Source organism: Podarcis muralis, chromosome 3 (genome assembly GCF_964188315.1).
Source record: "Podarcis muralis chromosome 3, rPodMur119.hap1.1, whole genome shotgun sequence".
Taxonomy (NCBI): domain Eukaryota; kingdom Metazoa; phylum Chordata; class Lepidosauria; order Squamata; family Lacertidae; genus Podarcis; species Podarcis muralis.
Genome location: NC_135657.1, coordinates 72,061,042 through 72,313,103, shown reverse-complemented (window position 1 = coordinate 72,313,103; position 252,062 = coordinate 72,061,042). Strand labels below are relative to the sequence as shown.

The window sequence follows — 252,062 nt, the reverse complement described above, 5'->3', positions numbered from 1 at the left end:
TTTTCCCACAAAGCTAATTCCACATTTGCTATTTCTATCAGCTAACAGCAGATCTAAAACAGGATAGGCCATGTGGCATCCTTTCCTACCTAAACTGGTAGAGGAATAATGTTCCTTTTCATATTGAGACACTCAACTCCGTATGATGTTTTAAAAGTATTCCTCTGTCCTCTTAAATTCATTTAAACATCTGTCTAAGGAATTTGAAAAACTGCCAACACAAAACTGTGGAGTTAAGAAAACCAGAACACCTTTGTCATAAATGTGCCAAATGGTGCATGTTATACTCCTATATTCTACAGGTTTTTTTATATAAAAAAACAACATACACAGGTACACATACACACACACACCTGAGATTAACCATTACCACCATAAATCATACTTCATTACTTGGCAAAGAGAGACATTAGTGCTGGAGAGTTATGTCCTGGGGTCACTTGTAAGCTTTAGAAGATGTTTCATAAAACACATTACAGTCAAAAGGCAAAGTGTATTAGAGCCAGCAATCTCATCAGACTGCAATGGGCCAACAGCTGCTGCTTTTGCTGTTCTGTCAAAACTGAAGCCAGTTCCCTCTGAGAACAAAATCCACTGCCCTTCCTAAGATTAAAAGAAAGCAATTAATAGACTGATTGGACTTGGAAGGAAACACCCAGTATAAGTAATAAACACTGCTGATAAAATTAAGCCCTGGCATTATCAATTGCCTCTTAACACTGCTGTAGGTTTCTACAACTCTTGTGGAATATTCTTTATCACAGTGCTGTAATAAAGATGCTTACTGTTTTTATAAATGCTCACTTGTGCTTTGCCAGTTATTCTTTTTTGGAAAGGAGTTTATATACCGAACATCTGGGTACTGTAAGATGGAAGGCTGTTGAGCATACATGGTGTCCTCAAGCCCCCTTTTGCTGGAAATAAGCTACAGATTCCTGCCTAGGGAGGAAAAGGAACCCACAATATTGCTAGAACAAAGAGGACCGCCATGCCAGCCCCTACTAAAGGAGTTTCATACATGAGTGGGATAGTAGTAGTTTTGTGTGAAAAAGACATGCACAATAGGCATTTGAGGGCAGGTTGGAAACACAGGGTTGTATCCAATGGTGGCTGTACTTAGCAGAGCCATGGAAATGAATGAACATGACTAACTTAAGAACCATTAATTTCAATGGGTCTCTTTAACTGGTAAAACTTAACTGGAGAAAACCAACAAGGCTACCAGACCAGCAGCAAATTTGTAGCAGGAGGAGTCATCCATATTAGCCACCCTCGGGTTTCTTAAAGGGCAGCTTCTAGATTTTTTGGACTACATCAGCTCCAACGAGCATGGCCAAAACATTTAGAGAGCACCAGGTTCAGGAAGGCAGTTATAGAGTATCTTTCAGTGTAGCTCCTGAGAAAACTGAAATGAGAACTCTCTTTTCTACTGAGGTAAAGAGTACCACAGTTGATTCATTGAGAGTTTGCTTATTGTTTATCCTCTTTGTGTACTCTTGCCTATCAAATGGTCAATGCAAAATGAAGCCAGGCAGCCACATGAAGCCTCGGTGCTCCTCTAGATATAAATAACTGACAGAATTTGCTTCATTTTTAATTAGCTTCCCCATCACCACCAGTAAAACACACACACACAATTATTCAAGGCCCATCTGAGCAGTCTTATTTGGCCCAGTTAGAAGAAATTCATTTTCTCAAACTGTCAGCAAATTTGAAAGGTGGAAGGGTACATTTTTTATTATTTTAAAAAAGTGAAAACTGGGCTTATGAACAAGCAGTTAAAATGCTGTGTGGTCATGAGGTTTTAAAACACTCTTTGAGTCGAGTCATATGGAGAATTGCTTTTGCAGGACCTTTGAGCTGGAGTGAGAGGCTCGTGTTCTAACCTCCCTTTACAAAAATGAGTGCATGTCGTCTCTGTGGGTGTGAAGTATCTTTGCTCTCCCCTACTGGCAAGTTTCATTTTGATTTGCCTTCAGAAACCCTGAGGACAATCTGTGCTTGACTTATCACCACAGAATATTGACAGCATGACTTCATCACAGATCTGCCCAGCAAAACCTAAAGTGCCTTTCTACAATAAAATTAAGTGAGTCAATAAAGTCAGTCAGTTTGCCAGAAGCTGCCTTGGAAGGTGAATTGTAATATGGAACCAAAGTGCCTTTTTAGTGCTCTGCCAAACTTCCAGCAATATTCTACTTTTTCTCTTAACAATGGTAACAACCAATGATGAGTAAGGAAACATCCTAGTAAGCCTTGTTATCGCCAAAACTCAGTGTATTTTTCAGTGGGCAGGAATGGGAATGCTCCCCTGTGCACTGGGCCTTAAGACATTAATAGTAGTTGTGGTGATTGCGGTTGGTGTCTGTCTCAGGAGACAATTGAAAAGTGTGCCTTCAGAGGTAAACTCAAACTGTTGGAGAGTTACGGTGCCTGTGGCTGGGGCAGATGAAGGTATCTGGTTGCTGCTACAGGTGCACCATGGCATTTCTTCTCTCTGCACTCCTCCCAGCAGTCATTCCTTCTCTGGTAACTGCTGTAGATACACAATCTGACTGTCTCCAGGCACTGTATTTGCCTGCAAGGGATTCCCACATAGTGGGGTTAATGTTGCCAGCCTTCAGGTCACGTTTGCAGACATCTTTGTAAGGTAGATTTGGTCTACCAATGGGCCTAGTGCCTGAAACCAGCTCCCCATTGAGCTTTATTGGGAAGTTTGCCATCATCCATTCTGTGTACATGACCAAGCCAGTGTAGACATTGCTAAGACAAAAGTGCAAACATGCTGGGAATGTGGCTCAGAAAAGCACATCTTTGTTTGCTGCCTTGCCAGGTGATGCCCAAAATCTTCCTGAGGCAATGCATAAGAAAGGCATTGAGGTGTTGCTCCTGGTGGGTGTAAGTTGCCCACAACTCACTTCCATAAAGCAGTGTGCTCAACATGCAAGACCTTCATCTAATAATAATAATTTCCATCACCTGCTTCTCTTTCAAACTGAGGTCCCTACACTATGATTCATCAATGATTTCTTTATCTGGTTACTCTTCTTCACATTCTTCCAGTTCAGGAAACCACCAGTAGGTTCACTTTATCCCAGTTCTGTTGATGGGAACCGGTGGCACTTGAGATGTTTCTTGAGTTCCAGTTCCCAATAGTCCTAGCCAGTGTGGCCAATGGGTAGGGAGTTGGAGTTCAACAACATCTGGAGGGTCAGAGGTTCCCCATGACTGGGATAGGGAGAGAAATAGGAGCATGTAAGTATTGTCTGTTTCAACCTGCAAAGGTTTTGACTCCAAATTCAATCAGTGCATCTCCCATAACTTGCTGCTGAAATCCTGTAGCTTTTTAACCTTAGGTGTTTAGTTTAGGCCAGGGTTTAGTTTTGTCTTCTTGTGCTATAGTCCCTCCAGATAGCAATAACGTGGCAACACTGGGAAAGCATCACAGAAGAAACTAAAGCAGAAGGAATCCACCAGCAATGTACCAGTATTGTGCCAAGAACATTTTGCAGAAGATACCTGCAAGAAAACACCAATCTGGAGGGAGCCCTGGACTTCTTCCGTACAGGACAACAGCTGCTAGACTTCTTGGGACTCTTAAGCAAACTTTTCAATGCTGATTGAAGTGAATATTGGAGAAGATTTTGACTCTCAGGCAGTGAACTGGGTATTTTCATCTTTTTTAGTTCTACATATGGGCTCCAGGCTGAAACAGACACTGTCCTCCCTCCATTCCTCCACCCCTCCATCACTTCTCCAAAATGCATTATCTTCACATCAAAACTACAGCTGGTCCTACAACTCATCCCAGAGAAACTTATTATCTCTCATCTGTTGCCAGAAATACTCCACGCCATTAGAGGGCTGGAATCTTCAAAAATGTGCTGAAACCAAGTGGCCTATCACTTCATGTAACTTAGGAACAAATGGGTATTGGACTGGACACTCATCTTTGTTCCTGCTTCAGATCTTGAACCACTCAAAGAAATAAAAGTTACATTTTCTTCCCAAACCAGAGATCATAGCACTGTTCTTTGAGAGGATGATGAAAGGGAAGCTTCTTTTTGCATTACTCGATTTTGCCTGACATGATATAACGAAATTGGAGCATCATTTTTTATTCCTACATATATTTGCCACTCTTGATGATTTCCAAATGCAGACACCTATGCTAATTTATTCACATGTTCATTCTGCATTCTGCGCCTATGAACTTGGATTACTTTTCTGTTGCTTTGCAATCCTTCCACTTCACAAAAACACACACAGATAGAACAGAAATATCACATTCCTGCAAAACTGGAGAGGCGGTGTTTTAAACGAGCTCTTGCTGACAATTCTAGCAAGCAGTTCTTTTGACAATTGGAAACTTCCTCTCCAGTCATACACCCTGAACAGCAAAAGCAACATCCCAGTTGCCACTCATCAGCTTTGGAACTAACTTCCTCCAAGTTTCAAAGAAGCCAGCACAATGCAATGTAATATGCTTTTACTTGAATGCTGGGAAAGTATGTTGATGATGCATTTGTGAATGTTATGTACCCTGAGCTTTTAGGAATAATGTGTGCAAAAATCCCAAATAAAAAAAAATACTGAACAGTAACAAAGAAATGTATGGCAATGGTAACGGCAATGGTAACAACAACCATTAATTGCACATTCTCAAAGGCAGAATAACTGTGTGTCAGACTGGCTCGATAAAACTTCCTCTCTACCTACCCTCAGCATTTTGTCAGGAGTAGAAATATCTTCAAACCAAGTGTGTGATTGGTGAGGCAAACAGAAGATGACCACACATCTTGTTCTCTCACATTTGAAGAGCAATAACTATCAACCCTAGTTCTATGCTCAGAATCTCTTAACTTCATTCATAAGCTTGTATTGAACATGTGAGGGAAGCTAACCCTTTCCCCCACTCTTGAACAAGCTCACTTTTTGAGGAAGGCATGGTGGTTAAAGTGGTCTAAGAGCCATCTAATCCAAGTGAAGTGATCTCAAGTAGGTGGCTTCAGAGTTGCCTTTCCCCACTCACTTCAATTCTCTGTTTCCTGGCCTTTTACAAACTGATGTATTAATACAGTGCAACAACTCCAGTCATTTATCTTCCATTAGTTTATCTTGTAAGTTTGACCCTGAAGTAGGACTCAGGAGTAGAAATATTACACATGGAGATTGCACCCATTTAGCACCATTTGTTTTCTTCTCCCAGCCTCACTTGCTCACTTCACTTCTATGTGTGAGGGAGAGGATAATATAAACAGAGTGGAGCTCTTAAACAGATAGGTGCTGTGTTCACTTCTGCTCCAGGTGTTATTGCAGTGACACACAGTGAGTGTTACTGCATTAGCTGTCAGTTGACAGTACACCCTGTACACCCACACAAACACAAATTACTCCTACCATGGTGACCTTGCCAGTATTTAGTAGGCCCTGGTGTTTTGTTTTGTTTTAACATGCTTCCTGGTTTCTTCCATTATGTCTCTCCTGACTAATTGAATGGGCTCACCTCTTTCTCTTCCAACGCACAATTTGGTAACAATGGAATTTAAACTTTACACATATATTGGCTGCTGTTAAGAAGGAAAGTCCATTGGGGTTTAAGGTGCAAAGTTATTGTTTTAGGGGTGTCTTTATCTTTCTTTTTTTTGGTGCAATTATATCCTGAACCCCTGGCCTACCTGGCAGCAAGTCAGTATACCAAGCCCAATGTTCAAAGTCCAAGGGTCAATCCACACAAGCAAAGTCCAACAGTCAGGAAACACACTTCAGGGTCAAGCCAATTCCAAAGTCCAGCCAAGGGCTATCAACATGGGCAGCTGAGCAGACACAGCCCTTCAGCTCTGCTCCCCGTTTGTACTTTGCTGATTGCAGCATCTGGGCTTGATGAGGCAGGTGACCCTCACCTGTTCCAGTCCTGCTCCAGCAGAGGAATCCCACCCCTCCTCCCAGAACTAGGGAGCTGGGCTGTGGGCCCTTGCTTGCCTCAACCTCCTAGAGCACCACTCCCACTGCTTCTCATACCTCAGGGCCCACTGTGTTTGTGGGGACTGGGGCCCCTCTGGCTCTGGTGATAGGTGCTGCTGCTCTGGTTTGTGTGCACTGACCTCCATCCCCTCATCATCCTCCGTCACCCTGTGAGTACTTCCTTCCCCATCCCCTGCTTGCCCAGTCTCGGCTACACCCCTGACCGGGATCCTCTTCCTCCCCGCTGTCATGCTGCCAGCTCATGACAAATTACAAAATGTGCACGCTTTGCACATGTGTGCTTTACAATTACAGTTATTAAAAAAGCAAACTTTCATTTTACACCCAGGGCACTGTTGGGATGTTAAGCCCACAAGGCCTAAGACCCAGGCCTTTTGTGCTAGGCCTCAGATTGCCTTCTCCCTCTTTTTAACTTCCTTTATCTTTTTTATAGGGCAATTGGGAGTGCTACAAAGTGAGATGCATGTGAGACTTTAGCTATCACACACCCTAGGCTGCGTACACACATTTAAAGCACATTTGAACCCTATCCTTCTCAAAAACTCTAGGCCACTGCAGCTTGGTAAGCTCTGTGAGAGGTGAACTACAGTTCACCTAGGATTCTTTTTTTGGAAGGTGGGGATGTATGCTTTAAATGTATGTTGTGTATGCGCCTTAATTTGCCCAGAGGCCAAGGCAAGCTGCAGAGAAACAGTCAGGACATGCCAGGGCAGTTCTCCAGCAACCAGCCTGCTCTGCTGCCACTGCTGCTGCCCACCTCTGTGTGAGACAGGTCCTATGTGTAGAGAGGTGGGAGGAGGCCTAGGGGCAGGGTGGGAGTTGGGGTCAGCTGTAAGGTGCTTGGCAAGGTCTAAGGGGAGTGGCAGGGAGCTGGTGAGGTCTGGAGGGATTGTCGAGAAGGGGTTCAGCTACTAGTAGTTTTAATATGTACATAAGATCTTCTGAATAGGTTATGTGGGGTGGGGGTAGGTAGAGGGTCCACTCAACACACAGCATACCTTCCAAGTGCCCCAGAAAAAATGGGACATCCCGTATTTCCAGGTGAAATCTAGATAGCCATTATAGGTGCAGCACTCTCACACCCTGAAAAAGGCACGGGGGGGGGGGGGAGCGAGGCCCAGGTCATGTTACTTGCCCAGGAGCACATCTTGGAAGGCACATGGCATTGGAAAATGTTAGATGGTATGACACAGTGCACTCAAACCAGAAAATCTTGTTGGTCGCCATATCTCAGAATAAGTCCTGACAGCCAGAGTAAGTTTTGCCCTATGATAGTCAGCCTAAATGTGCATCTATAAATACAAACTAGCACGTGCAAGTTTTAATGGGCATTTGTACAGTGGGCCTGTACCCCATGTGTTTGAAGTAATTTACCACACAATGTCCCTACTTTATACCTTAAAACCAGGATTAACCATATATATGAATGGAGTATATATGCATACTCCACTCACCCCTATGATTGAGAATACATGCATACAGAACCAAAGCTTCAGAGATAGGACTATGGCAAATATTTTTACCTTTCGAACCACAAAAAACCAGGATTTTTACAAACCATGATGAAGCAAGGAGGGGCAAATCATTCCTTAGAAATGAAACAAAAAACCTGTAACCTTTCCTTAAGGAAAGGTATCCAAACCGGAGACAGAGATGTTTACCCAAGCACACTCTCATCCATTGGGCTATACAGCACAGGTATAGCGGTTGAAGTTGACTAACAGAAAGATCAAAACCTGCTTCATGCCTTAACTGTCTCTGCTTCTTAAAGAATATTTTCACTCCCATTCTACTGGTCTACTTCCAGTATAATGGATGGGCTTGAGATGAATATCTTAAGGCAGTAGACTAAAGGGGTTGGGCTTCACTCCAATACCCAAGTTTAGTTCAGGTCTAGGGAACCCATGGTCCTCCAGCTGCTGTTGGACTACAACTTCCATCATCCCAAACAACTGGTCATGCTGGATGGGGATGATGGGAGTTGTAGTCCAACAGCACTGGGTGGGCCAGAGGTTTCCCAAGCCTGTTTTAGTGTTAAAACCAAACTAACAACTGCATTAATAGTAAGAACGCTTGTCTGGTTTGTCCTTCCATTAAGTACTCAGGCAGATTACCAATCTACCAGGTAGGTAAATGTGAGAAAGCCTTGACACTTGATAAGACCACGGACTTTTACCACATATTAGAATGTGTGGCAGGAAAAACACCCACCCGCACTCTTATGTTTGTACTAATACAAGAAAGCAAGTAACCACATGGCAGAAAACCTGACCACATGACAGATTAGTTGTCAGTGTGTTCAGCCTTTGTGACATGACAGTGAGGCCTCCCAAGCTGTATATGGGTTTTTTTCTCTTAAAACTTTAATTAGCCTCTGGTAAAAGCAAAGTAAAACTGGTTGTTGCAGTCAACAGTTTCCTCACATTAATTAAGTGTTGGGGCCAAATGGGCTCAGCAGCTGCTCAAAAGGAAGGATGAGTACTTGTCAGTCCCTTAAAATAGAGCTGTCTATCAGGTTCTGCCTCTTAATTAACACGCCCTTCCGACAGGTTAAGCCAAATTTCTGCAATTAGACGTTCGAGAGGAAGGCCACTATATATTATTAACTTTATATGTAGGGTGTGTTCTGCCTCGTGCCATCAGCCACACTTTGGCATTTAGGCCTTGCACAACAATAATTTAACAAGTCCGTCACCACATGACCTTCTGTGCATCCCTTTTACTTTATGCACATTGATGTTGTACACAAAACCTACACCTAGAAGGCTTACCTGTCCTGAGATGGAATAAGTTGTACTAGGGATGTCAATCAATTCAAAAATTTGTCATTGATCAGCCACAGGAGGCTTCTTCTTGTGCTCAAGACAGTAGTACTACTTATCCAAGCTTAACTTAGCTTAACTTGTCTTACAGGCACCTCTGGAGGAGCTCCATAAAACTGCAGAATCATAAAATTATACAGCTGGAAGATACCCCAAGTATCATCTAGTCCCAACCCCCTGCAATGCAGGAACGTCAGCTAAAGCATTCATGAGAGATAGCCATCCAGCCTCTGCTTAAGAACCTCCCATGAAGGAGAGTCCACCACCTTCCTTCAAGAATTGATTGCTCCTGCTATTTTCGTAAGTCATTTAGAGGTGTTAGTAAGCTCAGAAGACAAGAAATGTGAAGTTTTTTGTTGCAGTGGTGCTTTATGGCAGCAGCTTTGGAACTTGTTGGATTTGGTTACATCCATGCTGAGTGTAGAATAAGAACAAACCAACCATAACAAGATGGGTCACACAACACAGATAAGCTTGGTCCCCCCGGATTTTTCCAGAGAGTTTTGTATTTTAATACAAAGTTCTTGATTTGCCCAAGAAGTGTCTCCAAATGCTATGCAGTTCTTACAGCACAATACTTTTTGACTCCTTGTCAACAGTGCCAGAGTCTGGCCTGGAGATTCCATAGTCTGGCTCTTCTCCAAATAGTTCAATCACCTATTAACCGAGAACCAAAATAAAGAGCTTGGAGTGAAATGTGTCAGATTTAACAGTGATTGTTTTAAATCTTTTAACCCACACAATTGGCTTATGTTATATTCAGGGTCCAAATAATCTGATTTCTCTGTTGGCCTTGTATTAGAAAGCAAGGGCTCTTGACAGTGAAGTCAAGTCAAAGATACAATTTAGTCACCTGCACCCCAAAATTGTGGTGACAGATCAAAGGATACACGCCAACATAATTTTCAACTCTTTGGAACAAGACAGAATCAGCATCAGTCCTGCTAATCCTTAAATGTGCCCTTAACATCACACTCCCTCTTGGGCTTCTCCATCTCCCTGTGGCATATGTTTGACCCATCTTATTGCTCCTTGTCCTAGATTGGTGCAGTGTAATTCAGTGGTGACAGTCTGATGGCCATCACACCACACCCAAAACACTTCTGGGCTTCGGCTGTAAAGCCCATTAGTTAAGAATCTAGTTGAACACCCTCATTCCTCATTCTCTTCTTTTTCTTTGCTGACACCATTTTGTCATTTACCTTTGTCCATTGGCATCTTGAAGCTTCACTTCCCATTTTTGTTTTCTAATAACTAATCTACAACACAAACACTTACAGCATATGCATACATTTAATAAAAATGAGAAGGAATATAAATCGGGAGGGAAAAGGTTGGGAAGGTAAAAAGAGGTGCTGGGGAAGGGGGTGATGGTGAGAGAAACAGAGTGCCTAGTGGAAGGGGACTGCACAACAACCGACAAGGAGGTGGAATTGGCATTCCAGAAAAGCAGGAAAAACTGCAATGCTATACACGAACACTGGGGAAGGAGGAAGTCCCATTGCACCCAGTCCTTCTGTGTAAATATGCACAGTGTCACATATGCTGGGGGCGGGGAGAGACTATTTGCCCGCCCACCCCAAGATGTTGAAGAAGTGGAATTCCCCTTAGTCCTATCAAGCATGGCCAATAGCCAGGGATGGTGAGAGTGGTACTTCAGCAACCTCCAGAGCATCAAAGGTCCCTCACAGCTGATCTATATGCCTCTGAGCACAGGTAAACATGGAATAGCTAACAGGATGGAAATGCTGTTCATCTAAACATAAAGGTAAAGGGACCCTTGACTGTTAAGTCCAGTCGCGGACAACTCTGGGGTTGCAGCGCTCATCTCACTTTACTGGCTGAGGGAGTTGGCGTTTGTCTGCAGACAGTTTTTCCAGATCATGTGGCCAGCATGACAAAGCCACTTCTGACAAACCAGAGCAGCGCACAGACACGCCATTTACCTCCCCGCCGGAGTGGTTCCTATTTATCTACTTGCACTTTGATGTGCTATCTAACTGCTAGGTTAGGAGGAGCTGGCAGGAGCAGGGACCGAGCAACGGGAGCTCAACCCGTCGTGGGGATTCGAACCGCGGACCTTCTGATTGGCAAGCCCTATGCTCTGTGGTTTAGACCACAGCGCCACCCACATCCCTTTAATCTAAACATAAAAACCAATAAATGGGCAGAGCTATCCAATGTGTCTCTTGCGGACACAAGAGGCAATTCCTAGGGGTTGAGGTCTCTTTGGCCCCCAATAAATTGTTTGAGGATGCCAGCCCCCCCCCCAAAGGTGATGGGTATTGCCATTCAAATGTTGGGCATGTGTTGCGTCTTGTGATCACTTATGTGAGGTAGGGCTTACCTGCCCTGCCAATATTTTATTCAAGTTGGCACCCCGCTAGTGGAGGCTGGGGCTCCAGACTGTGTGTCTAAGAATAACTTCTGTGTTTTGTAACAAAGAATACTTTACCTGTGTTGTTTTTGCTGTAGCACTGAACGATGCATGAGTGAGACCTGTGATTACTGTTAAGTGAAGTATTTAAACTTACTTAATGCTGTAGTCAATTCACTGTGAGAGGGGTAGAGGCGGGAGAGCACAATCATGAGTGTTTAATACTCTAACAACCTATATTTCATACACTGTGCAAACAATGCACGTATGTCTCTCTTGACTAGACAGTGAGTCAAGCATTGTACACTTTTTTTTTTTAATTCAGGCAATCAAGCAGTCACGCACACACATGGGACATCAGGATTAACTAGTAGTTTCCAGCAGTTTCCTCCTCCCCTTTTTCTGTTTTATATTTTTACTCCAATTGGTTTCAATGGAAGGGAAAATAACTGCATGAGTTCCAGCGCTGGCATCATTTTTCCTCTCTTGTCAGGGGCATGCCAACGGCATAATACCATATTTTAATTATCAGGATCCAACTTCTTTTCTGATCTGCCACTCACATACCCAGCACTTTTTCTTCTACCATTGTCACAGGAGGATCAGCAACATCCAGCGGCCCTCAGCTGCCCTCCTAAGAAGCTGAGAATTGCTTCCGAAAATATCCAGAACTATTAACTCATCCTCCCTACAATCCCATCACTTGCTTCCTTTACTGGTATCCACAAACTCATCTGTCACTGGCCTCATTGTGACATCATGTCCTTCCACTCCTGTCTCTCTGCCACACTGCCACACATGCCTGGAACCACCGCTGCTCATGAAATCCTTTCATAAGAACATCAGAAGAGCCTGCTGGATCAGGCCCAAGGGCCATCTAGTTCCAGCACTCTGTTCTCACCATGGCTAGCCACATGTACCAGGAAGCCCACAAGCAGAAGCTGAGAGCAGCAGCAGCACTCTCCCCTCCTGTGGTTTCCTGCAACTGATATCAGAAGCATATTGCCTCCCACTTCTCTGTAATTTACCCCATCCCTACTATTAATTTCTCAAGCTCCTTTGTCTCCCATTTTGTTGCCCACTTAACACTGATTGGAATTACCTCTGGGAAGGGACCATGTCACTTCTAGCTCTCTGTACGGCAACTAGCACAACACTGAGCTACAAAAAACCCTGAATATGAATAGTAGCAATAGCTGTTGACTAACTCTCACCCCAGGTTTCAGGGCGCCCTTGCGTATCTGCCACAAGGTGTAACTTCCTACTCATTAAAAGTGAAGTTCTTTCAGCATCTGCGGGTGAAGGGTCACTGCTCATTTGAAAGATTGTAATTAAGTAATAGAGTTTCTCTTAGTCGTGATTATGATTCATTTTCCCTCACACCCCACCCCTTTTTCACGCAAACACTTAATGCCAGAGTTGATTCCTGTTCCACCTGCATATACTTGTAAGTCAAGGAACAAATGGGAGTCTCTGTTCTGTAATCACTTCTTTGGAAGAAATGTGTTGTAGTTGAACATTACCACACTGACCCCCCCCCCCCTTTACAGTTTGGCCACAATCCAACCCAAATTCAATACTTTTGTTTTTAAAAAATCAATCACTTTTTAATCCCATTCACTTTAATCAAATTCACAGTAATTCCATCCGCTTGACCACTGTGAGAACAGGATGCTGGACTAAATGGGCTACTGGCCTGCTCCAGAAGGTTCTTCTTGTGTCCATATATATAATTTCAAAATTAAACAAATAAAAGTGTTGTGCTATAAACCACCATGGAGCATTTAACTCCGTATGGGTGATCTAAGCCAGTTTGGTGTAGTGGTTAAGAGCGGTAGTCTTGTAATCTGGGGAACCGGGTTCGAGTCTCCGCTCCTCCACATGCAGCTGCTGGGTGACCTTGGGCCAGTCACACTTCTTTGAAGTCTCTCAGCCCCACTCACCTCACAGAGTGTTTGTTGTGGGGGAGGAAGGGAAAGGAGAATGTTAGCCGCTTTGAGACTCCTTAAAGGGAGTGAAAGGCGGGATATCAAATCCAAACTCTTCTTCTTCTTCTTCTAATTTGCATAGAACATACACTTCTCAAGCTTGGGAAACCACTCTACCCAAAGGCACAGAAGCACACCCTTAATGCTGCATTGTTCTTTTGGGAGCGGGCGGGGGGACCCCAGAAAGTTGCACAAGATCTAAGTGCTTCATTCAGAGTTACTGCCTGCCATTTAGGGTTAGGTGTTTACAAAGCTTTCATGTCAGTGTAGGTGGAACTACACATAATGTCTAATACTAAGGTTGCTTAAGCATTTTATTCTGCCTTTAGGAGGAACAAGAATTACTTCACTGAGTACCTTTTCTAAATTAATTTTTTATTTTTTAAAAAAACTTATATTTTTTTGTTGTTAGTTACAAAATGACCCAGAAAAGACACACCCTTCCAACAGCCCACAGAAGCGAACCAGAAACAATATAGCCCACTTTTTCATACAGAATATGAAGACAAACTGCAGGAAAGAAATTGGAATAGACAGCCCTCATTCACATGGCATGCACATCACTTGATTTATGCATGTTCATTCAGAAGTACAACTGGTGCTATTTTTCAAGAAATGGAGCTGCCGGAACTCACCATGAACACCTCCTTCATTCTCTTAGAATGGCCATGACGCCCACCTGGGAGGTGCTGGAAGTGAGTTCGTGTGAGTTCCAGCTGAAAAAAAGCCCTGATTACAACCCAGTGGTTTCCATGGGGTTTACCCCCCAAAAAATGTCTTTAGGGTTGCAGGCTTACAATGTGATCCTATGCATGTCTATTCAGATGTAAGTCCTGTTGCATTAAGGATGCTTACTCCCCAGAAACTGCAGCCTAAGGTACGTTTTACACTTCCTGATCACAGGCTTGTAAGACTCCCATCAGACCACATCATTGAATGTGGCAAGGTTGGAGGTGACGGAAGTGGCCTCAAGCACACTTGAATAGGGTTTGAGAGCAGAGTTTTCCCCATGAGATGCTTCCATAGGCAGAAGAGAGGAGTAGCAATTTCTGCCACTTCCTCCTCTACCTAAAGACTCCATGAAAAGCTGATCTGGAGCGTTGTGTGACCCACTGGAACAGGGCGGGAGGTGGTGTGGGGGATAGCAACAGGGGAGGCAATTGACTCAAATCCTCCACCCATCCTTCCTCCAGCAGGAAAATGGAAGAAGTGCTTCTTGGAAGGGTATGTCTGGATACAACCCATTACAGTACTACTGGCAGCTGAACATGTGAACTGACTGTTCAGTTGAAAGCATAGCTTTGAAAGCAGAGTGAGGGATGTGAAAGCTGTGCCCAGTGTTGTATCTATGGAGGTCTATTTGCATAAGGAGCTCCAAGTTGCACTTATCATATCTTCAGCACATGTATGTGAACCCGCCTGCAGAACAGAGAATCCAAGTGTTATGCATGCATGTTTGAACCAGTCTTGGAAAATGGGGGACCAAATTTAAGGGATCCGACTCTCTGATAAAAGCTTTCAGTACTTTTCCACATGTTTCTAACAAGTGAAACATACGTTTCCTCCAGATTCACTTGGAATTCTTAGTTCCATCCCTTTTCATACTGGGTGGCACCAGGTGATAGAAAGAAAAGTGATAAAGAATCGTAGCTGAGCAAACCCTTCCCGGTGATTTATAATTACTATGATCTTTTTTAGAACCGTAGATGAAAATTAAGAATGACTTTCCATAGCCCTTGATGTTAAGAGTCATTTCCTCTAACATAAAAGACATGAACTAAAAGGGAGCCCTTGCTTGAAGTGGCATGACTTGAAAATCAAACTCATTCACCCCGGGTGAGTAACAACACTACATCCTTGGCTGCCAACATTAAATTTACACAGGCAACTTTCTATTGTACGAAATTGATGAATCACATGTTCTTCTATTGTACCTTTTTTTCTTCCATGGTTATTATGCTTTCCTTTTCCTCCTCTTTTCAGTTCTTCTGAAATATGATTAAACACTGATTATTGTGAAGACTCCACCCCACCCTCTGGCCACCAGTCTCTTCCTGATATCCTCTTCCACAGGGTTTGCACTGAAGTAGGAGGCCTGAAAAGCAAGCATGCCTAGACATATAGTTTCCTGAGGGAAAGCCTTAAGATGCTTCAGGGTGTCAATTAATATAAAATAGAACCTTTATGACCACCACAAGCCTGTTATATGCCAAAGGATAGAAAAGTAGCCGTCAACCAGCAAAAGAGGGTATCATTAGAAAAACCTGGGAACAACTAGGCTTGATTAAATTGTCAGCAATGTTAAAGAAAAAGGATAATTACCAAGAATAAATTAAGTCCGTTAACAGCCTATGCAAAAAGAGAAGCCATTACTTCTTTACATTTTTCCAGTTATAGCTGCAATCGTTACTTTACTTCCCCAAGAGGATGTCCTAGACTGTCTTCATATGACAAACAGTGTAGTAAGAGTTATGTCTCCAGCATGAGTCTTCCTGGAATCATCATGCTTGTGAGACGGGTTCCATGCCTTGATGCTCATGCATTAGTTACCCTCCCCTTTTATTTAAGGAAAACCACACAGCCAGCCACAGCCATTTGCCTACTCAGCAGGGGGTAGCCCTCAGTTTCCCCAGCTGAAAACAAATCCCACCACTAGCAACCTCAGCCTTATCGGAATTTGGTCCGATAATCTGGGAACGTGGAGTTACAGGGCTTTGAATTAAAACGCCCTCTTAAAATGGTTTCTGAAATCTGCTCTATTTACGAGTTGTGAAAAGTTGCCTCATACTGTCTAGTCATAACATTAAACGCCAGAGACAAAATGCAGAAAAGGGAATTCCTTTCTTCACAAAAACACTCGCTGCGTGCTTCTGACAGGCCAACTGCTTTTGAGTTAGGACATGAGCTGGCATGGCACTTTTTGTTTCAAAGGGAGACAGAAAATGAAAGGGAATTCAAAATGAAGCAGAGCAAATTTATGTTCTTCAGTAGGGATACAGGAATCTGCGCATGTTTAAAGCAGGCTTTAGTGCCACCATCCTTTGCAAACACTGTGTGCGCATTATCTAAATGATACCGAAATCCAGATGCAAGCTCTCAGAAATAGAAAACCAAACTATTTTGGAGAGCGTGGGAAGTTAAGAGTCAGTTGTTCCTATTTATTAGTAATTATTTTCAGCTGTGCTGGCAAATGATTAAAACAAATTGTTAGCCTTTAATGAGACATTGTATTTCCCTCTTTTTCTTCAACAATCAAATGGAAATTATTTCATCAGTAGAAAAGTGATATACTGTACCTGATGCTGGAGAATATTGGGAAAGGGAAACAACATGCAAAGTCACCTTTTGGCATTAGGGCAATTTCCTTAAACTCAGCTGATGCAGGCATGACTTGCTATTTGGTTATTATATTCTCATTTACATTCTTCAATCACTACTGTGTTTCGGGATGGTTTTCTTTTTTAAAAAAAGAAAAGCCGCAGAGTTATCTGAGCAGGGGAACTCTGTATAACTAGAAAATTGTGTCTGGCCTTAATTTAGTTAAGGAGATAGGCAAGCTTGCTTCCGTGCCCCATCAGGAATGGCAGGCACAAATCAAGAGTGCCTCTGACTACACAACTGAAGCAGGGTGTTTATTCTAACATTCCTATTCTTCTGTGCTAAAATGCAACATTTTATGCACAGCCAGATTAGGACTATTGTCCTAGGGATAACAGTATGCTTTTCAAAGTCTTGCTCTGAACCCCTTAGTTCAAATAATGTGTAGCTCCAACACAACTTTCTCATTACAATTACTTGCAAAAGATGTTAAGGAATCCATAAAATAAATTCATGCAAATCAATTATCTCAGAATTACTTTCTGAGAAACTATTTCAGTATTTCCATCTAGTGAACAAACCTGTCTGACATTTTAATCAGTTCACAGAAGTAAACATGCTTGGAAGAAACGTAGTATTCCATTCATTGTAAATACAGAGGAACAATCACCTTGAGGCCGAGGGGAAGTACTTTTTATTACAATGGCAGCAGAATGGTATTTACATTTTCCTGTTTGTACAATGACTCTCGCTGCTTTGCTTTATCATTATCAATAGCAGTCTTTCATTAATTGCACAACAAGCAGATAAAGTAATTAATTTTCCATTTCCATATTATTTATAGGGCCTTATTTTTGTTGCGTTAGGACACAGCAAGACACCATTTATTTATTTATTTATTTATTTATTTATTTATTTATTTATTTTAAACAAGGCCCTGTCAGAAGGCTTACAATGCAAAGAGTATTGGTCAAACTTAATACAAAAGTCGCCATACATTTGAAGAGAAAACATATTCAAAACCACCCGGTTTTTATACTCTGTCACTACGATCCTATGCACTACTTTACTATTATTATTTATTGAATTTATATACTGCCCTATACCCGGAGGTCTCAGGGCGGTTCACAGAACAAAAATACTTTAGGATATCTCCTGGACTTGTTTACATTTAGTAGGATTTTTCTCCAAGTCCATTTTAAACAGGAAGCCCTGCCTACAGCTGCACGGCATGTCACAAAACGGTTTTGTCAATTTTTCCGAGTTCCACAAGAATTTTTAGGAGGCAGCAGAAGTAGGGCTGCTGCTCAAGAACTGCGTTAGGAGGCTGTGCATGTGGACCTGTGGGGAAGTGACTGTGATCCAAGTAACTTTTCCTTATTAGCCACTTTACCAGTGCATCCCATGTATGTTAGAGGTGAAATGCATGCTAGATTAGACTAGAACTGCTATTCTAATCTAATGCACATAATTAAAATAACAGTGATCTTGAAAACCCTGCTCTTTACATGTATTTATACTTACTCCAAAAATCAGGGGGGGGGGTGAATATGCGTGTTGGCACCTGCTTGAATTTCCCCATCTCTTTTGTTATCTCACATTTGAGATGTGATCACGAGTAAATGCGAGTTAAATTTCGTTTTGCTGTTGTATAGTGTAGGGTGAAAGTGACCACTAGAGACTTGGATGCTGTAATTGAACCACAACATTGGCCTACTTGATTTTTGTCTTGAGCTACTGTATTAAGTGACATCAGTTATGGCTACTCTGGTTTAAAGAATCATGCTGAGGACTCCAAGAACTATGCTCTAGAAGGACTCAGGTTTTGGGATAAAGTTCCATTTATGTTCTGATGAATAGGCAGTTGCATTTTTTGCTAAGCAAAATGCCAACCTAAAAGAGTCAAATTTCACTAGTTCAAAACACTTTAAGGCAAATGATGGAAGGAGACACACACTTTTAATCTCATTAAAACAGATGTAATCCTCCAAAGCATTCTTAAATCATGAGATTGTGCACAAGTGAATTCAGCCACCAACCATCCATTGGTTGCGCCATCAGGTGCGATAAGCAGATGCAGCTTGGAACAGGCCAACTAAATATACGCCATCTCAAGCTTACAGTAGACACATAAAGATGCAAACAAGACTATATGGGAGAATCTTTCCTGAATGGCTACAGGGAACAAATAAATTGCCCTTGGTATGACACCGAAGCAGAAGGGGTGTAACATCCTATTTCTTTCTTCTAATTTAGTGAATAGCTGGCAATACGATATAGCCAGAAAAAGTGAGCTACTGCTTTTTTTCTTTTTTTGCATTCCTGCTTTATTAGAATATTTAGACTCAGACTATAGTACACAAAGGCAAGCTTGATTAAATTCAGGCATCACATCCCATCACGGCTGAGGAAGCTGAGCTACATTTCTCAATGGACAAATTAGCATTTGAAATTGGCAAGCAAACCATAAATCAAAAACCATGTTTTAAGTACAGTTCTTTGGGGCTAGCTGTAGTTTGGTGTGATGCCTGAATTCACAAACCAAGTCTCATCAATTACTGCAACTCCAGAAGATTCTGTGGAATGAAAATAATGCTAAGCAAATAGAAAATGAAGAGCAAATGAACAGCTTATAACCATGCTGTGTGTTTAACGCTCAAATCATTGTTTAACACCTGAACTATGATTAGTAAAAACAATGGTTTGGTGTGGTGTATGAATTAAGGACTAGAAATGCCTTTCTGGTGCTAGCTTATACAGACAAGTTTGGTTTCCAGGAGTATCTACCTAATAGACACAAAGCTTCTTCAGGCATTCAAAATCTGTGCAAAGTAAATGCACAAGGGAGGTTACAGCCATAAGTACACAAGCTCCACATACCCCCTCCGCTGTTTTAGATGCCCTGCATATGCTGAAGAATAATTTTCTGAAGCAGGGAGCCCACCCTACTCATCAAAGCAATCCACATCAAAACAGTTGTTTTATGCCCAGCAACTATTTCCTTCAATTATCTTAAATGTTAATTATTATAAACGAGGAAGGCAATCCGTAAACCAGCCTATAAACATTTGAATAGTATTCAACAGGCTGCATATTTCCATTCCACTCCATTTCATCAATTATGAAGTCATTTTTGCAGAACTGTTGAACTGAAATTTTATTTGACAAAATACTAATTCTTAATATTTGCCATTGAAAGGGTTAAAAAAGAAGTAACATTGGTACAAAAAAAGGGAAAGTTTAGTTGTCATTATTTCATTGAAAGCTTTGTACACTCAAGTTACAGCTTAAAGGCCTTAGGGAAAAAGACATGTTTAGAAGGCTGGTCCAGAGTAGGGCAAAACAGTAATGTAAGAGCTTAGTATAAAATTGGCATTGCCAAAAATGCAACTTATTGAGTGGAATCCAGTTGGGGTCACTTTGCTGACAAAAGGCATCCACTAGTAGAACAGGGAGAGAGGCCTTTATTATTGATTCTCAGCTTTGCAGTTCCGTGTCATCACCAAATTTGTCCTGAAGGCTTAGGGGTTCACCAGGACAGACATGGGAGGAGGCACTGCCACGAACTGTCTCCTTCCCCATTCCCGTCAGCAAATCCTTCTCTCAGCAGAGTAAGACCAAACTAGCTTTCACTGATTGTTGCTTATTTTACTAAAGGAGATTAAAGACATTAGACCACTATTGACAGAGTTGAGGAACCTGTGGCCCTTTGACTCCCATTATACCTGACCATGGGCCATGCTAGCTGGGGCTGATGGAAACTGAGACCCATTACTATATGGAAGGCCACAGGTTTCACAGCCTTGCTTTACACCAAAAATTTCTTCCTCTCTACATAAGAGTATCGCATCTTTCTTAAGGATGCTGGGACAAGTGCAAGGCAAAACAGTGTGAAGGAAACTCCAGTCTTTTCAGCATTTTGTAAAGATGCTTTACTGGCATACTTTTAAAAATGATTTAGTTGTAAAATAACCCCATATTTCCTGTTAGATTGTTTCCTGTTAGATTAGTGTTAAGTAGAATCCTCCTTTGTAGTCTTCATTTTCCTTCTTGTAAAATACATCAGTTCATCTACCCATTTTTCTTTGTATTTCTTTCTTTTAGGCTTTATTAAATTCTATTTTTCCTTCCAAGGCCTTTCCATTTCCCCCCTGCATGGGCTCCAGCTGGAATCCTTGGTGAATAAACCTTCCTTAGCCAGCAAGAGGGCAGGATTCCCGGAGCAAAACTTTTCTTATAGTGCCTTCAACCTTAAGAATTAGACAGCAGCCCTGTCTTGGCAAAAAAATGCCAGATCCTTTCATCCTCTAGAGCCAACTCTGCATTATCAACTCTTAACTTATGTAGGGCAAGTCTAGTATCACAGTATCATTTTCTCTTGTTTTATGACAATTTCACAGAACTACTTTGCTGGAGCTGCCACAAAGCAGAAAAGTAGTGCTAGGAAGTGGCACAACACTGCTTCCAGCAGTTGAGGTTTTGCTTCAATCATTCTTTGGGAGCTTGAGACAAATTTTAAGATCCATCCCCCTAAATCCTCCAATCTGTGCAGATAATCTGGCATGAGGGAGATCATCACATGGAGCATGCTGCTGTTCACAAGAGTCAATATATTTGTTTGTCTTTTTAAGAATATATTCTAATAAAGCTTTCTTATACTATTTTCTGACTTAGGACTTGCTTGAATAAGGCATACATTTCAGTATATTCAGTGGCCATCTCCATATAAATTATGCAACAGAGTCCAATCATATATTACTTGAAACTTAGTCATATACTGCAGTCACCAAGACTTCATTTCAAGTAATATGATCAGAATATAATTTGTGAAATACAAAACATACTGTGATGACTATTTAAAAAAATCAATTTCCTAGTATAAAATTTAAGAGACATTACTCCAAAGTAAGGAGTTTAGCTTAGTTTCATCTTTTCATAATGGGTTCCTGCAAGTGATTATTTATACAACTGTTTGTCTACTTCTCTAGAATAAAACAGTGTTTTCACTGTAAAGACAAGCCATTGCAACATTAGAAAATACCCCTGTTTATTTATTATTAAGAAATACAAAGTGGCACTTATTTCCACTTATTCCCCATGCTTTCAGCTTCAATTTTTAACAAGAAAACAGAAGTCTTACAGCAGCCTTATAAAGTTTCTCATGTCACAGCTGAAGTTAAATGACAGCAGTGGAGAAAACACGGGTGATGCAAAATATAGCCTGTCCAATTCCTCTTATCACATGATGGATCTTTCTTCCTGTTTGGCTTGCAGCAGCAAAAGTTTTTGGTCATGTCACCCTCATCAAGCCTGACACAACTTGAAGTTGACTTTGTTGCTCCAATCAAAGGCTGATCCTCATGCATACCAGTTGACACTTCAATCTGCAGGTTGTGGGATAACACTGATGTGAAGAAAATTATCAGGATAACTCATATGTTCACTTAGCCACTGTACTGGCGTTTCCAACATTGGTTCTATGCCATGAATCACCACTTGGTTCTTCTTTTCACCATCTAATTTTGAAACAGACAGATCACTTATCAGACACTCACAGGCAAACACATGGTTGAAGCAAAGTGCATTTGGTTTCATTACATAGTAAAATTCTGCAGAATCCGTGATTTGTAGTTTTGATTATAATCTTGCTACGTCATATTTAACTGAATGATCCCTCATGATAAATGAAAAGTTAATTCTTAAAAATGAAATATTCTGTTATATGAATCATAAAATGATTCATGCACCATTGTCTTTTCTTTTTTTTCTTTTTTTTGCAACGGTTATGATTTTAATAAGGCTATGAAATAGATTTACTATTCTTCCCACCGTGTAAATTGAATGAAATCATGTCATATGAGCAAGCTTCTGCTCTCTCACCAGGACTTTTCTTCTCCTCACCTTGCTGCCTTCACACTCCACCTCCAAAATCTGCTGGGGTGTGGGCTACACAGCAGAGGGGAAAGGAAGCCCCACTGTGCAAACAAGGGTCTCTCCATTCATGCACAGGAACCATTGGATACAACCTACTGCATGTATTCAACTAAGTGTTACTCAAAGTACATACAGTGAAATGAATGTTTACTTAGGTTTGAGTGGAACTACAAAATAAGTGCACATTGATCACAATTAAATAATAATAATTCACAAGGAACAGTGGGAGGGGGTTATTTTAAACATTTCTATATAGGCCTTCATTTTAAAAGATTCCAGGTTGATAATAAAATAATTAAAACCTAGTACAATGCACTTCTTGGTAGCTGCTCCCAAACTTTGGAACTCCGTCCTTAAGTTAGAACTGGCTCCCTCCTTGTTGTCCTTCTGCTGGCAACCGAATACCTTCTTATTCCAGCACTTTTGGGAACTGACTGCTTTTAATGAAAGGGCTGGTGCCATGCTCTTTTTATTGTAATACTCTGTATATTTTTAATATATTTTAAATATTTATATATAGTTTTAATTTTATGACTGTTTAATTGTTCTTAAATAATGCAACTCCTATGTTTTTAGCTGTTTCTATTTAACTGGTAGGCCACCTTGAGTCCCTGACAGGGAAAAAGGTGGGGTATAAACAAACAAACAAACTTATAATAATACAGAACAAATAACAAATAAAAGAATTAAAAATTACAAAGCACACTGTGAGATAATTAGAAGAATGAGCAATAATTCAAATTAAAATACGTTGGTAAATAAAAATGTCTTAACCTAGTGCTGAAAAGACACTGGGTATACCGCTTTAGTGAGGGCTTTCAAAAGCTGGGGCACCACAACCGAGAAAGCCCTATTCTTTACATTACATACCTCCACTAACAAAAGCAATTAGAATAGGCCTGAGTGGAACATCTTAAGACAGAAACAAAGGTGGAAATCCTAGTGGGCAGAGTCCACTAGTTGGAATGGTTGGATGTGTGTAAATATAGGGTACAATCCAACTGGCTCCTTTGTGATCATGGAAGGGCCTTGGATCCAGCAGAGCCATCCACTAACAGAAAGGGGGATTGTTGCTGTTCCCCCTCCTAGCCCCTGTCCCCCCAAAATTATGAAAACATGAATAGCTCTAACAGCACACTTTTTACTTCTATGTATCAGTAAAAATCCAGCTAATTGAATCCAAGCTGTGAAGAACCACATGCCTGGGGTTTGCACTGCATACATCATGCTGAAGGATTTCTGCCTCAGACACTGTGGTAATAGTCGGTGGGGTCAGGTCAAAGAGGGTTAAACTGAGTCAGGATATAGCCAGCCAAAAGGAATCCATCAAACACTGACTTTAAAAGGGCAATTAATCTTAGGCAGAAAATGCTTCCTGGGGAATGAGATCTCAATCTTAAGAGCACACTACATGATGTAGCAGTAAAAAAGTACATATACAAGCTTAGAGAGCTTTTATCCCATGATCACAAACAGAAGGGGAGTGCTGTTTATAAGAAAAATACAAAGCTTAATACTTTAAACTTCTTCCGGGCTTCTATCTGTGAGAAATGAAAAAAAATCATAGCACCTACAATGTATGCCTGGCCTACTTAAATATTTAATGAATTTAGGCAGAATAAAATGATTTAAGTTGTGAGCCCAAGGCACAGGGAATATTCTGAGAGAGAGAAATAGTGGCAATACGTACACAGTAACATTGCTACAGAATACATTTCAGACTGAAATGATGGCATCATACCCATACCCTATTCTGACAACATGAAGAGTGGGTAGATGGAGGAAATGAAGCCAACATCACCATCTAGAAGTGCTTTACGCTGTATGACACTCTGCAGATATCTATTATCTGATCCAAGAAATTGCCCAACTGATAAATGATAGGTCCAAAGAGAGAGTATTACTGAGGTCTGCCACTGTCACTAGTAGTGGGCAGATTTATCACAGTAAGTATATTCTTGAAAAATAGGTTTTCTGATGCACCTTTCTTTAAAACCAGACACTAGATATACTTAGCATGCAAATCTTAGGCTGCATCATTTTAGTAACCACTGATGGTGCTAACCTATTGTCCTAATTTTCAAAATGTTCAAACTTAATTCTAAATTAACCCAACTCTACAACAGTTAAGGGTTGTCTAGCCAAGATATTCAGTACTGCCCAACATGCCTAGGATTAAGTTCAAGCAACCCTACTCTTTTTCTCACACATGGTGCACTATTGCAGATTCAAAAATGCATGGTTTGCTACATCTACATTTTGTAAAATATTTTCAGTATAATTGTCTTTCAATTAACTTTTGTATCTCAGTTATATTTCAAGACTGGGACAACTTTAACTCTGCTAGTAAAGTATGTTTAAAAAGGACTGTAATTGATTTTACTACACAGCAATCCAGATAATAATTTAAATAGCAGCTGATAATTTTCCCTGGAGCCTACAAAGTACAAGCGTTATCATATTTTCAGTTAATACCTTCAGGATTAATTGCAGCAGGGCAAACTTCTTTTAGGAGATCTCCCAGTGTATGAAACTGTCCATCTACAGCGACAGGACGAAACAACTTCTGTATAAAAGGTCGCTCAGTTGTGGTCTGGCAGTAACAGTAAAAAAAGGGACAAATAAGCATCTATATGTAACTATCTTACGTCAGTATAATGGATAAAATAGGCTCACTGTGAAATACTGCAAACAAATTGGCTCTGCAGCTTACAATAATCTCTAAAACTCAATTTATATGACTTTCTTTGATACTTTATACACAGGAATTTTACTGACAGTAGTAGTAGTAGTTGACATTTTAATGCTGATATATGTTGGACTGGGCAATAGGAAAGAAAGATGAAGGTGGTGATCAGAGGAAAGGTGTCATCTACTCTTAAGTTTACTCTAGTTTGCAAAGAGTAACTGCTGTATATAAGTCTATGGAATGGTTCTCAAGCAATGCTAAACCTTGCTTTAACATTACAAGGATGAGCATAGGGTAACCTCAGGCTTGCACTCTGACCCCACCAGCAAAGCTGTAAGTAGACTGGAAGCCCCCATTTCCAACTAATCACAGTTTAGCCTTATGTCCAAACCCTAAACTATGGTTAGTATCAACTACAGTTTTGTAGAAACAAGCCAGCTTCTTAAACTACAGTTTGCTGGGTTTGATACACAGCTACTGGGAGTTAATCAGGAACAGAAGTTAAAGGTTCTAACCTTCTCTTTGTAGTGATCCCAGAGGAGGGAGCAATCACAAGGCCCACCTGTGGCTCATTCTCATAAGACATTTCTATGGTTTAGCATTACATCTGGGTCAGCCATGTATCACATCTAACTTCATGTGTAAGGTGAGGTAATAAATTCATTTTGAATTGAATTTTACCATAAGAATTTTACCTACTCTGTACTTATGTCTTAGCTAGAATTAAAAACTGGGAGAGATGTAGTAGTTAAACACGGCAGAGTTATCTTAAACTAATATGCATAATTATATAATACAGGTCACTCACAACTTGAACAGGTGTTACATTATGGGGATGGTGTGTATATGCAAAAAGGCATTGTCAATCCATCCCCTTGGAACAGCTCCCATGTGAGCAATCTTACCTTCCAGAGCTGATGTGCCAAATAGGTCTCACCTCCCAAACAAGCAAACCACTTTTAAGCGCTCGGCCTTGCTTATTGTGCTCTGGGACGAAATTTTGCAGGATGATATCTGTGGTCTCCTAAGAGCCTCCCATAGCCTGGTAAGCCATAGCTGTCAACTTTTCCCTTTTCTTGCGAGGAATCCTATTCGGAATAAGGGAATTTCCCTTTTAAAAAGGGAAACGTTGACAGCTATGCTGGTAAGCAAGGCAGGGCGCTTAAAATCTCTTTCTGCGCCTGGAAACCCTGGGCAAAGAGCTGTTGAACTCTATGCTTTCTGTGCATTTAATCTGTGTGATTTCAACTGGCTATGTAAAGTTAAAACTGCATAAGCTAAACATGCACAAGTTACAAGTTACCTGTAGCTTTGTCCACAGGTATCTTCAACTAAATACTACCAAGTCTTCTTGGTAAGGACATTGGCTTACATACATTGTTTAAAATCCAGTTAAGCCAGCAGTTTATACAGGATGTAATCATAACATAAAAAGCACAACCCACAAATTATAATTCAAGAAAGCCAACAGACTTACTAGTCTTTACATCTACATAAAAGAATAGGTTCTCTAATTGTATTTAAACCACTGCAAATTACTTTACATGTTGAACCCACACTGTAACCATATTATGATTTCCATATGTCAACAGCTTAACAGTATAAGAACTGTAGTCCTTCTTTGGATATATCAGCATGCACACCCCCCCCCCAAAAAAAAAGACTCTAAAGAATAAATTTAACAGAAGTATTTCATAATTTAACCAAAAAAAATCCCAAAAAGTTTATTTTAAATTAAAAGAGAAATTAATTTTTATTTTTGTTATGTTAATAAATGTTCTACCCATTCATCCTGTGAATTCCTGCAGTCAGTACCTGCTTGGCATGCTCAAGTTCATGACATCAAACAGAGGTGTGTGTATATATGTGTGTGGGTGTCTTTCTTCTCTCTCTCGCACGCTGAAGGGCATCAAGCCCACTGTCACAGGGATGAAGATGAGATTGATATACCCCGACAACTCATTGTGGTTATGATAGAGGGCAGCAAGAAGCTCCATCTTCTCACACCAATCATGCCACCACTGTAGCAATGTCAGCACTATGGTGAAAATGACTGAGGCAATGAAGTGGAACCATGACATCCCACACCAAATGTGTTGCCTCATCATATCTCCAACTCCAAAAAGAGCCTATCAAAGTTGATAGGGAGGGGTAAGGGTGTTTTGTTTTGTTTGTTAAAAAATTATTCAAATATTTTCTACAGTTGCAATGACTGCTAGAAGCTGGCTGCTCAACTGAGATGTTATAAGCAGTTTTGTCAATATACGTTTCTGTAAGACATTACTCCATAATCTTTATTGCTACAATTTGAAATAGAAGACACAATCACTTTCAAGTGCCACAGAGGCCCATCACAACTAATCCCAAATAACAAAAGCTTCACAGCTTAATGCAACCCCTGCCCCTCAAAAAAGAACCCTGCTCCCAGAAATCCAGGTAAAGAGGATTTACAAACACATGGGTTCATACCAAGTTATATTCTGAAAACACACATATATTGTAACTATACTGTGTCTTTCACCTCCCCTAATCCCTTTTCTACTGTATTCAGCACTCTGAGTGCTCACTGTCCAGCTGAGGCATTTAGAAGATTCCTGGAGGTAGAATATAGCCAGTGATAGACTTTTATCATCTATAAATTTGTCCAACCCCTTTTTAAATTGGTGGCTATTGACAAATCTTGTGGCACTGAACCCTTCAGCTTAACAATGTGCTTATATTTTCAACTATTTCAGCTATAATATTTGCCAACAATTGGAAATAATCAGATTTCATGTCATCTGCAAATACTAAATTGCATACAACACACACACTTTAAAGTACGATTTGCTGAAAGCTAATAATTATATAGTTCTTAAGGAATTTGAAACAAATATACACGTAGCACACCCATAGCGGAAACCTTTAGTTGTCATGGTCTGTTATTTCCTAAAATGTTATCATTATGTCTACAACAGTATCAAAGTAATGTCAGTGATACTTAACCTAAATAATATGAATGTCTCAAAGACTGTGGTTGAATTAAGGGCAGCCATTAGAATTACACACACATCTGGAATGAAGTTAGGACTTATTTATTTTTATACAGTAATGTTTATTACAATTTTGTCTAGACAATATAATGCTGAAAAGATTTTGGTCACAAATAGTTTAAGGACAATTTTCCTAATCATATGTGGGCAACAACCCATGTCTTCCTCATATCCTTTCATTTGGCAGGATATGCTGTAAGGAGTAAATGTAACTTTCTGATCTCCTACATGATTAAGAGCAGCATTATTTCAAGAATTGTGGATAAATTATGGCAAATGTTTAGACTGAGTATCCCACACAGTCTGCTTACGAATCTCTTACCCACCTTCTTCAAGATGCCACCCAAAAAACCTTAATTTTACTTGCAGTTTGTTCAAATTTCTTGTATTCCTTCAATAACTAACGCAAATTACAATGGTTGCAGTGTTTATAGAAAACTGCAACTGCCTTGGCATGGCATAGCAAAGCTTATGCAGGCAGCTAAAATGAGGTGTATGAACATAGTTCTGAGTTTTCTTCCTTCTTGAATGGAAAAGGATTAATCCTCATCGGAAAAATTAAGTTGGTTAAAGTACAATTACATTAGGCAGCTACAGCCATTAGCTTCTTTGGTATCATATGCTGGTAGAACCAATGATAGCAGAGTGATCACACAGACAAAACTTAGAAAACTTAGAACAGACATGGTAAAGTAGGGACCCAGGGTACTTAATGACTGTAGATGGAATCCAGCTTTTAAAACTGTGATTGCTGGAGACTATGGTCTGGATTGTAAGACAAGTTAACTTAAAGAAGCCCACAGAAGGAAAGTTTCCTGACCCCTCCTCCTCCTGTGATCACTTGCCGCCACTCTGAAAAAAAAGTCTCTTCAGAGGATCAGGAGCCCTATTAAACTTAATAGTGCTGCAGAAGCTGGATTAATTTGGGGAGAGAGGAGAGGTCAATATTAGATTGTTATTGTTATTAAGCTTATTACATTGCATTCCTCAAACAAACACTATTCATGCTACTGTTCTATAACTTTCCGAAACAGGAGGTTTGCTGAGTTGCAAGAAAGCAACAGGTATAACACAGGGCTATGTATGCCCAGAGTCTTGTGTGACTGAGATGTGGAACAAGGCACATAAAAGCCAGATGTCTACTCAGACAGATCAGGCAGGCTAGCTGCACAAGAGAAGAGTGCTGACATGGCACCTCATCAGGTGAGGCAATGGTGATAGCAGGATGCAGCAGCTGTAACAGCTAACTGGGGCAATGGAGTAGCCACTTTACACCTGCCTTTCCCTCCAATGGGAATGGGCTACCTCTGACCAGATATAACCCAGGCTTAAGCCTGGGTACCGGGGCATATCGCAACTGGCATCTATGTCAGTCTGCCTGAACAGCTCAAAGGTAGGGGTTAGAGTTACCCACACCTTCAAATGGTCTGAATAGAAAAGCATGCATGGCAGATCCTTAAACAAAAGTTATGCCCTGTTTAATACCATTTATTCATGTTTGCCTCCTCCTTCTTCCCACAGCAAAAGGTCTCAACAAATATAAGAACTGGTCAGCTTTTCTAAAACAGAAAAGACTATGCAACATGTATGTGAAAAATGATTTTTTAAAAATTATCCTTTACCTGATATATTCTAAATGGGATGTAGCGAAATCCACTATCTTCTGGAGGGTACTCCATGAGTTTTCGGTTTATAGCCCAAAATTGATCAAATTTGTCTGGAAAAAAATGAAAACAATATACTTATGCAATGTTTTTATAGAATAGGGCATAAGAAAATTTCTATTTATTTTTTACTGTTGCAAGTTGCCTACAGAAATACAGAAAAGAAATAAAACGGAAGTATCCAAACACTAGGGTTGCCATTCTCCCAAAAGTGATTAAAAAATAAAAATCCCCCTACTTGTCATATGTCTGTGTTTTCCTGGACATTTTGCCGCTTCAGCCAAAATTGCCATTTCTCTTGAGCGATTCCTGGACGTGTTTTTCTTATATGCTTCTTCATTTACAAGCTGAACTGAGCCCTGAGGGATAGCTCAATCGGTAGAGCATGAGACTCTTAATCTCAGGGTTGTGGGTTCAGGTCCCATGTTGGGTGAAAGATTTCAGAATTGCAGGGAGTTGGACTAGTTGACCCCTGTGCTCCCTTCCAACTCTATAAATCTGTGATTCTGTGATTCTAATGTTACATGCTACCTCAATCTCAAGCGGTACAAGGTCCAGGGGCTTATACAGGGCTTATGTTTCCTTTGGAAATGAGGCACGCTGGAGATTGTGGGGCCTTTATCCTAACGAATTATTTACACATATATACAACCTGAGCCTTCATTGGAGAGGCTTCCAGCATTACACTTCAAGAGGGTCCTGCTTCTGCCATGGCCACAGTCCTGGATTCAAACTGTCAGCCCACATGGTGCTCTGACATCCCACCCCACCCCATTTGAACAGTAGCATTTGGCACTGTATTGAATGATACTTGCAGAAGCTTTATTGAATCAAACTATTAGATCAACTATAAGTTAAACCCAAAGTTGTTATGGGCAGGACGACAAATGCATGTTTCATAGAAAAAGCAACTTGCAGATGTATCATGAGGCAGTTATCACAACTGCTACTCTCTTTTCTTTTTGTGGTCATGAATTTTGTTTCAGAAAGAGGTTTAAAATCATCCCATCAATAATGAAAGCCATAATGAAAGCAATACTGAAAGATACAGCATGTATTTTAAAAAGTTCTCTTGGTTTCATAAGTTTTTCTTATTTCTCTTTTACTAAGGCCTGAAATATAAAATTAGTATTTGAAAGCTTTCAAAACATTATCTGTTGGGTTCCACAGGTGCAGTTTCCAATGACACACAGTGAAACCTGTACAACCAACATTTCTAAGCAACCTCTTATATTGGAATAACCACAGTGTTGTCCCAAACAAGCCAAAATAATCTTAAGATTTGAAGTAGAAGTGTAAGTGAAGAGAATCTTTGATAAACTGATTAAAGAACACAAACAAAACTTTAAAAGTTCCCATTTCTATTTTTCTGCCTTTAAATGCTTTGAATATTTTCCATGATAAAGCCCAATCCTATGTGATTTTTTTAGTCTTCTGCAAAGCTATTATTAGGTACTCCAAAAACCCTTCCTCAAGACTGCCTGCCTGGGTTCCTAATCAACAGGATCAAATGAGGGACGTTAACTTCTCACATCTAGATTGCCATGTGTGGCTACTGCTGTGATGGAAAGTTTATGATTTTCTTTTACCACCCTCCATGAAATAAATCACACATCTGAACACTTGAACAAAGAGAAACTGTGTCAACACCCAATAACATGAAAAAGGTTAGATAGTATTTAAATAACATACAGCACTAATACAGTGGTACCTCGGGTTAAGAACTTAATTTGTTCTGGAAGTCTGTTCTTAACCTGAAACTGTTCTTAACCTGAAGCACCACTTTAGCTCATGGGGCCTCCCACTGCTGCCGCGCCACCACTGTGTGATTTCTGTTCTCATCCTTAAGCAAAGTTCTTAACCCAAGGTACTATTTCTGGGTTAGCGGAGTCTGTAACCTGAAGCGTCTGTAACCCAAGGTACCACTGTACTTAAAACAAAAAGGCTAGAAAATATCATTTAGTCATACAACCATCAACTAAACTCTAAGCAGATCCAAAAGGTAAAGCTTCTCAGTTGTATAACACTAGCTATATCCACACCTCATTTTTTAAACACTTGACATTTTAAGTATCAGTTATGATTCACATTCAGCTAAAATTATCTTAAGATAAGCATTTATCATTAGCCACTCAAAAAAGAAAAATGACAAGCTATCATTTAAAAAATCATTGAACTCAGTGTGCTAAAATAAATACTGAACTTGCACACAGTGACAAAGCATGGTTTACTGCTACATGCATGAGCTGGAATGAGTTTCAGAAAACCTTTGGGCTCTCATGCTACATCCTCCTCTCCTCTTTTCCCATGCAATTGGGAAAAGGACCTTTCCTCTTTAGGTGCACTTTTACAGACTCAGGCTTGGCAAACAACTCTGTCTGCTTTAGAGCAAGCCAAATTCAAACCATGACTTATTCAAGTCGCCTGTTTTAACTAATCAGTTTGTGATAAAACAATGATCCCTGGTTTCTAACAAATCAAGATTCTGTGAAAATGAAACTAAATGTTAAGAGAAATATTTCTCCATACCACATTATTTCAGCTCAAGCATACAACAACAAATCATAGTGAGTTGTATGCAAGCTGAGCCAAAGACTTAATTGCTTCACTTCGAAATTGTTTCTTACCATTCTGTAATCCCATCCAAAGTTGCTTATGATCCTTTTTTTGCATCTCATTGATAACTTGACTCTTATGTTTCAAGGCATCTGCTTCTTTTATACAAGCCATGAAGTGGGCTTCAATTGCATCCTTTGAGGGACAGTGTAAAAGATCTTTTTCTGGGAAGTTCTAAAAGAAGTACAAAATTATGATCATCCAAAGGCGAGCAGTTTATCAATTCAACTTTTATTTTAGAGAAACAACCAAGACGAACCATGGTGAATAATTCCCAAGGGTTTAAGAGAACTTTAACTATGTAACTAAAGCTGCTTTGCACTAGGAAATGTATGATGCTCCAACTCCTAATACAGTTGTACCTCAGGTTAAGTACTTAATTCGTTCCGGAGGTCCGTTCTTAACCTGAAACTGTTCTTAACCTGAAGCACCACTTTAGCTAATGGGGCCCCCTGCTGCCGCCACGCCGCCAGAGCACAATTTCTGTTCTCATCCTGAAGCAAAGTTCTTAACCTGAAGCTCTATTTCTGGGTTAGCGGAGTCTGTAACCTGAAGCATATGTAACCTGAAGCATATGTAACCCAAGGTACCACTGTATAATTAAAGGAAAGCAATAGCTTTACTAGATTTCTCTTCTCCATTCTGCACCCTGTGTAATAACATCAAGCAGATGTCAATATAGTTCTCCTTTCACCTTCCTCAGACAAGGCAGGCAGACATAGACTAGCTTTTGAATCAGTAGAATTAGAATTATTTTGGTTTTAGCCTTTAGTAGAAATTCTCCACATAGCTCAGAAACTGTACTCAGAGACCTACTTGGTATCTTATACGGAAGGCATTTATAAAGAAATAAAAGTCAAGTGTTCTACTACATATAGGTCCCTCCCCGCCACCGCCGCCAGAAAGCCAAATTGAGCTACTGTGGATCATGGCACTGGCTTGCTTGCTCTATGCAGACACAATGGTCAGCATGTGAGAGGCTGCTTGAAAGGCTTCCGGATTAGAACCCATTCTGCATTTCAGTGAAGCTAAACTAAATTCATGGGGTTGGATCCAGAGTTCCTGTAAGCAGCATAAAACAAACCCTCAAACAGGCAGGATTAAAATACAGTAAAAATTGGCAGAGTAAGAATGCAATCACCTAAAAGACAAATGTCAGCGACAGAAAGCAGGTGCAAAAAAGCAATCCTCACTTGCTGTCTACTAGTGCTTTCCCTTTCCCCTTCACTCAAGCATATAAGAAATTATGATTACATGAGCTGCCTCTGCTTTTGAAGTGTTGAACAACTCAAAAGATGCACCATAAACATACCTTAAAATGTACTGTTATGTTCCATGGAAGGGCTGTATTTGAAGCATGAAGGTCAAAAAGCAAACCAATAGGATAATGCCTAGTAACAAAAGAAAACATTAAAACCAAATAAATGACCATTTCATACTTGAAAATTTGTATTAAAAAAGATTGTTTCTATAAAAAATTAAAAAGCAAGCACTTTCCCCAAACCTTCAAAAGAAGCCTGTTGAATACAAAAGCCATTTCTCAGCAAACCTCTTTACATTCATCACAGAACTTTGTTGAAGCCATTGTGCATGACAATAGCAATAGTACTATAGCAAAGTTTAAGAAAAAATACATGCTGATTATGTGTTATATAATTTTATAATCTGTCTATCTGACAAAAAGCACTCTTAAGTGAATAGAGCATTACCTGAAAATTTGATGCAGAATAAAAAATATGCTGTGAATCAGTCCTACATACAATCGTGGTGCAAAAGATAGAGTGGCATAACTTTCTTTGGAGCGGGTGTTTGCCAACCCAACGCACATGAAGGCCTTCACTGGATAGCTCAGCAGCTCAAGACTCTGAGACGGCATTTTATTTTTTTAAGGTAAGTCTTTAAGCCCTTCTAGGAATAACACCTTGGCAAAACGTACATGCACCCTTCTAAACAATTTCTGTGAAATGAGCCAGCCTGGCTGCTCCCACACTGTAAAGTGTTTTCAGCAAACTAGTGAGGTCAAGAGCTGTGACTGATAAGTGAATTTTTTTGGTCACTAGGTAGTAGGAATCCCTGCAGTCCTAAAGAGCTGCTGTTTTCCCTCTCCTTTTAGTGCAGTTTACCTGCTTCTGTCTTAATCTCTGTAGCTTGCCCTTCCTATCCCTCTAACAACCAGGATGCATTTTTTCCTATGGTGGGGTCTTCTGAAATCAGGTAGCTATTTTCTGCAAATACTATGACACAATAAGTGTGGGTGGATGTTAAAGATTCCCCTCCCCTCTCCAAAAAAAGCAAATGTGAAGGCTTTGCAAAGAGGCTTAGCCATATCTCCTGCGGAGCAGGTGCTAAAGACCAGACACTCATACAAGTCTACTCAGAAGACTGTATGTACCGTATTTAACAGGGTTACTCCTACAGCTGGGTACAGGATGGCAACCTAGGCTTTGGGTTAGGGGTAGCACTGAAGGCTCTTGTGCCTTTAACAGCTGTATGACAGGCAGAAATTCAACAGGTCCAGTCTTTTCTAGTATGGAAATGCAATTAGGGGAAGATGCAAAGGATCCACCCATTTCCTGCTCTGCTTGTTTCTTTTGCTGACTGAGCAATTTGGAACAGGCAGATACTTGAGTGACTTTTTAAAAAAATGTTGGCTGGGGAATAATAGCAAGAATTGCCTGTTACTTGTTTTGCTGCCTACCAGTCATGTGGAATAGGCAACTGCTGGAAGAACTTTTTGAAAATGGGACAATGGGAGAAGAAACATGGTAATCCTCCTGTTGCTGCTATGCTTCCTGCAGGCATGTGGAGCAGGCAGCTGCTTAAAAGAGGCTTCAGCTGAATGTAGGTAGAGGGGTAGCAGCTAGCAACTGTTCAGACCTTTAGAAAAACAACACTTGGAGGCTACCCCCACCATACACCATCATTAAATGGGTCACAGAAAAACTTTAAAGAACTTTTTCTTAAGGAGTCAAGAACTCCTTGTTATACTATGTCAAAAACTGTTAGTTAATGAACCTTCATATTTAGGAATGATTCTAACCTGTATGGTCCAAGCAGTGGCATATGTCGGGTGAATGGAAATTAATCCCCAGGCACAAACTTATAAGAAGTTTACCTGGTACAAAACTCAGAAACCAGGAAGGAAAAATGTTCATAACTAAGACAATAAACATGAAACTTCTTACACATCTGGTTCTAGCCAGGTGAGCACTAAGATCCTGGTCCTAAATTCATTCCATCTTTCATAATAATAAAAAAGTCATCAGGCATATCTTGCCTTACCAAGAACAAAGAAGGGAAACATCAGCCTATAACTTCTTAAGTATTCTAGCACTGCAAAAGAAGTTGTGCTTGTATCTCTGGCATGCAAAGAACTCTACATCATCTAAATACCATTTCAGATCCTCTTAATAAACAAATACCTGTTTTAACTGGAATGAAAGACCAACCAGCCTTGAGCATGAACCACTCCCTATTGGCTAGCTGACGTGGGAATGACACAGGAACAAAGCAATCAGAGTTAATTATGACATCATGCTTACAGGAAACATAAATTAAATACTTTGGAATCACTGAATGATCACCCCTGCTTTCCTAATACAATCTGTTAGAATAACAGACATTTAAACTTACTAACAGCATCTATTCAGCAAGATAAAAGGGGGATTTGAAGGTGTCCACATGACTCCATTTCACAAAGGGAATTATATATGCAAGTGTGTGCACATGGATGCTCCTCCACCTCAGAAATAACCAGTTCTCCATTGAAGTTTTAGACAAACGCAGCTAGTTTCCATCACAATAAGGATCACACCCTTTGCCAGTGAAAAGAAATCTCGCTGGACTGGGGGGGAGAGAAAAAACCATGGCAGCCTCTAATGTAGTTCCATCTAGCCTATGTCATAACAACTCTCCCGTAGCAGAGAACTGTCTATATACCACAGTGGGGCCTGTGTCTAAGTAGCAGTTATGGCTGCACCACTGGCTGAGCCATCTTGCAAGTCCCCTTATGCTACTTGGGTTGTGTGAGCATTTTTTCCCATTTCTGTAGCAATGCCAATGTATGTATTTTATAGAAATGGTTTCCACTGTAGTGAGCAGCTAGATTAATATATTTTACTACTCAATAAAACTTCAGGACTTTTGAAGCAGGAGCATCAAGCTCTCTCAGCTATTATAATCAGGTAAGTGGAATATATTTATATTTCACTATTAAATTGCCACCAGATACAGATGAGTGCTGTAATGCCGAATCAGCTATGAATAGATAGGAAAACAGAGTATTACTACTCCAGCCATGGTGGGAACAGACCCACCATTAGCTTTTCAGCATCCTTTAGTCAGAAATCACTCCACAAATCTGCTCTGCTGATTTTTGGTAAAACACAACCAGTACTAATTTGGTTGTTTCTGTCTTATTGGACTCAGTCTTCCATGAGCTAATGTAAGAGAAATATAGATAAGCAGTAGGCTGATCAAAGCCACTACCTAGAGTTCTTCTCATTTGTACTCTTTATTTCCTTACTCCTAATCTTCTGAAAATATTGCTACCACTCAAATCCCAGCAAGTCCCCTTACAAGTTTTCACTTATGCAGGTGGTAATGCTGGATTTATAAATACAGATTTATAGAAGACAAACACACATACATTTTTAGCAAAAGCTAGAATCCTCTACGTACACGAATTAATAATCCCTCTAATTTTAAGGCCTTGTTGAAACAGGGTTCTTTCTAAATTAGTCAGTCTTCAGATCAACAACTTTCACCACACCTTCACCTGAGCCTAGAACAATCCATACAGTACATTCACTTTCAGGACACTACTGTGCACTACATGGTGAAATGTAAGCACCACCATATCAACACATATCTACATGCATCTTGCTTTCAGATAGAACACATTACAAAATCCACTACTTGTAGCCAGGTCCCTGTGATTCTGCTGTTTCTATACTGACCTGCTTAAGGATTTTTAGGCTACAGTATCGACACTCAAAGAACTGAACACCCAAAGAAATGAATACACAGATCAGGACTAGACCAGCATCCAGGAATCTTCTACTATAGAGCAGATGTAGAAGAGAAACTGACAAACCACTTGTCACCACTTCCAGCTCCTAGTTGAAATCACTCCAATGTACCAAAGAACTATAGCTCATGCTGGGCAATAATGCTTTCTTCTCAAAGCCTTGAATGGTAGACCAGCACTTTCTTACAGACAGCCCCTACCCTAAACAACTCTTCACAAGGAACTCCAGGAAACCCTGACAGACCATACTCTGTAACAAACCCAGATGCTGAATCTCTTCCCATATCCACTCAAACAACAGTATTTCAAGACCTAATAATATCAGCCACAACACCAAGGTGTCATTCACCCATTCATCTTCCAGTATATGTGCTATCTTCCAGCATCCTGACATCAGCAAAGGGATTAACCAGAAACTAGTAGAACATTTCAGTTTAGCAGAATGTCGTTATTGACCTTAAGGTGCCAACCTTTAACAAAGGAACTTTAAAGAAAACTCAAGTGTGAAACTGCTGAATTACAACTTATCAAGAAATTCAATTATTAACAGAGACAATGGCTTTCTCCTACTACAGTGGTACCTTGGTTTACGAACTTAATCCGTTCCAGAAGTCCATTCTTAAACCAAAGCATTCTTAAACCAAGGTGTGCTTTCCCATAGCAGCGGGGGACTCAATTTACAAATGGAACACACTCAACAGGAAGCGAAACATGTTCTGCTTCCAAGACAAAGTTCACAAACCAAAACACCTACTTCTGGGTTTGCAGCGTTCTTAATCCAAGTTAATAGCAAGGTGATGTGCTATCACTGATTATTGTTGTGAAAGTTTTACCATTCTCATTCTGCATACATTTATGCAGTAAGACTGTGCTGTCTGAACCTGACCTATTTCTCAGGTTACTTCTACTGCATCACATTAACATGGCCACTCTTCTGAAAAGGCCCACTTTTCAGATGATTTATTTTTCCTTAATATATTCAGAAACTGGTCAGATAAAAATCCCAACACATGTCTAAACTCATGTTCTGACAGTCTGGTAGCTCTTGTCAAATTTCAAGGCTGTTGCTGACAGAAACTGAAAGTAGTAAGTAGTTTCAAAGTGGGGACAGGGGCTCTCTGAAAGTATGAACCACATACTATTTGAAATGCTTTCTATAGTAACAGTCCTTTTTCACCTCTTCAATCATCTAACTTTTATTCTGCTTACAAGTATCTCAGCAAATGTTACAACATAAGTCTGAGCAGCCCATGATGAGTAAATGCCCCCTGCAAAGAAAGGGTAAATAGTTGTACAAAATTATAAGACAATATAATATTTATATGATAGTGGTGAGAAAATTTCACACTCACTTGCAACTTTGCAATAATATAACTCTGTCAGTAAGCATGTGTTTTGTCAGATGTTTCATAGAGATTGCAGAGGATTTTGAGACTATTACAAGAGTACGAACTTCATATAATCTTTCCAAACACTGTCGGACTCCACACATAGGCCATAAATAGAACCATGATTCTCCCACAAAAGCCAGTTACAAGGGGTTAAAGTAAATGTCTAAAGTGGTGGCTGACAGTTAACTGCAACAAAATGCCGGTTAGAATTTGATTCCAAAGCTGGGTGTAAATATTAATTTTACTGCACAAGTTCCCTTTAATGACTGCAGGCTAGCAAAACAGTTCATAGTTTTTACTTGTTTTATTATCTATGAATGGAAGGACAGGACAAGCCAAGATATGTGTGAAGCTGCAATATGTAGTTACTTAGCACCATCTGCTGGTTAGGTAAGCATTATGCAGTAACTTTTAAGTAAACTGCTGAGGCCACTAGATACAGAAATTTGTAATACCCATGATTACTACTAGTTGCTCTTTAATCACAGTGTTAAAAAAAAAAGATCTATTAGAGCCCTCTTTTCAGAGCCTGGGAAGTAGCATGTCACTTTGGCTGAAATCCTATATCTGATTATCTGTAAGCCACACTGAATTCAATAGGAATTACCTTGAGTGGGTATGCATACATTAGAGGATCTCACTGTACATGTTTTCAAATTCCAGAAAAATAGCAGCATTAATCGAAGTTAGCAAAACAACCTCCAAGCAAACCCTCTTTCAGCTTCTCAAAGAATAACTGATTTTGTACAGCTTAAAGTAAAAATGCCACAATATATGTTAGTCTTTCAAAACATGTTACAAGACCTTCGTGGTTTTTAAACACTGGGATTTTAGTCCCCATGTCTTCGGGATACTGAAATTAACACAATTAACAACATTCCTGGCTTTAAATATTGCAGATAAGCCCTTAAGACCTATAATCACACCATTAATTTTAGAGCTAATGAGAAAGAATATCACTCTCCATTTCATATGTTTTATCTAGGGACTCAGCTAGACTGGTAAAGAAAAAGTGATTTATATGTGTTGTATGTGTGATATAACATTGTGCCACCAGATGGCGACATGGAGTCCCATTTTTCTCTACCTGTTTTCCCTGTTTAAATCTACAATGCTTTAAACTGAAACACTTCTTTGATGCGGGTGGTTCATTACCCATAGGAATAAATGGCACAGCCTAGGAACACTGTTGCAAACAAAGCCAAACCTGCTTCTCCTTTCTGCACCCTCTCAGATACTAAATGGCCCTCACTGACCATGTGTTTTATTTTGAAAACTGGGCTTTGGAGATAATGGTTAAATGGTTTTTATTTTGTACAAGACATATAAAAAAAACTATTACAGGATCATTGAGCCATCGGTTTTTAATTTTAGCCTTCAAGCCATATGTAGGTGGCTGAGACATGGGGAAGGAAGGATAAGGATAAATAAGCCATATCATTGTTGTAAGTTTGCAGGCACTTCATGATATTAAATGTAAAATGGAACACTGAAGAGTGTCTTTTAGCTTTTAAAGAATGTGCTTTATGAGCCAGATATGCTAAACTAGAATTTGAGCCAAGAGGAAGAAAAATGTAATAAACTTTCTCCCTGAGGCAAAAGGGAAAGAGGGTGTCAAGCAACCACAAACTCTTCATGAGTTGCTGAGAATAACAGTTTTTATGGAAGATGTTTAATCTTGATTTCCTCAACCATGGAAGTTCCTAATGCAAAATAAAAATAGGCATCTCTAATATGCATGTGGTGTGCAGTTGCAGAACATCTGCTTGAGGATTCAAAAACTCGAAAAGTGACACAACTAAAAACACTATCATAATTAATTTTAAAAGTTTCCAACTTTTTTTATACAAAAACAAATTCATGGACAATTAATTTAAGAACATCAGCTTGAATGCTATGTCATTGCTTTGTAAATACTATGTATGATCAAACTTAAAAGAATTCAAATATCACAGAACTATTGGGGGAAGTTTTGAATTCTAATTATCAAGAGCTATTAACACGCTTGTAGGTTAAGGCTATGTCCATTTTAAAGAGAAACCAATCAATGATTATTTTCAAGTACTGTATTTTAGTTAGCAGAATTCTGATGTTTAAACTTATGGTCATGATTTTAGAAGACATCACTAACTAACAATCACATATTCATGAAAGTAACACAACGGACCTCACTCAAAAGCCTGGGCACATTGGAACCCATTATGTGCACCAACTATTATCAGTATCTTCTAGTTTAAAAATCCTAATTAGGGCCAACAAATTGTATTGCTTATTTATAATTGATGTCACTGTATGAAGGCCTCAAATGTAATTAAGGTGGGTAACAGATCTTTACTTGAGAATAATGTAAATTGGGGTGGATGTAACAAGCTGCTTATGACTATGCAAGCATTTGTGTAACTAAGACAGTTTTGAATCTTAGGTATGCAGGAACCCTTGACTTTGCAGTTAACATCTCCACCAACACTTAACTTAACCCTAATTATTGTATTGTATTATTGAAACCTAATAAGGGCCTGTTGAAGATGGACTTGTCTAGACCTACCTTTATGTTAATAGTGACTATACAGTCGTACCTTGGATCCCGAACGCCTTGCGAGTCTAACGTTTTGGCTCCTGAATGCCGCAAACCCAGAAGTGAGTGTTCCAGTTTCCAAATGTTCTTTGGAAACCGAATATCCAACACAGCTTACACAACTTCCGATTGACTGCAGGACCTTCCTGCAGTCAATCAGAAGCCGAGCCTAGGTTTCCGAACATTTTGGAAGTCGAACGAACTTCCGGAACAGATTCTATTCGACTTCTGAGGTACCACTGAACATTACTTGCAACTATACGTTGTTTGCAACAGTTCTAACAAACAGACTTAAATACATTATCAGTCCTTTCCAGGCTGTGCAGACATATAGCGGACAGAAGCTGTTGCCTCTTTAGTATTGTAAACTGCTGTGTATTCTTATGCTGTATGTTCATTGTATACCCTGGGATTTCTGTAAAGTGGAGTGCCATTAGAAAAACCAATAAAGCTTTTTTAAAAAATTATATAAAATAAAATTGGGGTGAGGATGGAACACAGCATGCAATTCAACTGTTAATACCAACACTTATGCCCAATTAAGGCAGGTCCATGAAATGTGAGCTCCAAAGGTGGCATGGAGCTTTTAATCCTCATAGTTCACTCCTGATTTCAGCAGTGAGCGAATTATGTCTGCACAAGGCCATAGCAGCTCTACACCTGTAAACTGCAAGTTGATTTAATGGAAAGGAGAACCCTAGTTCTCAAGCTTATGCAATTCTCCGAGGCCATGTTTCATGTTGGACACATCTGAAACTAAGACATATAGCGTCATTTTTGTACTTGCAGAGACAGAATGGCTCACAACTGGAACTCTGTGCATGCACTGAGAAAGCAAGAGGGAAAGCACTTTAATCCTAATTGTGCAAAATAAAATGTTTTTTGGTATATTGACGTCACTGAGGAATTAATATCTTTTTTAAAAAGGTTGCCCACAATCTTTGATTTTGATAGGGCAACTTCAGTTTGCTTAGGCTTCCCAAGAACAATATGCAGTCAGGAAATATAGATGCTAACACTCTAAAATACTCAAAAAGTTAAATAACTTACCATTTTAGTGGTGTGCCTTCATATTCGAACCATATTTCTACAATATCCTCTTGTCTCATAACCTTCTGAAAATGTTTTTTCACTTTGTCCGTTACCAGTGTCAGGTAACTTATTCTGGGTAAAAGCAGCTGAAAGGAAAGGTAAACAGCACATCTTTATGAAAAGAATCACATGTAAAAGTTACATTAAAAATATTACTTGCTTTTCAGTCACATGAGCAGTACTTATAACATAAATAGTACTGGGCTGTTGATATGCAAGTTATGTTCTACCAAGTTCAAAGGGACTTTTATTCAAGTAAGTGTGCTAAGGACTGCAGTTTGAAAAGTAGTCAAGGTATATTCCACAAAACACAGCTTCTTCACAAGTTCCATTTAAATAAGGCTTCAGAGAGAATCTTGGGTCTCATAGAGAAATGATCTTTTAGCATAATAAACATATTCCTCCTATGGACAAATGGGACTGTGCCCAAACAGGAGAAAACTACTTGCAAGGACAATTAACCCTCAAGAAAAATAAAGCACACTGTGCTTAAAGAGTGAAGTTTCTTCTAAACAGGATGCTTAGGACTTTGTTGTCCTACTGAGTATTTGGAAGTCTTAGGGGAAATATTTCACCCTTGTTTTTTCAGGCTGCTGCTATTTCTTGGGAACAGAAGTTGAATCAATCTAATGCAGCAGCAGCAGATTATGGCATAGCAGCATCTAGGCTAGAATTCCTCAAACACATGGAAAAGCAATGTTTTTTTAATGGGCACTAAAACTGTAAATTTCAAATGTTAAGATTTCCAAAACATCCAAATAATTTTACAAAGTTAATAACAGCATGGAAATTCATCCAGTCACAAAGAATTTTCTGTAATGGAAAAGCTGGAAGAAGTTCCCTTAACAGTTCTTTGTTTAACAAGCATTATCTCCTCTTTCTTTCTATCATTTTTTCCAGCATCAAGAAGATGATGAAACACAGTATGTTCCTCAAGTATAGTCGAATACTAAACATCAAAATGATGGTTCTACATGTGTTTATAATACTTACATAGTAAGGTTCAGCTTCCCTTTCAGTAATCTCGTCCTGATATAGGGTAAAACAAGTTGGTATTCGCCCAAACCAAACATCTCTAAGTACATCTTTGTCATCTGTCATTCTTCCAAGAAGTACAGAAGCACATGTAGGCTAAATTATTCCCCCAGAAAAACCGCTACAAAATATAAAAATAGTCAGCTTTTAGATGCACATGAATCATATTATCCCTTTAGTGTACTTCCACAACACATGATAACAAAGGCATTTCTTCTTTTAATCTACAGAGGAATGGCTGGCTGAAGAAAGCTAGACAAAATTTTGTACCCCAGTACATTAAACACCTGTCCCCAAATACAAAAATGCTTAATAAATGTGAGAATTTTTTTCTCCTAGGTTCTTTTGCTGTTGTTCAGAAGTAGGAGCTGTGAAGGACTTGATCCAGATTAGGATCATAGTGCACAGGCAGGGATGGGTTTTGACCCTCTACATCACTTTGCTGCTGAAAATTCTGCCCTTCAATGCTGATATTTGTCCTCAATGGTGGTACTACAGCAAATGGCACCTTTGGGGAGAAACAGCAGTTTCAGAAAGGCAATTAAGGTGGGAGAGTCAATTGGAGGACAGAAACAATTTGCCTCCCTACAAATTCCATTTCTAAACAACCACCAAATAACAAGAGTAGGAGAAACAATCACACGGCACACATATTATTTATTTAAGGACTGCCTACTTGTAGTATTTTTTTTAATCTGTCCATTTTGATAAATTACATCGTCCTTAGGCTGCAAATCTATACCCACTTACTTGGGAATAAGTTCCACTGAACTCTGTGGGACTTCTTTCTGAAGATGATTCTTATTAGTTTTGCTTTTAAAATCATGATAGGGTGTTTTTTTCTTGAATCACTGGCACAGGCCCTAGTGAATATGTATTAACAATGAGAGGTGTTTTGAAAGTTATTCCTATAGGTGTAATACAATCAAGTCAGTTTTCAGTGGAGAGTGGCTTGCAAGTTACATCAATAAACTTTCAATTACTGATAGTGAAGCGTACTCATGAGCCTTTGGTAACAGACTTTGTCAAAAGCTTTTTGGAAGTTCAGGTATATGGAATTTACTATATAACCCTTATCTATATGGTTACTAATATTCTTGATATCAAAGTTTGCAAATAACTTCCCTTTGAAGAAGCCATATTGTTTCAACCTTGCTCTGTGTTTAAGCACATTAGTGTTAATATCTCTACCAATTTACCTAAGACACTCTCTAATGCCATAATTCAATTCCTAGAAATTGGTGAGACATGTCTATTCTCCAAAACTCTGGCAAATAGGTGGATTTTAATGAAATATATTCACTGCAATTTCACATCTTAAGTGAATGCCATCTCTCAGTGACTTGCTAACTAAATTGTAGTTTAGCTCTAAAACAGGCTTCCTCAACCTCGGCCCTCCAGATATTTTGAGACTACAATTCCCAGGATCCTTGACCACTGGTCCTGCTAGCTAGGGATCATGGGAGTTGTAGGCCAAAAACATCTGGAGGGCCGAGGTTGAGGAAACCTGCTCTAAAACATTATCCTTTGTGACATGTTTGATTGCTGTAATGTATTGTACGTGGGACTGTCTTTAACTATTCACAAACCAGTTAGTAGCCTAGCAGCTGTATTTTGAATTAACTAGGGCCAGTTACTGAGAAGAAACCTCTCTGATAAAGGATTTCAAATGCTCCATAGTGAGTAGCAAACAGGGAGAGTGTCTCCTTAGTGACATCCGGGTCACATAATTACTTTCCAAGGCTCACCTGACAAATACACTGCTGTCCTTTTGGCACCAGGCAGAAACTTTTTATTAATCCTGCTAAGTTTTTAGATTTACAGTATTTTAACAGTTGCTTTTATCACCATTTGATTATTTTATATTTTAGTATTATGCATGGGAAACACAGAAGAGCAGAATACAAATTCTTTAATAAACGAAACTGACGGCTTCTTACAGATATCCTTTCCCTAAACAATGCCTCAGATACGGCCAATTCAACATCCTCTGCAGTGGGGACAGATAAAATAGTGGCTTGTGCTTCTTCTGTACACCTTGGTTTGCCTAAAGGTCTTACTGCCTGGCTGATTTCATGTTCCTGATGTATTTACAGAACAAAGAGACAGAGTCTGAATATTGGTCCTCCTAGTCCAGTACTGTACATGATGACTGTACAGACTTCTCTGGGGGGGGGGGGCAGACAGAGGAGTCCTACCTGGGGACTCGACCCGCAACCTTCCGCATTCAAACCTTGTAGCGCAACGAAGAACTATGCCCCTTGCCCTGCTGGATCAGGCTAGCGGCCCACCTCGCCCAGTACCCCTTTCTCACAGGGACCAAGGAAATGCCTATCGGAAACTCGTAAGTAGGACCTGAGGGGAGACAGCCCTTTCCCGCGCTGTAACGAATATATATGGTTTCTGGTGGTAAAATGAATCCTCCCAAGCCTACCCTAAGCGCTATCGGGTGCCTTGAGAACACTCTACATACACCCAGGCTCACGTGTGTACGTGTGAAGAGGTTTACGAGGCGTGTGGAGGAATAAACCTCTGCCCCAGATGATGCCCCCCCACCCCCCTCAGGCAGAGAAGGGGTCACAAGGGTGGGGCGGCAGCCTCTCCTGCCCCGTCCAGTCTCCGCTCCCTCATCGTATCACCCAACAAACAAGCTTCCCCAACAGACAACTCCTTTCTACGTCGCCGCCGCCCCCTCCTCCCTCCTCCCTGATGGGGGAGGGGACAACGGAAGATGCCGTTACCTGGCAGTTTGTTTCTTTCCTTGGCCGGGCCACCCCCTGAGTGCGAAGCTCGCTCGCGCACAAGTCAACACTGCGCAGGCTCGGCTCCGCCCACTGAGCCTGCCTCCTCCTCCTCCTCCTGCTGCCCCCCCTCCCTTCAAAGTGCTCCGCTCCGCTCACGAGGCTCAGGCACCGCCCACTCCGTCTTGTCTCCTCTGCTCCCTCCGCCTTTCTCTCTTGGTCTTTCTGCGACGAGGGGAAGCAGAGGTTTGGCCGGCGGGAGGAAGGGAGGGCGGAAGAACGTAAAGTTTTAGGGCAGCACGACGCTCTCGCCAATTTCAGCTGCTTGGCAAACCGGAAGTGACGACGAGACAACGGCTCCTCTCTTGAGGCTTCGGCAAATGGCGTCACGCAAAGGCGCGCGTCAGATGGGTCTCTTGCTTTTGCCGAGTTCTCCCTGCAGGGGGCGGTAGATTCCAAGAGAATGAAGGGCTCCGCATTGCCAACGAGATGGCGGCTATTCTGAAGAACCGCAGATTAGCATAAATACAGGGTTGCCTCTGCTAGGCCTGCTGCTAGTGTTGGCGCCAACTCCAAACTCTCCACAGCCCGTGTAACTTTAACACAAAGGTGGGCCACCGTGTGTGTTGAGAGCCACATGCACTGAGGGTGATCTGTAGTGGGGGTACATTTGATGATGGGCTGGATGCATACAGGTGAAAAGTGTTTTTCAACTTAAACTTCTGCACACAATCATAAAGTCATAGGATTGTAGAATTGGAAAGGACCAATCTGAACTCTCTATTGTTTGGCCATTCTTAAATTGGGCCAATAGACTCTGTGCAAGGTTTCAGTAAGTTTGAACAAATAGTGTTCATTCATATAAAAATAATTGCCTTCCTGCCACAGCCAAACCCCCCCCCCCCCTTCTTGTCTACATTGGGAGTGTTAAATACTGTATCTACTTGTTGAGCACAAGCCAGTTGAGTAGGAATACTTTACTTCAGTGAATAAAATTAGTTGACACAGCCAGATTCTCTTATTTAATTTAGATTTTTCATTGACATGATTTTTTATTGACTTCTATACCATGCCAGGCTAACAGTTGTATTAGTATTGTTTGAAAGCATAATTCATGTCGACAGATACTGCAAAGCTTGGAGAGCCAGTCTAATAGATCTTCTGAGGAGATAAAAAGACCATTGGAAGAATGTCACCTCCAGCATTTTTGCAGCAACAAGTATGTACTTTTACCTATATGTGATTCCAATAGAAGGATATTTGCATTGCTTTGAACATGCCAGATATAATTATAAACTCAAGGTGAGGTTCTGTGAAGCTTGGGTGGAACTAAATTCATTTGAAAACTGGACAGACTGGTTCCAAATACAATAAATGAGGCATAAGCTCATTTATACTATAGCAGGTAGGCCGAGTAAATAAAAGGGAGGCATTTAAAAGATGGGAATGCACTGAAAATAACAGTATGCCACAGCAGAGACCAGAAGTTGCTTTAGATCTTCAAATTGAAGATTAGGTAGGATTGCAGCATAGAAGTCAATGTCAAAATGAGTCTGGAAATAACCCATTAGTCTATGTATCCAATGTGTCTATTTCAGTGGGCAGCAGCAACAACATGAAAATAAGGGCTAGGTACTCTGGCTTGGATCCTACAAAAAGTTCAGTGATAATTTTACCTTCCTCCCCCCCCCCAAAGAGCCTGTCTGGCAGGTTGGGTGGGTGGGTTTCCTGACTTTGCAGAGATTTTTCACGTAGCTTCAGCAGGGAGGATGTGACAAGAAACTTAATTCCATGAGGAAAATTAAGTTATCTTGGAATCCAAGCTATTGCATCCCATTGAAATGAATGGATATTGTGACAAGCGCTTGTACAAATTGAACCTTGAGGCAGGCCTATTTTGTATGGCACAATGCTGAAAATCATAGTTGCCTATGTTCCACCAAAAGAGAGGGCCACCTATCCATCAGCGCCCAGCTACGACACTCTTCCACCCTCATGCTAAATCAGCCTCCACAATGCACAACACTGCTTATTAGAAGCAGAGATGAGACGCAGTGTAGAAAGGTGCTTGAAGAGGAAACAGCTATAAATGGCTCCAGCATTGGTGCTCAGGTGTATTCCAGGTTCAGGTCAAGATTGCCTTGATGCCCTTGAGCTACACTCCAACTAGGGCTTGGTCCCAGAGAACTTACTCTCAGTGCTGAGGTTCAGGTCCTAGGCAGCATGTGATTAGAAAGAAAGTAGTGTATTTGATCAGGCACAGATTTCTCTCACCAGTGTGTCATCACACCAAGTCACCACACAAATGGGATGAGATGAAAGGCTCTCAGGTCATGGCTGTGGCTTCCAAAGAAGTCCCATGGCTCCTCATTTTAGAACTTAAGTGTTCCATTTAATAACTGAAGGAAAATCAATTGTGCATATAGATTAGCTATTTGGAGAGAAGGGAAAGAAAAAGAGAGTGCAGAGAAAGGGCCAAGCAGGGGGGAAGAGGGAGAGAGAGTGCCAAAGTGTTGGTATAGGAGGGATCATTCAGTTTGTGGCTTGAACGTTAATTCTTTAAGTGCTAAAGTCCAATACTTGAAAGCCAAGAGAGAGGTGGGTGGAAGTGCTGCTTAGCAACCAGTCAGAGAGGTGTGATGTTTGATGAGTTATCATATGCCCTAATTGGTTGTGTAGATCTGTATGTTTGCTTGAATGCCTCCCTGATATGTACAAGGCCTGAAGTAAGTAAGACAAAATCTTTCTGTTTCTTTCTCCTCAAATTATAGCCTCTATGAGTATACAGAACACATATTCCTCACCACTGAGCTAATAACACATAGAGTCATATTTTGAAGACAGAACCAATCTAGATTAAAGTGTTCCACACCTCTTTGCTAAATCTGGCCAAATCGAAATTAAAGAGCAAAGCAAATAAACAAAGCATACTTTGCCACAGCTGACAAGGAGGGCAGCAGCCTGCAGGAGCCCCAAACAGGCTGGAGCCTGTGGCAGATGGTGACGGGCAGCAGCATGTCAGAAAACAGGTGCAGGATTAGCACCCGGTATGGGTGTGCTGAGGCTGACACCAGTCACCAGAGCATCTCTTCTGGTCTTTTTAAATTAGTGTTCAGTCATGCTGCAGCAGATTCAGCAAAGCCATGGTTGAGCCAGCACCACCCGGCACTTCTCTTAGCATGTTATCCAGCACAACATGAGGAAAGGGGCTCATCCCGAGTGACTGTCAGTGCATACCAGGTAATTTAAGCTTGTGCAATTAAAGTGGATTAAACTGTTCTGTCGTACTTTTTAAAAAGAAGCACATTTTATGCAGTTAGGAAAGTGTCAGTTGACAAGAGGGGTATAAACACCTAGCAAGCAAATCAGGACGAATGCTCATTATTGTAGAACCACTCCATAAACCAGAACAAATGCTTAGTAAAAAAAAACCCCACAGAGATATAATCTAACATCTGTACAAGCATTCCACAAGCAAAACTGGATGAATGCTCAATAAATAGGTGGCCTGGGGGAGAATCTAAAAGGAAACTTTCCCTACTGTTGCCCGTTAAGCTTATGGTAGCAGGCAGGCACAGAGAGACCAGGTAGGCAGGGGAGGGGGAGAAAGCTGGGTGAGGCCAGGCAGGCTCAAGGCAATGGCGAACAAAGGCTAACTGACACCCGGGGCGGGGGAAACCGCCGGCTGTGCACGCGTTGCGCTGCTAAGTACAGCGCATGCATGCGACACCGCGCATGCGTTGTACATAGCAGTTTTCTGCCGGCGCTGCACACCTCACCCAAACACCGTATGGACGGTGGCGGGATCCTCTGCTCGTGGCTGCAGTGGTGGTGGTGAGATCCTCTGATTGTGGCTGTAGTGGCGATGGAAGGATCCCACTGCCAACTGTACAGTGCTCGGGCAGCGCCGGCAGCAAACCGCTATGTACAGTGCGTGTGCAGCGTCGCTACGTACAGCGCATGCGTGCGGCACCATGCATGCGTTGTATGTAGCGGTTTGCCACCGGCGCCGCTGGAACGCTGTACGGACGGTGTCGAGATCCTCTGCTCACAGCTGCAGCCGTGAACAGAGGATCCTCTACATGCGGCTGCAGCGGCACGATGGCTGCTTGTGCCACCACGCCCGGGGGCGGCGGAGCGAGCACCCCACGGGGTGCCTTGTCACCCCCCAGACATGGCACCCAGGGCGCACCGCCCCCCTGCCCCCCCTTGCGACGCCACTGGCTCAAGGAGAAAGTGGGGCAGAGGCGGTGGCGGAGCTGCCATGGCAGAATGGGGGTCCCTGGAGGGCCCTTTGGACAGCACATCCGTAAACCTGGCAGCCCTCCTAGTCAACATATTCCCCCTTATTTCTCCAGAACTGCTAGAGATTTTATTATTCCATTTAAATAAATAAAAAGAAGCTGGGCCACATAACGTCCTAACTGGGCAGCAAACAGCATTTCTAGAATCTGGGCAGAACCCAGTTAAAAGGACTGTATTGCAATTTTTCATAGGGTTGCAAAAGATCATTACAGCAGTGTTTCCCAACCTTTTTTGGGCAAAGGCACACTTGTTTCATGAAAAAAATCTCGAGGCACACCACCATTAGAAAATGTTTAAAAAATTAACTCTGTGCCTATATTGACTATATATAAAGTAACTCTCTTTAATAGGAATCAAATAAACACAAAGAAAGTATTTTATAATTACTTTATTATGAAATAGTAAGTAAACAGAAATATGAAAAATTATAAAATACTTTATTCAGTGCGCAACCTGGGCCTGTGTGGCTGAACACAAAGCTGATATTCTGGCTGGAATCGAAGAAAGACACACACGTAGCTCTTCGTCAACAGCTCTCAGTCTCTCTCTGTATTTAGTTTTTATAGCAAATGAAGGAAGAGTAAGCAGGCTGGGGTGGGTTAAGTAAGGGCTGAAAGTGCCTAGATGAAGTGGGGGGAGCTAGAGAGGAGGTACATTCTGACGTTTGAGGATAGACTAGGTTCTTTATGTGAATGATAGGTGAGTTATTTGACAGATCGAACTGAGAGCAAGGTGTGGCTTGTGTAGCTGGGGTGGACATGAATGTTTGGGGTGCAAACCCCAGGCCGGCCAGGTCCGAGGGGGGGGCAGGGAGAGACGGGCCTGCCTGCCTCTGCGCTGTGGTGTGTTTTGCCCCGACCGATGGACGGACCGACCTGCCAGCTGTCTCCGCAGTAGCAGCGCGGACTGGAGCTCCGTCATTCTCCCCGCCGGTGCCCGGGGAGGGGAGTGTGGGGCGGCCGCTGTGGAAGTGACGGCGTGCTCCTCCTCCTCCTCCTCCTCTTGCTGGGCTAGAGCCAGCCGGCTAGCGCTCGCCCCTCCTTGCTCGAGCCGACCCCGCCGCCGGGGGCCTTCCCGTCCTCTCAGCGGCGCCGCCTCACGTCCCTCGTCCGGGGGTTGGGAGGGGGCTGGGGGGGAGGAAGGGGGCGAGGGGGAGCAGCCGCCGCCGCTCCTGAGGAGATTCTGAGGCGGTGGTGGGCGACGCGTGGCGGAAGAGGAGGGGTCCCGCCAGCCCCGCGTTTCTCTCTCTCTCTCCCTCACGGAAACCTTCCCCTCAGCTTCTGCCGCTTTTTCTCTTCTTTCCCTCTTCCTTTTTTTTTTAAAAAAAATGAAAAATCTTTCCTTTCTCTCTTTTCCAGCCCCCCCTCCCCTCTTCACGGAATTTCACTGCACTCGGGCGCCGCAGGCGCACTGCTCGCTCCTCTTTCCGCGCAGGCGCCTTCTCTCGCTCTTTCGCCTCCTTTTCTTTCTCTCTCGATGGTCCGCCTACAAAGGAGCGAGGGAGGCGCCCGCCATGTTTGGATTTGCATCCAGCAGGAGATGCCGCCGCTGCCCTGCCTCTCGCCGCCCGACTCGCCCGCCTCCCTCCCACGGCACACCAGGCAACGTCTCGCGGCACACTAGTGTGCCGCGGAACACCGGTTGGGAAACACTGCATTACAGTACTGAGCTCCCCGCCCCCCCCCCAACACTGTCTCTGGAGAACCATATCCATGAAAGTATAAACACAGAAAAAAGGTATAGTTGTAATAACTTAAAACCTTTTATTGTATTGTATTTACTTTGCCTTAGAGAAACTAATTGTGGCTGGTGTGTTATGCTGCATTTTTTATGCTAGAACGTTAGCTTTAATAATATGATTGTTTTATTGAGCTGTTTTTAAAAGTTACCTGCTGCCTTTTATTGTCACATTTTATGGGAAGAATTGTACTCTTGAAAGGCAATATAGATGTTTATTAAACAAATAAGTGTCACACAGATTGAAGCCACCTTTCGTGGCTTTTTGACTTAGCAATATTTCGAGAAAAGCCCTGCAGTTGCAACGCCATGTTCATCAAAATTCAAACATTCTGCAAATAAATCCAAACTAAAAATAGTAAAAATATTTTCCAGGGTTTTTTATACCCATAGTAACCTTGTACTAATTTGAATATACACTATTGCATGAATTTAGGGACCAACCTTATTTTAGAAAATCAGGTAGTACTTTCTGCAGTATACTGATACAATGTTGCAGATGAAGGGTCTTTCCAGATTGGGATTTTTGTGGCTGTTTTCTTTAATGATGTCTTGACACAATAATAGTGCAGTGGTGGAGGATTTATTTTGCAATAATAGTGCTTTGGTGGAGGATTTATTTTGCAATAATAATGCTTTGGTGGTGCTTTTGTTTTTTCTGCAATGCTTCCACATTATTGCTGTCTGGGGGGTGGCTATAGTGCAACAAAAGCAGGACAAAAATAAATCACCATTTGTTGTATAAAAGTTTCAGGATTTCAGAAGGAATCATAGAATTGTAGAGTTGGAAGGGACCCCAAGGGTCATCTAGTCCAAACCCCTGCAATGCAGACATCTCTGCTTATGCATCCATGACAGATGACCATCCGTTTTGAAGTTATGGTATATGCACAGGTTGGAAATGGAGCAGTCTCAAAACATTTCTAGGCACAAAAGGTAGTGAAAGTAGAATTATGTGTGGCAGCTGCAATAGCAACATGAGCACAATGCATCATGAATGCCCATTAGAAAAGCCCTTGCAGATTTCCTATCTTAAAATATTACACTGTTGCAACCATACCTTGTCACCACCAGGTGTCAGGGTGTTTCTGTCACTTCCACATATCCTCCCACATTGTAAAAACTAGTTGACCAAGTTCTATGACTATTAAAAATAAATGTTACTGTGTTCACTCGAACAGTTCTTTGGTATGTAAAAGCATATTCATATTAAATAACTTCCGCTTTGTATCCCCCCCCCTTTCTCCTCCATCAAAGGCTCATTGATGTAGAATAATGGCCCCCACTTGTTTAGACATTCAAGAGTAACACAAAGTGTCATGTTCAGATCAGTGGTGGGGAACCAGATGTTGTTGTTTCAGTTTATTACCCACCCTTCACCCAGAGCAGATTACAACAATTTAAAATTCAATATCATGTGGGATTACATCTGCCACCATGCCTGACAATTAGCCATGCTGGCCGGGACTGATGGGACCTGGAGTCTACCAGTATTCGGAGAGTCACAGGATCTGCATGCTTAGTATAGATTAATCAACAATTTCTTTGTTGGTGGGAATGAGAATAAAAGTACGGTACTAGCCCATGTCTGATTCAGTTTGAAATTGCTAGTGAAAATTTACTATAGATACGCCAGCAAGGTTGCAAACCTGAACACATTTACTAGAATGTAAGTCCTGTTGAATGCATTGGGACACTTTAAAAATCATACATAGTATTGCTCTCTTGAAGTTTAATGACCATGGTCACTTCCAGATGACCTGTTTATTTAACATCCATTCCAATGTTAGTGAGGAAATTAAGCATTCATTCTGAGGGATTCACAGCCTTGTGTCAAACTACGGCCCCACAGTTTCCAGTGCATTTTCCTGTCACCAATAATGGACAGCATGGCCGGGCAGTGGCATTAACGTGACCTCCTGACTTATTGGGAAGGAGAGGAATGAGGTGGTAGAGAGATTGGCATGGTGCAAATGCACTGGCGGAGCCAGCCTGGTGCTCCTGTTGGTGTGTTTGCACCACACTGACCTCCCCACTGCCTTCCTGGTTAGCAGTGACTCAGTTGTCAGGAGGTCAAAGGAGTACTGCTGACTAGCTATCAGCTACTGCTTCTCGCTTTCCTTACTGCAAAAGTCTGTTGTTGTTTTAATGTAAGAGGGTTTGTTGAGCTAAAGCACCAAATCCACTTTTAATTGTGTAACCTGAATGCATCGGTATGTTAGACAAACAGTTTGGAAACACCCAATAATAATACTTTGGGAAAAACACAGACATCTATTTTCAAAGAAAAGCCCACACAGAAGTTTCATGTTGTTGTTTTTATTATAAACTATGTTTTAAACTCATGTTTGAGTTACATATTAAATGATTTAGGGATGAAAGTCTAACTCCAAGTGCATAGAAAGGGGAAAGAGAGAGCCTGGATCTTAGAAGAACTTAAAAAGTAGTTGCAACTTAAAACACCCACCACTAAAAGCAAGCTCTTTGGGCAAGTTACATTCCCCCAAAGCAATGATTTTAGGAGGGGTGTTAGTTTTTCTGGAACTATTTCAAAATAAGTTGCTTGGGAAATGTATTCTGCATTTTCGTTTCCTGCCAAGCAGTTTCCTAGGATGAAAGAATGGTCTTTTCAGATGGCAAGGTTGATGGACCAGTCCTTGCATGCAGCAAGGTTTGTTTTCCAGTAGAGGGAGGAACATGCAGCAAGTTCTTTTCCCTGTACCTGGGCATCTCTACTTGGATGAAGAATCAGCACACTGGGATAGGTGTGAACAGTCAGCCCTCGATGGAGCTTGTTCCTAGGAACCCTTCCCTAGGCTCTACTGCCAAGTGAAACTTATAAAGCAAAATGCATACAGTGGTACCTCGGGTTAAGAACTTAATTTGTTCCGGAGGTCTGTTCTTAACCTGAAACTGTTCTTAACCTGAAGCACCACTTTAGCTAATGGGGCCTCCCGCTGTTGCCGCGCTGCTGGAGCACGATTTCTGTTTTCATCCTGAACCAAAGTTCTTAACCTGAGGTACTATTTCTGGGTTAGCGGAGTCTGTAACCTGAAGCCTCTGTAACCCGAGGTACCACTGTACTTAGATAAACTCACAGGCACAGTTTCCAGCTTTAAAAAAATGAGGAGCTTGTGCTTCTGTTGAGAGTCATTTCAGATTATGACACAGTTGCAGAAACATTGCAGTATTGTTGCTTAAGTTCTGCATTTCCCATGAGTTAGGAAGGAATGTTAATACTGTATCAACTATTTGAAACTGGAACTGATCCTACATATCCATGCTATTTTAAAAGTTATAAACAAACAAATCATTGCTGCAGTTGCAGGAAACATCCTTACTAATGATCTTATGTTTCATCTTTGATCCCACATATTTTTAATTGCATTGAAAACACTACTGAACTAGCTGCACAAGAGGACATTAAGTTAGTAAACAACTTAATGATTTGGAGCAGTCGGGACTTGCAGTTTCTGGTTAAGAGCAACCTCTGCTACTCCAAACATTTGCTAGAGCCTTGGCAGATACGCGGTTGCGAGCTACCCTGTTTTCAAAGTTTGCGTGGGCTTTGTTGGGGCTCCGATGCCTGCAGTGATAGTGAGGGGGGAAATGGAACTGCTTGTTAGTGCAGTGGCCTTTGGTACTCCTGATCAGTGCAGCAGTTTTGTGTCATACTCTTACACTGCAGTCCTTTACATGCCGACTCAGAAGTAGGTGCCATTAAGTTTAAAGCAATTCATGCCCAGGTAAATGTGTCTGAATTACAGTTTTGTTTTGTTTTACACATTCCCAGAAACATGCTATACAGAGCAATCTCATACTTACCAACTCAGAAGTTCCAGCAAGTGAAACGCAGTTTACTCCCAAATGGATGGATCTGTCAATTTCCGTTCTCTCCTTTTCTTCTTTTTCCAATCTTCAATTCAGCCCTCCAAATTTCTGCAACAATTTGTATTTAAAAAATTCTTCAAGAAAACACAGCAGCATTTGTGCACATTTCTCCCAATAAACACCTTTTTGTATTCAGGTTTTACATTTATGCAAGCAATTCTCCCTACTGCAATGCACTTTTGTATGGTATTTCCGGTAATGTGTTCACTTTAATAGCCTTTCCCAATATATTCATTTTTGTAAACAATGTTTGGTTGGAGAATGCCATTGCAAAATTGAATAATTATGAATTTCAAAGGATGGCTGTGGTTTGGTTCACATATGAGTTCCAAAAAATGTATTATTTAGATTCATCTATATCTATATCTATATCTATATCTATATCTATATCTATATCTATATCTATATCTATATCTATATCTATATCTATATCTATATCTATATCTATATCTATATCCTTTCATGCTTTTCCCACCACTTCATTTTTACAGCAAAAAAAGTTTTAATACATTGTAACTTAAACTAAATGTTGATGAAATCCTCATTTCTTCACAATTATTAAAGGTGCCAGAGCCCTGCCCTCTTTTTCATCTGGCTATCCTATTCAGTATCCACACATATACCCCAAAATTGTAACTCTATCTCTATGTATTTTAGATAGTCTACACCTACCTTTAGTGTCTCTCTATATATATTGGTTCAAATCATTTTGCTTGTAGCATTTATGTATTTTCACACATTTTTTCCTCATTTAATATGAATTTGCTGACTTTTGATAGGTCTCCATTGCAAAATATTGATGATGATTGGCTTGCCCTAAAGAACTCCATTTATTGTTGCCATACCCTGAGTTGCTAAAATCGTAACGTATGGATGAATGTGCCGGTTTGCCTTTTCAGATCAGAACCATTGGTTTCTTGTCCAAATGACTGTCTCTTTTAAGTGCTTATGCAGCCACTGTGAATTCCACTTGGTAATATATGCACAGATCCAGTCACTCCCAAAGGCACCTTGCTGGCTTGCAGGCAGAGAGTGAGATGGGTGAAGGGACAGAAAGGGTTGGGTGAACAGGTGGGGGAATGGAATGAGGAGCACAACAGGTGCAAACTCACCCACTGCCTTGAAGCATTTAAAAGGACAAGTCGGGACCTCTGTGTGAGGGCCTGGCAAACCTCCCCCTGACGCAATCTTAATTACATAGATCCACACATATATTTATACTCTTGCTGATAAACTATAACAGAGCGCTTTCATTTTAAATGATTGATAAGCCCAATATTCCCTGTTAAATTTGCTCATATAAGTAAGTGGTACTGAACTCAGAGGGATTTGCTTCTGAATCAACATGTTTATGCTCGTCTGTGATCCAGTTGCAATGCTAGTTGTGGCTACGCAGAAGCAAGTTCTATTGAATTCATGGGCCTTTCTCCCAGATAAGTGGGATTAGGATTGCAGCCTAGGCCTGTGTACACACTATTCCTTTAAAGCACATTCAAAGCACGTTTACTCCCTCAAAGAATTCTGGGTATTGTAGTTTACACCTCACTACAGACAGTTACAATTTCCAGGAGCCCTTAACAAATGACGATGTGTTTTGAATGTGCTTTAAAAGTATAGTGGGTACACAGGGTAAGCCTATCATTTATTAATCCCTTAACAAATGAATGTTATGGATAAGAGCAAGTATTTCTCACGTTTCACTGAAAAGTCTCCCATGCTGCCCCAGCAGTGGTAACTTACTGCTCTAATTTCGGTAACATTTATATGGCCAGATGATTCCATAACAGTCTTCAGTCGAAGCTTGCTTCAGATACAGTAAAACCTGTTTTACTGCAATAGTAAAAACAAAAATTGCTAGTGTTTTTCAACTGACTTTCATTCAGCCACGCCTAACACCCTTTGGCCCAAAATATTTGCTGTGTTAGTATGCTTCTTCCCTTTCATTTAATTTTAATGCACTGGTAAAAAACAAAATATTCAATTGACCGTCAGTCTGGTAGAAAGTGTGTACCGTATTTCAACACGTACTTAATATAGATCTTTCCTAATGACAACTTATTTCCTAATGACAGCAATGAAGAAATCACTATTAAATTGTATGTTGTTTTTCTTTAAAAATTCCAGATTCAGTGGTGGTATGCTGTAAATCACCTATCTTTGACAGATTTGCAACCCTTTTCCTCATAGCTCAATTATAGTTTTTATATGAAAGCATGTAGGAACATTGGAACATAATGAAGCACCTGAGTTTCTGCTGACATATGTAGCTCAGGAGATTCATGTCTGAATCCATTTGTCTTATGGCTCTCCAGGTTGACAGATAGAAACTGTATTCACTTCTCTGAGTTAATCGATTGCAAGACACTAGAAAGAGGGACCATATGCTAACTTCTGTGGCAGGGATGGGGAACCTCAGGCCTGGGGGGGAGGGGGAATCCAGCCCTCCACGCCTCTGTCTGGCCCTCAGGACTCTCTCCAGGCTGAAAACCTTCTGAACTACCAGCCCTGCTTTGCACCCTCCTTAAGAGAAGGAGAAATGTGAAGAAATAGATGCTGCTGATTAGGCAGCTGGGAGCTGCTGAAGTTGGCTTCTGCTACAGCCATCCAGAGTCTTCTGTGCACATAATACGTACTTGTTTACAGGTGGTGTGAACTGGGCTTAGAATGTCAAACCCACTCACTGCCTCTGAAGTCTGAGTCATAACATGAAGGTACAAGCAGCATAGGACAGAATGGAGGCTTGTATCCAATAGTCATTAATTTTTTTACTTTTAATTATTATTTTCCTGTTTATTATATTGTTAAATTGCTTTGATGATGATGATGGAAAGATGCAGTTTCATACAGTGGGTAGGCAAATGAGTAGTAGACGGGAAGCAGAAAGGGTTCACATTTCCAGTTTTCCCACATCTTTTTCATGCCCCAAATAGTTTTTTAAAAAAAGATACTCCACCCACAACCTTTAAAGAATGACGTCACAATGCCTGCTTTTAGAAATCGCATGAGTACCTTGGTTTGATTCATTGAATGTTGCTCAACATACTTCATGCTTGAACTGATTCCCGAAGTCTCTGCTGATCCTGTGTTGTTAACCCTGGGCTTCCTGTTCTGATCCTCATACTGGCATATCAAAGTATGGAACGCAACAGTGGCTTTTCCCAGGAGTGACTTTCCTTTTAACCCTGACAGCCAGCACAGTCTGTACTTCAAGGTCTTCTTGTATGTAACTGCAGAAAAACATGAAGGAAATGGTATTATCCGATTCCAGGGTTTGTCACAGATGGTTAAGTAGCCAAAATTTGAAACACCAATTGGCATCTTCCTAAATATTCTCACTCATAGAATTGTAGAGTTGGAAGGGACCTCGAGCGTCATCCAGTCCAACCCACTGCAATGCAGGAATCTCAACCAGATCACACACGACAGGTGGCCATCCACACATATTAAGTTGAACCTATCATGGGAATTGGGGTTGCTTGTGTGTAACCTCCACCTGCTCCAAACTGCGTGAGGCGGTTGCGTTTTCCCCGGCTGAGCAGCCCCCTTGGGCACGACTGCTTCAGTCGCTGGCAGAATCCGTCAGTGGGCCTTTCCTAAACTTCTTCCAACATAAAAATTCCTTCACGGACAGCCTCCTTCTCGCCTCTCTGCGCGGAAGCCTTCTGCGTAGAGTGGGCGTCCCCACCGGTGGTCCTCCACTCTCCTCACTGACCTCACTTGAAGAGTCTCGGAGCCTCCCCTCCGAAGTGCTCTCAATCCCTTCTTTCTTCCTGGTGTCACCTTGCCTTTCTTCCCCAGCGGAAGCCCTCTCTACCCCTGTACTGGTTCCCTCTCCGGCATCATTGGGGAGCCTAGCCTCTCCACTCTGCTCCGATGTCAGTTTCCTGACAGAACCCAACAACATTCATCATGTAATCCATAAAATAGGCTCACAATGCAATTCAGACAGGAAGTAATCCCCCCCCCACAAAAGTATATATCAATATAATCATGCTCTGTATTTATGTAGTGCATTTCAGAGGACACTATATGCATTACTACTTCTATTTTTACACCAGCTCTGTGTGGTTGCCCAATACGATTATCCCCATGTTATCGAAGGCAGTCTCCAGCTAAGCAAATAGAAACTTGACTAAGACTAGCTAGTGAGCTCATGACTCAGGTGAGGTTTGAACCACAGACTTCTCTGCTCACAGTTCACACCCTTATCCACTACAATCTACATCCACACTCTCTACAGAAACTGTCATAGATTCTAATGCATGGATTCAGGGCACATCTTGGATTTAATATTCAGCCAAGAAACGGGTCTTCCCCTGGATGTGGGTATTAATATCTATTCCGTATGATGGTCAGATCAATATGTGGTAAAAAGACAAATCATTATGAGCCACAGCCTGTGTTGACCTGATCTTCTCTCAGAGACTGATGGAATTATGTAGGTTTTTGAGATCTCTGGAGAAAGTGGTGCCAGATTCTGGAAGTATGTTGGAGGTGGAGGATGCAGCTTTGGTTACGGCAACAGCGGTAGCTGTGGTGGTGGTGGCTGTGGAGGCCACAGTGGCAAAGGCAGTGGTGGCGGGCAAAGGTGAGAGGGAGGGAGCTGAGCAGGTGGGGCAGTGTCTGTGAGATGGGACAGGGCCAGAGGGAGGGGGGATAGCTTCTATTGAAGTTGTGTCCTGATTTCCCTCACTCCAGTGTTGGGAGGTATGGCAGTCGCAGCAACTGCAGCATTTCTTCCTTGTTCCCACTGCATTCTGAGGAATGTGGCTTAATAAAGCCATTATAAATTATGGTCAGTTTAGTCAGATGAAGATGCCGCAGCCTGGATACTGACTCATCTGTGGCAAGCTTTGTGTGTGTGACTGCTTAGATTGGTTTGACTTCAAAGCAACTGTCACAGCTTGTCTTGTCTTTTGTCCACTGTTACCTGGACAGACTTCAAGCAGTGACAACTGAATAGTAAAAAATGTGCTTGAAGGTATGCAGGCAATTTTATTTCTTTCATAAAATTTATATACCACTCAATTGTTTTTTTAAAAAAACCTCAAAGTGGTTTACAACAATATGAGTTGTTTCTTTGAGGCTAGAAAAGCAAGCCAGGAGATGGTGGTCACAACAACCTAAGAAGAGCCCTGCTGGACCAGGCTAAAGGCCCATCTCGTCTTGCATCCTGTTTTCACATCCTTTGCTAGTAATGGCTGTCAGGGTCTTCTTAATGGTCTCCAATTTTAAAACATAAATTATCAGGCCCAGTTGGCAGCCCAGAAATAATATCACATTCCCAATACGCAGGTGCTTTTTCTTTCCAAAACTGCAGATTCAGAACAATACTACCTACTGTATTTTTGCAAGCACCCCCATGTACTCGTGCACCCTCCATAAAGTGTTGTAAAGTGTGTGGGAAAGGGGCAAAGGAGTGGAGAATCTTGAGAGTTTTCTGCACTATGAAGTAAGACAGGTTCTCAGTTGTTGAGCTAGACATAATATTCTAGAGGTTGGAGTTAATGAGTTAATTGATCTTAACTCCTCCAAGTGATCTTGCGCCCCTGGCAGAACTGTCCAGATTGTGCCCCCTAACCACGGACAAATTAACTCTTCTTTCCGCCTCTCCTCCAACCCCTCCTCCACCACCCATTCAATTCACCCTCCATTTAAAACCTTTTCTTATGAGACAATAATCAATATTTTATTTATAGACATATTTATGGACAGATTTTAGCCAATTTTGCGCCCACCCCTTGCCTGTACCCCTGGCGGGGGCCCACCTCACCACCCCCCATAGCTACAGCCCTGTTGGTGACTGGTACAAATTTTCAGTGGGCGAGTCATTGGAAAAGGGGGGGGCCGTTTCCATTCTAAATGTCATTTTAAAACTACTAGAAAGGAGGCACTAAGCTTGCTTTCAGAATGTTATCTCACACTCTGCCCAAGGTCTTTACGAAATCAACAAATTTTACAACAGATACTTGGATAACATTTTGTAAATAAGCAAGGCGTGTGAGAAGTCATTCCATCACAGGTTACTGAACCATAGCAATGAAGCCTATATTTACTGTTTTTGCGTCTCCTTTTTTATAAAGCCACACACAGCACATTTTGAATTTCTCCTTTCATTACCTTTCTGAGAAGAAATTCAAATGTCGAATGCAGACAATCTTCCTGCATATCGTTTCAGTGAATTTACTGGGTGTGGAAAGTTACAAGGGAGCCTGGTAACCACATGAAACTCTTACTATTACGGCTATATGCAACTAAATCCAGTATAATTGTACAAACACTGGATTCCAAACATCAAAGTATGACTAATTGAAAGGAAAGATTAATTTGTTCATTTAATAGCTGCCTCTTACTTAATATTAAAAGATAAAACAGCTCTTTGTCACTGAGGCTCCTGGTTTGTACTTTATGACGGTGAATGCTTCTTAGATAATGTTTGAACTTAAAGCAAGTACAGAGATTGTATGTCTTTGAATCTCTCCTGACTGGCAACATTAAAAGACCTCAAGGACCGGCTCTTCCCATATAAACCAACCCCGGGCTCTGTGATCATCATCTGAGGCCCTTCTTCGTGTGCCTCCTTCACAAGAGGTCCGGAGGGTAGCAACACGAGAATGGGCTTTTTCTCTCCTCAGGGAGGTTCGTCTGGGGCCTACATTATACATCTTTAGGCACCAGCTGAAAACGTTCCTCTTCAACCAGGCCTTTGGATGATTAATACTTTATGGCCTTTTGAATGTGTGTGTGGGAAGAGGGGTTATTGTTTTGTTTTGCTTTTGTTCTAACTATTTATGTTTTTATTCTGTGCTTTTATCTTGTGAACTGCCCTGAGATCTTCGAATGAGGGATGGTATATCAAAATAAGAAATAAGAAAAATAAAGACAACAACATTTCATAAGAATTTGTCACTTTCCACTTGCTTATCTTAGGTAGAGGAATAAGGAAACATGTACACAAATGCATACATAATACACACAACCAAGCCTAGAGGTTGCAGCAAGTGTTCCAGGTCTGTGCACAGTTTAGAGCAGGGTGCTGATCAGGTACTGGACAGGTCAGCTACTCAGCAAAGCAAATTGCTCAGACTCAGAAGCTGACTTGAACATTACAGGTTTATAGAGCAATGTAGGTTCCAGTTGGCATGTGGTGCCTGTCAGCTGACAGTCTTTGGGCTGGCACTGAAGCCCATGTGATTTGTTGTAGGCGTATTATGCAGGTAATGTGGGACAGGGAGCTCCATTGCAGCAGGTCTTATGCAGAATTGAGTGCTGAAGGTCCTTTGCTATGTCAGCACAGGTGGTTTTTAACACAACCCACAGATGATACCGACAAGGCTAAGGAACACTGGCTGGCTACAGCATTTGTGCTATACTTTCTGGTTTTTCTTGTGTGGGCAGAGCAATCCTAACCCTGCCCAGAGGATGATTGGAGAGGCAGAGCCACCACTGCATCTGAAGCCCTGCTAGCTTCTCCTGGTCAGGCTGGAAAGTGGAGTGGTTTTCTTGGAATGTTTTCCCCTCTGGGTGATTGTCAGCTGCAGGCTGGTGCAGCAGAGGAGCCTGGCTTGGGCTCTTCACCTGACAAATGAGCCAGGGGAAAATCCAGCAGATCCTGGGTTGGCCCAGCCTTGCCCCCACAGCGCTCTGATTTGGGCTGCTAGGCCAGCTACTGCCCATAGGAGGGCTACTGTCAAACCTTCCCACCTGCTTGGCTGGAGGTTATCCCCTGCTGCAGTGCAGCCCCGCCCCCCAATCTGCATAACGCAGGAGCTGATGCTTCATCACACACAAACACACACACACGGGGGGGGGGGGGACATTAACATTTGGAAGGGGGAATAAAATTGCTCCCAGAACAATGTACCACATTTAAGTAGTAAAAGCTTTAGTGTCTATGGATGTGCTTTCTCAACCTCAGTATTCATTAGAAAACAAGATAAAGTAAAACTAAAGTCTGCAGTTTGGGAAGGAAGTATGTGTGCATCTGAAATGTGAAAAGAATTATTTCATAGTCGGCAGCTTTAAATGAAGTGAAATGTGAGTGACATACTGGTAATTGTTTCTGCAGTATTCTGGTGTTATGAGACAGGGAGAAAAGCTTTGCTCTACCCACTTGCTCTGCACCATGTACAATATTATACACTGCTCTTGTACAAATAAATCATGCACCTTTTCTGCACTTGCTTTATCCTCTTATAGCGCTCCTTTGTTTCCAAAGGTCCAACTTCTGATTTTAATGTTTTTTTAACGATAAATTAATTTTTGGCTGTTGGTCTCTAGGTTTTTAGCAATGTACTTCTCAAATTCTTTTTTAGCATCCCTTATTGTCTACTTGCATGTCTTTGACTAAATTTGTGTTGCTTTTTGTTCTCGGCATTTGGACAAAAACATTTCTTGAAATCAAATGCTACCATGTTGGGTTTTCTTAGGAATCTGTTGGTTTGGGTGGGGACTATATCTTCTTTTTTGGTTTGTTTAATTTGTTTTTAGTGGATATATAGGTGTTTTCCCTTTTTATGGGACATGAACTTTTATTCTGTGAAATGGGTATTCTGTGGTGCCTGTGACATTTTTCCAGTTTTTTCTATATAATGCTTGTATTGTTCTTTATTCTTAATAATGTTACACTTTAAAACAGAGCAGGTTGGTCTTCTCCCTGATGGTTAGGAATCCTACAAAACGGATTAATTGGATTTGCTGAAGTAAAGAGCTCATGTTGAGGATGCCAGGACTCTGATGATCCATTTGTGCACTCCCTAGCTCCAGCTTGGAGGATGTCAAAGGCTACTGTGGCTACATGGACAGATATAGGGAGCTTCCTTTGACTATATGTGTTCTAGCCATGCCTGTCCCCTGTCCCCTGCATCAGATATAAAGTGGGATTGCCCTTAATTCTGCTACAGTATTCCCTTGACAGGACCAAAACCTGATTTGCCTGTTTCCCATCCCAATGCTTTATCAAGTCATCTGCCAACTTTTGCTGTTGTCGAAATGAGGTTGTGGCTTCCCTTGTTGCTTGTCGTAGTTCCCTCTTCTTCACGTTGCCCTAGCAAAAGGTCCCTCCTGCAAGATGGATATTGTTCAGTTCTTCCAACTTCAGGAGGAGTGCTGGCATGTTTATTATACAGCCCAAATAAGTTGCCTAGGTGTTGCCCCTCCCTCTTTGTGGGTTTGTCATTCAAAATAGTGGTTACAGACGGTCTGCAGTCACATCCAGACTATACATTTAAAGCACTATGATACCATTTTAACATGACTTCCCCCAACAAATTTTGGAACTGTAGTTTGTTAAGGGTGCTGAGGGTTGTTAGGGTGCCTGCCACCCTGGGCTCCTTTGGGAAGAAGTGCAGGATATCAATCAATCAATTAAATAGGAGACCCCCCCATACCCCTCACAGACCTACAATTCTCAGAGTGGTTTAACAATTAATCCCTGAAACTTCTGCATGGAATTTGTCACTGCTCTTCCCTCTTCAAGCCCCTTCTGGTTCAAGAGGACAGTGGGGCAGGGAGTGGTGGGGATTCAGCTGCCCTGTCTCTCACCTGAGCAGCCTCTTCCTCCACTTCTGACAGGTTTTGTGCCCCAACCTCTGTCTTTGACTGCTCTGACCCTTCCACTTCCCCCTGACTTGGCTCCTGCCACACAGGTGGCGCCAAAACCCATAAGCCACTGCCCCCCCTCCTGTGCCAGTCTGACATTCCTGTGCAGATTGTGTTTTTGCTAATAGTTAATTCCAACCTGCACCATGTGATTTACTGCTGTCTTGCTTCTGACATAGCTGTGTGTGTTTTGGCTCCATCTATGCATGCCTAATGTGGACAGCTTTGTCATCATGCAACTCAGTGACTGGTGTGTGCCATTAATATTGGGAGCGTGGGACGATTCAACTGCAACCAGATTCCCTTTTCCCCAGGATTGTTGACACAAGTCCAGAAGATCTGTATGGCAGCATCTTACTGATATAATTGCAGTAATATTCAAAGTAGTACAGTGGCGCATAAAGAAGATATGGAGATCTTATATGCCATTAAGTCAGGCTGAAATTATGTATTAACCATTGTTTGCAAAGGATCTTAATTACAGTTCTGTTAGCAAGTTACTCATTATGTATTTCTCTGAAGCCTTTACCAAAAAAGAAAAAAACTTCTAGTTATTTCTATTTTATTGCATAACACTAAGATTGAATTATGGTATATTAGTGGTTTGATAATGCCATAGGCAAAAACATATGCATATGTAAAGGAGCTTGGCATTTTAACATATGTAATTGACTTGTAAAAGATTTGCATTGCCAATAGTAATTATCATGGCCAGTACTCTAGTGATGGCCTGCCACAGTTATTTTGGGTTACTCTGTCATCTGTATGATTAAATTAAGTGATACATTCTAGTTTATTTGTGTAAGTTCATCTTTTTAGTGTCAAAGGGCCACGGGAAACCCAAACATTAAGAAATTGAGTCTTTTGACCCAATGTAGATATTTTCCTGTGTTAGCCTATTATTATTAGTAGTAGTAGTATTATCATCATTATTACTAATACTACTACAGAGTGCCACTAATAGAGAATAGGCAAGGTGCATTGCACCAAACTGTCTACAGTTCAAATTGACCAAAACTACATGATCCAAACTACATCCTGCAATGGAGTACAAAAGTAAGCCAACCAAGCCTATGAAAATGATTAATTTCTGATCCTCAAATACAGGGTTGGGTCCAAAAGGCGTACTTGTGCAAGAGGAAAGTACTTAAAGTTTGTAAGGTGTGGAGGGTGTCCCCCTGATTTCTGTGGATTTCTTCTCAGCTGCAAATCACATGTTGTTCTGGCTGGAAGGTTTTCCACTTGTCAAAAATGGCTTTTTGAAGGTGAAGAAAATTGCAGCAAGAGGCAATAAAGTTCTCATTCTGCCAGTAGATGTTTGATTACAATTGTTTGGATCCAACCTGAATAAATGAGTCCCTTCCAGCCAGTAGCAGCACTATCCTTTAAGTGCTGACTCAGAAGGAAGTCCCACAGAGTTCAATGAAATTTAGTAAGTAACTGGGTATAGGATGGAAACCTAAAATCTCATCAAGAGCAAGTGCCATTGGGAAATTGCCCTATTTGCCATTTTCATTGTTGTAGAAAGAAGGAAGAACTCTAAGATCTGGGCTGTATATTATTATTTTTACCAGCTCTACCGGTTTAGAATTCTGAAGGCTCCATGTCAACAGCTAAAAAACAAAACTAAAGTCAATTGAAGTCACACACCTAGGGAAGGAGGAACTTGTTGGTTGGCTTTTTCCTTCTATTATTTTTATCTGATTATATTTCTATCATGACTAATTTGTCCCCTCCCCTTCTTCTTGTCAAGAGAGATTCAGAGATTTTGTGAGGATGAAATGGGATTAGACCATATATGCCACGTTGAAATCCTTTGAGGAAGGGCAAGTGGAAAATAAGATAAATAACTAAAGCAACTCTTCCTTGTGTGTCTGGCTTCAATCCATTCCAGGTTTGTGGTGGGATGGGAGCTTGCGTGTTAGCAAGGAGTCTTCCAAATTCTGAACAGGCAGAGTTGAATTACTTATTTTATAAGAAATGAGTAATAAGCTCACCCCAGCTGTGAGATCTTAGATCTGGGAATAAAATTCCTGGATTCATATGAACCACAACTATCTTTCCATATAAAAGTAATAAGATAAACCTTAACAAATTAACAGTGTCCCGATGTCAAAATTGCTAGATATATTTCGATAATACAGTAATAGGATATAAGTGAAAAAGTAACAGAATCAGATATTGTAGTGCAGGGCTGTGATACTGGTAGCCTGTTGACTGGATGTGACCCATGGATACTCCCCATCCTTCTCACCCTAACCCCGCACTGGGTACCAGGAAACCTTTACTGAGAGTGCATGAGATAATCAAAGAGGTGACATAGAAGAGGTGACATAGACATATAGAGAGCCAGGGAAGAGGCTGGTGTAAGGTTGGAGTGTGTGACAGAGCAATATGGTGCGCTTGCAAACGGTCTTGGAGGAGACTGGCACCTTGCTGGTACAGGGTTTATCTCTGGGCATCTGACATGGGACAGCGTTTCTAGTGCCTTGTAGGAGTGTCTGCTATTTGTCTCTACATATGTTTTACTTTGTTTTTTAAAAAAGATACAGTGGTACCTCAGATTACATACGCTTCAGGTTACAGACTCTGCTAACCCAGAAATAGTGCTTCAGATTAAGAACTTTGCTTCAGGATGAAGAAGAAGAAGAAGAAGAAGAAGAGGAAGAAGAGGAGGAGGAGGAGGAGTTTGGATTTGATATCCCGCCTTTCACTCCCCTTCAGGAGTCTCAAAGCGGCTAACATTCTCCTTTCCCTTCCTCCCCCACAACAAACACTCTGTGAGGTGAGTGGGGCTGAGAGACTTCAGAGAAGTGTGACTGGCCCAAGGTCACCCAGCAGCTGCATGTGGAGGAGCGGAGACGCGAACCCGGTTACCCAGATTACGAGACTACCGCTCTTAACCACTACACCACACTGGCTCTCTTATATGGGATGAGAATAGAAATCGTGCTCTGGCAGCGTGGTGGCAGCAGGAGGCCCCATTAGCTAAAGTGGTGCTTCAGGTTAAGAACAGTTTCAGGTTAAGTACAGACCTCCGGAACGAATTAAGTACTTAACCCGAGGTACCACTGTATTAGGGAGGAAACCCTTGTAAGTTTCAGTGTTTTCTCATCCAAATAAAGCCATACCCGTGTAGAGCTGCTACCTGCTGTCAGGGACTTGAGGAAATGGCCAGCAGGCAACCATGGAACAAGGGCATTTACAACCCTTGAGAGCCAACCTAAGTTCACCATTTGTTTATGGAGACTACACACCCATAAACTTATATTTTAAACTATTTAATCAGTTCTGAATTGTTATTAAGGGCTTATCCACACTTACTTTCCTCCATGCATGGTCCATGCTTTAAAGCTCCTTTTTTTGCTCCCAAGCTTTCCCTGTGAAAACCCACTCTTTACCACTGAATTAGAGCAGAAAACCCAAATTTCTGTTTGTTGCACTTGATATTTAAAGAGCAAGTTTTCCAGCGTGTGCCTGGAAAGTACACAGTAAAAGGTAAGTGTGGATAAGCCCTAAACTGATCTTTTAAACTTTAACCCTCCTTTTCAGTTTTAAAGCCATCCAAAAGTAAAGCTCTTTGCCGAAAAGAAAAATCAGTTAATCCAATACAGTATAATCTTTCTAATTATTCCTGCATTGCAGGGGGTTGGACTAGATGACCCTTCAGGTTCCTTCCAATTCTGCAATTCTATGATTCTGTGATCTGTTCTCCATTGGATACAATGTGCGTCACTAAACTTGGAGCCAGTATTCCATAGAAGGGCCTGGTCAAAGGTAATTATTAAGTTCCTTTTTATTACAGGAAATGCCATATCCAGTTCACATCCATGAACTGTTGGTTAGTCATTCCAGGATCAATTTGCAAAGCTCTTTTCTCATCTATCCCAGCTAATAATATCCTGATTCAAAGCAATTTTCTTTATTATTAGGCTTCAAGCTTATTAGCTTACATTACGAACAATTAAATGTTCATTATATCTAGCCCTCTTAAAGTGCCACTTATTTCTACAAAGCTCCTTCCAGCCTTTCAATGCATTAAACAATGCGTTAACAACACGAACACAGTAAGCGTGTTTTGGATTTGTACACTTTCTTTCTCTGGAAAAAATGGGATGAATGGAAAACTTGGCTACTTTGCTTCTACTTCATAGGTTAAATTCACACTCTATATGTTTATTAATTAATTAATTAATTAATGAAAATTTCACTGGATTTGTACAAGGAATAAATTTGTATTAGTATGGCGGATTTTTGCCTGGAGAATTTGGACCAGAGACTGTCCCATTCCTTCTGGTATCAGACAGAAGATGCCATTCTATGAGTAATTGAAAAAAGCTTCATATGATGGTCATTCCTGCTATGCTGACTAAGGGATGGGAGGGAAACAATACATGGGCAGAAATGCAATGATCCACTTCTCCAAATTTTGTGATGTAGTTCTCCAACCAAATATGTACAAAAATGCATATATTAAGGGAAAGTGTGCATTACAAGGCATATGTTTGTGACAATAACATACAAGACTGTATTGTTGCTTGCAAAATATGTATATTAGGCAAAAGTGCATTAAACATGGCTGTATTTGAAGAAGGGCACAGTAAAAGGCTGAGGAATTTTCATGCCACTTTAAAAGAGTTGCAAACTGTTGCTAAAGTGTGGAGAACTTGAGATTTGCAGGGAAATGGAAAGAAATCAAAATGAACAGATTTCTCCATTCCTACATGCTGTTGATAAAAAATGGTTAGCAAAATTTGCAGCTTGGTTTAAAGGTCTAGTCATATATTCCCAGTAGTGATGTATGGAAGTGAGAGCTGGACCATCAAGAAGGCTGATCGCTGAAGAATTGATGCTTTTGAATTATGGTGCTGGAGGAGATTCTTGAGAGTCCCATGAACTGCAAGAAGATCAAACCTATCCATTCTTAAGGAAATCAGCCCTGAGTGCTCACTGGAAGGACAGATCGTGAAGCTGAGGCTCCAATACTTTGGCCACCTCATGAGAAGAGAAGACTCCCTGGAAAAGACCCTGATGTTGGGAAAGATTGAGGGCACAAGAAGAAGGGGACGACAGAGGACAAGATGGTTGGACAATATTCTCGAAGCTACAAACATGAGTCTGACCAAACAGCGGGAGCCAGTGGAAGACAGGAGTGCCTGGCGTGCTCTGGTCCATGGGGTCACGAAGAGTCGGACACGACTAAACGACTAAACAACAACATATATATTTAAGAGAAACTGAAAATAAGTTGTGTAAAGTTTTTAAGGGAACTTTAAATCTGCTGTTTGTTTATACCTCACAATAAATACAACAGTGTCAGCAAAATAGGTCAGAGTCACTCCACTCTTTTAAAAAAGCAGGGAGGCTTGTGCCTTTGATAATCATGTCCACGAGGGATAGCTCATTCAGTGGAGAAGGTATACTTTGTACATAAGTCCTTTTAATTATATGACAAAATAGTAATTCACCATGAAGAGCCACTGAGTTGATCAGGATTATAGATGCTTTTTCGGAGCATTGCAATGGTCTTAAAACACAAGGGGCACAAATAATTTCCTCCTTTGCCAAATGGCACCCCTGACAGACAGCTGCACCCAATAAATAAATGTGCAGGGCCTAATTCTGTGGGTGAAGAATTCAGGGGCCGGGGAGGAATGCAAGTTCTGTATAATGGAGGAGGAGAGATATTTCAGGTCTAAGAAAAGCCATAGTAGGATTATGGTGGTTTTGAGGTGTCAGAAAAAGAATAATTATGAATGAAGTGTGGGAGGGGTGGATTACACTAATTCTAAGGAGTGAAACAAGGGATCTATGGGTGAAGAGGCAGATGCTTACGGGAAGGCATCTGTTTCATTATCATTTTAATTTTCTTGATCCAACATAATTTTTATGCCTGCACAATGCTTCAGTTCTCACCTGCTCTACCCTGGCATTAGCTTAGAAAAACACAGTGCACCTGTATGGCTATTGTTCTGAATGTAGCAATATAAATGACATGAGGGTGGAATTGAAAGTTTTGACTGTGAGGACGACAGCATGTATGAGTTCTTTAAAGGGGTGTCTTTGTGGTTTATTTTATGATTGTAATAAAATGTATGTACTTATTTTAATTGTTATGTTTTTGTAACCCACCCACTACAAATAATAAAGGCATGTGATTTCTATTTGTAATTTATCCTGCCTCATATCATGTTCCACAACAGAACAAAGTCTTACATCATCAGTATTGTTATTATTTAATTAAATTTGTATACCGCCCTTTATCCAAAGATCTCAGGGTGGTTCACGGCATAAAAATACAAAATAAAAACATAAAAATAAATTTTAAAAAACAAAATTTAGAATTATGCATTAAAAGTCTTCGAACCTTATGGTCTCCTTTAAAACATTTATCTGGTTTTATTGGAAGATGCCCATTAATTTAAGCCCAGCAAGGTACAAAAGGCGATTTCCCCAGTTTACATGCCACTATTACCTGCTTTACTTCATTTGCCATTAATTGACACTGGGATAGCTCAGGCAGTAGAGCATGAGGCTCTTAATCTCAGGGTCATGGGTTTGAGCCCCACGCTGGGCAAAATAATCCTGAATTGCAGGCGTTTGGACTAGATGACCACTGTGGTCCCTTCCAACTCTAGGTAGCTATCAGAGGTGGGCAACTGCTGGCCCATGAGCTGATTGCTGTCCTGGAGACCTCCCCATCTGGCCCATGGCATCCCTTCCTTGCCATCCCATTCCCTCACTACAATTTGCACTTGATGAGCCACAGCACTTCAAGATGCCTCCCAACCTTCAGCTCTTTGCCTCTTCTTGTTTTCTCTTTCCTTCTGTATCTGTTAGTTCCAAAAGTCTACCACTTACATTTTGTGTTCAACCTTCTTACAGTCTAGTTTTTCCAGGGGAATTCCATTACAATTACTTTTAAAGGCATTATAGGAGATGTAATGGTAGTCATAATAGGAAACAATACTAGGAATGCTGTAAAAAATAATGAGTGATGCATGCTACTGTATATTTAAGTGGCTTAGTTCCTGCAACAGTTCTGGAGCTCCGCATTATTTGTCTAATGGTGATGCCTTCTTAATACTCAGGTAATTATTGCTTCATTCATGTGTGCAAGTCAAGAAATGTGTCAACAAAAACAGGCAGCAAGGTGATGTTAAAAGCAAGGCTTTCCCCCCCTTGTTTCAGGAGCTGCTTCACTTCAAATCCCTGAAAAGAAGTGGGAAAAACATACCTGAACCAAGGTGCATCACTCTCCATTCACATCAGCCAATGCTGGAGGCGATGGGTTAGTGATTCTCCTTACCACTGGGTTCAAGCATGTGAGAGGCCTTCCTTGAAGGAGCTCTGGACCAAGCAGGGTCATTCTCTCCTTGCATCAACCAATGCAGGGTGATCCTTCTTAGTGCTGGGTTTGGGTGCACAAGCAAACTCCCTGCAGGGAATTCTCTCATGCACCTGGACCGAGTAGGATCACTCTTGTCTCACATCACCTGGTGTGAGGGGAAGGGATCCTGCCAGGTCCTTGATTTGCACAGCAGTTCAAAGGCTCCTGACAGTGAGTTGGCTGTTGGACACTTTGGAAGCTGCTCAAACACACTTGACAAAGTCTCGCCCTTTGGGCCTAGCCCCAACATTACCTGTATGTTGTTAGGTGTAGGGCGGATGGACATGGTTTGCCCAAAATGGCCTCATGGGCCAAATGGGAAAGCCTGACAGTCCATGATTCACCCACTAGCTGGAGTTTCCCCCACCCTTCCTATATATGAACAGATTAATGTACCCCTGAATGTGTTCAGAGTACATTTCCCCACCTGTGATAAAAGAATCATAGAATAAAGGAAAGAGGTGTGTTTAGGTGCTGTTTAGGAATACATGGCCTCTACAATATATGTTGTTACACGCCACCCCTAGCTCCAAGCGATGTGAGATTCCAGGGGTTCTAGGTGCTTACCCAGAATTCGGGTTTCCTTCAGAAATCAGGCACAGTGGAGACCGTGGTGTCTTTATGATATATGGTTTAATTTACACATATATACAACCTGCACCTAGATGGTGAGTTTGCAAAGCATTCACATCTTATGAGTGTCTGGCTTCCCCCTTAAGGGCAGCACTGGTTTCAAAGGACAACAAAAAGCCATACAGTCGTACCTTGGAAGTTGAACAGAATTGGTTCCAGAAGTCCGTTTGACTTCTGAAACGTCCAGCTTCCAAAATGTGGCTTCTCATCGGCTGCAGGAAGCTCCTGCAGCCAATCAGAAGTTGCATAAGCCACGTCGGACGTTTGGCTTCCAAAATAACGTTTGAAAACCAGAACACTTACGTCCAGTTTTCGATCGTCTGGGAGCTGAAACATTTGACTCCCAAGGCGTTCGGGAGCCGAGGTACAACTGTAATCTGTGCCCCTTAGTTCCAGCCCGTCATTGCCAGCTCACATTCCCAGTTCTGCCCCTCCTTATCCTTCTTACTGGACTACAAGGACTTCCCCCAGCCTATGTCATTCAAATTCGAAACTGTAAACCTGGCCCTTATCTGCTGCCATTGGCTTTTGTCTCTGCTACTGGGGGGGGGGGGGAGCTCCTCCCCTCTGCTGGCTGGCAATATTTGCATTACCAATAATTCTTAATGGCCCAGAATTCTGCTCTCTTTGCTTCTTGTGAATGGCCCATCTTGTCTCAAGTGACTTCCTGAGCATGGAAAACTGGTTTGGTGTGCTAGATCAGCGGTCAGCAACCTTTTTCAGCCATGGGCCGGTACTGTCCCTCAGACCATGTGGTGGGCCGGACTATATTTTTTTGGGGGGGGGGGATGAACAAATTCCTGTGCCTCACAAATAACCCAGAGATGCATTTTAAATAAAAGGACACATTCTAGACAGGTAAAAGCACGCTGATTCCTGGACTGTCCACGGGCCAGATTGAGAAGGCAGTTGGGCCAGATCCAGCCCCTCGGCCTTAGATTGCCTACCCCTGTGCTAGATTCAGTGTCTGGCAGCTTCCCTTAATACTAAATGTACTAAATCTAATAATTTAGGAGGATCTAGCCCTCCACAAACTCCTAATACCATACTAATTCCAATCTTTATGAGGAAAGTTCTGGTGCCCATGTAGCCAAATGTATGTACAAGGGGGAAGTGTAAGAATATTTGAGAGAGCAGCAAAATTTTTAGGAGGAATCTCAAAAAGTGCCACAGTATACTACTGACTGACTGTTGGGGAAGGGGAAAAAAAACTAGGTGAGAGGGGGAAAGGAACAGAGTAGCTGGAATCCTGAACAGGGAGAATTCCACTCTGCAACATTTAGTTGCAAGTACCACTGGTACATGCTAATGGCAAACATCGGTGCTGAGTTGTGATGGCTATATAATTGAAACAGGGGTACTGAGAAACCGGGGGGGGGGGTTGTCCACACAACTCTCTAAGAAAAATCCTCTCCAAAATAGCCCAATAAGGGTCGAGCATGATCAGTGGCCACAAGGTGTTATTTATCTGTTGTGGGTGGGGAAAATGGAATGGAATATCCTGAACCATAACTTCTATAATTATTTATTAGCAACAAAACTATATAAAGGAGAATACTTCCTCTGTTACTATATTACCAACTCAGTATTGTGAGCTCAGCGGTATTTTGTGGTGGATCTTAGGCCCTGTTAACTATTTGAAGAATGTTCAGAAGTCAGTATATGATTGCACATAGCTTGAGTGAAGATATGTCTCTCTTGACCATGCATACATTTTTCTGAAGGTATTGCTAGTTCTTTGACAGACATTGCATGCTGATTCTCTTCATAGTTTCTCTGGGTTGAGTACCTTACTTTTGCAACATCCAAATACAAGTTCTGCTGTTATTTTACTAATTCTGTTCCACCTGATTTCCACTGTACTCATGAAAGTGATATAACCTTCACCATGTTTCCATGAGTAAAGCAACATTGGAAATGCTGCATGTCAAAATGACACTTTGCCTGATTCTGGGTGCATTCAGATGTGGGGATTATTGAATTAGTTTTCCAGGTTATAATTCTGTCTCAGTTTCCTTTTACACTGCATTACCTTTTGCATTGGAGGGACGCGGGTGGCGCTGTGGGTAAAACCTCAGCGACTAGGACTTGCCGATCGCATGGTCGGCGGTTCGAATCCCCGTGGCGGGGTGCGCTCCCGTTGCTCGGTCCCAGCGCCTGCCAACCTAGCAGTTCGAAAGCACCCCTGGGTGCAAGTAGATAAATAGGGACCGCTTACTAGCGGGAAGGTAAACGGCGTTTCCGTGTGCTGCGCTGGCTCGCCAGATGCAGCTTTGTCACACTGGCCACGTGACCCGGAAGTGTCTCCGGACAGCGCTGGCTCCCGGCCTCTAGAGTGAGATGAGCGCACAACCCTAGAGTCTGTCAAGACTGGCCTGTACCGGCAGGGGTACCTTTACCTTTACCTTTACCTTTTGCATTAATGGGACGCGGTGGCGCTGTGGTCTAAACAGTTCGAATCCCTGCAACGGGGTGAGCTCCCTGCGACGGGGTGAGCTCCCCACAACAGGGTGAGCTCCCCGCAACAGGGTGAACTCCCGTTGTTTGGTCCCAGCTCCTGCCCACCTAGCAGTTCGAAAGCATGTCAAAGTGCAAGTAGATAAATAGGTACCGCTCCGGCGGGAAGGTCAACAGCGTTTCCGTGCGCTGCTCTGGTTCGCCAGAAGCAGCTTAGTCATGCTGGCCACATGACCTGGAAGCTGTCTGTGGACAAACACCAACTCCCTCGGCCTATAGAGTGAGATGAGCACGCAACCCCAGAGTCGTCTGCGACTGGACCTTACAGTCAGGGGTACCTTTACCTTTACCTTTTGCATTACGAATCTGTGGCTGTTTGATCGATATACCATTATGTTACACTAAATTTCATTCACACCAGTAGCTAAAGGCATCAATGGACATCACCACCCTTAATGCGCATGCATGCTTCTGTTTCCCCACTATTCACCATGAAACTGGTGGAAAAGAACTATGCTGGAATGTCACCCCAAACTTAATCACATGGCATGATCCATGTAATTTCCCCACCTGGAACTTCTGAGGCATGAAGTTCCAGGTGGGGAAGTTACAGCACAAACCTCCTGTGGATGTTTGGGTAAACGGGGTTGAAAATGGATTTCTTTTCTGGGAACAATTCACACAGAAATGAGTGCTAAGCTTCCACTAGATTTCCAGAAGTGGCTTTTATGTTGCGTTAGATCATTTAAAACATGGAAATTACCAGGTAAGGAAACATCAGAAAAACAGAATAAAGTGCTTTCTGACTGAAGCAGTTTTCTATTTGGCAAAGACACTGAATCATTCCCTGGTTCTCCAGATAATGCTTACTATTTATTTATTTATTTATTTGTAGAACTAGTATTAACAAGCAACTGAAACACGGAATACTTCCAATGATTATCATGGATATCACACAGCAGTAAAGGTATATAGTGCTAGTGCAACCCTGAAATGAATTACTAACCCAACAGATTCAAATAATGTTACTCACAGACATTACCACTGCATACCCACAAATGCAGTCACACAGATTATATAGGCTCATAAAATTCATTGAAAAGGTGTGACCAGTTTCTCAAGTCAAATCTATGTATTAATTTGGATCTATCTGTACTTCTCCATCTTGTGTAAGAATCTCAATATGCTCGGTTTTTCACCTTGTAAAAATGATACTTTGACTTATGCAGTATGTCTAGATTGAGCAGCTTGCTTGACAATTAGCCAGAACAATCTAGTATGCTAAACTTTTAGTAGCATAACTGGATTTTTATTTTGAAAGGAAGCTACAGTAGCTAGTGTTTCCAGCCACACCTAGAAGTCTGTGCAGACTTTCCTGCTGAGCAATAAATACGATAAAGATAGCAAAGCTGCAATCCTAGGGTTGCCATACGTGCAGAAAGCTCAATAACTTTTGGGGGTTTACTTTTAAAAAAGCTCACTTTGGGGTGTCCTGGTTTTTACTTTTTGAAATATGGCAACCCTATAATCCAGAATAGATTATTACAATCAACTACTACACTATGGAAAGAGGATTGTGGACTGAGGAGAATACTGTGTAGCATGCATTGGATAAAGCAATGGAAACAAGTTTAACATGGGGTTTACAAAGTTTCTCAAACAGTTAGGACACCCTTCTTCTGAGGCATGAAGTTCTAGAGTGGAATAGGATCCTGGGACTGGCATAGTCTTCATCTCCCATCATTTAAGACCAGGATACATTGAATGCCCTCTGACAATGGATCCTTGCTCATCTTTTTTGCCCAATCATCCTAATATAATTTGGGAAGAAAAGAATTTAGAGCAAGCTGCTGCTTTGTTCATGTTTTCCTAAAGTTAAGACCACTTTAGGAGATAGTCTTCAGGAGAACTCTTCTGTTTGATTCTTCCTGTAATGATAATATCTGAGAGGCAGGAGAAGGCAGTGTTAAGCTCAGAAGGGGGGCTCTGAGCTCAAACTGTTTTGAGGACCACTGCTTTACAAAGACATCCATGTAAAAAGACATCCATCACAGAAAGAATACAATTTCAAATGGCTTGTTTTGGATTATTCATCTAGTTTCTTTATTGTTCTGACAGTTTCAGAACAAAAAGTGGGTAGAGCCTTACCATCATGGTTAATCCCAAGCCTTGCTGTGCTAGGAAATTGATGCTAAGGGTGGTGATTACTGACGGTGGTTCCAAGTGCAACATCAGAAATGACAATCACTAATGCCCCAAGTTTATGTCAGTGTGTGCTGGTCCCAGGGGGAAGGTTACCGTTGACGTAGTCGAAGTCCGGTCCTGGGTCACTTGCCTGGAAACAGTTCGCAAGGAGTGGGGCGAGGTCCGAAGCAGGAAGCCGAGCGGGGACAGGAACACTGGAGGGTTAGGTCTGGGTCCGGACAGGAGCAGGTACTCAACTACGACGTTGCTCCCGCAAACTGAGACCAGGCTGACTGGCCTTTATCTTCTCTGAGGCCAGGGGCGGTCCCGGCCCCCAGGAGACCCGCCTCTCCTGGCCTTAAGGCGAGCACTCCTCCTGTGAGAAACCAGTTCCCTTCGCCTCTCTGCCCTAAGCCTCTGCAGTTCAGGAGAGGCTGAAGGGTTACTGGGCCCAGGGGGAGACTCACCTGTAGGCACTGATTCACCTGGTGCCTGCTCCTGAGGATCCGGCACAGGTGCAGGTGCCTCAGAATCAAGGCCCTGCCCCAGTTCAGCGGGCCCTGGAGGCGGGGACTCCTGTGCAGGCTGGGATTCCTCCGGTTCACCCTCTGAATCAGATTCCCAGGCCATCACACAGTGCATATTGAGAAGTGTAGTGTCATGTTTCAACTCCCCCAAATACTTGGGGGCTATGTGTGTTCAGTCTGACCAGGGATAGTCAACATGGTGTCAATCATCCCTGATCATCAGCCATGTTGGCTGGAGTTGATGGGATTTTAGTCCACAACATCTGGAGGGCACCAAGTTCACTACCTCTCAGATTAATATTTATTTTGAGGCTTTTCCAGCCAGAGCTTCCTCAAGGTGACTCACAACAAGCGTCATTTCACTTTGGCCAAGCTTCCTTAAATGATTTGCGGACTGTGTCCTGTTAGGAAGTTCCTGAAGACTGATATGTCAAGTAGAGGTATACTATTAAACCAATAATTACTGAAATATTGTGACTTCTCCAATTACCCCTTTGTCCCTCTACCCACACAAATTACTCCTTTGCGTGGAATAAGTGAAAATGGAATAAGTGAAAATTACCATTCTTTCCTGCCCCGCCCAATGGAGCCTCCACTGGAACAGTTTACAGAAGAGCAACTCAGGATCAAGCCATAATGTACATAGTGTAATTGAGTTTACTCAATTAAAATTATGACAATTTCCTCTTGATTATAATAAATTTAACATTCTCTTCTCATGGTTGGCCCCAGTCTTCATCAGCTCCTCTTTTGAGCACTTGTAAACTTTGTTTCCATAATTGTCTACTGGAACTAACTATTTTTTTCTGCTTATATATTTCAGTTCCTACAACTGACAGAGTGCACAGCAGGTCTATTAATACGCCATGTCTACAGTTCACAGAGGAATTAAACCAGATTACTTGGGTTAAGACCAAACAGGGTGTTTTCACAGGTGTTGCTTAAACTTGTTTTTTTGACATCTTTTAATGCCATTGTAAAGCCCACATAGGATTTCTGTTCTACATTCTGCCCTACATTAGCAAGATTCACATATGTCATAAACAATGAAAAGAAAATTCCAAGGTGCATTTTTGTTTCACGCACAACTAAGGGTTGTGTTCCTACTTGCATTGCTCTCCAACACTGCCTACTCACCAAACCCCATAACCCCCTCCTCTCTCCCTTTACACTTTGCCACCCCCACCCCATTTACACCTCCCCACGGCTGCAGTTGTGAACATAAAGCAGGCTTCCTTTCCTCTCTTTGCATGACAAGAGAGAGCAAAGGAGAGAAATAAGTTTATCTCCCCCCCCCCAAAAAAAACACAACAACACCACCTAATGCTTTTTAGGACAGCAGCAACCATCTTAATCCTGTTGAAGTCTCTAAGAAAATAAAGAAAATATTATGGAAAACTGATTAAGAAAATTGGCTTTTTATCAGTTATGATTAGACAGATTCTGGCATAACTGGTCTGAGGGTTTGTGCTGTTAAAAGAAACTCTTACTCATCTGCAATACAAATATAAAGCCTTTTCTAGTAACAAGATGCTAGTTTGCATTTTTTGTTCTGATGTTTACAGCAATGCAGACTGAGGGAAAGTGGTAGAAGTTGCTCCACTTGAGTCATGTGAAACCATGCTGAATAAAGCATTCCTGTATTAGAGAGAACAACTCTGGACTGATGGTTAAGCAGGCATAACACTCCATTATTAACTTGTGTGGTAAAATTCTGATGGTAGTTGTTAATTCTGCACTATGATAACAGATCACCCTCAGATAAAAAGTGACCTGGTCAGATAAAGAGTGATATATGTATTATTTAAAGAAAGAAAGATAATCTTTATTTAATGTCTTGGTTGATGATAATTCTAGCATGACACTGGACTTATTAATTGCCCAAGTATCTGTAAGGCACATCCTGCAAAACTCTGCTATCATCTGATATGTCCACCGTCAGCAGGCAATAACTGAAGAACAGTTATTGTTCAAGCTAGCCTGCAGAAGTAAGCATATGGTACTTCTGAAGGCTAGCTTGAACAATATCTTTTCCTATTCCTTAACTCTAATAATTTTATATTCAAACGTCAGAATCAGACCATACTGTCTGTATGTGTGTCAGTAGACAGTCTAATTACCCAGAAATATCACTGAGTATGTTATAAGAATTTTACTTATATAAAGTTCAATGGGGCTTATATACCCAGGGAAAGTGGGTATAGAATTGCAAACTTAATGATACAAGAGGTGGGTAATTTCTGAATCGAGCAATCTGTCCTCTTCTCTTATTGTGATCCAAAATAACATTGAGCTTTTAAGTAAGATTTTGGGGAAATCCTAACAAAAAAAGAACTTGCAGTCGAGAAGACAATTATAAGGGAATCTCCAGACTCTGTAGGAAACAGCAGCTGGTGTTCTCCAGGTGCGTTCCGAGCTCTGCTTGCAACCCTTGCACAAGGAATCCGGGTCTGTGGGTAATCTCGGCCTCATCAGGAAAAACAAATGATAATGGCTTATAATTTGCACCCTCGGCGCGGATAAAGTCAGCCTCTCCCTTCCTGCGCAATAGAGCCCCGGCTAATGCGCTTCTTCCTTTGCGGAGCGAGATAACGATCGTCGGGCTTTGAGACGAAGGAATGCGAGGAAACTCCTCCATGAAGAGGAGGAGGAGGAGGCGGCAGCAGTAGGAGCAGCAGCAGCACGGGGCAAAATTAATGAGTAGAGTGCAGCGCAGCGCATGGAATCTCCGGGGAGCCCGGCCGTTTTCGAACGCTCAGCCGCGCCGAGGAGGCGGGGCCGGGCGTGGGCGGGGCTTGTCTTGTCTTGGCTGAGCTGCCGCTGCCATGGCTGGTGCTGCCTTTAGGAGGCGCTTCGCCTTTCTCGCCAACCACAACTGCATGGCTCGGCGCTACCAGGGCGCGCGCACAGGCGGAGCACCTTCTCATTTACCTGGCCAGCCTCTGGAGCCAAAGGCGGTTGTTGCTGCCGCCGCCGCCTCACAAGTGCCTCCGCCTGCCCGGGACCGGATCCCGTCGAGGACGCGAGCGGCGCCCAGCATGGAGAAAGGGGGCTTCAAGAAGCTCGGCAGGCTCTTCCACAAGAGCGAGTCCGAGGACTCGGAGCCGGACAGCGGCAGAGACGCGTCGTTCCCGTCGCCCTGCCCGTCCCCGTCCCTGAGTCAGGGGCGGCGGGAGCATCTCCACAGCCACGACGCCGCCGCCGCCGCCGCCTCCGGAGAGCGCAAGAAGCGCTCGGCTTTCGGGAACTGGCGCCTCAAGAAGAAGCGCAAGGACCGCCCGGCGGCGCTGCCGGAGGAGGGGAGCCAAGGAGGGGCGAGCGAGCCCCCGTCTCCCTCGCTCTCCCACTTGTCCTACTTCACCACCTGGGAGCCCACGACCCCCACCAAAAGGTAACGCCGCCCCTCTCCCTCTCAGGGCGCGCCCACAGCCACCTGCCTCCCCCCCCCCAACGGTCACCTCGCGGCCGTTGGTTTCTCTCTCCCCGCCCCGCCCCTCCGGAACATTCTGAGGGGACTCGGGGGAACGAGCTGCGCTATAGGGGCATCAGTGTTTTTCGGGTCCCGCGTGGCTCAGGGGCTCCTCTGACTGCGCCCCTCTTTATGTTTGAGGGGGTTGTGTGTGTGTTTTGTGGAAGTCGTATAGAGTGGCTCTATACGGGGCGGAATAACAACAACAATAATAGACGTCACGTATAATTGTAGAGTAGGAAGGGACCCCCAAGGGTCGTCTAGTCCAACCCCAAAACCTGTCCCCTCAGAGTGGCAGAGCGCTCCCATTGGACAGGTGTGTGGTAAGGGCTATATGCCCGGTCTCCCCCCGTCGTCTCCGCCCCCCCCCCCGGCCAAAGAGAAGCGAAACCGACGAGCAGCGTGAGGGCGCCCCCCCCCCGCGCGCCAGTCTCCTTAAAGGCACAGCGCTCTTTTCTGGGGTTGTGGATAATGCGGACCCAGCTGTGGTTGCCTCTGGCGTTCGCAACAGTTGGGAGTTGGAACCTTGGCTTCGCCTTGATTCGCCCTGCACAACGTCTCCCTTCCTCCTGCAGCCCTTTCTTCGCGCGCTGTCTCCCCCACTCCGCCCTGGCTTTTAACCCAGGCTGCCATGGTCTCTGCTTTAAAGATTGTTATCTCTCATTGCTTTTCATGAAAAGGAAGTTGTTTTGTAGGCTGCCAGACTTTATCTCTCCCGCGCGCTCCACCCCACCCCCATTTTTCAGCATTAGAAATATAGTAATTATAATAATAATTTATTATTTATACCCCGCCCATCTGGCTGGGCTTCCCCAGCCACTCTGGGCGGCTTCCAAAAAAAATATTAAAATACTGTAATACATATAGTAAAATCTGTTCGGATGCTTAAATGTAAAGCTGCTGCAGGGGGCACTAAAACAGACCTGGACAGTTCGTATTAGTCACCTGGAGAAAGGTGTTTTTGGTTTTTTAAGATCAAACCTGTTCGCATTTATGGAGGCTTCCCCTTGATTTCCTTTCCACTTCTTCATTGTAGGAATGCTACATTACTTGAATTTTAGCTGGTTATTCGTGGGAAGGGAAAGTGTGACATCTGAATTTGCTTTTGCTAGTTGCAAGGGTTTGTATTTTTATCTTGGTGCCTTTAACCTAAGATGGAATGAGCTTAAAACCATTTAAACGTATCCATTTCTTGGTTGTCCTTTGCTTGCTCAATGTAAGAAATTGCATTGGTGGATTAGAACAGGAGGGGGGAACTTCTGACCCCCAAATATTGATGGACTTCTCTACAGCCCCAGCCAGCATTGCCAATGGTTGGAGATTATAGGAATCCAGCAGCATCTGGAAAGCCACAGGTTCTACACCCTTATATTAAACAAACAGGGTCATCCAGATGTCCCTGAGAATCTTAAAAGCATGGCATGATGGAGGTGGCTCCCTCTTGTTAATCGTATCCAGAATCTGGCACTTAGGGATATATTCCTTCTAAATAGAAATATGAATATGAAGTTTTTGTTTAGCAGCAATGGCAAATAGAAAATAATTGACTGTCCTCCCATGACTTTTTTGAAGCTATGTAAAACCGTGGCCAACTCTGCATTTTGCAGAGATTAACCCAAATAGGTTAATTATGCATTGCATAAAGTACTTCTTTATTGTCGGTACTGAACAATAGTGCCATTGCTTGCCAACTGAGATTGTAGCATCCTTGTTACTTTTTAATTTATACAGTAACAGGTACATACATGATCTCATGTGCTATGCTAGCATCCTGGGTGAATAGAACTTTTGTTTATGTTTAATGTTTATCACTTTTTCAAGTCAATGTGACATACAAAATAAATTTTAAAACAAGTAAATATTTTAAATGTTCAGGAAACACTGAATAAAAAAAATTATTGGTAGCTAAGGCTGCAGTCCCCTATGTACATTTGGTTATTAAGGCTGCAATCCAGTTCACAGGGGGGTTGGTTGCAGCCTAAGTATCTGTGAACTCAGGAAAACTTAACATTGAGTTCAGATTTGACTACATTGTTATTTTGGTTTACTTATATAGTTCCATTGGTTTTACCAGCAAGATGAAAATTGAATATCTGTGTGTGGAAGATTTTCTCTGAGAGCATTCAATGCATGACCCTTTATACTTATAACAAATAATCTGGTGATACAGACAATACTCTCATAAAAAAGCAATCCTTACTACCTACCCTGCTTTATTTTGTTTGATTTTTTTTTGAAATAGTAAAGCTCCTTTTGTGTGTCATCTTATCTTGTTTTAAGCATGTACTAAATGTAAAGAAATTAGATAAATTGTGCAAACAAGCATGAAGAGGAATTCCACACACAAAACAAAGTTTCAGTCCAAAAGGGTCATATTTGTCTGTGAAAAAGAACTGAAGGATAATAGTCCATTACAACTGTGTTCCTTATACCTGACCTATTACTCAAAAACCATGCAAACTTGTAAATTTATTTTATTATTAATTAATATGTATTGCTTAGTAATAATCATTTTCATAGAAACAGTTAAGTTTTTATTAACATATTTTATGTGTACATCAGTTATTTTCTTAACAAACATAAATCATTTTATGCCTGAGGTAAAATTCCTGAGTAAAAATTCAAAATACAATCAAAATTCTGTTAAGTTTTTATTTACCTTCCAGATTAAAAAGAATTCTTGCTGTCTCCATCACTGAACCATCACTTTGTGTTCATTCTGATTTAAATCCCACTCATTCCACTGAAAGTTTGAAGTAACTATGCACAGGACATAGGAGCATCTTGTGGAACTGTGAAGAGTAACACATTTATCATGGCATTAACTTTCATACACTATAGGGTCCAAGAGACTAGTCCATGAAATTTTATGCTGTAAATAAATATGCCAGGCTTTTGTAGTGCCACAAAATTCTCCTTTTTTGTGGCAACACATTAACATGGCTATCCCTCTGGAAAATAAGACAACTACCCAGTTACATGCATTCAGTTGACACACAACCACGCTCATTGCAGTGGCCCAAACGCGGCCAGAAAAGGGAGCAGAATGGGGGTTGTAATGGAGTGGAGTAGGCTGGGGCAGAACAGGCTTATGCATGCTCTGCCATTACTGTATATGCAATGATCTGGAATGCAACCCCTGCGCAAATCAGGGGTTACTTTATTGCAGCTGTTCTAGAATTCTGTAAACTGCCTTTAGTGGAGTGGATCTCACAGAGCATTATTTTTTGCTGGTCTGTCAGTTTAGATTCCACGAATTCTGTGGATTGGTTTTAACTTTTAACCTTTAAACCCATACATTGTCAGGGTTCTTGGGTTGGCTTGAGAAGGGGTCAGTGAAAGGAGGACCTTCTCAGACTCTAAAAACTTCTGTCTGTCTGAGGCTGAGATGGAAGCTTCATGTAAACTGTAATGGTACAATGTTTGTCCAGTGCATTTATATCAGGGCTGGCCAAGACATTTTGGCACCTGAGGCAAACCACAAAATGGCACCACACACCCCATTAGGGAATCCCCGCCGCGGGGATTCGAACCGCTGACCTTTCGATCGGCAAGTCCTAGGTGCTGAGGCTTTTACCCACAGCGCCACCCGCGTCCCTGCCAGTGGGGCCACTATCTCCCCTAAAAAATCTTGGTCTGTTTGTTTGTTTTTGCTGTTTGAGTGCTGTTTGTTCCCTGCACCATTTTTTTACTGCATAAGCAGGTTTCTTCTTATTGGCTAGGTCAGTGATGGCGAACCTTTTAGAGACCGAGTGCCCAAACCGCAACTCAAAACCCACTTATTTATCGCAAACTGACAACACAGAAATTTAACCTGAATACTGAGGTTTTAGTTTAGAAAAAACAACTCATATATCTTTTGTCTTAAAAGAAAAACAGAATACAGTAACAGAGCTTTCAATGATGCAAACAACTTTTTATTGAAGGTAAAAGTTTGCATTATCCTTGTTTAGGAAACCATGAAAAAGGGAATTAGTCCCAGACATGGCCGTTTTGATAATTTCCCTTCAAGAAACTCTTCTTTGGGAGATTTCAAAGCACAAGCTGACTGGCCATATGCCATGGATGCTGTAGTTGAGTTCCCTGCATTGCATGGGGTTTTACTTAGATGACCCTCGGGTTCCCTTCCAACTCACCACAACCCTATGAAAAAAACAGTCTCCTTTACCCTCTGCTGTGTGTCCCTTAGCAGGGAGGATCTTGCACCCATGGCGATGGGAGAGAGTTCAGCGTGAAAGTTTGCTTCCCCGCCTGACCAAGCAGGTGAAAAGGAAATCCTGAAGTGAAGCCCAGAGACGTGCAGCAGTTCAGCGTGTCACAGCTAGGAAAGGAGGCGCCCCAGCACAGAGTTTGAAGGGCAGTGCGCGCATCAAGTAGAGCTGCGCAAGTAGCTGGTTTGCTGCCCACGGGGCTGCAGCTGAAACGTGAATATTCCATTCTGCTGTCTTAAAGCGCCTCGGTGCAGAATTGCCAGTAAGCCTGGCGGCATTTTGCTCCCTCCCGCACAAGTGGGCTTTAGAAGTGCAGCCCGGCGGGCTAGCCATCGAATCATAGGATTGTGGTGAGTTGGAAGGGGTGAACGGCGCATGTGCTCACAGAGAGGGCTCTGAGTGCCCCCTCTGGCACGCGTACCATAGGTTCTCCACCGCTGGGCTAGGTGATCAGGTAGCCAGTATAATGTAAAGTCGGTTTCAATGTAAGAACAATGTTCTTTGCTCTTACTTGCTCTCATTTTGAATGGGCAAACACTTTTGGCACTATTCATGCATTCCCTGAGATTCCAAAAGACTTGCAAAAGGTTTCTTTAAAAAGCCACTCCCCAATTTTAGCTCTGGCCTAATCAGTATACTGTATGTAGATTTCAATGAGAAAAGTCAACCTAAAGTGTAAATATTGGTTCTTGAATGTAATGTCAACTGAGTTTGTTGCATTCTCATTTATAATTTATAATATGAATAATAAGTTTATTCAAATGAACAGGAACTTTGGAATGTAAATAGAAATATCAGCAAATATTTGAAGAAAGTGTGTGTGTGTGTGTGTGTGTGTATTGTATGGTTAGTCTTCCCTCGTTTTTAAAAAGAAACTTTGTACTCAAAGAAGCTCATTTCATAAACCATGAAGTAAGCATTTGTTATGACAGCTCACACACAGGTTAGTAAGAGCTTTACTCTTTGGAATAGACCATCAGATAACATTGAAAATGAAATAAGAACATCTGAGCATTTATATGGTTCCAAGTCTTCAAAGTGTATTAGGCAGCTCAGTATTGAGTAAACCAATATTGTACCCATAATTGCAAACTGAGTGGTGATTTTGGCTAAAAGATAGTAGCTTAACTAAGTCCACCAATTGAATTTATGGATGAGGAAAGTTCTGAATTGGAAGCTTTCTTGTTTGTGGCTCAAGCTGCCGCACAATCCTTTACTTATCTATTCAGATGCAAGCCTCATTGATTCCAATGGGGCTTTCCCCCAGGTAAGTCCATATAGGACTGCGGGCTTTGCTATTATGCAGCAGTCTGTGTTGAATGAGAAGGGCTGGGGAGTGTGTGTGTGTGTGTGTGTGTGTGTAGTATGCCACTTATTAAACAGCAAAGGTTATAACTCATGCTACTTTTTTATTTTTCAAATCGCTGTAATGATCTGGTAAATCTCATTATGTTTAATGGAACAGAGTTGCATCCCTAGTATCTCCCTCCCCCACCCCCTTTAAGCTTGTGCCACCAAGGCTTCATCTGGGCACTGAAAAACTCTTGTAACAAGACAAGCATTTGACCATAGAAAGAAAAGGCAAACACGCTGGTTTGGCATGGAGACAAAAGGTGTAGTAAAAGGATTTAAATGAATAAAGAAACATAATTGACCTAGACATGAAGAAATGCTACATGATCAGTGAGAGACACCAAATTAACTCATGATTTATCTGTACTAATATTTCTTTTGCTCATTTTCCTGGTGCTGTGCTATACTTTCAGTACTAGAAGTGTGGGAACAGTGTCTCAGGGCATATGCAAGATGTAATATTTTGATGACTGAATAATTGAAGCTTACTGAGGGTTGGCGTGTCCTCTTATTTTATTTTTTTTTGGCAAGTTTTATGAAAACAGAACATTTGTAACATAACTTTCCTACCCCGCCCATGGGGCTTTGCAGAGCAGTGAGGCTACTGCCACATCTGCAGCCCATAGTGACAATGGTAGAAGATAGGTAGTGATCTAGGTTGATCCTTACCCGGGCTCAGGCTACCAGCAGTTGAGTCCATATTGGGCCAATGCCATCGCCCCAAAACAGGGAGACCAGCTCAAGATCCAACAGATCTCGGGCCAGCTCAGCCTCTTGCCTCAATGTTTGGGAGCTGGTTGCTCAGCTGGGACATGGGCATTAAATCCAAACTCCCTGGTGTAAAAGGGATTAGGGTTGCCATGCTAATCATTATGTTCTGGATTTATTTATTTTTTTGAATTTACATGTAACAGTGCTATCAGTGTGGCATTTCAGATAAAGCACAGCTTCCCAATGTGCATGAAATCATTCTGGCACCTTTGTGCTGATTTCTGCCAAACACATGCAGAATTGTTTTACCAGAATCAAAGATTTCCCCCCTTCCATCTCCAAAAGAGGACCTAAGGGGGCAGGGAAATGCTCCTAAGCATAATCCAATAGTTTGAAATTCAACAGCAGCAGCAGCAACATTTTCTATAAAGTGAGTGCTCTCTTTTCAGTCCTCTCAGGCACTAATAAAAACTCCTTGAGTGTCTGTGCAATACACACATAAACACACCCCTCTGATACATATTTTTCGAGATTGGTTGGCAACTTGACTATAATTTAATTGTGTTTTTGAGGATAGAGATGTGGTGCTTTGGTCTAAACCACTGAGCCTCTTGGGCTTGCCGATCAGAAGGCCGGCGGTTCGAATCCCCATGACAGGGTGAGCTCCCGTTGCTTGGTCCCTGCTCCTGCCAACCTAGCAGTTCGAAAGCATGCCAAAAAGTGCAAGTAGATAAATAGGTACCGCTCCGGCAGGAAGGTAAATGGCGTTTCCGTGCGCTGCTTTGGTTTCGCCAGAAGCGGTTTCATCATGCTGGCCACATGACCCGGAAAAACTGTCTGCGGACAAACGCTGGCTCCCTCGGCCTGTAAAGCGAGATGAGCGCTGCAACCCCAGAGTCGTCTGCAACTGGACTTAACTGTCAGGCGTCCTTTACCTTTTTTATGCTGAAATATGAGCTACTAGAGCTCAGTCCTGGAGTTAATTTGAATACTGTATGCTACAATCTCAGCTGGCAAGATACAAGAGAGTAGGGTATCATTAATAAACATGGTGTTTTTATGAATTTATAACAGCTGCCACTGGTTCAGGAAATCTAGATTATTTGTATATGCAGGGTGGGATTCAACTAATTAGTCCTGTCAGCAGAAGTCTTGCTCAAGGACTTCCACTTGCACAATGGGGCTTCTCTCCCCTCCCCACCCCTTGCACTTCTCCAATTTTCTTGGGTGTGGTTGGGAGAACCCTGGAAACAGTGCATGGGGGAAACGGGGGGTATTGTTCTTGGGTATCTTTTTAGTTAGCAATATTTTTGATCAAACATAATTGTCCTTGAATTTGTTTACTATTTCACTGTTGTCATGTAACAAAATATAGGACTAAGCTGAAGTTAGGTCTTCTAAGGTATCATTCAACAGCATCTTACACAAAACACATTTTAAAAGAATGTCAATGGCAAGCTAGGACAAGTCCTTATTATTGCCGTAAAATAGTAATTACTATGAATTAATGAAATGTGGAATGTACCCTTTCATGAAATGTTGGAGGACTACTCTACCCATAAAAAATAAAAAGTAATCTTTCAGAACATAAGGATTATATAGATAAAATATAGCAAATATGTGTTGCAATGAATGGTTCTGCAACACTTATGACTAGAAGATAATTGCCCTTGATATTTCATGATAAAATTCTATTCCTGTTATAATTCTTGCTTGTTAAATAAGTAGTGCTACATGCTCCCACTTTTGAGATAATTGCTTACATAATAAATTATTCTTAGAAGAAATATTCCTTAAGGTCTATGGATACATTAACATTACATTCACTATTTTGGTATATTGGATGATTTTAGTTTTTTTCATTAACATATATTGGTTGCATGTAACAAAGGTGTTATGTGGCAGCTTGTGTGAGAGATGTATGGGATACTGGGCTCAAATGGATTAAGCAAGGTGCTTTTTCTTGGAATGGGTCACTGGAGTTGTGGGGTTTATATCCCATGGATTGCTATTCTGAGAAGATCTGGGCATTGTATGGGCACTGGACATGTAATTAATGTATGGAATTCACTACAAAATGTTGTGATGGTCATAATCTTAGATGGTTTTGAAAACAATTAGGCTTGGAGTATAGGTTATCAAATAAATGGAATTTCAGGGTACAGAGATAGCAAGCCTTTGAGTGCTTGATGCCTGCAGTAAATCAAATGGATAACCTTCCTGCTCCTGAACCTTCCACAGCTGGCTGGCTGCTGTAAAAAAACAAAATCTTGGACTAGTTGGACCATGATTTGATTCAGCAGGCTTCCTCTTAAATCCGTAAAGATAGTCTTGAAGGCATAAGGCTTGTTAAAATACCAGACTGGATACACATCAGTGTTAATACATATGTGGGCCCACAGATCCGATTTTTCTAGTGCTTTTCACTTGAACGCCACCTCAGTCTTTCCCATCCACGCTAGTGGGCTGTGAGTGGTGGGATATATTTGTATTATGTATTGTTGTCCTCTCCCCTCAATCAGTACATCCCTGCCCACTCTGAGTTCCAGAAACTTGAGGTTCATTGTGGACATGTGTGCAGGTATTTGTTTACCTATGCATGTGGCCATTTTAAATTATTTTTTAAATTTTTTTGATAAAACACTTGAACAAAACAGTGCTTTGATATGTGTGTGTGTGTGTAATATAATATAATATGATATGATATAATATAATATAATATAATATAATATAATATAATAATATAATATAATATAATATAATATAATATAATATAATATAATATAATATAATATAATATAATATAATATAATATAATATATAATAGGTATGTGTGTATTATGAGTGTACCCAGTGGAGCCCACTGAAGAGCACCTCACCAACAGGAGTAGGGTGTATGTGGTAATAGATGGCACCCAGCAAAATGCCACCAACATGTTAGAAAATAACCAGCTGCACAATGTACATCCAGCATTGAGTAACATGCAATTTTATGCTGGATTTTAAAAATCTCTGTATCAGGTATGTGTAGGCAACCACTTTGATAAAGACAACATTATGTGAACTCAAAACATGCACAAATGGGATGCATGAAATCTGCTTTAAACTGTACACTGCCTCACAAGCCAAAGGGGAGTCAAGCAGGATTTGCAATGGCCAGATAATAAGCTTAAGTGTTTGTGATTCTTTGCTATTCCCCAGTACTTTCAGAATAATTTGCTTAATAGTTTATACAAGCTGTACAATTAGGTGTTGTGCAGATTTTGGGGTGCATGGTATATTATTATTTGTTTTTAAAATGGCACTTAATGTATGTATTTTGGGGCACATCTGATTTCATATTGGAGTTTCTTGGTTTTCTGGTGAAATCAGTTCTTGGAATTGATTAGCTTATGACCTTCTCTCCCATGCAACTAGGGCTTTATCACATTGTATACTAAAACAATGAGAACAGTATTGCAAGAGAAAGTTTAAAATATGTCATATGTATATTGCTTATACTCTCTGTGTGGCAAAGTTGTTGCCTGCACGCTATGGTTCCTAATATATTGTTTACTTTTCACATTTAGCAATACTTCATCTCACACCTTGCAATAGTATCATTGTCATGCTGCATGTTTCAACTGGTTGACAAGCAAATGCAATCACATAGTGTAAAATCTTATGTAGTGTGTGTGTGTGTGTGTGTGTGTGTGTGTGTGTGCGCGCATGCAAATTGTAATAAGGCACAAGAAATCAAGTGATTAGAAAGATATATTGACTATTCATTGTGGAAAACCTGTTGATATTGGCACATCAGATGTCAAAGAAATAAACAACTACCTGACTTTTAGAAGACATCTGAAGGCAGCCCTGTTTAGGGAAGTTTTTTTAATCTCTTGTTGGAAGCTGCCCAGAGTGGCTGAGGAAAGCCAGCCAGATGGGTGGGGTATAAGTAATAAATTGTTGTTGCTGTTGTTAAGTTATATTCATTTGGTAAACCATGACATTCCTTTATTACAGCTCTTTGCTAAATTCTTTCATTGAGATCAGAGGCACCAGTCAGGAGGATTCATGATGGAGTGAAGCACCCTTACCTTCCTCCAAACATACATGTTTCAAGTGACACACAAGCACCTAAAAGTACAAAAAAAAAATCAATCCCTTTTGAGTTTCACTGATTTCACTAAAAGTGTATCTGAAGAAGTGTGCATGCACACGAAAGCTCATACCAAGAACTAACTTAGTTGGTCTTTAAGGTGCCACTGGAAGGAATTTTTTTTGTTTTCACTAAAAGAGTTACACGACAGTATAGGGGAGGCTCATCTGTGGACCTTCAGAAGTTGCTAGACTACAGCTCCCATTATCCCTGGCCCATTGGTCATGCTGCCTGGGGCTGCTTGGAGTTGGACTCTAACAGCATCCAGAGGGCCATAGGTTAGCCCAGTGTTTCTCAAACTTAGATATCCAGCTGTTGTTGGACTACAACTCTCATCAACCCTAGCTAGCAGAATTGGCGGTGAGTTGTAGTCCAATGGGAGTTGTAGTCCAATGACAGATGGAGACCAGTTTGGGGAACACTGGGTTAGCCACTTTTGTGGGGAGATCATTTCCATTCTTGTATTTCAGAGCAATTAAATTCTGCATTTGTGAGAGAAGATGATGATAATCTGATTTCTATGTGAGTACCAATAAATGTGATCATTCTCTTAGACTGCTGCACAGGAGCTTTCTTAGAGATCACAGTACCGAGGTGAGGATGCTACTTACCGCTCCTTTTTCTCATGATCCCATTAGAATGGACTTCAGAAGGGATTTCTCAAGTTGGTGAAATTTCAGAGGCACAATCCAACTGCCAGATCCAGCAACTTTCAGCTTGCTGTAGTTCACTGCCATGTTTTTCTGTTCTTGTGGCTTAGAGGGGTTTTTTTAAAAAGGAAGGAGTTTGGTGATTTTAACTCATCCTGGGAGACAGTTTCTCTCACACACCCCCACGAGAAGAAGCCATGCCCAAATCTTTCTTGTGATGTATGAGTGCTCCACTAAAATAATAGTGGGATAACACTGCTAAGCCTTCTAAAACATCTGTCTATAAAGACGCCATGGTACCCAGATGTTGAGTTCTACTCAGTACCTAAATGATGAGTATTCTAGTTCATCTCATCCTTCTCATAAACTCAGACTATATAGTGCACTAGGATGATGGTGCATATGGTGTGTGTGTGTTTTACAGTGAATGTATGTCACTGAAGGGAAAAGATTCAGTTTTAGAAACCTTGCCAATGTAGAAAAAACAATGGCGTTGCCAAGCCACTTGCCACCTGACAAGTCTGTTCCTGTGAAGTCAGCTGTTTAGTTCCTCCCCAAAAGGCCCGACTGAAACTACAGGAGCACACATACACTTTGCATAAATCATTCAACATCTCTCCCAGGCAAGCCCACGTGTGCTCAGTTTTAGAAAAGCACAATTTAAATCTCCAAATCATTTCCTTGTTTTCATTTAAGGAAAATACAGTATAGCTAATGATGTTTAGCAGAAGGAGTTTAAATAATTATTTATAAATTAAGAGAAAACCATGTATGTAAATAATTATTTTGTATTCAAAGCATGAAGTTTATATACCTCACTGAAAATAAATATATATTGGCACTGCAGCATCCTCACTGCTTGAAATATGGGAGAAGGAAGAGGATTTTATAGCAGGCATAGGCAAACTTGGCCCTCAAGATGTTTTGGGATTACAACTCCCATCATCCCTGACCACTGGTCATGTTAGCTAGGGATGATGGGAGTTGTAGTCCCAAAACATCTGGAGGGCAAAGTTTGCATATATCTGTTTTAAAGGGTTGTATCCAAAGCAGCATGAACAGAGTTCGAGGCATATAATGGGAATTCCTTAACTTCCCTCTTCCTGACCTGTACCCCACCGCCCTAAAAATTGTTTTGAAAGGTTCCCTAATCTGCTGGGGCAGATTCTGAGGGTGCATGAGCGGCTGCAGGAGAAAAGAGAGGAGGTTGTAGGCATGTTGCACAATCAGAAGCTGGCTGTGTAATCCAAACAGCAGCGCTGAATGCAACCTATAGAGTTGGAAGGGTACCTGAAGTAATCTAGTCCAACTCCGTACTGCTACAGGACATTCCTGCTACAATACCCCTGGTATGTGGCCACTAGTTCTCTCCTTTAAAACTGTGACTATCTTTGTCTGGCACCAGTTCACACATGCCAACATATTATGACAACTTCAACAGTATACGTGTTTTCACCTGGCAAGCCTATGCGAACCATGTCATGCCAACGGTTTCTCACCAGACCACTGTTTGTGTATTAAGTGGTCACCATATTTCAATATATGAACATATATTGGACCTACCATACACAACATAGCCTTTCTAGAGTTTAAAAAGTCATTATTCATAACAGAATTCATTGCACTATCTGGGGGCGACATGCTATTTTCAGATAAAAAACATTGGTAATTTAATGCTTGGAAAATGCAGAATCTCAATGAGAGAGAAGAAAAGAGAAGTGGGTATACAATATGTGTATTCCACCAAATTAGGGTGAAAAGTTTTTCTTTTCCTGAAAGATGCAAATGAACCAAATTGTTTTGCTTTCTAAAGTATTTGGTCTACTTCCTTTTGCATCTATCTATTTCTACTTTTGTTTTTTTGTTTTCATGCATCTGCCTGTACTACCTTGGAAAGGTTCAACTGCCTACTTAAGAGCCATGAAGCCATACCATGTGGAAACAGTTCAAATCAAAAAAATGGATTGTGGAGATCCATTCTAGGCCTTACTGACAAGTTAAACATGAACAGAAAGTAACAAATTATCAGATAGTATCTATCAAAATAGAACTCAAATGTGAAACTGCTAACAAAAATAAAGAACATGTCCCTAAGAATGGTTTCTATATCTGACGGCTGGAGAGTGCGCAATGTAATTCCATTTTTTAAAAAAGGATATAGGGGACATGAGGAAAATTACAGGACAGTTCGTTCTAGATGAATTGTAGAACATGGTTAAGCATAGTGGAGGAATTCTTTGTCACCCTAATTTGATCATTCTGTCAGTGTAAGGAGTTCTGCTTGTCAGATAGAATGATACCGCTCTTCTCCCTTTACATGCTGTTCTGGTTTAATATAAAAACAAGTTAATGCACCAGACTTTAAAAGTCCAACTGAAAAAAGGTGGGTTTTCACCTGACATCTAAAAGAATCTAAGGTTGTGGTGAGACACGCTTCAGTGTGGAGGTGACAAAGTCCCTTACCAAAGGCTTCTGAGCAAACCTTTCTCCCTTTCTCATAATACTAGAACCTGCGATCCTCCAATGAAGCTGAAGGGTCGGAGAATCAACCCAGGCAAAATTAAGCACTTCGTCAAAGCACATAATTTACCTATAGAAAGTTTGCTTTCCTAGGTAAAGTGTTTGCTTTCCTTGGTAAAGCATTGGTGTCAGAAGATCAGGGCTAGGGCTCTTCTTCTTCGTCTTCTTCTTCTTCTTCTTCTTCTTCTTCTTCTTCTTCTTCTTCTTCTTCTTCTTCATCTTCTTCTTCTTTTCCCCCACCCATCTGGCTGGGTTTTCCCAGCCACTCTGGGCAGCTTCCAGTACTCATAAAAACATAATAAAACATCAAACTTAAAAAACTTCCTGATACAGGGCTGCCTTCAGATGTCTTCTAAAAGTTGTGTAGTTTATGTCCTTGACATCTGATGGGAGGGTGTTCCACAGGGAGGGCACCACTGCTGAGAAGGCCCTCTGCCTGCTTCCCTGTAACTTCACTTCTCACAGTGAGGGAGCCACCAGAAGCCCTCAAAACTGGATCTCTGTGTCTGGGCTGAACAATGGAGCGAAGACACTCCTTCAGGTATACTGGGCTGAGGCTGTTTAGGGCTTTAAAGGTCAGCACCAACACTTTGAATTGTGCTTGAAAATGTACTGGGAGCCAGTGTAGATCCTTTAGGGCCAGTGTTATATGGTTCCTGTGACTTCTTCCAGTCATCAGTCTAGCTGTGGCATTCTGGATTAGTTGTAGTTTCTGAGTCACCCTCAAAGGTATCCCCACGTAGAGTGCATTGCAGTAGTACAAGCAGGAGATAAACAGAGCATGCACCACTCTGACGAGACAGTGCACGGGCAGGTAGGATCTCAGCTGGCATACCAGATGGAGCCAGTAGACAGTTGCCCTGGACATAGAATTGAACTGCACCTTCATGGACAACTGTGAGTCCAAAATGGCTCCCAGGCTGTGCACCTGGTCCTTCAGGGGCACAGTTACCTGCTGTCTCTTGATGTCAAGAAAGACTGTAAGATGCAGCAGAAGTTGGAATACCAATGCAGTGAGTTCTGATGCCATGCAAAAGAATTATTTGTAACTGAGTAAACAAATTATTTAATTTCAGACAATGGTGAGTGTTATAGTTGCTGTTTGAATGAGAATTAATATGTTTGTGTGCAGGCAGAGGAGTCAGCTGGGAAATCTGACTGCTAGAAACTGCAGTGATGGAAAGCAGCAGGTCTTTCCAGTACTTTGTGTGTGGCCTTCTGTCAGATTTTCCCCAAATGTATGCACATTGCATGAGAGCAAGAAGCAGAGAGTTCTCAGGACTGCTTCACGTGCATGAACTGTAATCTGATGGGTGGGGAAACTACTTTGAAAGGCGTGTTTAACCTAACCATGTTTTCAGTCATTTCAGTTACTACACTGGATGCATTTTAAATAAAAGCACACATTCTACTCATGTAAAAACGCCAGACAGGCCTCACAAATAATCCAGAGATGTATTTTAAATAAAAGGACACATTCTACTCATGTAAAAACATGCTGATTCCCGGACTGTCTGTGGGCCGGATTGAGAAGGCGATTGGGCCGCATCCTGCCCCGGGCCTTAGGTTGCCTACCCCTGGACTGTTAGCATGATCAGAACTAGAAATCTGAAGTCAGGAGCTGGAGCTGGAGTATGGAGAGACCTATGTGAATCATTATGTTAAAAAACATGCACTCCACTGTTTGATCAGCCTGGGGCAAATTTCTGCCTGAAGTGACCATGCATCATATATAGCAGCTCCTGTTTACACAAGGACAAATTACAACATTGGTTGTAAATTATCTAAGATTTGAAAAATTAAGTTGTCTGCCTCAGAGCATTCAATGTACAGTATCACTCCATTCTTAATTTTCATAATTCTTTTTGTCTGTTGAAGCAAAAAGAAAAAAAAGTGTTGGAATTTTAAAAAATGTTTGTTAAGGTCCCCAAGCTGATGCATAACAATCTGATTTTTTAAATTAAAAAATTACATCTGATTCATAAGTGCTTGTGTTCCTGTAGGATTTCTTAATGTTAAATCCTTCTTTCTTGTCTCACACTTATCTCTTCTGACATTGAACTTGCAAAAACAACTGTTGTCTTTTCAAATCAAGCTGAGTTGACCCTAGTTTATTATTTATAACTATTCAGATTTTACAAACTCAGTCTGAATTCCTGATAATCAGGTGATAGGACTTCATAGGTGCTTAACACTTTACTTCTGAAGTGCTGGTGATCAGCGGGACATAAACACACAGTGCTGCGTCACCTGACATTACTGTGACACAGGGCAAAACTAGGCTTTATTTCACTTGGGTCAAAGTCCCAGTTTGGCAACCCCCCATGCACATTTGTGTGTATAGAGAGAGAGGGAGGGAGGGAGGGAGGCTGGGAGCCTCAATGTCACCCCTCTGGAGGTATAACCTGGGGCAAAGAAACAGGTTAGTGCTTCTAGGGCAAATAGGATATTTACCAGGGAGAAGAAATAAAATTAGGAAAAGGGAAAAGCCTCCCTTCCCCAGTGCCACAACCCAGATCCAGTTTAGCCACCTGTCGCTACTTTTCAACTTTAAGAAGAAACATAGGAAATCTGATTTCTCTCTCTCTCTCTCTCTCTCTCTCTCTCTCTCTCTCTCTCTCTCTCTCTCACGGTTCATCTTTATTGGCTTCTTTTAGCATACATTCATAAAATCACATTACTGCATAACATTTTTAATTTTCCTGTCATTAAACAAGTGATTCTAAAACATAATAAGGAAAACAAAGGTATATTCTTAATCATTTGATTAATTTATATTCCATTTACATGTCTGATCACACTATCTAAATCTTTAAGGCAGGTTATCACTTTACAATATATTTTGCATTTTTCTTTCCCCTTTGAAAATTGGTGTGGGGTGTGAAACCTATATTTTAACTTGTAATGTTGAATTGAGCAGGTGTACCAGATTTCATTTTGATAACCCAAAAAGATGCTACAAAAATGTGGTTCGTTCTATCTATTTTGCATTCCCCAAAGTCTTCATTTTTGTCACTCAGTAATGTAACTAATAAACCGCATGGCTTCTCATCAGATTTTAGATGCCTTATTCTAGAAATATGTTGTTGTGCTTAATTCTTGGGTTGTGTAATCATGTATTGGCCCACTGGGCTTGCCACAGGTGAATCTTCCTGAGTCACCTTTCAGGCAGTTTGCTTTTTGTTTCAGTTTTGCATTACAAGTATCAGCATGCCTCAAGGGGTTTCCCTTCATATACCATGTTGCGTAAAAGTTTACCTTTTTAAAAATCATGTTTGCTGTGTGGCCGTGTTGTCATGATATTGTTCAATGTGTGTGTGTACTTGCTTCATCTCAAGGCTCATCAGATTCCACTGGGTAAAGAACCAGATGGGCTTCTGATATTTCTTACAATGCTATTTCATTGTCTTTTACACCCTGACTCTCTTTATAAACTTTTATTACTTGAGATCATAGCTACTTTTGTACATCACCCAGCATAATGTCTAATGGACCCAAGCTTGTAACCCCGAGGCAGTGAAGAAATGCAAATCAAACCATAGCTACCAATAATCTCACACATTATTTCCTTTTATGTTACATCTTATGACTACTTAAGCTGTCTGTTTTAATTGTTTTACTTTCATGTTTTTTTTGAAAGCTTTCTAAACCTTTTTTTTTAAAATATCACTATAGAGTAAGGCTTAAAAGCTGTAAAAAAAAAAAAAACAACCCCAAAGATTTAGAAAGCTCCTTGCTCCATAGAGAATTTTTTTCCACTAAGTAGAATGATGTTTACAATTCAGGTTTTACACAAGTAAAACTTGTGCATTACATTACTTGGCAGGACATTATGCTGAAAAACTTTGGCAGTAGTCCACTGCTGGCCTTTTCCATGCCTTTATTGAGAACAAACCTGATTATCCACTGACATTTCTTGGAACATTAATCTTCTTTTGCTTTCCAGCTGTAATTCTTGTAAGTATTGTTCCCTAAATGTATCAGTTTACCAGATGCTGACAGAAATTAAGGAAGAACATTAATTTCATGTCTTGCTTATACATGCCTGGGAGAATCTGTCTGGCACTGCTGTTGCAAGTTGAAAGCTAGAAAGTTGGGTAGATCCAGACGGATCAAACAAAGCACTTCCTGTGTTCTCTCTCCCTTATTGTTATGTTGCTGAAGTTGGTTACTCATTCTCGGTTCCTTATTTGCTTGAAGATTCACTACACAAAGGAAAGTCAATATGTTCCTGAACTCTACAGTAAAGGGTTTCTTTTTGCCTGAACCTCCATATTAGCATGACCGGAGGACTCTCTCCTTCGAGGCCAACAATTTTATTCATTCAAAAGAATCATGGTTGTGCAACACTCATAAACATGTGATGACATCTAAAGACAATAAATAATAAAGACCTGACCATCACAAAATATGCTTTGGGCCACCACATACAGCCACACATCTGGAAGAGTGTTTTGTAGGAGATTCCCTTTTCGTATGAGATTCCCTACCCAGCCGAGAGCCTCCTCCAGGTGCAAGTCACCCTCAAATGCATCTATGCACACCAAATATAGCCAAAATATGTAGAAAAACATAAAGGTGCCTACCCCCAAGATATGTTTTGGGCTACAATAAGTTGTGCACCCCACATATGGGAGAGTGTCAGCCACAAGATGTTGGATTCTACCTGGCCCAGTGCATCTTCTGAGCACAAGGCACCATCACATGTCCCAATGTACACCAACAAAAGCAAAAATAACTAGGGTGAGAAATGAGAAAAATGCTTAAATTGTGCAGATTAGAATGGATGAAACAGTGCCATCTTGCTTCCATCAAACTGGAATCAGCTAGACTTGCTATAATCAACTATTGCAAACATTTACAGTGGTACCTCAGGTTAAGTACTTAATTCGTTCCAGAGGTCCGTACTTAACCTGAAACTGTTCTTAACCTGAAGCACCACTTTAGCTAATGGGGCCTCCTGCTGCTGCCGCACGATTTCTGTTCTCATCCTGAAGCAAAGTTCTTAACCTGAAGCACTATTTCAGGGTTAGCGGAGTCTGTAACCTGAAGCATATGTAACCTGAGGTGCCACTGTATAAGAGTGCATTTGGGTGATATTTAATAACAAAATCAATTGAATCCACTAGTCATTTCCACATTTGGCTGCTCATCCTTTGTGTAGTCTTGAGATGTAATTTATGAATCTTTCTACCTAGTCAGATGCACATGCTCTCTCTGCATTGGGAGTTTTGCAGTCTGACTGTTGTAGGGAAAGATGTGGCAGTTTGTCGTTGAACATAACAAAAAGTGTTGCCAAACAAATGTGGCATTGGATGAATGCTAAGAAAAATTAGTTTATGAGGCTTACTCTTTGTGAAAAATACATCATGTACTCAGAATATTTATAAAACTTTCGTATTTGAATATCTTGAGACAGTGTACGAAATATGACATATATAAACTGTAACAAATATTTCCTTTTTTTGTATGGTTTTTATTGTACTATAATTGTTGTAAATCACTTTTATATTATTTATGAGACTGCAATAACCAAACATTTTAATAAATAAAATAAAAGGAAAATACTATAAAATGTTATCTAATTGCTCTCATAGTTGATAAGATCAAACTGCAGATTGGATGCTGACTTAAGCCATGTTTAATGATTCAAAACCTGTGGAATGTATAAAGTGAGTTATAATGGTCACATATTAATATAATTGTATCCTTATGACTGTGCCTTTTTTCCTTTGATTATACTTCTATAAAATTAATGAATAATTTGATGGTATCTTCCTTTCTTGAGATCAAAGAAAGGGTTGAAGAGCAAATATTTAAAAAAAAAAGTTGTTTGTGTCATTTTAACCTTAATATATACCTTCAGCAGGTATTTGTTAAAAGCACTATGTGTGTACTAACATAACGTGTCCTGGCAATTTACATGACTACTCCAAAGATCATTTCAAATGCTTCTGTCTGACTCTCTGGGATGAATGGGGTGGGGTTTTGTAACTATACTAAACATTTATTTTGTAATATGCTATAACTTTTTGGAAGATGTACAATTGTTATTGTTGCATATGGCTTCCATTCACAGACACTCATTAATTCACAAGTTTCTGATCCTTTTGCATTACTGTTTTTTTTTGGGTAAGGCTGGTTTCATGCCAAAGCTGACTTTCACTATGGTTATGGAATTAGAGTTGAGAATGTGTTGGTTGGTATCAAACCACTAATTTGACTTTCTTACAAAACCACTGTATACTATATTTTTCCATGTATGACGATGCTTTTTGCTTTAAAAAATAGGCAAAAATTGAGTGTCGTCTTATACGTGGATAGTGAATGCAGAGGGGGACAATTAATGGCAGCAGCAAGCAGGAGATTGGCATGGCTGATTGGTGGCTGTGGCAAGGCGGGCAGGTGACTGGCGGCTGTGACAAGTGGGTGGTGGGTGGGCTGTTGGTGGCTGCGAGCGGGTAGACAATTGGCTGCTGTGGCAAGGTGTGCAATTGGCAGTGGCTGTGGCAAGCGATCGGCAGTGGCAGGCAGGCAGGTGAACTATTGGCAGAAGTGACCTCCCCCACCCCCAACAAAAGCTAAACAACTTAATTGATTAATTTGGGGTTAAAAAAATAGGGGCGTCTTATACATGGGGGCATCTTATACACAGAAAAATATGGTAATTTGTCTTATCGGACAATCATTGTTCCAGGAAACAAATTGATGGGGAGAGCAAGCTGTATTCCCGAAATCCTGATTTGTCTGCAGTCAGTTTACATCAGAAGCTTGCTCCGCAACTGTGACTTTTTAACACTATCTATTTTCTCTCATGAATAATTACATTGTTTTCAGAACATTCCCCCGCTCCTCCACTTACCTCTTTAATATTATATCAACATTGAAAGTTGTCTGGCCAAACACAATTTGTGAAAATAATTGGAAGACCCAATAAATTATAGACTGTGGCAAGATGTTAAATAATGCTAATGAACTTAATATTGTAGATGTTTGAAGTAGATCAAATGGTGAAAAGCTCTATTCACATTCTACTAAAAGGTACCTTTGCAAGAATAGTCTTGAAGTGAAAAGATCTTTAGATAAATCAGTCAACAGAATCATATCTGGCTAAATACATAGAAGTTATTCCAGGACCAGACAATAAAAAACCTCTGATTAGTTATACTGAAAATCCAATGACAGTATTGAAATATTATGTAAGGAATCAGCCTTACTGCAAGGGGAGATAATAGTATATCCCCCCCTTTTTTAATGGAATCCTTATCTTCCTAATAAGCATTAGATGTGTGTACCTTCACTAGACAAGTACAGTGAGAGAAGCACTAATCCTCTGAGGAAATTTTTAAATAATTATTTTCTTAGTCTTTAAGATATCAAAATATTAATTAAATGATTCAGGAATGGCAAATAAATGGTGTCAATACATAAGAATGAGGGCTGCCATTCACTAAAAAAGCAGCTCAACAATTTTTTTGGGGGGGGGTTTCCTAAAAAAGCTCAACAATTGAAATACGGCAACCCTACAAGAAGCCCTCATTACAATTGCACAACCACGTTTTTTGCAGCACTCAGTACTCTCAAATTAATTGCTTTTGTCCCCCCAGAGACAAAAATCTGAGGGTTTAAGAAATTGTGATAACCCTGCAGCAGAATCTCTAACCAAGTGAACAAAACATGCTGTTTATGTTTGTTTTCATTGCCAGCAAAGGCCCTTTATCATTTTGTGGTGATTATAAGCATCAGCTTTGCTTTGGAAACAGATGGCTGTGCCACCCAGTGGTCAAACTTTGTCTACACATTATTGAAGGAAAATACAATATTTTTCAATGTTAAAGGTAAAGGTAAAGGTACCCCTGCCCGTACGGGCCAGTCTTGACAGACTCTAGGGTTGTGCGCCCATCTCACTCAAGAGGCCGGGAGCCAGCGCTGTCCGGAGACACTTCCGGGTCACGTGGCCAGCATGACAAGCTGCATCTGGAGAGCCAGAGCCGCACACGGAAACGCCGTTTACCTTCCCGCTGGTAAGCGATCCCTATTTATCTACTTGCACCCGGGGGTGCTTTCGAACTGCTAGGTTGGCAGGCGCTGAGACCGAACAACGGGAGCGCACCCCGCCGTGGGGATTCGAACCGCCGACCTTTTGATCGGCAAGCCCTAGGCGCTGAGGCTTTTACCCACAGCGCCACCCGCGTCCCCCCTTTTTCAATGTTATCTGCCCCCAAATGTGCTTTTGGCTCTGGCAGATTTTGGTACCTTTGTATCAAACAGCTGGATAATCTAGTAGCTTGAAGGATCTTCAGAAATAAAGAAACGTAGGAAATTTGAGGCCATTAGATGATGCAAACAAGTAATTAAAAATTCTGCTGCTGAAATTGCCTTCCACAAAAGTTCCAAGGCAATGTATAAAATTAAAAGTGGCTAAAACACCGATAAAAAACAATTGCAAAAATAATGGAAAATGAGTTTAAAAGCAATACAAAATGCACACCTACAGATCCAACCTCCAAGGAATGCATCGCCTACTGTTGCCTCCGCAGTGGCATTGACAGCTGTAGCACATTCCTTGGAGGCCGAATTTGCCTCTTTCTAAGCAGTGACCCACCCCCCCCCCCATGATACCACTCAGGGGTGTGGCTTCTTGGCAAATAGCAGCCGCTGCTGGTCTCCTACCCCTCTTGTTCCTGATGTTCATCTTTACTCACTCCTTGTTGCGCGGGACAGGGACATTTTGTGGTTCTTCTCAGTTGCTAAAATGGCTTGGTCTGGCTCTGGCAAGAGGGCTCTAGAATCATAGAATTGTAGAGTTGGTAAGGTACCTTCAAGGGTCATCTAGTCCAACCCCTGCAATGCAGGGCATCTCTAAATCTAGATTATTATTTTCTGGGCAGCCGCCTTCACCTGAAATTCATTCATAAAGTTTTCATATCAAGCAATGATAGCATCTTCAGTTTTAAAGAGCCTGCTGCAGTCTGGCCATCTCTTTAAAATTGGTAGAATGTTGCACTGGAGAGTGCAGAAGGGGCTACAGTGCTGAGTACTGCTTTAATGAATAGATGTTTATAAAATGTGTGTAATCCCATTGTCATTTTCCCAGCTACAAAAATGTTGCAATTTGAGTTTTGTGTTACTATACTTTTCAAAGAAGAACTAAACTATGAGGATCATGTACAACAAATACAAATGTACTTTCATTGCATAGAAACAAATGATGGAGAATAGTCATTTTTATTAGTGACACTCAAAATATTCAGCTGCATCCCAAATCAAGATCTGAAGTGGGACCATCTTGGATAAATTCAGAGCTTTTGTGAGCTGAAGCAGGAACAGACAATGTGCTCAAGGCATTAAGGCATTAAAAAATAACTGCAAGCAGTGGGCTCCTCCACACAACTTCGCCATGCATTTGAGGCTTTTTGAGTTCAATATTACTGGGTAGTGTTCACATGATATAGTCCTCAACCAGAACCCATTTCACTTTTTAAAAAATAGTGAACTAGCTGGGAGTGCTGTGTCCTGGCAGCCCTTAAGTAGGCAGTTGTAAGGCTGCCCCTGAAAAACCCTACCTGAATGAAAAAAATTGACTAGTTGCTAATATTCCTATCTGGGGTAAGGTGAGTGAAGGAACAGCTGGTGTAGAGTCTGCATCAAGACACTAGCAGGAGCACCAGATTGACTCTGCTGGTGTACCCACACAGCCCTGAGCTCACTGCCATGTGGCCCTGTCCCTTCATTTCCCAGGTAATTGCAACAATGCTGCTATTGGTAGTGTAGTTCTATGGCACCACCCTGTGGCTACTCCTGCTCAAGTAGACAACTCCAGGATATCTTTGATTACTCCAGTTATATGAATCCCAATACTCTGTTACTATCTTCCTGTTATTTGGGGAAGACCTTGTCATTAATATGTTCAACCCTGCAATTGATGTGGCTTTATGTTCCTGTTTTGTTTTATTTTTCCACTGTATATTATTATTATTATTATTATTATTATTATTATTATTATTATTATTATTATTTAAGCACCCTGAAAATATTATTTGAAGCACTGGAATATAATAAAATAGGTAAGGTATAACCCAATAAAGAATTGCTGTTCCGAATCTTATTTGTGAAAAAGCATAGTAATATGACCAAAACAATACTAGACACGAGGAAGAGTCCAGTCGGTAGAGAATGGGACTCTTAATCTCAGGGTCATGAGCCCCACATTGGATGAAAGATTCCTGCATTGCAGGAATCCAACTCTACTATTCAATGACAAATTTAGATTGAGTGAGTGTAGTTGCAAGTAGCTCTTTAATATACCTCCAATAATATGAAATGTGCTTCTCTAATGAGATTGAATTCTATTGCTCTTATCTCAGGTCAACATAAGATACTCCAGCTCACTTTTACTTTTACAAAATGTGCACATGCAAATTTAGGTAGAGTTTTGTGTGATTCAAAAATATACATACAGTACTGCATTTTGAATATTGGTTTAGCCAGGACTTTTTTTCAGCTGGAACTCACCAGAGCTCAGTTCTGGCACCTCTCAGGTGGGCACCATTGCCATTATAAGAGAAGTGAGGCATTCATGGTGAGTTCTGGCACTTCTTTTTCTAGAAAAATAGCACCGAGTTCAGCATTTTTCAAAAGCTTTTTATACTGCAGTACTGATTCATACAATAACTTGATAGATATAATCAGTCCACTAGGTGGCAGGGTTTCATACAAAGTTGTAATATTTCCTACTTGCTCTTATTTGTTTTTATACTGTATGTATTACTATCCTGAAATTTCATATCACAATGAAAATGGTGTTTTCAGGCTTCATAGATCTGCAGCCAAATACTCTTCCTCATGCATGCCTTTTTCATCCTTGTTTCAGAGGCAGTTCACAGCCCTGATTGGCTGCTGCTTCAGTGCCTCTGACATTGTGTTGTTCTTGCTAGCAACATGGTGTTAGCTAAGTGGGAGCCGTACAGTCAGCATCCTGACACCACTACTCCATGCAGCCAATCCAGCTGACTACATGCTGGCATTAGAAAGCCATTCTTAGAACTTTTGTCTTCATCCAGACAATATGTTGGGTAGGAAGGCAGTTTCCAAATACTATTCATCTCCCAGACCCCAGGGTTTCCTAGAGAGGTACAATTTTTAGATGAGAGGGATGCCCACACCTTGACTTTGCTATAGCTCTAAATCTATTGACATATCTCCTTACTATACTGTGTGGTTACATTCAAAACAATATGTATCAGTTTTGCCTTACATCTTTTGTTAGTCTTTCTAGTGTGCTCCTCTGCTGTCAGAAGTTGCTCTGCATTTTTCTATGTTCTCAGACCCATGTAAAAAAACCCTGTACCAAGTGTCAAGCCAAACACTTTTGTTACCCAGTATCGGATATTTACCTGGGTTGATGGGCAATTAATTAATTAGCTTCTCAATCAATTAAATATGACTAAAAAGTTTGTTTTTCTTAGTATTTAATTACAAAAATCCTCAAAACAGCTTACAGATAATCAACAAAAGCAAGATGGCTAAAAGCATAAAAGCAGTAACATCAGAACAGTATGATTAAAACAACAGATATAAATCACAGATAAAATGGAGGGAGCCGTGAGCCAATTCTGCGCAACTTGAAGTTGATAAAGAAAAGGCACCCAGACAGAGTTTTGCATGAGCCAGAGACAGTTCCCAAGAATCCATGTACACAAACCTGCCAGGAGCTTCTAAACTGGCTGGAGAAACAGCTGCTTCACTTCTGAAGACAAGTAGGAAACCAGGCATTCCACCAGAGGGCACCCAAGTGTGAGCATCTCCAGGAATATTACACCCATAGGCCAACCGTGAATGAGATGACTCCTTTTACTGCCTCGAATCAAGGCAGCCTAAGCCAACTCCATATAAAACTGGTGCCCAGGGCTCTTCCTTGCCATGCCTGCTGTCCCTGGGAAATGTGACAAAAGCCTTTATCTGGGGCTACAACATTTAGGCTGCAATTACATACCTTCGGGGAAGTACATGCTATTGAACTCAATGAGACTTACCTCTGAAAAGATGTGTAGGGTTGAACTTGTAATAGGATTGAACTGTTAGTCTGTTTTCATTTATATAAAGATAATGTCTGATTAAAAATGCCTTTTGTAATGCAAGTACGTATAAAACTGAGCATATAAAACTGAGAGATACTTATTTTAGCATGGTGTGTGTATGCTTTACAGCACATAATCCTTTTTTTTTAAATTATTATTTTCTTTAGAAGCATTATTTTTTTCTCACTTGCAAATTTAGGTACTACTAAAACTAGTTTTGTTAATTGACTAAGATTCAGTGCTTTTTTTCTGGGGGGATGCAGGGGTACGCATACAGTGGTGCCTCGCAAGACCCGAAGCACAGCTATTAGCAGCTTAGCGGCTATTAACGGCTTAGCGGCTTAGCTGCTTTAAGAAAAAGGAAACAAACTCGCAAGAACTCGCAAGACGTTTTCGTCTTGCGAAGCAAGCCCATAGGGAAATTCGTCTTGTGGAACGACTCAAAAAACGGAAAACCCTTTCGTCTAGCGAGTTTTTCGTCTTGCGAGGCATTCGTCTTGCGGGGCACCACTGTACCCCTAAACATTTTGTGAATCTAAGTTTGGCCTCATTGAGGAGCAGTATTTAAATATGAGTAGGAAAACGAGAGTACCCCTAAACATTTTTTAAGGGGAAAAAGCACAGCTAAGATTTATTTAATTGTAGGATTAATTTTGAGCCTAGTATTCTAAATGTAAGAAGGTCTGGTGGAACTCCCCACAAGAGGAATTCCATAACATAGATGCTACCAGTAAGAAAACTTGCATTCATTGAAGGATGTAGTCTTGGCACAAAGGATGAATATTTTATTTATAACAAACAAATATTACATTAGGCATTAGAAAATGCCCACCAGAAAGCTTATGTCCTCAGCTGATTCAGGACTTGGTCTTTAGAGCTTTCGTGTAAGACCTGGAATGGACTGATCCGGACCCTGGTGAACTGGAACATACATAAAGCAGGGATATTGTGCCAGTAGCTACTAATCTGGCCTTTCTAAATGATGGAATCCAGAGCAGGACTTAATTTGAAATTTGAGCAAACTGAGAAAGTGCCTCATACAGAAAAAGGTATTCTTTCCCAGACTTTAAGGTTACCCAGTTCAAAAGTGGCACTATTAATTGTGTGTAGAACCCAACTGGTAAGTACAAATCTTTTAACACTTCTAGGAAATTTGTTGGCTAGGGCATTTTGCCTGCTGTATTTTGGATCTGTTAAGAGTTCTAAACATACTTCCAGGCAGCTCCAAGTGGCATTCAGAGATAGATCTGGGTGTTGAAATTTAGGGCAATAGCACTCTCTCTATGTTGCCACCTAACAGCAGATATTCAGTTTTATATTTCTTCTGAATAGGGAAGTCACCTTTAGTAGTCATAGCTAATATCCATCGACAGACCTATCTTCCACGAAACCCATTTTATATCACCTAAACAAATGACCATGGCATCTTGTGGCAGTTAATTCCATTAACAGAATTATATGTGAAGAATAGCCTTTTTCATCTGTCTTAATTTTTACTGCTAATAAATGGTTTTTGGACAGCATGTGCTCTGCGTGTTCTAATGGGAGGGATTGGGGAGGGGGTTATTGCTTTGTTCTTGTTCTTCTTTTTCATATTTCTTTTGTGTTTTTTGCCTTGTATTCTGTGCTGTGAACCACCCTGAGATCTACGGATGAAGGGTGGTATACAAATGTTAATAATAATAATGTTGATCTCCTATTGCCAGGCCAGCATGTGTTGATAGATGAGAGCTGTTCTTCTGTATTATGTTTCATAATCTTTGAAAACTTTCTACTGTGTTTTTATGACCTAATAATCAGAGATGCAGGTGCTCCTGAGGGAATAATTGCATGGTTATTCAAAGGAAGAGAGAGCAATTGGCACCACCCCTGAACTGCTGTAGCGCTTTATAGTTTTTGCTATGTCCCAAATAGCAAAAGCTATAAATATTCAAGGCCTAAACTAAATCTAGGCAAAAATGGAAAATGCCTTTCAAAACTGACCATATTTCACCTTCAACAAAACAGCCGTAATTTAAGAATAAAGAGAAATGTGAGACCTTTCTTGATGCCTTCTTGGCCGGAAGTCAGGATGATAGACTCATAAACCTGATCCAATCATTATTAATTTAAAAGTTAGGTACAAAGCTGTTTTTATGTCGTTTTTGGATGCAGCCACACAATATTTGTCACATGTTAAGACTTTAATCACAACTATCTTTAATACAGATTCCATTTAACATCCTACTACAATGTTTCTGGTCAATTTAATTAAAGGGCAAAAATATTATGTGTTTTTCAGAGATTTTGACATGCCAGATACACAAGTTGCTGCTCAGGCCAATCAGCTGCCTCCACTACCCTCAAAAGAGACACAGTTTGCTTATGGCATTCCAATGGATTCAGTAACTACATCTACGTTGCCAGCATCATTTAAAAAGGTAAGGAGGGACTAAAAGTATGAAGAGTGACATTGTTTTTACTTTTTTAAAAAAGTTAATTTTGAAAAATACCATACATAGAAATTTCTTAGGGAAGGTAAAAAATAAGTATAAAATTACTGGGGGAAATTTGATGACAAACAATGAAGCCAGATGTCTTTTTTCCATTTGGGTCCATGAAATATGTACAAAGTACAAAGAAAAATTATATAAGAGTATAATGACATTGATCTACACGTACATTTATCCATAGATGGGATAAATAGGAATTATAAAAACAAATAAATTCCTTGTGTTCCCAATTTTCTCCACAAGTAAATGCTTTTGATAGGCTGACATGAGGGAACTGGAATATTATCAATACAGTATTCTATATCAATGCTTATTCCAGTTTAGACTCACTGAAGCCAGTGAACTGAATTGGCTTAAACTGGTGTCCTTTGGCTTAGCAGGAGGTTTGAATGTACTGTACAAATTCATTTAATTCCTCCACTTAGGTTATTCATCTTATTTATATTAGTATTATATAACGCCAGCAACTTAGCATAGAGGGAGGGTGCTTATTACTTCTGTTGTAGTGTGAGAACTATGCTTAAGTGATTACCTTGTAGACAAGGTTGTGCAATGCCTTACTTGTCATAACTTACTTTAAAGGCGTCTGGCTTGGTGAGTAGCCTAATTTTCTCATAAACAATAGTAAATCATAGGCTATAAGCTGAAGAAAACTGGCCAGTTTGCTTTTCTGCTGAAAGACAAGAATGTAAAAAAATAAAATAAAAGGATAACTTCATGAATTTTGTTTGTTTATTTTAAATATTTATAGGTTGCTTTTCTCAAGGCAGCAAGCAACAACATAAACATAACTTTATAAATAAAATCACAATGGCATTACACTATATTAGAAACTTTAGCTGATAGGCAGCAAGGTCATACTTGGAGAAGACCCACTGAAAACACTGAAATGAGTACATTGAGCATGTCTAACAATGGAGATCACCCTTTAAAATAAAATAAAAAGTTATGCAGCGCTTTTTAAAATTGTGTTTGAAAATTTGCAAATATCGTAGCTAGGTAAGGAAGCATAGAATTTTATATCAATCAAACTTTTGTCTTTTAATTCAATATTGTACTTCATTTAAATATAGCTGATACTATATTTAATTTTGCCCGATTTTTGCTCACACTGTAGCTTCAGTTTCTCCTCTATTTAAGATGCCCATGATAACATCCATAATCAGTGTGTTCCTATTCTTGCTTGATTGCTAAGAATTGTGACTTTTGTCCCCAGAGGTCGTGTTTCTCTTTCCCAGTGCTACACATCTGGCCATACTGACTATATTACAAGATCATGATAATAGGAGTTCCCCTTTGTCCCTTTGTCCCTTATCATCTGTCCACTGCAGTAATAAACATAAGCTAAGCCAGTGAGCAAAAAGGGACGCGGGTGGCGCTGTGGGTAAAAGCCTCAGCGCCTAGGGCTTGCCGATCGAAAGGTCGGCGGTTCGAATCCCCGTGGCGGGGTGCGCTCCCGTTGCTCGGTCCCAGCGCCTGCCAACCTAGCAGTTCGAAAGCACCCCCGGGTGCAAGTAGATAAATAGGGACCGCTTACTGGCGGGAAGGTAAACAGCGTTTCCGTGTGCTGCGCTGGCTCGCCAGATGCAGCTTTGTCACGCTGGCCATGTGACCCAGAAGTGTCTCCGGACAGCGCTGGCCCTCGGCCTCTTGAGTGAGATGGGCGCACAACCCTAGAGTCTGTCAAGACTGGCCCGTACGGGCAGGGGTACCTTTACCTTTACCTTTTAAGCCAGTGAGCTTCCTGGTAAGACACTTGCCTCAACTTCGAAAGAACTGATAAACATTCCTCCCACACCTGGATTTGCTGATGACATACAGTTTTAATTTCATTTGGCATCTTATCAGGCAAGGACAGCAAAATCCAGTCTGCTTAGTAAATGCTTTTGCAAAATCAATCCAAGGGTTGCCATAACAGGCCGCTGCTTATCTTGAGCATCATCTGGCATTCTCATTACCCAGTGAATCAATTAATTGTTTTTTCTCTTCTTGTGAAAGTCTGCCTAATTCACCACTAAGGCTCTATTTGTGATTCAGAGTGATTCAACAGTAGTTTCCCAGCCTTTGATATCAGCCTAATTCCTCTGTAATGCATTGTCTCAGGGGTTCCCAAACTGTGATTGGGCTTCATTCAAGTGCTCCACAGCACGTCTGTGAAGAACACTTACAATTTGACTGCTATGGATTTCCAATCATAATACAATATATAAGAAATAAAAGAACCACTAAAAATCATTTATAATCTTGCAACATCTAGCACAGTTCATTACAGTTGCTTAAAATATTATTATTACCAATTATTATAATTATTACCAGGATCCCCGCAGCAGTTTTCATAAAGTCTGTGGGGGACAGAGGGAGTTTGGGAAATTTTGTATTATCATAAACATTTTTCAAATGAAACAGTCTCTAGCTTCCTCATCACTTTGATACTATTCTATAAAGTAAATCCACTGGTCTCCATTTGCCATTGCTTCTGAGATCAGTTAAATTTATGGTGGTAGACTTGATTTCTCTTTTTTTAAAATGATTGCTGCACCTTATTTAGTAAGATGCTCCCCTTTTTGTTGAGAATTCAACCTAGGACTGCAGATGTTCTTGATGCAGACATCCTTTATTTTCTGTTTACTTAGTCACAGTAATTTATATGTGGGATCAGTTTCCATAATGGTCTGTTTTCTTTATAGCTTTGTGATGAATAACAATTAAAGTGACAGCTTGCTTTAAAATACACTTTATTTACCACTGCAGTGTTAACCCATTTAGGCTGCAATCCTGTACACACCTAAGAATATGTCCCTCTGAAGTCATTGAGAGCTACTAAGATTAAACTGATAATCTACCCAAAAAGTGGCATTGATTAATTTGACATTAATATTACTTAAAATGTATTTTTAAAATGTGTGTAAGTATTGCAGAAGCTACAAAGCAGGATGATATAATACAAAATTTTATATGACCATTTAATTATTTTCTAATTAGATGAACATAGACTGTCTCTGCACTTTACCTTTCTGTACCATTAAAACACCTGTAAGCAGTAGAAACTTTCCACTGTTATATAGCTGAAATTGGAAGAAATCTTTGTAACTGAGCATAGTGTACCAGAGGATACTCTGAAAGAACAAGACTCAGTATGCCCAATGCTATTTTTCTAGAAAAAGGTGCCAGAACTCACCACAAACGCCTCCCTTGTTCTCTTATAATGACAATGGCTCCTGAGAGGTGCTGGAACTGAGTTCCAGTGAGTTCTGGCTGGAAAAAACCCTGAGTATGCCCAAAGCATTACAGAAATACAGTGGTACCTCTGGTTGTGCATGGGATCCGTTCTGGAGCTCCGGTTGGATCCCAAGGTGTGCGTATCCGGAGGTGCCGCTTCTGCGCATGGCGCAGTTTAGCGCTTCTGCACATGCGGTGAAACCCGGAAAAATACTTCCAGGTTTGCCGTGCACATATCCCAAAGGATACGTAACTGGAGGTGAACGTAAGTAAAGGTTCCACTGTATAATACAAAATATACATGAAGGGCATTTAGATGCAATGGGAGCTTTTATATTTGTCCACTAAGCATGCAGACATAGGATGGGCTCACCTGTAACGCTACACCATTTATTTATTTATTTATTTATTTATTTATTTATTTAAATGTATTTACTGCTTGATTGTAAATAGAACCTCCGAGCAGTTTACTCTAAGCCAGGCATGGCCAAACTTGGCCCTCCAGCTGTTTTGGGACTACAGTTCCCATCATCCCTGACCACTGGCCCTGTTAGCTAGGGGTGATGGGAGTTGTAGTCCCAAAACAGCTGGAGGGCCAAGTTTGGCCATGCCTGCTCTAATTCATTGTTTGTGTTAGCCATGGTTTGGTTAAGAAGCCAAACAAATGATCAAACCAACCAGGATTCTTCCTACTTCCCCAACACCACACCTTCTGTCCAATATCTGGAATGCCTACATGATGCCCTAGTGCTAGCATTGCCCACCATGTCGTCCGCCTGCTTTGTCATTGGTTGGCTGACCAACACATCTGAGGTTAGGAGTGTGGTAACTGTAGAGTGTCTCTTTCTTGATTGGGGTATGTCTCTCTATATGTGCTTACCTGGCATCTAGTCTGATGTCTTGATGAATCTGGGAAAGACTTTTCTTTTAATTTGCCCAGCCATTTCAGCACACTGAATAGTTGCTTAATTTCTGTTTCAATTTTACTTTTTTTGTTTTTATTTCATAGAATTTATATACCACTTGAGTGCAGGAAAAAATTCAATTTTTTATGATTCAGCCTAGCTTTATTGCTATTTGGTACTGTTCCTTTGCTTTATGTCATTTTTTAAATTCTATACTATATAGTTTTTTGGGGTGGTGGTTACTATAACTTATCTTGGGAACATATACTGAAGGATGGCTTATACATATCCCAAAACAGCCTCAATTGTCATTTACTGTAGGAAATATACACTGGCCATGCCTATAATAATGGTCTCAAGCCTACTTTAAAGCTCTCCTTTACAACAGCTATTTTTTTCACCACTACCAAAGGGGGGCTGATTTGAGGAAAGCACTAATTAGAGCATTGTGCAATCTACAAAAATCCCCTATTATCTTGCTTAAATTCATCAAAATGTTAACCAGTTTGCCAACATTCTGTCAGTGTTGTTGAACATCTCTATTAATTCCTCCCAGTAGCATTAAAAAAACCAAAGTATTTTTGGCCTGGTTGGGAAGGAGGGATGCCAAATATATAGAGTGAAGAATTGTTATAGCTACAACACTGTCATGCCTTTTGTTTTATTTACTTGGTAACAAAATTACTGTTTTGCAAAACTGGGCTGCCTCTTTAATTAGAGCTAAAAACAAGTGTGTGTCCACTCCCTCACTAGTCACTGTGGTGGTGAAACTTTTTCTTGAAACTTTATTTGCACCTTAGGACCTTCTATAGGAGGTATGGGGAGATATTTTTTCAATCCGTGCTTGGGAATGAAGTGATAAAAATCCAAAGTTCAATTTATGGTGTTTTCACAAATATCACTGTCAGCTTTTCAGTCTGAAAGGGGCCTCTTGTGGATATGGAAGTGGTAGAGAGCGGGAGAAAGAATAATTTTAAAATATCTTCATTTTAGCTACTGGGTATGCTTATTTTTATTTGAAAAATGCTGCTTGGGGAGGACTGCTTAAACTATTTTTATGCCACCTGACCTGCTCAGGTATCTATACCTTTCTGTGCTTTGTGAAAATGTGATCTTCCCCTCTGAATTGAAGCTCAGTTAAGAAAAATATCTGATAAGATCTTATTCAGCAGACAAGATCAGATTTTTGCAAGGCACAGCTGGGAAACTATAATAAACAGGGTGTCTTTACCCAGGGTGCAAGGGGTGTGGGGCACCCAGACACCAAATTCTGGGGGGCGCCAGGCTGCCGCCGACTGCGCCCTGGTGGCTGTGTGGCTGGACTCCGGCATCACTCTGAATTTGCGATGGCTGGATCTGGCGGAGAAGGCAGTACAGGGCCACTCCCTCCCCCGGCCCCTTCCATGGGCTGCTCAGCCGCGGGGTCTGGCAGTGATTCGCCTCACTCCACCTTTGCAATGCCCCACCCACCTGGCACAGCCAATCAGGTACTGGGGCGCTGCCACCACTATCCATGTGCACACCGGAGGAGAAAACCCCGCGCCACCCCCAGCATGACCAGCCTCAACCTGCTGCTCCGAATGGGCAGCCAGAGAGGAAGGAGAAACGTAAGGAGCCTCGCCACGCAGCCCCGGGCTGGGCTGGTCCAGGCTCCGGAGCTTGGTGCGCAGAGCTGCACTCCACGTGGCTTTTCCATGGCTCCATCCCGCACGCAACACAGTTTTCTCCCAGGGCACGCACAGAGGTCTCCTGGTGCTTGCTTTTCCCCAGGCAGGAACACAGGAAGTGGTTAGTCATGAGATTAGTCGTGTCAAAATTTGGGGGCTCTATGTGGATCTTTGTACCCCGGCAGTGCATATGCTAAAGACGGCCCTGATAAGAAAAGCTCTCAGATACAATACAGTTAAAATATGGGTTAAGCAAAAGTGTGGATGAGCACTTAGTCTTTAAGGAGGTTCCCCAGTACTCTTCGTTGTTTTTGCTACTATGGACTAACACAACTACTTCTCTGGAAATAGTTTCCAGAGCTGCTTTATGTGCATGCTATCATTGGATCTCATTTTGCTGATGAGCTTAATTTTAATGAATTGTGTTAATGGCTTCTATATTTAGCAGTCAAGTGCAAGATATTTGAGACCCTTTGACTTTGTGAAAAATTGGTCCCTGACTTCTTTAGCAATAAGCTCCTTTTTATTGTGATATTGCAAGTGTTCTGAATGTTGTAAGACCTGTTTGTGCATTTTGATGATTGCACTGAAAACATGTTATGGGAAAGGGAGGCAACCAGCTGATGTTGGGGCCTCTTTGGAAATGTTATGCTTGTAGTAAGTTATAAATAGAATTCTTAGGGAAAATAACTTTTCACAATATATGTAACTAAGAAAAAGTAAGGGGCTCATTCTTATCCTTAATACAGTCCCCACTGTTACAATCCTCACTGTTAAGGGGGTAGCCTCCAACTGACTAATTTTTATTTTAAACTGGCACTTCTTTCCTCACTCTTCTACAATCTTAACTACTCACACCATCCAGCATTACAGATGCGTGCTTTGAAAAACACAGGATGCTTGACAGAGCCGGTATGGTGTAGTGGTTAAGAGTGGTAGACTTGTAATCTGGTTAACTGGGTTCACTTCCCCGCTCCTCCACATGCAGCTGCTGGGTGACCTTGGGCTAGTCACACTTCTCTGAAGTCTCTCAGCCCCTCTCACCTCACAGAGTGTTTGTTGTGGGGGAGAAAGGGAAAGGAGAATGTTAGCCGCTTTGAAACTCCTTCGGGTAGTGATAAAGCGGGATATCAAATCCAAACTCCTCTTCTTCTTCTAAAATGAGGAAAACAATGGCTTTGCATCAAGACCTGGAAGTCTGGATTCTGTGTGTGGGGTTTTTTGTTTTATGTTCTGCTTCACTGTGAAAGGAGACAAACAAAACCAATTAATATCATTCCCTTGTTGACAGAGTGGATTTGATTTAAATAAAATTGATTTAAATCATGATTTAAATTGCCACATCACCCCCATGCTGTACTGGAGGGTTTCCCGAACACCCAGAGCAATTTTTGAGGGTGACAGGACTGTGTTGGGGTGGGGCAATGCAAAAATAGTACTGAGCATGGCCAGCAAGATGTGACCTTTCTATTTAAAACAATTAGGACTTTGAAAACCTAACCATTTAATGCAAATCCAATGGATTTTCACAAAAATAGGGAAAGACAAACTACACAAATTTTGGATGCATTTGAAGGGGAAAGAAAACAAGCAGACAGTATGTTTTTATGGTAAGGAACAGTGATAATCATTAGACTTGATTATTTTCACCACGTCTGTGTTAAATTAGGCCATCTTACTGTACTTGTCATATATATACTATAATAATTTTTGGAAACATTGTGCCAATTGTTTTCATCTTATTAACATTTAGACCATTCAGGGTTTTTAATGGGGGAATGCAGTTTGGCTTCCATGAGCTAGGTTGACAACTTCATGTTTTATAATTTTTAATAGGCTGGAAAGTGGTTTTTAAAACTCAGTAACAGAACTATTACATTGTTCAATCCCAATTCTGAATTACAACCACAGCCGCCTTTTTTAATTATGAGAAGAGATTGTACCAAGATAATGCAAAATTGCAAAACCTATAGGAATGCAGAAAGGGCAGTCGGCAACATTGACTGCTTTTCCAAGAACATATATCTTGATTTGAATCCAGAATAGGGTGAGGCATTTTACTAAAAAAATCTGTCTTGAAAACAGGGGATTTTAGTCAAGATTGTTCAGCAAAAAAGGTTTTCTTTCAGTTTTTCTGATGTTACAACTGCTGTGGTTTCATGCCGTCTTTATACACAAACCATCTGTATGGTCGATGCAGCCATTATCTTTAGTGGACTATGCAGATAAAATGTGTGCAATACTTCAACACAGCATTGTGTTAATATCAATATTCTCACAGTATAGTTTTAAAATATTGTTTGTACCTATGAGAGAGTAGTGTGATTGGGAGAAAATTGTCTTCTGCACTCTCATTTCAATTAACTATATTTTGCTGTGGTTTCAAATGTATCTTATGTATATATTGTGAAGCAGCTAAATAACTTGTATCATATATAAATATCCAGCGCAGGAACAAACAGGCTGTGCCCCAGGTGTGGGCTGCTTAAATGGGCAAGGGACGGATCCGAGGGAAGCCCACTGTTGGCTCCATTTGCTCCGCCCCCTGGCACAGCCCACCTCCCAGCCTGCATCCCCATTCGCCAAAGCAGGGTGCAGGCTAAGATCCAGCTCCTGATAGGCAGTGGGGGCTTATGCCCCCTCCACCTATCAGGAGGGCACTGCTGTTTGAATTCCACCGTCGGGGCCCCAGTGAAGTTTCTTCTGACCAGCAATTCTGCTGCACCAAGAGAGGTGAGCAAACTTGCTGAGGTTTCAAATGTATTTTATGTATATATTGTGAAGCAGCTAAATAACTTGTACTGTATCAGTATACAAACATTCTACTGAAACAAGGCAGTAGGAAATGTGGCTACTTGAGCCTCCTTGTCCATCAACCCTACTTTTAATTGTACACCTGGAATGCTAATGAGAACTAATTTATGTGAAATATTTGTTTACATATTTTAAAAGGGCTTGCAATACCTGCTGTGATAATTAAGGACTTAAGGTATCTATTGAAATCTCCCTCTCTAATTCTTTGTAATAAGTTTCTATCTTTTGGGGAGGTGCTTTTAGAAAAATACCTGTTTCCTTAACCATTATTTGTCAGGTGTCTCAATCTGTGAGTCATGTTCTTAAGTGGATGCTAACTGCGTCTGTGTACTGAATGGAACATATCAGTCAGCTTGGGCAGTGTTTTCTTTATGAGATTCTCTTGGCAGGAAATCAAAAAGGCAGCTAAGCGGTGGGAGGATCAGGGTTAATAGATGTATTGCATTAATGCACACATGACTGCAACTTTCAAATCCTTCTCTGCTTGCTGTTCTGAAAAAAGCAAAACTGAACTAACATCACAATGGTAAGACAGCTAATACTTTTAATGTCTATATTGTTTCTTGACTTGATATTATCTTTTTCTGAGTTTAGCCATAAAGCCTATCCTGTGTGACATTTGGGGCGGGGGGGGGGATTGTCATTGGTTTTCAAATTACAACAGAAGTAGAATGAAGAATTTGCTTTGGGAACATGTTTTGCTGTTGTGCGTGTAGAAGCTGAGATCAGGCATGTCTTCCCAACCTTGCTTACTGTACTGTGTTCTGTAGTGTTTTCTAATCACTTGAATAAACATGAAGAATTTCATTTCACTTTCATTCATAACTTCCTCTTTACATTGTCTGGATGGCTCAACAAATAAACTTGGGCTTCATCTTGGAAGTAACATAGAGCAAAATTTGTCTTTCTTCTGATAGAGGAAGGGTTAGTCATTTAGAATATTTTTTATTGATGAAACAATGTGCCTAATTTATTTTGCCTTTTCCGATAAATTCTCTGAGAACTGTAGCTTTGAACTGTGGCTAAATGTAGGAATATGGTCAGTTTTATGGTGGTTAAGCTATGATTTCTGAAGGGAAATAACAAGTAGTACTGGGATTCTCATCTAATTTCATTCTGGAGCTCAGTGTTGTCCCTCCTCCTGATTCCTTGGTAAAGCCAGTCTTAACACCAAGGTACATGTTTAAAGCAAAATCAAAACACAACCATATTGTTAAAAGAAGCCTAAGAAATGGTCATATACAAGATTTTAGTTTCTTAGCTGAGATTTTGTGGGAAAGTGTTTTATAAGAAAAACCCGAGTGTGCAAACACAAACTAGATCAGTGTAGCTGTTTAAAAAGTTTAAATACCATGGTGCATTATGCAACATAGTTGGGTGTGGTTTTTTTTAGAAATAAAGACCAATCATTTTTGTTTCTGTGATTTCTCTCTTCTTCCCCAATTAAGCTCTGTCTTGTCATTCTGTCATTCATTGTGCTCTATTAAGTTATTTCATTTCATTTCATCTCTCTCTCTCTCTTTGTTGGCTATGTTATGGAAGAAAAATCAAACTTATTTATGTTTCTCTTCATTAGAATATACTTGTGTTAACATGTTTACAATGCAAATACAAGCAAAAATATGACTTTGACCCAATCCAATATATTTGTTGTAGTGCAGACAAAAGGATCCCCCAAAAGCAAAACAAGGCCTGTTGGGGATCCTATTTTATCTCTTTTGTCTCACCAACACATACACACACCAGGGGAAGAGAGCATTCTGCTGACCTCAAATATTGATCCCCTCTATCCTCCCTTTCTGACCAAGAAACATACAGAAGCATGCTCAAAGAATTTGCTGAGCACTCAGGTTCTTCAGGTACTCTGGTTGCCTTGTTTATGTTCTGTATTCAGTGTACCCTTGAAAACAAGTACAAAAATGTACTAGTTCACACACAAAAATTAGCTTGCCTCCCATTTATATCCTAAAAGAAAACACAATAACCCACTTATGTAATTATTTGCTGCCTTGCTCTTAGGAGGCTATTATTATTCATCACAAGTAACTAGGTAAGTAGCAATTTTCAAGCCTGGACATATAGCTGATAATGAATTATTGCACACAGTGAAGAAGACTGTGACACTCCTTTTGTTAAAAAAAGTGATAATGACTGGTAAGCTTCTTTGCAACAGATGATTCCATAAAGCAGTTTCTAAAACTGTGGGCAACAGTTGTGCTCTGGAAACTAAGTTAGTGCCTTTTCTGCATTTTTAATGCAGTTCCTCATTATTCTTAATCTCTGTATGATGAGATGAGCGGACCTTAGACTTGTTAGAGCTATTTCATTTTTCATTAGAACCCCAAGATCTGCCAGTCAAGGTATGCAGAAGGCAGCTTGAGCACTGAACCTGCTTTGGAAGTGAACTCAACACATTTCAGAAACACATACTGTCATTTCACCTGTATTTAGCTAAGGAAGATCCTGTTTTTCTGGTTTAGAGGAGAAGCTGAGTGTTCACAGTACTGATTGGCTGGTCCTTGTGTCATCAATGAAGCAACTGCATCTGTGTGTGCAGCACTGATTGTCCAGCACTTGTGTCAATCACAAAGCCATTCACCTCTCTATTGGAGCAGTTGTAAAGCACTTGTGCACACCAAAGTTTAATGGAGATTTATCTCTCTTGCTTTTTGGTGAGGTGGCTTTTACTCAACTAGATTTGATTTTGCCAATCAGCAGATACAGTAATATGATAAGGGAAGAAAATCCAACATAAGGTTGCACGTTACTGAACCATATGGGCCTTTCTGTCTTTTTTTCACACATGGTGAGGTTTAACTGAGTGCCATCTATTGCCACACCCCCTACTTTAATTTTGTTTCCATCAGCCCAAAGCAAAGAATGTTGCCGGGCAACCAGTTGTTGTTGAAGGCATGTTTGTGGTAATTTTGGATTTTATTTTTAAACCATTCTTTTTGCAGAGAAAGGCTATTTCAAAAAATAGCTGTATTAAAAAATTGCCCTGCTTGCAGCAATACACACAAATTTTTGACTGGTTTTTGAGCAAATCTGAAATATTGGAAACATTCTCTTTAGCTCTGTACTGGTACATTTTTTTTAAAAAACCCCAACGTATACCTATACTCGTGCCTACAAGGGACCCCTGGTTTCCAGAACTTATGGTGGGTAAGGAAGCACTAATTAAGGGGAGAAAAACACATTGTATTGCACAAACAATGAGGGAGATTGTAGAAAAACCCAACTGAAGTGGAGCCCAAGAAAATTATAAGAGGCGAGAACAGAGAAAGAACTGTGAGTGGAGGGATGCCTCTTTCCCTATCCTTTGGACTCCCTAGGAAATTTGACAAACCTGCTGCATCTGGAACTGGGTATGGAGAGTGCAGCTAAATGGAACTCAGCTGTGGGCAGCCTGAGGAAGTACCATCCACCCTGGACCTGCCCATAAAAAGGAAGTCTAGAATGAGAGACTAGGGTGATGCCCACTGTTTCCAGGAGCTCTTCTCATTCTGAGACTTTTGTGTGTGAGCTGAGAATTTGTTTGGACCTTGGATGAGAATCTGGGGGTTGAGAGGGAGCAGTGTCAGAAGGAAAATGAATTGATATTATTATATATATTAGTAACTTTGCATTAACGTAATGTTTTTATATATAACTGTGCATTTTTGTAATATATTGTTTATGTTGTGTGTTGCTTCTTTTTTTGCACACTGTTAGAGATATTTTAAATATATTAAGTAGTATAGAAATTAAATAATCAGTCAATCAAGCTCTGTCTACTATCCTGTAAATATCAAAACAGATTTTGGAGGCATAAAATAAAAAGTGCTCATGTGTGGTTGAAGGGGCACAAACGTGCACAAGGAAACAATGCATTTTTGGGTAAAATACTGAAAGAAAAATGGCGGCTTTAAGCAACAGCAGAGATTTGAATAAAGCAGGAATGAAGGAAGACTGAAGGAAAAATTGGTGATTTTAAACAATGGCAGAGGTTTGAGTAGAGTGAGCAGGGGAGAAACTGAGTGGGGTGGAACTGGCAGTTTAAAACAAGATTTGAATAGAGTGAGAAGGGATTTGGGAATAGCTCTGTTGTGTTAGCTTCTGTGTTGTACCCATTTCTACCATTTCTCCTGATTACAAAAACAACAACTCTGTCACTCCATTCTTGCTTTACTCAAATCTCTGTCATTGTTTAAAACCACTTTTTTTTAACCTCAGTGCCACTCCACTTTACTCAAACATCTGCTATTGTTGTGACTACAAGCTCTTACTGTATCATTTGAATGATACACTAACACTATCAACATAGGGCTCATGTGCAAAGGGGATTGAAGAATAGGAGAGGCACTGTGGCATGGAAATGTGGGGTGGTCTGAGTGCAAGAGAGTTGAAAAAAGAGGAAGGAGGAGGTAGGAAAAAGAAGTGACAATCATAATTAGGGTGCAAATGGAGTTGCAAAAAATAATAGGAGGCATGGGAATGAGGTTGAAGATTAAAGCAGGGGCATGAAAGGGTTTAAAGTATAGGCTTAGGTGGTGGCTGCATAATTGGACAGTAGGTGAAAAGGGTGCTTAGAAATTGCAGAGTGCGGGAGGAGAAAGATGCAGGTTACCATGGGGGTTGTGCAAGTGGGGTTGCAGTAGAGGAGGAGGAGCCATAGACATGGGGTGCAAGTGAAAATGCACGTAAAGAGGGGCTGAAGGATAGAAGAGAGAAATTGCTTCAGAAATGGGGTTTGGAAGGGGCAAAGTGAGCTTTAGTCATTGCATGGGTTGGGAAAGGGAAGCTTTAGGGCAGCCCTTCTCAACCTTTGGTCCCCAGATGTTGTTGGACTATAGCTCCCATCATCCCTGAGCACTGGTCCAACTAGCTAGGGATGATGGGAGTTGTAGCCCAACAACATCTGGAGGTACAAGGTTTAGAAAGGCTGCTCTCTAGTAAGTTAATGTGGGCAGAATCACAGTGAGATTGATGAGCACAGTAAGCAAGCTGGAGCCCCTAGTTTAGAAATATTTACTTTCTGATACTGTGTAAAAGTTAGGCTTATCAGAAGGCAAATAACCATGTTGCCCTGTGGTTCTGAATGAATCACTCATCTGGATATTTTCCAAATTTGGAACAATGATTCATAAAGATAACCCTTAGCCCCTGCTATGATTTGGATCAGAATCCCTACTTCACCATTTACCTTCTGAAAAAAGCTCCCATAGTGAATAGCAGGCATGGGCAATTACAACTGTGACTGTGATAGAGGCCTCCTCATCCCACCCCAAGGTTCTGGTCTGACTCCCCACTTCCTTCTTTTTTTTAAAGGCTATGCAAGGACAAACTGCATGGCAAAAGTCATTTGAGTAATTCCTTTGTCTATATCAGGAATGATAAAATTATTTGATTACATGCAATGCAAAAGCATCACGAAATCCACCCCCACTCTCATCAGAGCCTGACTGGAAAGAGAAAAATAAAGATCAGATCAGCACATCTTGCAGATGTACAACAGGTAATCTTTTCTGCAGAAGAGGACTCTGGACTTATGTACTTTTCAGTGGATCTATTCTGATTAAAACTTAGTAGAATACCACCCATAGTCTTTTAGGACTCTGTTGCTTTCACTGTGCAGACTAAAACAAACACATAAAGTTTTGATGCTTAATGTTTTAACAGCTGTTTTTTATACATATTATGTTAGAAACAAAGCTGAGGAATGTGAAAGTGACATAACACAATCTGTCTAAAAAGCTAAGCATTTTTAACTTCAGTCACCGACTTAAATCAGTGTTTAAATTTGATTGGGTTGTGTCGTTTTTAAAGAGTCTGTTTTCATGACATTAATCTGCCCTGCCCTGCAGCTGACAGACTCTCCAAGCTATATTTCATCACATATCAGGAACAATGGCAAATATTCAGTGACATATTTTGCTGTGGCCTTAAGGCTTGTAACTGGCTCTGGTTGGCACAAGTTCACTTGTCATTCATAAGTGAAGGCGATTAGCATAGTCAAGAGATGAGCTGGGGGCAGAATTCATTGATGGGTATCCATAGTTAATAAATGATGTTTGTTCCCCAATTGGTACTCAGGAAAAGCTTCAGAAGGATCTCCTCCTTAATTTTCAAAACAAATTTATAGTCTCTAAAGCTGCAGAAATAAGGACATGGAACTTGCCTAATGAAATCTGAGAAATGGAAGGAGTTCCTTGCCTCTCCTTATAATAGTAGAATTATAAACAAACTAATTACCCTGCCTCTACACAGGTCACAGAATTTAGCTCCTCCTTGCAAAAGACTTAGATTTCTGTTTAAGCTTAAAGTCCATAGCAGATAGCAAGTTACAGGAAAGAGAAGAGAAGAAGCAGAGTCAAGTGAACTATGACTTGAAGTTTGTCTTGCACTGTTGGTCAGTAAAGATGTGCTTAGGAAATCCCACTGGGTAATAAGAGTAGTGAACCTGTGGCCCTTGATACTAGAACTTCCATCATTCCTGGCTGCTAGCCATGCTGGCTGGTGTTGATGGGAGACTGAGTCCAACATTATCTGGATGGCCACAGCTTTCATTTACTGAAGGGACAGTCTAAGGGGAACATAATCTAGAGCAGAGCTTTCCAAACTCTGTCATGACATGTTAAGTGTGTCAGCTGCAGTTTGTAGGTGTGTCATGTGAATGCTCCTCTTGGGGCTGGAAAGGGGTTAGTTTAACTTCCAGTATGCTAGTAAAACTGAATTACTGGGTCATGAAATGATGTATGTCTAAAAAGTGTGTCACCGTTAAAAGTTTGGAAAGCTCTGATCTAGAGTCTAAACCTATGCAGTGTAATATGAAAACAGACTTAAAGGGCACCGTTAACCAGCATCTGTAATGGTACGACCCGCCCTACAACTACTTGCAAAGGCAAGGTTGGGTTTTGGCTTCCTTTTCTCTGAGCTGATTGTGTGGAGGTTGTCTAATTATGTTAACCAGTCAGAGGCAGGCTGTTTAATCTAGACTTTTGAAAAAAGTGCCCTTGGTAGAGCTTCCCACTTATTTTGATTTAGTGGGAGTGGCTCCACCTTTCTGAATTTATACATCTTAGACTACTGAATAGCAATGACCATTGACTGTCATTGTGATCAATTAAGCCAGCAGAAATTGTATTTTGTTGCAAAAGCAATTCAGCAGGTATAAGAACACTGCCTTCCTGTGCTGTTGAGTTTGTTTTGCAATGCTCATTTTGCATTTTAGACAAATGAAGCTAAAAGCTTTCTGATATATACATTTCATGAATATGTACAAAGAATTTATTTGCTAATGCCTCTTCTGTCTCCCCCTGTATATAAGTGAAACAATAAAGTAAGTAATTTTGGGGACGGAGTGAGGGTAATGGAAGTGGAAAAGTTTGTTCAATCAGAACACTGCATTCATACCAGACTTTTTTGAAATTGGTGCTTTATAAATAAGGCAACTTCAGACATGGCATGTTGGCACTAATTTTTTGTTTGTTTGTTTTAAATCCAACAAGAGCTCTTGGCTTTTCACATCAAAGTTTGTCGGTTTTGCTTGAGGCAGCTTTTTGTCCTGAATAGATGGAAATAGGCTGGGCAGAAAAGCACTTCATATTGCTCAGACTTGTGCAGGGCAATCAGCAGCGTGGAAATATCTTCGCATTTCATGGGCATTTGCTGTGTTTGTTGGCACCCTTCCCTTTTCACCTCTAGAAAATTCTGCCTGTCTCCTTGGCACCTCTGAGCAATCAGCCTTCTCCGCCTTTACGCTTTCCTCTGCCTTTACTTAGGCTGGAGAGGCCCTCATGAAATGATGGCGCGCCCTTCCTCCTGCTGCCAGTGGTTATTTTTTAAAAGGAGACATGCACTCTCTTATTACACGAGATGCGCTGGAAACTGGTTTTTCGGGGTTGAGTGACCAGGGGATCAAATGTCTTCCACTACACTTCAGGTTCGGACACGGGTGGCGCTGTGGGTAAAACCTCAGTGCCTAGGACTTGCCGATCGTATGGTCGGTGGTTCAAATCCCCGTGGCAGGGTGAGCTCCCGTCTTTCGGTCCCAGCTCCTGCCCACCTAGCAGTTCGAAAGCACCCCTAAGTGCAAGTAGATAAATAGGGACCGCTTTATAGCGGGAAGGTAAATGGCGTTTCCGTGTGCTGCGCTGGTGCTGGCTCGCCAGAGCAGCTTCGTCATGCTGGCCACGTGACCCGGAAGTGTCTTCGGACAGCGCTGGCCCCCGGCCTCTTAAGTGAGATGAGCGCACAACCCTAGAGTCGGACACGACTGGCCCGTACGGGCAGGGGAACCTTTACCTTTTACACTTCAGGTTGATTTCTGAGGGCGTGTGGGGTTCTCTTTATCTCCCAAAAGATGCTGGGGCTCAGACGTGCCTGGAAGCCCCATCCTTTGAGACTTGCGCTTTGATACACGTCCCAGATTCCTCTACCTGCTGTAGGCCTGACCTGGATGGAGGAGGCACGAGGGAAACCTCTCTCTTTGACGCCCTTCCTTCCCCGGGCGCCGAGGTCCCACGTGGCTCCTTCTTCCGTGCGCCGTCTTCAGCGTCGCGCTCTCCTCGGCGCGGACCCCATGGGCGGTGACCGGAACTCCGCCGTCCTACCTGAGGCGCCCGTGCCAGGGAGAGAGCAGCTGCTGTTGGCGCTGCAGGCGGAGGCGGGCACCGCTCGCTCGGGCGTGGCAGGCAGGCAGGCAGGCTCTGGCATTCAGACAGTTGGCGCCTCCGCAGGAGCCGGCTTTTGGCGCTCTCCTCTCGAGAGCTCCCCGCGCCGACTAAACGGGAAGCTCCTCTGAGGTGGCCGGCGAGCTCCGGACTGAGGCTGCCGAAGGAGGAGCGCGAGCGAGCGGTCATTAGCTAGTGAGTACAAAGCAAACCCAGCGCGGTTTCTCAATGGGCCGGAGAAGGGCGGGAAATGGACGTCGTTGGCGCGCGGGAGAAGTTGCCGCGAAATCCCTGCGGGCCAGAGAGGAGCCTTATCTCCCCAGTCTTGCCGAAGGGTGGGGTGGGGTGGGGGACTACAAACGCTTCCTGCCTCTCATTGGGCGGCAAGGATGCCCTAGCCGTAGACCTGAAGGAAGCAAGAGCTAGCTGGTTGGAAACCGCGCACCTGGGGCCGAAGTCCACTTTCGCTCAATCGCGGCAGCCCTTGAAGCCGGCAGGGGCCTCAATTGCGAGCCCAGGGCCCCGCCGCCCTCGTGGCATCCAGATGGCTTTTTTTAGGTGAGCGCGCGGAAAGAACTGGAGATGGATCTTCGTCCTCTCTAGGCAGTTGGTCGCATGGCGTCTTGCTGGGCTGTAGAGTTTAAACGCTTCCGTCCTTTCGCAACACAATTATTGGATTGTTGCCAAATATCACAGGATTATTGATGTACGCTGAAAGAATGGGGGAAATAGCTTTGTTTAAAAGAAAGCTAAACGTATCTCCTAACAACGATTATAATTCAGGCTAAATGTATTGCAATCTAGAATTTGTTTTATTTTTGTCTTGAATACTAAAAAAAGGCTTGTTTTTATCCATGCCACAGATTTTAAGTTGACACAAACTGTGGCTGATAACAGGAACATTTATACAACTTTTAACCTTCATACAAATTTTAGCAAAACTACTGCAGAAGTTTACTGCTAAAGGTGCCCTCTGATTTACCTTTACTTCAGTATCAAAGACACATTCCTGCTTAAGGCAGGTGCATACATAAAATGTAAGCAATTCCTGTAAGTGTTTATATGCTTCATTCATTTGACTAAAGATATGAGGAAGTTTATGAATGTTTGCATTATAAGTCTTTCACATAATAATTATGTTAATGTGAATCATTATATTTAACTAAAAATGATGATTATGTTACATGTAAAGATAACCTTTTCATAGAAAATTCTATGGTTCAGTGAACAATTCAATTTCAGGGGTTTTTTTTTTGTTTTTTTCAACATATAAATGTTTAGTAATGAATTATGTGTCTTGAAAGAAACATTTAGTCTAACTTTCTTTCCTTTTCTTGTTCTTCTTTTTCAGTCCAAAGCATCCTCTGCAGAGTCTTATAAGGAAGAAAACAAAAAGAAGCCAGTTTTGGGAAAGTTTGGAAATTTTTTTACTACAGGGAGAAGAAAAAATCCCAAAAACACATTAGAAGCTTCTTTAAGACCAAGTGTTAAAAGTGCAAGCTCGGGTTCGCCTCACAAGGGTATCGCTCCACTGGCATCAATAGATATTGAAGACTTTAAAGATCTGTCTAAAAGTGAGGAATCTCTTATTGACCAGGTTTGCAGTCAGGACCAGGAAAGGATACGAAATACTGTTAAAGACACAGAAGAATATCTCTCCAAAAGGGATCTGACACGATTGTATAATGATATTGTTTCAGAATGGAACACTAAAGGAATTAATTCTGACAGTGAATTGTCATCTGATTGGCGCAGCAGCAGTGAGACAATAAAAGATACATTATTTGATAGCAATCTTACACTTCAGACACTGGAAGCAGAGAATGATCTAGTCAGTGACACAAAAAATACTACAACTCCAGATTTCTTTAGAAGTTTAACTAATATATCCAGTGAGGACCTAGAACATAACATATTAAACCACAAGGAATTAGTGGATGTTCATTCATGTTCAGAATCAGAATATGCACCATCAGAGGAGCCATCTATTTTGGAGTCCAGTGAACGTGCCCACACTTCTAGAGTGTTGACATTGGATATTTTTCTTCGTAGAGCTGAACAACCATATTCCAATGAACCAGTGACTGTTGTATTAGACGACTGTAGTAACACAATGGATAAAAAATCTGCAGTAAGGAGATCTGGAAAGAGGAGAAAATCTCAGTCCTCCAGTGACATGCCAAATGGGGACAGAAATGTAACTGAGAATACTGCAAAAGAAGAACCTGTTTTTGATGGTATTGCTTCAGATTTGGTTTCAGAAAAAATAACCACCCCTGAAAGAAAAGCTAAGACTTCTCAACAGATGAATTCTCCCACAACTAACCATGACACAAGGACTGGAAGTAATCACAAGGGACTTACTAAGACAGAGTTAGAGAAAAACAAGCAGCAGACCCCTACTTCATCCCCATACAGGAGGAAATCCTTAAAAAAGAATCAACCTGACACAAGTCCGCTTTCACCCACAGGCTTGAAGAGTCATGGGAAAGATTCATCCACCAAACGACAAATTGATGGTGCAACAGATAGTAATCCAATATCAAAATGTACTTCAGCAGAGAAGCTTTCTTCTGGTGAAAGCACTGTAGAGACTCCTAAAATTTCTTCTATAGGCATCACAAACAATAGCACCGTGTCACATTCTGAAAGAAGAACAGAGTCTAAGGTACCAGATATTGTCAACAATTCTGATGGCAGTGCTTTGCTGCGCACTGACAAGCAAAGAAATGGCGAGTTGGGAACTACAAATGGAAAGCAAACTACCTCTGGTTTGGATGGTGCAAAAGAGAGAAATCCATGCTTTGATGTTTCCAGAACTGTCACAACAAAAGTTAGTCTGTAAGTAGTTTCATATTTTAAATTACATTGCTTGTTGCAATAAGATGTTCATTAAATCCCTTGATAAACATGTATTATAATTGCTAAATCTGTATCCTAATTGCATGGATTCCATGTCAGTATAATATTTTGACTACCTCACAGGAACTCCAATATGTTCTACCACTGCAAAAGTCCACTTAGTATTTATGTGACTGAAGTTGGTATAGAATATTTTCTTCTTGTTAGCTTCTATTATGAAGCTGTGTATTGCCACCCTTTGTCTCACTCATTGTTAAACTTTTCCTTACTTGGGAAAAATTATAAGTCTTGCTATGGAATATAATTTTTTTTAAAAATTAAATAGCATTCATTGTCTATGTGTCCTCAATAATATTTTCTTTGGAGAAAACTTCCATTGTGCTTATTGTAATAAGTATCTGGCTAAGGGCCAAGGGTTCCATATAAATTTCTCCCAGTGGTTGTTTTTTGTTTCATTAAAAAATGAAAACGACCTCTAGACTAGAGGCTACCGTCAGAAGTAGAGGAAGACCAAGTGAGGAAGAGCCACATGACCCTCTCACTGCTGCTATTTGTCTTCTCATAATTATCTCCCTCAAGCTGCCTTTTCTTCCATCCGTTGCAGTGGGGGGGAAGGTCCAAGCGAAAGCAGCTTGAGGATGATTGCCAGAGGAAATAAACAGCTGTCGGGGTGGGGAGGGGATCCTTCCCCAGCCCTTCAGTCTTTTGAGTCTATGGGTGTTCCTGTGGATGATGATGACTAAGAGAGGAACTGCAATGTTGGGGGAAGGTTACAGAGTACTTAACTGTAGCATGCGGTTTGGACCTTATACTGAGTAACGCTACTGGCCTTTGTAACCATCTTGTCTGGCAGAGGTTTTCTAGTTTCAGGCTGCCCTCGTACTGCTATTGAAGGTCTTTTAGCTAAGGTTGGACTGAGTATCGCTGTTATGTTGAGCATGGCTGTATAGTTCCTAAGCTATAGTTGATAAATCAGTGCCTTTTCAAGAACAGGAACAAATTTGTCTCTAGCTCAGTGGCTGTGAATTTTTTCTTGGTTTACTTGCTTGAGTCATTTAGAAGGATCTGTGTTGTGGAATCATAGGCCCAGACAGCATTTGAAATTCAACTGGTCGGCAGTCGCTTTTTGCGAGTAAAAGAGGTTTGGTTTTTACTTTTGCTAGAATGAAACTGCAGCCACGTCTCTTACAGGCTGCTTTTCTGCTTGATTGCTATTTTGGTTTTAAAAAACTTGTCTTTTGCACATAGCATTTATTCCATTTTCAGCTAAATCATCCACCTTGTCTTCATTTGCTTTGCAATCGTGTAAAAAAATGTCCCTAGACATACTGTTGTGGCAACTGAAGACTAGGTTTAAGGTGCCATTTGGCTCCCAGCTTTTATATCTCAAATACTGGGCCCAGTTCATAGACGTGCAGGGCATACCCATGTGTTAAGGTGTTTATGGCAAGCGGCTCCCTCTGCAGTTATGGCAGGTTTAACTATTCCAAAAAGAAACACAAAGTATTGGGGGGGGGCAATTCATTGCCTCTTAGAGCTGTGTCCAACTGTATTTCAAGATGCCACCCTGCAGCACTTTTAGGAACAGGAATTGGATCTTAGTTTTATATATGTTGCTCTTACCTCTTCTTTGTGCCATAATCACTAGAATAAGTGACGTAGGGGCTTGATGTGTAGTGCTGTGGGGCAAAGTATTATTTTTAAAGAAGACTGAAATATGTGGCCTTCAGCACTTATTTAAAGGCATGAGTGCACTTTTACAGCTGTGTCAAGAAATGTGAGACTTGCCACACCTTGAATTATCTTAATGAGAAAACCTGGTAAGATAATTGCGTGTATTATAACACAGCACTGCACCCTCATCATTAAACAATCATTTGAAACAAAATTTTGGAATCAAAAGTTATATTTCATTTAGATGCCGTCTACTAAAGACACTGAGGAGTAGAATATATTGTGGAATTTGATCCTGGGGTGGGGATAGTTGAATATCCTTTGTACTTTTCTTCAGCTGTGCACTGATAAAGCTTATATTGGACATTGAATCAGGTTTTTTTTAATAGTTTTTGAATGAACTTGTCACTCATTAATTTATGTGATTTGGACTGATTTATATAATCTTTGGGTCTGATTGTCTAAATACCGGGTGGGGGAACGGGGACTCTTCAATTTTGTATTTTTTAAGGGTGCTGAATAGTTAAACAAGAACTTGAGCTTTTCTCCCACTATAGGGTAATAACAGTTTCTCACTCACTTTATATGATGCCTGTAAGGAACTGAGTCATTAACCACTCCTGATTCCTGAGGCTTTTAAAATACGGTACCTGTTGAACTCTCTAACATCTTGCAGCCCAATCCTATAAAAATATGCTCAGAAATAAATCCCACCGAATTCAGTGAGACTTACTTTGAATTTTTAGCTTTGATTTTACATGCATCTTATTTGTAAATGCAACAGAAAAGATACAGCTTTAAGGTAATAAAGCAGTGGAAGTCTTAGTTGAGACCTAAGCTGTCAAACATTTATAATTATGGGTGGGAATAAAACCATGTTCTCAAGAAGATGACACATTCACCATGTTACTCATTTAAGTAGTTTTTTTGTGTGTAAGTTGTAATGTAACAGCATGTTATACAGAAACTTAGAAAGCAGAGCATCTGTGTCTATTCAGAAATGAAAATTCAGTTGCTCTGCCTTTACATTGTATACTGTTATTAATTGATTTTCATATATTATCTGACTATGATAGGTTGGTTCACAGTGATGCTTTGTGAGCCACTGCTTGTCTGTTTACACAGAATTAAGTTCACTGACAATATCATAAAATGTGGGGTGGATTACACTAGTGTTAAGTAGAGCTGCTTGAACAATCATACTCAACAATTGTTTATTAATGGCTCTGCAACATAGAGTGAAGTATTGAACAGAGAGCCACAGAGATACCCTAGGCCGATTTCTTTTCTTGTTTTTATAAATGACTTGGATCGGAGTGTGAAGGGGATGGTTATCTGATCTGCAGATGATCAAAAATTGGGAGGAATATCTAACACCGTATAATATATCAAAATCGTAGAATTGTAGAGTTGGATGGTTTTTAAATAGCTGGAACATTGGCTAAAACCAACAAAATTAAATTCAACAGAAAAGTCTTGTGTGTAGGTATAAAATAAAAAATAAAAGGATGAGAGGCAGACATAACAGTTTTCAAATGTCTAAAGGACTGACATGCAGAAGATAGAACAGACTTATTATCTCTTTCTCCGGAGGGCAACAGAGGTGGAAATTTCAGTGGAGAATATTTTGGGTAAATATGAGGAGAAACATCCTACCAAAAAGAGCTGTAAGTTTTGTTTGACAGTGAAACATACATCTCAGAAGGTGGTGTTCTTTCCTTTCCTGGAGCTATTTAAACAGAAGCTTAATGGCTATTTATTAGGGGAAAGAAGTTGCATTATGCACTGCAGATTCTGCACTGAGCAGCAGTATTAGACATGATGACCTCCAAGGTCCCTGCCAACTCTGTAATTGATTTTATGTGTGTTTAGGGCTGAAACCTTAATTTAATATATTGAGCTTCAATCCTAAATACAATTTATCCAAACTAAGATTCATAATACAGTGGTTCTTTCTTCTGGGTAAAAATGCAATAGGATTGTTCTGTAAAGCCAAAATTGTATGCATGCTTACCTAGATTTAAGCCTTGAACACAGTGGGACAAACATCTAAGTAAATATGCACAGAAATACAGATTTGCTTGGGTGGAAATACTTGCAGTTGTACATATACATTAAAATCAAAACCACTAATATCTGAGGAAGCATTGGGCTGCAAGACTATAGCCTTTCTTTGAATAAATTCAATTGAAATAAACAGAATATACTTGCAGATAAATTTGCTTAGCAGTAGGGTGTTAGTGTCATTTTCCATGATATTCAAATTAATAATTCACTAGCACCTTCCCTTGATTTACATTGCTTTTCTGTCCTGACACATCTGTTAGCATAGTTTGCAGTGGAGACTATGACTTATAACTGTAGGCGTTGTATTACGGGAACTATAAATCATTTATAAGTAGATGTTGTTTTCCCTTGTTTCATTTTAATAGAATGGATCATAGCTTCAACATCTGTCAAGGGTTTGGGTCAGTCTTTTAGGAAGATATAGATCTTTTTCTTAACCATTTGAGTTTGCATTCTCATCAAGTCTTCAAAAGAGAAACAGAAACATACACTACAATTATCCAACTAGACTATAACTCAAATATTTACTTCAGCTTTTACAATTTTTTTAATGAAAGTATGATGGCCCTCTTCAGGCAGTCTTCTTCAGTGTTAAGTTTACAAGTACAGTGGTACCTCAGGTTAAGTACTTAATTCGTTCCGGAGGTCCGTACTTAACCTGAAACTGTTCTTAACCTGAAGCACCACTTTAGCTAATGGGGCCTCCTGCTGCCGCCGCGCCACCAGAGCCCGATTTCTGTTCTTATCCTGAAGCAGAGATCTTAACCCGAAGCACTATTTCTGGGTTAGCGGAGTGTGTAACCTGAAGCGTATGTAACCCGAGGTACCACTGTACATGGGGAGTCATGGGGACACTAGCCCCTTGCATTCCACCCAGAAGCATGTAGACAGCTGACCTTAATTTTTCAGAATCAGTGCTGTATGCAGTAGCAGTTGGTTTGCTGGCATGGGTGGTGTGGCATTGCTCGCACTTCCCAACACCAAACATTGTTACTGGCTACTATGACAGGAGAGGAGCTTGAAACAGTACAGATGCAGCAGCAGAGCCAACCCAACACTCCCACTGCTGCCCCCACACTAAGCTCCCCTCCCCCTTACACCTGTCCTTCTTGGTAACTGGCAGCAATGTTCAATGTTGGAAAGCCAGGTAAGCAGGATTGCTTTGCTGACTGCTACTGAGTACATGATTCCAGCTAATTCTGTCCATTAACAGTCAAATTTTCAGCACAATATTCAGCAGAAACTGTAGCCTCTTCAAGGGAAGATCCACATAGAGCACATTTATCCAGTCAGGAAGTTACCAAAGCATGTATCCCTGTGGTCAGGCCATCTTCATCCAGGAATGGCCATCGTTGATGAACCAGCTGGAACTGAGCAAAAGTACTCCACACAACTGAAACCATCTGGGCTTCAAATTACAGTGCCGAATCAAAGAGTTTCCCCAAATTAATGCAAGTTTCTTTAGGGAGAGTAAAACCCATCTGGAACAGGCTGGGTTAGAAATATTCACCATTCCATTACTGTTTTTATATTGTAAACCGCCCTGTGATCTTTGGATGAAGGACAGGATAGATATTGAATAAATAATAATAATACTGCCTCCACTCCATTCCTGCCTTCAAGCAATAGTCCGGCATCTTAGATCCTCCCATTCTATTGGCTCAGTCTTCATGAGCACATATGAACATTTTTCTTGCTAAACAGGTAAAGTCAGTGTCTGCATGTGTCTACAGGACTGTGAACTGTTGATGCTAAAAAGATGGCATAATACATCACAGCAGCAATCAACTTTTAATTACATATGAAAGTATGTTAATGGAGTGCATCCATGGTGTACGTTTGAGTAAATAGGAAGTGTGAATAGCGTTTGTGTGTGAGAGAGAGAATTGCAAGTGATTTGCAGTCTATAATTTCTGAAAGAAATAAAGTGAGCTCTTGTGAGAGTAAATAATGCTTATAAATCTTTCTGATATGTTGTTGTTTGTTGAATTTATATACCACCCTATGGCCGGGGGGTCTCAGGATGGTTCACATAATAAAATAGATTGTAAGAAACACTTTAAGTTAACTTGCAACTTAACAAAGGTAAAAGGAAATAATTGTATTAATGTATTTTCAATAAACCCACATTCTAAGGAATGATATGTTTTCTGTTAGGTTTTCAGTAAGGCTATTCTTAAAAAACCCCACACAACCCACTGTCCTAACCATATATATATTTATTTCATTTCAAGGAAACTAACTCTAAATACGTTTTCTTAGGACCGCAGACTTTACGCAGCATTATAAAATTCATTTGTCTTTTTTATGCCGAGTTAGACCAGTGGTTTTCAACCAGTGTGCCTTGGCACACTGGGGTGCCTTGAATGATGGTCAGGGGTGCCACGGGCAACACTGGACTCTGTCCCTCTTTCTTTCTTTCTTTCTTTCTTTCCTTCCATCCTTCCTTGGATGCCTTCTCATTTCTCTTCCTCCCAAAGGCTTCCACAGCTGTTTGTTGCAGCAGCCCTGCCTATGAGCTCCCCAGATGAATGGTGCGTCTGGGACTGGCCAGGGAGTGCTGTTTGCCAGGAACTGAGAGAGCCTCGGAGTAAGCAAGCAAGCCAGTGAGGGAGCCCAGCCAGCCAGTCCACCAGCCCTTACTGTTGGGAATGGACAGACAAGTGGGAGGCCAGGCAGGCAGGCGCTGAACTGGCCTTTCTTGTGCTTGCTGTGTGCTGAAGGGGAGTCTTTCCACCATGCAGGCCCGGCAGTGTTGGCCTCACATTCACCTTTGGCCAGTCTCGGTTGTTCCACTGAGGCTGGGGGCATCTTCTTCCCAGGCCCCTGGGGGGCAATGTGATGAGGCACGTCTCTCTGGGGCAGTGGAGGAAGCTCAGAGATCAGGGGGAGCAGCATCAGTGGATGCCTGGAGGACTCCCAAGGAGAGGGGAGAGGAAAGGAAGCTGAGGGAACACTCCACAAGGGAAAGTGTTCAAAAAAGGATGAGAGGCTGTCATCTTCAGGCAAGGGGTGACATAACTGGGCTCCTGAGCCCCACAGGGGTGCCACAGAAAGAATGTAGTTGGTCAAGGGAGCTGTGGACTCAAAGATGTTGAAAACCTCTGAGTTAGACCTATAAGGATGTTTCTTTAGCAGAAATTTTGCTAGAATGTTGTGGGTTCAATTCAGATTTTCCCTGAGTGAAAAATCATTCCACTGATTGAAGGGGTGTGTGTCAATTTTCACCTCCACAAAATCTGCTTCTGAGAGTTGGGAGCCCCTCTAGATCAGTGTGTGTGTGTGTGTGTGTGTGTGTGTGTGTGTGTGTATGCAAAAGAAGGGGGAATTGGCAGATTGGAGTGTTCCATGAATGGAAGGAGGCCTTCTGTCAGCAGTTTGACAAGTCTGGAACCACCCATGCATATTTAATTAGTACATAAGAAGAACTGTGCTGGATCAGACAAAGTCCTGTTTATTTCAACACTCTGTCCTTAGAGTGGTCAACTAGATGTCCATGTAAAGTTCACAAGCAGAACCTGAGTGCATTTGCACTTAGAGAATAATAACTATACTCATATAACACTTTCCTGGGAGTAAGTCTCATGGAAGTCAATGAGACATACAGCACAAACTTATACATATTTACAGGGGGGCACTCTTAGTGCCGTCACTATCTATTTTAGGCACCAGGTAAAAACATTTTTCTTTAGCCAGCCCTTCAAAGCGTAACTCTGAATATTTTTAGTTGAGTGGGGTTGGGTTGGATTTGCTCTTTTATGCATATTATTGTCTTTTAGGTTACTTTTACTCTGGTTTTTAATGGTTATGTCACTTTGAATTTATATTTTTTGGAAAAAGTGACTAAATGTAATAGTAATAATGATAATTAATAGCAGTAAGTCCCCTTATATTGAATGTGGCTTACTCCCTAGCAGGTGTATTTAGAATTGCAGCCTTATTTTAAGGAGGCATGCACATAGGATTGTGCTAGAAATAAAATACATCTTTAAAGTATTGTTGACAAGGACTGTAAAGTAATTGTTGTATTATTTTGTTTTTACAGTCCAGCTAAACCAAAGAATGTAGAATTAAACCTTAAGGCGTCCAGAACTCTAGAAGATGTGCAAACTGAACAAGATTCTATGGACAAAGCTGTTAAAATTAACTTCAGTATTGCCAATAAAATATCCATGTTTGAAAGCAAACAAACTAATCAGAACCAATCTGCTGAGATCTCTTCTTTAAAAAAAGGTTCTGTATCAAATACATTTGTTGGCAGAGCAAAGCTGAAATTTGGGAAACAGCACCCTGAAAGTGAGCAGACCAAAAGATCAACAAATAAGCCAAACAATCGACAGAAAGCATTGCAAAATGGTGCAAAGGTGAAGGATGTATCTTTAGATATAAAAAGCAAGTCTGAAGAAGGGATTCAGTCAAATATTATAACTAATGAAGAAATTGGAAATGCTGCTGAATCTCAGTTTAGTCAGAATGGAAAAGTAGATGATAACCATGTGAGTGTTTTTATTTCTAAAAAAGTGGATACAGAATTAGCCAATGATAATTGTTTGCCTAAAACGCCATCTGTACTACAAACTGAAGAAATTGAAACAATCCAAAATGATAACAGGAATACAAATGTCAGATCCATATCTCCTGAAAGTGGAGAGGAACTTTTCTTGAAAACAGACATGCATTCTCTAAGTAAAGAAGACCAGCGTCTCCTGCAGCCTGACCCAGTGACCCCCAAAGTAGAACACAACATGACTTCTCAGACTGAAAATGAAGACACAAAGATGACAAATACGTTTTTGGAAAACAAACAGATATTCGAGCAGAATTTCAGTGGACAACCTGATTCAAACAGTGATTGCAATGTCCCTAAAGCTGGCAATGAGGATACCATTTGTGATTCCCCAGACATGACGAAGTTTACTGAAACTATTAAAAATCTAGACAGCTCTATTTGTGTACCTCAAAAAAAGAAAAAACCCAAAGTTCCGAAATCTCCAGCACCTCCCTTTGCTATGCCTCCAATTCATGAGGACAATTTAGAGAAAATATTTGACCCCAATATATTTACAGTTGGTTTAGGAATCAAAAGAGACAAACCACGAGATTTAGCCCCATCCCTGCAGCTGAAATTGCATAGTCTAGAAACAGAGGCTAGAGTCAGACCCAAACGTGCCTCAGCTGAGAACAGCCTTCTTCTCCAATCTCTGAAATTATCCAACAGACCAGACCTTGCACTTACCCAGGAAATAAGTGGGAAAGAGAGCAAGGATGGTACCGATGGAGACATTAAGAGATCTCGACTTGAAAAGAGTGCCATATTCTCAAGCCTTCTATTACCTGCAACTAAAGAAAATGTGTTTACTCCATCTGTAACATCTATAAACACTATCACAACAACTTTTGCATCTCAGAAGAGTGTTAATTGCCCAGGAGTCCCTCCTCTAATATTTGATGTGGCTCAGAAATCTGAGGTAATAGGACAAACATCATATAACTACATATAAACTCACATGCTATGTATGTTGTATTATACCTTAGCAGTAAACAACCACTGTTACATTTTATTGTGCTGTTCAGTCTCTTTCAGATTTCAAAAATCCACAATTTATGGAGAAATATTTGCAAACTGAGGATCCAAAAAAAGAGAGAATTTTACAAATGTCTAACTTTGGAAACCCTGACACCAGTTTTTCAAGCTGGTTGAAACCTGGGCAGTATGAACCAAATAGCTTCTTACCAGACATTGAGGTGTGTTTAATGTTGTTTACCTACTTTTAGAAGTCTGTCTGCATGCTTTGTGTAACTAGAAAGTCAAATTGATTTTTGCTTTGCTTTCTTTTGTTTGATACTGGTTTGGTTTATATACATACCTACATACATTTTGTTGTTAGAACAAAGAATAGCTTGAATTGGAAATGACTATTTTCCAGGAAAAAAGATTATCTTTTCAGTAAAGTGAGATGTCATTAGCATGCTGCATTTCTCTAACCAAATGATCAAAATGAATCTGGAATGAGAAGATCATGGCTGCATCTAGGCACTACTGATTGCCCAATTAGCATAAAGGCAGGAAACAGTAGAAGAAAAAATATACAATCATACTGCAGTATGTCAGTTGTTGTTTGGATTCTGCTGCTGACCCCATCAGTCTTCACATCTACAGATTGTTCAGCAGTCAGTTGTGCTGAACCAGCATATGAGTTGGTTGAAAAGCCTTCTAGAATCACTGTAAGAATGCCTTCAGTCTGCAGCTGTTAAGAATGGTCATTTAAGATAGGTTTTACTAGACAAAAATGAAATGTAATAGTAATAGATTCAGCAATCATTTGATAAACCGACTCATCAAAACAATTTTAGACTGTGTTCCCACATCCCATTTAACTTGCACGCATTCAGCTTTACATGCATGGCAAAAAATTAAACAAAATGAAAAGGAACAGTGTTCTGGGGAAAAAGACACTGGCGATCACACCTGCCATTGAACGCAACATGATTTTGGCTTTAGGCCAATGTACCGTAACCCCCATGTAAGTTGCAGGCTTATTGTATGTTCCTTTAGAAATTCTATTCTGAATAATAAAAGGCATATTGGGAATCTATGGATTCATATATATTGCAGGTTATGTGTGTGGTGGAGCAGGGCACATGGTTGCACAGATACAATTTCTGGTGCTCCCCTCCCCCGAAATTAGTCTTCAAAACCATTCTGTTGTTGGGGTGAGCCTGGTTGCCATATGTGTGTCGTCCCATGACAGTTTTTTTAAGTTTGCAACTGTGCTCATGGTGCAAAAAAATTGGTGGCCCCTGCTGTATATCATGAGAGGCAGGAAATTGTTATGCTTTTGAAATATACTTCTGACATACATTTTTCATAGACCAAGTTTTATGTTAAAATTAACAGTGCAAGAATGGAATAGGCGCAGCAATATTGACTGAAAACTCCTAGAAAGCAACCATCTTGATAATTTACAAAACAAATCAGACTTGATTCAAAAAGTTTCTTCCTACCAGCTATAAAGATATATAGCTTCTTCAGAATAATCGGCCGTACCACATGGTGCATTGGGTGGTATGAGCTATTTGCAGGGCTGGGCTACAGTAATAAAATGCATACTCATGCCTTTATTGGCTAAAGGTGTAGTTCAACAGGCACTCCTTCCATACAAAGCCCCTGTTCATTTTAGTGTGCTGTAAAATGACAGTGATTTGTGGTTGCAACTTCAGCATGTTCTGCATAATATATCTATGCAAACGTAAGGGGCAGCTTTAAGTGGCTTAATGGTTTGCATGGGCAACTTGAATGTGTGGTAATGTGTCAGTAAGATTTGAAAGCATGCCAAGCACTTGCAGGCCGTATAGCCTTAACCTGACCCCATTTTCATAATACTAAAGTGTGACTTGTAAACTGTTTTAATGGATGTATTTTTTGAAGCTAAATACACTAAATGTATTTCAGCATTTCCCAAGATTAGGTAAGATATATCTCTTTTACAAATTAATTTCTTATTGTTTGTTCCCTCTGCTTTAACAGGCATTTTCAGGAAACAACCAAAATAAAATTAATCCTAGACCTGGAAAGGTGAGGTGATCCCCACCCCATTGATTACTGTTTTCCTTTATTTTTCCTTGTTGGATTAAAAAAAACTGAAGTTTTCCCCCTATAAATACAGATCGTTATCTGCAGTAAATCAGACCCTTTCGAAAATGCTATTGAAGTTTTTCATGATATGGAGGACTGCACCGCTTGGGTACTGTCACCTGTAATTCTAGTTAAAGTCGTCAGAGGATGGTAAGAATAAAATGCTCGCCCTACAGCTAGTTTTAAATTCAGTCTGCATGTTCCCATTCTGCTTTAACATACTTTATTCACTCCTTGACTGTATGCTTCTAAACTCAGTTTGGTCTCATGCCTTTTTGCTTAGCCTAGCTTGAGTAAACTCATTTTCACTAGTTTATTCTCATGTGTGTTGAGGCATGTTTTGAACTGTTCCAGCGTGTCTGATTCTTGATCTGATGCATGTAGAAGCTTAATTTGCTCATGTGTTCCTATTTTCCTTCTTTGATGTTCTAAAAAGCTTTTCCTGTGACCTTGAGTAACTTCTAATTTTATACTACGTTGCCTTAATTCTCTTGAAAGATTACTGCTTTTTGGCTTTGAAAAGACCAACAGGAAAGCTAGATTACTGTTAGGGGTCTTTTAAAAACACTTCCTGAAGCTTTGATTAAAAACATCAAACAAATTTACATTGCTGGATTATCAAGTGATAAACTGTTTCACTTGGCAGAATTCCTGCAGCTTCCAGTCTGCTGCTGAAACCAAAGGCATACAGAATGAAACTGATAAAGTTTAGGGATTTCATGGGGTCATCAGAGTTTGCTAGTCAAAGCAAAAGAGGTTGGTTTCAATGCAGGAACACATGTCTGTAATTATCTAGTTGTCGTTTAATACTAGTCTTTTACCAAACAGCAAACAAATACCACGCTCTATGCAATAAAAGAAACATAGTTCTTTGCACCCATTAGCTATATCTACAATTGTTTTTAAAAATACATTTATTATATGCCATTTTTTCACAATGTGCCCAAGCAGATATATAACAAGATGGAAATGTCAAAATAAAAATAATTATGTTTCAGTTTAGCTGTCTGAAAAGCTTGTATTTTATTTATTTGTTGTGATTTGGTTTGTGGAGAGTTGTGGCATAGAGCAAGTGACTCAACACCCTAGAATTAATCAATTAGTTTGATATTCCAGCACTGTTTAGTTAATTGCTTTGTTCCATTGTGGTAGGCTGCTTCATCTGCTTTGTTCAGCCATTTTGTTTGATTCATCCAATGCGAAACTTGCAAAACCAGAATTAGTTTTATGTTGTTCAGATTTCCAACTTAAATTGATGTTAATTGCAAATTGTTGGTATGTCTTAGTCATCTTAATACAGTTACATGGCACACACTTTCCCCTATCCTACATGCAGAGGCTTCACACATGCCATTATCCAACTGTCCATTTCTTTCCAGAATCCCAGCATACATCATTCTCGTGTTTTTTATGGGATTACCATGCATGCTTAGATGTTTGGAGAAAAGCAGGCTATTGGATAGCTGTATGGGAGAGCCTAACATTAAAGATGAATCAATGTCTTCTTTTCTCACGCCTTTTAAAGTTCCTGCCTTTCTTCTTCATCCTCCTCCTTGACTTGTAATTCTTTCCAGCTCCTTACTTTCTTTCACCTCCTCAATGTTTCCTGTCTTTGACTTTCTTTATTAGCTGTTCAGCTTTTGAAATAACTTCGAGTCTTGACTCTACTGTTTTGACCTGCCATCTGGATTTGGCTGAAGCTCTGTACTTTCAACACCTGATATCTGGTTTGGTCTGACTTCTAGCTCTATGCTAAATTATCTTTGGACCTCTGTTTCCTGGTTTCCCACTTGGCTATTTTCTTGATGTCCATTCCGACTTTGATCTTTTGAGGTAGACACCACCCTCTCCAAAGTCTTGACAACATCTCTCCACTTAGTGACAGGTGCTCCAGGTGAAGTATGTTCATATTCTTATTTTGGAAATACTGAGTTATATATATCTGTGTTCTTTCTTCTGATCTTCTCACTCATCTTGCTCACAGGAAAGTAGATGGTTTGTTACAACAGACCATTATTTCACCATTGCTGCCCTAGTATTTGAAGACATTGCTCTTTCCCTATGGTTATTTCTTTCATTACATGTTAATCATCTTTCTGTGTTGCACTAGCATTCTTGATTATAAATATGACATTGCTATATATTGCATCTAGTTTTCTGCTATATAGTTGTATAGTTAAACCACTACTGTGATATCATTATATATTGGCATTTCTCAGTATGGCCAATCCATTACTTGTATTTGTCACCTCTAAATGCTCTGCTATGAGTACCCCAGTTTATATTGACCTTAAACCATTCTCTTTACCGTTTTTGTTAATGTGAGAGTAATGGTAAACTGAATGCTTTAACTTAAAATAAATTTGTAAATAAACTAATTTGCATGAAAGAAAACGAATGATTCAATGTTTGTTTTGGTGTTTTAATTTATAGTTGGATTCTATATGAGAAGCCAAACTTTGAAGGGCCCTCTATTCCTCTGGAGGAAGGAGAAATTGAATTTACAAACCTTTGGGGTGAAGAACCACTTGATAACAAAGATGAATGCAAATGTCCTGAGCCTGCAGTGATTGGTTCAATGAGGCATGTAGTAAAGGCAAGTATGGATATGAGTAGACTATAGATTATGGCTTAAACTTTATAGACTATGGGTGATTTGTCTGACATGGTAGACCAAACTATGGCTTACCAAGTCTGTACAAATATGTGGGCTCCGGGAGAGGAGAGGAGCTTGCAGCCACTTTACTCCTTCCTGCTTCTTTTGGGTGGTGCCAATTGCATAGGCCGATTCCAAGCAGTCAGGATGCCTCTATGATTGGCCCCTCCCAGTTTCAACATGGCAGCAGTATAGATTAGCAACTTGCTACAAGGGTGCTCTCCTGTAAATGCTAAAGGGGCACCACAAGTATGTTTTGTCTTTCCCTTTGCTGCACAGAATAGACTCAGTCCTAATTTTATAATTTATCATTCTATCTTCATAATTTTGCCAGGATTATAGCATTTGCCGAATTGACCTGTTTACAGAACCAGAAGGGCTGGGTCTTGTAAATTCATACTTTGACGACACGGAAGAAACTCGATTTGGTTCTGCACAGAAAACGTGTTCTATCCAAGTGCATCGGGGCATGTAAGTATATAGATATGCATCCTTAAAAAAAGGTGCTAGTTTATAGTAGATATCAAATGCCCAGATTTGGAAATGATACATTTATGCATGAGGTTATACATTTTTTTTTTGTTCTGTTGTGTAGTAAGTGATGATCATATAAGGCATTGGTTTTCAACCAGTGTGCCCATAGCACCTTGAGGTGCCTTGAATGAGTCAGGGGTGCTGTGGGCAACACTGGCCTCTGTCCCTCTTTCCTTCCCTCCCTCCTCTGATGCCCTCTTGCATCTCTGCCTTCCAGAGGCTTGCACAGCCGTTTGTTGCAGCAACCCTAGCTACAAGCTGCCTAGTCAAATGGTGCCTCTGGGCCTGGCCAGGGGGTGCTTCCTAGGCCCCTGTGGGGCAGTGTGAGGAGGAACCTCTCTTTGGGGTAGGGGGGGCAGCTCAGGGACCAGGGCTGGTGGCAGCGGCTGCCCGGAGAACTCCCAAGGAGGTGAGGAGAGGAGAGGAGGCTGACAGAACACTTCCCAAGGGCGGGCATTTGAAAAAGGGTGAGAGGCTACCAGCTCTGCAGGCAAGGGGTGATATAACTTGGCTCCTGAGCCCCACAGGGGTGCCACCGAAAGAATGTAGTTGTTCAAGGGACTCATGGACTCAAAAAGGTTGGAAACCTCTGATAAAAGGTATGATTCACTGATAAACATTTAGTGAAGCAAATATAATATAAAAATTAATATACAAATACTTAACATATCTACTTATTTATACCCTTGTCATCTTGTAATGCATCATTAGTTCTACCTGAGAGCAGGAAGACATTCAATTAAATCGGATTCTGGGCTGCAACAAATATGACTGTATTCTAAATTATTTTTACTCATTTTTGTTGAATAATGGAAAAGATTGCTGTCTGTTAAGTGCATTGGTGATTCAAAATAAATCATTAGTACATATCCCAGGATTGTATTAAATCGTTAAACTGAGATATAGGTGCTGACTAAATGTCAGTGATGAAACTGCCAAGGTACTTTTCAGAATGGGTGAGAATGATACAAAAGTCATACTAAAAGAAGGGGGGGGGGATTAAATGAAAGGTTTTCAATTGAGAATCAGTATCTGTTATAGTTTGATTATTTACCCCCACCCTACCATGTCACATTCTGGTAGACTGTAATAGTGAACCTTGGGAGTTGGTTTGTAAGTGTCATACAACTGTGTAAGTGGCTTTATCTTGATAATTAATGGAGTCACCAGTACTGATTTCATTAAGTGTTGTATCATAGCGTCATTATAAACACTGAGAATGAATCACAAGCATTGTCAACTGTAGTGGCATACACTGTTATACATCTGTCAACATGTCTGAATTAGAAGTATGTATTAAGAAAAATAAGTACACTACAGTCATTTTAGGAGATTATTTATGAGCTTTGAAATCAATGCTGTCTTTCAGTAATGATGATTAATTGCTGCAGAATGCAAATGATGGTGAACAGAAATTAAAAGTTGGCTATGTTTGTATGTATATGCCACAGTGAATACCTGAAATTTAGTGAATGCTTATAACCACTATATATTTATCCTTCAGAGTTATATTTTACCCTGATCAGTAATACAAAAAATATTTTATTTTACTGTTTATTCTACCCTGTTGTCTTAACAGTGGTTTGAAAGGGGCTCTTTGTCATCTCCCTTCTGGGAAATAGCTAGGATGAGGTGTCTTTAGCTTTAATAATGTAATAGCATCATGTTTTATCGCAGCATTGTCTGGACCTTTTTTCCCTTGTCGTTTTCAATTTGTAGATGGCTACTTTATGAAGAACCTGGTTTCCAGGGAATCCCTTTAATGCTGGAACCTGGAGAATATCCTAATCTATCCTTTTGGGATAAGAAAGAAGCATATGTTAGGTCCATGAGGCTCTTGAAAATGGTAAGATAATGATATGAAGACTACAGGGATGGTAGAACAGCTGTAACTTTATAGTGTCCCATAAAAGGGCTTCTTCCATTGGAGGAAAGAAACATTTGTTACATTTTTGCATACTTCAGAGTGTAAGAGGCGGCCTGCTGCATCAGGCCAATGGCCCATCTAGCCCAGCATTTTGTGGTCATAGTGGCCAACTAGATGCCTATAGGAAGCCTGTGAGCAAGGCAGGCTGCTTCCATCTTGAACTGTTTCTAGTAATTGAAATCTTTTAATAGCTGCCTCGTATTTAATGGGTTTTTTTGTTGTTTTTAAATCTAATTTGGCTGAATTTAAAAGGAGCATTTTTATTTTTATTCCAACAGATGGCACATTTAACTTTCAGACTTTAGAAAGTGAATAATATCTGTTGAATCATGCTTTTAACTTCTTTAACAAAATTAAAATTCAATGACATTTCAATTACCTTTCTTCCCTGCCCCTTCAATATTTGCAGGGTGGACGCAAAGTTGAATTTCCTGAAAGCCCAAAGGTAAAAATATTGTAATATGATTTTCCTATATAATAAAGTGTAATGATAAAAGTGTATCCCTTGAGCTATATACAGTTGTACCTTGTTTTGCGACCGGGATCCGTTCTGGAGCCCCAGACTCTAGATGAAAAGGACGCATGACAAAGTGCCGCTCTGCACACACAAGCAGAGCAGTTTGCACTTCTGCGCATGCGTGATTTAGCGCTTCTGTGCATGCGTGACTGGCAAACCCGGAAGTAACCTGTTCTGGTACTTCTGGGTTTGCTGCGGACGTTCAACGAAATGGACGCTCGACGAGGCTGACTCAAAACGAGGTACCACTGTATACTACTGTATACTGTATACAACTAATGTTGTTGTACACCCTTTCTGGTGTAAGTTAACAAGCTTACTGCTTTATCAATCATTCTCCCCTTAAAAAAGCTTTCTGGATTCAGTCATGTTTAGAGTACATTTATTAAAATCAATGGGACTTAAGTAACAAGTAACTTTGGTCAGATTGATTTCAGTTGGTTTTCTCTCTTGTACACATGACTTGGCAGGCCAATCCAACTCCTTACAGTTGCTGCCAGGATGCTGTGGAGCAATGAAGCCTCCGCCACATCCTGGTCACTCATGTCAATAGTGGAAGGTGGCGGTGGTGGTCAGGCACCAGGCCTGATCCCAGTGCCAGTTCTAGGCTGGACCCCATGTTGCCATCTATGAGACTGGCTCAGATTCCAGCAGATCCCAATCCTCTCAGCTCTGCCTCCTCCCATCTGAAGGAAACCTGTGAGCGTTCTACTGCATATTTGGCAGCCAGCAGGCACAAGTCAAATGACACTTCTGCTCAGTACAAACCCCCACAACCCAGCATAAGGGGGTTTGTGTTGCATCCTAAGTCTGGATCTGACTGCTGCTTAAAGGCAAGTAATGGGGTTATCAGTTGAATCTCTTGGGGAAGGGGATTCACCTGAGCCTAGGAGTGGGCCATCAGAAACTTCTATCTTATGTGGCAATGGTATTGATTTTTTTTTAAAGCCCCAATTTAAATAATGTATAAAGAATACTAAGGCTGAAATCCTACTTACTTGGAGGTAAGCCTTGTTGTATTCAGTAAGGTTAACTTCTGAATAGGCAATGATTAGGATTGTGATGTTAGATAATACATGTGAAAGCATATTGAGGTCTTGGAAAAGGCACAATATTAAATATTATTTACCATCTCCCTCCTTTTGTTAAAGGTCATTATATACGAAAAGCCATTCTTTGAAGGAAAACATGTAGAGCTTGATTCAGAATTAGTAGCTCTTGCTGTGGAAGGAAATGAAAAAGAAGAATCAGCAGAGCTGGAAACAGGAACACTCACATCAATAGGATCCATAAAAGTGAAGGGAGGAATGTAAGTATTGCCTGGAGCAGGTGACTTTTCAGCAGGCAGCTACTATAGTGTAGAGACTGTATTGTGTAACAAGAAGTTGACTCGACTGTCCATGTCCACAGCGTATACCTCCTATGAAGGATCATAATGAATGAGTCTAGGGTCCTGCAGCATGTATGCACAATGAGACAGACAGAGGAAGGAGGGTTGTAGTTCTATTACATTACAGGAAACACAATGGTCCCTTCATGTATGATACCTGCTAATTTCCAGAGTGTATGAAGCAGCCATAATACTTGTGTGATATGCAGGTTTGTGATAAGATGTTCCTTTGTCCCCATTAATTTACTCTTGAAACATTAGCTAGCAAACCTTCTTAATGCTGTGTTGATACTGTGATGTATAATGCAATCCTTCTGAGATCAGTAGGTAAGGATTGCAGCATATGTAAATATAAATGCCATATGATGCTTAATTTTAGAGATGTTGCTTGACTTCTGGAAGATGTATCTGACTTTAGTTTGTTACTGCTGTAACAGCAAACCTGCTTATCCTGGGAGTAAGCCCCCTTAACACAAAATGGCTTATTTCTGAATAGGCATGTATAAGATTGCACTGTTGGTCCACATAGTTCTTTCCCACCTTCTTTTGTTAAAATGTGAGGTATTAAATCGGATTAAATGTGGCTAAGTTGGTCATGTGTTTAAAGATCTCCCATTGAAATTGTGGGTCCTGTCCCTTATTTCATTTGCAGTTTTTATAACAATTTATTTTAATTATCATTTTTGCTGTTCATCTCATTATTTTATTTTTTGCCGTTAATGCAATAAGATCACATGTTTTGTACATACATTCTTTTGTTCACACGTTATACTACTACTTTTTCAAAAATTTTGTTTACCCTTTTTAGTTGGGTTGCTTATGAGAAGCCAGAGTTTGCAGGGCATCAGTATTTGCTGGAAGAAGGAGAATACCAGGAATGGATGGACTGGGGTGGTTATGATGAGCAAGTGCAGTCGCTGAGGCCTGTTCTAGGGGTAAGTTTAAAAATGATGAAAACAAGTGTAGACTTGGGAAAACACGTAATAACATTTGCGGTTCGCTCTGTTTTGCTTCATCCCACTGTCTTTGCATGGAGGGGGGGAATTGAGAGTGGGAAGACATTTTGCCCTTCTCATAAAATTCCATTCAATTCCCCCCCCCATGCTCCCCCATATCCAGTATGTGGGGTGGGTGGGTGGGTGTGAAAGAGGGAGGGAAACAGAAACCTGGTGGATCACAAACAGCAGGCCTAATTTGGATGTGCATCCAAATATGGAATGTATGGGCATGCATACAAAGGAGATGTTGGTTTGAATGTGTTTTTGAGTATGTATTCCATTGAAAGAACTGCTGCTTGACTAGACTGTATAGTAGACAGAAGCTTTCCTGGGGCTGCTGCCTGATAATGTGCAAGTTTGGGCAAACATTGTCAGCCTGCCCAATGCCAGGAAACAGCTATATAGCTACAGCAGCAGATGCCAGAGAAAGGAGGAAGACAGGGTGGATCAGAGAAGAGGGAAGAGTGCCAGGGATTTCAACCTCTCTTGTTTTCTCTGGAGGAGGAGAAAAGTAGGCAGGCACCCATCCTGGTGGCTAAGGGGAGGAACAAGAGCAAGTCAGCCTCTAATCTGAAGGCCAGGAAGGAATCTGGGAAAGAGCAGCATGGTTATTTGTGGCCTTGCTTGGCCCAGCTTGACCAGTACAGAGTGCTTTCATTTGGACTTCCTTTATTTCTCTTCTCACATTAAAGCTGGCCTGTATTCATCAACATAACTCTGAACACAGGACAACAGTTCCATCCTAGTGTTGTCTGTTGTTAAATGGAACCAGCAGGTTGAAGACAGAAGCAGTGCAATGCTTACAAGAAACTGCATCAGTGCTTTGATACACACTTCAGTGTATACCCATATTTAGAATCATAGAATCATAGAATCATAGAATCATAGAGTTGGAATAGGCCACAAGGGCCACCGAGTCCAACCCCCTGCCAAGCAGGAAACACCATCAGAGCACTCCTGACATATGGTTGTCAAGCCTCTGCTTAAAGACCTCCAAAGAAGGAGACTCCACCACACTCCTTGGCAGCAAATTCCACTGTCGAACAGCTCTTACTGTCAGGAAGTTCTTCCTAATGTTTAGGTGGAATCTTCTTTCTTGTAGTTTGGATCCATTGCTCCGTGTCCGCTTCTCTGGAGCAGCAGAAAACAACCTTTCTCCCTCCTCTATGTGACATCCTTTTATATATTTGAACATGGCTATCATATCACCCCTTAACCTCCTCTTCTCCAGGCTAAACATGCCCAGCTCCCTTAGCCGTTCCTCATAAGGCATCATTTCCAGGCCTTTGACCATTTTGGTTGCCCTCCTCTGGACACGTTCCAGTTTGTCAGTGTCCTTCTTGAACTGTGGTGCCCAGAACTGGACACAGTACTCCAGGTGAGGTCTGGAGTAAAGTGCTTTAAAGTTTAAGCTGGCATCTGCCCTTGCAATTTAAAGATGTGGAGCACCAATTCTGCAAGGCCACTTCTTTCCCCTGTCACCGCATATTGTTTTAACTATGCAAGGCATCTTTTCTCCTTCCAATTTAAATAAATCTTTTGAGTTTTGGAGTGGACTTCAGAGGAAGTATGTCTTTTACAGTGTAGGGCAGGGGTGGGAAACCTTAATGCACCCAACATCTGCACCCAAAACACCTGCTTAGAGTTATAGTCTTCTATCACAGAGACTGTATTTCTTTTGCCTTGATGGCTTTCTGTTGTTTTCTTTCTTTCCACAGAGTTTTATGCAACCTCACATGATAATGTATGCTGAAAAAGACTTTGGGACTAAAGGTTCCAATATAAGCGTTTCAGGAATTGTTTCCCATTTAAAGGATACTGGCTACGGACTAAGGACTCAATCCATAAATGTGTTAAGTGGAGTGTAAGTCAGATGTGTAGCTTCATTTTCATTTTAAATTGTTAATTTGCTGTAACGAGATAAGTACAAGGAAAAGAGGCCTGAATCAGTAACTTGGTATTACTACTTTGTTGTCTTTGTATGTGTTTCCTGTTCCCATCAGTTATAGCTGTTATAGTGTTGTGTTGCAGAAAGGATAATCTGTACTGCTCCTACCATGCAGATTAGTCTTCTAGATTAGGTGTATGAAATGAGAGCAACATAGCAATCTTAATCCAGCACCTATGGTCGTGTGTCTGTTGCTCCTAATTGAGTAATTGAGTACTACTAAACAGATATTTTCATCAGAACATGCATTGAGAGTGTACTAGTTCAAGACAGCCTTGGCAAGCCATGGTTTATGAAGTTGAGGGTGTGTGACACCCATCCTTTCACATACCAGCTTTGGTGCAGGGATCCTGGTTTGTATTGAGCAACAGTTACTTACTATGTCTATACCATGGAACTCGTTTAATGTCAGTTAACAAAGCAGGATAATAATCCAATTTTAGAAGAGAGGGCACGAGTGAACTGGCATGATGCACATTCCTGAGGGATAAATAATGGAATCCAGCTAGCCTTCCTTGAAGGAACAGAGGAATTTGAGTTCCTTTCTTCCATTACATTTTTATCTTTGGCTGCCATGTAGTTCTGGGAGTTATGTCTCAAGTGAGATCTGGTATTTTTTCACAGTTTATGGCTTCTTTGTGCAACATGTTTTTTCCTGCTTCCCACAGCAGTTTTTATGAATATATATACAGGATTCCTTTGGGTGTACCAACCAGGGAAGTTGCATATCAGCACTAACAGGAAGGCAAAACCTAGTTCTGCATCTTCCTTTTCTGGAATAATTGGCACATGGGTAGCACCAATCACTCAACTCATTTTCATGGAGATCCCATAGAGAATGAGTAAACAAACATAATTTGTGTGGATTTTCAGATCTGAACATTTGCAGCATAGCCTTAGTGTTTGCAGCACTAGAAGCCTGATACATTTATTTGTCCAAGAGACTGGCCAAGCCTGCTTTATTTTCAAAATTTCTATTGCATGTGATGTTCAAGTATAAACATGTCCCATTTCAGTTTGATCTTCATGGTTAACATACTGTTCATCCCTCCGTCACTTTGACTAAGCAGTTTACAGAGCATGTTGGGTGTGTGCTTAAGGCATATGCCTCAAATGATTAATCAACAGTGTGTTGATGGATCTGTCAAACATGAGTCAGAATAAAAGGAAATGGTAAACTTTTAAAATGTAAAATGGGCAAAACATACAGTGCTTTCATGCTAGGCATGCTTCATATGCCTGGTATAATTTTACTGAAATGCAACTTTGCTTTACTAGAGTTTATTATCCATGTCTTGAACTAAGAAACCTAAAATCTTGCTTCTTCGGACAGAAACGAACTATGAATAGTGAATAATAATAAAAAATCCTTCCAGTAGCACCTTAGAGACCAACAGGGAAAAGACCAATTGCAGTCGTCAGTCGTATAGTCGTCAACAGGTTTACCACACCTATCAGCCAATCACCCATTCCCACCACCCTTCTGAGTAATACCTCTCCCCACCCTCTCACTATATATAAGGGTCTGGTGACTTCTGTTTCAGTGTATCTGAAGAAGTGTGCATGCACACGAAAGCTCATACCAATAACAAACCTTGCTCGCTCACATTACTAGCCCAGTGTGAAATTAGACAATGGTACATATATCTCTTAAGTTGTTAGCAAACTATATTTATTAATTGGGCTATGCTAAATATAACTACCTGAACCGGACTTAAGAAAATTGCCTTACTTTCGAGTAATGATGTCATGCTTTACCATTTTTACCTTTCCCCATCATAATGTTGCTTAATATATTTTGGGTGTTTTGAACTGTAATGTGGGTGTTTTTAGCTGTGCTGTATTATTAGAGGCAAACAATATAATGTTTCATTCTGATGACTTTATAAAATCCTTGCTGTGTTTGCAAATATATTATTTTTACATGAAGCTAAGTACATTGAGTACAGCTTACTTAATGTCAGTCATTTCCTACAAGATTCATAATTAAATGTTTGATTTAATTGTTTTTTAAAAATACAATGCATCAATTAATTAGAGCATAAATCATGATTTTTTCCCCCACAGGTGGGTGGCGTATGAAAATCCTGACTTTACAGGAGAGCAGTATATCCTTGATAAAGGACTATACCCCAACTATGGTGCATGGGGAGCTAAAAGTTGTAAGATCTCTTCAGTTCAACCCATAATTTTGGTAAGGTTTGTTTGTTTGTTCTGCTGGGTTTTATTTTATTTCCTACCAAGCTAGCTTGCTCCGTATTTCATTAATCAATATTCTTTCCGTAAAATGTATATTTCTGGCGTCATATTTGTCTCTTTTTCCCTCCATTTATTTTAGGACAACATGAGTGATCATATGGGGAAATTTAAGGTAAAGCTTCCAAGCTTTTACATAGCAAATATAGCAAGCTGAATTGAGATAACATTAAAAAAGACGAGTAGAGAGGCTGTAGGCAGAGAGATTCACAAAGTGGAATCAGTACCCTGGGAGGAGGCAGACTGAGTCCTTGTCAAGTTTTGCCAGATGCTTGAGAGAAAACGTGTATCTAATGCAAATGTCCTGGTCCTTTTAATGCAAGAACAAATGTATTTGCAGATAATGCTCAGGGTTTCCTAAAATACTCAGGCTTTTTTGCGAAAGGACTTTTCAATCTTCCCAGGGTGCTTCTCTACAGGGTATCATGCAGACCTGGCCAACACATGGAAGGATAATATTGGTTTTGGCAATGGGAAAGAGCCCACAAATTTTGGTTAGCCTTAGCTACTGGCCAAAATGTGCAGTCACCATCAGCCCTGCTCATCCCCTGACTCTTGAGAGGGATCTTGCCTGATGTTGGCTGAGTTCCAAGGCATTTGGAAGCATGGGAGCGCTCTGCTTCAGAAGCTCAATGTGACTATAGGAGTGAGTTCCCACCTTTGTCTGAAGTACCAAGCTCAGGAATGGGATCTCATCAAGATTGAAAAATCTCACTGCTTTCAAGTTGAACCAACATTCAGTCTGTTCAAGCTCTAGCCTGTTTTTCATTCTTCACTGTGACAAGAACACATCAGATCAAAAGATACTGTTGCCAGTGGAGCCCTAACAATAAGAAAAAACTTTATTCTATCTTAGAATAAAGTTTCACTTCCAGGTCAGCAAATGGAATCAAGAATTGACTGTCAAATTCTACTACAAAGTCAACTTTGTAAAGTAGTTTGGAAATACTTCTTACATAAATGTACATTACATACATTTTTAGTTTAGTTTAAAAAAATGTTTTGCTTGTATTCATAGAAAATTAAAATATCAGAATTAACTGTTTAACAACATGGGGTGATACCCAACTAAGAACATTAGTTAAATTCATTTATTTCTGCGGGTCTTTTCTGACACTCACAATGTTGGAATTGTCCTGAGCACAATGTTTAGTGTTTAACGTGACCTGCTTTGTCTTTAAAGGTCCAGCTATTTTCGGAACCAGAGTTCCAGGGTAACTGTCAAATATTTGAGAAAGATACTTCAGAGATCGAGGAGACATTCCTTGCTATGTCTTCAAAAGTATTATCTGGCAGGTGAGTACGAAATTGCATCACTGAACTCCCAAGCAAGCAAGCTTCTGAGTGTGCAACAGATACAAACCATCTGGGTAACGCTGAATGGGCTCAGGGTGGATGCATCTTCCCATTTCGGATTAGTGGAATCAAGGTTTTTGTTCTTAATAGTAAAATCTGTCTAAAAATGGAAGGGAGCAACTAAGGATAATGACAAGCATTTTGTGTATTCAAAAGTGTAGTGGAAGGGATTTGAATGCACACTTCTTGGCTTGATCATGATTATTTCCCCACCCTTTAGAATGCATGTCTCTGCTCATTCTGAATAACTTCGCACAAGAACATGTTGATACTGCATTGCATGATGCGAAGTCTCTTAAACATATCAGTAAGGAAACATGTATTTTTAAAAGCCCATTAATGGAATATTCTTATTCTATATTGATGAAGAATAATGCTACATCTGACTGAGCACTCGGGCAGCAGGCTTTCAAGCTACGCAGAGCTTGGGTTGAAATGGCAATTAACAAAACTAACAATTAAGAAAACTGGCAATTAACAACAAAGCAAGAATTTAACATTGCCATTTTCTTCTTTTTTGCAGTTGGATTGCATATGATGAAGAAAATTTCTCTGGAAATCAGTATGTGTTAGAAGAAGGAGCCTATCCCAATCTGTCTGCAATGGGTTGCCTACCCAAAACATGCTTGAAGTCCTTAAAAGTTGTAAATATTGTAAGTTTTACAAAGAGTTGGATAGCCATTGCAAGCTGAAATTGCCTCATTACTGAGCTAAGTTCTTATGACTAAGTTATAGAAACAAAAATTGACCTAAAAATATGCTGCTAAATAGTTTATTTGGGGGAAAGGAAGCATAAATTGTAGCTCTATGGAGCTGACAGCAAATTAGCATGGAACAACCTGCATGGTTATCTGTATTTTTAGATATTGCAAAATCCTACCATTAATTGTTGGTTTATGTAACAAATTTTGTATCCCACCCTTCAGTACATATTCCTAGGGGAGCTCATGCTTAGTAAAAAAGCAGTTCAAAGAATAATCCAGCAGTTAAATCTTTGCTAAACTATTTTTCAGGGTTGATTCTGTGACTTCAGAAAGATCAGGCTGCAAACATGAATTAATTCAATTAGAAGATTAATCAACTAAAGCAAAAAATCCCTCCAGAGTAAATATGACAGGGCAGCTACATGTATTTCATAGAATCATAGAGCTATAGAATCAGAGTTGGAGGGACTTGCAAGGGTCATCTAGTCCAACCCTTGCAATGCAGAAATCTCAGCTAAATCATACATGAGAGATGTCTCTGCTTAAAATTTTATTTACCTTGTAAAGTTTTCCCTTATAATGAGAACCCTTAGATTCCCAGAACATATTCTTACTTCAGATGGTACGTGGTGAATCCCTCACTTTCGAGAGATATCAGGATTCTACCCATCACAAAGTTTTTCTTGCTGGCTCTTTTTAAAAGCATCCAAATTAATCCTAAACAACATAGAGCATTTTGTGCCCAGCCCTCCTCCCCTTTGTATAACTTGAGTCCTTTCTGCTTCCTCTGACCTTCTCTCGATTCTTTAATATTCTCTAAATTATATTCCCTCCCACCTTCCTTTATACTTGCACTCCTTTATCTGTCCTTAAATCCTTAGTCCTTTCTCACTTCCAGCCAGCATTAATGCTTTTTTGCCTTCTGATGGCTGCCTTTTACACAGCCATTGTACACCAGAATGTCTTCCTCAACCTCCCCTCTCCTCAACATTTCCCTTTCAGCCTGCCTACATTTACAATCAGGTCAGCTGTCTTGCCGGCCCCTCCCCTTCACATACATCTGTTAATATAAAGTAGAGGATGAGTTTCTGGGGGGAGGAGGGAGGTAATTTTCATGAAATAAAATTCTTGAAGGAGGAAATTAATGAGCAAAATGTTCACAGAGGTTGCAGTAGGACAATATTGCCATTTGAGTTGGCTGATTTTTGCTTTCTTGCTGTGCTATGCAGCACAAGAAGACAGGAATGCTCAATTGTCCCAGCTTCCCAGGGTGGTCAATGCTACCTTATTTGCCCTTATTGCTAATGGTACATAATCAAATCTGATTGGCTACATAATACCATGATGTCATATTGTTAGTTTATAATCCCTGATTGGCTAGAATCACACAGGGAGTGGGTATAAAGTGCCATGAAATGAATAAGACAAAGTATTTGGGAAAGTTTCAATGAGTATTTCATACTCCACGCTTGTTTTTCTCAAGATAAAAATTCATAGCAGCAGTAGAAAAAAATGTAGTAGAAGTGCTTACTTCTTAATAAATACACAGTATTCATTTAATTGACCATGAAGGCCCAAAGCCCATAAATTACCTGCTCTACATTTGTCTAGTAGTAGTCGTCAATTTTAGGCACAACAGATTCAACCGCAAAGCAAAGCTTTGTATTTAGCAATTTGGTAGTTGTTAATTTGCACTGAAAGAAGCTGTTGGTGCTAAGTAAATGTTTTCTTTGAAAGTTCTGTTAACAAAACAAACAAATGGCAAGGCACCTGCCTTTTCACATCAATAAACACCTTGAAGATTTGCAGGTTGTGCTGACATACTAAAGAAATATCACTAAACAGCATGCCTGGAATCTAATTTATATCTTGCTTATATATAAGCAAGATAATTCCACAGACTTGGAAGGCTGTTTTACTCAGATGTTCATGGGCCCTGCTGAGAAGCCAGCTGCCTTTGGCTTTTCCTCAACTGTCACCTAGGAGCGCCCATTCCATCAAGCTGCACCAGAGACACAGAAGGAAAGCTGGACCATTTCATCGGCTCTGCTAAGAAATCAACTGCCTTTGGCTCTTCCTTTTTCTCATATGTCAGCTGCCGAAGGCCTCTTCATCAGGCCAGCTGAATTGTTCTATCTCAGCTGGTCTATATAAGAATTGTAATTCTAAGAATTGGTGCCCAAGTTCTCCTACTCAGTTTGAGACTAAATTTGAGTATTTTTGTCACACCCCTGTCATTTCACTAGAATTTTTTCTTAAAGCATATACCATATTTATTTGAATCTAATGTGCCATTGAATCTAATACCTACCTCAATTTTCAAAACCATGTGTACCCTAATTTTTGCGAAGTAATTTGGCCAAAAAAGGTGTGCGTTACATTCGAGTAAATACAGTATTATTTCTCTCATTCAATAATTTTAATGCTGCAAAAGGATTTCTGTGCCAACTCCAAATCCTTCCCTACAAACCATATGGTCCTCACCAATCTAAGCCTTAGCAGAAATGCCATGAATACGTTAGAAACATTTTGTATGACAGTAAGGCCCATGAATACACCTTGACTTTATACCTTGTCTAGAATTATAAATTAGTAACTCTTATGCATGGAATAAGTGCATAAAATAAGTGTTATGTATAAAATCCTGAGTAGCAGAGTTTAGAGTTCTTACTTTGTAAAGAATTACAGATTTGCAGCACATCCATATAGCTGTAGGAAAAGTTCTGCAATTTTAGCTGTTGCTGACTCATGAAGATGCCAGCCAAGAATGGAAGGTGTGGCTGTAAGTCATCACCTTGCTTCTCTTTCCAGTTTTCATCCCACACCTGGAATAACTTTTTCATGAGTAATGCCTTTTATACAGACTTGCCACCTAGTCAGTTCCAGACCAGAGGACTTGTTTTTCATTTCTCTGAAAAGATAGCTGTGTTAGATAAGTTATTTAGCTTGAACTGAGGACTTGAAGCCTTTCCAGATGCCATGGTTTACAGTACAGTATTACTGGACTAACCTTCCCAACCATTCCTCTGTTGGAGAATTGTTGCTGTAACACTACAGTTTTAGCTAAGGTAATAGCAGTGTAATGCAGTGCTGAGGTAGGGGATGACCCAGATTTAAGTGGTGCATAGTGCTTGATGAACATCTCGCAACTGTCCAGCACATTAGTAAACATCAGATGTACAAGAAATAAACAACCTTCTCTTTTAAAACAGGAACTTTCTGAGCCAACCATAGCCCTTTTTGAAAAGGAAGACTTCAACGGAAAGAAAATGGAATTTACTACCGAGGTCTTAAATCTCCAGTTCCTTGGCTACAACCGTCATGTGGCTTCAGTAGATGTCCATGGTGGCATGTAAGTTCACTTTCTGAAGTGAGGGATTTGTTATTTGTAGAATGAACTAAGGCTTACTTTTAAGTATACATGTACAGGGTTGCACTGTTAAGTGGAATTTTGTAGATACACTGTCTTTTAAAAAGATGTTCCTGTCTCTAAGACAGGGATAAGGACTATTTTTCAGTCCAAGGACCACATTCCCTTCTATGGAACCTTCCAGAGACCAGATCTCAGCAGCAAGGGGACCAAAGGCATAAGTAAGAAGAGCAATGACTCTGACGTTTACCTTTCTATACTGGGCTACACACCAAAGTCGGGCGTTGGTGCACTCTTTGTGCAATCAAGAGGCATCATACAGTTCAAGGATGCATTCCAGCCAGACAAAAACACAAGGACAGTTCAAAGCATGGCTAGTGAGGTGTGGCCTCTGAAGAATACCAAGGACCAGACAGAAAGGCCTGGGGTTCACCTCTGGGTCCTGGGCCTGAGGCTCCTCACCCAGTGTTAGAAACTGAGATATGATGGCTAGGAGCTAAATGGCACCTGAAACCGAGGTTATGGGCGCAACAACAGAATGTCTAGGCACACTTTTTTATAACAAGAATACAAAGCTGAAAATGAATGAACCGCAGCTAAAATTCTATGTTCATTTTTTTACATGATCTAGTCCTCCCCCTGCCCACCCCCTAATATTTTTTAAAGGGTCTCTTATCCATTCTTCTCAGAGTAGCTGGAAGTGGGGAGGCAGAAAAAAGTCCTTCTTTCCTTCCACTCTGCAGCTTTAATCTGAAATCTTAGGCGCAGTACTGCGCCCAGAGCTCAGAAATTGCTCACGCTTATGGATTTCTCAATTGCAAGATGCGCCTAGAACAATGGAAGTTTTGAACACTGTCCTCACCCCTGCTGTAAGAATTTGAACCTGGGTATTTTAGGCTGTCTTAACTGAAGCGAGGATGAACTCAGGCTTGTTACTCTGTCAACCACTACTCAGTAGTGGTTTATGTAGCAGGACATTATCTAAAATACACCATGTTTAACAGAATTGCCAGAAAACTCATTCAAGGTGAAAATTCAGGTATCTGCATGTCCTCACATTTTTTTTAAAAAAAGGTTAGTTGCCTTGGGCCTAGTGGTGACATAATGTTTATCCATAATTTGTAAAGATCCCAAACCATGAAACAAAGCCAAGTTTCCATGGTTTTCTTTTCCAAGCTAAGGCCTACTCCAAGACTGTAGGGTAGGGAGATGTTGGCAAGGTCTGCTGTCTACCTTGCAAGCAGAGGCTAGAAAAATGGGAAAAGGGGTGGGATAGGGTGCTCAGTTCAGATATAATTCTTACTACACACTGTGAATTTTAAGCCCACTTCATACCCTGGCTTCATATTCCAGTTAGCATTGGATCATTAATCATGGATTAGTCAAGTGTTACTGCATAATTTTTTGATTAAAAAAAAAAAACCCTGTAAATTAATGTCTGTGGATCAGTTTGTTAGTTACTTTACAAGCTTCGGGTGGCTTGAGCAAAGGACAGACTTGAACCCATCTCAGCTTTCACAGTGACATTTCCTGCTTTTTATTAGGCCTTTTAAAAGATATTGGCTGTTATGATGGTTTTATTGTGCTCAAACATACACCACTGTTCTATGCAATATAGTCATAAAGCCACCCACCTAAACGTATTCACTTAGAGGCAACTCTCACTGGTTTTCATGAGGCATAATAATAGTAGATCTGCTGCTTAAGCAAGATATATATATACTGTTGTATGTAATTGTAAAAATGTCACCATGCTGTGTTGGGCAGCCATGCAAAGTGCAGTGTGACAACAGAATAGGCAGGCAAATGAGCAGGCAGCCCTGGCAATATGCATGGGGGTTGGGAGGCCCAGATGAGCCACAGGAGAATAGCCAGGTCAGACCAGAGCAGCTTCCCAGCAACTGTCCTGCTCTGCTGTTGCTGTACACCTCAAATCAACGATGCTGTTTCAGTGTCAGCTAGGTAGGAGGCCAAGATTGGGGGGCGCGGGGAGAGATGGCAGCAGAACAGGAGGCTCGGGCCTGTCCTGCTTATTCCTCTGGAGAGAAGGAGAAAGCAGCTTTCATCCCCACCCCGCATTCCATGCAAGAGGAAGAAGGAAGTCTGCTTTCTATCGTTTTCTCTCCTATTCACATAGCATACTCCCCACAGCAGCAGAGAGGATGACAACAAAGGGGGAAAGGACTTTCTCCTTTGGTTTCCTCCCCACAGCTGGCAACAGGCTGTAAAAAAAGGGGAAGGGGGGTTGGTGAAGTGTAAAACGGAGGGCCAACAATGGGCTGGCAGAAGTGGTGAGCAGGGTGAGAAGAGACACTAGTATGCAATACTACCACCGTAAATATTTTTAAAAGGTTGTTTCTCCTCAGCACTTTTTGATGTACCTAGTTAGTAAAATATTGTTTGTTTCAGATGGATTATTTATGAATACAGTAACTATAAAGGTCGTCAGATTTTATTATCACCTCAGAAAATACCAAAGTGGTATGAGTCAAGTGGCTACCACAAAATAGGTTCTCTACGGCCTTTACTACAGGTAAGACACTACAATTTACTCTGGGATGTCAGAAGCATCTGTGAATCTTCTATCTTTTTACTAGTACTATGGCACTGATCAGCTCTCCTCCGATTCAATCCCTTTATCCTAGTATTGCACAAGAGTACCAAGTTAATAACGTCATATTTTATGTATTTCCCTAATCCAGGGTTGTGACACTATTGTCTGTAAAAAGGGGGAAGCATCTTGAAGTGCTGTTCGTAATATTAATTACATTATTAGGTCAAGGTTAGCCAGACAGGGCTCATAATGTTTGCCGGTACTGTAGTGTTAAAAGCCATGATTTATTTATTTACAGAAAAAAGCATATTTCAGACTGAGAAACAAAGTAACAAAGAAGTTCATGTCAACTGATGGAAATGGAGATGACTTGAATCTTCTTAGGATACAGGTTGTGGAAGATGCTAAATCTGATGAACAAGTCTGGATTTATCAAGATGGATTCATCAAATGTAGGGTAAGGTTCTGCCTTAATAATTACTTGCTAACAGCACCCATCCTATAGGAAAAATAGGAAATAACTTTTCTATACTGTGATAAGTGAATAGTAACTGAAATGGGAACATGAGCTCTTCAGCAGTTTGATGAAAAGCATGGTTCTATTTTGCGTCGGCAGCTTTGTAAAAGGGCTGGTGCCAGGCTTAGCGGGTCCTTGGCTTCTTAACACCAGTGGCTTTCCCCATCTGCCACTGCTGCCTGGCTCTGTTGCTGCCCCCTGACATTGCTACTACTGCCAGTCATTTAACTCCCCCTCGGATGTATTTACGTGGTCGAAGCAGCATTGAAGCCTGGGAAATGGAGCACACTCATGAAGGATTGGGGATGACATGGCTGCCATCCAAAATGTTGCCCACTGGGTAAAACATATAAGGAGAGTAACAGTTAAAAGAAGCACCTTGGTGGGGAGGCTCTGATGTCAGCCCTGGTGAGACTGCCAGGATGCACTGAGCCCCAACAGCTGCCCATGTTGGATTTCCTATGAGTGCAGCCCCACAGTGATTCTTAAGGGGAAAGCAAAAAGGACTTTGACCAGAGGCTATATTCCTCTTGCCCCCCCCCCTTATTATTTGCTGCACTAAGTAGCTGTACCTTGTGTTCAATGCAACTTTTTTATGCTTCTTTATATTAAAAAAAACAAGATTACTAAAGACATGGAAGTGCTAAAATAATAGCTGCTTTACAGGAGGAAGATACTGGATTTTTCAGGGTTTTTATAGTCTCTCTTGCTGACTTTTTTGAGCCCTTTGAAAGCAATGAGTCTATATAATTGTTATTACTGACCTGGAACCTTGACAAATATAGAAGGAAATGTTGAGTTTTGAAAGCAGTCTTTTAGACAATTTATTAATAATTCTATTGCTGTTTGGTTCCTGCTTTATAGTGGAAATATGTGTTGTTTCAAAATCAAATTGTGAACTTCTACATCAAGGCTTGCAACAGTGGTGCCTGCCAACACTAGCCTAGCAGCTAGACCTAAAAAAATTTGCTTGGAAGTAAATCCTACTGAGTTACATACTTTGATGATCAAAGTAAAAAAAAAAAAATCAGGCCGTAACATCAAAACAAAGTGAACAGAGCTTGAGTGTCAAGCCATGTGTCTTTTTTTTTTTAAAGTTGTATAACTTGACCTAAAACATTCTGCCAAAGGAATAGATTTCTCAACTCACAGTGGAATGGGTTTCTTTCTTGCAATAAATCAAGAGCATGTCTCAACATGGAGCAAATAGAAGCTGTGCACTTACAACAGGCTGCAACACTGAACGGGTTGAGTTTAATGCCTCATCTTAACACATTGGAAACATTAAAGTGATACTAAACCATTACTTTTCATATGTCTTCATTTCAGCACTCAGTTGAATTCTTGCAACCCAGTCTGAAGTAGAACCTGTATACAGTGAAATTAACTGAGCCTCTTACCCCCAAACACTCAATCTCATTGCACTCCGTGTGCTTGTCACACAACACACCAACCCCAAAAGTCAGTTGCACTATATTATTTTCCGTTCAGCAGCCTAACAACCTAGAACAGTAGAACTATTACTTAGCCATTGCTCAGTAATATACACTTTGTATGATCTCCAGCTGGGAATTGCATTACATCTAGCTTGTTCTGTCTCTCATGGCATCAGTCATCCATTCAACATAGCAGGGATAAATTATCTTTAATTCAGACAAGTTTATGTGGAAGTAGAGTGTTATTAGCAAGCTGCTTTGGTAAACGTATACAATGTGATATTTGTTGTGATATTTGTGATACTGCTTAATTATAATACATTGAGACTGAATTGCTAGCCACCTTGGGCATTTTTAAATCCTGCTTTTCCATAAAAAGGTAACAAATAAATAGTTCACAGGCAGAGGGCCTTCTAGTAGTGGTGCCTACCCTGTGGAACACTCTCCCATCAGATGTCAAGAAAATAAATAATTACACAACACCTGAAGGCCGCCCTGTATTGGGAAGTTTTTTATGCTCTAATGTTTCACTGTGGTTTTGTATTTTTAATATTTTGTTGGAAGCCACCCAGAGTAGCTGGGGCAACCCAGTCTGATAGGTGGGGTACAAATAATAAAGCTGTTGTTCAAGGTACCTTGAATGCCAAATAATTAGTAGGCTTTTATTTTTCATCTCTAAAAATATGGCATTCTGCTACTACTTCATATTCTGTATGGCAAAAAGTAAGCCACAACAAAACTGCAACTAAACAGTCAATGCACCTCTAATAATATGTAAGATAGTCTTTTAGAGAATGAATGAACAAATGTTAAATAATGTTGCAGTAACAGCCGCTATATTGTGGGAATACTACTAGAATCTCCGAATACTGAAAATCAGTTTGTTTAGAGGAAAGTATCAAGAGAGACATGAAAATATCCACAATCCTATCCATGCATATGCACAAATATACTAGTTTTGGAAGTAAGACCAAGATTTTTTGACTCATACTTTCTATTTAACTGCACAGCTGGCAGAAGAACTTTGCTTGACAATTGTGGGTAACCTGATTACACCTGGTGCCAAACTGGGCCTGGCTCTTCAGCAGAATGAAGAAAAACAAAAATGGAGTATTAATCCAGATGGGAGGATTTACAGAAAGATGAAACCAAACTTAGTATTAGATATTAAAGGTAAGAACTTCCCGGCTGTAAGTTATAAACAACTCTGAATTGGTATTTAGTGAAAATGAATTTCGGTAAGATAAGTGGAAAGAAAGACATGGCTTCGTGTTGTTTGTATTGAGTGTGCAATCTAAATTCCACGCTTTTCAGCAATAGCCCATTATCTTCGGAAATCCTTATGATCTGGTTAATGCAGAGCAATATTTTTTAAAGGCATGCTTTCCATACTGGGTTGGGGTTGGAAGGACACACCTTTTGAGCCCTTTTAGCTAATGTGAATTGGTAGACAGAGATCACACTTTTGCCTGGGCCAGTTACTGTAAAGAGTCAAGAGCACTGTTTGCATTAAACAACTGCTGAAAACCAAACCACCTTGCATCGATTTGTGATGCTTTTCAAAGAATCTATATAGACTTCAGTTTAATAATAAAAATTTTATTATTAGTTTTAATAACTGGATTCAGATTATTGTCTTTCTGAACACTTGAGCAGTTTAATCTGTAGATGGCATAGGTATAGTGTCAATTTTTGTAGAGAGTTGAGGATTTACTGTTTTATCGTAAGCCATGTAGTAAATCTGCTTTTTCTCTGAAAAACTGCATAGGCTTAATATCAAAGTACAAAATCATTCTGGACAGATGTATTGCCCCAAATAAGTTCGGCAAGCTTTGTTATTTGCATCAGAGCAGTTTAGTGTTAATACTCGGTTAGTAAAGTTAATATTTACTGAGTTCCAGTCATACTAATGTCAGGATCTTTAGTTTAATAGAAAAACAAGGGGCCAGTGGCAACTCAAAGAGGAAAAGAATAGCATTTGTCAGTATATTAATGCCTATTCCAGTTTGTGAGCTGATACTAAGCTTGTACTTTCTAAGTGTGTGTTATGTTGCCCTCTTGAGGCTGCAGTTAGAACTGACACTAAAAGATAGATGGACTTTTTCTGTAACAAACAAAACTTGATCCACTTGTTCACTACTAGCTACTGCAAAAAACCATCTTGAGTAATTTATAAAATAACCAAAACTGTTCCCATAGTTTCTACCACATGATGTTCCACAGCTCATACTTTTCCAGACAAGTTTCTTGCCAATGGAAATTTACAATACAACATTTGGAGAAAGCAGTATTGTTTTTATTATTGATGTGTAAATTAAATGCCAAATTTGTTGTCGTTTAGTCGTGTCCATGGGGTCACGAAGAGTCAGATGATGTCCTGCAGTCTACTTTGAGAATGCCAATTTACATTTTGTTAGTTAAATAGCATTCCTTTGCGGGGAACAGAGCTAGTCATTTTGAGTAGTAAGCATCCTCTCGTAAAAGTCCCCTTGATCAGTTGTGAACATGATATATAATTTTGAGTCCATAGAGGTGAGATGCAAGGATTTCAAAGTAGATACTCAAAAGATATACAAGCATTAATGATTATCAACATAGGCAAATGCCTGTTTAAAATTTAATAACACAAATTATCATATGATATATACACAGTCTAAACTCTAGTATGATCAGCCACGTTTTCAGGGCATGGTCTCACGTTAACACAATGCAACATTCTAAATAGATGCAACATTATAACACTAGAATGGACCTTTTCTGCAGTGGCTCCCCCTTTGCAGAATGTTCCTCAGGGAGGCTTGCCCAGCACCTTCATTACAAATCTTTAGGCACCAAGTGAAAATATTCAGTCTTTGGCTGATAGAACAATCTATGGCCTTTTAAATGAGCCTGGGATTTTTTTGGTTGTTACGTTATGCATTTTTTGTGTTTATTGTGTTTTATGTTGTAAGCTGCCCTGTGAACTTTGGATGAAAGGCAGTATATAAATTTAATAAATAATGACAATAGGTATGGTTTGGTTGAAAACCATGGGGAATGGCCTGAAAAGCCTGTCTATGCCACCTTGAAGTTCTATCTTGGAAGACAGGTAGGATGTAAATGTAGCAAAAAACAACCACCCTACATTTCCCCAGAAAACCTTTTTCTGGGGAATAATAGAGCAAGAATGCTTCTTCTTTTTTTAAACAGCAGGATCCACTTAAAAGCACCATCAATGGAAGCCTTGAACAATAGGGTTTCCCCCCCTCTCTGCTGCCCCCTCAAACTGGCTCAGTGGGGTTGGGGAAACCCCCGGAACGGAGAGGAGGGGGGATCATTCCATCTGGCATGTTGAAATGTTTTCACAGATGCAACATCCATCAAAGTGTGACGTTGAATTCCTTGAGATTTACCCCAGTGGACCCAGTCAAACCCAAAGTCATGACTCACCTTCTATGCAGCAAGTTAGGACTTTGATCATAGCTATCTCAGACTAAGCTCATAGTTCCTGGTTATTAAAGAAATGGATTTATGTGTAAGCCTCTTACAGTAGGGAATATCTGCTAGATAAGTAAACACATAGCATTATACTTCATAGATTGGGCACATCTTAGACTGAGGATTAGAATTTCTGATAATCAGTAAGTCATGTATACTTTTGCAGGTTGCAAGATAAATTTGCATGGCAGCTAGGGTGCAGGGAAGCAAATGTTGTCTTGGGAGGAGACTGCACAGAAACAAGAATGCCATCCTGCAGGAAGACAACAAGTAGAGGAATTGGGGGGATTCAGTGATTCATCAAAGATTTGTTTTCGCTCACAAATGCTATACTGAAACTATTGTTTAATTTTAGGTGGGAAGCACTATGATCAAAACCACCTTGTTCTCAGCTCAGCCAGCGAAGACAGGCCAACACAGTGCTGGGAACCGCTGGTCGTATAAATGGCACAGGCTAAGAATCAGTTCCATCAACTTTATGAAGACTGGCAGAAAACAGGACATTGGAGCAGTCTTCACAGTAATTTTTAAAAACAATGAACAGAATTTGAGTGAGTGAGTGAATGCTGTTTGTACCCTTGGATTAAGACCGAGAGACCTACACCCTTTCCTATTTGTTATTCAAAGGTTAAAACATATTGCAAGCAGTTATTATACATCATTGATAAGTTACTCATTCAGAATACATTTTAATCTGGTATTTTAAATTATTTACAAAGACTTGTTTTATTCTCCTTGGCTTCATGCTGAAACAGAATTTACATTTTTGCACTGGAATTTTTTTTACTGAAAATTTGCCTGCAGCTATTCTGTTTGGACCAAATATAATGAACCGTTTACTCATCAAATGAACCCAATCAAATCAGGCAATTTTTAAAATGGAGTTACAGCATTACAGTCAAATGTATTAAAGTACACTCTTAAGCCTGTGGTTGTACTTTTGTATCAAAGACAAATGCATATTCCATAAACATTTGCTGCCATATAGAACAGGTTGCCAAATAAGCTGCTCAGTTCCTTAAAAATCTGCATGTCTGCCTTACTTTATACAACGTGGGACTCATCCAGACTTCTGCTTGTCTCACCACTTTCCCATAGCAAATAATTTACCACTGAATTGGAGTAAATGTCACTCATATTTTCTGATTCAGTGCTAAAGTGTGGGTTTTCCCAGGGAGGGCAGTGGGGCAAACAGAAAACCCATCAAAGTATGGGACAAGCAGAAGTGTGAATGAGCCCTTAGTAACTCTTTGTTAAAGGTCAAAATGTACCACTTTTGAAATGCAAGAGTAAATACTATTCCATAAAAACTGGCTTTGCTAGCATAGTAATTCTCTCTTTTCAAGCAGCCGCACCACCAACAACTGTTTGCTTCCCAACTTCTGTGCCCTAAAATTTCTTGGATGAAAATTGTTGCCTAAATTTTCATGTTAGTTTTATACTACTGATAATGTATTCAGAGTTATTTCAGTGTTAAGCTCTTTACTTCTGTACCCTACTTTACAACCCATCCTGTTTGTTTCCCATCTTAGCATGTAGTGGGCAGACATTGCTGCATTTGAAAACCCACAGCAATAGCTTGTGTGATTAAGTACAAATTTTATCTGAATTCCACAATAATCCAAATTGTCCCCTGAAAAACACTAACACCATACTGTTCAGGTGAAAAACAGTCTAGAGGAATTGCAGCCATTCTATAAAGTAGTCCCAGCAAATTGACTACCTATATGCTAAGGTGGGAACATTTTGAATTCCTTGAGTATTCAACTACAGGAAAACTCGCATGTTAGAGGCAGTCATGGAGAAGCTTGCATTCTCATGACAAATATAATAGATGCTTGGTACCTAGGCATCTCTAGCAAACCAAAGCAATTTTCCAGGAGAAAACAGAAATAGGTTTTATATATAGAAACTTAAGATAGCTCTTAAAGTACTACTCTTTCCTAGTGTGAAGATTATTCTGTTATTTCTATTACTTTGATCTTGAATGTTCTGATGCAAACCACTTAATACTATTGCTACTTGCACATCTGGGATGCTCTGTCAAGTGTCCTGAAAAGCTGTTAGGATTTTCCAATTCTGCACTGACTTGGTTAGACAACACTATTTTGTTAATTTGTTTATTAGGAAATTAGCACACTTCCACTTCAGTCTGCTGTACAAATTATTGCTTTTGGTTAAAATATTTCTAGTGTTCTTGATAAGAACCTGCTGCTTATTTCTTTGAAACTTGGTTTTAAGGTGTGTTACTTAAAAATAAACATTTTTCTGTGCCCCAAACTATTGTATAAACATATTTTACAAATAAATATTATTCTGATGAATTCTATTTTGTATGTTTACAAACAGCTCCAAGTTCTGGCAGAAGTTGCAGGGAGCATAGATGAAGAGCAGGAATAATAGACTGCTGATAAAAATAGCATATTACAGCCGTTTTCTACAGGGCCAATAAGTCATTCTGAGTCTGTGCGTGGCACAAAATGGAGCATAGAGGGATAATTATGGGTGCAGGATTAGCAAAAGTCTTTCAGCTATCATGAAGCAGTCGGTATTAGCTTCATGAGATATGGCTATAAAAACTGAAAAGACTTGCCTCCAGTGTGGGGGGAAAGAGGATAGACCTATTACACTTTTCTCACAGTGATTCTGCACATACACAAGTGATTGACAGTTCATACACTGTTGATGCCAAGGATATCTACAGAAGCAAAGCATTAATGTGAATCCTTAGCCAAAACAAAAAGCTTTTTAAATATCCCTTTCCATACACCTTAAGGGTTTTCCAGCCTGTCTTCAATAAGTTTTATGAAAACGTTACATTTTTGCTTCCCAAAGACTGTGCATTTAATGACCATGTTTCATGGTGTCATAACAAAAAATCATTTCAAAATAAGAATTCTATTGCTGCTGCAGTAACAGAGCATTAACCTCTAGATATTAGTAGCTTACCAAAGTCCCATGTAAGAAAACTCACATAGGAACTAAAGAAATTTCACAGAAATCAGAGTACCTAGACAGAAAATATTTATTTATCTGTTACATTAATCACCGTTTTTCCACGTGCATGCCCTTCTTCCATCTTCTGGAAGGCCTTGGGAACATCAGAAAAGGAGAAAACTTGATCAATAACTGGATGTATCTGCAAGGGGGTGGAAATACATTGTTATTCTAATGGTTTGTATACAGCACAACAGCACAAACCCACAACAAAAATATTAGCATATAGCATTAAAAGATAGTAGCAAACATTTTCAGTTTGCTTGAAACTAGCCTGCTTCCCCTACAGATTGTGCATCACTGTAGCTATGCATCTCAAGAGGACGAAATATTATACCTCTGCAGAAATAAAGCATTTCTCAAGAAAGAGAATGCAGGTTTTCCTTTCAATATTGTACCCTTATTGGTACAAAAGCAATCAATTATAGGGGAAGATCATGAAGATCTAGAAAAGGGCAAAACACATGATCAGGTGTATCATTTTTAACTAAATGAAAAACAAAAGCTGCAGATATTTTTAGTGATGCCCCACACACTTCAAGCAGTTATTTATCTGGAGTAGATGAAGCCAAACACTTTGTAAAACACATGCACAATATAAACAGCCCTTTGATTCCAGGTTTATCTGCTCTTCCAATATTTTGGAAGAAGAAAATGGGAGGGGAGCAAGAAGGAAGGACCCAACATTTAGAACAGTAATCCCCCCCCCCCCATAAGTGTATTATCTCCGTTTGGTTGAAAAGCGCATCCTGGCACCATCTAATTATACACATAACTACAAGGCTTTAAAAACAACAGAAAACTTTTGTGTTAGCACCCCAGTAGTTCATTTCTCTCCTACAGGTGGACCATATGACCTTTATACTGAGTCATACCATTGGTCTATCTAGCTCAGTATTGTCCACAGTGGCTAGCATCAGCTCTCCTGGAGTTCAGAAACAAGTTTCCCCAGCCCTACCTAGAGATGCTGGGAAATGAGTCTGGATTCTTCTGCAGACACAGCAGATGCTCCACAACGAGCTACAACCCTTCCCTTCTATAGGTGGACTTTTAATAAACATTGGCACTTTAAAAAAATACTTGAAGAGTATATTTTGGGGGAAGCGATTCAAATAAATGTCCTAATGAACTGCACCACCACCGGAAGGCAATAAAATGTGCACTGATCACAACTGACCCTGGCACCCACAGATTCAGTGGCAGAGTGGATGAGCCCAACAGGCGCATGAGCTGGTCAGGATTCTCCCTCATGTGGAGAAGCTCTAAACATGTAACCTGGTGCACATAGAGGGCTCCATCACACTCTTTACCAAATGGGTGGCTGCCATGAATGCTCAGGATTAGCAATACAAAACCCACTGCAAGTCTTCAGTCTCCCAGCTGCCACTGCCTTAATGCTGACTACAAACAAATCAAATCTGCAAGTGATCTTCACAATTGAAGCTAATGAGTTCTTCCATTAAAACAAGCCTCGCAGCTCAGAAAAAAGTGAAATAGGATAATGAGGAACATACAGTAATTCCACACACAATTGCTCAAATCGGTAGAACATGAGACTCTCAATCTCAGGGTTGTGGGTTAATGTCCCACATCAGGCAAAATATTTCTGCATTGCAGGGGACTGGGCTTGATGGCCCTGTGGTCTCTTCCAACTCTGCAGGTCTATGAATAAATATCTATCACACACACCATTTTGGAAAAATAGCTTGTGGTTCACAGGACTAATCTCTAGGGGGCACAATCTTACTATTCCATGAAGTCTACAGCACTCTTTAAAAACAAGGCAAGTGAAGTAGTGTAGTTGGAAAGACCCTTGAATTTAAACTAAGATCATTTTTGAAGGCTGCTGCAAAAGGCTGAAAACTCATACACTACATTGTTGCAGACATCTGGTCTGACGGGCTTGTTGACCCTCAGCAATGCAAAAAAGCGACATGAACACTACAACTGATGATCACAGCAATCTGGCACATTAAACACTTTATCTGGCCAGCTGATCCCGACCCATTGTTTCAATAAACCTGAAAAGGGCTGACCATGTACCCAGCACAATATGTCATTCAGTGTTTACTGCAATCAACCTGACTAAGACAAATATTTCTTCCTGTGCACAGGCGGGCAAGTCAGACAAATGCATTCAGCAAGTGATGACGTGATAGTAAGTGGAGATTAACTAGGCAATGAAAACACTATCTGTTTACAACTACGCATCAGCCCCCTGGCCACAGAACACTTGTTTGTTCAAAGGAGAGAGATTAAAATCATGAAGTCTGGGGAGGGAAGGGATTACATACACCAATACAGAACTGCCAGTCTGAAAAAAAGAAGTGAAATTATTGAGCCTGAGTTCCAGTTACACGTATCTTTTGGTTGTCCATTCATGATAACAGTGACCTGTGAAGTATTCTCCCATGTACTAACAGTGCACTTGATCTGCAGCTAACATGGTACCATTCGTGCACAAGAGAGAGGGAAATGGCAGGCTTTGCAGGATCCCAAAGCTTTGCAGAAGGCCAAAGACAAATCTGAATACAAAACATGAGGGGAAGAGGTGTGGGTAGGAAAGAAATCCGAATAGTGAGGACTGTCCATACTCGGTGGGCATGGAATGGTGACTGGTTGTTGGAGAGGGGGAATGGATTGGAGTCTCCTCAGAAGGGGCATAGCTGGCTGGCCAGCTCCCTGAAATTTAACTCAACTACAACACTACCAAGGGAAAGAGCCAAAGGAGTCATTCCATTAGCAGAAGATGGCTTGGATCCAATGGAGGATTCAGAAAGCGGAAGTGGGGAAAGGCAGTTCTCAAGTCTTGGAAATAACCCCACAAAAGAAACTAAGCTGCAAGCAAAACTAAACCAAGAGCTAGCTGGGATGTTTCTGCAGAGGAAGAGGCTTCCCTCTTCAATACCTATGTTGGGTAAAGATCAGTGAGAGAGCCCACTTCCCCTTCTTTGCCAGAAAAGTGTTGCAGTTTCATAGATTTGCAACGTAAATCAGAAACCGAATAAGGCCCTTAATCCAAACCAGTGGGGCTAAGGGGTGCATGTAGGGTTAGAGAGAGCCACCTACTGAGTTCATGCCTGAGGGTATAGTTCAACCACAGACTTCGCAGGTGACACCCCTAGCTATTCAGTAAGGTAAGCTGCAGTAGAGATCTACCCCCAGATTTCACACGATGACAAGAGGCATAAAAGCAAGATGACTCACAGTTGGCAACGTGAAGGCCCAAGTGTCCTCAGAACAGAACAAGGCTACATATTCATTGATTTTATTATTATTATTATTAGCATGGGAGCCTGCCCAGACTACTGACTTTAAATTAACGCTTGTCAAAGGAGGCAACCCCATCCAAGTGTGGTAGGAAAGGGGGCGGAAATGCACAAAGGCTCTGCAGCAAGCAAGGTGGGCGTTTTCAAAGCTCTTGTACTTGCGAAGGCAGGCCCCGAAGTCTGCTGAAAGAAAGATGTAGCTCAACATTGGCAAGTATGCTGTGAGAAGCTGGCAGGAGGTGCAACTCAATAACGCAATGGATCAGATGACACAAGCATGGCCCAGAAAATCTTTATGAAGCTGGATACAAGCAGCGGCATTCAACGCTAGTCCTACTCAGAAGAAGATAATGGCCAGAACTAACACAGGTTCATTAATTACAAGGCAACTGCTCCAAGCAGGACTTAGTTGAATGCAACTCAGTGGCATATATTTTATCCTGGTGTTTAAAAAATACGCCTCTATTCCTACCCATCCAGGCAAATACCTTATTCACAGGTTAAATCACTACTTTCTGAAGTCAATGAGCAACCCAAGAAGCAGAAGTCTATTCTTTCTAATACACCACCACTCCTGGTATTTTTTCCATGGCATGGAAAGGCATTCAAACTGGCATCTTGCCCCTCCCAATGGGAAAGGCCTACTTTCCAGGGAAGCAGGAAGGCAGTGGAGATACTTTCCAGGCTCTTCACCATTTGCTTCATTAGCTGTATTTGACCAGATTTAGATCAATGGTGAGCCACATGCAGTCCTCAGCCTAACAAGAAGGGAGAAAGGGGCTGGCAGAGGGAGAGATAAAAGGGGGTGCTCCAGCCCCACCCACTGCCAGTGTGCAAAAGGATACCGTTATAAAAAGGCTCCCCACTTTTGCCTTGGAGACGAACGAAGTGTGAGAGCAGACCTCTCAGATGTATCTCATTTTTCTGCCTTCACTACTCCAGAAGAATCTTGCTTTTTATGCAGGACATCCCTTCCTGCCTCACTTTATCTACTTCATAATTATTACTCCTCTGGGATGCAAAATGCAATGTCTGCCCCTTTCCCAGATCCCTAAAGTCAGCACCAAATTCTCACTGCGCTGTTGTTGGGACAAGCTGACTATGGCAGAAAACATACTAAGCGTGCATCTGTTTCCACCACTAAATAAAACCACAGCTTATGAAAGTGTGCATTCATAAGAATACACAACAAGAGATGCCCCAATTCCAGAAAGAAATCATTATTCACAATGCAACATTTGGAAACGTTCTCTGAACTTCTGTGAGAAGGTAACAGACAGAACCCCAGTTTTAATCAGTCTTGTTCTAGATGCCTTACATGCTTTAATAATCTGCCAATTTAGCTCCACTGACTCCACTGGGCAGGTTTTTAAACAGAATGTGAAACCCAGAAGTAATGCTTAGCACAAGCCTTTGCAAGCAATTGCCAGTAAGCTTGTAAGTTAGAATTTGGAAAATGCTTCGCTTATCTCATTCTTCGCCCTGCCCTATTAAGTTTACAGATTCCTGTAAGTACAGCTTTACCGATGTATACAGACAAAACCAGAACAATGGAATAAATGTATGTACATCAAAAATATCGGCTCAGTATTGTTTACAGGGATCTACAGGAAGCTAAAGCAAATGAGGAAAGCATAAAAGCCCTGAGAAGGAAAACTTTGGCATTAAGGATTTCACTCTGAACAGAGAGAATGAGAGGGTAAGCAAACATTTCTCCTTCTTTGTAAACCGTATGACAAAAGAAGCCCCAAGCCATCCACAAACACACAATGGGAATTTTCAATAGCATTAGCCTTCACCTGCTCAGAGACTTATGCAGATGACTTAGTGCTATGCCCTTCCTCTCCTCCATACGCAGAGTTCTTCCCAAGCATGAAGCAAGGGGTGACCCAGGAAGAATGGGGCATCCCCAATACATCATGTGGCTACGTAGCAGTGTTTGTCGGTTCTGTCTAGGCCAAAGACATCTTTGCTATCGCCACCTGAAAGAGGCCACTGAATCTTGCTATTATGAGAAGTATCCCTGCGCCAGCTTTTTCCTATTTGCTGCAGGAGAGAAGACTGGAATGTGAAAGAGCAAGTCATATGAACAGAGCAAAAAGGTCACATTTACTCCATGTATGCAGCAAACAAAACTGAGTCAATATGCATAATGCTGTAAGCTGGGGTAGCCCAGTAGCTAAGAAACTGAGCTTAAGAAGTCCCTGGTTCAAATTTTGTCTCTGCCATGTACTCACTAGGAACAATTAGGCCAGCCACTATCTCTCAGCCTCCCTTCCATAATATAAGGGATAATGATGCCAGATAACCTTACAGCAGCCTTCCCCAACCTGCGGTCGCTAATGGTATCTGCAATCAAACAACACTGGAGGCCCCAAGCTGAAGAAGGATGCCTACAGGGTGGTGGTGGTTCTTACAAATTAGTCTCATCTTTTTTTTCAGAAAATAGAACTCAAAGCAGCTTTCCAATAAAAAAATAAAAATTAAAAGCATGCGTAAAAACAATAGAACAACCTAAGACATGGCAGTAATATATATGTAAAATCAGATCCACGCCCTACTAAAAGAAAACTAAGATCCAAAAGCCTAGGAGAGCAGGGGTGTTTCTGCCTGGTGCCTAAAAACAGATAGTGATGGCGCCAGGCATGCCTCCCTGGAGAGAGCGTTCCATAAATGGGGAGCCACTACTGAGAAGGCTCCTTCTTGTGTTGCCCCCCCTACACCTCCCTTAGAGGGTTGTTGCATATAATGCATGTGAAGTGCTTGGAACATTTGAACACCTATACAAATTTCAAGCATAATTATCACCATTAAGCAGCGCTGACTCAAAAAGCTTGAACAATGGAAGATAACATGATAGTTAAAAGACTAGGATATTCACCTGGTCCACAGGTGAGGAAGGCCAACAGGACTGCCAAACCATCAATCATTTGAGGTCACAATGATGTAGATGATTGACAAGTGTGTTGTCCTGCCCAAAGGGGACGGAGGAGATGCTGCCCAAGGAGGATTGAACTTTCAGGTCATAAGCTGATGGGGGGCGGGGAGAGAGTTCAATCTTTTTTGCAATGTTCAGGTGCACCAGCCAGTTGCCTAGACAGTTAAGGCTACAGCATGTTATGTGCTGCATGTATTGTAAGCATCTATCTTCACAGATTTAAATGATTATGCTCCAGCAGATTGGAAGGCAGTCCTAACCTCCAGGCACACTTTTTTTTGTGTAAGCTGATATGCTATATATATCAACAACAACAACAACAACAACAACAACAACAACAACAACAACAACAACAACACAGAAGCCCCTATTAGGACTCTCAACATGGCAGCTCCACAGCCAAGTCCTTGAAGTTGCTAAAATTTTCTTCCTTAGTTACAAAAGAAGCATTTGAACCCAAACGGCACATGGTTTATAGCAGATAATGGGAAGTAAAACTAGCAATTCAGACATACCTTTCCTGCATCAACGAGATCAGCTATTTCGTCCAGATAAGGGCCGCTTGGTGCAAAAAATGCCCACCGGTAATGAACCCCTTTACAAAGATGCTGTAACAGACAGCAAGCACAAGTTTAGAGCACGACTGACATTAAAGAGCAGGTGAAAAAACAGCACACTGGAGAGCAATTGCTCACATACAGCAAACGGGTAGGAAGCTAAAGCATTTGATTTTGTTAACAGACCTTGAAAGTTTTTGAACCGAACGTCATTCCAGTCCGTAACATGCCATCCGCTACACCAAGCCTGTCCATGTTGACCAAGAAGGGTGTTATCAAGGAGACATAGGTGGCTCCTGACCATTTTTTGAGGAAATCAGGAGCCCATTTTTCAGTGGATCCACCAACATTATCTAAGATAAAATCAAACCTAGGGAGATAAAACGGAAGAAAACGAATGGGAACAATTTCCTTTCTCTCCCAAAGAACACACCACTTCCAGGCCTTGATGGTATCAATCAATTACATAACAATTTGAGGAAAGCTATCTAAGCATGTTTACTCAGAAAGAAGTTCAAAAGGTTTCATGTGCAAATGCTTTCCATTACATACACATGTCTTTATATGTAAGTCATTAATAGTCTGTGCAGGGCAATTTGAGCCCCCAGTGTTAGGATGTGGTGGGTTCCCTGTATGTCTCCACCTGCAGGTCTCCCACCATAAGATCCTGCTGTGCTCACAGTGTGGATTTCTGACAGGCTCCTGCTGGTGATCTTCCTGCTGGTAGAAAACCCCCAAACAGGGTGGAATAGGAGAGGGCAGAGCTATGTGTTTGCGGGAGGGGAATTATTGGTTTGTTTTGGTTCTTTTTTTCATTAAGTACTTTGTGTTCTTATGTTGTATTTTTATGTGGTGAACCGCCCTGTGATCTTCGGATGAAGGGCAATATACAAATTTAAATAATAATAATAATAATGTTGGCCATGGATCCACTGGATCCTAAGTGAGTCCAGTAGTCAGAGAGGGGCCAGATCCTGACCCGGCAAAGCAAATACCACCTTCTGTCCTGGCTGCTGTGAGCAGCAAGGCTTCAGATACAGTGATGGCTCCACCTCTGGATTCGACCCAGTTGATCCCTGTACGGATTGCTCACTAAGTTACCAGCACAGAAGACTCAGGTGCAGGCGACCTGCTCAAACCCACCCAAAAATTTAGCAGCCAACTTGGGGTTGTGCACATTCACCATGCACACTCATGATTTAGCCCATACATACAGCGGTAACGTTTTCAGCTGTTCTTCCACACTTCCAGATTTGTAGTCGATCACATCATCTGCTCCGAGACGTTTCACGAGTTCACTGGCATCTTGGGAACAAACTGCTGTCACATGAGCACCCCAGGCTTTCATTAGCTGAATGAGAAGACACAGTACAAAAAGAACACAGCAGCTGACTAGACTTGTTTTCAGCAGATTACACACAACTACCGCCCTTCTCTAACTCAAATTTGTATTTCTTCTCAACAGGGCCAGACTTACGGCACCTTAAGCAAGGACAAAATTCCCCCACCCCTTATATTTATTTTCACAGTAATTCATTTTGGTACAGCTGGGTTTGTATGGATCTTCTCAGTAGGTACCTGTATAAATTATAAGATGATTAGTATTATTAGTGTTATTAATCATAATAGAATCATAGAAATGTAAAGTTGGAAGGAGGAGATCCCAAGGGTCATCTAGTCCAACCCCCTATGAATTATTATTATTATTATTATTATTATTATTATTATTATTATTATTATTATTATCACCACCATCATCATTTGCATCGCCGCCCCCCACTCAGCACCCCATTGAGGAGAACTGCCTACACACCCCTAAATCTGGCGCTGCTTATCAATGGCAAGCTATTCTGTGCAAGAAAGGAGGAACTTTCTGACAGTAAGATCTATTTGAGAGTGGAGCAGACTCCCTCAGGAGGTGTTAAACTCTCCTTCACTGGAGGTTTTTAAGCACAGGTTGAATGGCTATCTGACTTGGATACTTTAGATGAGATTCCTGCACTGCAGGGGGTGGGACTAGGTGACCCTTGGGGCCACTTCCAACTCTACAATTCTAGGAAAAAGACACCCAACCAGCCACTGCTGGGACTATCTTGTGTCCTCTGCCTGCCTCCTGCCCCGGAATCCCGTTACAGTGGTACCTTGGATTACAAACACCTCAGGTTGCAAACACTTCGGGTTACAGACTCCGCTAACCTGGAAGTAGTACCTTGGGTTAAGAACTTTACCTCAGGATGAAAACAGAAATTGCACGGTGGCAGCGGGAGGCCCCATTAGCTAAAGTGGTACCTCAGGTTAAGAACAGTTTCAGGTTAAGAGCAGACCTCCAGAACGAATTAAGTTCTTCACCAGAGGTACCAACTGTACTTCCATCTGGTAGTAAGATGGCCAAACTTGAGAGTCAGGAGCTGTCAGATTCTGTTCTGAGGGAGCTGGGTCCATAACCGCATGATGCATTTCAAGTGACAAGGCTCACCTGGTTTCACCTGTGGCGTTTTTACATTAAGAACAAAGAAAGAGCTTTCTTGGATCAGACTACCAAATCCATCTAAGTTTAAATGTTTCCGACAAAAGACCACAAAGCAGGTTGTAACAGTAACTGCCCTCCCCAGTTTTGTTCTTAAGAACTAGGGCTGGTATCCAACAAATGCGTCCCACTTGCACAATGGAACTCCCTGAGCACTCCCCAAATTGCTCTGGAGGGTTACTGTTCCCCAGACCCTCATTTTTCCTGCCCAAATAAAAAGCTCAGTTTGACTTTCAGAATTTAGTTTCATTACAATACACAGACAGATGGTACTCATATTTTATACCTGTATATTTTTAAATCACATTTTAAAAAATGTCAGCTCTAGAAAGAGATTCTATTTGATATTTTAATTACATGTAATTCAATATTGCACAAAAGACTGCTTTTCTGTGATTTCCAAAGTGTGGAATGGGGTCTCTCCAAGACAACACGGTGTAGATCAGCAAAGGGCAAAATCTACCACTGGACTTTCAAGGGATCTTTAGGAACTAGAAAGGACCAATATATACAACAGATTTCAAGCTGAATTCAAAACCTTGGTCGTTTGGGAACAGGGCTGCCTGTCCCTATATGTGCCTGTATTACAGTAAAATTTTCATCAGAGGTCCTTATCTGGCTTCCTCAACCACCCAAGAGATGGCAGGTAGCCTTCTTAGTGGAAGCACTCTAACTGTACCCCGGTGTCATTATGGCATTTCCTTTTAACTAGGTCTGATCTGTTTTATCTTGGGTGTGTGCCAGTCACAAAATTAAGTTCAGATCCCAATTTGGTGCTTCATGAAACCGTCAGCCTTGCCAAGTCCAGCTGAGACAGAGCAAGGGTTTTGTTTCCCCTTCCATTCACTCTTGGGAAATTAAACATGACAATATTTTTTTCCCATTTTGAGAGAAATGGATGGGTCTTTTAGGCATAGTATCCAACAAGAGTACATTGAGCCTGCAAATAGGTCCTGGGAGATTTCTTCTCTTGGTACCTTTAACATTTGATTCTTCTTTCTTTCTTAATAATGAAACATCTGTAACTTTTTTACACATGCAAGTGATGGACCAGGAGCAAAAATGGGTGCAGCAACAAATGCTAATTTACTCACAAATCCATCTCTAAGCAAAAAGCATTGTCACAGTTCAAAAACACATTCTAAATAGGCAAAAGGCACTCAACTAATCAGTACTGTTATCTCACCATTCCAAGATTATGAGGGGTGGGGGATGATGTTCTTAGTCACTCATTGCAGAGGATTTGAGTCTAAGCTTTCCCAAAATATCAGCCAAGGTAGTTAGTTGTAACATATTTACCTGTATAGCAAAGGTACCTACTCCACCTGCTGCACCAAAGATCAATACTCTGTGAAGCGAAAAGAATTCCAGGTAAGGAGGCATTTCTATACCCCAGTAATTCAAAGGTGTTAAATTGATGGCTTTTGTTGTGAAAATTTATTTCTAAATAGTTCTGTCTATATAGGGCAAAGCCGAAGGAAAAGAAAGGTAAACTGGAGGGTGATAGATAATAAATAGCTCCTAAACTAGTTTTTAAAAATCATACTAAAGCCAAAGGAGAAACTTTTCATTTAACTATGACATTTTCTTGTGTATGACATAATGGGATTTTCCCCTTCCCTCTTGGTCCCTAGGCTCTTTAGAACCCCTTAACTTCTGAGACTGCCTGAAGACACCTTACTTTCAGGTGTGTTCTCTTATCATAAGATCTACACCAGTTCTGCTGTCACTCTCCTCTAGACTCACTAGTGATGTTACCAACCCCAGACCTTCCCCCAAAGTGCCTACTGGCTCCTTGCCTCTTCCCACTCTGGGCAAAATCCCAGCCCAAGAGCTCCTTCGCCCAAACCACAACGTGTTAAGTCCAACACACTTCAACATGCACGATAATCAAGGAACCGCTCGCAGTAGTTTATATGATGTAGAAACCTATCTCACTCATTAAGTGACTGTGGCCCTCACACTGTTGTTGGACAACACATAAGCCCTGCCCATTGGTCCTGAGGGCTGGGGCTGTTGGAGCTGGGAGTCCAACAGCATTTGAAGAGCCACTGGCTTCCCACCTTTGCGCTATATGTAACTCCTGCTTACAGAACAACTGGTAACTTACCTCTTATTGCTGCAATTATCCTGATTTAGCCCCCCAGCGAGGCGAATGGCAGACCATGCTGTTAGACCAGCATAAGGTAAGGAAGCTGCTTGAGTGTGGCTGAGACATCTGGGCTTTTTAGAGATCTGCAGAAAGGGAGGAAAACAGACATGTATCCAAGAACCGGAAAGATTTTGCTATTTAACATTGTAAAAAAGAAAAGATTGTCAAGTTCTGCAGCCCAGATTATTATTATTATTAGTAGTAGTAGTAGTAGTAGCAGTAGCAGCAGCATTAATTCAATACAAATTTCAGGTGCTGAGGGACAGTTTCGGGTTGCTCCAAACATATCATTTGCCCCTACATAAACATATAAAAATGTAAGAAAAGGAAATACTTGTATAATTTAAAGAACAAACAAAACAGAACTGTATACACGTGTCTTATTTTGCCACATGCACATGGCTGGTAGCTGAAATGCTGGGAAAAACAGGCAATCACACATTTTTCACACATAGTACCATGCATCCTTTTCCCCCTACAGATGTGTACACATGTGAGAAACATGCCATATCTCACGTGTTGCTTCTGCATATGGATAATCAAAATTCATAAAGACCGGAATACTATTCAGACAGGGTAGCTCCAGCCTTTTGAATAAGAGGTCACCTGGTTGACTGTAGCAAGTAAGCATTACCCACACACAATGGGTCCTTTCTGTCTACACATTGCAGCAACACACTGCACTATATATTCAGAAATCGGATCCTGAAAACTCATTGCTGCCATACAGCAGCTGTAAATTCAAGCTCACAGCCCTCCCACCCACTAGCAAAGGGTTGAGATTATGGTTCAGTGCTTTGTTTTGCAAGCAGGGGAAATAAAGCACTGTGCAATTGTAGCCATCACTCATCTGCCTTCCTCCCTGTCACCTTACCTCCCGTTCAGTGTGAAATTTAGGGAAGAGACAGAGATCTGCTACAGCATAGTTCAGATCACAGTGGAAATGTCTGACTCTTCCTTTAACAGGAAAAAAATATTCTAAGACAAAATGCAAAAACAACCCCACCCGTTTTAGAAGCTGCACAGAAACATTTCATCTCAAATTAAATACTTTGCTTCATTACCTCATTTCCACTTGCCAGAACAAACTCTGACAAAGTGCCTTGTTTCCAGGGAGGAACTGCTGCCCATACCTGGGGGGGAAAGAAGAAGTCCAAAACTCAAACATAGTCCAAAGCTTTTCATGGTTTAGCAGAATTTCTAATCCTTAAATATATTATGTATCAAATTAAGAACATAATAAGAGCCTGCTGGACAGGAAAATTGCCCATCTAGTCCAGCTTCCTGTTCTCACAGTGGCCAACCAGATGTCTATGGGAAGCCTGAAAGAAGGCCAGAGTAATACCTTGCAGGACATGTTGGGAGAATAAAAGGCTAAGGACTAAACCATACACAAATCTGGAGTGAAGTCCCTAAAATGGTTGGATGGCCTCTTTCCAACAACTCCTGCAGCCAAGCTGGTGCCAAACCTATTGCTCTGCTTTCCTTTGGACCACATTGGTGAGGCTGAGAGGGGGGTTTTGTCGTCTGGGCAGCCCAGGACCTCCATACACATTGCCCAGGCTTGAACTGCAGGGAGGTCACTTAAGTGCTGCTAGCACAGGAGGCAGCAGTTATAAGTTACTGGTCCCTGCAGCCACCACCGCAGCTGCTGTGATTCTCCAGAGGTTTGACTTCACCCCCAGAGGCGCACTCCATCGCCTCCTGAGAAAGATGGATGCCAGCAAAACAGTGGAATTGCAACATAACTTCCAACATGGTATTGCTCGAGTTGGCACCTCTGTATGCAGCTTATGTACAGGATTATCCAACTTTTCCCTTACTGGAACTCCCAACACCTCCTTTTTGTGCTGGCTCTCATAACCCTTAGAACTGCAGAAGCAACAAAACAAGGAGTCAAAGAAAGAGGCACCATTTGTAACTTCTGGTTTGGCAGTGCACAACTGAAGCAGAAAATGCACACTGAGGTAATCTGTTTCTACTGAGACCGAGGATTTATAAACCCACTTAGAGTAATTCCCATTCCTTCCTTGCTCATCCTTACCTCATCTCCAGGTCTGAAATATTTCACGTCTAGTCCACACTCCATCACAACTCCAGAAACATCCCGACCAAGTGTGAGAGGGAACTCACTGCCTGTGCTTGTGATGTGCAACGGATCCCGCTTCATCCTTATAGCAGCAGCTCCATAACCACCTGCCAAGCAAACAGAGAACAGTTGTCGCTGGTTTACACACAGTTCAATTTCCTATGCTCAAAGAAGCCTTCTCTGCATTAAACAGCAGTGTTGGACTAGGACTTAGGAGACCAGTGTTCAAATTCCCACTCGGTCAGGAAGCTCAATGGATGACATTGGGCCGGTTGCTATCTCTCGGCCTAACCTACCTCACAGGGTTTTTGTGAGGAAAAGGTGGAGGGGGGAGAACAGCGTACACAATCCTTACGCTCCTTGGAGGAAAGGTAGGGTCTGAACACCCCATTTTGCAGCCTTCCTGCTGGCTACTCACTAGCGGCCCTCCTGCCTTCCTGCTGGGAGGCCAGTTCAGCCAGGTGAGCTTGATACAGGGACTCCTTAACCTAATCCAACCCTCTCTCTCCAGCCCAGCATTCAAGGGAGAGAAGTGTTGGATTGCTATGTCGGTCTTCATTTTTGTTGCAGCAGAGTAACAAATTGAAACATGATTGAATACTAAGCATTTTATCCAATGGTAGTCAAACTCACAGAAGACCCATTGACATTAATGAGCAGGACTAATCTATGCCCCGTAATTTCAATGGGTCTGCTCTGAGTAAAGCTTAGGTGGATACAGCCCAGAGTAAGAAACATCTAAGCCCACTGATTTCAGCGGATTTAGGCACTATTAATTCTGCATATGGTAGAAACATTTGTAGGCCTAAAAGAAATCATGCCTCAATATATGTGTTAATCTTTATGGTGCCATTTTAATTAGATTTATTTGGGTGGTTTTTGTTTTGTTTTTTTGGGCCTGTTTTTTCTACAAGACAGTCATACCCCACCAGAATAGGGCCAATGAAATCAAACTGCATAAGGCTAAAAAGGCTATTAGGAGCACTGAAAATGAAATGCAGTATTTCACACAAATAATGCAGACTTTACAAAGACCATATAATATTTAACATCACACTCATGAAACACCAAGGTATGAAAATATAAGTAATTATAAATAATATTCATACAGCTCATTTCATGAGTTCAAATCAGTTTACAATTTAAACCAAATCATTAATCCTTACTACCAATCTGCAGAGTAGTTAAATATTAATGGTATTAACTGACATGCAATGTATATAGGCACTTACTTCGCATGTTAACATCTATGGGATTTAAGCTTGCAGCATGAACTTTAATAATCACTTCATTAGGGAAGTTGATTAAAGGGAACATCATGTTATTTGTGAATCGCAGCACATCATTCTTTCCGTAACGGTCAATCACCCAGGATGGCATCATCGTACATCTTTGGCAGGAGACGTGGAAGTTTCTACACGGAAGCTGCTGGATTAAACTTTTTCCCATCCCAAGGCAGGTAACACCCAAGCCAGGGCAGTGCAACAAGCTACTGAACACTTTCCTACTAAACGTGTGTACCTTTAGCAACATGACTGCAAAAACAAAAGGAATATATATGGCTTTAATGCTGTGCTCTTTAATGGATATGCCTCGAACACACACTTTCCTACAAAGCAGGCCAGTCAATTCTGATCTGAAATGCACATTTATAAACTTTGTATTTTCTTTTTCTTTTTTTAAACGATAATTTTGATGTTTCTCTTTTCTTCCCAAAAAGAAAAGACAGGGAGAGACAGAGAGAGTGGAAAAACCTGACTTTTCCTGTTACATCTTCATTCCTCACAGGGTTTCGCAAGAATCTGAGGTATACAGGAAGTAAAACACAGCAGGGTTTTTTCGTTTGGAAATATCAATTATGCGCCAGCCCCTAGTGAGACTATCAAGCCCTGAGGCTGGCGACCCCTTCCCCCTAGATATAAGCAGTCCTTAATGTCCTAACTTCCAAAAGTTCTCTCCCTCCCACCGGCCTCTCTCGCCTTTCCTCCAGGAAGACCTGGCCCCGTGAGCAAAACAAGGCAGCCCTGCCTGCCCAGCGTCTCCTTCAGGCGGGCGCCCTGTGTTCCCGGTCACCCAATTGACACAGCTTCCCGCGGCCTGACCGCCCCCCAACCAATAGGAACACAACGTCATTTCAACCCCGAAAGTCTGAGCCAATCAGAGGCGCCGATGTTAGAACGCGTTATTCAAGATGGCAGCGCCCATGAACTCGTTCGCAAACTACCGGTAACAGGGACTACTAATACGGGTGAAGTTTCGCGAGGTCACTAGATTATTTTTATTCCGCATCGGTAGAGAAAATGCTGCGAGCTTCGCTCCGAGAGGTGAGGCGACGCTGGGATTGGCTGCTTCCCCCCACCCCCCGCACCGCTGCCGTGGACGGAGCAAGCTATTCCCCCCTCTCTTCCCAAGCTTCATCTTCCTCCTGGGTTCCCTCTTTAGGCAGGCAGAGTTCCCTCTTTGCGGGTGGGCATTGCTTGCTTTCCGACAGCAATTCAGTTCCTGTTAACAGCTGCAGGAAAGACAGTCAACCCACGAAGTGCTTCCATTTATTGCATTTTTATGCTATGGAAAGCTTCACCTGTCGGATTTCTGCCTGCTGCGTACATGAAACATCAGCAAAACGTGATTAAAAGCAAGGCAATCATGAATGTGATTTTGTTTATATACCAATGTCAGTTCGCAGGTGGAAATACAAGTGACAGATATTTCCAGCCCTGAAACAGTTAATAATGCCTGCTAAAAGAGACCTGTTTTCTCCAGCTTTCCATAAGTGAATCCTACATTCTACCACCTCCAGTCCTACGGCAGTCTAGCAAAATTTCCCTGAGAAATCTCTACAGAGAGCATGAATTTTCTGCCCAACAAAACTCAGTCATTTGCATTTCAAGCTTTCAAAAATCTTAATTTGACAATAAAGAACTTTTATTTACTGACTGTACAGTCTATTAAGCATCTTTCCCCTTTCTTTAATTTTATTTCTAGCTGCTGGTAAACATACATGTTCATAATTGTATTTTTAAAATACAATTATATATTTTAAATTCCAAGCATGTCAAAACAGTAACAGCACACATTGGTTACCTATTTACGATCAGTGCAATCTGATGCATGCTTAGAAGAAATAAGGCCACACAGTGGGACACTTCTCAGTAAATATGCATAGGATTGCACAGTTCAAGTATACATAATTTCTTTCTTTCTCTTTTTTTAATTAGTGAACTAACCATCACTGTATTGATAGTGCACCATCCTCAGCAAATATAGAGGTAACTAGTAACAACAAGATACCCCATATGCTAAGCCTGTTTGGCTGCTGTGTGGGTTGCCATGCAAGACCTTCTAATCAACTGTAATCACAAAACCAGAATTTGCCTGTCTGTAATTGAATCCCACCCAAAACTGCTGGCAATGTGGAAGAACCCTAATTGAGGAGATTATGCATGACACCTCCAGGCTGGTATAGGTGATGAGCCTAAACTTGGGGACTTGCAAAGGAACAGAAATCATTTGGAATCACTGCCAGAGGAAATACAACCAGTGCTAGATCTTTCCATGGGCATAGCTGGGGGTGCTGTGGTAGATGTAGGCCCGCTATTGGGCAGGGTGACTAACCCTTTGTTCAGGCATCTGATTTGCCCCTTACAAGCAATTGTTTTGGGCCCCCAAGATCTGGGACCAATTTTGGTGATGGCAAAAAGAAAATTAAAAATAAAGTAGACTAACTGCTGGGGTGGCTATAATGTAAAATATGAAGTGATTACCTAACAAAGCATCTACAGATAATAGTACTGAGAAATAATTTGTGACCTCATTATTCACTTGTTTGGTAAACTAACTCCAATATTACTCCACATTTAGTTCACATCTTGAGGCCATTTTATACAATTGCACATTTTAATAGTTATATTTCACATAATATTCTCATGATGTTGCTTGTTCAATCAAAGGTAGTGTAAGTACAGACAAAGTAGAGAAGTTGCTTTGAAAACCAAGTAGACATAGTTCTTTAAAGCTTACTCTTGAAATTCTGCTAAAAATAGAAAATTTTGATGTTTCAGATATCTGTAGCACTGAAGGAAGGCCAAGTGAGTCCAACAGAGCTGTGTCAGAAATGCCTCTCCTTAATAAAAGCTACCAGATTTCTTAATGCGTATATCACTGTAGCAGAAGACACAGCATTAAAACAGGCTGAGGCATCGGAGAAGAGATACAGGCAAGGTAATTTCTGCTGAACAATTGCTCTTCCTTAAAGTATGTTGGCTGTGATCCTTACACTTTCTGCCCAGAATATTTGTTTACTCATATTGGGGCGGGAGGGAGTACAGCTAACTTCACTGTATTTCTGTGATATTAGATAGGCCTTATTCGCACATTACATTAAACTATAGTTAAAATAAACAATGGTTTATTATGAACAAGCACCCACCCATAAGGCAAAGTGAGGTGACCACCTCGGGTGGCTGGAACCACAGGGGGAGTAGACCCTGATATAGATCTTTATTTCCCCCTTGTTCCTGATATAGATTTCCACTTACCCCTTCTTCCCAGATGGAGACGGGGGTGGTCAGGTGCCAGAGTGTATTGGGCCAGCCCTGCTTGCACTGTTTCAGATCAGGTTTGGATCTAGCAGCTCTTGGGCCAGCTCAATCTCACCCACTACCTGTCCTTGGAATGCCCATTAAAGCACTACTCAGGCCACAGACCTACTTAGACTTGTAGGCAAAACAATAGCAGGCATTTCATTAAAAGTGCCCCAAGCAGAAAAAATGATGTTGGTAGGTCCTATGAATCTGAAACCTAGTACAGCATTTAAATTTCTGAATCCTCTGTTGTTAAAAAGAAAAAAGTCTAGCCATTATGGTTAAAGAAAGTAGCTCATAACTTACCTCATTTGCAAAATGCCTTTCTCGTTGTGACAGGAGGGTTGCTGAAAACGTTGTAGAGCAAATTAGAACTGAGGGAAATTTCTAATGGTAAACCAAAAAGTGAGAATTGATGCACCCAATCCTACACTCTATTGATCATAGCAGCAGTTCACTTTTCTGAAAACAAGACCCATAATGCATGTTATTTTGCTCTGGTATTGGCACTAATGCATTGGCATGTGAGGACAGCCCCACTGCTGCTCCTGTGCTCTGTGGCCAAGCTGCTCACATTCCTAAGTGCTACACCGTAGCTGCAGCACTACTGACCTAGCACTACCCACAGTTGTGCTAGGGGGAAAGGGGTAGCAAGAACAAAAGGTTTAGGAGATTGAGAGACAACTGTGTTGTTTTTTTCACACCTTTTCCAAATCTGCTGGCACAGCAGGCTTAGCAGTTCAGACAACATGTGAAAAATTATTTAGAACAACCTCAATGTTTAAATAAGGCTGTGTGCATGATGCACTGATTGAAATAATCTTCACACTGTCATCCGTAATATAGGTCAGATACTGGGGGATTTGGATGGAATTCCTTTTGCAGTGAAAGACAACTTCAGCACAACTGGAATCGAAACAACATGTGCATCCAAGATGCTAAAAGGTAAAGTAGCATTTTTAAGATAAGCCAACAACAGTTCCTCAATCTGTTAAGGATATAGATAGGAGTACTGTGGTTCTGTCTTAAATGGATTCATTTTTTTGTAGATAACTATGTTGATGAGTATTGGATTAGAGGTTTTCAACCTTTTTGAGTCCACAGCTCCCTGGACCAACGACATTCTTTCTGCGGCACCCCTGTGGGGCTCAGAAGCCCAGTTATGTCACTCTTTGCCTGCAGAGCAGGCAGCCTCTTGCCCCTTTTCAAACATCCTCCTTTATGGAGTGTTCCCTCAGGCTCCTCTCTTTCCCCCTGTCCTTGGGAGTCCTGCAGGCAGCAGCTGCCACTGCCCCTGGTCTCTGAGCCACCAGGTATAAACCTCTTCAGATACTGTACCAATGTTGAACAGACACCAAAACAAAGACTCTAATCTTTAAGTCCACTAGTTCCACTGATTTCATTGATTCACTTGAATATTTTTAGAGCCTTCGTACCTCCCCGTCTTCACTTTGAAACTTGGGGTAGTCTCAATAACAGTTTGCAGTTTAGTAAAGAGGTATGATGAATTGAAAATGGGCAGAAAAATGCTGGTCCAGTACATGTCTTATTACCTGCTGGTCATCTTACTGGATTACTGCCAATATGTATGAAACCCTATACTCTTCTACTATTAGTAGAGCACATAATTGTATAGGCTTTGAAAGGGGTACTAGAATCCTGCTGTGTTATTAGTTGGGCAGCTGAACTCAGTATTTGTGGAACAAGTAATAAAGGGAGGTGAGATGTCAAGGTTGCCAAGACACACTGCAGTTTTGAGAAGAGAATCTTCTCTCAGGCAGCTATGAAAACACCTCACTAATATAAAACAATTCAGCCAATCCAGTCTTTGTTTTTCAGGTTATATCCCCCCTTACAATGCAACTGTAGTTCAAAAATTGCTGGATCAAGGAGCTGTGCTTCTTGGGAAAACAAACCTAGATGAATTTGCCATGGGGTAAGCCAAGTTAAATATTTGTATGCTGTTGGATGCCTGATGTGTTGCTTCACTTCTGTTTAACTACAGATGCAAGACTGCCTTTCTTGATGCTGGGCTGGGAACATCATGTGGTGCTAAAGCTCTGGCTGCTCAGTTTTCCTCCTGCTTAGCAGACATTGGCCACATGGTTTCAAGCCTATCTTGGCAACCATACAAATTGGGTCACATGCTGCAGGGATAAAATTTCTTACACACTGCAAATACAGAGGAACATGGAAAATTGCCTTATACCAGGTCAGACCATTGGGTTCATCTAACTCAAATATTTCACACCAGTCTTCCCTTAACAGGCACCCTCTAGATTTTTTGGACTACAGCTCCCATCATTCCTGATCATTGGTCATGCTGGCTGAGGCTGATGGGAGATGATGTTCCAAAACCTCTGGTGGGTAGCAGACTGGAGAAGGTTGGCCTATACTGACAGGCGGCAGCTCTCCAACTTTTCAAACAGAGATTTCCCAACGGGGCGAAACTTTCCAGAGTCTATAGGAGAGCTTCAGGTTGCTCACCCTTGACTGTGTGAACCAATCAAATTTAGGAGTGTCAACTGATTTATTTTTTGGTTCTGTTTCAGAGCAAAGGATTTCATATGTACTTGGAAAGAGAGACAAAAAAGTTGTTAAATCTGTAGCTGAATTGATAAGCTTCAGGGGGCATTCAACTAAGTTTTGCTCAGAGTAGAACCATTAAAATAATGGACGTAGCTTTTCGGGGGGGGTATTGGGTTGTTGTTTTTATTTTTATTATGTATTTTGTGATTTTATATCCTGATTTTATTCTGTGAACCGCCGTGAGACCCCCAGGTATAGAGCTGTATATAAATTCAATAAATAATAATGATGTTCATTAATTTCAGCGAGTCTACTTTGAGTAAAACTTAGTAGACTACTCATTGCAGTGTCTATTTGTAAACAAAAGCCATTATTATTTCCATAGCACTTTTCCTGTGAATTAAGCACTTGATGGTCCTTATCTAAATTTTCTGTGCCCATAACCTTGACTAGTAATTTAGCCTGAGAGGCCAGTGAAGGCATAATACAATGTGACCTTTACCTAGTTAAGGAAATGGCTCATTGGACTGCCTTATTTCATCTCCAAGATCATCCCCAATGTCCATCTCTTGAATACTACCCAAAATGTATTCTTTCTCCATGATTTTCTCATCTTAGCTCTGGAAGTACAGATGGGGCATTTGGACCAGTTAGAAACCCCTGGAGTTACTCACGACAGTACAGAGAAAAGTGTGTGCAGAAACCCAGTGCTCAAAATGAAGACACCAGCTGGTTGATAACAGGAGGAAGCTCTGGAGGCAGTGCTGCTGCCGTATCGTCTTTCACATGCTTCACGTAAGAGGCTTTTTTAGAACAGTTTAATTAAAAGCATCATAATGCAACTTCATAATATTTGCTGAGTGCCAACGAGGGCCTAAGTGCTGTTCATACCCTAGGGCCTAGGAGCAACCTGGTCCCTGATTAGATCACTTACAGTCTATTCTATATAGATAAGGCAGGACTTGGTAGAGGAGTACTGAGGACAGTGTAAAGCCCCCTTTTATGTCCAAAAGGTTGACTTAAGCCATGTCATTCTAAACAAATTTCCATCCTCTCCGTGTGGGCATTTCGTATTGCTTGGAAAGGATTTATTGTGGCAATAAAGAAGGAAGGATGTTGCCAATATCCTCTGAACCTCCTCTCTTTGACAAGTGCTGTGGGATCTTTCCAGCAACTCAGGCACACACAAAAAGGAGAAGGAATTTCGATTCAATGAAATCTACAGCATCTCATCCCTTACAATAAAACACCTTTTCATCCCAGGCTTTTGTGTTGACATCACTGTGGGCTAATAATTCAGATAGAGTGGGATTTTCAGACTAACATGCTTCAGATCCTCAGTTTATTCTACATTTCATAGCTGTGCTGATACCAGTGCTTTATGTTTCTTTCTGTTTTGCGAAGAAATATAGTTTTGAAAAAGTTTAAAACGCAAGCCAGCTTTGAAGTCCTATTTGTCTTCATGAGAAAAATCTAAGTGCATTTTTAACTCTCCAGTTTTCATAGAAGCATAGAAGAGTTTTGAAGGGACCATGAGGATCATCTAGTCCAATCCCCTGCAATGCTGGGATCTTTCTCCCAATGTGGGGCTCAAACCCACGACCCTGAGATTAAGAGTCTCATGCTCTACTGACACAGTTACACATAGGTAGCCGTGTTGGTCTGCCATAGTCAAAAAAAAAAAAATCCTTCCAGTAGCACCTTAAAGACCAACTAAGTTAGTTCTTGGTATGAGCTTTCGTGTGCATGCACACTTCTTCAGATATCTGAAGAAGTGTGCATGCACACGAAAGCTCATACCAAGAACTAACTTAGTTGGTCTTTAAGGTGCTACTGGAAGGAATTTTTTTTGTTTTGACTATGCTCTACTGACTAAGCTATCCCTTAGGGTGAAAGAATAGTTTTTCAGATTGCTTAATTTTAGCTGAATAGAGCCACTGTGTGTTTATTCTAAAAGGTAGAGTGTTTATTTGAATAATATTATTTTAATATTTAATTCAGAAATTTATGCAACAATATACTTTTTAGTCAGGAAAACATCTTTCTAAGGCTTGTTGCTATATATCCATGGTTCCCAACATGGGGCACACGCTCCACGTTGGGGCAATTTGATTTTTAAGGGGAGCAATTTGAGAATTGAGTTATTAATAGTGATTAGGAGTTCACTTTTGAATAATAGGAATTATATGTCACGGGGGGGGGTTGGCATCAGGATTTTAGAGGTGGTTAGGTGGGGCATGGCCAAAAAAAGTTTGGTAACCACTGCTATATATCTATAGCTCGCTCTTCTCCCAAGGAAGTCAGCACCATAAGACTCCCAAGTGATCTCTCATCAAGGTAGTTCTGAGAACTAAATCCCCTTGATCCATATAATGTACCTTCAGATGACTTTGGTCTGCTCCTGATCTGGAAATGGTTTCTGTACTTAAACTGCACGAGAGAGGAAAGTCTGCTGAAGCTCCATGAAGGAACACAATGCGAAAACTGCACCCTTTGAATTTCTTCCTGGCAAGCATATATTCCAGATAGAACAGAGCCCTTTCAGACTAGGCACTTCACAGGCTGACAGCATTAATAGTCATCTGTATGTTGCTCTTAGACCAAGCAGTTTACGTATTGCGGTTAATTGCATGTGCCTTTCTTCATTGGAAAAGTGTTAGAAGTGATGGGTTGGTCATGATGCCTTGTTTCTGTAAAAAGCAAAGACAGCCTGGGGAAGGCATGCAATGGCTTCCCGGATTCCCATAGGCATCTTCTTGGCCCCTGTGAGAACAGGATGGTAGACTGGGTGGGCCTTTGGTCTGATCCAACCAGGCTCTTACGTTCTTGCAGAGCAAATTGGGATGTGATGTCCTGACTGCCGTTATTATTATTATTATTTTCAACCATAGGGCTCTGGGATCTGATACAGGAGGATCCACCAGAAACCCAGCCTCTCATTGTGGAGTGGTTGGCTTGAAGCCAACGTATGGCCTGGTTTCCCGTCACGGTCTTATTCCGCTGGTGAACTCTATGGATGTGCCGGGCATCTTTGCCAGATGTGTGGACGATGCAGCCACCGTGTTGGGTATAATGATTACACCTGTCTCCCTAGGGAATTCTCTCAAAGCTAGTTTGGTTCAAGGATTCTCTTTTCTTTCCTGTAGCTCATGAGTCTTTCTGCTTTGTTTCAGGGGCACTCAGTGGCCATGATCCAAAAGATTCAACCACAGTGCAGGACCCCGTCCACCCATTTCAGCTGCCCAATTTGACAGATGTGAAGGATCTTTGCATAGGCATACCAAAGGTAACTGGTATGTAAATAGTCACTTGGAGGGGGGAAATAAACACCAAAATTAAATGTTAGTGAATTCCTATTGCCTATGACTGACATAGGTCATTAAAACATTTCTCTTTAACCAGGCCTTTGGCTGGTTAACATTCTTTTTCCTCTTAAATGGGTTTGTGGGAGTGGGGTTGGTTACTGGTTTGTTTGGGATCTTGTTCTTGTTTTTGCATCATTCTTTATTGGAACTTTTCAACATACAATAAAAAACAAACTAATCTAATTAAAAATAAAAAACAAAACGAGAAAAAGGGGGGAAGCATAATGTTTTCATTGTGTATTTTGTGTTCTCATTTTTTATTTTTATGTTGTGAACCACCCAGCAATTTTCAGATGAAAGGCGGTATAAAAATTTAAACAATCAGTGTTGAAGAACAATGGTACTGTATGTCTTATTCGACATTCATTAAACAGGATGAATATATGCTTTAGGAAACGCTCTGTTTGGGCTTCCTCAGAACTGTCAGGAACAAGAAGTACTCACTGAATGCCTGTCACACATACACTTTGAAAGAATCATTATATTTAATTATTCAACCAAAGCCTTCAAGGTGTTCTTCTAAGTTGACATGTGCACTCGCATTTCGGGATGCTTGAGGAATTCGGAGGATGTGAATTCCAAAAGTGGACTCCCCTGAGCTGCCTCTCCAGGACTAGTGTAAAGACTGGAACATTCACTTCAGAATCGACACTCACCCAATTCCACGGGGCAGGCCGAGTGTTGGGAAAATAGGCACAGACAACCAGGAACAGCTAGAAAGCATGGCTCCTGCCACACTTGTTGTAAATGGATATGCAAGTGCCCCTGAAAGCAATGATAGGAGTTGACATGCCAACCCCTTCAGAAAGATTATATACCGTATTTTTCGCTCTATAACACGCACCCGACCATAACACGCACGTAGTTTTTAGAGGAGGAAAATCCGTAGGCATGCCACCCGTAGGCATTCCCTCCATAACACGCACAGACATTTCCCCTTACTTTCTAGGAGGAAAAAAGTGAGTGTTATGGTGCAAAAAATACGGTATATTTTTAAAGGCAGCTGCTCTTATGGGGGCAGCCTCCCTTGGGAGTAGGGAGGGAATGACACACCATTGCAGCTCATCACTCCCAAGGCAATTATGTATCCACCTTTAAAATAGTATTAATGTGAAGAGGGATCTTTGCCTTCTGAAGTTATTTACACATGTTCCTCATTTTGGGTTATACACACGATTCCCCACCCTTTCCTTTGTGGATGTACCTAGAGCGAAAAATACGGTACTCTGATTTCCCCCCCCCAGTGAGATGGACAATGATATTGAAAACCCATTGGTTTTTTTAGAGAACTAAATTCATAACATCCAGAGCAAAACTCATAGTTGACCATTCTGACTTACTGCAAAAGACTGCACTAAAAATAAGAGAGAAAGAACTATGCACACTGTGAAAGAAAGAAGTGTTGAATTACAATGTGATCTTTGCCATATCTGCTCAGAAATAGGTTCTGCGAAATTCAGAGAGGCTTCCTCTCAGGTAACGGGGGTTAAGACTACAGCCTTAATTACCATGGTGCAGCCTGCTTGTTAACTCATTGCCAGGAAATAGTGAAAACTTACAGCTCCTTCTGTTGAAAAAGAGCTCAGCTAAATCAAGGGGCAAAGCTATATACCAGCTGTTAATTAGTATTAATGTTTTTCACAGTTATTTAAAATGGTTACAACACTAAGAATTTTGTTCTGATCTGCAGGAACATTTTCACAATATCCATTAATGGAAACTGCTGGAACCAGGTCATCCCTGAATGCAGAACTGGGCCTTATTTGCAATCATTGCCCACCATTTAGTTTAATATGTCATGTTGTTTCAAAATCTACCTCTATTATTTATATTAGCCTGAAGTCCTCCATCTGCATTGGGGCTTGTGGAAAATCCTGTCAGGTCTTGGTTCTCCTTTTGCCAATGAGCTCCCCGTCAGTCATTGTATCCCAGCTCATCATTTTGGTTCCCTGGGCTTTATGACTCAGCTCATTCCAGCCATTCCCAATTACCTTAGAAAGACAGGCTGGCCTCTGAAGCAAGCTGCAGTTTGGCACGGAATCTATAACTAAAACCAAACACATGCCATCCTAGCTGCCTGCCAAAGGAAGCATTCAATAATAATTTTTTTGAAAAGGACAAATTTTCACTTGGGAGTTTAACATGCTACAAACCACTTGATAATTCTGGCTCAGCTGAGAACTGAGAAGATGCACATAAAGTTGTTGGTGCAGAGGGTTATGCTTTTCACCCTCTCCCTTCTCTAGGAATACAACGTACCAGGATTGTCTAGTCAAACTCTGGCCGTGTGGTCCAAGGCAGCCGACCTCTTTGAGAAAGCTGGCGCCAAAGTGATTGATGTCAGACTCCCGCACACCTGTTACTCCATTGTCTGCTACCATGTGCTGTGTGCAGCCGAAGTAGCATCGAACATGGCCCGATTTGATGGCCTGGAGTACGGTAAGGCTTCTTTCCAACAAGTGTCATGTAAATTAGATAAATTCATTGCCCTCAAGAGCTTATGCCAAAAAAGGCCTTACTAACGAGAACAAGTAGGGTATAATATTATAAATTATTCCTGTTCTTTAATGGGCAGCCTATGAACTGTGCAAGACCTGCTGTTAGATCTGTTTCTAGTCCGCTTCTTCCAGTTATTATTGCTCCTGCACCTTTCTCTGTTGCTTACTGTGGTTGAAAGCCTTCACAGTGCTGGCCTGCATCTTTCTATATGATCTACATCATTTGTAGAATTGTAGCACGGTGCACAGAACTGGAACACTAGCAGCTACTACAAACATCCAGTGTGCAAATCAGGTGGGAGTTCTTAATGTGGTGGAGAGGTGTTTTGTCTGTGTGTGTGTGTGTGTGTGAGAGAGAGAGAGATGAGGGGGTGGGACTAGTGCTCCCCACAGTATGATTGAGCAATGCCGATCCACTTTATACATTTGCCATAACCAACTAATGACTACACATTGATTTAATAAATCTAAACTAGAAATAAGTTCAATCCGAATGCATTTTGAATGGGAATGTGTTTCTGTAGTTAAAATCACACCTTTCAAAAGGGGAGTGATTTTTTCTGCAAAAACATTACCTAGGACAATCACATATGCTTTCCTCTGCTTTCCCAAACCCCTTCCTCTCCTCTCTTTGTCCATTCTGCCCAAACAGAGTAGTGAAACTTCCACCTTTGAAGGTAGGGGTTGGCTGACCCATGGCTAAGACTCACACACCCAGCAAGGTCAGGCAGCTGCCTATAGCACATGTTCCACCCAACCAAGCATCAACCGTAGTATACCTCCTCCTGAAGTTTGAGATACCAACAAAAATAATAATTAAAAAGTGGACTGATTACTGTGGATGTGTGCGAATGGTGTGCTACTTCTGGGAGAAAGGCAAGCACAGCAGCAGGAGGACTGATACACAAACCCTGGAGCTGATTGTAGGCTTGCTGATTATTTGGTTTGCGGAGTGGCAAAGTATATGAAAATCACTGGTCTCTAGATTTGGCAGGCAGACAATGTCTCCACAGAACAAGGTTAGGGAAGGAAGCAACAGATCAGTTCTCAGAGGCGACCTGTTTTTGGACCGAATGCCCTGTTCCAGCGTAAACACGGGGATAATTTATTTGTAACTGGGAAGCAGTTCAAAGAGTGATGATCTGAAAGGAAGTTGGTTGAGCCCTGCTAACCTGCCCCCAACAAGTTTCAGCCATAGTAAGCTGCAAGGCAGACTGTCCTGCATTAAAAACCAGAGCCAAGTACAGTAACTTGAAACAAAAATGATCTTTAAGGCATTTGTCTGCTTACGTACACCTGCTTGTGAGTCTCAATTCACAGCATGTCCCTAGTTGATTAAATGCAGATCCATTAATTATGTTAGAGAAATGTGCAACCTGCCACAATATGAACCAGCATATCTGATGTGCTTTTTAATTACAGAAAGATTATGTCTCTGCCAAAGCCTTTTTAGCACTGAGGAAAGTCTCTTATTAGTTGCAGTGAGGTCTGCTGGTGGCCAAACTTTCTGTATTATTTCTGTGAGCATGTTTTTATTATGACAGAAGTGTTGTCTCAGCTGTGTCCTTGGAAGAGTGCTCTGCAGGACAAAGTACATGCATTGTTCAGCTCAATTGTTCTTCTGCACTCAGGGTCAACTGATGAGGGAATACAATGTTATTGAAATACCTCTGCACTTCCTGGTCAGAGACAATGGCTCCTGTTCGGTATCACCCTCCCTGTACTTTCCAGTGTACTTTCTAAGTGCCAAGTCAGTTGAAATATTGTACTTCAACACATTGACTCTCAAATGCCTGTTCCCAGCATTTTTATCAGGAAAAAAATAACAAAGCTGAACAAGTCCTGGCCCTTTTTCAAAACGTTTGTGTCAAAATATATTGCGAAACATATAAGCCTGCTGAAATCTGCAGCCACTTCATTGTGTCCTTTCCAAATCTTAGATAATATATTCTGAATCAATATGAATTATTGGATATTATCAGATGAACCCCCTGACAGGGCATAAGTACCCTTGACGTACTCTGTATTATTCTTGCTAGATTGAAAATGTGTCTGCCTTAGGGCTGAGTTGAAACAGAACTTCACAGTCCCATTCACCAATCTGAAAAGAGGCTTCCACTTTCAGAAGTTTTGAAGGAGGTTCCAAAGAGGGAGTAAACTGCTCGCTCAGATTAACAATAGTAGGAGCTCTAAGGGTGAAGCTGCAGGAAAAGAAACACCTGTATGGTCCAGGTCAGGAAAGGAGAACCTTCCAAGTTGTAGAACTCCAGTTCCTATCAGCCAAAGCTAGCATGACTGATGAGCAGGGATGATGGGAATTGTAGTCCAGCAATATCTGGCAATCCTCAAGGTCCACATTCCTGACTTAGGCGATGAGCAAGCGGTGGCTGCAATAGCAGCTCCAAGCCCTTTGCTTTCCTGCCATGTGCTCAAGCACAGCCCCACTGCACACGCCCTTCCAGAATGAGGACAATTTTATGAAGGAAAGTTTGCTTTCATTCCGAATTGGCTTTATTGGCCCTCAGAGGATCTAATCAGACAGTGCCAAATCTAACTGGCTGTATTGTGGCATAATGCTGCCGTGTTCGCAACACGATCCCTGATATTCAGGGAACATGTGAGGAAGAAAAGGTGCGGGGAGGAGTGAACAAAAACCTGGCACTAAAGCAGCTGCTCCAAGGGGCAGTGGGCAGCAAGAAAATTGGTACAAACAATGTAAAATTTTGGAAGTTTTTTTGGGGTGAGGGAGCATTTAAGGCCTCCCAGTTATCCCTCTTCATGCTAAAAATGTTCAGCCAAGACCATTCAACTTGTCCCAAGTCAAATAGCTACTTGTGGTGGCTGCTGCTGCTGCTGAAACCCACGTGATTTGTTTAGCTTCCTGGCCCATGAATAAACAGCACCTGACATTCAGCTGTGTGCAACAGCAGCAAATAAACCTCGGATATATTTGTACAGCACAGTAATTTCTATTGTTTATTCATGAGGTGACTTTGAATGGTTTAAGATGCATTTCCAAATCACTGATGACTTTTAATTTTAGGGCACCGCAGCAGCGCTGACAAGTCCACCGAAGCCTTGTATGCAGCCACACGCCGGGAAGGCTTTAATGATGTTGTAAGGGGAAGAATTCTATCAGGAAACTACTTCTTGCTAAAACAGTAAGTTCAGCACATTTGAAAGCTCAAATTTACAAAGCTAGCATTTTATTTGTGGTTCAGTTAAGGGTGAAATTACTCATGTGGACAGATTTTTCCATGCAGTTAAGACAATATTATTATTGCTGATGCTGCTATAGCTGTAATATACAGCAAAACACTATTTCCTAAAATTATGCACAATCTACTAAGCGTTTTCTTGTTTTCTATTCTCTCCTATGTGCCCTCTTAACCAGGGGCTTATTTTAAATAATCAGAAGTGAAAACTTCAACTTTTTGTGCATGTGTTAACTATAAAGCCTTTCCCCCCTTGGTCTCGTGTTTTGGATTAGAGAAACCTGGGTTCAAATGTCAGCTAAGGCGGGAACTATCATAGGTGACTCACCCTCTTGCAGGTCCATTTGAATGACTTCATGGAAGCAACCCAGACAGTTGAGTTAAATTCCCAAGAAAGCTATTTTGTTCTTACTATAAAACAGTATCCTGGCCAACTGGGGTGAAAGAGCTGACCAAAGAAGCAGATGTGAACAGTGGGCGACCAGAAGCCCAGAGGTCTAATACCTTCAGATGTTCTAGATGTTTCTTAAGATCATGGGGCATTTGCAAAACAGGCCTTATAAGCACAATTTGTGCAACCCTATGCTGGTGTGATGCACTGGATAGATTGGCGAGACCTAGTCAGATTCCTGTTAAGCCATGATGGTCCCTGGATGGCTTTGGGCTAGTGGCTGTCTGTCAGCTTAGCTTACTCCACAGGACCTTCACAAGGATAAAGTGAGATGACCCTATGCACATGTTTGGAGGAGATCGGTGGTGACAATAAAATGTGCAAGCTCTGAGCAACCAGGTGGAATTAAAGGCAGCTGTGAATTAGGTGGAAGGAATGACCAAAGAGAAATCCCAATTTGAGTTAAGATGCCCAATGTGTGCTTAGACGGAAGGAAGAAACTCAAATCAATAGCAGAAGCTATTCAGATTGGGGCCCATGTCAGCTCATCATACCATACCAATCTTGTACAATCTTGAAAACCTTCAAGAAGAAAAGAAATTACAACTTTTCTGGATAGCCTGTTGCCAAACTGCTCTGCAGTAAAGAAGGGCATTTTGCCAAATATTTTAACCCTAGTTCAACTCTTCCATCCTTTTGTGTCTTGCTCTTAGAGTGCACCACCTGCTATTACTGTATAATATCACAACACTTCAGCAACTGTTACTGCCATACACGTTGGAGTTAATGATAGGCGCTTAAGATTATGCAGTTTAGGTTCGTGTGAGCTGCTGATCTAAATGAATGATGCTATGTTCCTAACTAAGGGATGCGGGTGGCGCTGTGGATAAAACCTCAGCACCTAGGACTTGCCAATCACATGGTCGGCGGTTCAAATCCCCGCGGCGGGGTGCGCTCCCGTAGTTCGGTCCCAGCGCCTGCCAACCTAGCAGTTCGAAAGCACCCCCGGGTGCAAGTAGATAAATAGGGACCGCTTACTAGCGGGAAGGTAAACGGCGTTTCCGTGTGCGGCTCTGGCTCGCCAGAGTAGCTTCGTCACACTGGCCACGTGACCCGGAAGTGTCTGCAGACAGCGCTGGCTCCCGGCCTATAGAGTGAGATGAGCGCACAACCCTAGAGTCTGTGAAGACTGGCCCATACGGGTAGGGGTACCTTTACCTTTACCTATGTTCCTAACTATGCAGGCATACTTAGAAGCAAGTCCTGATGGACTAAGACTGAACATGTCTCACATGTCTTAAGATTGTAATTATGCAACTCTTTAGCCCATGATATCCGTCATGGTGTTTCGTTGCACCAGAAGCGGTTTAGTCATGCTGGCCACATGACCCGGAAAGCTGTCTGTGGACAAATGCTGGCTCCCTCGGCCTGAAAGCAAGATGAGCGCCACAACCCCATAGTCGCCTTTGACTGGACTTAACTGTCCAGGGGTCCTTTACCTTTTATATGCCAGTAAAATCTGATGTACTCTCTTGCTTAATAAACTGTGATCATCATTTCCACCCTAGTCTCGTTGAAATGCAACAGGGCAGAAAAGCATTCTAAAAGGCCTACTATAAGGCCAGGATTAGCAACATGAATGGCTCTCTAACTATGTAAAAATAGGTATGTTGAGGCAGATGACTTTAATCCAACCTTCTGATAATCCAGAAGGTGAGGGAGAAAAAAGCCACAAGCAGTAGCTGCATAGCACATCTGAAAAGACAGCTGAGACACACCCAATACTTGAATTTGAGGTCCAGTATTGCACTACCCCACGTTCACTAAACTGTTACTATGCATCTGCTTGTTTGGTTAAATTATCCTTTTCTCATTTGTCAAGATTTTAAACATTAGCAATACAGTCGTACCTCGGAAGTCAAATGGAATCCCTTCTGGAAGTCCATTTGACTTCCAAAATGTTCGGAAACTAAGGCGTGGCTTCCGATTGGCTGTAGGAAGTTCCTGCAGCCAATTGGAAGCCACACCGGACGTTCGGGTTCCAAAGAACATTTGCAAATCAGAACACTCACTTTGCGGCGTTCGGGAGCCAAAACATTTTACTCGCAAGTTGTTCGTTAACCAAGGTACAACTGTACTCTTCATTTCTAAGAGTAGCTAAGCACTGAAGTCAGATAGTCCTCTTATCTGAACAACTGAGGCCAGCGTTACAATGCTTTGACTTAATTGGTTTTCTTTAGCTGTAGACTCAGGGAGAAAAGATAACATCTTGTTTGCAATTTTTGCACACACATCCAAATGCTGCAATTGGCTAAAAGACTCAATGTCCTGTTGCTAGTTCTCACAAAATGTGTTTTCCCCTCTAGGAACTATGAGAATTACTTCATCAAAGCCCAGAAAGTGAGAAGACTCATTGCCACTGATTTTGCAAAAGTCTTCCATTCTGGTGTCGATATTTTGCTCACTCCAACAACTATGAGCCACACTGTACCATATGTGGAATTCATCAAAGAGGATAACAGAACCCGCAGCACTCAGGATGATATTTTTACTCAGGCTGCCAACATGGCTGGTGAGAACATCTGAGTGGTTCAAATACTTATCTAATCTTAGTTTTTGCTTCTTGAATTTGCCATTCCCAGACAGACATCTTCTTTGTGCAGCATTCCTGAAGGCTTCCCAGCAGTATGCAAAAATGATTGGGGGAAAACCCTGTACTGATCACCACTATTATAGGAAAGGTTTCTCCCCCCACATTATTTTTAATTTTTTTTAAAAAAAGCATTATAATGTTATAGCATAATAATGTGCTTTCATGGCATTTCACTATTTTAAGGTTTTTTAAAAATAAAAAATAGCAAGAAGTGTGTTTCTGCAGTAACTGAAAGCTATTTAAAATAATATATAGGGTAATAAAAGCACCTGTTACAAAGGCTATGGTAAATGTGTGCTGAGCTATGGATTGACCTTCCCTGGTATGTCACTGCATATAGCAAAACCACTCTCTTAAAAGAAGAATAGCTCTAAGGCTACTTACATAGGTGTAGATTGTGCTGTTCTGAAAAAAAAAGTTAGACTATATTGTTTGGGAAAAGGCAGAAGGACTACAGGGAAAAGACAATGACTGAATGACAGCACTGTGTGGATGCCCCAATAAAAAAACAATAGCAAACAAAGGGGAGGCAATTCTACTCATTGGAGGCTTTTAAGCAGAGGTTGGATGGGTATATGCCATTGGTGTTGAGATTCCTGCACTGCAGGGGGTCAGACTAGATGAGCCTTGGGGTCCCTTCCAACTCTACAATTCTATGATTCTACTGCACTCCTAAAGTGGAGGCAAAAAGGTTCATTAATCTTGCTGCCTGGATAACTGCTCAAGAAGCCCAATCCATGTGGCCGAGGCTATCTTGGATGCTTTTGGAGGTAGTCTGAAAAAAAGAGCCTATTAGAAATGGAAGATGTGTATGCCTTGTCCTTAATTACAGCATGAGACAGTGAAAATGTGCTTTCTCCTCTTATACCTGTGCATTCTCCCCATTGAGGGTAGATGAGAAAGAAATATGTTTAGCATATTGCTGCTTTTGTTGTTGTTTAGTTGTTTAGTCGTGTCCGACTCTTCGTGACCCCATGGACCAGAGCACGCCAGGCACTCCTGTCTTCCACTGCCTCTGGCAATATTGCTGCTAGGAGAAGCAATAATGCCAAATTAATGCCTTGTGTATTAGTTTTTGTTTTACCATTGAATAGTGTGGGATTTTATCAAACGATGTAAATAATGATCAATTTTGTCTTTCAGGGCTACCGGCTGTAAATGTTCCTTCTGCACTTTCAGAGACAGGCTTACCAATTGGGCTGCAGTTTATTGGCCGCGCATTCCACGAGGAACAGCTTCTCACAGTTGCCAAATGGTTTGAAAAGCAAGTGCAGTTCCCTGTCTTAGAGCTACAAGGGATGATGAATCATCTTGACACTGTCTCTCACCAGGAGAAATCAGCATTTTTTTCATGATGGGTTCAACTATGCAATGGAAAAAAAGATTGTGAAGAAGCTTTTAATACAGACCTGGTTTATAATCGGCTTCCACTTGCCGTTTGATTTAGCCCAAGCTCAGTTCCGGCCAAAAATAATGTGATAAAATTACTAACATGCTAGCATGTTGAAAAATTTGTTTCTTCAAGGAAAAACAAGTTATTACAGTGTGATAGAATGGTGTTTGTTTTCCATCTAAAAATGAATTGCCCGGAGTAGTACTGTCACATAAGTGTAAGAACTGTGTATACGAAGCCCAGCCATTAATAAGGAAAACTTTAAGTTTTCATAATTTCATCTTACTGAAGAGGACTTAACACCACATATGAAGTTCAGCAAATAAAGATGGAACAAAGCAATCTCTCTGTGCCGCAAGTCTGAAACACTGTGGATGCACATCCTATTGATTTCTGTTATATTTATTTCAAAGTATAGGCTGTAATTTTCTTACAAAGTATCTGCAGCTATCCAGTCTGATATAGGAATCCTGATACCTGATAAAGAATCCTGCTAGTTGTTTATGGAATCAGTTTTGTCTCTTCCATCTGACTTAGTTTTATGGCAGGGATGCAATTGCAGCAGAGACAGTTGCCCCTTTCTTTGAAACCGTTGTTGTAAACCAGCAAAACTCCTGGAAGGAAAGAGAACCACATGCTCCCTATTCAATTCTGTGCAAGAACTTTCTAACCAGCTAGCACTGCATCACTGCATGCAAAGTTTATGTCTTCCAGATTGGCATGAAAGTCAAAGAGTGGGCTCCCATTTTTTTGGGGGGGGGGATGGTTGATGGGAAAGATTATTGCAGAAAGTATGGAGGCTGCTGCTGTATGTAGCAACTGCAGGTGAACCATCTCAAGACACAGAGTTTATTGGCTTGGTTCATGAATAAAAGATTATGATGAACCCATTATCGTATCTACCTATTGAGCTAGCAGTCTTCATAAAGATGGCATCCCATTTTGTACTAGTTGTCAGTTCAACTCTGGAAACAGATAAGCTCAGAGGGCCTTTTCAGGTATTTCATTTTGTAATGGAAAACCAATTGTCAAGCACAGGGCAGGAGTCATTTATTAATTGTCTAACATGTAAATTAGGGCATTCACCCACAAAATGTACACAAGTGGTTGACTGGAAACTGGATTACCAATACAAAAAGGATATGATTTACACATGCATGCTTTGTAAGATAGCATTGTATTACACTTTGTTCACAGTAGTTGCTTCCTAAGCACAACGTATGATGTGCAGCCTCCTAAATGCTATTTATGCTTGTATTATTCCAAAAAGAGATTTGGTTGAATATGAGCAGATCAGCCCACCATGAAATTCACTAGGACCGTGGTCTTGAGAAGATGGGCTAATCTGGTCATAGCATAATACACTCAGCAGGTAAGAAAGCTGCTCCCAGAACTATATCTTCCAACCGACCCCCTTTACGTTAATGTAGCCATTTGTCCCTTCTGAATCTGATCAATATTAACACAAACCTTGTTAACACCAACACAAAGGCACTCTGAACAATTTTTGAAACCTGGGAACTATGGTTTCCAAAGTCAAGTTCAGAAAGTCTCCCAGTTTGTGTTAAGTGGGCTTTGCAGTCATACAACCTTAATTCCATACCACCATGGAGAAAATAGGAGGAATTGCTCTACAACAAGGGAGGTTAACTTGGGAGAGGAAGTAGTATGGGCCACTTCCTTAACTCTAGGTAAATGTCAACACTGTGTTATGCCTTTACTAGCCTCTCTGCCTAAAGTATTTAACAAGGTTAAGGACACAAAAGAATTAGATAAAGGCCATCAAGTGCCTAATTCACTGAAGAGTCTACCACCCTGTAATTTTGCAAAGGTTCACAAACCATGGGTCAGCTGTAGTTAATCATACAATCACAGAAATTATTCCATCCATGCAACACTCAGGATGGCTTGCCAGAATGTAAATGCCACCCAATAAAAATATATTCATATGCAAAGAATACAACAACAAAAAGCGCACAAAATATAACAAATAAAACATGCAACATTAACATCTGTCAGAAAGTCTGGACTTTAGGAATAAAATATCCTAAGATATAAAAAAAATTCAAGGAGCTGCATCCAAGTGTAACATTTTGCAATTCTATGGAGGTCCTAGGAAATTCTAAATAGTACTATGAAGTTCCAAAGTCTTTGGAGCATGGGTTTTTAAATTTTATTTTAAGGCAAGCCTTTCAAGTAGACATTTTGAGATAAGCAATTGTTCAGTTTGCATTCTGTGAAGAAGGATGAATATTTTCGTTTAGCCAAGTGAGAATATCAAAACAGGAAAGCTGCATTTGATCTAGTACTTTTCTATTTTGTCACTATAAAAATGGAGTGTTTTCCTTCCTCCTCCCACTCCTCCCCCACCTTTTCATTTTATTTCCTGCCCTAAATGAGCAAACCTGTTTTTCAGAGGCAAGATTCACCAATAGGCCATGAATACTTTAGATACCTTTCAGAAACAGGAAGAAAAATGGCTCTGGCTGCTGTAAACGGATATGCTGCTGTCAGGGAATGTAGATTTAGACGTCTGTAACCATAGCAATCTACAAGCTTATCTCACAGAGGTGTGCAGAATTCCCTTTTTCCTGCCATTCTCCCACAGTTCATTAAACCGTCACCTGTGGGTTTCACTGAGCAAACTTATTAAGCAAATGTCACATTTCCATGCAGCCCAGCGCTTTTCAGAGTAGATGTGCTAATGAAATACTATACATATTTCAATTTCGTTTTACAAAAGCATGGGGGAGATTGCCCTTCAAACACTATTTCTCGTCATGGCACAGGCCAGTGTTGTTAACCATTTCTGGATAAATTAGCATTACAATAATGTAGTGGGGCTCTTTTGCTTACTTTCATAATGACCCGGACGATCTGTTTTGTTGTTATTCTGGCATAATTATTCTTTGCTAGGTTCTCGGCAATATAATTTTCAGTTGCCAAGACAGCCTGGCAGGTAGCCAAACAATTTAGAGCCTTTTATTTTCATATAGTATTTTGAAAACAATTCCTCTGGCCTCTTCCATGTAAGCATTTGTGTTTTCCTCTCCCACCCCCCTTAATTTATAGGTGTGAAGTAGACTCTGTGCATGAATGAAGAGCCCAAGTCCCTGTCCACAGCCCTGACCACAGACAATGACCCACCTAATTCAGCCTCCTGTTCTCATATTGGCCACCTGGATGCTGGCGGGGGGGGGCTGCAAGCAGGACCCGAGCTGTCGCCCCTCCTGTGGTTTCCAGCAACTGGTATTCAGAAGCATACTGCTGCCGACTCTAGGCAAAGCATAGCTATCATGGCTAGTAGTCAACTTTATATGCAATTTAAAGTTGCATATTGCTGGTCTCTGAATTTAACATTCATCAGCCTGCACTCCACAACCACCAAAGTAGCACAGTTCTTCTTCTTACAGCAGCACCAGTTATCAAACCCCAAACATACCAATGTGTTTTATTTCCATGTACTGCCACTGCTGCCGTTTAGCATTTATTTAGAGGGCTTAGAAGAGATGGATAAATAGGCCACGAACAGAGAAGTTAGTAAGAATGATCCGACCACAGATATACAGTTCTCTCTTATCTCCTAGTGCATGGGTAGGCAAACAGGCCTGGGGGCCGGATCCAGCCCAATCGCCTTCTAAATGCGGCCCGCGGACAGTCCAGGAATCAGCGTGTTTTTCTATGAGTAGAATGTGTCCTTTTCTTTAAAATGCATCTCTGGGTTATTTGTGGGGCCTGGCTGGTGTTTTTACATGAGTAGAATGTGTGCTTTTATTTAAAATGCATCTCTGGGTTATTTGTGGGGCATAGGAATTTGTTCATTTCCCCCCAAAAAAATATAGTCCGGCCCCCCACAAGGTCTGAGGGACAGTGGACTGGCTCCTTGCTGAAAAAGTTTGCTGACCCCTGTCCTAGTGCATTCAGCTGGATGGCAGCCCTTTAGGAACACTTGAACAGAGTTGGCCTTGCTTAATGTTTGCACTTAGCTCCTGGTGTGCTACCTTTTGTCACAGAAGTTCCATAGTTGCTTAGCAGCCTTTGACAAACCTCCCCCCCCCCCCCGCCCCCAGCTAAATATGTCATTGAGAAGATAGTGGCTGCTAGAAAATGTTAATTGAGAAGACAAATCTCTGGGAAACCTTGGATAGGGATCAAAACAATTGCCACTCTTTTACCAAGCAACTAGCCCTGCTTCAAAAGGTACCCACACATTTCCCCCAGGGCCAAGGCCAAGGGACTGGTGGTTCTCTAGATGCTGCCGGACTACAACTCCAATCATTCCTGTCCTATTGGCAATGCTGGCTGGACCAGGTGGCAGATGAGAGCCAGCAACACCTTAAGGACCACAGTTTCCCCATCTGTGTCTTAGAGTAAAAGAAGCTTGAGAGAGGCACTTTCAGTCATGAGGGAGGGGAATGGCATGAGGAGAAAGGGATATAAAATGGGGGTGGGCAGATTTCAGATCTGTAGGATCTACTACTCCTGAGATCTATCAACAAGAGCCAGGTGAAAAAGAACCATAGAATGGATCAGCAGAGGTGGATTTAGGGGAGCACAACCAACCAGTTCTGTCACAGTGGTTATGAAGACTCAAGGGCGCCACAGGGGACACTGCAACTATGATTCAGAAAGGAGTAAGAGAGGCAGGGAGCATGGAATTTTGGCATCGCAAAGGGCTCTGGTGAAATTTGAGACCCCAAGGCCCACCACTGGGATCAGGTAGGCAAGCATACACTCAAAACTGAGAAACATGGTGCCTCTGAGCACATGTGCAGCCCAGGATTTGGGACCGATTCCAGATTCAAGTTCATCATCATCATCATCATCATAATACTTTTATTGTCCATGTACAACCTGTCTACAATGAAATTAACCAAGCTTCCCTCCCCCCCCCCCACAAACACTCAATCTCATTGCACTCTGTGTGCTTGTCGCACAAGTCACCAACCCCAAAAGTCAGTTGCACTATATTATTTTCCGTTCAGCAGCCTAACAGCCCACAGATAGAAACTGTTTTTTAGCCTGTTGGTACGACCGATTATACTTCTAGATCTCCTGCCCGAGGGTAGATTAAAGAGGTGCTGGCCGGGGTGTGAATCGTCCTTCCACACAAAAATCCACTCCTGGTTGTCTACCTCCTTCCCTAATTATTCCTTTCAAATCACCCAGAGATCTACCTCCCAGCAACCTTTTATATAAAGCCCCTCTTTTTCTCTCCCGTTTATATTCTGCTTCCAATTACAGCTTAAGTTTCTCATCATTTTTTTTTTATTTAAAAAGAAAAGCAAAGTACAGTGGATGCTCGGGTTGCGAATGTGATCCATGCAGGATGCACATTCGCAACCCACAGCGTTCGCAACCCGCATCTGCACATGCGCGGGTTGCGATTCGGTGCTTCTGCGCATGCGCAAAGCATGATTTAGTGCTTCTGCGCATGCGCGACCGTCGAAACCTGGAAGTAACCCGTTCCGGTACTTCCGGGTTTCGGCGGTCTGCAACCCGAAAAAACGCAACCTGAAGCGGCTGTAACCCGAGGTATGACTGTATCATTAAACTACAGATACTGGGTGGTATGCAACTTAGTTTTACTCAGACACACTGAAATTAAGGGCATTACCAAGGTAGGTCTATTAATTTCAATGGGTCTACTCTGAGCGAAACTGTTGAATACCACATTTTTTAAAAGCTCCACCCTTGCTGTTTGACCTTAGAAATTCTGTTAATGGATTGCCATTTGTAGGAACACTTAGCGCTTAGTGAAATCTGATGGATTATAATAATAATAATATTTAGCCATAAACAAAGTACAGGATGCGTAGAGCAGGAGAACATATTCCAACCTTGACCTGAAAGAAACTACATGGGTCACACACTTCCTTGCTGCCTTCTTCCTGCCTGCCTGCCTGTTCTTCCTGGTATTACTGTTGTATATCCTGTTTTTCTATGAATGGAAATAAAAATATAATTAAGGAAAAGAAATAAAAGGACGTACTTTGCCTTGCTGTCCCATACACTCTCTCCTACAGTGGCCAGCCAGGTAGGACTTAATTATTATCAAACCAGAAGAAGAAAGGACTTCATCAACGCACAGCAGGAAGCCATCCATGAAGCAATACTGTGGCCCTTTGCCAGGGGCAACTATTTTTTATTTTCTGTTTGCTGGAGAGTGGAAATAATTGTCTTGACTTTCAATCATATAAAATGGCTGCTTCTGTTGAACTGCAGTTACATAGCAAAGCAAGTAGGAGCACGGGGAGTGCCTGTGTGACACACCTACACACTGCAGCCGACACACTATTGTGTTACAACACACAGTTGGGAAAGCTCTGGGCTAGAGTGGTGGGAGTGAGTTTTAGTGTATAGCTAACAACATTCTAAAACGAGCCACCAACATAATTTTAGTAATGAGGTGGTATTTTCCCCAGGAACTTAGGGACATGATTTAGATTGGTGAAATGGTAAATGGGGGGAAAGTCCTGAACTCGTTTTCCAGAACACACACACGGAAACACACCTGGTTAGTTTGTTTTTTAAGAGAATGTTACAAGATCAATTCACTGATCTCCCACATCTTATCTACTATTAAGGCTTCAGAGACTGTTTCCTCAAAGTTAACCAGCTGGACAATTTTAGTTAAGTTCCAGTTCTCTTAAAAACAACATTTCCAAGAACCAAAGCAGCACATAGTCCAGCTCAAACTGGCCCTTGACTGTTTACTCATGGGTACCACATGTACTTCATTGTGTGCTTACAGAAGCGTACCTGGGCGCCCTTGGCAAGGAGCTGTACCAGCGCCGCCCCCCTCCCTGTCCCTTGCACCGTTGGCAAGGAGATGTATCGGTGTGGAGAGGCATGATTTTTGCCCCACCCCAAGGCCTGTGCCCTTGGTGGAGGCCAACCTAACCAACTTCTAGGTAAGCTCCTGTGTGCTTACAGACTTCTTAAATCTATGTACAGGTAGCAGACTGGACAGTCTCTATTAGTCAATAAATAGAATGCAATCTAAATAAATAATAGTAATTGCTATGTTCAGAAGGAATCTTTATTACAAACCAATCTCATAGTAGTTGGCAGTTTTCCTTTGTTATTTTACAGACTTGAGAGAGCACCACTGAACAAAGTATGCCATAAGTGGTGCTACAAACACAGTGCTATGCATTTAACTGAGAAGTGAGCAGAGGACTGAAACTGCCTCGGTGCCAGCACCAGGTGCCCCGCAAGGTCTAGGTTCCACCATCCTCCACTGACATTTCAGCAGAATGTGAGGGTGAGAATGAGACACTAAGGTGTTAAATGCTCTCCCACCGCCCCACCAACCTCTGCCTCACCTCTGCCAGCCCCCACTGGCTTATTTACTGTCCAGTATCTGGTTGTCAGCTTTCTCCTTCTTAGCCTCAGTGTTGCCCTTGTAGAAGGCAGCAGGGAAGATGGGGACAAAACCAAATTACCTGGCTTCCCCCCCTCATTGGCTCCGGCTCCAGCTACTGTTGGCCTCCCTGCTTTCCACCCTACCAGTCCCAATGCTGAGGACTGCTGACCCCCCCCCCCCAATCTTCCCCATTACTACTTGCATTATGAGAATAATGGAGTTAGATAAGGAGTTTCCTAGGCTGATATTGGGAGGCTAACGGGACAGACAGGAAATGATGGCTGGAGTGTTGCATTTTACCAAGGAACATTACATTGTGGGTGGGTGCCAGTGATCCTTTGCAGAGCAGCCACTTGGGTTCCCATGTCTGGGGATTAGATTGACAGTGGGATCTTATTACAACACTGGTGACAGAACAGCACCCCTCCACTGGACCTGAGGGCTGCAGGGGGCACAGGGCAGAGCATGTGGCACCCACAGCTATGTCCTCCAGCACCTCATGTCCCCCCAAATCTCATACCTGATATAGCAACTTCACTCTGCCTAATAGTAGGACTGGCCACACCTATAGTTTATCTCCTTTAATCTTTTTTCAAGCTGATTTTTTTTTTAATGGCACCAAGGCCAAATTTCAAAAATTTGCACAAAATATGCACTAAGGCCCTTAGGCTTTCTGTTCTTAATTATCTTAGATAACTGACCATATAATCCCAGTTACAGATGGGTAGCCGTGTTGGTCTGCCATAGTCAAAACAAAAAAAATTCCTTGCAGTAGCACCTTAAAGACCAACTAAGTTAGTTCTTGGTATGAGCTTTCGTGTGCATGCACACTTCTTCAGATACACTGAAACAGAAGTTGCCAGATCCTTCTATATAGTGAGAAGGTGGGGAGGGGTATTACTCAGAGGGGGGTGGGAATGGGTGATTGGCAGATAGCTGTGATGAGCCTGTTGACGACTATTAACGACTGCAGTAGGTCTTACAGGAAAAAGCAAGGGGTGAGAAGGTGAAAAATGGCTTTGTCATGTATAGTGAGATAAGAATCCAATGTCTTTATTCAGTCCAGGTGTCTCCATGGTTTTAAGTTTGGTAATGATTTGCAATTCAGCAGCTTCTCTTTCCAGTCTATTTCTGAAATTCCTTTGTAGTAAAACAGCTACTTTGAGATCTTGTATAGAATGTCCTGGGAGATTGAAGTGTTCTCCTACTGGTTTCTCTGTCTTGTGATTCTTGATGTCAGATTTATGTCCGTTTATTCTTTGGCGTAAGGTTTGGCCTGTTTGTCCAATATAGAGAGCTGAAGGACACTGTTGGCATTTGATGGCATACACAATGTTAGACGATGAGCAATTAAATAGTCCAGAGATGGTGTGTGTGATGTTGTTGGGGCCAGTAATGGTGTTGTCCGGGTGTATGTGGCAGCAAAGTTGGCATCTGGGTTTATTGCAGGCTCTGGTGCCAGTGTCCGTGTTAAGTCTGGTTGTAGTATTATTGTGGGTTAGGAGTTGTTTAAGATTGGGTGGCTGTCTGTAGGCAATGAAAGGTCTTCCTCCCAGAGCTTGAGAAAGAGAACTGTCATTGTCCAGGAGAGGTTGTAGATCTCTGATGATGCGTTGTACTGTTTTAACTTGGGAGCTGTATGTGATGACTAGAGGAGTTCTGTTATTTTCTTTTTTGGGTCTGTCTTGCAGCAAGTTCTCTCTGGGTATCCGTCTGGCTCTGTTGATCTGTTGTCTAACTTCATCTGCTGGGTATTTTAGTTCTAAAAAGGTTTGCTGTAGATCTCTTAGGTGAGAGTCTCTGTCTGTAGAATTGGAACAGATACGGCTGTAACGTAGTGCCTGGCTATAAACAATGGACTGTTTGGTATGTTTGGGATGGTGGCTAGAGGCATGTAGATATGTTTGTCGGTCAGTTGGTTTACGGTATAAGGTGGTGTCTATGCGCCCATCCTGTATTTTTATAGTAGTGTCCAAAAAATGTATTTCTTGCATAGATTGATTCATTGTTAGGTTGATTGTGGGGTGAAAATCATTGAATTTCTGGTGGAAGGTGTTCAGGGTCTGTTGACCATGTGTCCAGATGATAAAAATATCATCAATGTATCGCAGGTACAAGAGAGGTTTGAGTGGGTAGGAGTTTAGGAAACGTTGTTCTAAATCTGCCATGAAGATGTTGGCATACTGTGGGGCCATGCGGGTGCCCATTGCTGTGCCGCTGATCTGAAGGAACAGGTCATCACCGAATTTGAAGTTGTTGTGGGTAACTCAAACCTCTCTTGTACCTGCGATACATTGATGATATTTTTATCATCTGGACACATGGTCAACAGACCCTGAACACCTTCCACCAGAAATTCAATGATTTTCACCCCACAATCAACCTAACAATGAATCAATCTATGCAAGAAATACATTTTTTGGACACTACTATAAAAATACAGGATGGGCGCATAGACACCACCTTATACCGTAAACCAACTGACCGACAAACATATCTACATGCCTCTAGCCACCATCCCAAACATACCAAACAGTCCATTGTTTATAGCCAGGCACTACGTTACAGCCGTATCTGTTCCAATTCTACAGACAGAGACTCTCACCTAAGAGATCTACAGCAAACCTTTTTAGAACTAAAATACCCAGCAGATGAAGTTAGACAACAGATCAACAGAGCCAGACGGATACCCAGAGAGAACTTGCTGCAAGACAGACCCAAAAAAGAAAATAACAGAACTCCTCTAGTCATCACATACAGCTCCCAAGTTAAAACAGTACAACGCATCATCAGAGATCTACAACCTCTCCTGGACAATGACAGTTCTCTTTCTCAAGCTCTGGGAGGAAGACCTTTCATTGCCTACAGACAGCCACCCAATCTTAAACAACTCCTAACCCACAATAATACTACAACCAGACTTAACACGGACACTGGCACCAGAGCCTGCAATAAACCCAGATGCCAACTTTGCTGCCACATACACCCGGACAACACCATTACTGGCCCCAACAACATCACACACACCATCTCTGGACTATTTAATTGCTCATCGTCTAACATTGTGTATGCCATCAAATGCCAACAGTGTCCTTCAGCTCTCTATATTGGACAAACAGGCCAAACCTTACGCCAAAGAATAAACGGACATAAATCTGACATCAAGAATCACAAGACAGAGAAACCAGTAGGAGAACACTTCAATCTCCCAGGACATTCTATACAAGATCTCAAAGTAGCTGTTTTACTACAAAGGAATTTCAGAAATAGACTGGAAAGAGAAGCTGCTGAATTGCAAATCATTACCAAACTTAAAACCATGGAGACACCTGGACTGAATAAAGACATTGGATTCTTATCTCACTATACATGACAAAGCCATTTTTCACCTTCTCACCCCTTGCTTTTTCCTGTAAGACCTACTGCAGTCGTTAATAGTCGTCAACAGGCTCATCACAGCTATCTGCCAATCACCCATTCCCACCCCCCTCTGAGTAATACCCCTCCCCACCTTCTCACTATATAGAAGGATCTGGCAACTTCTGTTTCAGTGTATCTGAAGAAGTGTGCATGCACACGAAAGCTCATACCAAGAACTAACTTAGTTGGTCTTTAAGGTGCTACTGCAAGGAATTTTTTTTGTTTTGACCATATAATGCAGCTGTTATTCATTTACTTAATTAGCTTGTTTTTTATATTTACATTCCACCTTTTCTCTAATGAGCTCAAGGTAGCATACAGTGGTACCTCTGGTTACATACTTAATTCGTTCTGGAGGTCCGTTCTTAACCTGAAACTGTTCTTAACCTGAAGCACCACGTTAGCTTATGGAGCCTCCTGCTGCTGCCGTGCCGCCGGAGCACAATTTCTGTTCTCATCCTGAAGCAAAGTTCTTAACCCAAGGTACTATTTCTGGGTTAGCAGAGTCTGTAACCTGAAGCGTATGTAACCTGAAGTGTATGTAACCCAAGGTACCACTGTACTTAGTTCTCTTCATCCACTTTATCCTCACAACAACCCTTTGAGGTAGGTCAGGCTAAGAGGCAGCAACTGGCCCAAGGTCACCCAGTGAGCTTCATGATCGAGTTGAGAACAGAACCCTGGTCTCCCAGGTGCTAGTATGACACTCTAACCACTACACCACACTGGCCCCTGTATGCTCACTCTGTTGCTTAAAGGGCTGTACTATTACACCTTAAATTACATTACCAGAGTATCCTTCTATCATGACTGTTACCTAAGCGGTTTCAAAAGCCTGGGCACAATCCACTACCAATTCCTTGCCCATGAACCTGCTAAGACAACAGGATGATCACAACCTCTTTGCATGCTTCCCTGGAGGAAAAGCAGTTTTTAAATATGGAAGATAAAACAACTGTCCACAACAGTTCCAAAAACCCATAAAACACCAGTCCAGGTAAGCACTTGAGTTTCTGATGTTTATTTCATTTTCCTGAAACACTCGCCTCTATTGCTTCATTTTGCTTATTCTAAGATAAAATCTGAGCCACCAGAAGTCAACGTCACAAGCAGCTTTGACCCAGGATGGGTTGTAGAAGCCCATTTTTCCTTTTTGAATGGCAGCCACCAGAGCAGTTTATAGCAGACTGTTGCTCAAGGGAGACTCTCCTTTCCTGGGAGTGTGAACAGGTTTTTCATGCTTAAGGGGCTCAATAAGCCTCTTTTCAGAAGCTCTTATACCTCAACTGTCCAAAGACAGATATGTTAGAGAAACAAGCACATCCTTTGATCCTGGAGCAGAATATTTTACCCAAAAGAATGGAAATGAGATGCCAAACCTGCCTCTGAGATCCGGTTTAATGAGATGCCTTTGACATTACTCAGGTCTGCTTGGAATGCTACCAAATTACACCCCCCTCTCTGCACATAACCGTCTTTGTCTGTTGAACGTCTTTTGCTTCACCCAGGATAAGGAAATGCATCTAGTACAACACTGGCAACTGTTCCGGGAACAAATTCACAATATTCCTCTACTGACAGTCAAATTTGCAATTATGCTCAGTCCAGCAGCTTGGATTTTAAAGACGCTTCCAAAAGATCAGCAGTCTGATCTCAAGCTATCATGATAATACTTAGCAGAGAAGTTTCCACAGTGCTAGAATACACCTGCAAAGAAATACTGTACAGTATTTATTCCCATACTGGGGAAGCAGGAGGCGGCTTGCGGATGAGAGATACTGGTTTGCCTAAACGTGCAACAAAGCACTTGGAAAAGACTGAGCTTTTCTCAGCTCTGCCAACAACAGCATCAGAAGCTGCTGAATGCGGCCAGATTCTTAAAACCCTCAGATGCCCTGAAAATACCATGAAAAGCAGTGCAGCTTGAGTGTATACCGGAGCCTACAGAAAGGGGCGGGGAACTGACTGTAAAGGAGAAAATACTGGAGTGCCTGGGCAACATGCTCCAGACAGAACGGAACCATTCAAGATGTGCATTAGGCATGCTTGATTGACAAGATCATGGTGAGCAAGCTTCCCAAAACCACTCCACTTCTTTTCTAAGTTTGTTTGCATTGCTAGTGACTTCATGGCAGGCAGCGGGAAGGATGCCTCCTGAACCATGACCTTCCTGATTCACAGCTTAGCCTTATAGCCACCCAAACCATCATGTTTATTTTGCAAGGTACTATTACACTCGCTCTGTTTCTATGAGTGGGAGGAACTTCCAGGGGCCCCACGCTTGGTTTCTTTTCAAAGTCACAGGAGACTTGCTGAGTTTTGTAATCCTAAATATAGAAATTCCTGCATTGCAGGGGGTTGAACTAGGTGGCCCTTGGGTCCCTTCCAACTCCAAGATTCTATGATTCTGTGCTGAGCATAGGTGAAGGCAAACAGCTTAAAGCAGTGATGGGGAAACCTATGTCCCTCTGGATGTTGTGGGACTAAACTTTCACAACATCTGGGGGGCCAGTTTCCTCGTCACTGGTTTAAGCACTCCAAGAGCAGAATCCCTTGATTCATATCAGATCTTCAGATAATAGGTTGCCCCCTTGAAGCCATTTTCCAGAGCTAAAAGTAAACCTTCTGTCCCTTCCTGTTATTCTCTCTCTCCCACAACTCTTACCTTGTTTCCTTGGCTTCCCTTTAGAGCAGGGGGGTCAGCAAACTTTTTCAGCAGGGGGCCGGTCCACTGTCCCTCAGACCTTGTGGGGGGCTGCACTATTTTGAAAAATAAAATAAAAATGAATGAATTCCTATACCCCACAAATAACCCAGAGATGCATTTAAAATAAAAGCACACATTCTACTCATGTAAAAACACGCTGATTCCCAGACCGTCCACGGGCCAGATTTAGAAGGTGATTGGGCTGGATCTGGCCCCCGGGTCTCAGCTTGCCTACCCATGCTTTAGAGGCACCCATGGAGACCTGGATAACATCAGCTGGGAGTCTGGTTGGTGGAAGGGGGGAGGCTTTTTTGTTTGTGTCAAAATGGCCCTCATTATCCAGAGGTGTCTCCAGGTGTTTTCTAGCCTGTGTGGACCTTTTACCTGTAATTCCCCTAACAAAAGGGGCACCTGGCAACTTTAATGCTGACTATTAAGGAAGACTCTCCAGCAGCCCATCTGACTCCATTAACCCTCTCCTGTCCAAACTAACAAATTTATAGCAATGCGTTTTGAGATTGCATAGTGTTCACCCATGAAGCTCATTAGGACCGTGTACACACCATACATTTGAAGTACATGGAAATCATATCCCACCCCCCAAGAATCCTGGAAAAATTTGTTAAGGGTGCTCTGTGAACTATAATTTCCAAAATTATTGGATGGGGGAATAGGGAGAATTACTCTTTGGTGAGAGAACCCCAGCAGAGATTTCAAATCACAAAACATGCAACAAAGTATGGAAATATAGGCTATTAGATATTTAAAATATGCCATTTAAAGTTCCAAAACGTTACTTTAAAAGGTTTCTTTCCAAAGTTTCCCTCTTCCCCAGCATAGGAAAATACAACAATTTGGTAAGTTAAAAATTGTTTACTTACAAACTCTTTGAAGGTCAGATTCCTGTGTTTCAGAGGAGTTGCATGGGAACTAATACTTAGCTTACTTAAGGTGTCCAAAGTTTTGGTATAGCAAGAATTGCTAACAAAGGCACCAGCTTCTCTGGAAGATTGAGGGAGTCTACACATCACATCACATCCTGACGCCATGCGCAGGGGGCCCTCTGAACATTGGGGGGGGGGGGCAGCCCTTTCAAAAAAAAAAAAAAATAGATCCAGGAGCCCATAGTGCCTCAGCCCCTGGCCAGTGCCTTTAATGGCTGGTGAGAGCCATGTTGAACAACCAGCTCAAACCTAGTTCCTCCCAAGGTGAAAGGAAGTGGATTTAGCTAAGCTTGGCAGGACAGTTTACTCTATGGTAATAACCCCTTCATGCATTAATTAGAGTTAAGTATGTTGGTTATATGAGGCAGGTTATTTCACACTAAGCTGCTTGGATAAAGAATGAAATACAAATGCAGTTATAGTACTTTTTCTAACATTATCAAAATACACTTATTTTGTACCTGTATGTAGCAAAACATGTTAAGTTTAGAATGGCTTGACAAAACAGTTACCTAAGTTATGTTGGCAAAGTTTCAGATTCAAAAATCTTCTCTTTTTACAGGTCCAGTTAATAGATTTGTTATCAGGTGTTGCTATTGCTACAGCTCACCCCCATGGAGGAGTGAACCAATCTGGCTTCCTTTCCCCTGTCACACTTCAGTTGCAGGAACAAGGGAAAAGCAAGAAGCAATAACTCTGCCAAGACCTCCCAAGTGAAACTGGAAAAACACCTGACAGGAATGAGGAACATAACAAGCTTTGCAAAGCCAGCTCACAGGCAGGTGAAACTAAGTATTCTCAGCAATCACCAGATTGAAATTATTTGTGATCTTCAGGCAGGACTGCCAACTCCAAGAAATGGGTGGGATGTTTCACCAAAAGACTTGGGGCTGCTTCACCTGTTACAAATGGATAATATACACCAATATCTTAATTCTACACAGAGTTGAGAACACCAATAGCTATTGAAATCAACAGACACACCTATGTCTGCATAGGATTGGACCACCTGTGTGTGCATGATGCTTATGCAATTGTGTTTGAAGAAACAGCAAACGTATCTTTCACAATATATACAGAAGATGTAATAGGCACAAATCATTTGAAATATCCCAATGGAAATACAACAGTATAAATTTTGTGGGTGATATCTTACAAAGTCATACCTAGAGTAGACCCAATGAAATCAATTGACTTGTAATGTAAGGATCTCAATGGGTCTACTCTGAGTACTGTATTACTTAGTCTACATTCACACTATACGTTTAAAGCACTATGATACTACTTCAGACAGACAGCCCCACTCCTCCTGAATTAATTGGGAGGGAACTGAGGAAATTAACAGCCTTGTTTACTATTGTTGATGGGCCCCTGTTATGAAAAAGTGCCTTTCCAGATTATTCATAACTCCCTGGGGTTGAATTATCAATACATATGTAGAATAGATTAAGGGAAAGCTGTCTAACCAGCTCCTCAACCTCCATGGCAGAATACTTTTTGACTCAAGTGAAAAAGGCCCTTATAGTTTGCTGAACACAGTCACCTAACAGAACTAAAATCAGTCTGACTACAACTGGAATGCCATGTTCTTGTTCCACTTGTAAAGCCACATTTAATGCAATGTGCAGTTGTAACTAAAGAATTGCATCACTAACTGAGGCTATAAACACTGCTGTTCACAACAGAGAGGGGGTAGAGGTGCCTTCACTCTATGCTCAGTACCTGGTTTGTTCCCCCCTTCCCCCGCTGAAGCTGTCATCTGTGCATGTGCAATGGCTGTCTCAAACATGCACGCCTCAACAAAACCACGGCCTACATATATGAATCAAATGGAAGCTGGTACAAGGGAAAGAACATCCAACACAGTGGCGTAGCGTGGGTTGTCAGCACCCGGGGCAAGGCAAGTAATTTGCGCCCCCTAACCCGTGGAGTGAGTGAGCCAGGTAGGGGCAGAGAGCTGCGAGTGCGAGCGCCCCCCCCAGATGTTGCGCCCGGTGCAGCCAGCCCCCCCTGCACCCCCCACGCTACGCCACTGATCCAACAGGAGTATTTATCAAGAAGCTACAGGATACTTATGGACTGAGGGTAACACCACATGTATTCGGTTTCAGACACCAGCAGTGGGAGAGCACTGGAATGGTAATGTGTACACAATCTGAATGTCAAGCAACATACGACTATAAAGCAGCCATTAAAAATATTAGGGAAACAAACGTCCAGCTGCTTCTGTGTTTTGATTGCAAAAGGCACCTGTGACTGAACTTTGAGTTGACTTTCACTTTTTTTCTGGAAGTAATGGAGCATTCAAATGAGTCTCGTTTTTTTTGGGTGGTGGGGAATGAAATTGGAATATTACTGAAGCTCCAGGAGCATCGCAGCTTTCAGTCCAAGTATGTTAACTGTTTCTGTTTTGCCTATTAGTACTTGGCAGCGGCCCAAGGAATGCAGTTGATCTGGGGACAGGGGAGAAGCATTTATATGGTGTAAAAGTGTAAACAGATTTAGCTTAAAAATAATGCACTTCTGCAAAATTATTTAAAATGTTATTGCCTTCTCAGGTACCTACCTTAAGAAGGTTATGGTCTGCATGGAAGCAAGAATGTGACAAGATTTTAGGCATGGCCAAACTTGGCCCTCCAGATGTTTTGGGACTACAACTCTTATAGCTAACAGGACCAGTAGTCAGGGGAGATGGGAATTGTAGTCCCAAAACATCTGGAGGGCCAAGTTTGGCCATGCCTGGATTAAGGCCTTTTGCCATTATGAAAGTGACAGGAAAGTGTGGCTTGACACAATGTTCTCTAACCTCACCCACAGTTAAAGCAGAGTAAATGCTCAACAAACAGGTCATCTGTAAGCAGCCACAGTCTACCTCAGAGATGGGGGACTTGTGGCCCACCAGGATGCTGGTTGGTTCCATCAGCCCCAGCCTGCATGATCAATGGTCATAGAGGGTAGGAGTTGCAGTCTAGCAACATCTGGAGGTCACCCATCTCTGACATATAGCATTTGCACTGATCACATATGGGAATGGATACAGGCACAGCACAATACTACTGGTCACAAAAAAATAATATTTTGCTGCTTTAGCTTACCATCCTTAAGAACATATGAAAAGAACAGAACACTCACTGAAACTAAGCACTTAGATTGTGAAGCTTTTATGTAGATCTTGCAATAAACACACAACTTTTTCTCTTATTACCATTTAATTCTGGTTGAGTACAATGTACCCAGTTTGGAATCCTGGAGAGCTGCTGCCAGTCAGTGCAGACAATAGTGATATAGATGGACCAATAGTCTGACTCAGAGTAAGGCAGCTTCCTATGTTCCTACGTGTGTCGTTCCCATCAGAGATTATCCGAAATGAAAAAGCAACTGTATGTACCACGCAAAAGTCCCAATGGCCCAGAATAACCCAGTGTATGCGTAGATCGTATGCATTTACAATACACCAAACATGGGAGAACTGTTTTTGCATTCAACAGATGTAAATAAATGCACTAAAGAAGCATTGCTGTCTGACTGGAAGCAATTCCAAAGTTCCCGCGAGATCCACCTCTCTCTCTCTCAATTCCAGGTGCCTCAATGCAAAATCTGCCATCCTCACTCTACAAAGTTTTGGTACACTGTACAAACTTTCCAGCAGCTTTTAGATTCCTGACACTTTCCTTGCTCACCAATCAAAAGATATGAACTTTGTTCAATTACCTGATCAATATCAGGCAACAGAGACATGATTGTAAATACAAAACAGAAAAGCTATAACATCAGCAGCTCCCTGACTAGAATAAATGCATGGCAAGGCACTGGGCTTGAATCTGACCTTTGCTGCATTAACCTAAATGATTATTTTCTATTGTGTGACAATTCATCAAGGTCACTTAGCAACTAGCATTAGCATAATGAACTGTTCACTTGCACCTCTCTTTCCCTTCCCCCAGTTTGTTCCAGCTGAAATGTGTGCTGCTTACTCTCCATCCTGAACTAGTTAGATCATGTATTGTTCAAGGCCCAAACAAATGCGATAGTGGAGATTTGTGAATGCACCTCCACTCCTTTCAAAGTGTTGCTAGTAACAGCCAGTGGAGGAGGGTTCAGATCAGGACTGTGCCCCAACAGTTTAGCTCTTTTTTCTCTGTGCCATTTTCTCAATGAAAAGTTGGAAAAATAGGTGTGAAAATTTGTCCCTCACCCAATCATTTTTCTGACCTGGATTATTCTTCCACCTAGCTAGGGCTAGCCCTTGACCTTAGGGCCAAGTTCAGAGTCCCAAACCATGGCTCCTCTTCAGATGAGTACTGAGAGAGTGGCAGATTATTGGGAAAGCTGCAAGCAGCCCCCCCCCCACTCTGTGTATTGACTGACCTGGTCATGCAAGGGTCCACTGAGGCTGACATTCATCACTACAGCATCTTTTTTCCACGCATTTTTAAAATCTCTAGCCACAGGGGAACCAGCCAGGTATGCACATGTTTACAGGTGCTCATTTTATTATTTTTACTTCCAACAACAAACATGCTGCATATTCCAAAGTAAATGTGCTTAGCAGAAGCAAACTCCATTTTATTCCTCTGCTCACAATGGTGCTATGAGTTAAGTGAGTTTAAAATGACAAACTGCACATACTCAGAATAACATTTAAAAAACAGCAACAAACCAGGGTTAGCAAACTGCCTGTTCATTTGCTCCCAACACACCAGGAATGTAGGAGCATGAAATGGCATTGAAAGAAATGGTAATTACATCCTTCATAACACAAGACAACATCAGCTAGGAAGTAATGCATCTAGCTATCTAAAGGGGGAGCCATGTCAGGCATTTCATCCAGGGTCTAAAATTGCCTTGTTGCATCACTACCTCCACCTCTGCATGTTATTTGCAAAAGTTAAAAGAAAGCAGGCGATGTGACTCCATCATCTCTGGCCCTCAGTCTCTCCTGATCAGATATATTCCTATGCAATTAGAGGAGGTTCTATTGAGGTTACATTGGCAAAAATATACATTGCTCCCCACCATTTTCAGTACATAAATAAAACTGCTTGCATGTTTCCAAAGATTAATCTTCTTGTAATAGTACGCCTGTATGCTCGATCTTCAGAGCAATGCAAGCAAGATTTGCCTGCTACAAATTCACTGATCAGAAGCTGATATGCATAAGAGCAACCCATTACTTTAACCAGAAGCTGAAAAACAGCCGTTTCATTCTCCAAACATTACAAGCTATCCATGCTTGGTTGGCTTGTTTTTGTATCTTCATGCAGGAAGTTGTAATACTCGAAGCAGCCTCTCCTTTGGGTTGATGTTGATGGTGCTTGACGTTTGGTTTGATGTGGGTAGCAAAGGAAGAAGTGTGTGTTTCTTTGTTTCAAGACAGGAATTGTCTAATACGCTGATCAGAAAGTTCCAAACCCCAACAGTATTCAAGACAAGGGGGGGGGGGGGCAACCATAACAATGTATTCTCAAGAGAAACCCTGACCCCGTCATGTCCTGAGCAAACAGGTGTAACTCTTTCCAAAGTCGTTACACTGATACCTTTGTGCACTATCAATTATTCACATAACAGGTCAATAATTAAAATATCCCAGAATGGGCTTGCAACAAAACAGCTTTTAGTGCAGTTTGAAATCTGGAAAGCTATGCCACTGGTACCCAATTTAAAAACTAATTCAATGAAAGAAAACATGAAAAATTATATGATGCAGAAGGAGGGACGCTTTGAATGAGTTCTATTTAAACAGTGGGTGGATATACTGCAGTTGTGTAATTGCACACTTTCCTAAATAAGTGCTGTATAAGTCCTATTAGGATGAAAGCAGCAAGTTTAAAAATTGCAGCCAAGTCAAAATGTTACCAGCCACTGCCAACCCCAGCAGAGTAGGCCCCACTGTGTGGAACTATTGAACACGATGGGACATACAACTGTGAAGACACGTATAGTATTTATTCCACTGTCAGTCTCCTAATACCTCCCCCAACCTCAACTAAGCTAAGCTCTGCTGATAATACGGCAGAACTAACTTTAAATTTGAAGCCATGTGGAACAATCTCTCGTTCGAGCCAGATGTGTAAGTGATCTATATTTTACATTAATTCCTAGCGTGGTGGATAACTGCAATTTATAGGAGCAGAGCAAAGGGCTTGACTTAGTGACATATTACAAAAGGAAATTAATTATAGATAATAATTCCATAGCTTTCATTTCCATATATATTGAAGTGCTTTTGATCTTTTAGATGGAGGAAGTTCTCTGTTGTGGGAAGCAAAAGAATCACATTGCTCCCAGTGTGTAATAACACATTTTAGCACTCTTAATTATTAACATGAAATCCATTAAGAGTTAGTTAAGCCCAGACAGTATGTTGGCTGACGAGTCACCAGAGAGTTAAAAACAAAGAAAGCTTTACAATACTTCTCACAGGTATTCCCCACCCCCAACAGAATAATAAGAACAACATAGAGGAAATGATCTGAAGAGGGAGTGGAGAAAAAAATAATATAATGCATATACAAAACCAGGTTGAGAGAGACTCTTATTATTTTCCCTGCCTAGATGGGTATAGCTTGATGTGAAAGTGAAACAGGACTTCTGTTAGTATGCTTTTATTATGTTTTATCATTGATGCTCTGTAATGTGTTTTTAATGTTGAACACCACCCTGGGATCTTTTGATAAAGGGTGGTATATAAATTGAAACAACAACAACGTGGCCACCGATTACCAAACTTGCCTTTGTGTGAGTCATACCTATTTGCTGATGTGGAATCAAACCAGTTTTGGCCTTGTGTGTGCATGCATGGAAAACTGGGTAGAAACATCTTGGATGTGGCTGGAGTGAATAATTTTGGGAATTTTAAGGCACTGTTTTGAAATCAGTAGGACTAGTCCCAGAAGCCTCAACTGCACAGTACTACACAGATTTTGGGGTCTCTTAGAATTCCCAAGCAACACTGGTTATGAGGCTGCTATTAAATAACAAATTATAGTTTTATTGCCATCCCTGGGTGTTCTATCAACTACCAGCCCAGGAAAGCTTAGTGTTTCCTTACTAGCTGGGTCCAGGAGTTAACACAGACCCACTGACATTTCACAAAATATGCATAGTCTAATGCCCCTGGAGGAATGCACACCTTTGCCTCCAAAGGAATCACTCCAAAGCACTCTTTAATCCTTCTCCTTCTTGAACTGGAGCACAAGAAGCAGGGTGCTTTCAAATTATACTGAGGGAGGAAAATACTTGGGAAATGTTATGTCTTGTAATGGAGGAAAAATGCCTTTTCAGAATTGACCATAGGGATATTGGACTGAGCAGATAACTTAACACTAGCCAAATAGTCCTGATTGGATGAAAAGGAGAAATTCCATCCTACTGGGCCTGTTTCAGAACATTTCCAAATATCTCAGGAAACTTCACTTCAGGTTGCTCACTTGGCTTCAGTCATCACTAACCATCATCCCTTGGGGTCACCTGCCAGGAATAAGCTGAAGTGTTTGAGAAATACATGTAGTTGCAGCAGTAGCACCTCTGCCAAATGGACTATACAATTTTCCCTAGGCAAAGCTCACTGGCCAAATCCAAAAGCAAAGTCACAAGCCATACTGGGGTCAAAAGCAAGGATCCAGGAAGCCAAGAGAACATAAAGTATGCCAGATGATGCAGAACAATCACTGGTTCTGCTAATTTTCTGAAAGCGAAATCTGGGGTATAAGCAGTTATTTATTGGTTAGTGATTCAGCATCTCCATTTGCAGGGTGAGGGACAGGAGTGTATTGGTTTGTTCTAGAGCAGAGGATCTCAGTCCATTAGACTGAGGCAAAAAGCAACTTACTCAAACATGTTTGTAAGCTGCCTTGAAGATCTTAATGGTGGGAAAGTGGAAAATAAACTTATTACAGTTAGTAAATTGATTGTATATAGTACTAAAATGAATGGATATTTTTATAAAATATAATCTGCCACCTCCAGTAAACAAAGAGTCATATTTATATCTACTGACTGATTGACCAAACCATTTAAAATGTCGAGTAGTTAAGCAAATAACAGCTTCAATCCTATGCATTGCTTGAAAGTAAGACTCAATTGGGTTCAAGGGGATTTACCCCAGTAAGTATGCAGATTACAGCCTAACGCCCTTTAATAGATCAATGGCCCTTCTACTAAAAGGTAAAGGTAAAGGACCCCTGGAGGGTTATTTCCAGTCAAAGACAACTATGAAGTTGCAGCGCTCATCTCGCTTTAAGGCCAAGGGAGCCCCACTGACAGCTTTCCGGGTCATGTGGCCAGCATGACTAAACCGCTTCTGATGCAATGGAACACCATGATGGAAACCAGAGTGCATGGAAACGCCGTTTACCTTCCCGCCACAGTGGTACCTATTTATCTACCTGCACTGGTGTGCTTTTGAACTGCTAGGTAGGCAGGAGCTGGGACGGAGCAACAGGAGCTCACTCCGTTGTGTGGATTCAAACCGCCAACCTTCTGATCGGCAAGCCCAAGAGGCTCAGTGGTTTAGACCACAGAGCCACTCGCATCCCTTGGCCCTTCTACTATTACAACATGAACAACAGCAAACAAAGCACCAATGGTAACTCAAATTGCATTCTTGCTGAATGTTGCAGCTACAAGAATACTGTGCCCATTTAATGCCAAAAGGATCTTGAATCACTGGAAAGAATTTTGAATGAGAAGAATTAGACAGGCTGAACTGTTTTATTTCAGTGTCTCTGGAAATGGTGCGTTAGCTTTCTTATGTCATGTGTTGGTACCAATATCACTTTGTTCAGAACAGGATGTAGAACTGGAAAGACTGACATAATTAAGGATGTTTCCAGACGACCTGTTTACTGAGCATTCATCCTTATTTGTCTACACAAAGCTTGCAGGAAAGTTAGATGATGTCAGCTATTTATTGGAGCACTCATGCTAATTTGTTTGCAAGGAGGCTATATGATGTTGTTTCAAGTGTATTAGCTCACTATTTCCAGCACATTCCCTTGTCATGTTCATTATCATAAATAGTCTTATTTCATTATCATAAATAGTGGTCGTGAGACAGGTTGTGCAGGAACACCAAATCAACTTTAACCGTGAACCTGAATTTGCTGGTGTGCGGTTGAATTCCTCCCACTCAAATGTAGTGATTGCCTAGATTCTAAGAAGCACCCTTTGATACCTTATGCACATTTAAAGCTAAAAGCTAATATTTGGACATCTAGGGGCAATGTTTTCCAAATAATTGCAAATATAAATAGTAAAGAAGAAGACTAATTTAGCATAGTTTAATAGAGATGAAACTGTACAAAAGTCACTTAGTGACATGTACTGGAAGATATTTAATTTAATGATAGCAAAATATATTACCTGTAAATTACTCTCAAGGGAGCAGTAACAGACAATAGATTGCTTAGGTCCTAAGCCCTAGGATAGAAAGCCTACAAAAATGAATTGCCCTTTTTATTTAAATAGTGCATGGTCTAGACAAAATGCAATGTAAGCATCAATCTCTAGCATAATTCTGCTCTCAATTATTCAAGGTAACACTTTGTTTCCATTAAGCCAATTATCACCAGTGAAGAAATTAGGAGTGAACACTTGCTGACAGTATGATCCATTTACTGTTATTATGCAGTGATAAATACCCTGTGGTTTGTCTACCTTCATCTGTCTTTTAAAAGGGAGGGGGTTCTGGCATTTCAGAAATGCAGTCATGCTACCTTACATTTGGCGTTTAAGGTGTGAGTGAGTGCCCAAAGGGGAGAAATTAAGTTACATCTTCATAGTTAAACATTTGATTCATCACAACAAATGTGTCACAAATCTTTTTCCCCTTCGCTATAATAAACCACAAAACATTAGGTGAGAATTTCCTTATTAAGGGAGCCATCCTGGGATCTCCCTGGGGGGCATTTGAGGGGGCTCTAGAGGCTGGAGATTTTCCACCAGCAAAGTGAAGCTCCACCACTGCTAGAGTGCCATCAGTGGTACCAGGAGAGACCATGGATCCCTGGGATTTCAAGTCCACTCTTTCCCCCCCCCCCAACATGCCCCCCAAAATGGGCCTGGAGCTAGATCTGGAGTTCAGTGAGAGTTGGTGGGAGGAAGAAAAGGGAAAAGAGGCAGCAGCACTACTAGTCCCATTCTTCCTGCCCTTAGTGGGCTCACAAGGCTGATAAGTGGTGGATCCTCTGACATGTTACTTCCAACCATCATCACCCCCACTATAGGAATGCTCAGTTAGGCTGCAGTGCAGTCCTGTCTTCCTATGCAATGTGTCGTACTTCTGAGCAGACAAGCATAGGATTTGTGAATTCATGGTTAACAGACCCATCCAAAGCACATTGATATGGGAGTAAGTATAGCCATGGTCAATGGTTCTTCCTCCATAGAAGTGAGCATCATTCTGCAGCCTAAGCTTGGAATGATATGTGCACTCATGTGACAGGCTTACACTGAGACTTACTTTTGAATCAACATGAATAGGATTGTTCTGTAAGACTGTAACCCTAAATACACTTACATGGGGGTAAGTCCCATTGAACACAGAAGAACTCACTTCTGAACATCTTTAGGATTGCATACTCATTGGAAGTACTTGGAAGTAAACTCCATTGCACATGGTTGAGCTTATTTCTGAGTAAACATACACAGGATTGTGCTGCAAGTGACTTCACAACAGATTAAAAACAACAGATCTGGGTAATCATCAAAGCTTGGTGTGAGAACATCTGCTGACATCTCACCAAGAGTATTTTCAAAAGAATGCTAATAATGCTTCATCATAGTCTGGAATGCAACACTTATGAAAGTTGTTATTGCATGGTAGAAAGCAGAATTGAATCATTTATAAATTGAATGTATATCCTAGCCAAAGTTGCTTTTTGCAGACCCAGGACATGGGTCACTTTTCAACTTGACCTAAGGACTGTTCCACACATGCATGTTCTCCCCTCAATGTTTCTATCACAGAACAACTTGCAATCCAATCTATTAAATGCCTCCAGTAAAAAATGGTGTGTTTCAAATCAAGTCAAATGGGATGCAAGCTCATCTCTGCTTCATCTGTGACAGGTGCTTCCAACACAGAGAAGCCAGCGTCCCAGGCTGCATTCAAGGAACATGTGTCACCTAAGACCTTCTGAAGGTAGTTTGCATACTGTACAGTACTATCCACGTTGTATCACATTGTAGGTCTTTTGCTGGGAAAAGGATATTGCCTTGTCTCAGCATTCTTCCCCACCCAAGTGCCTTCATTCCTACAGGAAATGCTGTGTCTGTGTTTTAAGTAGCAATTCTCACCAAATACATAAACTGCTAGAGTGACTCATTTGCAAGGAAGTACCCAGAGTGAAAACTTTTATATAAGTTAAATCCAATTACCTCTGCAGTCAGTTGCTGCCAATGGAATATTATATATATGTGTGTGTGTTTATGTGTCTCTGTGTGTGATTTTGATATTTTATTTTCCCTAGGCTACACCTTGAGCCTCAGAAATAAGTGCTGCTTTATTTATTCCTTTGTTTTAGAGGTTGTTTCATTTTTACAAGCTGGGTCTGCTTTTCGTCTGGATATACAAATGGGCACCCTGCAAGAAAGATCCAATTCCCCACCCCTTGTGTAGGCAACAGAAGATGTACAACTGGTCAGATCTGGCACAATGCATATTCCTATGTTTTCTGTCTGTTTCAAAATGCTAGAGTGCAACTTGGTTTAACTAAAAGTGAAGAGCTCTGATGGATCACCCCTGGTTGCTTCCATCACAGCAGTGGCACACCCCTCCATTTCTTGCAGGTGGGCTGGTAAGTGGTGGCCTAATGGATACAGAAGACAGGCAGGTGGGTGGTGCAGGTAAGTCACATTATGATGCCAGTGTCACAAGGCAGCCTCATGGGTGACATATGGGGAGATGTAATCTGCCGCTTGAGGTGCATACCACATTCTGCCTGAACCTGCTTGCAGCTTATCCATTGTGGAGCTGTGCCTCTCAAGAGTAATATGTCTTTTAGTCTACAAAGAAAATCTGTTGAAGAGCAGGAGCGCCTGGACTTGCATAAATGCTTGGCGTGGTAGAAGACCCCAGTTTCACAGCTTTCGCTTAGAGTTCTCTAATTACAACTCTTCAAAATTCAAAAAGGTGCTGAGTAACTGGGTTGGGCACTAAAGCGAAATGAGAGTTGTGTATGCTGCCAAGTCTTTTCAGGAACTGGTCCAAAAGATGCAGAGTCATGCCAGGCTCACTCTTGTGTCAGAAGATGCTTCCATTTTGTATATTTCCCTGTGCTGCAGTTGATTAGCATGCCAAGATGTTAATCAGACTATTGCTGATTTAAGCCTTTTGACTCTGGTACCTTCTGTCACCTAACGGCAACCTTCCATCAGGCCACTGATCAGAGGGAGGAAGGGGAAGGGGAAACAGGGCTGTTTCATCACCTCTGTTGAGAGGACCAGCTTCCTTTGACTCTCTCCAACTGTCACCCACCGGCAGCTCCTTCATGAGCCTACTTGAACCTGTTTCCATCCCAACGGGTAATTACAAGAACTGTAACTTGAAGAACTGGTGCAGGAAGTTGCTTTTTTCTCTCTCCTCCCCATCCCCTTTTCCATGTGTACCATGTCTTTTAGGCTGCGATAGCAGCAAGACTATCTAACATGAGGTTGCTGCCTAAGAAAGCAAGACTATCTAAATGAGAGTGCAAGAGGAGGAGTTGGCAGCCACCTGGCACCAGAGGTGCCAAAACGAGGTAGCACAATTGTGCTGGTGCTGGTTGTAAGCAACAGAATGAATATGAGAACTTATCAGTGTGATGCTGTAGGTCTGTCAGGTGGTAATGTAATAGGATGTTTGCTAAAAGAGAAAGGGGGGAAAAAGGAAACCAGTGACTGCCTGCGATAATCTACAACCAAAGTTTTCTATTTCCATGGCACAAGCAAACACATAATTAAATGTGGTATTTATTAACTATAAATATCACATTTGTTTATAGAAGCTTGGGAAGTCCCCTTCCCTCTAGTTTTAAGTGTCCTGAAAGTGCTAACTTCTTACTTGCAACACTCCTGTTTCAAATGGACTTAATTTCTTCTGTCTGCATGATATCAAAGAACCAATGGTGCAGCAGGTGGAATAATTTAACAAAGGAGCATCCATGTCAGCACCCAAGCATTGAAGTTGCTTTGGGCAACCCATTCCAAGGCAGCCATGGTGTCCAAAGTGAGACTGGCAATACATGCTTTCTGGGGAGTAAGTCCTATTGAAAACAATGGGGCCTCCTTCTGAGGAGATGTGGAAAAGATTGCACTGTTAGTGGTTCTGTTGCCACTGAATTTCAGCCCAGTTCCATCACAGAAGTCAGAGAGTTTCTAACTCAAATGTTTTGCTCTTCAAAACCTTTTAAAAAATTAGAATAGGTGGAGTGCACGGCTTCTGCTGAAAAGCTGATTTACTATGCCAAGACGCAGATTACAAAGTCCTTTTGTCTAAATGCCTGTGATTCGGCACTTCCACTGCTATTACAGTCATTGCCTTCAGTCTCAAACAAGGAAGGAAACAGTTGTACTCTCAGATAAATGAAAAGGTTTCACAGAAACTCCTTACAGCAAATTTGATGGTTATCATAGATTGTTCAAAGCAAGAGTTGGGTTGTTTCTCCCTCTTGTAGTTTCAATGGTCAGAATACCAAAAGGGTTTTCATGGATGGAAAACACGTACCAAAGGAAATAAAAGCTGAAGTCCATACAACTTTGAGGGATGACACAATGATGTAGTGGGGGCATTTGAAAGTGTCCTCCCCATGCTCAGTACAAATCTAACCGTTTCTGTTTGTCTCAGGTGAAACTAGTTTTGAAGTCTCCAGTTTGAATAAGCAAAAAACTGACCACTGAGGGTACCTATTGGCTAACATATGTAACATCACCAACTCTCCTCCCCCCAATTCCTGGAGCATTCTGATTGTTTTTAAAATATCTGGGTATTGTTGTTTTCAGTAAAGTGAAAAATGGAGGTATAAATTAATAAATGTGCAGAAAGAAAGAAAGAAGGATGAAGAGCTTATCAGGCATTTTTTTAAAAATTGAAATACAAGTTTTCCAGTACACCAGATACTTTGCTTTAAAAAATAAAAATGTATGTGCCAACAGCAGCTCACTGAGGAGTGCATATAGGGGGTGTGGTGATAGAGGGCTGCACCTGGCAAAATAACACCACACTAAAAAAAAACCCAAAACAACCCCAATCACATAATGTTCTTCAGTTGGGTAACATGCAATTTCATGTAGATTTTTTTTCTCTTACCACATTATCTGCACATCAAGAAAACCAAATTAATTGGGGGAGGGGAGTGTGAGCTGCCACTTGGATGAGAACAACAACATATAAGGTCCAGCAGTACAAACAAGTTTAACATACCCTGCTATATACTGATGGAGAAGGGGGGGAAACATAAAAAGGAAAACAACGTGCATTCAGGCACCTTAAAGCCCAAGAAATGTACATATTATCAGAGCCCCCCCCCAATCAAGCAGTATATAAATGGTATGAAATAAATAAATAAGCAAGCAAGCAAGCTTTTGTTGGCTAAGGTCCACTTCATTACATGCCTGATCCAATGAGTCAAATGAAAAGTACAAACAATTATAATTACGTATTTGTCAGTGGCTATGCTCACGCACACACAAAACCCCCTGCTGTATTGATGACACAGACTATCCTGGCATTGGCTGGCCAGTGTGTACAGGTAGCGTGATAAAAATCCATTGTACCGAATCAATTCAGAAGTGACAGCACTTAACCTCATGATGTATAATATTGTGATGCAATCATTGCACATTGAACTCTCCCTTTGAAGTTCCTTTGTTCCAGTTTGGCCACTTTAAAGTCAATTACAAAATGTCCTGGGAAGCTGAAATGTTCCCTCAATGTGGGGTTGGGTTTTAGGGGTGGTGTTTTTTTTGTACGTATTGCCATTTCTAATGTATTTATGCCCATTTACTTTTTCACATGTGCTTCTGTAAATAAGTGCTTAATTGTGATCCTACTGCTGATCAGAGCCGAGTGGGAGACAAAAATTTGTCCAAGATCATCTGGTCAAGGTAGTCAGGTGGCTCTGGAACAGCTGTGACTTTCGCAACAGAAACACTGACTGACAGTTGCTTCCAAACATCTATCTCCAAAAGGCAGCCAGCTGACTGCTCTCATTGCCAAAGGAAAATTATAATTCCATATAATAAGAAAGGAAAACAAATCTGCTGGGTACTAAAAAGCTTAGGCTAAAATAACCATCAGTCAAAGTGATGTGCACAAAACTCTGGTGTTTATCAACATAGGAGCATTAGTAGAAGCAGAACTTCCAACCCCATAGATGCTCTTCCAAAAAAGCCATGTTGCACGCCACCCCAATCTCGGAGCGGTGTGAGATTCCAGGGGTTTGTGTTTCCTTTTGGAATAAGGCAGTGCCTTTGTGATATATGGTTTATTTACACATATATACAACCAGAGCCTATAATGGAGGAGTTCACAGCATTAACACCCCAAAAGGATCTTGATTCTCCCATAGTCACAGCCTTGGATTCAAACAGAAATAAAACATTGCTCTTACTCTCTCAACTCAGGATTTGTCCTTCTATCTCTGTTGAGGGAGGGCCCCCACCCATTTGCTGTCTGACACAGAGCCCCTTTTCCTTTGTTCTCTTAATGGCCCATCATCACCCAGGCAATTATCTCAACACAGGAAGCTAAACTGGCTTATATTTTAACATTTGCTGGATCCAGGGGTTAGACGGATCCAGAGAACAGTCTACTTCCTCCACTCCAAACATAACAGCTATTAAACAGCGTTAAACATTGTAACTATTTGGATGTAGAAAGGGAAATGAGGCGATAATAAAAGATGCTTCTGATGTTAACCCCTAGTCTCACACAGTAATTTACACCCTGAGAACAAATATGAATGGCTTTATAATGAGAAAGGAAGCAACAGAATAATGTAAGGTGAAACATTTTGCCTTCTTAACTGTCTTCGCAGCAATAAAAACTAGGGATGGGAATACATTCCACCAGTTACTTCTTGTTGCCCTGCCTTTCACAAGCATCTTGGTTAAAGTTTTATGTAACCCTTTATTTGTAAAGAATTTATGCTGCCTAATGTAATAATAATAACAATCCATTTACATAAAAACAATAAAATTTCAGTGATAACATTAAGTAAAAATTCCTAGCAACTAGATCAAAGCAATATAAGAACAAAGCAAAACTGAAGAAAATAGAGCAGTGTGCAAAACGGAAAATTAAAAATTGAGAGGAAGGTTCAGGTAAGCATAATTTTTTTTAAGAAGCATTTGAAGGTCATTACAAGTTATTCAAGTGAGGGCATTCCAAAGGGCAGATCCTATCACCAAGAAGGGCCACTTGTGTGTTGTCACCAAGTGATAATCTGCTGGTTGTGGAAGGAACAGAAGAGTCTTTTCTGAAGACATTAAAGAACAGCTGGACCTGCATGGGGGGGGGGGGGGAGGCAGTTTGCTAGGAATCCTGGTTGTTTTGGGGCTTTCAATGCCTGCAACAAAACCCTGGACTTAGTTCAGTTGCTAATAAGCAGCCCGAGCAGATTTTCAACACCGGTGTAACATGGGTAAAGCCAGGTGTCCCCCTAGCAACTGCCTTTTGCACCAGCTCCAGTTTCCAAACCAGGCCTGAGGAGAGGGCCACTTACAGCACATTATAGCCATATAATTGTGAGCTTACCGACTTATGGACCACAATGGAAAGGCTGTTCAAGTCCTCACTGCGTAGATAGTTTAGTTCCTGGGTCAAGGGGAAGTACTTGAAGAGGGAACATCCTGTAGAGGAGAGGAGAGGACAGGAAGTCAGTGTGGACCTGAAAGCCAAGGAGTAAGCTGGGCTCCTTGTTTGCTGTACAGTGGTACCTCGGGTTACATACACTTCAGGTTACAGACTCCGCTCACCCAAAAATATTACCTCAGGTTAAGAAGTTTGCTTCAGGATGAGAACAGAAATTGTGCTCTGGCGGCGCGGCAGCAGCAGGAGGCCCCATTAGTTAAAGTGGTGCTTCAGGTTAAGAACAGTTTCAGGTTAAGTACGGACCTCCGGAACGAATTAAGTACTTAACCCGAGGTACCACTGTACTCTACTTGAATGAAGCTGTTCAACTCTGACTTTACCTGCAGTCTATTCCTAAGGAAGGCAGCCCAGCTGGGCAACAACACACTCATGATTGTACAAACTACCCTGAAGTGAAGCACTTAGGAAACAAGTCTATTGACTACATATGAGGGCTTATCCACACTTACCTTTTGCCCTGCTCTTTCCTGGCGCAGGTTTAAAGCTCTGTGTCTGAGCGATTATTATCTTTTGCCGCAGAGCTTTCCCAGTGAAAACCCGCTCTTTACCACTCAATCGGAGCAAATGTCAGTTAATGTTTTCCAGAGAATGACGTTTGCTCTGATTGAGCTCTAAAAAGAGGGTCTGCACAGGGAAAACTCTAGGGCAAAAAACAAAAAACGTTCAGACACAGACCTTCAATTTGAAAAAAAACTTGCCTGCAAAACCCTTTCAGTCATGAAACCCCTAGCTTGTGCCTACACACACGCAGTGTGGTCTAATGGCAAGAGTGCTGAGACAAGATCGGGAAGACTCAAATCCCCACTTTCATGCCCATCTCATTTATGCCCTTCTCTTTCCTCAGATGTTTTCTTTTACCCATATTTGATAAGGAGGAATAAGGGATTTTCAGTGACGAAAGGACGCTCACAGCTTGATGTATCTGTTTTTTGTTGTAGAAGTTTCAAACCAGGGCAAAACATTTGTGTTGGACTTAGTTATCTGTACTTCATAGAGAGTAGGAGTGTTCCCTTTTCAGGAAGTGTGCATAAATATATGCACATTTAATATCAGCATTCTCATTAGATGCACTCATTTAGAGGGAAATGTTTACAAGGAAGAATTTTCAGGAAGAATTCACTGTTCTTCATGCAATACATAAATTCACTGTTATTCATGCAATACATAAACAGTATTTATTATAGGGTGAGGGTGGTGCTGTAGTCTAACCACTGAGCCTCTTTGGCTTTCTGATCAGAAGGTCAGCAGTTTGAATCCGCGTGACGGGGTGAGCTCCTGTTGCTCTGCCCCAGCTTCTGCCAACCTAGCAGTCTGAAAGCATACCAGCGCAAGTAGATCAATAGGTACCGCTGCGGCGGGAAGATAAACAGAATTTCCATGTGCTCCAGCACTCGTCACGGTGTCCCGCTGCGCCAGAAGCGGTTTAGTCATGCAGGTCACATGACCCAGAAAGCTGTATGTGGACAAACGCTGGCTCCCTCGGCCTGAAATGACATGAGCGCTGCACCCCATAGTCACCTATGACTGGACTTAACCTTCCAGGGGTTCTTTACCTTTACTTTTACCTTTACCTACATAAGCAGCACTATACATGCAGTACATAAGGAAGTTAACTGATCTTTATCTAGGCAACCTACATTAAAGAGATGAAACACTGAGATGTACAAGATCAAAGCAATGATTCCAGTACAATGAAATTTAGTTAATAACCTTTCAATAATATAAATAGATATAGTAGCTCCCTTACCCTTTTAAAGAAAGGAGTGGCATATTTTGTACACACACACGTAGAATATTCAAGCATTCTGGAATGTGCGCTTGCTTTAGGCGACAAGGAAAACAGGGTTCTGCTGAGTCTTGTGGGATTCAATGCGTGGGTGATGGCCAGCTCTCAACCAATCAAACATTCAGATACTCCAGGGATTTCAGCTTACTGAGTTTCTGACATTAAGGGTTCTCAAGTACTTCAGTATTTGAGATTTCCATAGCGTGAAGAGTCAGAGCCATAGCAAAACAAAGTTGAATTGGTTTTGGATGGAGAAAATCACCCCAAACTATTTAATTTGCATTTCCCAGCAATGTCAAATAATACAGTGCAAATTTTGCTTCTCTTTCTATGGTCCACTTGCGACAATTTCACAGCTTTGTGACTTCTTTTACACAATTCATACTGACACATGTGATATTAATTTCCAGAAAGCAATGTCAAAAATATGTAGCTTGTTTCCAAGCCAAATGAAAAAATGGGGATTAATTTCAGAAAGCCTCATTTCGTTTTACATTAAACTGCATGACTTAGAATAATTTCTCATCTTTTTCACCATTAATATGCCGTCAGAACTCTGTAGTTATTCGTTATGTTTGGTAGAAATACGACCCTTGTATTCCACTATGGGATATATTTTACACCATTCTTTTTAAGCTTTCTATGATTATTATTTTATTATACTGTAATTTTCTTTTTTCCAGTTTTTATGACTGCTTCTAAGTACAAATAGGGTGAACTTATAGAATCAGCGGCTTGCTGCAATCAGAACTTTGGAACATTCTTTTTTATTAGGGCCACTTACTTTTAAGGAAAGGGCTGGTGCTGTGACACTTTTATTGTTAACCTGTAAGTGATTTTTATATGTATATATTGGATATGTGTATGTGTATATGTATATGTATATATTTAAAGAAGCAGCAGCATATATGGCTCTGCTTATCACACAAATCACGTTTGTACATAATTTTTTTTTTCCACATAGGATTCTCCCCCCCCCCCCCATCTCCATGTGCAGTGATATCCTATATGGATTTTCATATATAGGAAGCAGGGTGGTAAATCTGTATTTTGGCCCCTGGCATGAACAAACAGGATCATGTTGTGGGGGACGATACATGGATCGGCCAAAGTTCAAGTATCAGGTTTAACATTCATCATAAAAATGCCTATAGCTTCTATACAGGAGAGAAGTCTTGACTCTGATTTTGTAAGGTCTTATGAATGCAATAAATAGGTTATGATGGAGCAATACAAAGAGGAAAAATATTTCCAGACTCTAGGTACTGTAGGCCTCTGCTGATGTTTATGATAATGGCACAATTCCTTTATGATCAGTTCCTTAATTTAGAATTGGATGAGCCTCCTTAAAGAATAAAGATTATCTCTCTTACCATCATTTTTCTGCCAGGACAACACCTGCTTATCAATCAAAAGAATATGTGCTATTTTGCAAAAGAAAATTATTTGCCATGGAGGCTGATCTGATTAGAGCCAGAGCTGTCAACAAGATTGCAAAGAAATTTGCTTTGGTATGATATGTGTGCTGTGGAGTAAGTGTTGCATTTCCATATTCCATATTTCCTTTTCAAAAGCACACTTCACTTTGGGAGTAGATATCAAAACTCTCACAACAGATGGTTCATTGGAAGAGTTCACATACCATCATGTGGTTAGTTAAAAATCTCAGGCTTTTTTCTCCTATTTCTTCATTCAACTAGAACCCAGTTTTGTGACCAAAGGACATTACTGTCAACAAAATGAAAGAGTTTCATTTCAGATTCCCCACTAATGACACTTCCCGCTGAGTCGGTTTCTGCTTTATTCTTGCCTTTACCAAAATCATCAATTGATGGAAAGTGGGAGGCGGACTGAATTATCTGCACATTTTAGGATAATAATGCTTCGCCGTATGAGGTGATGATTATTATCCACTAAAGGGATATTTTACTTTAATTATAACGTTTCCCACGCTTCCTCCAACCAGCTCCAAGCTGTGTTTTAACTTTTTCAGTGATTCACTGAGGCAGGTTAGATTAGTTAGTGTTTTGCCCTAGACTGGCCTGAAGCTTCATCTGTCGTTCCCATGTCAATATCATGCCATGATATTCTTGGACTCCAACTCCCATCAACCCCAACCAGCTTGGAAAATAGTTCAGGATGATGGGAACTGTAGTCCTGGATCCCCGTCCTAGTCCAACTCAATCATGGCTTTTTCACACAGCTTCTTAAATGCTTTATATTCCTCACTTTGTTTCTTCCTCAGTACTGCTTGGGCTTAAGCATTCTATATTCAAATCCAGCTATACAATGACATAATACAAAATATCCAGATAAAGCTCTGTGACTCCCACAATCAAACTCAAAGCAGTTATCACAGTAGCAATTAGATTGACTTTTGTTGAGCGATTTCTCAGTTTACTTCTGAAGATCCAGGACAAACAGCCACCTTCTGAAAAATCTCCCCTGGACCTCTGCCTTTCAAAATCCCAGTAATGTCCTGATATTGTAGCCCTAGGTTAGTTTAACCTCCAGTTAGCTAGTAAAACTAAATTACTGTGTTGCAAAATCATGTATGTCTAAAAAGTGTGTCACCAACATGAAAAGTGTGAAAAGCTGTTACCTACTACAAGGCAACTTTTCTTCTTCTCTCTTGTGGGGAAATTGCATTGTCCTAAGCCCAGGTTGCATTTTGGTCCTTGGGAAAATGTCCTGGATCTTCAGAAGTAACTGAGAAATCGCTCAACAACATATGAAGGGGGGGGGGGTTTCCTGGTTTCTACCTTTTGAAATATGGCAGCTGTAACCCTTTCCAGTCCTGAGAGGAGTGCAAGGAGCGTTTGTGCGACACACCCACACACTGCAGCCAACACACTAATGTGTCACGACACACGGTTTGGAAAGCTCTAAGCTACATATTGGTTTGGAAAGATCCAAACAGACGCTGGAAATGCCAGAAAAATACAATAAGCATTGGGAAATGCTATAATAGTAGGTGTTGGGAATATCATCAAAGAAATATTGAGGAAAATTAAAAATGTAATACGTAGTATAGATTGTGGGATATGAGATACTATTAGACACAGTTCCCTATCCCCAATACATTGTTTATATGGTTCAGTGAAAACAAAAACACACTACTTATTTCATATATATCGATAGCAGCACATATATTTAAGGCATATTGCACATGCAAATGCAACACAACCATTGCTCTCATTTGTGTTATGTGATTAGGGTGGGCTTCAAATATTTCAAATGTTTAGGGAAGCTTTTAATGTTTGAAGGACTATTGTTTTTTAATACAGTGGTACCTCGTAAGACGAATGCCTCGCAAGACAAAAAACTCGCTAGACGAAAGGGTTTTTTGTTTTTTGAGCTGCTTCGCAAGGCGTTTTTCCCTATGGGCTTGCTTCGCAAGACGGAAACGTCTTGCAAGTTTGTTTCCTTTTTCTTAACACCGTTAATACAGTTGCGACTTGACTTCGAGGAGCAACTCATAGAACGCGGTGTGGTAGCCTTTTTTGAGGTTTTTAAAGACTTTGGTGATTTCTGAAGCTTTTCCAAAACTTTCCCGACACCGTGCTGAAAAAAATCGCAAGACGACAAAACTCGCGGAACGAATTAATTTCGTCTTGCGAGGCACCACTGTATTCTGTTGGAAGCCGCCCAGAGTGGCTGGGGAAACCCAGCCAGATGGGCTGGGTATAAATAATAAATTATTCTTATTCTTATTATTAAAATAGAAATAGTTTCATAAGATGGAGCCGGTAAGTGCTGGTCTGGTATTTTTCTGTTTATTATATCAAAAGCTTGTTTGATATCTTCTGACATTGTCCTGATTACAGTTTGTGTGACTTCCTCCTATAAACATAGCTGTCAATGTTTCCCTTTTTTTAAGGGAAATTCCCTTATCCGAATAGGATTCCTCGCAAGAAAAGGGAAAAGTTGACAGCTATGCTTATAAAGTCACCTCAGCATACAAGTATAATTCTCTTTCCAAGTGTTCCAGGTACACAAAGCTAAAACCAATCAGGAAATTTGAGAAGCTGAAAATCAACTTTGCTGAGACTGGTAGCATGTGGGTGGATCAGAGACGAAACTAGATTAAATCCACACAACAGCTGCTTAAATTCTGGGGCCTCTATGGAGATTAACAAGGCGGGGGGGACTACCAATGTTTCTGCTTAGGCAGGTTCTGCTAGTTTTCTAAGTGCCAGGAAGCCCCACTTGTGAGGCTTACTCTTGAAGTTGCATGTTAAGAGAAAGAAGAAGAAAGGCCAAATGACATTGATTCCTTCCTCTGTTTTTCCTTTTAGTTTTTTAATATTATATGCTGTGAAGGAAATGAGATTCGGATGCTGCTCCTGAAAATTGGATAGCCATAATGACCTTATTATCATCCTGGTGAGACCACCAGTTCTGGCTAAATATAGGATTGAAACTACGGTCTGAGCCATAATTAAGGCTGCAATTCCTAACACATTTACTAGGTGGTAAGCCCCACTGAACACAGCATGACTTACAACACAAACCAGGCCATGGCTACTGAGAAGCAACTCCTATTGAATTCAGTTCAATGGGGCTTGCTCCCAAGTAAGTGAAGTTAGGATTACAGCCTTACATCTGAGAAGATAAGTATAGGATTGAATTGTCAAGTTCTGATTTCAATACGCCTTAAGTACAAGTCGCTTTCCCCAATCAGGTCATAGTCTTCATATTGCTTCTGTTTACATTGGGGTAGCTCCACAGCATAGAACAGGCATAGGCAAACTTGGCCCTCCAGATGTTTTGGGACTACAACTCCCATCATCCCTGACCACTGGTCCTGTTAGCTAGGGATGATGGGAGTTGTAGTCCCCAAACATCTAGAGGGCCGAGTTTGCCTATGCCTGACTTAGAATGTATTGATTCATTCTGCTGCATTGGAAACCAAGACCAGAGTTGTGGATGTTTGATGCTTTCCTTCCTCTTACTGAGTTTCCCTACTGACCAGGGTAAAAGTGGCCTGTTGTGCCTGTCACAATAGTTTGGCTGCAGAAATCAGCAGGTGACGTTTTTGCACAGGCTGCAATGGCATGTAGGTCAGAGGAAGGGGTGGAGAATCTTCAAAGGAAGCATAGAAAGAGCAGCAAAAGATGAAGGAAAGGAACCAGAAGAGGGAGGTATCATAGAAGCAGTAATTAAGGGAACTGCTGAGGATGTTATAGTTGACAGTAGCAATATAGCACTCCTCTCAAGTCATGCGTGTGGGCCCAGGAGCAGATGCAGTTGTCACAGGGAGACAGCATAGCAATCAAGGAGGAATAGATTGAGAAATGCACTTAGATATGGTGAGACCTCGGTTGGTGTCATTTCAATAGATGAGAAAAATAAGAATGTGAAGATCAAGAAAAATTAGGCATAGGCCAAGAAGAAAGAAGAACTTGGATGATTTGAAGGGGCTGGAAAGCACAAGCAAAGAAGAAAGAGAAGTTTGAGCTTAGGAGTCAACAAAACTTTTGGACAAATGCCCAATGACTCTTTGGTTATACTGCTAGTGAGCAATGAAGCACATTAAGCCAACTATGTAATGCAGAGAAGAAGCACCTTGCTAGCAGGGAGTTCTCAGTGTCTCAGGACATCAGCATCCCTCTTCAGTTACAGGCTAATTCTGAACAGAGCAGAATAACTTGCCCAAGACTATTCACTGGGCAGGTAACCTGAGCACCTGTGGAAAGTTGAGAAGCCAAACCACAGTCCTTCTCAGAAGCATTACACCCCAGATTAATTGGTGCAAGGAGTTAGAAGCCAGAAGGCCAGATTCATTCCCACATTACAGTGACTTTCTATTATTTGCATTTCATTTCAGTCATCCATTGCTTATATCTTGCTTTTCCTTCCCAATGGAAGGAGCAGCTAACAATTAAACCAGTAGGAGAGGGTATGGGAATTAATACAAAATGTCGATAATATATAAAAGGTAAAGGTAAAGGTACCCCTGCCCGTACGGGCCAGTCGTGTCCGACTCTAGGGTTGTGCGCCCATCTCACTTAAGAGGCCGGGGGCCAGCGCTGTCCGGAGACACTTCCGGGTCACGTGGCCAGCGTGACGAAGCTGCTCTGGCGAGCCTGCACCAGCGCAGCACACGGAAACGCCGTTTACCTTCCCGCTAGAAAGCAGTACCTATTTATCTACTTGCACTTAAGGGTGCTTTCGAACTGCTAGGTTGGCAGGAGCTGGGACCGAACGACGGGAGCTCACCCCGCCACGGGGATTCGAACCGCCAACCATACGATCGGCAAGTCCTAGGTGCTGAGGTTTTACCCACAGCGCCACCCGCATCCCCCCATTTGATAATATATATCAACATACAAAACAAGCCAAAAACCAAAATTCATATTAAGACACTTAACAATGCATCAGTCTGTTCAGTCCATAATACAGTGGTACCTTAGGTTAAGTACTTAATTCATTCCAGAGGTCCGTACTTAACCTGAAACTGCTCTTAACCTGAAGCACCACTTTAGCTAATGGGGCCTCCTGCTGCTGCGCCGCCGGAGCACAATTTCTGTTCTCATCCTGAAGCAAAGTTCTTAACCTGAAGCACTATTTCTGGGTTAGTGGAGTCTTTAACCTGAAGCGTATGTAACCTGAAACGTATGTAACCTTAAGCGTATGTAACCTGAGGTACCACTGTAATTAATTGCAATAACTGTCAGAGGAGAACAACAAAAACAAGATGAGAGAATACTACTCTCAAGCTATTTGCCCTAGCTCAGAGATGTTTGCAGTTAGACAGAATCAGGGGTAGCAGAGCCAAAGACACAAACTAGTCAACTTCAAAATTGGCCAGGCTCCTACATCAGCTCATCATTCTCATAGAACTGGGGTGCATAAACTTTTTAATCCCAAGAGCCACCTTTCCTTCTGGACAACCTCCTGGGGGTCATATGACTGTGGTGTGTGGAACTAGAAGCAAAGTGGGCAAAGCAATATGTGTGAACTTTATTTTTGCACAGTAGGCTAGTTTTCACACACATTCCTCTCTTGATAAATATCCCCTGCATTTCAGGAGACCTTACTGAGAGCCATCTAATATCCAGGCATAGACACAGCTGTACGGGAAGGAAGGAAGAAGTGATAGAGTAAAAAGGGGAATGAGAACATAATATCCTGTTAACTTCTGATAATATGTGCTATTATAAGACTGCTCACCCTATAACAATGCACAAGGATGGGGCATAGAAATTTCAATCCATCCAGCTCAGGGCAGCAACTTTAACTCAACCCAAATACAGATTTGAGAATAGTGGGAGATTCAAGCCCTCTTCAAGTGCTCATAATCAGGCAAAGTGACCACTGGGGTGGGGAATGGGGAACCAGCACATTTGCCACACCTCCTCCTTTTCTAACCATGGAGGCTCAAACACATTGTTGAAAACCAGCTTTTATCAGCTTTATCAATGTGCTACTAGCCCTATCATTCGCATTTGGGTGACTTGCAGATTAGACTACCATAACGTGTTTGAAAGTAACTCAGAAACTTCGGCCAGGCCAGAATGCATATGTTTTGCTCCTGTTGGCGGGTGCTGGTTGGCATTCTCGTGTATCACCTATTTAAGGCATGTTCGCTGGCCCCTGATATCTCCCCATGTCCAATTCAAAGTGCTGGTTGTGTTGGAATTCCTGGAAGCCAAGACCCAAGTTTGGGGCAAGTACGCTTTGGTGAGAGAACCCCAGCAGAGATTTCACATGGCAAAGCATGCAGCAAAGGAAAGTGTAAAAATATAGGGTGTAAAACCTTTTAAATGTGCCCCTTTGGTGAGTTCCAAAATGCCCCCTTTCAAAAGCTCTTTCCCATTTCCCTAGCACAAAGATAGACCAGTTAGTAAGTTACAAAATGGTTTATTTACGAAACTCTTCAAAGGTCAGATTCCTGTACTTTTCCATACAGCAGTCAGAAAAAGTTGCACAAGCAGTAAAATGTTGCTTGTTTACAAAATGGTTCCTCAACTATTTGTATAGGAAAAGCAGTACCTACAGACTCCATTATTGTCTGGAACAAAAGAGGCAAGTTAAAGCCATGCTGCTGGAGGGAGTGGCTCAGAGCTCCTCACACACCAAATTCACATGTAAACTGGGTAGAACAAATGGCTAGGTTGCTCATTTCCTCCCAAGATAAGGGGAAGTGACGTAGGCTATGCCTGGAAAGACAGATTGTGTCTTTGGTATTAAGGCCATATGGATTAATTAGACTCAAGTATGTTGATTATATGAGGCTTGTATTTCAAGACAAGTGCCTTGGTTCTCAAATACCTGAGAGAATGCCATCTCCCATATAAAGACCACCACCACTGACAGCATTTTAGATCTTCTGAACTGGTCCAGCTCCATATTCCAATATAGAGAGACTAGGCTACTCTCTACAAAGAACAAGGCCTTCTCTGAGGAAGCCCCAGTGTTCTATAACTCTCTTCTGAGACATGTTTGCTAACCCTTTTCCTGCTGGTCTTTTTGGAAGTGGCTGAATGCATACATTTTTCAGAAAGCCTTTGAAAAACTCTTCAAAGGTCAGATTCATGTACTTTTCCATACAGCCGTCAGAAAAAGTTGCACAAGCAGTAAAGCATTGCTTGTTTACAAAATGGTTCCTAAACTATTTACTTTAGTGTCATTTTATTGCTGCCATATGAGATGGTTTATGACTAAAATAAATTTGTTTTATTTGCTAGGCGATTTTTATTTTACATTGTTTAATTATTTCATGACAAGGGATATATAAATTTATTTTACATTTTATATTTTTATATTTTATTTATTATTTAGAAGGAGACAAAGGAGGGAGGAAACTTCGCAAATAAATGGGGCTTAGGTGGGTTCTCTCAGGAAACAGAAGTTATATCTCTGAGCACCTTTCAGGCAGATGCTGTGGAGCCAGACTATTAGTGGCTTAGGAAGTATGTTAACTAAAATATTTCAATGACTTGTATTCATTTGTTAATAAACATTCCCTGTTAGATTATGGAAGGGAATTTTGATATAGTTTAAAATTCAATTTAAGGCAAAATATTGCTGCCTTGTTTGTTTTTTAATTATTGAATCAATGTATACCTAATGCAAAGAACGCAAGAGGATAACTAGGAGGATGAAAAAAATATGCATTCATCTATATGCAGCATGAGTGTTACAGTAGAGTTATGAGTCTCTGTAGGACATAAATGGTCATTTCTGGATAGGGAAAACAGAAAATTGGCCAAACGGTATAGAATTAATCCCATTCCCTCTGCAGCCTTGGGTCACTCATTAGACTAAAGCAGACCAATTATGCATTCATGAGCAGGAAGCTCAGAGTTTCACTTGGCTAATCAGAAGCTGATAACTGAATGCAAGATCCAGTTACTTTTCAAGGCCTCAGCATAATAATGTAACCAGTAAGCCTTTAAACACGAAAACTTCTAAGTGTTTAATGCTGCTCTTTAAATTATTGCATTCAGTAACTACCATCTATATAATATCAAAACATAGCAGGCCAATATAATTGTGTTAAAGGCTACAGTACCATCAAAAACATTCTGCACATACAAGTGGGGATCCGATTTCAAATCTACCTTTTATCGTACAAAAGAAAAGAGAGCGCAAAATGTTGGCAATTGTTCCTATCACAATATAGTAACTGAATGGCGTCTATTGCAAGTAACCATTTCAGCCATATATGGAAATTTGAACATTCAGATGTCTGAAAGGAAGCAAAGAGCAGACGGTGGCAGAAATGGCTTTAAAGGTATGCATGTTTGAATATGTGCAGAAGTTCTTGGACACAAACGTTCCATTGTAAGGTTTACTAGGGGACCCGATGTAACCTGAACTGAGGAATGAGGTGACTTTGATAAATGCATGACAAATAAAGAACCTCAATCAATGGGCTTATAAGCAAGAGTCAAATCAACTCTCATGAGAAAATGCCAGGCCTAGGGGTGAGGGAGAGTATGAAGACTGGGGAAGTCTGTTCAGATTACTAAAATGTACTTTTACACCAGAAGCATTCCATCTAGGTTCAGAAAACCTAAAATTAGGGCTGGGAGAGTAAGTTCAGTGCAGTATCGTACCCTAGCACTCTTGTTACAGAATGCTGTTCAGCAGTTGCTAAGGCAGTTGGTCAAATTATGCTACAGCTGATCATGCTACTCTTTTTAATTACTGATTTTTAATAGCACGTTCAATTTGTATCATTGCTGGTCACTTTTAGGGCCTGCTCACAGTCCAGAGATGGAGAAAATGTAAAACACACAATACATTTAAGGCTACAGAACTACTTTATGCCCCTTTATCTGGGAGCAAGTCCCATTGCAATCCATGTGGGATGTCCAGTGTGATAGATGTCATAGGTGATAGATGCAGTGGATGACTTATGGCAGAGATTACCCAGTGGGACTTACCTCTAAGTAGGCATGCATAGGATTGTATTGTAGAACACCTTGCTTGATTGCTTGGGATATGTCCATGCCAGCAAAAATAAAAATGCTTAAGACTGGGGAAATACATTAATGTTGACTGTTCCCACCCAGCCCATAGATTATACCCTCAATCTTCCTATCATGATTATTACGGTACTATTTCAGCAGCTTATGGCACATTCAATGTATTTACAGTTATTTTTTTGCTACACAAACCTAAAAGTGGGGGGAAACAACAGAATTCTATTCACTTCACCATTCTTTTGTCCAAGGAAGGATCACTAAAATGTTGTCTAGAGTTTCCAAATACAAGTTGATAGTGACCTTAAATTGTATTATCTGTTTGCAATGCTGTAGTAAATAAACCTTGACTGCCACTGAAAAGAAGCAGGATCTTTAAAGACAAGCCCTTCAATTTACAGTATATTATCCAGATTAACTCCATAAAATCCAGAATATAGTGGGTGCTGCTGTGTTCTCCAGTGCTCTGATTAAACATAGATGTGGGTATTAAAAGTTGGCCCTGCCACTTCCCCTCTAGCTTAATAAAGACATATTGTTCTCGCTGGCATGCTTTGCTGCTTCCTCAATGATTTCATTGTCCTGTGACTAAATTATACTAGCAGTCTTTCTTAGGTTACCTGATTATTATTATTATTAGTTTCCTAAATCAGTGATCAGGTTAGATAGAACCCATTGAGTTTTAATATGGCTAGAAAGACCAAGAAGATGACAAGCAGCACTCTGCTATGCTCCAGATCCCTGAAGCAGTCTCTTTTCCAACTCTTCATGTTTATACTGCATTGATTTTCAGACCCTGGACATGTAACTAAGAAAATTTGATTGACCTATATCCAGTATAACTTAGGATTGCCATATTTCAAAAAGTAAGATACACCCCAAAAGTTGTTCAGCTTTTTTTTTTTTTTTAGGAAGACCCCCAAATTTTTGACTTTTTTTTTAGTAAAAGCTACAAGAATTTTTGAGTTTGGGATCTTTTTTTTGGCACTTTCAGCACAATTTAACTGTTGCTGGTTTTCCAGGACATTTGCCCAATTTCCGAAATATATGCCAGGACACCACTTTTGGAGGTGAATTTCAGGACACGTCCTGGAAAATCAGGATGTATGGCAGCCCTTTCTCTGCTTCATTTAAAAGAAAAGAAGAAGAAAGCCCTTGTTTGGGTCATGCTTAGGCTTCTGCCAGTGGGAGTGTGCAGCCAAGTGAGTTTGTCACTCAGAATGTCCCTGCCAGCAGGAAAAAACAATTTTCACCAGTCTCCTTGCACCCTAAGAAGCTGCTCTGAATGGTTGGTTGGGCAGAGAGATCAGGAAACTGTCTTCTGCCAGCAGGTTCTTCTGCTGGATCTTGGTTCATCCTATGAACAGAAAGAGATGCCTAGCTGTAACCCAAGCTACTGTATCTAGGTTGATGTCATCTTGCGGTGTTCCAGTAGATTAGTCAAACAGAAATATGAACGAACCTAGCTCCATGACACAGAAAAACTGACCTTTCAGTGCCACACTACTCTTTTCAAAGATGTGGCAGACACTTTGATCCCAGAGAGCTAGGCCATGTACTCAGAAGAGCAGTGAAAGTGAGCACTCCCTTTCTAACCACCGGAGCATCATATCAAACCCAACACTATGTTAAAATAATCTCTGTTCCTCCTAGCTTCAGCCATTTCTGTCTGACATCCTGCTAGTTTCATTCCTAAGAAAGTGGAACAAGAACCCCTGCTAAGTCTTCCCTGCTTCCCCACCCTGGCAATCTTTCTGTAAGGGGAAGGGGCTACACATGCAGATATTTGAGTAAGTGCTTGTTCTTCCATGTACTAAGACGACTCCAGAGATGCTCTGGGTGACTGTCACATGTAGGAGTCTAGCAGTCTCTAAAAGAAACCCAGCATTTGCTACGTTGTCAAGGCACTGGGGTCTTAACCGTTTACATCTGATCACCCTAACTTAAATCAGGATTTATTTATTTTTTTAAAAGCATCCTTCCTCTGGAAGAGCAAGCTATAAAGTATCACCAGCATGTATACCATGCAATTCATGCAACTGCTTGAATCTAAAATGTATGCATTAAGTGTGCTTCTCCAGAACCATGTCCCTGAGATGAGAAGGCTGCATGCAAGAGTGCAGAAATACTGCAAGTCTTGTCTGAAGAAGTGTGTGTGCACACAAAAGCTTATACCCAGAACAAACTTAGTTGGTCTCCAAGGCGCTACTGGACTATTTATTTATTTAGTGCAAGTCATGTGTCATACAACCAAGTTTTCTTTATGATTGTGTAGGGGAGCTACCTACATAGACAACCTGACAGTATTCCTGTGCCAGAGGGGCAAGGGGAATTCTGGGAGGTGGATTCAGGAATCTAAGCAGCCTTTGTGGAGTTTCTAGCCATTTATGTAAGTGGTCAGAGGTACAGAAGCCCCTAACAGAATAATGCTGACGTTAGCAGCTAGCAATCTATCAGCCGGCCAATGAGTCATCTTCCATTTGCCTGGCTTTTAATTGATCAGCTGCAACATTACATACTGCAGGGCCTTTATGACTATACCTTTCAAAACATCCTAAAGAAAATGGGCAGCTTCTCCCATGTGTGATGTCACCAACATACAAGGCGGCCAGAAAGAGGTATCGACATTTTCTGCTGGAATGCTAAAAGCCTTCCTTCTTCTGCATCTGTTTGCTCTAACTTAGTTATGGTAAAGTGCTGAAGAAATGCTAGAATACACAAATCTTAGATCAGGGGTTTTTTTATTTACAATTTGCCCAATTAAATTTAAAGCATAATCACATAGTCACAAAATCAAAACAGTGTACTTGATACAAAAAAGGAAGAAGTGCACATATACCCTACCATAGTATTTTATGGAGTTTACCACATGGTTATTCAACAATGCAAACTGTTAGATTTTGGGTAAACTGTCCAAGTCAAAGGATGGGTTCTCTTTAAAAGCTATGATTCCACAGGAGAACAGGACAAGACTCTACATGGACATAGTACTGTCAACAAGCCTCTCCATATTTATGAAAATCCAAGCACTTAGTTCAACCTGCATCTTAGTGCCAGCTTTAGTTCAAATTATTTGTTATCTAGTACACTTATTTACCTAAAATGTGTCTGTGCAAGTGTTATTTGGTTTCAATCATTGAGACATTTTCTAAAATTCTTGATGATTGAAGACTTCATCCCTTCCCACTTTTGTTTGAAAAAGCTACTCTCCATTCTTCTGCCCCAACATTACATTTCAAGCATAAAATAGAGTAAAATACAAATTGCACCAAATCAAAACGAACATCTGGAAATGACTCTAGAGGCTTTATTTTAGAAGGCGACTACTATGATAATGAAAAATTAATAGCATTTCAAGTTTAGCAGTGGAGATTTGATCCCTTGTTCAGTTTTATTCAAGCGGTTTTTGCCACTGCTTTGCCAAATAACTTGTTTTGCTGGCACATATGGTTCACTTATAGCTTTAGTAAAATGGGGAAAAACCTGAAATACCACAGTAAAAGTAATTTTCCAATATATTTTAAAACTACACAGGCTTAGTTAGAACAGCCACACATTAACTGAGGCTTAAAATAAGATCTGCCCAACTGAAGCTGGAAATTCCAAAGCAAAATGTTG

The 252,062-nt window shown here is 41.2% G+C and overlaps 5 protein-coding genes and 2 long non-coding RNA genes across 11 annotated transcripts in view; 4 read left to right on the top strand and 3 right to left on the bottom strand.

Moving 5' to 3' along the window:
• The first annotated feature begins 6,028 nt into the window (after positions 1-6,028).
• On the top strand, positions 6,029-14,969 carry LOC144327282 (uncharacterized). The gene is made up of 3 exons (XR_013392285.1): positions 6,029-6,134; positions 8,899-9,107; positions 14,871-14,969. It is a non-coding gene; the product is annotated as an uncharacterized LOC144327282 (long non-coding RNA).
• A 6,547-nt stretch (positions 14,970-21,516) lies between these two features.
• ATG5 (autophagy related 5) lies at positions 21,517-46,432 on the bottom strand. The gene is made up of 8 exons (XM_028723083.2): positions 46,289-46,432; positions 43,506-43,668; positions 42,471-42,598; positions 33,738-33,816; positions 32,437-32,599; positions 29,768-29,862; positions 24,900-25,017; positions 21,517-22,006 (listed from the first exon to the last, which is right to left on the bottom strand). The coding sequence occupies exons 2-8, from the start codon at positions 43,611-43,613 to the stop codon at positions 21,870-21,872; spliced, it is 828 nt and encodes a 275-aa protein (XP_028578916.1). The 5' UTR covers positions 43,614-43,668; positions 46,289-46,432; the 3' UTR covers positions 21,517-21,869.
• Positions 46,433-46,683: 251 nt separating this feature from the next.
• On the top strand, positions 46,684-70,017 carry LOC114594009 (uncharacterized). Its single transcript, XR_013392286.1, has 3 exons — positions 46,684-46,897; positions 47,413-47,507; positions 69,467-70,017. It is a non-coding gene; the product is annotated as an uncharacterized LOC114594009 (long non-coding RNA).
• Positions 70,018-81,842: 11,825 nt separating this feature from the next.
• CRYBG1 (crystallin beta-gamma domain containing 1) lies at positions 81,843-170,098 on the top strand. The gene is made up of 23 exons (XM_028723071.2): positions 81,843-82,403; positions 110,426-110,564; positions 129,247-130,736; positions 138,544-139,966; positions 140,073-140,243; positions 142,027-142,074; positions 142,166-142,284; positions 144,568-144,730; positions 145,125-145,261; positions 147,044-147,170; positions 147,661-147,696; positions 148,920-149,077; positions 149,967-150,093; positions 151,875-152,020; positions 154,172-154,298; positions 154,443-154,475; positions 155,544-155,656; positions 156,240-156,369; positions 159,633-159,772; positions 162,200-162,323; positions 162,643-162,801; positions 165,308-165,470; positions 168,130-170,098. Exons 1-23 carry the CDS (start codon positions 81,892-81,894, stop codon positions 168,216-168,218), a joined length of 5,874 nt encoding a protein of 1,957 aa, XP_028578904.2. The 5' UTR covers positions 81,843-81,891; the 3' UTR covers positions 168,219-170,098.
• Positions 128,579-236,195, bottom strand: RTN4IP1 (reticulon 4 interacting protein 1). Of its 5 annotated transcripts, none has more exons than XM_077926130.1 (11): positions 185,536-186,394; positions 184,259-184,410; positions 183,279-183,347; positions 182,173-182,297; positions 181,362-181,410; positions 178,750-178,886; positions 177,722-177,905; positions 177,494-177,586; positions 170,824-170,913; positions 140,598-140,746; positions 128,579-128,606 (listed from the first exon to the last, which is right to left on the bottom strand). In XM_077926130.1, the coding sequence occupies exons 1-11, from the start codon at positions 185,834-185,836 to the stop codon at positions 128,594-128,596; spliced, it is 1,362 nt and encodes a 453-aa protein (XP_077782256.1). In that variant the 5' UTR covers positions 185,837-186,394; the 3' UTR covers positions 128,579-128,593. The 5 variants fall into 5 exon arrangements, with proteins under 5 accessions (XP_077782256.1, XP_028578915.2, XP_077782255.1 ...); XM_028723082.2 differs by lacking the exons at positions 128,579-128,606; positions 185,536-186,394 and adding exons at positions 218,385-218,479; positions 236,106-236,195 and having other exon boundaries at positions 138,990-140,746; XM_077926129.1 differs by lacking the exon at positions 128,579-128,606 and having other exon boundaries at positions 138,990-140,746; positions 185,536-186,395.
• On the top strand, positions 186,471-205,820 carry QRSL1 (glutaminyl-tRNA amidotransferase subunit QRSL1). The gene is made up of 11 exons (XM_028723075.2): positions 186,471-186,627; positions 188,365-188,524; positions 189,733-189,831; positions 190,726-190,822; positions 192,034-192,210; positions 194,307-194,482; positions 194,589-194,701; positions 197,027-197,219; positions 200,322-200,439; positions 203,251-203,456; positions 204,681-205,820. The coding sequence occupies exons 1-11, from the start codon at positions 186,604-186,606 to the stop codon at positions 204,890-204,892; spliced, it is 1,575 nt and encodes a 524-aa protein (XP_028578908.2). The 5' UTR covers positions 186,471-186,603; the 3' UTR covers positions 204,893-205,820.
• Positions 236,196-251,168: 14,973 nt separating the features above from the next.
• Positions 251,169-252,062, bottom strand: part of CD24 (CD24 molecule) — a 5,446-nt gene continuing 4,552 nt past the window's right edge. Inside the window, exon 2 of the mRNA XM_028723087.2 lies at positions 251,169-252,062. This exon is cut by the window's right edge and continues 656 nt beyond it. The gene's annotated coding sequence lies outside the window, so the exon portion shown is untranslated.

Bases quoted from the DNA above. Each gene is read 5' to 3' on its own strand.
- QRSL1 (XM_028723075.2), top strand. From the start codon at position 186,604: ATGCTGCGAGCTTCGCTCCGAGAG. The intron at 192,211-194,306 runs GTAAGAGGCTTT...TTTCAACCATAG, and splicing joins TCGTCTTTCACATGCTTCAC to GGCTCTGGGATCTGATACAG. The intron at 203,457-204,680 runs GTGAGAACATCT...TTTGTCTTTCAG, and splicing joins TCAGGCTGCCAACATGGCTG to GGCTACCGGCTGTAAATGTT.
- ATG5 (XM_028723083.2), bottom strand. From the start codon at position 43,613: ATGACAGATGACAAAGATGTACTTAGAGATGTTTGGTTTGGGCGAATA. The intron at 42,599-43,505 runs GTAAGTATTATA...CTTTCCTTTCAG, and splicing joins GGGAAGCTGAACCTTACTAT to CTGCTTTTACCCAGAATAAG. The intron at 22,007-24,899 runs GTATTAACTGAA...TTTCAAAATTAG, and splicing joins TGCTGCAATTAATCCTGAAG to ATGGTGAAAAGAAGAACCAA.
- RTN4IP1 (XM_077926129.1), bottom strand. From the start codon at position 185,836: ATGTTGCTAAAGGTACACACGTTTAGTAGGAAAGTGTTCAGTAGCTTG. The intron at 181,411-182,172 runs GTAAGTTACCAG...TTCGCTTCACAG, and splicing joins GATAATTGCAGCAATAAGAG to AGTATTGATCTTTGGTGCAG. The intron at 177,587-177,721 runs GTCTGTTAACAA...TGTCTGTTACAG, and splicing joins TCGGTTCAAAAACTTTCAAG to CATCTTTGTAAAGGGGTTCA.
- CRYBG1 (XM_028723071.2), top strand. From the start codon at position 81,892: ATGGCTCGGCGCTACCAGGGCGCGCGCACAGGCGGAGCACCTTCTCAT. The intron at 82,404-110,425 runs GTAACGCCGCCC...TGTGTTTTTCAG, and splicing joins CCCACGACCCCCACCAAAAG to AGATTTTGACATGCCAGATA. The intron at 142,075-142,165 runs GTGAGGTGATCC...CTATAAATACAG, and splicing joins TTAATCCTAGACCTGGAAAG to ATCGTTATCTGCAGTAAATC.